The sequence below is a fragment of the Xiphophorus couchianus genome, chromosome 22 (genome assembly GCF_001444195.1).
Source record: "Xiphophorus couchianus chromosome 22, X_couchianus-1.0, whole genome shotgun sequence".
NCBI lineage: Eukaryota > Metazoa > Chordata > Actinopteri > Cyprinodontiformes > Poeciliidae > Xiphophorus > Xiphophorus couchianus.
The window spans coordinates 25,227,822-25,506,772 of NC_040249.1; the positions used below are offsets into that span (position 1 = coordinate 25,227,822).

Genomic DNA, 278,951 nt, shown 5'->3' on the forward strand with positions numbered 1-278,951 from the left:
GAGAAGGCGTTCGACCGTGTCCCTCGGGGAGCCCTGTGGGGGGTTCTCCGGGAGTATGGGGTACCGGGCCCTTTGATACGGGCTGTCAGGTCCCTGTATGACCGGTGTCAGAGTCTGGTCCGCGTTGCCGGCAGTAAGTCGGGCTCGTTTCCGGTGGGAGTTGGACTCCGCCAGGGCTGCCCTTTGTCACCGATTCTGTTCATCACTTTTATGGACAGAATTTCTAGGCGTAGCCAAGGTGTTGAGGGGATCCGATTTGGTGGCCTTAGGATCTCATCTCTGCTTTTCGCAGACGATGTGGTCCTTTTGGCTTCATCAGATCGTGATCTGCAGCTCTCGCTGGAGCGGTTCGCAGCCGAGTGTGAAGCGGCCGGGATGGGGATCAGTGCCTCCAAATCCGAGGCCATGGTCTTGAGCCGGAAAAGGGTAGAGTGCCTTCTCCGGGTCAGGGGGGGTGTCCTGCCCCAAGTGGAGGAGTTTAAGTATCTCGGGATCTTGTTCACGAATGGGGGAAGAAGGGAGCGGGAGATCGACAGGCGGATTGGCGCAGCGTCTGCTGTCAAGCGGGCGCTGTACCGGTCCGTCGTGGTGAAGAGAGAGCTGAGCCAAAAAACGAAGCTCTCGAATTACCGGTCGATCTACGTTCCCACCCTCATCTATGGTCATGAGCTTTGGGTCATGACCGAAAGAATGAGATCGCGGATACAAGCGGCCGAAATGGGTTTTCTCCGTAGGGTGGCTGGGCTCTCCCTTAGAGATAGGGTGAGAAGCTCAGTCATCCGGGAGGGACTCAGAGTAGAGCCGCTGCTCCTTCACATCGAGAGGAGCCAGTTGAGGTGGCTTGGGCATCTGGTCAGGATGCCTCCTGGACGCCTCCCTGGTGAGGTGTTCCGGGCACGTCCCACCGGGAGGAGGCCCCGGGGAAGACCCAGGACACGCTGGAGAGACTATGTCTCTCGGCTGGCCTGGGAACGCCTCGGGATTCCCCCGGAAGAGCTGGAAGAAGTGGCCGGGGAGAGGGAAGTCTGGGCCTCCCTTCTGAAGCTGCTACCCCCGCGACCCGACCTCGGATAAGCGGAGGAAGATGGATGGATGGATGGATGGATGGATGGATGGTGATACGGATCAAAATGATTCAGAAAACATCAATGTTGGTCTTGAAAACCATTCCTCTCTGAAATAATCCTGATTATTATCAGTGAACTGCACACAGATTATTCATTTAACCATATTTTCAAGTTCCACGCCGGCAAAATAAAAGTACTCATCCTGATGCTCACATTAACTGACATTCACTGCGACAACAATAAATCAAATTCTAATGAGAATTTTTCATGGTAAATTATAAAATACACAATAAATACCAACTGCTAAAGAGATGCAGAAATAACTAAAATATAGTTGAGGATTGGTCAGAGTTATTAAACAACCATCATCAGAGAGGAAGAAAAGACTGAAAGAAAACCTAAAAGATCATTTAGTGAGACATCAGCTCCATGTTTACCAGCGAAACATTTTGACACATTATGAGAGAAACGGTCTGGAAGCTGCAGCCGTTAGAAAACCAGAGATCAGAGAAAATAACTGGAGAAAAAACTTCAGCTGGTGGTCCAGATCGACCCGCTGCTTCAGAACCAGGCGGTCAATCAGTTCCACTTCCAACACTTTTAACCTTCAACAGATTCAGATACTTTCTGCTAATGGTTTTTAATAACTTCATGATACAGAAATTATTATTAAACTTCTGCAGTCAGCAGAAACAGTCAGTTCTGACTGAATCAGTCAGCAAATAATATTTACTGATGACACAAACAGCCATAAACTCCCTGTGGAAACAGTTATTAGTTATTAACAAACTGTTTATAGATGAAAACATTTCTATAAACTATTTATTGGCCGTCTATAAGGGAGCCTGATTTAAAGTGATACAGTTATAATTAAATAAAACTCATAAAATCATGAAAACATTTTAGTTAAGTGGAATAAATAAAAACCATAATTAATGGGGGAAAAAGCAGAACTGTATTATGTTTTCATAAAACTGAAACAAATTAATTTATAGATATAATATCCTTTCTTTTTAAATCAATTTATTTGCCTTTTGAACTGATGTGAAACTAATGTTTTTCTCCACACCAGCAGTTTACATCAGCTGCTCCTGGCGGCTACGCTACGCTAGCCCACAAAATGGCCGACAGCTGGAGTCAGGTGGTTATTCAATAATAATTGGATACATCTTATGAAAATTGTATTTTCTTTATTACCTAATCTATGTATTAATAATCACAATACTTTGGTTAATTTAGTATGAAAAACTAAAACTGGAACCAATAGTTAATATTTCACTAATAGTAACTAATAAAAACTAGCAAACTAAAACCCAGAACAGTCAGGACCCTGGGTCAGCACCAGAACCATGAACCCAAACCGAGCAGCCAACTGGGTTGACCTTCCAGGGAACAGTGGGGCCCATCAGTGGGGCCCATCAGTGGAGTGGATTCCTCCTCGGCAACAGAGAGGAAAACACATTTATTAGATGTTATCTGCAGCTCAACCCTCAGCTTATCTGTATCTTCATGCTCCAGCTCCGTTTCTGCACAGATGATTCTGTTCCCACTGTGTGAGTGGGCGTGTGTGTGTGTGTGTGTGTGTGTGTGTGTGCGCGTGTGTGTGTGTGTGTGTGTGTGTGCGTGTGTGTGGGGGTGTGTGTGTTTTCGTGTGTGTGTGCGTGTGTGTGTGTGTGTGTGTGTGTGTGTTTTCGTGTGTGTGTGTGTGTGTGTGTGTGTGTATGCGTGTGTGTGTTTCCCCTTCCTGTGCTGAGAAAGAAACAGATGCCTGTCCCAGCAGGAAACCATGTTTACATTCACTCAGAAATACAGAAAGCTGCTCAGATCCGCCATGTTTGGAGACGTTTTCCTGAGGAGATGAGGTTAGAGTTATCGTATCGTATCGTATCGCATCGCATCGTATCGTTACAATATTCTCATCACAATAAGAATTTTAGTTCATCATTGGCTCAGTAAATTTGAATTTATAATGTTCAATAAAAGACAGAAGTCATTTTCATTTTGGGTCATATCAGGATCACAAACGTCCTTAAAGGGCCAGCTCTGATAAAACCCATAAATTGTAAAGGCGACCTTTGACCTTTTATTCACAGATTTCTCTCCAAGCTAATTTTTATTTTTACGCAGCAAAACCTTAAAATGCTGTTGCACAAGTTACTCAACACGTTGCTAGGCAACCACAAAGAACTCAACACGTTGCTAGGCAACCAAAGAGTGAGTGAGCTGAGGCTACACAGCTGGCTAAGCTAGCAGTGAGAGGTTGAGCGGATAAAGCTTTTCCTCTGCCTATATCTCCCAGAATGCTGTGCAGTTCTGGGTCAGAGTTCAGTGAGTTATTGAACATATTATCTATTGATACTGATCAGGTGTCGTGTGTGATATATATAGTTATTGATTTATTGCCCAGCCCTGTTTGATAAAGTAAAATCAAACAGCTGTAAAACAGAAAGTTTTATTTTCTTCAGGCCTTCAGTCTGACACGTTTCCAGTAAATAAAGAAATCTGTTTCATATGAGGAATGGCTTTAAGGTCAGTGTTTATGGTGCTGTGATTGCTGCATGCAGTCACAGTAATAAAAACTTGTATATCTTAATTTAATCGTTATCAGAATATTTCCACACAGGGTGATAAAACTGTCAGTCGCATCAGGATGATTCAGGGTTCGACTGCAGCAGAACCCGAACCCAGCAGGTCCAGCTTCCTGTTCTGGAGTTCTGCTGAGTCCAATGGAGGGATCGATCAGCAACACACACACACACACACACACACACACACAGAGCTGACCTTAACCTGAGCCGGGCAGCAGAGTGGGCGGGGCCCAGCGAGGACAACGGAGCCGGATCATGTGAGGAACGCCGGCGCTCCGGTCACGGAGTGAAAGTTTCTCCCATAAATGAGTCGGTAACAATCCCAGGAATCAGGATGGAGACATGAGGAATTCATACCACAGATTACACAGTTACCCTCTGACACGACCGGAGCCGGGCCCGACTGGGTCAGAACTGAGGCCGAACCTCAGCTGACCACAGCCGCCCGACAGGAAGCAGCAGAACAGGATGGACAGGAGGACCGCTGGAAATTAAACAATGCAGAACCAGTCTCCAGTAACAATTTCTGGAAACCAACAGAACCAGAACCCATCCATCAGGGTTCTGAACAGAACCTCAGGTAGAGGTCAGCCAATCAGATCGCTCCATCTATCAACGAGCTGATGCAGATTCAGCCTGACAGACGAAGTTCAGGGCAGAAAAACTCGCCTGGCAGCAGCAGGAGGCTCAGCGTTCACCGAGACCCAGCATGAAAGATGACTCTACGACTGGGTGTGTGTGTGTGAGTAGGGGTGTGTGTGTGTGTGTGTGTGTTTTGGGGGATTTCCTGGAGTAAAGGTTGTGGTTCTACTTTTTCTGCATCAGTAACAGTGAAGCTGCAGTTTGAGTCGACATGTGGAGGCAAGAAAACGAGCTGGAACTGATCCGACTGAGAGAAACAAACTGGACTGGAACTGGTATACAACTGGACTAGACGGGATAAAACCTGAACTGGACCCGGACTCTGTTCTGGTCTTCTTTAATATGAATATAAGATAAATGCTCAGCAGGCCTTTCCTGCTCCTTCTCAACTGATGAATGTCTATAAACCTGCAGACTTCACTGCTGCTGCCTGACTGACTTTAACGATTCATTAAAATGTTTAACACAACAAGCGACTAGAGAAACTAGAAAAAGAAGAAAAATAATTGTGAGAAATTGTTTGTAAATATGACATTATTGGGTTATTCAGGCTGCCATAAGAGAAAAAGATTTATCGTAACGCCGTCGTGTAAAGGTTCAGATTTTTCTGGATGGGAACCAGAAACGGTTGCAGCATGATGAAGGTGAGGAGGAGGAGGAGGAGGAGGAGGAGGAGGAGGAGGAGGAGGAGGAGGAGGAGGAGGAGGAGGAAGAGGAGGAGGAGGAGGAGGAGGAAGAGGAACATCTGGTTCCACTGAGGCAGAGAGACAGAGCGGCCTGTGTCTGAGCCGATCACATGACGTTAGCCTGACGGTCATGTGACCCAATCAAAACATTCAGCATTCCTGTTGTCCCACTGAGGCAGCGGGAAGTCTGCACTGGGAAACAGAACCTGGATGATCAGGGAGGAGAGGTCCATCAGAACCTCAGTCAGAACCAGAGTTCTGATTCTACACGTCCAGGAGTCAGAGACAACCAGCCAATCACAGCCCTCCACACTGAGCCTGCCAGCCAATCAGAGGGCCTGTAGCAGCAGCAGAGTCTGGGTGAATGGGCCGAGCCTCTGGTCTGTTCACATGCTGGGCCCACATGGACCAGAACCAGCTGCCAGTAACCGGTCCGTGGAGCGGGCTTAGAAATCAGAACCGGGTCAGGAGAGGAGACTGGACCTCGACTCAGCAGCTGTGGTTCTCTTAGCTGTTGGAACCGGTTCTGGCTGGGTTTAAAGGGCCAGTGTCGTGTTTTCCAGGCACATAGAGCAGTTTTATAAATGAATCAAGTGAATCTCTTGACTTCAGTTATTATAAAAATGCCATAAATATCAATTATAACTTTTTAATTATAACTTTGTAATTTAGCACCTAAAAATTGGGCCTCTGTCTCTTTAAGAACATCTTATCATGGCTCCTCTATTAACCCTTTAATGTTTCCACCACCAGCAGCTCCTATAATTAGCTCAGCAGTTCCAGCAGATGTTTGCTAATTGCTGCTGGCTAGTCTGAAGGAGCTGCACCTCGAAGGCGGAGCTAGATCCATCCAGGCGTTTTTTACAGCGGAATGGTTGCCATGGAGACTAAAAACCTTCCCAAACATTCATGGACGAATCAAAGCAACACTCCGGGACTGTTTGAGAAAAACGATGGAAAGATCCCAAAGGTTTTATACAGCACTGGCCCTTTAAAGGCACAGGGGTCAAAGTTCATCCAGAACAACCAGAACATCATCAGGCTGGATGGGTCGGCCCAGTTCTGATAGGACCTGGGCCCATCCCACGCAGTTAGCTTCGCTCCCACGAAGATGATCTCACCTGGTCCAATAAAGCAGAGCCACACAGGCGGACTTTGGACCCGGATAAGAACCGGGCCAGAGCGGTCCAAAGTCTTGAGGTCCAGTTTTATGGAGAGTTCAGGATAACAAAGTTCTGGAGAAATTAAACGACAACCCCTCACTTTCCTCCTCCAAGCAGCAAAACCGGGTCTGTTGGACTGCTCTGGTTCTGGTTCTGGAGCGGGTCATTACAGATAACAGAGCACATTCCTTCAGAACCACACATCGGACCGACACACCTCCACTGGAACAACACACACCCTGTTTACCCAGGGAGGGCCAGGAGGTGATGGACCGGGTCACTGCAGTCAGAACAGAACCAGATTAACAAAACCAGGCTGACATCAGAGAACTTAAACTTGTTTCCAGTAACAAGAACCAGAGGTTTTTCCCAGTAAACCCAGTAGAAATGTGCTGTGGCATATTTGTTCAGAGGAGGTCTCACTCTGATCTTTATTTCCTGCTTCAGGAGGTTTTCAGGTGAACCAATGCAAAGTTCCAAGCCTGAACCAGAAAGACCAAACCCAACCATCTGCATCAGCTGAGGAAGAGGAGGAACTGCTGCAGTCATGAGGAAAACGAATCCAACTGGGTCAGAACCGGTTCTGGAACCAGCAGCAGATTATCTTCAGCTCTCAGTTCATCATGGAACTGGACTCATCTGAGCTCAGTGCCATCAAAGAGGCTTTTCATGCAGCAAATCACTCACACACCCCCCACACACACACACACACTCAAACACACACACACCCCACACACACCCCCCCCCACACACACACACACCCCACACACACACACTCACACACACACACTCACACACCCCACACACACACACTCACACACACACACCCCACACACACTCACACTCACACACACCGCATTTCCTACTCAAACTTAAACATCTTCTCAGCCAACATTAAGCCGATTCTGCAGCTTTGGAACTGGTACCGCTCCGGTACCACCTTCATCACCTCATCATCCTCAGGAATCACTCCTGGGATCAGATGGGACAGATTCCCAGAGGTTCTGGACGGTTCTGGATGGAGCGACTGCCTCAACGACCCACTGAGGTTCAGACAGGAAGCTGCTTCCCGTCCCGTCGGAACCAGAACCCGGACAGCAGAGCAGCAGTGGTACCACTGGGTGGTTACAGTGTGCTTCGGGTCCATTCAGGTCCGGTTCTGTTCTCTCTGCTGCCGTTAATATTTCAGCAGAGAATCCGACTCCAGAAACCCGGCCGGGCTTTGTGTGAACCCGATCGGGACGCGGTAGCTTTTAATCCCACTAAGAGGACGGGTGGAGGGACGGGGACCGGAGGGGACGGGGGGGTGGCGGGACAGCACGTGGGGGGGGGCAGACGGTCTGCGGAGCCTCATGAAACATTGACGAAGACGACGAGACGCTGAAGCTCTCAGAGGAACAAAGACCAGGAGGGAGGGGCTGATCTGCTGCCCCCCCCCCTCCATGGGTTGGGGGAGGGGAGGGGGGCTGAGGAAACACACAGGAGGCTGCTGATTGGCTGGATCAGGACAGAGCAGCAGGAGGAAGAGGAGGAGCAGAGTGAGGAAGATGATGTTTTAACCCTTCAGTTTCAAACAAAAACAAACTAGAACTTCAAAATAAAAGCCACCCTTTTATTTTAAAAGTTTATAATCGTCCTTATTCATGTGATCATCAATAATTCATGTTTATTGTCTGCAGGAGCAGGTTTAATATTTTATGTCTTTTATTCTCTGCTCTGTTGTTGAGCAGCGCCGTGTCAAACTTCTGCTTTTAAACATCTTTAGCAATAAATCCATGTGGAACCTGCAGTGGGGGTTTCTGGGTAACGTAGTCCCTATGGAGTGTGACTGACTCATTAACCTGCTCAGTTCTCTACTGGTTTCTGTTGAATCAGAGGAAATTCTGCCGTCCTGGTCGGTTCTGACCGGCTGAGCAGAACCAGAACCGTCTCCCCCGGGTCGGGTCAGCAGCTCAGCCAATCACAGCCCTGCCTCTCTCACCACTTTATGTCTGACGGCCGATCGATGCTCTTCATTAGAGGAAGTTCTTACAGAGCAATAAGCAGCGCCTGCTGCTGCGCCATCAGCCTGCTGGGAATTCAGCCGGCAACCTCTGGGCTCATGGGCAGGGGAGAGTTTATGAGCTGCAGCTGGGGAGATGCAGCTGGACTGCAGCAGCTTCAGAAATCGGTTCAGGAATCGGTTCAGGAATCAGTTCAGGAACCGGTTCAGGAATCGGGTCAGGAATCCTTCAGCTTTTATCCGTTTACAGCCAGACGACGAGCAGGACGTCCCACACATCCAAAACTTCCTGAATTTCAGCTAAAACCTGCTGGAACTGGCTCAGTTTATCAGAAAAACTCAGTTTTCCTCCTGTTCCTGAACGCACCACATGTTTTATACTAGAAAATAAAATGTTTCCAGGCCTGTTAGTTTCAGAAAAGAAATGCTCTAAATGTACCATTTACAGTTTTACAGAATCAAAACTGTAAACATAGAAACACGCAGCTAATCTGAATCAATGCATCATCATCATCATCATCATCATCGTCTCCATTCTGGTTCTGACCCGTTTCCAGCACTGTAACTTTATTACCAACTTTTTAACAAATATTTTGGCCGATTAATTATTGAAATATCTCTGATCTCATGTTTTGTAAAAATAGATATTTTCTGATAAAAGCTTCCAGCTCCGTCTGGCTCTGGTCCAGAAGGTCCGTTTTGAGCCTCTGGTTGGTTCTGAAGGTCAGATCGATCAGAACCGCTGATTCCTCCGTCTAAATGTGGCCTGATGGGAAGTTCACAGCTCAAAGTGTCTCATTTCTAGTAAAACCTTCCAGACGGTTTTAGCTCCACAGCAAACAGCCGGGTCAGCGCTGGGCTCAGCCAGCAGAACCTCCCAGAACTTATTTATGTGTTGCTGGTTCTGCAGATGTGATGAGGTTCTGACAGAACCAGAACCGGTGATGAACCGGGTCAGAGGTTTGTCTGTCTCTGGCTCCATGAAGCTACAGCGACTTTATTCACTGAAGGAACCAAAGTTCTGCTGAATTCACCAACAGCAGAAACGGTTCCACTTGGACCAGAACCAGGACCCACTAAACCCAGGAATAAGTTCAGACTGGACCCGACGGAGGCAGAACGGTTCTGTTCTCCTTCCAGAACCATAACTCTGTTCAGGGCTTTCAGCTCCAAACATCCAAACTGTGTTTCTCCTCCTAAATGTTCTGGTTCTGAAGGTCCAGTCAGGATTGGTGCCAAAACCACTGAAATATTATTCACAAACTGACTCAACCAGAACCAGAACACAACCTGTCGACCCGACCCGGTTCAGCTGCTACTTTACCAAGAAACTACATCAAACGACAGTGAGCCGCATCTCTGCAAAAACATTTAGCGTGTGAACATAGAGGACATCCAACATCATCCAACATCATCCATCATCATCCAACATCATCCATCATCATCCAACCAACATCCAACCAACATCCATCATCATCCAACATCATCCATCATCATCCATCATCATCCAACCAACATCCAACCAACATCCATCATCATCCAACATCATCCATCATCATCCAACCAACATCCAACCAACATCCATCATCATCCATCATCATCCAACATCATCCATCATCATCCAACATCATCCATCAACATCCATCATCATCCAACCAACATCCAACCAACATCCATCATCATCCAACATCATCCATCATCATCCATCATCATCCAACCAACATCCAACCAACATCCATCATCATCCAACATCATCCATCAACATCCAACATCATCCAACCAACATCCATCATCATCCAACATCATCCAACCATCATCCATCATCATCCAACCATCATCCAACATCATCCATCATCATCCAACCAACATTCAACATCATCCAACCAACATCATCCAACCATCATTCAACATCATCCAACCAACATCCGTCCATCATCCAACCAACATTCGTCCATCATCATCATCCAACATCATCCATCATCATCCAACCATCATCCAACATCATCCAACCAACATCCGTCCATCATCCAACCAACATCATCCAACCATCATCCATTATCATCCAACATCATCCATCATCATCCAACCAACATCCAACCATCATCCAACATCATCCATCATCATCCGACCAACATCCAACCAATATCCAACATCATCCATCATCATCCAACCAATATCCAACCAACATCCATCATCATCCAACCAACATCATCCAACATCATCCATCATCATCCATCATCATCCAACATCATCCAACATCATCCATCATCATCCGACCAACATCCAACCAATATCCAACATCATCCAACCAACATCCGTCCATCATCCAACCATCCATCTGGTCAGCAGGTTTAATGTTCTTTTGTCTCTTTTCTCTAATTAACTGATTAAATCGGCTGCTAATTATTCCAATAATCGATTAATGGTGATTAATCGATTGAGTCCTGGTTCACATGTCAGTGGAGCATCAGGCCTGTCGGCCTTCATCAGGAGGAAGACTCCAACAGGACCCGGAGGTTAAAGGTCACCCAGAGAGATGGTCATAATATTTATCTCTAATAACCTCCAGGATTCTCTGATATCAGTTTAAACCTGATTTCCAACCTGCAGATCCTGAACCGGATCGGAAACCAGATCAGAAACCGGATTGATTCCCAGACGCACCAGAAACGGTCCGGACCAAACGCGACAGCAGAGAAAAGTTCTGGTTTTGCTGCAGAACCCGACATGTTTCCTCTCTGAGGTTCACCAAACCGGAGGAGGAAGAGGAAGAGCCCCAGCTGCCCTTCAGCAAGGCAGCTCCTGGTTTTATTAGAGCCACAGTGTGACGAAGAGGAGGAGGAGGAAGGGCGCGGTGGTTCACGCTGATAACGCTACAGCTGCTGACTCTCTCACACACACACACACACACACACACACACACCCACACACACAGAACCCAGAGTTACAGCCTGATGAACCTCCAGAACCTCCAGAACCTCCTACCTTGCAGCTGCTTGAACCGTCCCTCCAGCTGGTTGTAGTTGAAGCCGGGGCTCGGGCTGGCGGCCCCTCTGCTGGGGCTGGGGGCCCGGCCCGACCCGCCCGGTACCGGGGACGGGGTCCGGAGCCCGGCGTAGTCCAGAGGAGGGGCCAGGGGAGAGAGGGGGGACAGCGGGGCGCTCTCCAGCTCCATCACACCGGACCGGACCGGACCAGGCCCAGAACCAGGCAGCAGCCGCTACAAGAGAAAGTTCTGGTCCGATTCAGGAGAATCGGGTCAGAGGAATGCAGCAGCAACTCCAGAGAAAAGGTTCTGGTCTGGTTCAGGTTTCCACTGGATCAGAACCGGTCCAGAGGTAGCAGTCACTCCAAGGAAAAAGTTTTGGTCCGGTTCAGGAGAAACGGGTGAGAACCGGGTCAGAAGCGGCCAGCAGTCACTCCAGGGACAAAGTTCTGATCTGGCCCAGGTGAAGGTCCAGTTCGGGTTTCCTCCGGGTCAGAACCGGTCCAGATGAGAACCGCTCTCCTCCTCAGAGGGACTGAGCTGCACAGAGGGCGAGCGAGGGACTCTCTCTCTCCCTCCCTCTCTCTCTACCCCCCTGGGGGCGAGGCAGGAAGCGCTAACTCAGCACGGCTGCCACGGCAACAGCACGCCTGGCTCTGCCTCCATCCCTCCAGCCGTCAGAACCAAACCTTCCCCCGAACTCGGACCGGCAGCCCTGCGGCGCTCCGGCTGAGGAAGAGGAGGACGAAGAGCGTGAGGAAGAGGAGGAAGAGCGCTGCAGCAGAGCGTTAGCGTGGGTCTGAGCAGACGCTGCTGAAAACACCTTCAGACCCAGCCAGAGGGGGAGGGGCCACACGCTCAGCCGGCCAATCACAACCCTCAGCTGCTGCATGATGTCATACCCTCATTAGCATAAGGGGCGAGGCCAAATAGACTGGATCTGATCTGAATCTCAGATATTTATCAGAGTGAATCAGAAATCTCAACTTTTACTTTCCATTTCAGGGGAAAGTTTATTTAAAGGAAAATTACAACAAATTGGAAACTTGAAGAAGAATAAAAGACTGTCACCATAACTCATTTTACTGGACGATAAACTGTCCCAGAAATCACTGCAATAACTAGAACCTTTTATTTTGAGTCCATTTTGAGGTACAACACACACAAGTATCCAAACCAAAACACAACCAAAAACAACAAATAAAATGGAAATGAAGAAAATACGACCAAAGCAGATCATGATTAGCTTTTCAGTAAATCACATCAAACTCACTGTTGGTTCTGTCAGCACGGATCTGGATCTGGAGGAATTTCACCAGAACTGTTCTGATCTGTTTCCACATCGTCTAGACAATGCAGACATTTAGAAACCAGCAGCAGAACCTCCAGAACCTCCAGGTTCTGGTATAGATTCTTCCAGTTCCACATCAAACATCCACTTGTTAGCTGTTAGCTTCATATTAGCTTCACGAAGCTAACAGCTAACAAGCTGGATCCAGATGTTCAGCAGAAGCTGATCTGACAGGCAGAACGTTCTGGACCGACCCGGTAGGACCTGGTTCCGGTTCTCCTTTCTGGTTTGATGTGTTGCAGTGACAGAAACCCAAACGGAGCCAGAGAATCAGAAACGGACTGGTCCGGATCCTAAATGTTGGTCCAGAACCATCAGAGAGCAGAAGAGCTGCTGGACCGGACCATCAGCAGGGAAACCAGGTCGGTTCTGATCAACATCCTGAGAACACCACGACGCTAATATTAGCAGCTGCTGTGGAGATGAGCTTCCTGTCTGGGTCTGACATCACTTCCTGTTTCGTCTGGTTCTCTGTCCAACACACACACACACGGATGAAGAGGGAATAGGAAGCCGGTCTGGAGCTCTTGGAGCGCCGCTTCCTGTTACTGAGCAGACAAACAGGCGGAGGTCAAAGGTCACGCCGTTCAGACAATAGCTGGAACAAAACTTCATGTTGACCTAAACAAACAGAGGGGTCAGAGGTCACCGTGACTCCAAGCCACACCTCTGGATTCAACAGAATGACCTTTGACCTCCTGTGGATCATCCACCTGAAGACGGGCTGAGCTCACCTGGAGAACAGGAACGCTGTTAGCACAACGCCAGGGAAGGGTCAAAGGTCATCATCAGATGAAAACACCTCAGAGTCCCAGCAAATTCAACCCAACAAAACCCAAAGGTTCTGGTTCTGGATACAGGCCTCAGCTAGCAGGTCAAAGGTCACAATACTGAGCCAACATGGCTGCCAGGAAGAGTTACTTTACTGATCCTAAAGGGAAATTAAATGAGCTGAAGGAGGAAGGGTTCTCTCTCTAGGAACAAGATGGCGGCTGGACTGAACCCTGTGATGTCACAGCAGTGGGCGGGGCTTCTCTGGAGCCGGGCTCGGTGGTCTGGTTGTGTGTGAAACCACAATGGGCCAGGCTGGGCCATCATGCTAGCAGAGCAGCTTCAGGATGGAGCAGACCTCTGGCCACACACCAGCACGGTGGTGGCAGGATGGTGATGTGGGCATTTATATGATAGCTTATCATTATCATCAGAGTTCTTTTCATGGTTCCATTTTCATTTATTATTGACACAATAAAACTGTTGGGCTTGTTAGTTTCACCATCTTCCTCTGCTGTTGGTTCAGTTTAGGTTCAGGTAAATTTACAGTATGATTAAAGCTCAGGGGTATTTAGTGACACTTCTTTATATGAATCGAGTTCTGAAGAAGTGGAAATGTTTCTGAAGATCAGCATTTGTGTTTGTGGAGCTCTGATTGCTGTGTCATGCAGTCACATCCATAAAGAACAAGTAATAAATAGTTTTTATCTCTTTTATTGTTATTTTAATATCACAACGACCCTCCTAACGCAGACTGACGGATGGACCAACACCAGGCCAACCCACACCAAATCATTTCATTCATTTATTGGCTCTAAACTTCTAATCTGGAATAAATTAAAGTTCATGTGGTCCATCCAACTTCCTGTCCGACAGCAGGAACTTCCTGTTCATCAGGAAGGAACTTCCTGTCTGACTATCAATCCGCCTACAGGTCAGGAATGAAGTGATGATCTTTGACTGCAGCTCTGAGTCTGCAGAGAAGAAGAAGAAACCATCCAGATGTTTCCATCTAGGAGCAGTCTGACCCCCCCGCCCCTGATGGGGAGGTCAGAGGTCAGGCAGCAGCAAACAGACGGCAGATGGAGCAGACATTCTGAGAGGGCTCTGTTCTGCTGCAGTCATCTGCTCTCCTCGTGGCACGGCCCCTCAGGGCGCCGCCGCCATCGAACCAAGCGCCCCTCTTTAGAGCGCCCGGGTCGGGTCGGGTCGGGTCGGGCCGTCCAGAACCGCTGCACCCTGAGGCCGGTTCTGCTAAACCCGGCGACGCCCTCACCGGTCAAACATCCGCCAGCCGCTCGCTGAATTTCACACAGAGACGCCACCTTGGCCTGCGCAGCGTTCAGGGCATTCCAGGGAGGTCACGACCCCCAGAACCAGGAGGGGAGACCAGGGTCCACCGGGTTCAACCGGTCCACAGGGTCCCCCTCCCACACCACTGGAAACATGTCCCACTTTAATTCAGCTGCTGCTGTTCTTATTATCAGACTTTATTTACCCAAAGACAGCAGAACCGGGTCAGAACCGGGTTAGGGTTCTGCTGCTTTATCTTCCCCTTATCGGGAAGGACTTAAGGTTGAACCGGATACTGAAGTGTAGAAAAGGGAAAGCAGAGTTTATCTAATCTCATGTTGTAACGTCCATCTGGGCTGATAAGAGCGTTCCTGACTGGGAGGAAGAAAAACTGGGAGAACTGGAGATAACTTTACTTGTAATAATACACTTATATTTGTGGGAACTACAAGAAAAACAAGTAACTGTAACTTTAGTAGTAAATAATTAGAATCATGTATTATTCTTGGTTTCTTTTCAGAAAAACATCTGTAATAACTCACATTAAGATTATAATAAGAATAATTAATAAGTTATGGTTATAAAATCATAAATGAAGCTAAAGAAAATAGATGTGATATAAATGTGATTTTGACATTAAACTTGAAATGGTGTAAAAAGGTGTAACTGCAATTAAACATCACTGATATGTTGGAGGTAGAGAGTAGGTGAAAGGTTGTGCAGGCAAGGGACACAGGAGGTTGAGCAACCCTGAGACATTGGCACAGACATCAGGAAATGTCTGTAAGACAGTGATGGATATGAGATCATCTGTCTAAGCAGACAGCCAATGAAAACGCACCAAAAGGGTGGATAAACCCTATAAAAGGTGGGTGCAAAAGAGGAACCTTTTGTTGGATCCTCCGGGCAGCTTCGAGCCAAGATCGAGATGGACAAAGAACTCTGCAGCTGAAGAAGAGCCGGGGCCACGGAGCCGGAGACTGTCCTGCACATGGAGACCAACCCGTCTGGCCCACAATCTGTGGCTTCGAATCGCACTTCTCTCATCGGCTGGGTTCAGACCCCAAAGACAAAGATGAAGACAAAGACAAGGAAGAAGAACTGGTGCCTTTTTTCCTGCCAGCACCAAGTCCTGTGTGACCTCAGCATCCATGCGGAGAAGAAGCTCATCGGACCTGCGGAGATCCTGGCCTTCGCCGATCAACATCTTCCTCCTGCTGCCACACCTTCTTCATCATCAAGCCAGGTCTGGGGTTCGAAACGCCAAACTCCGTCCGTCTCTCTCAAAGGTTCCCTTTTTTAGTTCTCAGTGTCAGCAGTAGGGAAAGATAGACTAGATGATTGATTTTACTTATTTGATTATTTCTGCTACTGAATTAAGCTGTACTGACCCTTGCAAAAATGCCTTACTAATAAAATATTTAGCATAAAGAAAATCTAAAAGATGTTGTGGACATTCAGTTAATGAGTCACCTTAAAGTTCTTTGATGGTTGTAAAATAGCTGTGATGTTTGATTCTGGAGAGGAAGAGGTGGAAAATGTTTTTAGGTTGCTGGTAGCCCATATTTAAAACCTCATCCTTGGGACTCGACCGAGTCACTAAAACCTACCTGGTTCAATAACAAATGCAAGTTGTAAAATAGAGAACGAGCGACCGTTAACAGGTGTGCTCTGTGAAACTAGTTGGCTGTAGGCTGCTCAGTCTGGCTAATTCACAGGGGGAAGAAGGGTGGGACACCTGGATGTAGGCCGTCAGATAACCAGGCGAATCGTTTCTCGAAACCAGCTTAAACAGAGTTTACTTCAGTTCTGGACAGGGTAAATCCCAGCAGATTTAGGAAACTCAACGGACCCGTTAGACGGAGAGCTGGTAGCACATCTCCCCTCTCAGAAGAGGAAGTACGAGAGTGAGAGAGTAGAGACAGAAAGGAGGAGGGGGGTGTTGCGCAACAACAAAGTCCAGGAAAACTGGGAAAAACTGGGAGAACTGGAGATAAAAGTCCAGGAAAACTGGGAAAAACTGGGAGAACTGGAGATAAAAGTCCAGGAAAACTGGGAAAAACTGGGAGAACTGGAGATAACAGTCCAGGAAAACTGGAAAACTGAGCAGTAAAGAATGTTGACCTGCAGCTTTCACTTCACCAACCAGGAAGAAAAACATTCCCAGCATTCCAACCTGTGGTATTCCAAACAGGAAGTGACACACAGTCCTCTCTGTGGGGAACCGGACCGGTTCTGGTTCTAATTATGGATCCACTGAGTGTCTCTTCAATAAACCAGACAGATTCTGATCCCTGAACATCTGATCCAAATGGATCCACACAGTCATTCCTGATCAGAACAGGGTAAATCGGACCTGGTTCTGATGGTAAACCAGAACCGGGTTTAGTTCAGTTTATTTATGTGGAACTGCTTCAGAACTGAACCGTCTGAACGAGACAAACGGATCCAGTTCAGTTCTGATCCGACTCCAAATCATTCCCGTTCAGTCCTGTTCTGGACAGTTAAACTCAGATTATGATGCTAATCCCAGCAGATTATATCAGGCTGAGGAACAAGAAGAAAGCTGCAGCAGAAGCAGAGCCGGTTCATCTGCAGTTTTGATGTAATGACCTTTGACCTGCCTCGTTGCTGAAACACAATAAACTGATGAACAGGAAACAGCTGAAGGTCATCCAGTGACCTTCTGATGGACAGAGAGTCTGTCAGAACCGAGCCATCGGGTCCGGATGAGAACCAGACCCGATGTATGCTGGATTATTTCCCAGCATGCATCTCACCCTGACGGTCTGAACTCAGAGCTGAAGCCGCTTCTCCTCCCACTCTGAGTGGAAGTCGATCAGGCTGCGTCTCCATGGTAACCAGTGGTGTAGTGTTGCTCAGGCTATCATATGGACCACACACACACACACACACACACACACACACACCATCAGCTTTCAGGCTAATAAAAGGTCTGAATGGCTGCATCGGGTCCAGAGATGTTCTGATTGGTCCAAACTGTCAGTTAAAGGGACAGTCAGACATTTTCTACATGATGATTAAACGTTTTCCTCTCCTGATGTTTAGATGTTTAGGTCAGAAACATCTAAAGAGAAACTTCTCAACAGCTGAAGAAACTCCGAGAGGGAAATAAAATGTTTACTGCGACAATCTGTCAACATCAGGATTTCTGTTAGATTCATAAACACGCAGACCTTCATGTTTCTGGTTTTGTTGGACTCTGTAGTTGCAGCAGTTGCTCTGTAACATCTACTGATCTCTGTTGTGAGCAGTGTGGCTCTGCTGGGATTCACAGAGTCCTGCTGATGAATCCCAGTCTGGACTGGTGAACGATGAGCCGATACAGAGATTAACGAAACGAGGAGCGATCCAAAATTGGGTCTCTGTCTCTTTAAGAAGGAGACAGAGAGTGGGGACGATGCTCACCTGAGCCGTTGTGCTCAGCAGAGTGGTTGCCATGGAGACTAAAGGATTTCTCAATAATTCGATGAGGGGATAGAATCGTAACATGATCTAAAGCTAAGAGAAGCAGGTTTTTCATGTTACTGTCCCTTTAAGACTCTGGGTTCTGCTGCAGCGCCAAGGCAGGAAGGATGCCGGTTCAACTCCAGGAGGAGGCGGAGCTTCAGGCTGGATCAGGTCCAAGGAAACCAGGAGCAACAACAGTGTCTGGATTCTGAAAGGACCCATTGTTCCAGCTGATCGGACCCGTTTCAAGAACCAGGTGTTACCGAAACAGAAACCAGCCGCTCAGCTCATGGACCAGGGTTCTGACCGAACCAGGGTTCTGATCGGACCAGGGTTCTGACCGGACCAGAGGGACACCCACTGACTGGCTGGTTCCCAACAGACCGGACCGGTCCTCAGGTCCAATCAGAGCTTCCAGCAGAACATTCTCCAGCTAATCAGTTTAGGAAGCAGAAAGATGATTTAATGAGAGCTGAGCGCCGGGCCCCGGGCCCCGCCCTGCCCCCCCTGTAAACAGGCTGCTGCATATTTAACACGACAGGACGCTGAATTATTTAGAGCACACACACACAGTCACACACTGATACACACACACAGTCACACACTGATACACACACACACAGTCACACACTGATACACACACACACAGTCACACACTGATACACACACACACAGTCACACACTGATATACACACACAGTCACACACTGATACACACGTAGTCACACACTGATACACACACACAGTCACACACTGATACACACACACACAGTCACACACTGATACACACACACAGTCACACACTCAGAGGAAGCATGTGAGCTACCAGCGGCGGCGGCGGCGGCCGACCCGTGATCCGCATCAGACTGATGAAGAGGAGTTATTGTTGCTGTTTGGACACGAGGAAGATGGAGCAGCAAAAAGACTGAAAACACAACCTGAGATAATCTGGATTATAATCTGGATTATTCCTGACAACCACTAATAAAATAATCCCAGATAAACGTTCAGGTCGACCAGCAGGGATCAACTGGAGGAACCAGACATGAAGTTATTATTCACTGGTTAATAAATAATAATTACATAAAAACCTGAACAGAAAACTCAGATTCATGATGTTTATGGGAATATTTTGTATAACTGTGGATAATCTGAGGATAATCTGAGGATGTTGGTTCTCCTGCAGCTCACTAGCGCCCCCTACTGGACTGCGCTGTGTGACTCCTGCAGAGCTGATGAAGCTGCTCTCAGGTTAAATCTGTTCTGGATTCAGAGCTTCAGCTTGAGGAGCAGAAAGCTTGTTAAACTCAGAACCACTACTGTTCAGAACCACCACCGTGCTGCAGCTGGGAACTGAGAGAAATCAGGAAACCAGCCACAGAAACCAAGATTAACTCCAGCTTTACCTCAATAACAAGTTAAAGAGCTTCTGCTGAGGAGATGCATCTCAGTTCTGTGACATCATGTGACCCAAACAGCTCCAGAACCTTCCTGTTACCGGGAAGAACCAGCAGGTTCCTTTAATGAGTCTAATTTCACTCAGGTTTGGTTTAATCTGCTGAACATTTGGATAAATATGTTTATCTCCAATCTGATCCTGATCTTCCAGAAAAACTTTAACCACCATAAAAAACCTTCCTGTTCCCAGTTTCATGCCTCATGTAAGCCTGGGGTTCCCAAAGTGGGGGTCAGGGACCCCCAGGGGGCACGAGACACCAAGCAGAGGGTCCAATGATGATTTCAGAATCATCATGATCCCTGAGCTTTATGGAGAGCTTAAATATGAAAACACTTAATGAATAACCTTATCATGTAAAATGAAGTTAATTAATGTCTCATTAAATATTAAACTATAGCTCTTAAATTATTAAATAAAAAGTCCAACAAATTCATAAAAACTGTAATTTAAATCTATATTCATGTATTTATTAAATAAATAGAGAATTAAGTAAATAAATTCATGTGAGTCACCAGGTTACCAATAACTGTTCAGCTCTCTGGTCCTGTTTTCTGGCAAAGGGTGCAAAGTTTGAGAACCTCTCCTCTAGAGGGCGCTGAGCATGTAAATGAGTAGAAACCTGACTAGAAATCAACCAGAAGAAGAAGAACTGCCAGCAGGATAACTAGAGATGAAGGAAGGCTGAGGATTAAATCCTTTTCTCCTCCAGCAGATGAAGCTGGAGGCTCTCAGGACCCAGAGTTACCTCAGGTTACCTGGGTAAGTTAACCTGACCAGCTGGTTAACCTGACCAGCAGGTGAACCTGACCAGCTCAGGACGGAAACAGCAGAATCGGAGGGGAGAATTTAAAGAGACAGGACTCAGAATATTCTCATCCCAGTCTAACCAGCAGCCCCAGTATAACCAGCAATCCTACCTGCCAGCGCCTTGATGCGTGAGCGCTCAAAGAGGCGGGCCGAGCTGTTCTCGTTGTCCCAGTCATCGGCGTCCCAGCGGTTGTTGACGCCGTCGCTGTACTGCTGCTGGATCTCCATGTGTTCGAACTCCGCCGCCACCGACGTCATGATGACCTCGCCGTGACTCCGCCCCCGCCCGCTGCTCCGCCCACCTGTTACCTGCTGTGGGTTTCAGCGGGACCCTCTGAGAGCGGCTCTGATTGGCCGGCCGGGACGACTGCAGGAAACCTGCAGAGACAGAGAGACGGTCAGTGAAGCACGGGGGAGGAGGAGGAGTGATGTTGCGGGATCCGTACTGACCACCATCAGACACAACCAACTGGGTCATCAGAATCCAGCAGCACAACAGAACTGATGGAAATGTGTAGAGATGGCCTAGTCAAAGCCCAGACCTCTAACTGAAACACTGACAAACTGAGGTGGGAGAGCTGAGCAGGAACCTCAGTGAGCTGATTTGGACCAGAACCACAGAACCAGGAGCTGCTGGATCATGGAGTGTACTTAGTTTACTGATGGGTGACTTAGTTTACTGATGGGTGACTTAGTTTACTGATGGGTGTACTTAGTTTAATGCAGCAGCCTCCCAGGTCAACATATGGTGATTTTTCTACACCTGGTTCCCAGTCATGTGACTGCAGCTCTGCTCTGTGATTGGCTGCAGCCTGACTCTAACCTACAAACGGCTCTTCCTGGGCGCTGAGGGAGCGCTGCCCCCTGCTGGTGAAACCAGGTCACTGCAGGACATCAGAGCAGCAGGATGAAAGCTGGTAGTGCAGAGATGCAGTTTGTGCTGTTGCTAGGCAACATTCAATCTTATTTATAAACTGTAAAGCGTCCTGGTTGGTAAACAGAGCCAGAGTTCCTCTGTGAGGAAAGAGACAGAAGTACAAAAAGAAAGACAGAATGATGTAAAGAAAGAAAGAACTAAAAAAGAAAAATGTACAGAAAAAGAAACGTTCGTTATTTTTTCCTCTTTATTCAGCTCCAGTTGATCAGATTCAGTTTTTCAGTTTAAATTTTCTTTGCGACGTTTGAGTCATCAGACTCTTCATCGACCTGAGCTGCACCTGAGGCCCCGCCCACTGATCCTCAAACCGTCCAATCAGAGTAGCCGACTGTCAGAGCAGGAAGTGAAGCGGCTGGGACACTTGGTGACTTCCTCCCACTCAGAGCTCAGCAACCAGTGAGTGGAGCTGCTGGTGTTGCTACGCTAAAAATATGATGATGGTGGAACCAGAACACACACACACACACACACGCACACACACGCACACACACACACACACACACACAATCTAGGCACCATGACAACCGCCTGCAGTAGTAAAGCGTTTCTGCAGTTTGGAGATCTGGACTCGGTTCTGATGACATCATCACATTTATGTGTCAGGACAAAATGAACCAGACTGAACATCAAAGGGGAAATGAAGGCCTCTGATTGGTTAATCTGCAGCGTCTCCTGAAATATGGAAATAAATATTCATCTGTTCGGTTCTACAATTTAGTAAAAATGATTTCAACCTCATCTCTACAACCAATGGAAAAGTTGTTCTTTTCACTAATAAATAGAACTGGATCAGAACCTGATCAGAACCGGATCAGAACCTGATCAGATGATGAATCTGTGTCTGAGTGGTTCCACTTTTCAAAATAAAAGAATATACGAGTCCCGACGTCTGTCCCTGTAGCCATGCTTTACTACTCTGAACCAACTGGATCCTACATTTCCCATGATGCATCACTGATGCCCCCAGATCTGATCCAGGTCCAGATTTTCCTCTGAGGCTTTTTATAAATCTATGATCAAAAGAAGCTGTTATTTCTGAACTCTTCCTCTTCCTTCTCAGCTCCTCATCCTCATCCTCCTCATCCTCAGTTTAAAGCGTTAGCAGCAGCTTTAGCGGGTCGGGTTATTTCTGACCAGGGAGACTAAAGGATGTTTCAGAGACAATGCAGCGTGAAGATCAACATGATGAACAGAGCAGAAGAAACTCATCAGAAGCGGATCAGAACCAGATCATCAACCAGCTGATCTCTGAGGACCAATCAGAGAGCAGACAGACCAAACTGATGGAGGATCTGATTGGTTCAGGTTCATGAGTTCAGTTGAACCTCAGAAAGTTCAGGAACCAGAACCGGTTCGGTCCGTCTCGTCCTGTCTCTGTCCATGTCCTCAGTAAACCAGACATTACCCTGCAAAATGCCACGTCTCCATGGTAACGCCATCCCAGCATGCACTGCGGCAGCAGCAACTCACCAGGCTGCCGACAGCGGAACAAAGACCCGACTGGAAGACGAACTTTAACTGGGCCGGAGGCCAGAGTTTAACTGGGAGCACTGGTTCTGGAGAACATTTCTAACCTCCGGTTCTGATCCAAACTATGATCAGCTGAGCCTGCAGGTTCTGTGGTTCTGATCCGAGCGAACAGAAAGCTCTAAGGCTCTTTCACGTTTCAAGCATCAGCTGATTGCCATGGCAACCGAAGCACTGCAGAAACCCACGCCGCTCTCAGCCGCCCACGCCGCTCTCCAGAACCGCTCGCATCAGAGCAGAACCTCGGCTGCAGCAAGAGCACACGGGTCGGTTCTGATGGTTACCATGGAAACGGTTCCCCCACGTTCTGCCGATCCAAACTGAGCGTTACTTCGTTACTGGACCCATCCAGAACCAGACGGGCTGCTGCAGGTCCCACTGAGGTCCGCTCAGCCTTCACCGCACTGCGCTGCTGGTTCTGGAGAACTGGGTCGGAGAGGAGGCGGGATGTCATCCATCACTGCCTCTGCAGCTTTAACTAGGCCACAGCCACCCATGTAGGACAGCAGCAACCATCTGACCCGGTACCAGCAGAACCACACCGACCCAGAGCAGGAGGAGGACGCTGACGGGACCAGAACCTCCAGAGACCCCGATCCTCTGGTTCTGATCCAGAAGCTGCTGCCACACAGAGACAGAAGAGAGGAAATGACCCAAAACAGATGTAACCATGGAAACCAGGCCCGCTTTCAGCAGGCAGCTGAGCAGGTTCTACTGGGCCGACAGCCGGACCACAGAGTCGACCAGACCGGAGCAACAGAACCAGAGCAACTGAACCGGAGCAACAGAACCGGGTCTCTGAGTTTAAAATGAGTTTCAGTCCAAACATGGTTCAGCTGCTGCATGTTCAGCAGAGCAGGAACCAGTTAGAACCAGTTAGAACCAGTTAGAAAATTACAGTAGTAGTCAGAGCCAGTCGGACCCAGAACCTCCTCCCTCCATCCTCTGCAGGACTCTCTCCCTGTAATCAGGTTAGCTGCTCCCTGCTAATGCACTTAGCGGTTGCTATGGTTGCCGCGATGAATGGATAGATAAACGGGGCAGAAACAGAACCGGCCCTGAAGTTCTCACTGACTCCTCTATAAAAACCAAAGAACTTTCTGGGTCCGACCATTCGGTTCTGATGAACTTCACTGATCATCACTAATAAATCAATCAATAATCTATCAATAGTCTGTGATTACTAACTAAACTCCTGGTCCAGTGAGGGACACGGAGGCAGAACCTCCTGCTCTATGAGGAGATACCAGAGCCGTCTGGATCCGACCTGGATCCAAACTGTGAAAAAACAGAACCAGATCAACAGAAAGAGGCTGAAATGTAAAATAATTAAGTTACTGGTGTTACTGGTCTTAATGGTGTTACTGGTGTTTACTGGCTCTCCAGTTTGATAAATCAAGTCATTTATCAATAATATATAAAATAAATAAAAACAAGAAAATAAATTTTTTTCTTGTCTTGAAACATTAAATGTACATTAAATTATGGAATCATGTAAATATGTCCTTTAATAAAACACTGTAAAAATGTGTCTGTTCATCCATGTCAATATAAAAACTATCAGAATCATTTCTATCAAATCACAACATTGTGCTCTTTATTCAGAAATCCCCCAAAACAATTAAATAATTCCATCAAAAGTTAGAAACTCTGACTTCAGTCATTTATTAGTGTGTGTGAGAAAATGTGTCAATGACAGGAATTAACTTAAAATATTTAGTAGAACGGCACTTTGTGAAGTTCGGTCCATTTACTTGTGTTAGCTTACTGGAACACAGACCACATTCAACATGGCGGACGCTGTGACGTATCGCAGCAACGGGCCGACCCGCTCCATGAGGCGTCTGCGTATTCATGTCTATGGAAAAACTCCAAAGTGGGCGGAGCCAAGAGACTGGCTCCATGCTGCTAATGGATCACATTCATCGATCTATGCTAACCATGCTAGCTGTTCCTCCTCCTGACTCGCCACCAGGGGGCGTGTCTGAGTGAGAAGATACCTGGAGGCGGGGCTTAGTGACACTGACCAAGCTGGACCGCTGGAACCAATAGGAAAATTCAGCTGCAGTACTACCGTTCAAGCCACAGAGGGCAGCACTGAGCAGACTGGAAAAATATGGCAGAACTAAACTAACGTACATCCACAGAAACAAAGACAGAACCCTGAAGGAACAACTTATAAAGTTTATCAGCAAATAAAGTTGATGTTGGGGGTTAGCTAATATCTAATTATCTATAACTCATTAATTATAGATTATCTCAGTGAATTAAACACCTGATGGATTATGGAAGGTCAAGATCAGGGGTGTCAAACTCCAGTTCTCGAGGGCTGCAGTCCTGCAACTTTTAGATGTGCCTCTGCTGCACCACACCTGAACAGATCATTAGGTCATTAGCAAGGCTGGGAGAACTGATCTACACCAGGAGGAGGTCATTAAGTCATTTCATTCCAGTGTTTTGTACCTGTGGCACATCTAAAAACTGCAGGACTGTGGCCCTCGAGGACTGGAGTTTGAGACCCCTGGTCTAGATGTTTACAGTCTGAGGATCAGAACCGTTTCCATGTTTACTACAACACCCTCCTGGTTGCCTAGCAACAGACATTAAAGTCCTGTTAACAACATGTATCCACAGCACCAGGTAAGACGCTCATTAAGACCAGCAGCCAATCAGCGACTCCTCTTCACCCAGAGGTGAGGAAGACTACTTCCTGCAGTTCACAGTGAGCATCAGAATGAAGAAGAACGAGGATCCAACTGACTTCTGGTTCTGCAGCAGTTTTCTTCCCCACTGTCGCCTCATGCTTGATCTGCAGAGGAAACGACTCGGTCCAATCAGCGGCAGACTTTTAAATAAAAAGGTGTTTGTCTTTTAATCTTGTTTTTATTTTCTGTCTAGTTTTAACATTATTATAAACAAACTTAAGGTTATATGGTTATATATATAATCAACTGAACCAAACTAAATAGCATTATAACGAGGATTTTATAAACTTCATGTTGTTGGATCTCATTTCATTCTGCAGGTTTCTAATGATCCGCATGCTGGTTCTGTCAGAGGGCCAGACAGACCCAAACGGTTCTGAACGGGTCGCAGACATTCAGTCATTTCCAGGGGCCCTCTCTGCTCCATCATGTGAGAAAACATCCAACACACTCACACACACTCCTGATAACAAAGAGTGAAGGAATAAAGGCTGAAAGCAGAGGAATGTGTCGGCAGCCAGAGAGGATGAGATCACGGGAGAGAGAGAGAGAGGGAAGGGCGGGCGAGAGGGAGGGCGATCGAGGAAGGAGAGAGAGAGCTGACCTGGTTTCCATCTGTTAATAACATCTGATCTGCAGCAGTCAGACTGTGATTGCTCCCACATGGAGGGAAGCTAAAAGCTGATAGCTGCTTAATTATTAATACCAGCTGCAGGAAATCAATACCAATCAATACCGATCATTGCATGTAAATAAGAGAAGGTGTCCACTGGGTGGGTTCAGGTCGGAACCAGCATCCGGTCTGGATGGAAACCAACACAGTCTGAGGAAAATTCATTACATTAAAACATGCAAATAAACACATTTAGTTCTTTAAAGAAATAAAATAAACATTTCAGGAATAAAAGTCAACAGATTCATTCCTTTAGTGAACCTTTGATCATTTACAGCAAAGGATGAATCTGCAGCTAAAAGGTCCAAACAGGAACATGTGAAACGTTCAGCTGAACATCAGCGCAGAACTGATCTATTGATTAATTATTGGATTAATCGGTTAATAACTGGATCCAAAAGGTGATTAACAAGAGATTCTGGGATCAGGTTTACAGACAGAAGGTTTTTACCTTAAATGTGAAATATTTCTATCTATTGTTCAGTTTTGACTGTGTGATTCTGTCAGCAAAAGTTTTTACCAGTCAGATAATCGATTACTGAATTAGTTCATAATTATTTCAAAAACAATAATAAAATAACACTCTGCTTTCTGATTGGACAGCTTCAGTTAGAAACAGAAACAGATCCAGGATACTTCAGGGTCTCACAGAGTGTGGGAACTTTGAGCTTTTGGAGGAACTTTAGTACAGATACTGGTTCCGTAGCTTTTAATGGGCTAACTGGGTTAAACCCATAAAGGAACCAGTAAAAATAATAATAAATCTGTTTTCTAAAGTTTTATATGACGATGCAACAAAGTAGAAAAAATATATATTTGATCATTTTCTCCTCCATGAAACAATCAGTTTACAGACAGACCGACATGTGCAGCTGCAGCACAGCAATCACACACACACACACACGCCGTCTAATAACGTCACACACACCCCATGAACATAATGACTTCCTGCTGTTTGCTTCATGGATTCATCAGCTGGAAAACTGAACCTCTGACTGAACATGGAGCTTCAGTTCTCTGGTTCTGTTCTCTTCAGGCTGACCAGAACTGAGCCGGTCCAGAACCAGAACCAGCCGAGTTAAAGCAGCCGGTCCAGACAGACAGACAGACAGACAGACGGTGGCAGCATCAATAAGTCATGCGGTCAGATTTACTCAGTGAGGCGAATTGTTTTGTTCAGACTGAACCCAGACAAAGAGAACCAGAACATTAACCGGTCCTGATTGGTTCAGGTTCACTAGAATCAAGTTTTAATGTTTAATGAAATTAATGCTGAACAGAACCAGAATCTCTCAGATACACATCAACATTTATGGGATTTATGGAGAAAATGTTTCTTTTAAACTCAACGTCCAATCACAGAAGACCCGACTGTCAGTCACTAGATTAAACTAATTATAATAAAAACAATTTTTTATTCTGATTTTCCTTTAACTGGAACTTTAACTTACAGTCAGAAGCTAAACTGAAATAAATCCGGTTAGTTTGAGAGTTTTTCTGTCTAAAGCCTGAAATGTTCCCAGTTTCTCAGATGAGCAGAAAAAATCAGACGTGAAGCTTCAGCTGTGTTAGCCTCTGTTAGCTCCCGTTAGCTCCCATTAGCCTCCGTTAGCTCCCGTTCGCTCCCGTTAGCCTCCGTTAGCTCCCATTAGCCTCCGTTAGCTCCCGTTAGCCTCTCACGGGGGGTTGCCGCATGTAGCCTCCGTAAGCCTCCATAGTCCCGGTAGCTTCATGCCCATAGCAGCCAATGACACAGTGGTGTTCCTTGCAGCATCAGAGGGTGCAATGTCATGCATGAAGATGATTTTGCTACTGAAGGTTAGCTTCTGTTAGAATCAGTTACCCCCGTTAGCTCCTGTTAGCCTACGTTAGCTCCCATTAGCGGCAGTAAATCCATATTTGATAGCTTCCCTGTGCATTATTGATGTGACCGTGTTAGCCTGCTCATGCGTGTCTGAAGATCCTGAACGTTACTCAGGACCAGCTGCAGCGTTTCTGCTCCACACTCACAGATATTAATAATTAATAAACGTCCTGAGCGCTGAACGCAGCTCGTCAATAGCAGCAACACTTTGATCCAACAGAATGTTCTGAACAGCTGGTAGTTTATTCACGTAGCTCCAGATTTACTGGTTAAACTGGTTTCATGGTTAGTTTATTAGGATTCCTGGAGGAGTTTTTATTTAATTTCTATTCATTTATTAATCTGAAGCTCTTTTAAAGTTTTATTTATTATTCTTTTACTAATATTTAATGTTTTATTGATCTCTAGATTGTTGAATGTGATGCAGAAGTTTGCTGCGGACCAACAGAGAGGTCAATGCTGTTGAAGTGGGCCGGGCCTGGTTCTGTTCTGAACACAGGAAGCCTGTCTCTCACACACACACACACACACACACACACACACACACACACACAGGCAGGGTGTGTGTGGGGCTGAAGAGGTTTGCATCGTGAGAACATTGATGTTTCTGTTCAGGAAGGAATCCTGGTTCCCACTGTGGACACAGACAGGACGTCCAAATATGGACATGTTGACTGAATCTGAGACGCTGTGACATCACAGCCGATACCAGGATAAACGGTTCTGGGTCCAGAACCAGAACCACGAGGAAAACATCCAGAACAAACTAACCTGCTGAGGATCAGGAAACATTCAGGATTTATTCTCTGATGTTTCACTGAAGCTGAAACCAAAAGTTTCTCCTGCAGAACCAGGAATAAAAATCAAACCTGTAAAATAATCTGATCACTTCCTGGATAAGGACCCAGATTTATCCTCAGGTTCTGGTTCTGGACCACGGGTCGTCATGACGAGGAGCAGACAATCCCTGGAAACCCAGCAGAACTCTCCAGGTTTTCCTGGAATGTGTCTGAAGCTCAGCCTGCCGGGCCGGACCGGACCGGACCGGACCGCCCTGCTGGGTCCAAACTCCCTGCTGCTCTTCCTCCCATTATGAAACTAAAGAAACAACGGACCGGGTTGGACTGGGCCGAGCCGGGTCCTCCTCCTGTCCAAACAAACAGAGCCCAGCCTCTGCACCAGCAGAACCAGAACCGACCCAGAACTCCTCTCAGGGAGCTGCTTGTTTGTTTTAACGAGCCTCCAAGAATGCTTTACATCAGGAAAGGTCAAAGGTCAGCTGGCTGCAGGTTTTAATTAGAGCTGTATCAGATGGACCCAACAGGAAGTTCTGACAGAACCAGCTAATTGGACCCGTTACAGTAACTAATGCAGCTGGACGATAAATCACCCAGGAGGTTTTATGATAAACGATAATATTGTTGTTTATCCAGTAATTTACACCTTGTTCCAAATTATTATGCAAGTGATATTTTCTCAGGTTTCCTAAATGTTCAATGCAAATGATGGTCAGTAAAATCTTCAAGTCATGAACTATTACAGTATAAATCTAATTTTACTGAACAAAGATCCCCATGACAACAGGATGTCTTTCAAAAATAAAAAACTCAAAATGCAAAATGTTCCAAATTATTATGCACAGCAGATTTTCCAAACATTTTATGGATTATAAAGAACATTAAATGGTCATTCTGTGAATGTGCAGCATTAAGTGTTCACATGTAGTAAAATCAAATCTATTTCAATCAGAACCATCTTAACAGACCCAGTTCCATGTTAACTTTGGACCTTCTCTGGTATCACAGCACAATTCTGGATCCATTGAACTTGTGAGTTTGTGGAAAGTTTCTGCTGAATTTCTCTGCAGGATGTCAGAAAACCTTCCCAGAGCTGCTGGTTGATATGAACTGGATTCAGATCTTCTGCTTGAGGAAACTCCAAAAGTTCTCAGTAGGGTTGAGGTCAGAGGTCAGAGGACGATGGTGACCACACCATGAGTTTCTACCCTTTATGCCCATAGCAGCCAATGACACAGTGGTTTTCCTTGCAGCATCAGATGGTGGATTGTCATGATGAAGATGATTTTGCTACTGAAGGTTCGGCTCTTCTTTTAGAACATGAAAGAAAGTGATCAGTCAGAAAGTCCAGATACTTTGCTGAGGTCATTTTCACACCATCAGGGCCGACCAGCTCTCTCTCTCTCTCTCTCTCTCTCTCTCTCTCTCTCTCTCTCTCTCTCTCTCCCCATGATTTCGGCCCACAGCATGACTCCACCACCTCCTTGCTGATGTCACAGCCCTGTTGGGACGTGGTGGCCGTCCACCACTGATCCACTACAGCGTCCATCTGGACCATCCAGGGTTGCACAGCAGTCATCAGTGAACAAGTCTGTTTGAAAATGAATCTTCATGTCCGGCTGGGCCCACTGGGACCGGTTCTGGTTGTGAGCTCTGGTTAGGGGCCCAATAGTAGGTTGATGCACCTCAACCCTCTGGAGGATCCTCCACCTTGAGGCTCCAGAGGCTCCAGCAGCTTCAAATCACTGTTTGCTGCTTTAAGGACATTTTAACAGCTGATCTCTTAATCTGATGAATGTGTCAAACAGAAACCTTCCTCATTCTGCCTTTATCTCTACAAACCCATCTTTGTTCTGAATCAGCCACAGATCTCTTCAGAACCATTAGAACTGCATCATGTCGCCTCCAGCAGAATTTCTACCATCAGCCCCTGGCCCGTGGCCCAGTCAAAGCGCTGTGGGGAAACCCGTCCTCGGTGGACAGACGCAGCGATTGTGGCTGCAGACGGCGACTCCTCTGGATGGCGCCGGCGGCCCGGTTCTGTTCCCATTCTAATCGGATTAGACTCAGAGATTCTTCTGGTTCTGGTTCCTCCCAGCAGGATGAACTCCCTGTGACCCGCAGGGTGCTGGGACACAGACTGCTACAGCTGCAGAAACGCTCCAACAGCAGAACTTTCTGTTACAGCGGGGCGATCGGGGGGGAGAGAGAGAGGACAGCAGGAGACAAGATGGCCGCCGGCTAGGCCTGTCACGATAGCAAATTTTGCTGAGCGATTAATTGTCTCAAAAATTGTTGAGATAAACGATAATATTGTTTGAAGATCTTTTTACACTGATGTAATGGAAATGACGTAATAATGCATGTGATTTCCTGCCAAAGATAGATACACTTTATTTTCAAAAGAATATTTAACACTGGAGCTGATAAACAAAATAAACAAAACAACCAAAAACAAAATGGATTCTCAGTCTCCATTAACAAAAAATGTACTTGATAAAAACTAAACAACATAAAGCCAAAGTGGAAATAAATACTGCATTCAACCAAAAGAGTGCAGATTATGAAGTCTGTATATTATGTTGCCCTTCAGTAATAATCAGATTTAAATAGAGAAGATGGGCACATCGACTACCTGATGCAATAGTTCACACTACATGATTTTTGCTCCTATTTTTCCCCATACAACAATCTTAAAACGTTGGTCTTCCTAAGGTTGTGTGGTGTGTTACGGTAGATCGTCGTTGCCGCTCCGATCTAAATCAGGGGTTTTCTCCGACTGGGATCTTAACTCAACCTGTTGAATGTGACAGGCAGCCAATCAGAAAGCGCGGATTCCCCTCGTGTTTAACCCGAAGTCCAACGGACATCGGAGATGATATGTGGAAACAACATTAATGTTTATTCAACATGCAAAGAATATAGAAATGACAAGAGGAGGAGTTGGAGCTAAATTGTTACCGCAGTTGATAAACCCGGTAACTTTTCAGCTGTTCTTCGTTAACGTGACATAAATAGGTTCTAATGATTTTCATTCAGTCAGGACTTTACGCTGACACTAGCCACATGCATTGCAGGTAGATTGTAGTAAAGCATTGATTAATGCCTGGTTTTAAAATTAGTTCACTGAACTTGTAGCCATTATTTTGTGCCCATTGTTGGACACCACACGGCAGGAACGAACATGATCGAACTGTTATACCTAGGATTTCTGTCGGCTAATGTGTGGTCTGTCAGGTTTTGAAAATGGGCCGACAATCGGCCGACTGCTCTAAGATCGTGTAGTGTGCTCTGGGCTTTACACTAAGGAAATGAGGAAGGGAGGGTCAGTGGAGAGCACCGGAGTTGAGCTTTTTTCATTCGGTGTCATTAACAGAAAGAGAAAACGGCCAGAAGAGACGATAATGCCGATAATTAAAATGACATCGATAGTTTTAATTTATCGTACGATTAATTGATTTACCATTTATCGCGACAGGCCTACCGCCGGCTGCTCCAGATCAACAGAGGTCAAGAGGTCGTCCTCATCCGTCCATCTGAGGAGGACAAGTCTCTGCTACAGGAGCCTGAGAGGGACATGTTCATGTCCTCCTGCTGAGGGAACCGACCTGGACCCATCCTGGTTCTGACCCAAAACCATTTATTTCTCTAAAACGTTACTAAATGCAACGAAAAGGTTTAAGAGGAGACGGATCATCTGATGGAAACGCAGCGCTCTGACCACGAACAACCGACCAGGAGGCGGGGCTTAGCGTCGACAATCATCCTCATGTACGCACTGCTAATGTGCTAATGGCAGAGAAACAAGTTTCATACTGTAGCTTTAATGTTCAGCCTGAAACCAGCCCCTCCCCCTCCTGTTGCTGCTCCAGTGATCTGGAGTTCAGCCTCCAGAGAGAGAGAGGAGAAAAGGAGTTTGTATAGCAGGAAGCTCCAGAACGTTTCCTTCATAAACTCTCTCTCTGTAATTAGCCTCTGTCTGCTCCACCCTTCATCTTCATCTTCCTCCTCCTCCTGTCAGACCAGATGTCTCCTCTCTGCCTCCACTCGCCCTTCAGCAGTTCAACCTGCATCGCCATGACAGCGCTCCGGCCCGACCTTTAGGGATCAACAGGAAGCCCACGGGCCGCTGGTTGCTAGGCAACGCCTCCATGTGGGGAAAACCGGGCTCCATCAGATGAAACATCATGAAAAATAAAAACTGTAAACACTCATAAAATGTTTTAAACCCGTCTGGGTTACAGAAGGCCTCAGCATGGCAACGCCTGGTTGTCATGGTAATGGGGCCCGCTGCTGCTGTCCAGCAGAGGGCGCTCTCAGAGGCAGATCAGGTCAGACTGTGCAGCACTCCACACCGAACCAATGCAGGCTGGTGGCTTCAGGAGGAGGAACAGCTGCTTGGCTGCTTTTAATGCAGCAGGGAAATATGGCAACACTCCAACTATGGCAAACCGTCTGTATATTTAATCCATCACCAAATGTAGCCAGGACAGTAACAAACCATATAGTTACAGTTTAACATTATACCAAATGTTTATTTTGTATCTTTGAAACACGTTAAGACGAAGTCAACTAAAAATTATTTAATTATAAAGTTTAAATCAGAAACGATAAACTAATCCAGAGATCCTGAACCTTTTAGTCGTTAAACGTTTGCTCTGGTTTAATGTTGTTGTTTATAATCAGATATGTGTGTGTGTGTGTGTGTGTGTGTGTGTGTGTGTGTGTGTGTGTTCGCCCAGTAACGTTCACACACACAAACAGCAGGAAAATTATTTCCCATAAATCACCAGCAGTCACTCCCAGTTTAACTTCATCAACACGTTCCATCATCTCATCCGGCTCCGATCCAACGCCCAGCCCGGCACAACGCTGCAATGCATCATGGGTCATTAGAGCCAATCACACAGGACAGGATGTGTGTGTGTGTGTGTGTGTGTTTGTGTGTGTGTGTGTGTGTGTGTGTAGTTTCTCAGGAATCTGTTAACTTCCTCTAGGAAACAGAGCCTGGATGTGAAGCTTCTGGCTTCATGGACCAGAGGAGGAGAACAGAGAACCCAATGACCTCTGACCCCTGACCCTCCACCTGTCAGCTGACACCTGCAGGCGTCTCCACATCAACCACAGCAGAGTGAGAGGAACAGCTGCTTCATTCAGGTCACCAACACTGACATGGTTCAGAGAGAACGGCTCCATCAAACCCTACAGGGGTCAAAGGTCATCACAGAATGGATCTATACAGCTGTGTTTGAATAGAGGACAAGACCTGGACAGATGAGACGTCTGTCCATGATGTTCAGCAAAGTGGTGGTGGAGGTATGGTGATCTGGGCCTGGTTCAGATTCATGATTCCCACTCACAGCGATTCAGAATCGATTTAAAACGTTTATAAAATAAAACAAATCCGGCCTTTTGTAACTGTGGGGTATGTTGTTGCCATGGAGACGGTACTGGGACGTACGGAAACGCTGAAAGCACAAAAACATGGAGGAGACTGCAAAAATTAGAGACAGATTCAACCAGACAAATGAAGACTTTCAGGAACACCAACAATGGACGGAGCCAAGCTCCCAGTTAAACCAGCAGCTCCTGAGCCCTCTGCTGTTCACTCTGATGACACACGACTGCGTCCCCAGGTTCGCCACCAACCACATCGTGAAGTTCGCGGACGACACAACGGTGGTGGGCCTCATCAGAGACGACAACGACCTGGACTACAGAGAGGAGGTGGAGCAGCTGGTGGACTGGTGCAGAGACAACAGCCTGATCCTGAACGTTGACAAGACGAAGGAGATGATCGTCGACTTCAGGAAGAACCGGCCCAGCCACGCTCCACTGCTCATCAACAGCTCGGCTGTGGAGGTGGTCAGCAGCACCAAATTCCTGGGGGTGCACATCACTAACGACCTCACCTGGACTGTGAACACCACGTCTCTGGTCAAGAGGGCACAGAAACGTTTGTATTTCCTGCGGAGGATGAGAAGAGCACACCTGCCCCCGCCCATCCTCAAGACGTTCTACAGAAGCACCATAGAGAGCATTCTGACCAGCTGCCTCTCTGTGTGGTGTGGAGGCTGCAGCGCCTCTGACTGGAAGAACGTGAGGAGACTGGTGCGGACAGCAGAGAGGATCATCGGGGCCCCCCTTCCCTCCATTCAGGACATTTCATCCCAGCGCTGCGTGTCCCGAGGCCGAAACATCGTCAGTGACCACTCACACCCCCACCATGGACTGTTCTCCCTGCTGCCCTCTGGAAAGAGGTTCTGCAGCATCCGGTGCAGGTCCACCAGGTTCTGAAACAGCTTTTTCCCACTTGCCATCAGACTGCTGAACTCTTAACTGGACTGCACTCAAAATCTGGTCTCCACTTTATACCTTGCACATGTACAGAGCTAAGTAACTTCTATTTTACTGTCAGTCCTGCACTTTATATTCTATATTTATATTTATATTCATATTTTATACTGTATTTTATTTTATTCTGGAGTAACCTCACAACATTGGAACCTCAAAACATTGTCCTGAGCCGTATGCAACGAAATTTCGTTCTGTATTCACCCTGTGCATGCAGAATGATAATAAAGTCAGTCTAAGTCTAAGTCCAATGGAGCCAGGTCCCAGTTAAACCAGCAGCTCCAATGGAGCCAGATCCCAGTTAAACTAGCAGCTCCAGTGGAGCCAGATCCCAGTTAAACCAGCAGCTTCAGTGGAGCCAGATCCCAGTTAAACCAGTAGCTCCCAGTCCCAGCTCTGGTTCCTCCAGCTGACAGTAACCTGAAGCAGATGTCCTCCCCCCAAGGTCGCCCCTCCCCCCCGATAGTTCCCTGGATGCCGAGTGTGTCAGCGGGTATTTGTGGGTGAGGGACACACTGCTGTAAAGCTCCTTACCACACACACACACACACACACACACACAGTAACATCAGGTTCTTCTGACTGAGCAGATTGTTTCATCTCTTCATGCTGAAGCAGAACAAACGTTCCTGACATCAGATCCTGGAGCAACACCCACCCACCCACCCACCCACCCACCCACACACACACACACACACACACACCCACACACACCCACACACACACACACACACACACACACACCCACACACACACAGATGAAGTCATGAGGGTTGTGCTGCGGCTCCGCCCTGCTGGTCTCTACTGATGGGTGGAGTCCAGTGATGTAAGCCTTTGTGTCGTCATAGCAACCGTACAGAAAATGTGACCTCAGCTTCCAGGAACCAAAGGTCCAAAGTTCTGCAATCTGACAACGTTCAGAACCCAAAACAAGGTCTGCTCTGCTTAACACGACACTTTTACCTGAACTCATCAGCATGAAAAATAAACTACATTTATGAGATAATAATTTTAAAAAATTAAATGAGAAACAAAACAGAAAAAAACTGCTTTTGTACTAAACATTTTCAGTTTAACAAAAACCTCATCCTGAAAAAAATGACAAAAAGTGTCGGAGGGCCTCTTTTGTGTCTTTTTTGAATTGCAGTTAATTTGTGGGCCACAAACGGCCCCCAGGCCACACTTTGAACACCCCTGGTTTAAAGTATGATGAATTCAATATTTACCAAATATTTGTGGCTTTAAATTGTTAATAGTCCAGCAGCCTGGTTAAAGGCTAAACTGTTTTTGCTGATAAGTTTAAATTGGTGGTTAAGGGTTGAATCTTTATGTTTCTGTGCAGAGGTTGCTGCTTCACATGTCACCATAAAAACTCCAACAAACCAGAGAAAAAGGTCGATACATTTATCAGCAGACAAAGTCTTGGAGCAGCTGAATAATTTCCTTTCATGGTCCAGATTCAAATAATGACAGGAAGTGGCTGCAGTTCCACAATTAAATAACATTTTTCATACAGCAAAATAACATAAAAGTTTAAATTAGATAAAAGTGAAAGGTCAGTTCAGTAACTTTCACAATATGAAGAAATTAATTATTAAATCGGTTAATAACTGAATCAGACTCAAAACTGTGACAAATAAACAGACTAAACTCTTGAGGCGAATCAACTAATAACAGCAGAGAGGAGAAAATTTCTACCAGAAATAATAAAACACGCTGACAGGATGGAATAATCACAGCTACTAACATCAAATGAACCCAGGAATCAGAGGGACTGGACCGGGTTCTGGACCGGGTTCTGGAGCTAAGCTAAAGCTAACATGACCCAGCAAACATCACGATATCAACCAAACATTAAAACAGCAGCAGAGTCGAAAAGAGCAACAGGAGCATCAATGTTGGCAATAAAAAGAGAGAAATATTAATTATCCAGAGTAGCATGGTGCTAACCAGAGTAGCATTAGCATGGTGCTAACCAGAGTAGCATTAGCATCAAGTTAACCACAGCGTTCATAACTCATTATTAGCGAAGACCAAATGATATCTGCTGGAGAACAGACATAGTAAACTGAAAAGCGCAGAGCGATATGAAAATTATAACTAATAAACAGAAGCTGTAGCTTACCGGCCATCTGGAAAATTATCTGCTTCGTCATTAAGATGGAGGATTCGGTCTAAGCTCTCCCTCCACTGCTCCATTATCAACTTTGTCACCATAGCAACGCAAAACTTCCCGCCATCTACTGTAGCAGGACTATTTAGTACATTAGCAACAAGACGCTAGCTTCGCTGACAGGACTGCTCCGGAAGTGAGTCTGCTGGGGGAGTTTTGTTGGCGGGAAGGTTGTGTAAATAATTAAGATTACATTTAGACCAGAGTTGCTCCAGAACTGCCGTCCTGCAACTTTTAGATCCATCTTTACTCCAGCAGATCGGGATCAAATGGCCGGTTCCTCTCCTGCTAACCAGACCTTCATTTGACTCAGGTGTGCTGGAGCAGGGAAGCATCTGAAAGTAGCAGGACGGTAGATATGCACCCCTGATTCAGGCACACACTATTAAGGGAAATAGGTTAATCATTTTTAAAATCATGTTTATAGATTATATAAAGTTTTTTCCCTCTACATCGGGGACATGCTGCTAGTCTCTAATCGGCTCTGAAAAGCCGCCAAATATAGCGATAAAGTTTCTAAGTTGGTAACAGTGCTTGAACACCACACACACCTCTAACCCCCCCCCTCACACACACACACACACACACACACACTTGACCACGCCCCTCAATGTATCTTGGCTCCGCCCACTTTTATATAACTTTTTAAATGTGTTTGGGGGCGGGGCTAAGCTTTCACTGGGGTTAGCTCCACTTTAACATCCGATTCGTCCTCAAACATATTAAATAATAAAGATGGATTCGGTCTGTTCTGGATCCAACACCGGAAACAAACCCGTTACTGGTTCAGAACGACAGAAGATTCAGTCTGCTGGTTTATATTCCAGACTGTGTCAGAACCTGGTTCGGCTCGGTTCTGGCTGGTTTACGGTCAGTATTTCTGTCTGGTTCTGCAGCTAACGGGCCGGTCCAGAGTCAGTCAGTCTGCTGGTTTCCTGCCCAGAGGCAGCGACCCGCTTTCATTTCCTGTCCATGTCTGCATGCCGACCCCGCCCTCCCTGCTGCACCCGGGCCTGGACCCACTCAGAACCATCTACTGACCCTGAACCAACCCAGCCGGGTCCAGGTTCTGGTTCTGGGTCCAAACACCACCTGACCTTTGACCCGATCCGTCCAATGTCTCAGAGACACTAGAGGACAAACCGTCTTTGAGAGGCACGTTGGACATCTGGACCTCCAGAACCAGCTGAGTTTAGTAGAACTGAACCGACCAATCAGAACCAGCTGAGCAACACTGAAAGGAGATTCACCTCCGTGTAACCCAGCTATGTAAACACACACACACACACACACACACAGATCTGTGCTGAGAAGAAACAGAAACGGTTCAAACATCCCAGGAAGTCCCTGGTGAGGTTCTGCTGGATTCCCACCCAGAACCGGGTCAGAGGATCATCAGCTGGATTCATCCTGAGGAAGAAATGTTCTGATCCGGTCCGGATCCATCTAAAAATACCAACATTACTCCAGAAATCCTGAACGAATCCGTTTGTTGTGTTTATTTATCTGCAGGTCGGTTCTGGTTCTGGGTTTTTCTCTTAGCAGATTATTTATATTTCACTGTTTCTGATGTTTATTCAAGTTTCCAAATTAAACTTTCAATATTTATTCATCTCCTGCTGTGGCTTTGTATTTTACTGAGTAAAAGGCTGAAATGTTTCTTTACTCAAACCAGTCGATTATATAAGAACATTCAAATGTTCACTTAGAAAACAAACATGTAGAGAATAAACATGATTCCTAAACCAGTGGAGCCACTCCAGAGTGGTCTAGTCCAATCACAACAACTAAAGCTACCTAATTCTCTGCTTCAAATAAATAACTGATGCTGATGAGATTAACTGTGAAATGTGTAAAACTGTGATGTTTAATTTCCTTCATAAATGAACTCAAATCTCTATTTTCTGCTAACGTCGAAAAACTAAATTGTAAATAAAAAATGTAATTAAAATTTCACGTGAATAAACTTGTTCACACAATAAATCATTAAAAATCATGGCAGCGATGGATGTAAACATGATATTATATTCATCAGCAGTTAGAATTCATTGTCTATCAGCCAATCAGAGGAGAGTGTTGGAGCAACAAGCCCCGCCCACTGGGGGGCGTCAGCCATTTTACAGAACAGCTGCAGACTCAACACAATGAACTGTGTGATGCTGTTCATAACTTTGTATTTTGTTTTTGTTTTATTCAGACAAACCACAAAGAAGACCACTTCCTGTCGTCTTCTTCTTTGTGGTTTCTGGCAGTAGTAACATCCAGCTGTTGGTCATGTGACTCATGATGCAGAAAACATAATTATACTCATTTATGGCTGAAGAGCCACTGCAGCGCAGCAACGTTTTATAGTAAACTGTGTTTTTCTTTCTTAAAATTGACGTCTTTCCATTTAGAAAATGTATTTTTATAATTTCAGTTGGTGAAATTTAAAGTTAATGGAAACACAGCTGAGAAAACCAGTGAAACCAGTGCAGAACGTTTGGCCCACAGTAGAGCTATTCTGTGTATTTTGATCTGCAGCAGGTTTTACATGAAAACATTATTATTATTATTATTATTAATTAATTATTATTATTATTATTATTAATATTATTAATAATAATAGTAGCATAAAGTTCTGGGGAACAATCAGCTTCTGAAGAGAAAATCTTCCAGCTTCTAATATTTCCACTGGAACGTTTTTTATCTTTTCCTTTCCCTTCGCCCCACTTCTCTCCTCCCTCAGGATCATTTCCCCATCTCTCTCTCTCTCCCACGCATTCCTCCCTCCATCCCTCCATCTCTCCTCCCTTTTCCAGCCGCAGAAAGTTTTCACCTCCTCCCTCTGCTCTGTGTTCACGCCTCAAACTCTGCTTTGGTTTGGAGTTCTGACACTGCAGCAGGAAGGAAGGAAAGAAAGAAAAGAGGGAAGGAATGGAGGGAGGAGTGGAGGGAGGGATGGAGGGAGGAGTGGAGGGAGGGATGGAGGGAGGAATGGAGGGAGGAGTGGAGGGAGGGATGGAGGGAGGAGTGGAGGGAGGGATGGAGGGAGGAATGGAGGGAGGAGTGGAGGGAGGGATGGAGGGAGGAATGGAGGGAGGAGTGGAGGGAGGGATGGAGGGAGGAGTGGAGGGAGGGATGGAGGAGTGTTTGGAGGACAGGAAGTGCTCCAGAAACGAGGCGTTGTGTCCTGGTTCGTGAGACAGCAGCAGCTCACCTTGCAGCTTTTCAGGGACACTTCATCAGTTTAAGGTTTCAAGGTTCTGCAGCAGAACCAGCTGGACCAGAACCAAAGTTCTGCTGGTACCAGGGAGGACCGGTCCGGATGTAGAGCGTGGTCCTGGAGGAACCAGGAGCTTATTAAACTATTTCTATAAAATAAACCAGCAGTAAATAAATCAAATATTTTTACTCTAACCTTCCAGACCCCCCTCCCCCCTCCCCCGGTCACATGACCCAGCTGGACCAATCAGAGACAGCGACACATTCACCATGTTTACCACATGGAAACAGACAGAAAAACCACAGAAGAAGAGAAGTAAACATGATGAAGTCTGGTCTAACCGGACCTCTGAGGTTCTGGACCGGATCCAGACCAGAAGGTTCTGCCTCTGCAGGAACCGGACCCAGTCGGGTCCAACATCAGCGTTGGGTCAGAACCAGGTTGTAGGTCTAGAAAAACACCTGAACTACATCCGGGTAAAAAGTTCTGATGGGTCCAACAGAACCGGTGCTGCTGGGTTAATAATAGCCCAGAGTTAGCTTAGCGACAGCTGCAACACAGCGGATGATTGATGGGTCGGGTTTCTGACTGGGCCGGGCCTGCAGTACCATATAGAACCTTTAGAACAATACAGAATCATTCAGAACCTTTAAAACCATCCAGAACCACTCAGAACCTCTAGAACCAGAACCAGATGAAGGCAGCAGATAAACAGAAAGCTAACAGCAGCAGCCTTTAGTGGAGCTGCAGCGTCTGACCTGGTTCTGATCCGGTTCTGTTGGACCAGGTGTGGTGGGGTTGGGATGTGATGCGTTCACTGACTCAGACTGTGGTGAAAAAGTCGGATCCCATTCGCCTGCTGTGTGAACGTAACCATAGTAACCAAGATGCTGAACTAAAGCAGAGGACATGATAAAGCGGCCATGTTGCATAAAATCAGCGTCTTCGGCCTTTACACCAAACCCTTTCATCTCCATGGCAACCATTCAGCTGTGCAAAACGCCCAGGTGGACCTAGCCCCGCCTTAGAGGCGCAGCTCCTCCCTCTCTGTGCTCCTTCAGACTAGCCAGCAACTATTAGCAACAGCTGCTGAGCTCATTATAGGAGCTGCTGCTCAGAGCAACGCTGGTGAAAACGTTAAGGGGTTAATAGAGGAGCCATGTTGGGACGAGCAGAAGCTTCTTAAAGAGACAGTGGCCCAATTTCAATTTGTTATATTATGACGTCAAATTTCTTTTCAGTCGTATTTGATATAAACAGCATTTTTATAACAACTGAAGGAAACATAATTCATTCATTGTACCATTAAATGTCACCACATGCCTTTACTAGCATCATTCATGTTGTCATTTGGGGTGATGATCAGAAACAGAACCAGAACCAGAACCAGGGTGGCCTGTCCAGGTTTCCAGAACAAAAACATTTGAATGATTATTAATCTGCCTGAGGCAGAAAATGTTTCAGAGCTGGAAGACTAACGGATCCGCTAACCGATTAGCTTCATCAGGAAGCCCTGGACTGACCCAACCCGGAATATTCTCTCATCAGAACCGAAACCGAACCGCATGTTACAGCTGACGGGTCTGGTTTCACTGATCTGAGACGCTTTAAGGATTTATACTGAATACCATGAAAATAAAAACTATATGAGGTTTTCCTTCGGTTTTAAACCGTTTCAAAGGTTTCTCAGTGGAGTTTGGATCCAATAAAATGCTTGGAGATGTTGGGGGCGGGGCCTAGCCAACGCAGGGGACCAATCAGAGCACAGCGGGCTTTATGGAGTGAAGAGGGGGGGCCACAGCTGCTTCTTTAATTTTCTCCAGGAAACTGTAAAAGTCCAGCAGCAAACCGAGTTTTATTGGACCTGAAGAGCTGCGTTTGGGTTCGGAACCAACAGCAAGCAGCTTCGGCAGAACTCACTGGGACTTTCTGAGATTCCCGTCAACAAGTTCCCGATTGTTCCCGACGGGGATGGAGGGAGGAAGAGGAGGAAGATGAAGGAAAACACTGAAAAAAAGAGGAGATGAAGGGAAAAGGAGGAGGAGGAAGAGGAGGAGGAGGAAGAGCAGCCTGGATCTAGTTACATAATTTCTCCACAGGATCTGAAGAGTCTGGGCTGCTGGAAAAAAGAGTAAAAACTAGAATAAAAAACAAGAATAAAAACTAGAATAAAAAAAAAGAATAAAAACTAGAATAAAAAAAAAGAATAAAAACTAGAAAAAGGATCAAAACCACAAAACTTCCACTTTTCCTACCGCAGAATCCCAGAAAACATTTGACATGATTTCTGCTCCGTCACTGCAGGAGCCGCTCCGTCTGGACGGAGGGGAAAGTCAAAAAGCTGCAGAGGAGCCTGGAAAACCCTGGAAACCCTGGAAAACCCTGGAACCCGGTCAGAGCAGCGGATTCCTGAACATTCTTGATTCTGAGGTCAGAGAGGCGACCACGCCTGCAGCCCCACCATCATCATCATCATCAGAGCAGCCTTCATCACAGAGAAGGTCAAAACAAACCGCATCAGTCCGGAGAGGACGCGCCAACCCCGCACGCAGAAACCAGAACCAGAACCGGAACCAGAACCAGCGGGGAGCCGCGGCTCCGTATTCCCACAGGTGATCCCATGGATGCTGCAACAACAAGCAGCAGAGCCGCAGCCGCCGGATCCCCGCACACCCCGCAGGAACAGACCCCGCACCGAGGAGCGGCTGCGGCGGAGCGCGGACAGCGGGCGGACCCTCACCTGGAGGCCGACTGAAGAGCTCTGGAGTCCGGCTGGGAGTGAAGGACGGGCGGCCTGGAGGACTGCTGGCAGCTCGGAGAGAAAACACGGCAGCAGCAGCACTGAGCTCAAATCCACCAATCCTCCTCCTCCTCCTCTTCCTCCTCCTCCTCTTCCTCCCCCCGCCCACAGCGCGGATCAGACTGCAGCGGAAGGTGCGCTCGGTTTATACACCGCCCTGCACCGGACAATCTGGATCAGGTTACAGATTAAAGGTTGATTAATTAGAATAAATCAACTCAGAAAGTGAAATTCTTTAATCCTATTGGTTCCTTCCACAAATACCAACATTTAAATTATGTTTATTTTAATGATTTAATGTTTATTTTAATGATTCAGAACTAAAAATAAATTAAAAATTAAGTTATGATATCAGATCAATAAAATAGGATCCTTTTTATTCTTTTATCGTATTTGTTTTCTTTTTAATGTAATTTTTACTTCGAGTCTGTAATAAAAAGCATCTATCTAGATTTTAGAGTATGAATGTCCGTGGCGCTGGCCGCTGGCCGGTCCGCTGGCCGGTCCGCTGGCCGCTGACCGCCAGTCAAACAGTCCTATCAGCCAGAAACAGCATCAATGCTTAGTAAAAAGTTGAGTGGAAGGAAAAACTGTTAGAAACATGAAGACGTCTTTGGAGTCAGAATTTCCAGAACCACACAGACTACAGCTGACCCGTTCCCATTAAGCTGATCCAGAACCAGAACCGGAGTCAGAACCGTCTGAGGATGAGGAGAACCAGAACCAGAACAGAACCTGAGCAGAACCGGAGCAGAACCTCAGGCCGGTCTCTTCCGTGCCACGCTGCACAGATGCAGTAACTAAAGCAAAAGGAGCCCAGACCCAGTTCGGAGCAGAACCTGGACCGGTCCAGTAGAAACACACTAATGGATTCAAATATTATATATATATGTAATATTTTACAGACTGGATGTTTTTAGTTTTTTTTTTAATCTCTGGCTCTAACTAGCTGGTTGCCATGGTAACCACCCCTCTATTGGTCCTAGTATCCTCCATGGTTTTTCTCCTCCCACATCGTCTGTATAAAAATAAACGCAGCAGGAAGCTGATGGGATGGAGACGCTCCTTGGTTTAAAATAACCTGTTACCATGGAAACGTGGAGGAAAGCAGCCTGAAACAAACGTTTTAAACATGATGCAGTTTTAATAAACTTCTGTTTAAATCAGATATAAAGATTTTATCTCATTTTAGATTCGGACTAAAAGCTGCAGCCGATCAGAGGATCAGAGTCTGACTCGGTTTTTACCTCCATGAAGGAGCGAAAGTTTCTGCAGATCCGCTCTGACGTCTGGAAACATGACGCTGCTGTCTCCGCCCCTCTGGGCTGCGGGGTGGATGAATGAAGCGCTCCTGGGGGCGGGGCCTCCGCCGCAGGGAGGAGGAGGAGGAGGAGGAGAGGCTGCAGAGGGTGGAGATGCCAAACTGAACCGAGTTGGTGCCGACTCAGCGGTTGGGTCAGAGCTCCCATCAGAACCAGAACCGGTTCTGGTTCTGGTCTTTTTTGGCTAAAATATTAAATATGAATGTTTCCTCTCAGTTTATTGTTCAGGATTATTTTAGATGACCCGGTCCGGGTCAGACAGAACCCGGACCGGGACCTCTTAATGTTCAGCAGATTTAGCTCATGTTCGGTTCTGTTCGGTTCTGTTCGGTCATCAGGTCTAAAGGTTATTCTCATGTTCATGACTCTTTGTTTCTCTGTGGAAATAAAAGAATAAATTTTTAATAAATAAAAATAATTAATATAATTTATAATTTAGAGAAAAAATGACCAAAACTGAACTTTTGGAGGTTTTTGGTTTAAAGTTTGTTTTTTATCTCTGAAATGACTTTAATATAAAATAATGTTGATTATTGTTTGTTATTGTTTATGTCCAGATCCGGTCCAGTGTCTCATCTTGGCTTTAAAGTCTTGTGATGAGAAAAACTGACCCGTTCCCATTAAATAGAACCAGGACCAGAACCAGAACCAGAACCAGAACCAGAACCAGAGCCAGAAACGGGCTGAACACAGGAGGAGTTCTGCTTGCTGGGTGTGAGGAGTCAAACCGGGTCGACCTTCAGAACCATCAGAACCATCAGAACCTTCAGAACCTTCAGTCTGCAGATGGAGAGCTGAGCTGGTCCGGGTTCTACGGGTCAGATCATCTGGACCAGAACCAGCCTGTGTGTGGGCCGGAGAGACGAGTCTTTTCTTCTTCTGTTTCTCTAACAAACTGACTGAGCAGCGTTTCCACGGCGACCACTATGGGATGCCAAACATGGTTGCTGAGAGAGGAAGAGGAGGAGGAGGAAGATTCTCCAGAGGGATGAAGAGCCGACTGCACCTTTAGCAGCGTGTGGGGGAGGGGGATCTGGACCAACAGGTTCTGGTCTGAACATTTAGACCAGAACCTGTCATAGAACCTCCCAACCAGCAGGGGGCGCCGTCACAAGCTGCCTGTTCGGGTCACAGCTGAGTGGAAAAGCTGGAAATCTTTCCAGTCGGCTCAGATTTATGATTTGATCAAAACGTCTTGAAAACATAAATCAGTAAATAATTGAAGGATCCAACATGGCCGCCCTGCAGTTCAGAAAGTCTTTCCTGGGGCGGCAGCCCAGGGCGCCATGTTTGGAGGGGACATAAATCTTTTCTTTTTTTTATTAATGCTTTATTTAAAACTCATATACTGAATTTTATGGATATAAACAAATTTTACAACAAATTTAAAATATAGATACAGTTACAGTTGATTTCTTTGGAACAACATGGAGTTCTTTGCTACCCATCATGCATCAGGACTGCCTGCGATTTAAATGAGTAAATGAATGTTTCTTTCTGGGTCAGGGCACCAAACTGGCTGCAGCCCGGGGCCCAGATCCTGGTGCAAACGGCCCTGCAGAACGTTCTCATCTGGACAGGAAATGGGATCAAAACTTGATTTGTTTTTATTTTTTATGTGAAAATATTTGATTAGACTCAGTTTCAGCTGCAGAAACTTTATAAACTAATCTAATACAAACAGTTTTAGGCTCAAATTATCAGTAAAATTATAGCGAACATTCATGGAAACAAAGTTAAATGTTTTGAGTCCAAAGTTTCAGGTTAAAGTGAAACAGCAGCAATAAAAACACGAAGCTTATGACTCAATAAAACAATAATAAAACTTATAAACACGAAGCTTATTGGCTGAACTGGGTTTATTCAAACCGAACTGGAAGCAGGCAGCAGAACCAGAACCAGAACCAGAACCGGGCTCCATCACCTCCCACTCTCTGCTCCTCATTGAGCAATGGCTGCATGCTGGTTGCCATGGCGACCGCGCTGCCGCCTCCAGCCGCTCCTCTGTAATCCGAGTCCCGCTCAGATTAAATCAGTTAATAATTCCTGGTTTCAGCTCCGACCCGACTGGATCCTCCAGCCGGGATCGAACCGGATCACATGGCAGATCCTCGATCAGGTGATCTGCTGTGACGCAACAGCGTCTCCGCTGCTGAGCTGGAGCCAAGATGGCGGCCGCAGCGGGGCCTGATGGGAGGCTGAGAGTTAAAACCATGGATGATTCTGATGTAACTGGTTTTTACTGAACTGGGATCAAATATGATTCTACAGTTAGAGTATCAATACTTTTATTATATTATACTCTAGTTAGAGTATCAATACTTCAACATATTTTTACTCAAGTAAAAGTATAAAGTATTTGGTTAAACGTCTCCTGAATTACTGAGTAACTGATCAAATTATCAATCATTTAATGTTTAAAAATCAGATGGAACAAAATATAAAGTTTAATGGAAATTTTAACGACCAAAATGACAATAATTTATATTAATAACAGAAAATAAAATCAGGCAAAAAAACATTTACAAATCAGATTCTTTCAATAAACTGATGAAACTGCAGGCGTGAGTCTGAGTCGGTTCTGTTCTGGTCCCGGTCCCGGTCCTGGTTCTGGTTCTGGTTTCGCTAGGTTAGGTAACCATGACGACTGATTTCGGCTCCTGATGGTTTGAATTTTTTCCTCGTTTTTCTCAAATATTTGAGTTTTTTTCTGGACAGAAACAGAAAAAACTTCAGCCGCGGATCAGAACCGTTAAACTACAGAACCGCCCGATCCGATCTCAGCTGGAGTCGGTCCAACGTTCCCAGTAGTCCCAGAGGCAGGAGGAGAACCGGTCCACGGGTCAGAAGCGGGTCTTGAACCCAGAGAACTCCAGCTTGTCGATGGGTTTCTGGTTGGTGAACTGGGCCCTGGTGATCCGACTGGACGGGCTTCCTTCTTTACTGAGCCAGAACTTCCTGCAGGAGGAGACAGTTCAGATCAGTTCACTCACATTGGACCAGAACCAGGTCCAGGACTAGGACCAGGACCAGATAATAATCCAGAACTAAGCTTCAGGTCCAGCAGAGGAACCAGACCAGAATAATCTGTGACTGAAACCTAAAGCGGATCAGAACCGGGTTCTGGGTTGCTACGGTTTGTAGCTCTGAATCATTTTCTCAGAACAAAGTTTTGGTCCAAACTTGGAGGAAATAAAAAGTTTCATCATTAAAGTTTCTTGTTTTCTGCCTCCAGTTTGGATCCAAACCCAAACGTCTCGTCTCCGTTTCTCACAATAAAATAAAAACTTTTTCTAGAAAAAATGTAGAAAAAAAAATGACCAGAACCAGAACCATGTTTCTGGACCAGAACCAGAACCAGAACCAGGTTTCTGCTCTCAGACTCTGTTTATCCAGATCTACAATAATTTATTATTTTAAATTGTTGCTTGTTGAATTTCACAGTAAAGGATTTTATTGTAATTAGTTTCACATTTAGTTCTTTAAAGTGCAAACGACGCTCAGACTCAGAGGTCAAAGGTCACAATAATGAACTTTACAGACCGGATCCAAACATGAGATCAATAAAATCTAAAGAGTCAAACTGAAGAGGTTCTGATCCTGAACAGACGGATAATAAAGGTCCAACAGAACCAGAACCAGAACCAGAACAATCAGATTTTATTTTACTGTAAGAAGTTAATTTTAACACATTCTGTCTTTTTTTTTCTCTGATCTTAATGACGACACAAAAAACGTTTTATTTTCTAAAATAAGATTAAAATAATACTAATTACTGAAGTTCCTCCAGGCTCAGATTAACTGGCATAAATCCTGATTATCAAACCCAGCGCTGCAGGGAATTATGGGTAAATTTAATCTGTTTTCTGAGGTCGTCTTTCAGCTCAAACTGTTTCTAGAAAAAGCGACGAATATGAGGAGAAATGAAGATTTAAACATGAACTAATGAATCAAACGGCAGATTAACGTAACGAGCCGCTGCAGATTAAGACGAAGAGAGCAGGAATGTTTGGGCCTAGTCAAAGGTTGGTGTGGCTGCAGAGGGGCATGATGGGAAATAAAACCCTGAGAACGGGAGGCTTGCTGCAGATTAGAGCAGATCTGGGTCAGCAGAGGCCGAAACTCGTCCCACTATCTGACCCACAGCTCAGAAATTAATCTGCTGGATTATAATCTGCTGCCAGCCGATCCGTCCGACGCTCACGCACAGAAAACGTCTCTGGACAGAAGAAAAGCCGTAAATCTGAAACTGATCAGGAAAAAACCAACTAGAGACTCTAATAAAACTGTAGTTCCTTTATTTATATTGAAAACTAAAATATGAAACGACAGGAAGCAGAAAGACGTGAGAAACGTTTTAGTTCATCAGATTGTTTTGCTTCCAGTTTCTGGTTGAGGAAAGTTTCAGTTTTTCTGTTTTAAACAACAGAGACAATAAAACTGAATGTTTCTATGGACAGATAGTGAAGCCGCCATGTTGGTAGAAACTTTATTATTAAGTTTCAACAGTAAAACAATAAAAACTGATGTCAGATCATTGATTTGGTTTGTTTCTGACTTTGAGCTTTTACTTTGAAAGCCCAGCTCATCTGAGTTTCCTGATCCGGTTTGCTGTTAATCCAGCTGCAGTTTTTATTCTGCCTGATTTTCTCCCCTTCAGATCAGATTCATATTTTTATTTCTGGATGTTTTATTAGAAATCATTTCTGGTTTTTCTTCATTATTGCTGATATTTTCTCCACTGCTGCAGCCTTTTACTTTTCCTCCCAGTTTCCATCCATCCTCCTGGTTCCCTCAGCATGACTCTGCCACCACCTGCTCTAGTTTTTCCTGAGATAAAACTTTAAGCCTCCCAGCAGCGTCTCGTATCCTGATGCGTTTCCTGTTCCCAGGCCTGACAGGAAGTGAGGTCGTGGTGAAAGTGCAACGGACAGGAAGGAGGAGTTTGCTGCTTCCTGTCAGTTTAACCATGAACTAAAGAGGTTACCATGGAAACGCCAGAATCTGCTGTTATATGTTAAAGTTTACAGATAATTGAAGCGTTTTCAGTACGGAGGTCCGATCAGCAGTTCACTGGTTTTAATGTTTTTATTAGTAAATTAGATCCTCAGTATGAAAATGATCCACCTGGATGTTTTTAATATAGTTTTCATCTATAAACAGGAAACCTGACTTCCTGTTGGTGATTCATCAGAAAATGTTAAACAAAATAATCTGCCAGAGGAATTATTAAAATCAATATTAATGAGTTATTTACTTAAAACAAACTCCTGTGTCTGGTTGAAAACTTACCTGAGTTAATTTTGTCTCATTTAAAGTGTGAGAAGATTTTTGCATCAGAAACTCAACCAAAAATACTCGGTAAGATTTTGGTTTTTGCAGTGTAATAATATAAATGCTTTAAAACGATGAAACCTGCTCATATAATCATCAGCAGTTATTAAACATCATAAAGTCACATTTAAAGCTGAACAAACTGAATCAGTTCATCAGGAAGCTGATTTAACCCTCTGGTGTCTATGGACGAGTTTACGCCTCTTTTTTACAGGTCTGGTTTGCGTAGCAGCAAGACTCCGCCTCCCCCAGTCTCACCTTCAACTTGTGCTTAAAGTGCACATTATAAACTTCACACCAGCTTTTAAATTGTGTTAATAGGCCATTTTAATAAAACCGGGGTTATGCTAAAATAAGTCAACCATATTTTGCCGAATGTCAGAAATGTTAAAAACAGGCTTTTCTGGAAATGTGACAGGAAACGAGCTTCAAACGCAAAAAACAAAACGCAACATTAGATCCCTTTGTTATTGGAAATCTCACATCTTCAACAAATAATTATGGGCTGTATTTTGTTGCTAACAAACGAAGTAAAGTTGCTCAAGTTACAGTGAAAGAGAAGCGGAAACGGAGTAGCAAGAAAAGCAGTGAGATGGCGAAGTTGATGTGAAGTTTGGATATAGGATCGGTGGCATCCACTTCATAATTTGATTTTATCTTAGTGGTTCCTGTTCTGTATATAAAGGATTATGTGAAGAATGAACACGCAGCAGGCAGCGGCGCGGTTTTGTGCCGGAAGACGAAGAGGGGAACCTGCAGCCGTAGTCTGGGCACACTGAGGATTGTCATGATGACGATGGCGGATCAATCATTCTGATTAGCAACTGACAAAGAGTATCAGAGACTGAGAGATCGATGAGATCCTGGCAGCCAGTCACAGATCCAGTAGGGGAAGAATGGCGGCGCTGCGCAGCCGCAAGGAGTCGATCACTACGGGGTGAGGCGGAGCCACTCCCCCTTTTTGTGAATATTTGACAGATTCACAGTGAAAACATTTTCATTTTTTTCAAATCGGATTTTGTTTTTCTGTGACTCCAGGTCCAAACTGCAGCCACAGTATGTCCAAAAGTAAAAACTAAGTGTAAATTCAAAACGTTCAGATTGTCCTGAAAAAAATGATACCACATAAGGCAATATTATATATAATATAATAGTTTCTATTAGGGTAAAATCAAAATTGATCAAAAACGACCTGGACCCCAGAGTCGCTCTGTGTGAAGGCAAACTGCGCCATCTAGTGGCTGGAAACGATCCGACATCTCTACGGTTTCTCCAGCGCCTCCAGGACTGGAGGTTCGCTGCCCTGCAGCCTTTAGATGAGCCTCTGCTGAACCACCTGAGCAGAATAATCAGGTCATTAAGGTTCTGGAGAACCGATCTACACCAGGAGGAGCAAATGAAGCCGTTTCATTCCAGGGTTTGTATCTGTGGCTCATCTAAAACGTGCAGGACAGCGACCCTGGTCCACCCTGGACCCCTGGTCCACCCTGGTCCACCCTGGACCCCTGGTCCACCCTGGACTCCTGGACCCCTGGTCCACCCTGGTCCACCCTGGTCCACCCTGGACTCCTGGACCCCTGGTCCACCCTGGTCCACCCTGGTCCACCCTGGTCCACCCTGGACCCCTGGACCCCTGGACCCCTGGTCCACCCTGGACTCCTGGACCCCTGGTCCACCCTGGTCCCCCCTGGACCCCTGGACCCCTGGTCCACCCTGGTCCAGCATGTTTCACTCAGAGTTATTACATTTACTAAATTACATTTACTTCACTATTATTTTCTTTTAAATGCACTTTTAATAGTATTTTTATTACTCTACACTTTTTACTTTTACTGGAGTCATTTTATTCTACAGTATTTTTTTCTTCCCACTGAATGAAAAACCAACATGATTGAACCAGAAATCCACCAAACAGAAACACAGCTGCAGTTTCTGTTAAAGTTTCAGAGATTTTATAATGAAAGAAACTGATTTGGATTTTTTCTTTTTTTCATGATTTTGTTACTTTTATGAATTATTGTCATTAAAATACCAAAATTCTCATTTAATTTAATATTTTGGTCCATCTGATGATGTAAATTTAAATATTAAATGTTTGATCAGTTACTCAGAACTTTTGACTTTTTGCAAAATATTTTTTACTTTTACTTGAGTAAAAATTGAAGTTTGATATTTTGACTCAGATGTCAAACTCCAGGCCTGGAGGTTCGCTGCCCTGCAGCCTTTAGATGAGCCTCTGCTGCAGAACCTGAACAGAATAATTATGTAACTAAGGTTCTGGAAAACCGATCCACACATGGAGGTGATGAAGCCGTTTCATTCCAGGGTTTTGTACCTGAGGCTCATCTAAAACCTGCAGGACGACTGGAGGCCTGGAGTTTAACACCCTGATCTAACTAGACTAGAGTGAAATATTTGGATACTGGGTCAGTGTGTGTGTCTCAGTGTGTGTGTCAGTGTGTGTGTCTCAGTGTGTGTGTCAGTGTGTGTGCCTCACATCTCCTCCACCATGGCGGCCGGTCCCTGCACCTGTCCCACCACCGTCCCGGAGGCGGTGTTCTTCACCCAGCCCACCAGGCCCAGACGCAGACCCTCCTTCTCTGTGTACTGCAGGACAGGAAACGTTTCACTCATTGAAATGAAAACATGAAACTCCAACATGAGGAGCTGCTGGTTAAAGTCCAGAGTCAGAGGGAAGCAGCAGCAGCAGCTTTCAGGATATTCACTGTTTTATTTATATGATATTTACTCAAAACGGTTCGTCACGTTTCTCTGACCTAGATCTGAGTTTTAATCATGGAGGTAAAAAACAAAATGGAGTTTTGTTTAAAAACTCATTTATGTGGGAAAAAAACCCAGAAAAAATCTTCATTACTGATGAAAACATAGAAAAACTTGAAGTAAGAACTCAGATGGTGACACTTTGGTTCCTTTCTATCAATTCATCGGTAATAATTGGGATATTGATCGGCTCCATCCTCACGGTTTGGTCTCTGGATCAGAACAATAAAATGTTTTCCAGCATCAGACTCACCATTCTGAAGCAGACACCTGGAAAACAGAAACAGAGTCCGTTCAGAACCAGAACCAGAACCAGGATATAAATAAAGCCCGACCCGACTGCTGGTCTAATTTAAGCAGCAAGATCGTTTTCCTTGGCAGAGGAAGAGGAGCAAACAGACCCTGAACATGGCCGAAGATCTCAAAGTCCACCGACTGCAGACCGCTTCCCGCAGACATCCTGGAGGCGAGACGACCCGGGACCAGCTGCACCGGCTCTCTGCAGCCGCCTGGTACCGACCTGCTCTGGTACCGACCCGGTCCGGTTCTCCTCGGCTCTTAAAGGAACAGCTCTCCGCTCAGAGCCGCTGCTGGTCTCTGTGGTTCCGACCTGGAAGGTTTTCAGACTCTCAGGTTCTGATGTTGGCGTCTGTATCACTGCTGATAAAACAAAGAAATCAGATTATTTGACATCATATTTAAAAACTTTCTGAACCACTGAATGTTTGTTGCAGTTTATTTCAGGTAGCTGCTGAACTGATGGTTCTGAAGCTGCTGCTGAATTTCTCTGCACTGATGCAGAGTTATAAAAATAATTTATGTCTGTTTAAATAAATTCAGCTGTTTTTCTGCAGCAGTATCAGCCAATACTCAGATATCAGACGGTTGATCGGTGCTTCACTTCGGTAAACCCAGAATAAATAAAAGCTAAAAGTAAAATAAATAACTGGTGTAAAGCTTAAAGGTCTGGAGCTGAGATCTGGTTCATCAGAACTGAATCAGATCAGGACTCTGAGCTGCCATGGAGCCGCTGGACGCATCAGGACTCAGATTTATTACAAACATGAAACAATAGCAGAGGGCAGGTCCTCTAGCGCCGCCTAGTGTCTGTCTGCTCATTCCTTCAGATTCCTCTTGATGCTCTGAAACTCTGGCAGCTAAACTACAAATCAGCTTTTGGCTGATAAACTCTCTAAACTGGTTGTTAAAGCTGCAGCATGTAACTTTTATTTTTAAAAAACAAAACAAAGTTTTTCTACATATTTGTTAAAATGTTGTGACAGTTTGTTATAATTGATGCAATAAATCATTTCATCACACGATGAATCATTTGCATGTTTTATCATTTTTCTCTCTTTCTTCAGTTTTGAAGTTTTAACTAAACTTTGTTTAGTTAAAACTTCATCATTCATTTTATTTGTTGTTTCTATTGTTTCGGATATTTAAAATGTCTTCCAGTGTTAAATGTTCATTAAAGTTTAAAGCTTATGGATATTTGAGAATGTGTTGCTGCATTATTATTTCATTACCTTTATATTACTGGAAAATGGACTCGAAACAACATTATTATTGTTTAACGCAATAACTTCTGGAATTAACCATTAAAAAAGAGAAATATTAAAGTTTATCCATGGCAGTATTAGCGTCATGCTAACCAGAGCAACGTTAGCACAACGTTCAAAACTGATTATTATAGTTCATAACTGATTATTATAGTTCATAACCGATTATTATAGTTCATAACTGATTATTATAGTTCATAACTGATTATTATAGTTCATAACCGATTATTATAGTTCATAACCGATTATTATAGTTCATAACCGATTATTAGTAAAGACCAAATGACAGCAGCTGAAGAACAGAACCGATGAAAATGAAAGATAAAACTAAGAGAAGCTGAAACTTACCGAACATCTGGAAAATCCTCCGCTTCTCATTCAAGATGGAGGATTCGGTCTGAGCTCTGGTCAAAATTATCACCATGGCAACGCAGAACCTTCCGGCATCTAGTACGGCAAGCCCCAAAGATATTTTATTCAGCTGATAGGCCAAATGCTTATTATTTTTTTCCTTAACGATTAGTTAGCTTCACACGGGGCGACCCGGAAGTGAACTGTCTGTTGGAGGAAGGTTAACAGGTGGAAATGTGAAAATAAATTATATTTAGGCGCACATTATTAAGAAAAACAGGGTATTTACAATTATTAATTTAATTTTAAATTATGTTTATAGATCATTTTAAATTATTAATTTAATTTTAAATTATGTTTATAGATAATTTTGTGATTTTTTGCGCCATCCTATTGGCTCCGCCCATTTTAAAGGAGTTTTTCTATTTGTCTGAGTTTCTTTAATGGGATCCATAATTAGTTGTAACAACAGACTTTATTTGAGGAAAAACTTATTTTAAATGTAGAAACAATACAGCAACGATACTGCAGGTTAGTTTTTCTAAATGTTAATAAAATATTGTCACACGGACGTTGAAATGTTGCTTATGCTGCATTGCATTCTGGGTAAATGACGTATGCTAGCTCTGACTGCGCATGCTCCGTCCAGTCAAAACAGCGATAAGTTCGTCCATAAATGGATGAAAGTGTAGAAATCTCCAGAGGTGATGAGCAGAACCAGAGGGAAACAAACTGTGGTACAAATTATTCAGTTTACCTAAATATCAAATATAATAAAAACAATAAATGTGAGCACAAAACTTTATAAATGGCGGGAAAAAGTCCAGTTTGTCATCCAATTGTAAAAAAGGGCTAACATTCAGAGCCAATTAAACACAAATTAATCATAATAAAATGCTGTTCAACCCAGTTTATTATTTATTACAGATTAGCTAACTTAGCAATAGTTAGCTTAGCCATTGCTACATTAGCTAAGTTATATGAAGACCCTGTTTGTCAGTCTTCATATAAAATCTGCAGTAAAAACCAGACTAGTAGTACTTTCTATAAAAACAAGCTGAGAGGCAACTTGTTTGGAAAAAAAGATTTTACTAAATAAAATAAGTTCATAGCTGCAATAATTGCAGCCAAAGATCATTAAATGATCCGATATGAAAACAGATCAAAACGCATCTTCAGATTATGAGTGAACTGCATTTGCACCTTGAAGAAAAGGTTAAGAAAGAATTAAAGTTTAAATTCTGCTTTAATTTCAATTTAAAGTGTTAGAGGGAAAACGATCAGAGCTCAGTTTCTGACTGAAAGCTCATCAGACACCTGATGGGTTAGAAATGTAGTTAAACGAGTTAGGGGTTAGGGGTTAGAGGTTAGGGGTTAGGGGTTAGAGGTTAGGGGTTAGGGTAGGGTAGGGGAAATAACGGCGCCATGCTGAACGACTGCTCAGCTTCAGCCTCATGTTGACGATACTGAGAGGAAATTACAACATATTTAGACCAACATGTTCAACTAAAATGACCAGAACCTTTTAGAACCTGCAGAAACCCGAATGACTCAGAACCAGGCGGTCAGTTTGGTCTCATGTTTGTTCTTTAATCCATCGAACATCATGACAGGACAGAGACTGCAGCTCCTCACAGTGTTTCACAGACTACAGAGTTCTGGAGCGAAGGCACCAAACTAGAGATTACTCCTCCCAGCTGGGTCCAAACGGACCGAACCGGGCCGAGGGAAGAACACGCGACACGAACACAACATGGAAACCCAGCGGCCTCTCAGAACAGACCCGGTCAGCGACCCGTTTGGGGAGCTGATTGTCGGCTACATTCATCTCCTGGCCTGAAAACAACCAGCAAAGTGCAACTTCCTGCTCAGACCGCCAAAATAAAGTTAGTCTGCTAGAAAACACACAGCAGGATATAGAGACACCAGCAGCTACAGCATGCTTTACCACGGAGGCTGGACACGACGGGTTTCTACCTTCCACCAAACATTCAACAGCGTTCTAGAAAAACTAAAACCTCCATTACAGGACAGGTCAGAGGTCAGGGGTTACCATGGCGACCACTAAACCACCGTCAGGACGAGCGTCTGGCCAAGCATCAGGGCGATTTTAGATCGAAGAAAATTTACACCACAAAATCTGAAATTTATAAATTAGCTTCACATATTTACAAGAAATAAAAACTGGTGTGAAAAGTTGGAAATTAATGAGAAAATTAAAAATTTAAATTGATTACGAGGCAGAAACGTCTGATTTTAGATTAGGACATCATCACCTTCTGAAAATTACAGCCATTAAAAATAGTCAGATTATTCTGTGACTATTAATAATCTTTATGAACTAGATTATTCTAGTTTATAAATGTTGTATATTTTTGCTTTTTAATCTTTTTTTTCTTGCAAATTTACAAATTTTCCAAATCAGTAAAAATCCAATAATTTAAATTAATCTGGAAATTTCAGTTTGTTGGTGAAAATTTTCTCAACATTATTTCACACTGCAAAAACACCAAATCTTACCAAGTATTTTAGTTTAGATTTTAGTGTAAATATCTTCATACATTTGAAATAAGACCAAACTAACCAGTGAGAAATGACTAGTGGTCGATTATTCCACTGGTAACAAACCATTTTTCCCTCCTTGTAATAAGTTTGTCTTTTTTCAGTGCATTAAGATTTTCCACCAGAAAATAGAGCAGAAATAAGTGGGGGGGGAAGCTGGGGGCCGCACAGTGGTGCAGTGGGTAGCACTGTTGCCTTGAAGGTCCCGGGTTCAATTCCCGATGGGGTCTTTCTGCATGGAGTCTCCATGCTGGGTTCTCTGGTTCTCCGGTTTCCTCCCAGTACAGAAACACGTCAGGTTAACTGGGTTCTTTAAATTCTCCCTCGGTGAGAGAGACTCTCTGTGTGGCCCTGCGATGGTCAGGTGACCCGTCCAGGTGACCCGTCCAGGTGACCCGTCAGGTGACCCGTCAGGTGACCCGTCCAGGTGACCCATCAGGTGACCCGTCCAGGTGACCCATCAGGTGACCAGTCAGGTGACCCGTCAGGTGACCCGTCCAGGTGACCCATCAGGTGACCCGTCCAGGTGACCCGTCAGGTGACCCGTCAGGTGACCCGTCAGGTGACCCGTCAGGTGACCCGTCCACCTGCTGACTCCACTGCAACAGGAGAGAAAATGGAGGGAAACTTGTCAGGATTCGGTGTTTTTGTCCGTCGTCTTCCAGCTTATTGAGTCGTTTTATTTACAGAACATTTAATAAATCAGAACCAGAACCTGAATGAAGGAAACATCCGGAACATTTTCCACCAATCAGGATCGGCTGGTTCAGAACACAAACCTTCTCTTCCGGTTCTGTTGGGTTCTACATCATTTAAACCCATTTTTCACACGGTGGTTACGATCGGACCATCAGAACCAGCTGAACACCAACGCTGTGATGAGGACCGGGTCAACATCTGTTGTTGGACAGAAAATATTTGCTCAGGATGTTGATTCACATCTTTAAGGTCCAGAAGAACCTGGATCAGAACCTGGATCAGAACCTGGAAACTGTTGAAAACAGGACAGAAAAAGCAACCAAGCCCAGAGAAATCCACCAGGAAGTTCTGCTGCCTGAACTCCTGGAGGTTCTGCAGAACCGGGTCAGAATGAAAAGGTTCAACCCGAGGACATGGAGAGTTTCTGATTAATAAATACTTTGGTTCTGACCCGATCGGTTTGTGCTGATGTATGAAGAACCAGAACCGCCCTGTAGAGGTTTGATCCGGAACCGAACACAGCTGGTACATTTAGCCTGGTCCGGTTGGTACTTCTGTTGGTTCTGCTAACGATCAGAACCGGGTTGTTTTCTGGTCCACTTCACCTCAGCAGACAAACATCCAGAACTAAAAGGTACCAGCAGAATTCGATTCAGCGCCTACAGGAACCAAGGGAAGCCGGTTCTGCTGAGGTTCTGTTCAGGCCCGTCTGTCTGGGCCGTCTCCACAGTTCTAGGCCTCGTACCCAGTGGACCGGCGCCGCTGCTGGTTCCAGATGTCGTCTCTGTGCTCCGGCCGGCAGAACAGCCTGGAGGACTGGGCCAGGCGTTCCTGGCGCTCCCGGTCCCGGTCCGGACCCGCTTTGGAGCCCGGCGGCCCGCCGCCGAACCGGCAGGACGACTGAGTCCTGTTGTCATGGAGACCGGAGAACAGCTGATCCCCGGCAGACCTGGAAAAATCAGAGACGGTTACTGGGTCAGGAGACGATTCAGAACCTCCCTCCGACCAGGAACCAGCAGAACCAACTGACCCAACCATGAGGCACGGCGGTGGCTCCATCATGGTCTGGGTCCAGAGGAGGAAAGTGTTTAGTTTATGTTTCTCCAGATTAAAACGGATCTGATCCGTCCTTCAGGTTCTGCTGATCCGAGGTTCTTCATTCGATTGTTTTGGCCTGAAAGCTGAACACAGAAACGAAACGCTGACCTGCTTTTAGTGATTCTGTGTCGGCCGTCGTCAGGCTGCTGCTGAGGACGAGAGAGGAAAAGAAAAACTACAAATAAAGAATCAGAAAAACTAAAGCAGGAAAAACAAAACTGATCTGAAATCAAGCCAGAGTCGCCCCTCCACCAGGGGGTGCTGCTGTACCTTGTGGCGCTCGCCGTTCACCTGGTAATACTCCACCAGCCTCTCCGCCAGCGCGATCCGACCCAGCAGGTTCTCGATGAAGCGCTGGATCCGGACTTTCCCGCTGGTCTCCTGGCGGGCCGCGGCCTCCAGGAACCTCTGGATGGTCAGAACCTCCCTGGAGGAAACCAGCAGGAGGTCAACCCGGAGGCCGGTCGCTGTGACCCGCTCCGGTCGGACCCGGCCGGTCCCTACCTCTCCCGGCGCTCCAGCTCGCTCTCGGAGGCGTTGAGCTGCTCCCTCAGGGCGGCGATCACCATGACGGCCACGTCCACCTGCCGGCTGAGCGAGCGCTCCCGCTCCGCCACCTGCTGCCGCTCCTGGGCCAGGTGCTGCGAGTGGGCGCGCTCACACAGCAGCTCGGTGTCGGTCCGGGCCAGCTCCGTGCTGACCTTGGCCAGGCGCCGCTGCATGGTGCCGTCGGCGGCCCGCAGGATGCCGGCCAGCCGCCGCCGCACCGCCGCCGAGGCCGCCGCCGTCTCCCGGCCGCAGTAGGAGCTCTGCGCTGGTGGAGACGGCGAAGAAGAGACGTTAACTTCCTGCCGGTGGACGAGGAGACGCACTGGAGGAGAAACTCACCAACCAGGTCCAGGTTCGGGTTCAGGTCCGGGTCCGGGGACGCCGGAGGGAACCGGAGATGACGGAGGCGTCCTGAGTCTGAATGTTTGACTTCGGACTCGTCTCTGGTCTCTTCTGCTTCCTCTCCATCCTCCTCTTCCTCTCCTGTATCTTCATCATCCACCTCTTCCTCCTGCGTCCCCACGCCGACGCTCTGGGTGCGCCTCCTCACCGCGCCGTAGGAGTGCAGGTAGCCGCTGTCTCTGCTGTCGCTGAGGGAGCGGACGTGAGGCGGCCGCGCGGCGCCGTGCTGCCCCCTGCGGGCCGGGAGGCTGGCGTCCTGCCAGGCGATGGCGGCTGCCAGCGGGTCGGGGTGCGACCCCGTGATGCTGAAGTCTCCAGACACCACGTCCGGAGAGCGGTAGGAGTGGCGGTACTCCAGGTGGGCCCGCAGCGAGGCCAGGCTGCGGAACCGCTGCTGCTCGCCGCATCGGGGGCATCGGAACGGGAGCTCACAGGAAGTGACGGAGTCCGGGAAGGCGCCGCAGGCCTGGCCGTTCCTCTCCAACAGGAAGGAGCCAGAACCTCTGGAGCACAACTTCTGCTGCATCTCTCCACTCCTGAAGAACAGGAAGAGAACCTGTTGGTACCGTCACGTTTCATACCGAACGTTCAACTTCCTCCCTTTGACAGCTGAAGGTTCATTAGGGACTGAAGTTTTCTGCTCATCTCAATAATGACAGAAACTGAGCCAAACAGGTGCAACCAGACGTTCATCCTCTACCTGCTACACTGAGGAAGCCTGGATAAAAGTCTAAAGTAGCCATTTATTTAAGACCTTTATAATGAAATTTAAGACCAAATAAAGAGTAACTATTAGGGATGATGGAGGATCCTTTTATAGGTTGGGAACAGAAGTGAGTCAGTGGCAAAAATTAACATCATCCATCAAACTTTGGATGAATTTGCACTTATGATAGATGCAAATTAAGCTAGCGGGCTAGCAAAGGTACATTAGCAGCTACTTACTGAGTTACAGAACCGGATGAAAATGACTCAAACTGCCTGACAGAAAAGTCTTCAACAGAAAAACTCCACACCAGATAAAAACAGTCCTGACACGATTCAATTTAAGACCTGATTCACGTATTTAAGGCCAACTTACATATTTAAAGACATTTTAAGGCTTTTTAAGGATGACCTGACTGACTCTGGTTAGGATTAGAGGAGCTGATGCCGTTTTCTGGCCGATCACTGACTGTTTTTATTTTATTGAATTTTTAATACATCTGCAAAATCAGAATCAGGAAAACTCACTGAGTTGGAAACGTGGAGCGACTTCCAGACCTTTCTTAACCGAGATTAAGATTAGGGAATAAGAACGTTTACTCCTGAATTACACAAAATTAAAAACATCTACTGATTTATCGCTGCATCGTTTGTTTCAAGCAGTAAATCTAGCAGCAGTTCTGGTTCTGGTTGGAACTAAACCGGCTGCAGTTCTCCATCCGACCTCCTTAAAGAACCTGACCTGCTGGTTCTGGTTTTGGCCGGTACTGATTCTAAGATCAGATCCAATTCACATGAAGTGTTGGATCAGGGTCGGTTCACCAAGGTCGGATTAGTTTAATCCCCAACTGAATCTGTTCAGTGAATGAGGAATCTGTTCAGTGAATAGTTTTTCTGATTCTTTATTTGTAGTTTTTCTTTTCCTCTCTCGTCCTCAGCAGCAGCCTGACGACGGCCGACACAGAATCACTAAAAGCAGGTCAGCGTTTCGTTTCTGTGTTCAGCTTTCAGGCCAAAACAATCGAATGAAGAACCTCGGATCAGCAGAACCTGAAGGACGGATCAGATCCAGATCAGGAATCTGTTCAGTGAATGAGGAATCTGTTCAGTAACAGATCAGGAATCAAAAGTCTAGACGTTCAGATTCCTGAATTTGATCAGATTCAGGAATCTATTTAGAAATGTTAACTAACTAGAATCAGAAATCTGAACTGATTCAGGAACCTGTTCAGGATCAGGACTCTGTTCAGAGAATCAGATCAATCTTTGCCAAGAATCTGTACATTCAGCGCAGAACGTTTTCATTCCTGGAGTCAGAAAAGACCTGAGGGCGGAGTGATGCTGTGGGCCGAGACCTTAATGAGTTCTGGTGAACAAACGGATCAGAACTTTAAACTACCCCAGATAGCACAGAATGATTGAAACAACATTGAATCAATGTCAGCCAGAAACATTGAATCAACGTTGAACGCTGACATTGAAACAACATTGAAAGTGGTCGGTGACTTGTATGTTGAATCAACGTTAGGGTTTCAACCATAACTGACATTATATCAATGTTGATTCAACCATCATCTGTATGTCAACTTGTATGCATATTTGTGTTGATAGTACATTGAATCAGTTATGAATCAATGTTGATTCTACATTATATCAATGTTGAGTCAACCATCATCTGACTGTGGTTCTGCACACATATTTCCGTTGATTCTACATTGAATAGGTTAGGAATCAACGTTGATTCAACCTTCATCTGAACGTGGTTCTGCACGCACATTTGTGTTGATTCTGCATTCAATCAATGTTTATTCAACCATCATAACCATCATCCTGAAATAAACCACATAAAAATACCATGGCAGTGCTTAAATATTTTATTTAATTTCAGTCTTCTGGCCGTCCCTTTGGTTGCCTTTCAATGCCTCCCTCCCGGTCTGGTGCATAGTGAAACCATTTCTTTACTGTTTCGCTGTAATTTTGATCAGTTAGGCCTGGTTCGAATTGACGAGCAGCAACTGAAAGACACAAAAGAACATCATTACGATAGAGGGTATCTCACATAAAATTTCTTATTATCCCCTACCCTCACTTTGTTTAGATTCTGATTCACCAACAGTCTCATTTCCTACAATTAAAATTCAAAGCCCTTTTCCAGTAGAGGAAGCTCACCTAATATGCACTCTTGCAGGATTGTGTCCTTGAATGGCTTTTTACTCTGGGAATGCCTATGTTTCTTCCCAGCCCAGTTGAACTGACTTGCCAGGGCATTTCTCATACAAGTTATCAACATTCTTCTTATCATGTTGGCTGAATTGGTGCCTCCTACTAGAGCCAGTCGAGCAATCTACATCAGAGACAAGTACATGAAGGCATAGCATTACACAGCAGCATTATATCATGTAAATTAAAAACACAGCAGAGACATAACCTTGTTTTGATACTGTATTTATGCTTATGCACTGATATTCCACTCCATAGTGTTCATTCATGGTCATGGATATTAGCGTTATTAACCATCCTGGTCCCAATTTGGGTTAGGTCAAAATTTAAATCATCTATGTGAATAATTGCAAAATGTTTCATAAATAGCACATCTACAAGCTCTGTGACATGTTCAGAACTTGTAGATTACAATTTGTGTTCAAGTAGCTAAAGAGCTAACATTTTGCCCTTAGAAAAAGACTCACACTGACATAATCTACATTGATGCTGATCAGTCTTTCAAATGAATTACCATCTTTTGACGCACTGTCTCTTCAATCAGTAATGACTCTGCTTTACTGAAATCTTCTTCACTTTCAATTGGCAGCTGGAAGGGGAGTACAAGGTTTGCTGGTCCTTGTGTGCTACCTGGTGTAATGTTACTCTGAGCCAAATTGTTCTTAATGAATTGGACATCTCTGGATAGATCCTTCACAATCACAAGAGCTTCAGCAAGCATCGATGTCATCTTATGGATAGCGAGGTCTTCAGGAGAACATTAAGAATCTTTAAGTGCAACATCAAAATAACCTGAAAATGACACATTACAAATACATTATGTCCAATAGACTTGCCTCTCAAAAGCTGCCCATTATTGCTGGCCCTTTGTGTGGTTGCATCTGCAAAACACAAATATTCATGCACAGAAGTTTAAAGGTTAGGTGTCAAAATGACACCGACTTTCTTTAGGTGTGAAATGTTTCCTACAGATCTTTTATAGATAAGGACATTTCTGCATCTAATCAGGAGAGAACTCTGATGAGTGGAATACACAAGATCACAATGGCAAAAAGAAAATACTGTCAGGGCTTTGTGTTATGTTTGCCTTTAAAAAATAATGCATAAGTGTCAAAGCATTTAAAGAGTTGGTGTCATTGCTCACACAGATGTGAGCAATGACCACAGTTCAAATATAGACACAACCTCACACATTCAGATCACAAAATGTCTACAAATGTTGGATGACTGTCTTGATACCTTCGAAACCTTGATTAGGCGCTGAATCCAATACATCATTCAGGTCGGAGTTTGCTTTTAAGTGAATAAGAAATGCAAAAACTTAGCTAAAGTGAATTCATTAGTCAACACAGATCACTGTATATGTATGTAGTAAAGTGGGTTACTCTGTGATATATCCAATGGCAGCCTATTTTGTGCACATTGTGAGAGACCAGGGCGATGGTTATACTGCCTTGAGCTGCATCCAGACAACCCTGTAGATATAGTTACATTTCGCAATAGTTTACAAGTGTAAACACAAGATACATAATCTAAATGTTTGATCAAACTAACTAATTAGCCAGAATCACTAAGATACCCATCACTATTACTGAAAGAGTACAGTATCATACCAATACTTGCACTTTGTCGCTGTGGATTCTGCAACTTGTGGTACTGGACACAGTGGGCTGTAGCAAAACCTGGCATCTCAGCTTGAACACAAAGTAGGAAATACACAAAGCAGTGAGGTTATTACTGTAACCTTCCATATGAGAAAATGTGAGACTTATATTCAGCTGACTGCTCTATATTTAAAGCATTGCTTTGACATCACAGTCTTATGAGACTGCTTGACGACTCACCATTAAGAACTTCATCAGCTAGTGATTGTTGGTAGTTGCTAGCAACAAGATCTACTAAGAAAAATAGGAAATAATTAAGAGCTAAAACTATACACAATTAGTTTTAGCTCTAAGTGCTAAAACTATACACAATTTCAGCAAGAAACACAATTTCAATCAAATTAAAATGTCCTTTTATTGGTACACTGTTATATGTAATTTCTTTTTTGACTGTGTAGAAGTGAGCATAGTGTCAATATAAAGGAAACAATACCTGGACATCCAACATCAGGTGGTTTGGCAAAACGCTTTCTTTTTGCACTGCTACTCTGATGGTCTTCAGAATCAGAATGCATAAACTGCTGATTTGGCCTACAAAACATTATGATAATACACTATATGAATATTACAACTGTAGTTAAGATACTACACTTATTAGTCAAGGCTACCGTCTGAATACATGGACACTCTGGCCACTTTGAGCCATCCTTTTAGCAGTGGTTGTTATTTTCTAGTTGCAACGCCCTAGGGAAAGTTATCACTGTGATAAAGTTAGTAATGTACCTGGATATTCTTTTTTGGCGGATAGCTCCTTCATCATGAGATTCAATTTCAGATGTTGGACACATTGTGGTGTTATATTTTGTCTCTCGTTTTTTCGCCTCATCAAGGGTCTCTGTAAAGAGCAGAGGGTAAATGCCAATTTGCATGTCTGCAGTCCAGTGCAGAACTACCCTAACAGCTCCTTCCCAACTCCCAAAAAACAGAACAATCACACCTGTGTGAAGCGCTACTATCATACATCATCTCATTCTGGCCAATCACTATTTGCCTCCTCACATTTGTCTTCTCTGATTTTACATACACAAAACATCTCAGCTGGACCTCTGAGGTACCAGCGCTTTATTATAATTATATATATTGTTTACTTGGTTTAATGTAGCCTCCTAAACAAACTTTTGCATCTGTAATGTCATGTCCCAATAGATAAACATACTTGAAAAGAAGAAAATATTGAGCTGATTTATCTATAACATGACAGCACGACTGTGTAGAACAGCTGTGCATGTGTTGCACCAGTTACTCACCACACGTAATGAGGACTCGTACATCCGTATAGGTGATCCATTTGTCGTCTGGTTGCATTCCGTCTCGAAGGGCTTTCTTGAGTGTTATGTGTTTTGGGGGCCATAACAGCGTCTGTTCCTCAGCTTTAAACCAGCTCTCTAGAACTACTGCTGTCCCACCATTTGGGAACTGTACAACTGACCACAGTGCCTCTCTACTCATCTTCGAAGGGCTAGGGATGAAATGAGAACTACTCATGATATCTCCTTACAGGTCATCCCCATTTCACTCTTCAAAGCCAAAGTGCACTACAGACATTGTAGTTTTTGGCCAGTCAAACATGTTATTTGCACAGGTAAGAATTAGATAAATGTTATTTTTAGGTAATTTATGCCATGATATACATCTCAGTTACAGATACTGCACTTTGGCAGGGCAGCATGACTATGCTAAATGAAGTAGTGGTATTACAATGGCACCATCCATGTCTGGACAGAGAAGGCATTTGCGCTTGATAGAGGCCAGTCCAACTACCCCTATATTTTCTTTCAAGCCACTGACTTTGTATGTGCCAATGTATGATGATTCACAGGGATACATGTAATATGGCTGTTTGTGTCCGTACATTCTGACGATTATATATGTATCCTCTTCTGACTTAATAATATTCTCTATTAATGCAAATCCATCTCCAACTTCAACACAATTGTCTCCTTTCTTTGTGGACAAAGTAAACCGATGAGTGGAGACCTTCCTGTACTGTTGTGAAGAAATAAACTGTGTGGGGACTGGACCATCAATGTGGATGTTAAGCAACTTTGGATAATCTCTAGAACATGTGGGTCCAACATGTGAGGTTTCAGACAACCTTTTAACTACCTGTTGTAGTGTCTGATGTGGCTTGCGTAGAAGATGCTTAATTTGACCAAGACAATTCTCAAAAGGAAATCCTGATATATTATCTAGATTGCCGAACCTCCTGTATTCTTCAGCCAAATGAGTAAGCTGGTGTATATTGTACACAATTTCATCTTTTCCATATAATTCCCCAAAGTGTACAACAAAAGCAACCATCAACTTTTGTGCAAAGGCTAACATTTCCTCAGATATACTAGGGGACAGCAACATGTACATTCCAACGGAAAACAACATAAAATTGTCATACAGCTCACTGGGGAGTGAATCCTTCAAAACAACAGGACCCCAATATAACATGAAGGATCGGAACTCAGTAGCTTTCCACCGATCTATCTCCGACAGTCCCCTTGGTTTACGGTTAAACTCAGAAGGCGTGTAGAAACGTAGCTTTAGGAGTTTATCTGAAATGCCTGCTGCAGTTTGGGAAGGAAACTTTGTTGCTAAATGTTTCCCCTTTAACCATATATGAAGCATTTTCCTTGTAACTCCGAGACAACAGACATGCATGTAATCTGGTGGAAACATAGAAACCATCTTAACTAAACCAGATAAAGGGCTCTTTCCAATGTGATGTTCCTCATCAACCATGTCAGAGAAACTGGAGTCTGTCCTAAGTTTATGCTTTGTTTCAGGAAATGTCATTTTATTCATCCATACACCCTCCTGAAAGCATTTGTCACAACCTGAATAGCCATTGAATCCTTTGACCTGCTTAATATAAGCTCTTGCCGGCGCATCACAAATAAAGGCAGAAATTTCTACATTAAATTGCTTACCATTATAAATAATGCCATTACACAATACATTCTGAAGATCTTTGACAAACTGAGCCAGGTACTCAAAAACACTCACTGGCTTGCTTAGACCACAAAAAATGCCTACAACAAATGGGGACTTTGTGTAGTCACATGTCAGACATCCAAGTATGGGCCAAAACTGAAGTTTGGAACTTTTAAATAAAGGTAAGCCATCTATATTAAACTGGATATTAATAGTAGTCATAGTTGATGGTACACACAAACATGCCAACCGTGAAAGCACCCCTTTGACTATTCCAAAATGATAATAATCTCCCCCTTGAATTGTAGTGATGGGCACATTTCTGGGTGTTCCAAGCAATGTTCTCCCATCTTTTGGTAGGGTAGGGTGAAACATTGTCAAAATAGAGAGCAAAGATGACAGTGCAACCAGAGAGATTGAATAGGATGTTGCCCAATACTTTAAACTTATCCTGAGCAAATCATTATTGTCATCACTGTCAAGCTCATCCTCCACTATACTTTCAAAATGTGCTTCACCTGGCAAGTCAGTATTTTCATTCACAGCACTGATAGTTAGTCGTCTGTTTAGTGGCAAGTCTGAAATATCTTGAAAAGGTAGTACATCCAACCTGCACTGACATGAGGCTGCAACATGATATTTCTCCTGTTTCTTCCTTGGATTAGCATTAACTATTAACTTATACTCGGTGAGGATTTGCTGCTCTGTCTCTTTCAATAATTTGTTAACTCTACGTCTTTTAGCCCGAGAAGAAGCCGACATCTTAAAGAGTGTGGTGGTGCTTTACTCTAATGTAGACAAACTGCACCTGTTTACCTACAATTGTCTTCTTTCTTTAAAGCTGTTATATTTAAATATAGCTGGAAAAATAAAAAAAGGAGATGAAGAGATTCAGAATAAAATGCTGCATTTTAATATGCAAGATGAAACAAGCTGAAACATATTTGTACAATTAGATCCATATCAAGAAAGGCAATTATTATAATGCGAAAGTTACTGTTCATTTTAAAATACCAGCATAAGCAAATGCCTCACTATAGCAGGACCAAGCATCCTGAGACCTCACAAAGTGTACAACCCAACTTTAGTGTTATCAAAATCTGATTTAAAGTTAGTTTTTCAACATAATTATGCCATCACTGCTTATTTCCCTACCAAGCTGCAAGTTAAGCGCAACACAATGCAGTTGGTTTATAATAAATAGGTTAAGATCAAGGTAGATTGGCCACACTTACCACAAAAGTGCTGGGGGTTGAATAATTAAATTCAGAAACAGGTTGCACCAATCCTGCTGCAAAGGGGCTATGTGGTTGGGACATACCAGTCATGAAATGGGGGAGGTGGACCACCTAACTCCTTTTAGTGACTTCTATGTGTTTTTGTGTCAACATATCACACATACATAGTCAGTCATAACATTTACAGACAAGTAAGAAGATGTACAGGACAGAATTACAACCCAATGTTACCAACACATACTACTTAAATTATAATGTGAGTAACCCTCACAAAAAATAAAAGTAGTTTCACCCGGAGTCAAAGGAGGAGAGGAGGAGAGTAGAAAGGGGGAGGGAGGTTGAGGGGTAGACAAGCCAGGTGAGAGGTGAAGGGTGGAGGGAGAGGGGTTGGGGGTTAGAATGTGAGAGTGAAGTGGAGGGGTGTAATAAACACCCCTCCACTTTTAGAACATTTAGATTACTAGTTCTTCCCCAAATCTTGTCCTCAATCAAACTGACCTGCGTGTTTTCAGTTCAGCAAAACCCTGTTAATCAGATGTCAATTAATATCATGTGTGCTGAATTAGGGAAATGCCTAAAACTTGTAGTGCCTGGAGGACCAGTGCTGAAACACACTGGACTCGACGTTTCATTTATTTGATGTTAACCACAAACCATCATTGATTTAATGACACAGTTTCAACATTAGTTAATTGGCTAGAATTGAATGGTTGTTTTATAGTTGATCCACCATCAGTTGTCGACCTCAAACATACATGAAACCTTTGTGATAATAATTCAACATTGAATTAACATCGTGTGCTATCTGGGTAGTTCTTTCCCAAACCTTGTCCTCAATCAAACTGACCTGCGTGTTTTCAGTTCAGCAAAACCCTGTTAATCAGATGTCAATTAAAATCATGTGTGCTGAATTAGGGAAATGCCTAAAACTTGCAGGGCAGTGTGCCTGGTGCCGGTGCTGAAAAACACTGGATTCAATTTTGGCATTTCAATCAATGGATGTTAATTGGCTAGAATTGAATGGTTGTTTTATAGTTGATCCACCATCAGTTGTCAACCTCAACCAAACATGCAACCTTTGTGATGGTAATTCAACATTGAATTAACATATATTCCAACAAGCCAACAGCGAAGCAGCTGTGTGGTTGGGCTATCCCACTCATGTAAACGGTGGGGGTGGACCGCTCCACTCCTTTTAGTAAGTTGTAGATGTTTTTGTGTCAATATATCACACACACACAGTCAGTGAGAATTGTTATGAACAAGTAAGAAAATGTACAGAAAGGAATCAGCACCCACTATCCTCTACAGTGCTTAATTTAAATGTGATAACCCCCGCTCAGTAATAAAATGCTCTGACCCAGAGCTCTGATGAGGAGGAGAGGAGGGGAAGGGGTGAGGCAAAACAGCTGACATTGATTCAATATTGATCAGATGTTGATCAGACATCGGCATTTCAGTCATTAGATTTCAACCACAAAACAACATTGATTCAATGACACAGTTTCAACACTGGTTACTTGGCTAGAGGTGGATGGTTGTTTGATGGTTGATCCACCGTCATTTGTCGTCTTCAACCAAAAATCAACGATTCTAACTATTTTTCAACGTTGATTTAACATCATGTGCTATCTGGGACAGTAGTTCTTTCAGGAAAGAATCTCTCTGTTCACACTGAGTTTCTGTTCAGAACCTGAATCAGAGCCCAGGCCCACAGCATGATGAGCCACCACCATGCAGACAAACCTGAAGGTTTCCAGAGATTAAACCAGATCAACATGAACTAAAGACAGAAATAAATTAGGATGAAATAAAGAAAAACATGTTGGATGATAATTAATGGTGAGATAATAAATCGATCTCTTCTTATTGATCAGTTATTTTAATATTTAATGATTCCTGGATCAGTTTCCTCTGATTAGCATCAAATTAAATCAGTTATTGATGCACAGAATTAACTGATCAGAATGGCGCTAATTATGAATGAAAAATGAGACTAATTGGGTCTGATTGATCCGAACTGCAGCTTCACTCACAGAACATCAGCCGAACCGGGCCAGCATGGTTCCGGTTACTCTGGGTTTAATTCTCCGGCTCCAACAGGTCAGTCCGTCCTCGGTCTGTTCTGCCAGCAGCTCGCTGTGACCCAGTAACGCCGGACCGGACCGGAACCGGAACCAGAACCAGAACCAGCGGCTCCTTCTCACCGACTGAAGCGGGTTTAGGCGGAGCGTCTCCGGCTGAAGGAGTCATGTCGCAGACAGAGACGGACCTCCATGATGTCATCATCAGCAAGCTGACGACGCTGCTGCCAACACACTTCCGGCTGGGCTTTTCAGAATAAAACCAAGCTGACGGTCACTGTTTCTGTTTAGAACAGAGAAATCTTTAACAATCTGAATATTATCTCGCCAGATTAACATCGCAGTGCTACATAAACTCAAAACATTTCATTAATGATAAACTAGAAAACAAAGCTGCGAACTACATCCGGTAACATCGAAAAGCCTCGGAATCCATCAACCGGAAGTAAAAACTGGCTCATTTTATAAAACAACGAATAAAACGTTGTTTCATTTTTCTGCATGTTTTCGTTGTTCAGGACCTCCTGCTGCAGCCCTGGATGAATACATGACCCAGAAACAGGTTTAAAAATTAAATTAAATTAACATTTAAAAATGAAAATGTCAATAAAAATGTAAGTTAATAGTTAAGACTGAAAATCTCAAAGTACCATACTTATAAATTAATTTTATTATCAGCATCAGGGATCAAACAACAACAGCTAAAAATTTTATTCCTGCTTAAAGTATTTTTTTAATTTTACTAACATGTAAGTTCTTACTAGAAGTCATTTTGAGTTTGAATCTGAATCAAACTGACACTGAAGTGAATTAAACCTCCCGGTTTATCTGTTATATTTTCAACAGTAAAGAAAATAGCAACATGTTGAATTTTATTTTCATATTTGCTTTCTAACAACAACCAACCGCTTTGACTCCTTCCAGTCTGGTTTCCAGTCTCACCACAGCACAGAGACTGGCCTAGTCAAAGTGTTCAATGACATCCATATAAATACAGACTGTGGCAGAACCACAGTGCTGGTTCTGTTGGACCTCAGTGTTGACCATGACATATTACTGAATCTACTGGAGAGTTGGGTCGGACAGGCTGACCAGAGGAAACTTATTGTTATCTACCAACCCTGAACTCCTGGCTTACAGACTTTAGATCAACATTAGATTATTTTTCTTCTCTTGCTTTTTCCTTTGGTTTGTTATTTTGTTTCTATTTCCTTTTAATTCCTGTAAAGCTCTTTGTTTTGCCTTGTTGCTGAAAATGTGCTATAGAAATAAAATGACCTTTGCTGTTGCACATTGCAGCTGCTGTCAATAAATGACAAAGAACTGGACCAGTTGCTTCATTTGTCTGTAGAATGTAATATTTCTAATGAATTTGGTTCAGTTGACAGTGCAGTGTGAAAGTGGATTTCACCTGCTGAAAATGGAACAAATGTTGTAATTTGGTTCCCAACGAACCGAGCCTGTTGGACTGTCAGCTGTGAAATCAGGCTAAAGCTTCCTAAACACAGAACCAGTAGATCCACTGGGACCAGTTCATCTTTGGTATTTTAGTTCCAGTTTGAAGAAAACTAAAGGTTGAGATTGTGTCAGTTTGCAGTTTCCACAGAAACTAGTGAAGAATTATCTGTTTAAATGTGTAAATATATATTTCCTTATGATAACGTCCAGTTCAGACTTCAGGTTCTCCCTCTGTTGTGTCTGCAGATTGCCAGGTTGTCTGATCTCAGAGGAAGGCTGTGCTTCTCTGGCCTCAGCTCTGACCTTTGACCCCTCCCATCTGAGAGAGTTGGACCTGAGCTACAATCATCCAGGAGACTCAGGAGTGAAGCTGCTGTCGGCTGGACTGAAGGATCCAAAGTGGAGACTGGAAACTCTCAGGTATGGAGGAACCGATGGAGGAGGAAGAGGAGAAATGATGAAGACTCTCTGGACTCTTGGATCTGCTGGTTCTTGTTGCTCCTTAAACTCTTTCACAACCCATTGCTGCAGCTGCTGCATTCAGGATGCTGCTTCTTCTTGGCCTCATTGTAAATGTTTACAGCGCCTCCTGGTGGTGTTGGTTGGTAGAGGAAGTGCTGAGAGGTTGGAGGTGTTAGTCAGAGGTGTGATGATGGAAGCCTCTCCCTGGTTTGAGTCTGAGCTCAGAGATCAAATCTTTGATTCTTGTTGAACTCTTTGTTGGATGTGATGCAGCTTCTCATTTTAATGTTTGTATTTCTGGATGTTACAATGAGGCCACAGCAGGTTTTCAGCAGCAGCTGTTGGTGTTTCGCTGCTTCATCAGTGTGGATGGAACAGGTATCCAGGTGTTGATCAGAGTTTGGATTGATTGTATTTTAATGGTGATGATTAAATCAGGTTGAGCTTCCAGAAATGTTTCCTGATGTCCTTTTAGGCTTCAGTGAGTTTCTCCAGGTTGTTACTGAGGGATTTCCTTTCTCCTCTGTTGGAGCTGCAGCAGCACCAACTGTCCTTCCTACATCATCATCATCATCATCATCATCATCATCATCCGTCATCATCATCATCATCATCATGATCATCATCATCATCAGCTCTCGGCTGTTTCTTTTTCTCTAGATCTTTACAACAAGTGTCCAGATGTTGGACTGTCTCAGTGAAGACAATGTGTGTTAGAGATGTAATGTCCATGTTTGCTGCTGATAGAGTCTGATGGTCTGACCCTCCTCCTCCTTTCAGGGTGGAGCCTGATGGAGTCCGATGGTTGACACCAGGTCTGAGGAAATGTAAGTGTGTTTTTCATCTGATTCATGACAACAAAGCAGCTTCATTCAACCATCTTCAAACATAATCAAAGATCAATAAATGATCAATAACTGCAGCTGGACTGTGTTTGTTCTCTCCATCAGATTCCTGTCAACTCACCATCGACACAAACACAATGAGCAGAAAACTGAAACTGTCTGAAGACAACAGGAAGTTGACATGTGTGGAGGAGGATCAGTTATATCCTGATCATCCAGACAGATTTGAGTATCTTCACAATGTCCTGTGTGAAACTGGTCTGACTGGTCGCTGTTACTGGGAGGTTGAGTGGAGAGGAGGGGTTGATATAGCAGTGAGTTACAAAAGAATTGAGAGGAAAGTAGACAGTAGAACCTGTTGGTTTGGAGGGAATGATCATTCCTGGTGTCTGATCACCTGCGGTGATGATGAGTGCTATGTGAGGCACAATGACATACGAACTCGTCTCCCTTCCTCCTGTTTCTCTCACAGAGTAGGTGTGTATGTGGACTGTCCTGCTGGCATTCTGTCCTTCTACAAAGTTTCCTCTGACTCACTGACCCACATCTACACCTATAAAACCACATTCACTGAACCTCTCTATGCTGGGTTTGGGTTCTGGTCCAAACTTTTTGATGGGGTCAGGACATTAAGGTTTAATTCTTCACTGGTTCTGTACTGAGTTGAGTCTAAATATTTTCCTCCTGTCAGAGAAACTCTCTCTGTTGAACAGTTTAGTCTCTACATGTTTGTCTCTTTCACTCAGAAACATTTTCAGATTCATGGATTCAGTTTTTCTGTTTGAAACTCTAAATGATTCCTTGGGAACTTTTTCCTCTTTAAGTCCTTGATGCTGCAGATACTTGGTGAATATTCTAATACAAGATTCAAATAAATCATGCAGCTGTTTTCAGATGTCTGTTCATTATCACCTTATGTATAATAATGTTGATAAACTGATTGTTGGCTCTAGTGGCCTTTATTTGAAAGTAGTTCGACAGGAAAGAGGGTAATGAGAGGGGAAGACGTGTAGCGGGTTGAGAAACAGTAAAAAAAAATTAATACACCCCCTATTTTTGAATCAGGATTGGTCTTATCTTTCTTGTCTTTTGTCTTCCGTTTTTTCTTAAGTACTGTATATAGACGTGTTTGTTGTGTGCAGGTATCTTGCCAGAGGGGGCGCTCTCGTGCCGCTGTGGGTCTAACAGGGAGAATGAGTTTCCTGGCTCTGCGCATGTGCAGCTCAGAGTGAACGAGCTCTTGCCAGAGTAACATTTGTATCAACTTGCTTCCTCTGTGTTTCACAGATCTTGGTTACACAGGATTCATCTGCACCACTTGGTACTGGCGCTTTGCCCCTGTGCCACCACAGCACCCCTTAAAATGATTAACAGCGTTGTTTCAGACTACATAAAATCTGAAAAGTCATTTGTATTTATTGACTAACTTAGACATGGAAGTTAAAATAATCTCACATCCTGATGGATATAAATTGGATATGGACAGTTTCACATTTCATGTCCAACAACGTTTTGCTTTATGCATTTGATCAACATGTGAACATCAGATTCACAATATTCATAAAAATCTGTTCACTAATTATCAATCCATTTAGAGAGTCACTCAGTTTGGATAAAATTTATCATCAGTTCTGTCTTGAGAAGTTGCTTATCTTCGATTCAAACTCTAAATCTTCACCTTGTGTGTTTACTGCAGCTCCACTTCATGAGTTTTAGTAAGAAATAAACATTTATCTTTTGTTTTTGACTCATTTGATGCTCATTCATTTTGTTTCTCTGTTGAAATGTTAATATTTCATTAAAATGCTGCTTTCAGTACAACAGACTGGTTTTATATCACAGTGACTTTAAAAGAAAAACTCATTTTACAGTAAATCATTTCCATTTTCTTTCTGAGATGTTTTGAAATGAGATTTATCTTCAGTTGAATAAAGAATCACCAGAAACGAATGAAAGAAAAGTCGACAGCCACAGTTTCTGGACTAAATTCAGCTTCTTTACTTCCAAACTGCTGACTTGGACAGACTGAAGTTTTTCATTTTCTTGTTAAACACATGCAGCAACAAACAACAACAGAACAACAGGAAACATTTCCACATGAGAGCTTCTTCCGATTCTGGCCTTTTATTTTTACACAGAGCTGCAGCAACCGCAGCGTCCTGCTGCTCCACTTAAAGGGACAGTCCCACATTTTCAGCTTCAGGGAGCTGTTAGCGTAGCTTAGCACAAAGACTGGAAGTGGAGGGAAACCGTTAGCAGGGCTGCAGAAACAGATTTCTGTTCTGGGATCAGAACCTTCTGGAGTGTTTAGAGATTTGATCTGGTAAACGGAGCAGAACCAGGATGAAAGGTCCAACATTCCTGATGGTTTCACTGGAGCTCCAGGGTCTGTGGTGGTCAAACTGGAGGCTGGAGGACCCAGAGAGGACGCAGGTCATGTGACCACATCACAAATCAAACATCCATCCATCAGAGGGGAGCAGATGGCTCCAGGCAGCAGTTCCTCTGAAGTTCAACTCATTTCTGACTTGGTGATGAAAACCTGCAGGATTCTTTGATCTGATTGGTTCTCAAACTCTGTCACTTCCTGTGTTGATCAGATAGTGGGTGGAGCTTCGTCTGAAGCCCCGCCCCTATGTGTCTGACTGAGAAACTGGACGGCAGACCTGGACTCCAGAGCTCTCAGGCGAAGCTCAGCGTTAAACTTTGATTTTTCTGAATCGGTCCAGAAAGAAGCTGCTGGGAGATGAAGATCAATTCCTGGATGGCAGGAGAAACAAACAACATCTAAACTGGGCTGCTTCTCTCCGCTCAGCTGGTCTCAGTTCAGGATCTTTCCGTCTCGTTTGGCTTTCACAGAAAGCGTGGAGGCCGGCTGTCTCATCTGGATGAATAGGAGGAGGAAGAGGAGGAGGGACACAGTTCAGCTCTGAGGAAGCTCCTTCCATCTCCCCGTTTCTCCTCCTCTTCCTCCTGCAGATGAAGGAGGCAGCCTGGGAGAAGCGCTCTGGTCCGGTCCGGTCCGGTCCGGTCCAGGTTGAATGAGTCGGGTGAATCTGGAGGCAGCAGAGGAAGGAGGAGGAAGATGAGGATCTGCTTCAGATCTTCATGTCCTGGGACTCCACCATCTTGGCCAGAGTCTTCTTCACTCTGAGGATGGTGAGGCGGGAGGCGGGGTTGTGGGCCCAACACTCTGACATCAGCTTCAGCATGGCTCGAAGGCACTGAGGAAGCAACGACATGACCTTTAACCTCCTGACCAGACAAGCAGCAACAATAAAGACTTCTGGCTTTAGTCTGAACATCCTGCAGATTCTCCATCTGCTGTCTCACCTCGTCGCTGTTCCAGCGGTTGGACACTGAGGGCCGAAGGCCTTTAACACAAACCACCTCCAGCATGTCCTCATAGGAGGGTTCAGAGGTCACCATGTTGAAATATGGCAGCTGGTAGTCCTCCACCATACCTGAACAGAGAGGAAACACCTGCAGTCAGTCAGCTGATCCTCCCTCTGGTCAACATTTTACCCAAAGAGCAGCAGGAAATATTCCTGATTCAGGAAAAGAGCCAAAAGATTTTCCTTCATGGTTCAGCATGAGGATTCAGATGAACGATGGAGCAGAAACATAATGAATTAACATTCTTCATACAGCAAAATAACATGAACTGTTAGATTAGATAAAAGTCAAAGGTCAGTTCAGCAAAATATGAAGAAATTAATTATTAAATCAGTGTCAACAGCTAATAACTGAATCAGACTCAAAACTGTGAAAATTATCAAACTAATCTGAGTTTAACTGAACAAATGAAAACTGAAGAGAATCAACTAATAACAGCAGAGAGGAGAAAATTTCTACCAGAAATAATAAAACACGCTGACAGGATGGAATAATCACAGCTACTAACATCAAATGAACCCAGGAATCAGAGGGACTGGACTGGGTTCTGGACCGGGTTCTGGACCGGGTTCTGGAGCTAAGCTAAAGCTAACATCACGATATCAACCAAACATTAGAACAGCAGCAGAAAGAAGAATCATTCATTTAGAAAACAAATCTTAGCAACATTAGCATCATGCTAACCAGAACAACATTAGCATAGGACCAAATGACAGCAGCTGAACAGCAAAAATAGAGAAATATGGCTAAGCTAATAAACTGAAGCTAAGCTAATAAACTGAAGTTGTATCTTACCGGCCGTCTGGAAAATCTTCTGCTTTCTGGAGGATTCGGTCTAAACTTTCCCTCGACCTCGCTGCCTTTATCAAATTTATCACCATGGCAACGTAAAGCTTGCCAGCATCTACTGCGGCAGGGTGAGAGTCTGCCGCTGAGGCATCATTGAGCGATGCTAATGTTTATTATTTCTCTCCTTGTCTTCACTTTGAGCAGCGGTAGAAATGAACCGACTGGAAATATGTGAATAATTCAGATTACTCTGTTACAGCTCTTAGAAATCAGAGGTTTTCTATAATGCTTAATAAACAGGAATGTTTGAAGGTCCAGAAAATGACATTTCATGCAACAATATAGATATAAGGAGTAAAAACATCAGTTGGTTTTCAGTAAAAGTTTCTCAGCTGATTCAGGATGGAGGCCTCTGGGAGGAACGGTGAACTTTCTACATCCTGACAGGATTTCTCCACAAAACTTTAGTCCCAAAACAAACAACAACTGGAAGCTGATAAAAACAGACACAATTAAACTAAAGCACTGAAGCTGAAAATTTGCCTTAGTGAGAAAAAGTTTGGATCGTGTGACTTTTAGTAATCGGCTCCTGTTGGACTGAGTGACGTCACCCATTCATTTAGTTTAACTTGATAAACACTGCCAGCCGTCCGGCTGCATTAATCTGACACATCAACATGTTTTACCTGCAGATTTAGTCAAACATGCAGCAGATAAATGTAATCTGTGCCATCAGATTGTAAAACTCATTTCACTTTTTCTTCAGGAGCCTAAAATTTGCTTTGCAATGAAATCAGAGTTATGATGTAACAAAGTGATGATGAACTAGAAGCACATTGAGATCCTGCAGCTCAAAATCAGGACGTTAATCCATATTTGATCATTTTTATCTTCTATTCCTTAAATGTTCTGTCATCGTTTCTGTACATCCTGCTACACAGTTTTACCTGCTGCTTTTCAAACATGGTGAATGAAGAATCAGGTTTAAGTTTTTGATCCTCCCAGTGTTTCTCACCGTCAGATGATCAGAATGTTTGGAATATTCATGAAGGCAGACGGGCTAATGTCGTCGCTCCTGCTAATCTCATTCTGCTTGTAGATCAAGTTTGATCCGGTTTCAAACAGACGACCCGGCCTCGGCGTTAGCAGAGCTGCTAGCTTTAGCATTAGCAGCTGGGCTAACAGACACAAGCTGATCATAAGGACCATGTGGAGTTTATATGCAGGCTGGTGAGAGGAAATGAAGGGAAACAATAATGATGTGAACATTTTGCTAGTTGAATATTTAAAGTAGCCTTTGATCAATAACTGCAGCATTATTCATTTCAGTCAGTTTTCTAGCTTCTCATCACTGAAATGTTTCTGATTTATGGTTTTATATTTTCATCATCGAAACATAAATAAACTGACCTCAGCAGCATAAAGTGTGACCAACAAGTTACCATGGAAACATAAAGTTTACTGATCTAGATGAAGTGAGGCAGGACGAGTGATGCTGTGTGTAAACGCCGACTCAGCGGGCCCTGCGCTGACCGCAGCTCGTTTCAGGGGGACCGTACCTCCGGTGACGCAGCGTCTGCTCATCTCCCAGACGACGAGGCCGTAGCTGTACATGTCGGCCATGATGTAGGCCTGGAAGTGGTTCTTGTTGAGGCTGTCGTCCAGAACCTCCGGGGCCATGTAGCGCCTGGTTCCGACCCGGCTGCTCAGAGGGACATCCACCTCGCTGGTGTCGCTATAGCAACACAGGTCACAGTTTAATGAAAGCTCATCAGGGAGACGTTTCTTCTGACTGTGTTGGCTTCAGGAAATGAAAACCAAACACTGAAGCAACAGGAAACCCGTTGGGTCTCATCTGAAGGTCACCTGTTGAACTTGACGGCGAGGCCCAGGTCGGCGATGCAGCAGGTGCCGTTCTTCTTCACCAGGATGTTCTTGCTCTTCAGGTCCCGGTGGGCGATGGCCGGCTTGCCCTGCGTGCCGTAGATCTCGGTGTGCAGGTGGCAGAGGCCGCAGGCAGCAGAGTAGGCCAGCCGCAGCAGCGCCGCGGCGTCCAGCGTGTTGACCTTCAGGAAGTCGTACAGGGAGCCGCTCTCATGGTAGTCTGTGATGAGGAAGAGCTGCGTGAAGGCGCCAGAACCTTTAATGTCCGCTGCGATGAAGCCTGGAGAGCAGAGAAACGTTCAGATTTTATTAAACATCAGGAACTCTGGATTCGGTTTTCTAAAACCCGTTATTGATGAACCTGTGGTCACATGACTCTGGTGTTTCAGTCAATATGTTTCATGTTTACAGCTGACATTATATTGAGCAGCTGTGGAAAGAAGAACAGAAACGGGAAGAATTGGCCCATTTCCACGGTAACCCAGCAGGACAGCTGGACTTGGATCTTTAGTTGATTCGTTAGAAATCAAGTAAAGATCTAAGGAGTCGGGTCGGCTAGCAGACGGACCAACAGAGTCTGAAAAGTATCACCATGGGAGAAAAACAACAAAACACTGGAGACATGGAAACGAAGGTCAACATCAGCCTGTGGTAATAAACTCTGGTGGCAATAAATCAAAAAGTTATTGTTGTAGACGATAATATTGTGTATTGAGATTATTTTCAGGTAATATAATATTAAAGATAAGAAAACTCAACACTGGAACTGGAAGATATTCTAAATATACAAAATAAAGAAAGAAAATAATCATAAATAAAACAGATGATAAAGTCTCTCTAAACCAAAATGGCCTTTAAAAAATCTCTATGTGGCTCCAACAAGGAAAAGAGGAAAAACTGAGTCAGAGTTTCTGAGGATCCGACTGAAGCTCCTGGGGAACCAGAACAAAACAGAACAGCAGGTTGTGGGTCTCGGCCCAGAACCACTGACTGACTGACGGTTTGACTTGGAGCTGATGACCTCAGGTGACCCGGGTCGGCCCCCCGGGTCGGCCCCCCGGGTCGGCCCCCCGGGTCGGCCCCCGACCCGTCCGGCCTCAGGAACCTACCCAGGATGTTCTCGTGTCTCATCAGGACCGTCTGGTAGATCTCCGTCTCCCTGAACCAGCTGGCCTCCTCCCGGGTGAAGAACACCTTGACGGCCACTTTCTCTCCCCTCCAGCGGCCGAGCCACACCTCGCCGTAGCGACCCTTCCCGATCTGACGCACCATCTGGATCTGCTTGGCGATGGTCCGCTGGACCTGCAGGAGCAGAGCAGAGCGACGGTTAGACACCAAGTTAACGTTTCTGGAGCCACAGAGCAGAATCTCTACGCTGGGAGGAGGAGAGAGCAACAACCTGTGGGCCAGAGCGCCACCTGGTGGCCTGCAAGGTACTGCATGTAAATGATGGTTAACTCACAGTGAGATGAGTTCAGTTAGTAACCAAAGGATTGAGTTTAATAATAATAATGAATAACCGGGTCAATCAGAGAAAACAAGGCCAGGAAAACAGGAAACAAGTCAAACCTGCTGAGAGAACTGATTCATTCACTAACCATTTGATTCTTTTGAACAGTGGGACTCAGTTGGTGAGAACTGATTCATTCACTAACCATTTGATTCTTTTGAACAGTAGGACTCAGTTGGTGAGAACTGTTCTTTGTTTCTACAGCTTAGCTTGCTTATGATGTTCTGCTCATATGTCAACAGCTTTATTATTATCTTTAATTAAAAATGAGTTAATCAGCAAATGTAAACATTATATAAATAGAACTGACAGAAATGATGGATAATTTTTACATTTATTTGTTCAGAAGAGGATTTTAGTTCCTGACTGATTTTCTTTTATTGTGCTTCTAAATTACACATAGCTCTAAAAGGTTATTAATGCACAGAACATTTGGTTTGTAAAATACAACTTCTTTGTTGATTTCCATTTGTCTGACAGAATTAAAAGCTTAAATCTACATATTTCAGAGTCTGTAAATATTTCAGAATATCCTCAGGATATTTTGAACCAGGAAGAGACAAAAAGTGAGCCAAGAGTCTAATATTTTAATGTCAGGCTGCACTTATTAAGATGCTGTGTTTTATATTAGCTGGTCTTTGTTAAATGGTTCAGTGGTTTTCAGCCTGAAAAGGTTTGATAAACTCTGATCTAGATTTCTGCTCTCCTCTGATCCTTTAGGACCTGCTGTGGTCCAGGATCAAAATAACTGAAACAACATAAAGAGTATAAACCCTGTAACATGAGCTGTTGGCATCACAGCGCCCTCTAGTGGACCGGGATGTAACAGAACAAAACAAAGCAGTACCATCTGGTTCTGATCCAGCCCACCAAGCAGCTGAAAGCAGAACCTGACGTCCTGGCTGTGGGTGTAATGCTGAAGTGTCGTTCTGCTTCCTACCAGCAGGGGGAGCCCTGAGCCGCTGCCTGAGCTCTGTGACTGGTGGATCAGGTCTTTGAGTGACTCTCCTCCTCGGATGAAGACTTCCTGCTCCAAGTCTTTGGGGTAACGCTCCCGCTCCGTCTGCCACTTGTACCTGGAAACACACAGAGAGCCTGAGAGGGGGAGACACCCACACACACCCACCCACACACACACACACACGCTGACACACACACACACACGCTGACACACACACACACACAGCTTCTTCTCTCTAACTGACTAGGAAACATCCAGAAAGTACCGAGTCTCTGCAGCTGAAACGTTTCTGGACAAACAGATCAGATTTTTATAATAATCTGCATTTGTTCAATCTGGAGTTGATTATTTTACTCTAATAACTGAACTAGAGACCTTTGACATCTTGATACTGTTTATAAAAACTATATGTTGGTATTTAATAAATCGAAAATTAAAGAACTCATTTAAATGAATCTGTGAGACTAAAAAAGAGCAAAAATTTTGATCTGTGTTCATTTTTATTAGACATGAGACTTATTGCACATAAAAACAATAAAACATGAAATTCTGAAGGATTTTCAACATTAATAGAAAAAGTAAATTCAACAGAAACCAGATTAAGACTCTAGTTTATTAAACTATATTGATAACTTCTTCCATTTGTTGGCTTTGATAAATAGAAAGTCAAACTGAAGGATTTTGTCTCATTGTGGGAACTTATTTTACTCCAAACTTGTAAATAAATCTTTTCAGTTTTTGCTTCATCTTCTTGGAAGCAGCTGCAGAGAAACAGAAATCTGGAGGATTTGTCGTCTCTAAATGTTTTCAGGCTGTTTTACTGAGAAGGAATCATCTGTAAATGTTTTAACTGGAATCTTTTGATCATTTTATGATCAGTTTTTAGGTTTTGCTCTGCTGCTCTGTGTCTTAAACTGGACTCTCAGAGGGATTTTCCTGGTTCAATAAAATAAAAAGTAAATAAGACAATAAAGATTCACAGACACTAAACAATAAAAACAGGAGAAAATCTCTAAATAATCTCTCAGATTAACCAAACGATCCGTCTGTATGAACCTGTAGTAGAAGACGATTGAGAGGCAGATCAGGGTGCAGCAGCAGATCGTCATGGAGATGATGAAGGCCAGCCAATGAGAGCTGCTCTCTGCAGAGACAGAGAGGTGGGTCAGAGGTCGGGTCGGGTTCTGCAGACCCGACCCGACAAGCCACCTACCGGCGGAGACCCGTGGCGGCAGCGTGGGCCTCAGGTCCTCGTTGCAGAAGTCTGTGTTGCAGCACTCGATGGTCCTCCTGGGCAGAGCGTTGGGGGAGTCCTGTCGGCCAATCAGAGAGCAGAACAGGAAGGATGAAGGTTCCAGGTGAGGAAGACTCCAGGACGGTCACTTCCTGTCTGGTTGCCATGGAGACGGCCCTACCTTGCACTGGAAGTGGGAGCCTTCGTACTTCATGCAGCCGGAGGCGAGCTGGATCTCTCCGTTATCGTCTTCCTCGATGATGGCGAAGCACTGACCGTTGGTTCTGAACGCACAGAGACCCGCTGTTAGTCAGGGCTTCACACCAGAACCAGAACCAGGACCAGAACCAGGACCGGAACAAAACCAGAGGAGAACCAGAACCAGAGGTTCATCTGAACTCAAAGCCCTGCAGAGCTTTCTGCAGCTCTCTGATCCTCATGTTCTGGTTCTGGTGTAGATCTATTCAGGTTCTGCTCCTGGTTCTGGTTCTGTTCCCGCTGTACTCACCGGCAGGTGTTGTTGATGGCGTCGTCAGGACAGTGTCCGGAGCAGTAGCAGCTGAGGAAGCGGGGCAGATCCTCGGGGGCGATGGTGGAGTCCTCTCCGGGTCGCCGGGCCTCCGGGTTCACGCCGGTCCCCAGCAGAACATGGTCCGGGTTCTGACCTGCAGCTGGACCAGACAGAACCACAGTTACAGGCTGAAATACTCCATCAGAGTGAGACCTCTTTCCTCTAGAGGATCCTGATCAGCTGACAGTACCATCTGATCAATAACCGATCAGATCCAATCAGATCCAATCAGACCGGCTGAAACTGAGATCAAACTAAAACCGCCTCTGATTGGCTCTGAGTCATCAGAGGGGCGGGGCCTCCAGATGAGCAAAATGGCCGCCGTCTCCCTCCAACCAGTTAAAATAACTTTGGGTTTTTATTACAGTTGACTTTGTCTAATTCAGTTAGTTTTTACAGTGTTTGCTGGTTTTTATCAGTTAAATATTCTTTAGTTTTAGTTCAGTTTTTATTAGTTTTTTCATACTTTGTTTCAGTTTTAGGTACAAAAAGGTCAAAGTTTGTATTGTGATTATGTTTACATAGATTGTCTAATTAATCCTCAACAGAAGTTTCCATTTTCAGAAACTATTCAGTTACAGATCAACCAGCGTCTGTTTTCTAACAGGTTTCTACAACTGTTGCTGTTTTGCAGTCCAGCGTTGAGCTGCAGGATCATCAGAATGTTTTAGTTTTAGAAAAGTGCGACATTTCCAGTTAGTTATAGTTTTTCTTAATTACGTTTTAATTTATTCCAGTTAAAGAAAATGTTTCCTCTGTTTCAGGTTCTGGTTAGTTTTAGTAACTATAGAAACTGAGCGTTTAGTCGCAGCATCCTGAGGTCTGGCAAAGCATGCTGGGTAACTCGGCAGCTGCGTTTGTCACAGAAGTGAGCTGGTTTCCATGACGATGCAGGTTTCATCACCGACCAGGACGGGAAGGTCCAGCAGCAGGTCGGGGCGGTTCTGGAGAACAGAGCTGGACGAGCAGACAGAGGGCTCACTCTGCTCTGAAATGTCTGCTGAGGTTCTGCTGCAGCGGGCAGAACCAGAACCAGAACCAGAGCTGGGGCGTCACAGCGCAGCGCTCAGAGGGAGAACTGGACCGGGCTTCAAAGCCTCCGCGGCCCCCTGGGGCCATCAGGTATATTTCCGGAGAACAATGGCTGTTTGGATCGCTTCGCGCCGCCGCCGGCCGGCAGCGCCATACAGGAAACGCTTTATGAGCCGGGAGGAAGTGAGAGCGGCAGCAATCAGTTCAACAGCTTCCTGCAGGGGGTGGGGGGCGGGCAGCGAGTCAGAGCGCTGGAACCAGCAGAACCGGGCCTCGGATGACTAGAACTGGGCCTGGACCAGCAGAATGTCAGGTCAGAGGCCAATTATTTTATAAAGTTAATTAGACATTTTACTGGTCCAGATTGATTCTGTTGGGTCGGATCAGATGATACCAGCTCTACTTCCAGGGAAATGGTTCTGGAGAATCTCTGAGTCAGAACCAGACAAACTGGACCTGAGGTGTCTTACCATGGGTTCTGAGAGCTAGCAGGAGAGCAGCAAGCAGACCGGTCAGAACCGCCATCCTGTAGCCAGAACCGGGCCCAGAACAACACAGCAGCAGCTTCGCTCCCAGAGACGCTGGTTCTGATCGGCCCACAGCAGGACGGGCTGGCGGCGGGTCGGCGGCAGCAGCAGGTTGGGGAGGGGAACAACTGGGTCCAGAAGAATCAACACCTCAGGTTCTGCTGGGTCTCACTGGTTCTGTAGGTCCGAAACCCTGGAAGAGAAACACCAGAAAGGTCAAAGAGTTCTGACCCAGATTCATCTCTGGTGGCCTCATCACCATGGTAACCAGAGGATACTGAGCCCAGAGGTGAAAGGTCAAAGTTATTTAATGTTTATTTTATTAAAAATGTAAACAAACATTTAAATGAAACGTTAAAACATTTCTACTTGTTTTAATTTGGGTTTTATTATTTTTCTCCACTGTGTTTTTTATAATTTTAAACTTATTAAAATACTAAAAGGAAAAATAAAACGCCTCCACAGCCTCATATCAACATATTTGTGATGATTTAAAAAATGTTTTACTTTGTATTTTTTTATGGTTAATTTTTTTTACATAAATAAAAGCTAAAACAATAATTTAAAACACCTGCAGCGTTTCATTAAAGTAATTCAATCACTTCATTTATTTATAAATTTTATGTATTTTTTTTATCTTACTTTATAAATCAAAAATACAAATTAAATTAAAAACACTTTTTTCAGTGCAGGTTTCTACTGAATCGTTTCTGGTTGATTTTTCCTAAATGTTCCTGACGGCCGACCGTTTCCTGGTCCTGTCAGAACCAGACAGAACCATGAAGCTGTGCCCATCTGGGCCCGTCCTCGCTGAACGGAACCCGACCAGAACCCCTGGGGCTAAAGAGGAGCAGTGGGACCCTGAGGGGCCCGGCTCCAGCCCCCCCCACCGTGACCCCGTGACCCCTGCCAGCACAGCGCTGCCCCCCACAGTCCGGTTCTGCCCAGAGAAGTTCTGCTTGTTGTAATTAGTGAAGTGGAGGGCGGGGAGTCCGACCTTTGACCCAGTTTTCACACATCTCTGTAGATGGACAAAGCTTGAAGCAGCTCCGCTGTTAGCCTGAGCTGCTAACGGCTAACAGAGCAGCTGAGCCATTAGCAGCTAACGGCTAACAGAGCAGCTGAGCCATTAGCAGCTAACGGCTAACAGAGCAGCAGAGCCATTAGCAGCTAACAGAGCAGCAGAGCCATTAGCAGCTAACGGCTAACAGAGCAGCTGAGCCATTAGCAGCTAACGGCTAACAGAGCAGCTGAGCCATTAGCAGCTAACGGCTAACAGAGCAGCTGAGCCATTAGCAGCTAACGGCTAACAGAGCAGCAGAGCCATTAGCAGCTAACAGAGCAGCAGAGCCATTAGCAGCTAACGGCTAACAGAGCAGCTGAGCCATTAGCAGCTAACGGCTAACAGAGCAGCAGAGCCATTAGCAGCTAACGGCTAACAGCAGCTGCTCTACAAACGTCATGAACTCAGAAAATTCAGATTTTCCTCCTCAGGGTCATAAAGCTGCAAAAACACAAAATATGACCAAATATTCATGTTTGATTTCCACTGCAAACGTCTCAATACATTTGAAATAATAAATTAACTTCAGCAAGATATAGAAACTTTTTTAGAGTGAAAATGAACCAATATTGAAGTTTTAGTTCCATTGGCAGATTATCTCACTGTGGCAGAAAATGTCTTGTTATAAATGGAAACAGTCATTTTTTAAATCAATATTAAGGAATTATTGACTTAAATCAAGCTGTTACATCTTGATAGAAAGTTGCCTGTCAGTTTATTCTTATTTCAGGTATTTTAAGATATTTGCAGTAGAAACTAGACAGAAATACTTGGTAAGTTTCAGCGAAGGCAGAAATAAATTTATATGAAATAAAACCAGCCTGAAAACAACAGAAACGTTTTCCTGATGTTTCTGTTATTTACATCCCGTCACAGCTCACAGATCTGTTTTTATTAAATATCTGAGCTCAATCTCTACAACAGAACAAACGTTTCTTTAAATAAACTGAAAACTGTTGGTTTTTCCCTCATTTTAAAATAAAGTGACTCTTTCTGTTCATCTTTCTTCTTCTTCTGCTCTAAAACCTCCAGCTGTGAACACGACTCCTTCATAAAACCATGAAAACATGTTTAGGGAAACGCCGCGTTGTTGAAGGTGAAGGAAGCCAAAGTCTGAGGCTCCGAGACTCAGAGACGAGTCAGAACACGACTCCACTGAGGAGGAGGAGGATGAGGAAGAGGAGGAGGAAGAGGAGGAGGTTCTGCCCGTGAGGAGGCGGTGCTGGCCCTGCTGTTCTCTCCTCCAGCCGTGTTTTCAAAGGGAAGTGGATGTGTTGGGTGATTTAGGGAGCTGGGGGGGCGGGGGTTCCTGTTGTGGGCTCAAACCGGGCCTGCCGGGTCTTGTTGGACTTCGGGTCTGTGTCCTTATCTCTGCCGTTGTCTTCGTTTCCATCTGCAAGCGGAGCAAAGACTCCCAAACAGACGAGTGTTTTTGTTGTGGCAACCAGGTGAAGATTCCTCCACTTCTCCGTTATCGCCGACCGGACGGCAGCAGGAAACACGCCGACTGGTTCTGGTTCTGGTTCCTCCTGCTCCTGAAGGCTTCCATCGGGTGAAGGAGGAAGCTCCGTCAGGATAATAGGAACCGCACAACCTGATCAGGGGTCAAAGATTTTATGGAAACGGAAATAATAAGACCTTTGACCTTTACTCTCGTCAGTCAGTTCCTGCAGGAACCTACAGCATCACTAGCAGTTTAAACCGATGGGAACAACAGAGTTCAGATTGATATTCTGAGATGTTAGTGGCGATCAAACTGATGACAGAAACCAGAGATGTGGGCCAATCACAGATAATCACCATCATTTATCAGTAATTACCATCACTTACCAATAATTACCATCATTTACCAATAATTACCATCATTTATCAATAATTACCATCATTTACCAATATTTACCAATAATTACCATCATTTACCAATAATTACCAATCCTTTCACTGCTGACATCACGTCTCTGCTCCAGTTTAACCATCACTGTCACATGACCTCACACATACCACCTGACCTCCAAGAAGCACCTGCTGCTGTCCATCAGTCTGGTGAGGGTCAAAGGTCATCTTTAGACCACCTTAGGTCCAGAGTTTGCCTGATGAGGATCGAGGTTAGCATAGCTGCGTCTGTTTGAAGGACCTGATTCTGGTCCTCTGATGCTGGACCATGATGGTTCTGTCCATCATGGACCAGCACGGTGGTGGAGGTATGATGCTGTGGGCAGCCATTGACTGGACCCTGATCTCCTCTGTAGACCAAAGTATTTCAGGGTGAACGGTGAGTCCATCTGTCCAACAGCCAAAGCTCGGTCCAAACAGAACCCAGCAGCAGATCTAGAACAGAACAACTGGAACAGAAGAATCAAGAAGCTGGAATGGCCTAGTCAAAGTCCAGAGCGCAATCGGGTTGAAATATTGTGGTGGGACCTTCAGAGAGCTGAGCAGAAGCAAACTTTCAAACTACACGGCTGCCGTTAGCATCACGGCTGTTAGCTTCACAGCTGCTGTTAGCATCATGTCTGTTAGCTTCACAGCTGCTGTTAGCATCATGTCTGTTAGCTTCACAGCTGCTGTTAGCATCATGGCTGTTAGCATCATGGCTGTTAGCTTCACAGCTGCTGTTAGCATCATGGCTGTTAGCTTCACAGCTGCTGTTAGCATCATTGCTGTTAGCTACACAGCTGCTGCTCTGAAGCTTCAGATGTTGAACAGGAAGCAGGAGTTCAGGTTGTGAACAGCTTCAGCCTGGTTCCCGTCTACTCTCTGGTTTTCTTCCTCCTGCCTCCAGTTTTCCATCGCCTCCCCCTCTCCTGCCTCCATCTTGGCCCCGTTCCCCGGCCCCTGCGGGGGCCCCTCCTTGCAGGCGGGCCTCTGGGTGCTGCAGCCTCCCGGCGCCCTGCCCGACATGCCTTTCAGGGCCTGGGAGACTGCAGCCCAGACTCTCTGACTCCACTGCCATTGTTTGCTCGACTGCTCTCTGCCTCCTGCCCTGCCGTGGATTAGCATAAGATTACCCAGAATCCTCGGAGTCACAGCCAGCGCCGCATCTTCACCCTCCTCTCCATCCTTCCTCCTGATTTCTGACCTGTGCTGATCCTTCAGTCATTTAAAGAGGATTGAACCAACAACCCTACAGTGCCTCACTTCACCTCCAGCTGATCTGGGATGGTGTTTGTAGAAACCTGGAGTTCCTGGTTACTACAGCTGATAACAGATCACAGCTGATCATCTGTAAACAGGAAGCCTCCATGATGTGTACCTTCCACCAAACCAGGAGTTCATGTAAACCCGCCCAGCGTCTCAACACCAACCTACCCGTCCCTGTCAAGGTTGGCTGTAATGGATTCTGATGTTTTTAAGGCTGTTTGGTCCAGTAGACTCAGTCTGATTGGGGAACCAGAACTCCATCATCTGCTCCACCTCCAGCTGCTGTGGTTCTGACCCAAACCAACCTGTTCCCCTCCTGGCCTGTGGGGGCACTGCACCAAGAACCACTGAAGGAAACGACAAAAACTTCTGAAGACACTGAGAGCAACTTCCTTCTTCACCAAATGGAAACAAGATGGAGGCGTCAGATTTTAGCGGTTGGAGGATTTTTGGCTGAAGACCAGGAGCCATTTCTGCTGCTAGCGCTAGGCTAGGAGCCCAAGATTTACTTTTTGTCTCACCAGCCGGCTGAGATCTACCACGACACAAAGATATAAAAATTGTAAATGAAACTCTATTGACTTATTTTATATACATCAGTTATAGCAGAAATATTAAAGTGATAGAAACCTGATGCAGTTTCTTCCTCAGTGGGATTCTGACACTGGGAGGAGGTTACTGGTTTCTCAGCCAGGAACTGGTTGGAAACCTGAGGCCAGCAGGTATCAGTCAGTTATGGGAGATCTGAACTTTGGTTTGATGACCTCAATATGAGAAATTTCAGACTGAAAGAGCTCCGCTCAGTTAAAAACAAATCTTCTGATGTTAGGATATTTTTCCTCCAACAGGATCCAGAGGAATCACCTCAAATGTTGGACTGGATTTTATTTCAATGTCATTCGTGAAGGTCAGCTTCTTATTTTCAACAGTGAGCTAGAAAGGTTGAAAAAGGTCATTTTGGAGAAAGTTTCATCAACATCTATAAGAGACGAAAATGTTTGATAGAAAATCCTTTCAGACTCTGAGCTCAAAGCGAGACGCCAGAAAGCATCAAACTATTTTTTAGATTAGAAAATTAATTTAACCTGAACAGGTGATCAACTCAAAACCGCTCTACCTTTTTACTCTCCGTCTCTCTTTGTCGTTTTAGCACACCTGTTGCCGTGGCAACAGGTGTGCCAGCAAGCCAGCAGAGATTACGTTAAAAACAAAACATTCAGTCTGCTACCGTATCAGGTTTTAGGCTTGATCTTTATTTTGCGATTATTAATAATCGCTCCCTGAACACAGCGATGGCTGATTGATTTAACTCCTGCTCTGCTCGTCAGTCGGTCTTTGAGTCGCCTTTTTTTAATGGAACCGAAACACACTGACTTGCATGACACCTTGTTGAAACAACAATGAGATTATTACTTTTGTTGGGTCATTAATTTTAACACGTTTTGTTGATTTTTTAAAATTCTTTAAGTTACAAACGTTTTGGTTCTTGGTGTCAGAAGAGGAAGTTCTGGTTTCAGCCTCATGGTGCCGTTCAGTTTGCTACCTACTGCCGAGATCCACTCAAAACCTTCCGGGATCGATCGACGTGTTGAGCTCCCCTGTGCTAGGCTAACACATTAGCTAACCTAACCCAGCGCTGTAGCCCACTTCCTGCTTTTGGAGCGGTCTCCGTTCCGCTTGCCGTTCAAACCAGTTCACTTCAACTGAATCCAGACCGAGGTTTGGAGGACCAGAGTACGATTACGGATTCACACCTCACTTACCGAACTGGACTTTGACTAGGACTACAGTTGGATCAAAGTGACTAAACAGGGTTGGTGTGACCCTGAGAGATTTACATTATTTGGATTAATGTCATTAGAAACTGCTGCTGCATCAAGAACCAAGGTGACCTGAGCAGGAAATGAGGAGCAGAGCACCATCTTGTGACGTCACATTTACAAGACATCCTGAAGACACGAATTCTTTTTTTATCCTGTTGGACGGAGAAAAGAAACATTTGGATTGTATCCTGGAGACTCTTAAAGAGCACCAGCGCTCTGAGTGACACGTCTGAAACTGAGATGATTAAAGACCAAAAATCAGGCTGAGGAGGCCAATCCATCCATCAGCGACAGGAAGTTCATCCAACAGCGACAGGACGTTCATCCATCAGCGACAGGAAGTTCATCCAACAGCGACAGGACGTTCATCCATCAGCGACAGGAAGTTCATCCAACAGCGACAGGACGTTCATCCATCAGCGACAGGAAGTTCATCCAACAGCGACAGGACGTTCATCCATCAGCGACAGGAAGTTCATCCAACAGCGACAGGACGTTCATCCATCAGCAGCAGGAAGTTCATCCAACATGGACAGGAAGTTCATCCATCAGCGACAGGACGTTCATCCAACAGCGACAGGACGTTCATCCAACAGCGACAGGACGTTCCTCCATCAGCGACAGGAAGTTCATCCAACAGCGACAGGACGTTCATCCATCAGCGACAGGAAGTTCATCCAACAGCGACAGGACGTTCATCCATCAGCAGCAGGAAGTTCATCCAACATGGACAGGAAGTTCATCCATCAGCGACAGGACGTTCATCCATCAGCGACAGGAAGTTCATCCAACAGCGACAGGACGTTCCTCCATCAGCGACAGGAAGTTCATCCAACAGCGACAGGACGTTCATCCATCAGCGACAGGAAGTTCATCCATCAGCGACAGGAAGTTCATCCATCAGCAGCAGGAAGTTCATCCAACATGGACAGGAAGTTCATCCAACATGGACAGGAAGTTCATCCAACATGGACAGGACGTTCATCCATCAGCGACAGGAAGTTCATCCATCAGCGACAGGAAGTTCATCCATCAGCAGCAGGAAGTTCATCCAACATGGACAGGACGTTCATCCAACATGGACAGGAAGTTCATCCAACATGGACAGGAAGTTCATCCATCAGCAGCAGGAAGTTCATCCAACATGGACAGGAAGTTTCTCTGCAGCGCTCGCTCTTCCAGAGAAATAAAACGCCTCAAAGCAACACAAACAGCTGCAGCATCTGAGATGCACAAGCGAGCGTTACGGTAGATCCTTCCATAGAGTCTACAGATTTTATCTCCCTCCTGGGATTTGCCGTTTTATCGTAATCAGTCTGTTGACTTTAAAGCTCAGGAACACATTCACATCATCCTGAACATTTAACCCATAAAAACCCGTTTATTATTAATCCAGTTTATGCTGCAGCTCTGCTTAGCCTGAACAGATTGTTGTTCTTTATTCTGATTTTATAGATTTTATATTTTTATTAAAAAACTTTGACGTTCTGTCACTCTGCTGCTGTTCCACCCAGACATCCTGAAGCCCCTCAGCACCAGGCCGGTCCGCTGCGGCGCTGATTTCATTAGAACCAAACAGAACCAGAACCAGCAGCTTCATCAGGTTACAGCCGCACAGACTACCCGCAATCCTCTGGGGCGCCTCGTCATGGTCACACAGCAGGTCGTTGTCGAGCTCCTGGAGGAGGTTTAATTACTTTAATCGTCATGGAAACGGGTCCATCAATCACAGCTGCCGCCGAGTCACAGACAGCAGAACCAGCCAATCACAGCCAGGGAGAACATCGATAACCAGAACCCCCGACCCAACCCAAACCCCCGCCTCCTCCCAGGCTGCTGGAATGTGAAGCAGGTAATGGAAAACACACACACACACACACAGCAGCCTGGAGGAGTTCTGTCTCTGGTTCTGCTTCAGCCACAGCAGAGTAAACACGGCCAGCAGTAGACAGAGTGTGTGTGTGTGGTCCAGTCGGAGTCTGGACGCCGGATGGTTTCATCCACCGCGTCGCCGTGGCAACGGTAGCCCGGCCACAGCAGCGGACCTTGCTAGGTGGTCCAGAGGTCGGTCCTGACGGCTCCTGCAGCAGAACCAGAACCTGGAGCGCTGCGGCTGTAACTGGAGCCGCCGGGTCGGCCCAGACAGGGCGGGGCGGGGGGACATATGGCAGCTATTAGGCGCTGCAGACTGCCCGGCTCTGCTGCAGAACCTCCGACTCCGCCGCCCCGAACAGAAAAATCCCTGCGGCTCTCCTCCATTAATCAAACCAGCAGACGGATCCAATCAGCCAATCACAGCCTGTGGTCAACAGCCAGGAGGCCTCCTGATTGGCCAGCTCTGACTCATGCCCAGAGGTCAGAGGTTAATCTCCTCATTAGCAGGGCGGGGCCTGGAGGAGCACTTAGTCTTCATACCTGACTGGAGGCTCCATGATGCAACAGAGAGCAGGACTGAGAACGGCCCCATGGGAAATGTAGTCTGAAGGCAGCCGGTCTGCAAAACAAACACAACGAGGTTAGAAATATAAAAATATTAACATTGGAACGAGTTAATGTTCACTCTGCAGCCAGACAGGAAGCTGCTCCAAAACCCTTCACAATAAGAGTCCAGATGGTCTGGACCCGGTCCAGGAAGCAACTCACTGCAGAACATTGGACCTAAATACTAGACTGAACAAAAAGCACCAATAAGAGAGCAGTTAGAGCTAAATATGAGCATCGACTCAGCGGCGCCACCTACTGTCTGACAGGAGACGTGCAGAGAGCAACAGGAAGGAAACAGAACATGGAGCGAAACTAAAAGATGAGCTAAAAGATTATTTAACTTAAATTAAGACAAGATAAACTTAACTGGAATAATACAAACTAAACTAAAACAACTTAAGCTAAGCTAAACTAGCAGAAGATAAGCTAAGCTAAACAAGATAAGTTAAACTAAACTTGATGATCAGACACATGGAGGTTTTTAGAAAATAAGCAGGAAATCTAAATGTCAACAATCCCAACAACAGCTGCTGATATCAGATGGATATTAATATGAGTTACTGTCTGCTGCAGATCTACCTGCAGATCTACCTGCAGATCTACATGGATGATTTAAAAGATCTTTACTGTAAAGGAAGTAAATTAAATGTTAGTATGAAGATGAAATGTTTCCTTTTCCATTCAGACATTTCAACCAGGAACAACAACCTGAGAATCTCTGACATGATGAAGAACTGCAAACATGGCCGACCTGCTCCCAGAGCGGAAACCATGGCAACCAGCAGAGGACTCCTGTAGGTGGAAACTAGTGGAACCGGTTCTGGTGGCAGAGCGGAGGAACGCCGCCTAGAACCCGAGACCTGCAGTCGGGCCGACAACCAGAACCCATCAGTCCAACCGGACTCTTTCCTCACCAAAGGCCGGGCCAGGCCCAACCGGACCGGACCAGGCATCAGCGCGCTGCGTCCAGGCAGCTGCTGCCTCTACAGCAACATGGCGCTCACCTCCCAGTCCACCCAGTGGTGAACTGGGTCCAGTAGGCGCGGCTCCACTGACTCACCAGCTGCTGCTGTTTTTATCCCATCAGGAACGCCGGCGTTCCCAAAACACTCAGGATTTACTGCAGCGCACAGAGGAGGCCCAGTTCTGGAGGCCCGGTTCTGGCTACAAGAATTTATTTTTTATTTTTTTATTAGGATCCCAGTTAATTTCCAGGACTTTAGTCACTAATCTTCCAGGGATCCAGCTGATAAAACATATTCATAAAACCAATTTAATATCACAAAATTTGTTGCATTCATTTTACAAATGACACAAAAACCGATATTTAATAAAAAACAATATTTAATAAAAACTATATTTAATAAAAACTGATATTAATAAAAACAATATTTAATAAAAAAAAACAGATATTTAATTAAAACTGATATTTAATAAAAATCAGATTTCAGCTCTTTTAGGAGAAAATCTGATTTTTCTGGGTCGTTAATTCGGTTCCTGAACGCAGCATCAAAAGGCCGCGGTGCATTCACAGCCTCCAGGAAAACCCAGCGCTGAGCTGGAAGCAGGTTTGGACCCGACTGCTGCAGCCTGCAGGAACTGAGGCTGCCGGAGCGGGTCAGAACCGCTGGGCCCGTTTGTTACCAACAGATCAATAGAATCACAGGACGACAGGAAACAGAACCTGGAGGTCGGACCGACCTTCAGACGGTACCTGGGCGGGAGGGAGGAACCTTCCAGAACCAGAACCTCTGAGTCATGACCCGACAGGAAGGAGAACCAGAACCTCAGCCCAGTCTGTTCAGATCATTTAGTGGAGATCAGAACCGGTCTGTCTCCAGAACCAACCTGACCCAATAAACCCGCTGCAGCAGCAGGTCAAACTGAGACCCGGTACCAGGACTCATCTGAACCGGTTCTGATCAGATACCCAGAAAATCCCAGAGCAGAACCGGGACCCGGTGAGTTTGGGTTTCAGTTCAACGAAACGTTCAGAAAATATGGAGAAATAAAAATGATTCATTTCATCAGAGCGAAAAGAACTGACTGGAGGAACTGAACAGGTTCAGAGGAACTGGTTCAGTTAGAACTGGTTCAGCTACAGTGAATTAGTGAATCAATTAAAGTGAATCAGTTTAAATCCCATGAAACTGATTCAGTTGGAAGTGATTCAAATAAATCTGGATCAGTTAAAGAGAATCAATTGTAGTGATTCATATCAAAGTGATTCAGTGAAACAGATTCAGTTAAAGTGAGTCATTAAGTGGTTCAGTCAAAGTAAATTAGTTTAATTCAGCTGGAAGTGATTCAGTTCCAGTGAATCAATTAAACAGAGATGAAAGTATTTTGGATCGAACCGATTCATTTAAAGCTGATTCAGTGGAAAGTGATTCAGTTTAATGGAAGTGATTCAGGTAAAATGAATCATTTCAGTGGAAAAAGAATCAGTTTGGATCTCAGCTGGAACCAGAAGAAGAAGAAGAAGAATGGCTGCTCTGTGCGCCGGCTGCCATTACTGCCTTTATTTATCTGCTGAGCTGCAGCGCTGAGGAAGAGGAGGAGGAGGAAGAGGAGCGGGCCGGATTGCATGTTTTCCTCCTCGGCTCAGCCACTCTGTCTCCAGGACGATGGGGGAGGAAGAGGAGGAGGAGGAGGAAGAAACCTGATCTCCTCCTCCTCCACCGCCGCCTCTCAGCCGCCTGAGAAACCCGATCCCGACTCTGCAGCGCGAGGCTCGGAGGGGGAGGAGAGGGAAACTGGGAAAACTGGGAAAACTGAGCCAGGAGGAGAGGAAAATGGGAAAACTGTGAAGACCGGAAAAATACTCCAGGAGACAGAAAATTGGGGAAAACGCTCCAAAAAGAAAGGAAAAACCAGGAAAACTGGGAAAACTGAGCCAGAAAAAAAACTGGGAAAACCAAACCGGAGCAGAAAGGATGGAGCAGGAAGACAGATCTGCTCCATCAGATCTGCTCCACAGGAATCTCCAGGAAACTCCAGGAGCATCCAGGAATCTCCAGGAACATCCAGGAATCTCCAGGAACGTCCAGGAAACTCCAGGAATCTCCAGGAGCATCCAGGAATCTCCAGGAACATCCAGGAACGTCCAGAGTTCCCATCCATTGGACAGCCAGCTGCTCCTCCAGCCAATCACAGCCCGGTTTCTCTGGAGACAGAACCAGAACCAGGAAGCTCCACCAGAACCTGAGCTGAGTTTCCTGCTCCCCTTAGGAGACACGGAGGAGGAGGAGTGGTGATGTGGGCTGGTTTGTTCTGATGAACAGGTCGGGAATCCATCCTGGATCAGGATCATCCACCTGGTTCTGATCCGATTCATCCCAACGTGAACAGGAGACATTACTAAAGGTTCTGTTACAGTTACTACCAGACATCCAAGACCAGAACACCAGAATCCAACACCTGGAACTCAGAACCAGAACGGTTCTGGAACTGGGCCCAGTTTCACCTCAACAGGAATAGTTTCTCTGTTTCAGGGCCTTTTCACAGAAATTAAAGCAAAATGTGATCATTTTACATGTGAAAACAGCTGGAAACGACCTGCAGAAGGTCCAGACAGGTGATCTCAGCAGAACCCGAACAGAACCGCCAGAACATGTTGGGTTTAGTCCAAAAATCAGATCCAGTTACAGGAAAATGGCCCGGAAAAATATAGGTGTTAAAACACCTGGTCTGTACTGAAAAGGTAAATTTTAGAGGGTTGTAAAGCGTTTTATGAAATAAACTGTTTTATTATTAATAACTAAACATGGTTACAGTAATAAACTGGTATTAAAGCAGCTGGGAGGTTCCGGTTTGGCTCCGTTTCTCAAAGAAAGCAGCTGAAAATGAAGGACCGGCCAGGTGAGCTAAACAGACACAAAACCACGAGAAACCAGAAACATCCTGACTGAGCCGGACTTCCTCCAGAACCAGCACAAACCCAAACATTAAGCTGGAAAAATCCTGATTTTCCAGAAGTTTTCCCAGCGGAGTTAGCCGCGGAGCTAACAGGCAGGAATGCGGCTAATTAGTGGTAAACAAACTTTATAAAGTTCGGATAAAATCGTCCAGTCGACCCTCCCCATGATTAATAAACTGAAATAAAACGCGTTTTAATGTTTTTAATGCTTTTATTTGATGTTTTAGACATAAAATCAGCTGGAAGACGAGCTGCGCTCAGAACAAACTTTTTTCCACGACGGCAGGATCCGTCTATGTCCTGGCGCCAACTCAGAGACCCAATCTGTTCCCCTGACTCCACTCTCATTTCAAATCGCTCTAACCAAACCCACCGCTGGAAAAGGTTTTTAACACGAAACATCAAGTTTTATCACTAAATCCGGGTTAATTCAGTGGTCCTGGAGGCTCGGCCGCTTTAAATCTGGGCTGTTTTCCACCCAAGAGCTGCGGCTGCTCCAGAACATAGACGGAGCTGAGGAGACTCGGCGCCGCAGGTTAGGAGACAACTTCTGGGTTACATTAGGTTAAATCTGCCCTTACCTTTATATTGATCTCTTTAGTCTTTATTCCCAAATGATTCCAGGATTGTCTTCCAAACAATCCAGATACATAAATCCAGAGCCGGGGCGGCTGGGAGCGATCAGAAAATCTTATTTCCAAACGTTTTTCCAGAAATATTTCCAGGATCGGTCCTCCTTCCAGCTCCGCGATCTCTCACTCTGTTGCTGCTTGTTACAAACCTGGCAGAGATCCTCCCCCAGACAGGACGCCTCACTCTGTTTCTGCTGCTGCCATTACGAAGGAGAGGCAAATGAGACAGAGATCCTCTCTAAAACACGACAACTCACTCTGATTTGTTGTTGTAAAACTGAAGGACAGCAAATCTGACATAGATCATTTGTTTTATAGGATGCATCACCCTCTGTGATTTCTGTCATGAAAAATGTTGCTTTCGATTTATTGTTACATAAATCTGGAAGATGTTCCCACATAAATCCCTACTATGCTAATAGGTAACTAGCATTGTGCTTCTTTTCGGTTTTTTAGTCATCTGCCGCCATGTTGGATATTAAACTCTGGGTTGTTCAGTGAGGTGGGTCTAAGATTCCTGATTTCAGTTACTGTTTTATTTCAGTTTTCAGAGAAGGAAGAGAAAACAATGGAAACCAGAGTGAAAGAAAGCTGAATTTTCAAAGTAAACTAAAATGTACATTCAGTTAATTTTCATAAATTTTGATAAACGAGGCCACACGTATCACTGTATATCTGGAAAGTATCTACATCAATTTACTTTATCCACATTTTCTTATACTTATTCCAGACTGTATCAAATTAATCTGTTTCATCAATATTCCACACAGAAATAACTCCAGTTTATTAAAAATAAAAACAAAAAATCAAATATTACATAATTATTAAGTGCAACTATAACAGAAAGGTACATATTTATAATTTAATTAAATTGAGTTTAATATACCCCTGAAAACACACTATTACAAGTTTACTTTAAATAAATAGCCTATTCATTTTCACAATTTCACAACTGAATCTAAAAATATTATTACTGAACTAGAACCAGCAGCAAACCTCATAACTCCTGATTTAATAACCATTTTCCTGTTGATTTGAAAATTCATTTAAAACCCTGAGTTTTAAATCTCCTTCCTACACGACTGAATAATTAAAGAAATATGTTTGGTTTGAAAAGCTGGAGTCTCTGTTCACTGGCTGGAAAAACAGTTAAAGTGACAGTAAAGTTTAGTCAATTTCACAAGGTTTAGTTCTGTCATCTTTACGCTTTAAAAAATTATTTTAGAAAAATAAAACTGCAATTCTTTGGAATGTTATAAAACAAGCAGAGTGAGACATCCTTGCATATTTCCTCCTCTGTGTAAATTGCCGACCAGTTATTTGGACGGGCTTTTATTTTGAAATCAACACCAAAGGCGACTCTGCCTCCCTCTAGTAGCAATAAATATAAATATACTGAGGATTGTTGCAATAATTGTCGGTTAAAAGTGAATCATTGTGATTTTGAAATCTGCAGCTCAGATTAGTCAGAAACCTGAAACAGGAACTGAATAACGTCAGAACAGAAAGAATACTCCTTATTTTCAATTATTTAAAATGAATCTGGTTTCTTACTGACCAATGAATGATTGGATTTCAAAGAATGAAGCGACCAGGTAATTGTGTTTGAGGTGCTCTCTTTATTCGTTTTATCCACCTGTTAACATGAGACCAGGCAGCTTTAATTCAAACGGTGCGGTTAGCACTTCTCTCTCTGTCTAAACTAACACCGACATGCTGCCACACGCTGCTCTGCATGCACACTGCATTCACCCTGAAAACAAACCGTATAAAAGGACGAGACGGAGTAAAAACTCAACACAGATCATGTACCAGTCGCTCCGAGCGAGGCGGAGAAAAAACCGAGTCCGACACGAACGGAGCTGCTGAGGAGAAAAGGCACAAAGACTCGCTCTGAACGACTCGGACCTACGCACAGAAACTCTAAAATAATCTTTAAAAAAGAATCAAACATTCAGTGAAACAGAGTTCACACTGCAGAACTTCAGACTGTTTTAGTTCCTTAAATCACCACTAGAGGCGCTACAACCAGACAGAACCTAAAAATGGGAGAATGTTGTTATGAGGACAAAGAGAATTTTACAAGAAAAAGGTTGTAATAATACGAGAACAAAGTCAAAATATTATCAAAATAAGTCGTAATAATATGAGAAAGAAAGTATATGACAATAGTCAAAATAATTTGAAAATAAAGTCAGAATATCACAACAAAAAAGTCCTACAATAAAGTTTAAACAATACAAGAATAATGTCATAGTTTCACAATAAAGTTGTAATAATACAAGAATAGTCTAAAAACACCAGAATAGAATCATAATATTACAAGAATGTTGCAATATCGCAAAAATAAATTCACAATAATATAAGAATAAACTCATATTAGCAGAAAAAAGTTGTATAAACGACTAATACCAGAAAAAAAAATAATAATATGAAATTAGTCATATTACAAGAAAAAGGTCGAACAACCATAAGGTTGTAATAACACCAGAATGACGTCATAATATTATCAGAATAAAGTCATGATTTTCTGAGAACTGACATGTAAAGTCAGTCTTAGCGCTGCGTTAACATGAGGAATGTTCAGCATGTTATGAAGTTATGCTTTGGTATCCATTTGACAAATAAGGAAATAATATTTTAACATTTATTATCAGGACTTTGAATCATTTAATCTATTTAGGAAAAAGAATCACAGACTGGCTGAGAGGGTCACATCAAATCTTCACTACTCTGCCCAAACTTTGCTCCAATTTAAACATTTTCTCATAATTTTACGACTTTCTTCTGGTAATATTATGAGTTATCTCTGCAAGTTAAAAAATTGTATTCTGGCCCTCACACTCCGTCGTACTGAACTGACTCGTCTCACGTTTTTTCAGGTGGATTTTGGCGACACCTGTGGTCGCTGAAGGTACTGCTGCCGGGTTTTATAATAATCTGTTCGCATGGCCTAAACAAACACGGATCAGAAATCATTCTGGTTTTGTTTTGCTCCAAAAATAATACAAATTTAAATTATGATCTGACTTTAGTTACGTTTTTTTTTTTTTTTCTTGGCTTGGTGTGGCTGCAGTTTCTTCAGCGGCCAGTAGAGGCTGCTATAAAAACGTTTATGAGTATAAATCCATAAATAAAAAGCATTTTAGCCCAATAATTAGCAAAAAACCTTGTTAACTAACAGCTTTCATGATTTCTGTGAGAACCAAATTACAGAGTCCGATCAGAAAACACAAACCAGTTGTTACAAATATACAACGAGAATTAAAGTCAAAATAACTTTCAAACATTGTTTAAAATTGTTGTGTAGCTGAATTACATCCCAGGATATAATGCAGACCTGAAATATTCATATCAGGTCTTTGGCAGCAGGTTTCTGTTTTCTGAACAGCTACTCAGCCAACGCAGCAGCGGTTTAGCAAACATAGCATTTGATATTTAATATTCGCTTCTATGCAGATGATTCTGTCCTGTTGGACGATGTTCTTTCTGGTTGACAGCAGAGGTCTGGATATTAAAAGATACCTGCTGGTGCTTATTAACTAAAAGAAGCAGCAGAGATGGAGGTTAAAGATAGATCTAATTGCAATTCTTCTACTAGCCACCAGGAGACGCTAAAACAGTATTTATAGTTAGCAGCATGGTTTCTGTGGTCCAAAATAATCTCAGTTCCAACCTGGAATCTTCTGGTTTAGAATCTGGTTTCTGATCCAGATTCTGATCAAACTTTCAGATTTACCGCTCCTCTAACTACAGCAGATAGTGGAGAGATGATTGTCTCTACACTCACTGCTGTCTGGATTATTTCTGTTTATGTGTAATTTACCTGAAGCTGCAGCCTCTTGTAATCCAGAGGAAGTGGTTCTGAAGTTCTGCAGTATGAACGGACCCATTACACCCGAGCGTCTGATCTGCAGCAGCTCAGATACGTTTACAGTTCAGATAGAAAAAATCTAAAATAAACACTTCAGAATACACTCAGCGATCAATAAATAGAAAAGGTTCCAGTTAAAGACGGAGGCGGATCGGCGCCATCAGCTCCGTCTGCAGCAGCGCCCCCTGCAGGTCCAGGAAACGCCTCCGTATCGTTTCCTGGATGTTTGTCCTGCTGGGTCTGAGATGAAGCTGCTGCAGACAGAAAAGCTTCACAGCGGAGAGTTTCTGGATCTGATGCTGTTCAGTCAGTGATCGGCACCAGAACCAGAACCAGAACCAAACTCGTCTTGTTGAGCTGAAAGCTTCTTTATACGTAATAAAAGTCATAAAGTCAAACAGGCACTTCTGCAGGTTGATTAAAAAATAAAAACAGAAAATTATGATTTCTGTCTAGAATAAATAAGATGGCACAGATTTAAAATCTAAAATTTTGTGTTAAAACATCAAACTTTATTAAACGACTAAAAGTGACGTTAAAAATCATTTGTTTTCCAGCATCAACCCATCGTCTGTAACTTGAGGGATTATGTTGCCCTGCAGGCGCAGCATGGAGCCGGCTGTCTCTGACCTGATCCCCGGTCGCCTGCAGCAGCAGGACTTCCTGTCTGGAAGCAGAATCATCATCATCATCATCATCATCATCATCAATAGCAGGCGGTTAGCACGGCGGCTGCTCGGTCAGCTCAGCTCTACACGTTGATGGCGTGGGCGTGCTTCTTGCACAGAGGCTTGTCCTTCTTGGAGTAGAAGGGTTGACCCTCCAGGTTCACGTGGCACACCTGCAGAGACAGCAGCACTTAGGGGACGGCCTGACCTCTGACCTCTGCCTCTGAGCCGGCTCTTACCGCGCACACGAAACACGTGTCGTGCCAGGTGTGTCCCAGAGCCTCGATGAACTTATCTCCAGCCTCCACCGGGAAGTCGCAGCCGTGACACTTGGTGCTGAACAGAGCGATGTAATCTGACAGAGCAGACGGGACAGCGCTAAGCTGCTAACGCGCTAACATGCTAGTATTTGCTGCAAAACTGCTAAACAAGGTCATGGACTTCCAGCAAATTCACCATTTTTATTCCAAGGATCAAGGATGCTGAAGCTACAAGTGGATCAGTCAGAACCAGTGGTGGGAACACTTCTGCTAATCTGCTAATAGCAAAGGTCTTGGCTCAGAGCTTTAGTGTTTTTGCCAACTTAGCACACTTAGCTTCTCCTAAATTCATTTTTATGGACACAATTTAAATTCAAACAGCAGATAAATTCAGATTTATCATTGGCTTTAGCATTAGCTTCCACTATTTACTATGATGGCGTTGCACTTTAACATTAGCAAAACTACATCATTTTTATGATTAGCGCTTTATAGAGTTAGCTAACTTTTTAGTTAGCAGCACCACCAGCATTGAAATTAAAATGATCACAGATCAGTTTATGAAACAAATCTTCATCTCCATAACAACGAAAACGGCTGCTCTCGACCAACTTCCTACCGATTAATAATCTAGTTTCTCCTCCACTTTAACCAGCAGCACCTGTCAGGACCATTAGGACCATTAGGACCATTAGGACCATGAGGACCATGTCCCCCGTTTGTGGACATTAAGCCTCCAGTATAAACCCGGTTCTGCCCCCAGAGCGGCCCGCTGTACCTTTCTCGCAGTACGGCTCCCCGTCCTCCATGTGGAACAGGCTGTTTCCAAACGGTTTCCCGCAGGCGGCGCACACGAAGCAGGTAGTGTGCCACGTCTGCCGCAGGGCGTGCATCACTTCCTGCAACAGCATGTCGTCATTATTTCACTCAGAAAACACCAGAGGCAACAAACCGCAGAGGAAATACTAACCAAGGCCTCAGAAACTCAAAAATCAGAAAAATAAACTATTGTAATGTTAAAAGGAGACGTACAATGTAAAATTCTATTTTTTTTAGCCCTTAAATATATTTTTCATATACTTTGAGTTTCTAGAAAAGCATAGATTATGAATCTGCTCTCTGCATAGATTTCTCTATTTTCTGTTTGGATTTCTCATCAACCAATTTCACAAATCTGCCATTTTTATTTCTTGCAGTAATTTTGTAGTCCAAGTTGAAGGATGTTGAAACTACAAATGGAGGTCAAAATGTTTGGTTGTTGGTGAATTAAGAGATGTAACTCGTTACAATCGTCCTCCAGCATCAGAACCTCTTCATAGTACCAGGTTAGATGTTATTTCTCTTGGAAATGTTCCCACATCAGAGGAGGAGTTTCTATTTGTGAAAAGACAAAACGCTTCAGTAACCTCCGCTAGCATGAAGAGGATTCACCAAAACACTGACGGTCAGTTCCTTCTGTCTGTGGAAACGGCCACGCAGCAAAGAGGAAGCCACAAATAAAACTTTAATTCAGACATGAATTATTGTGTTGCTATGACATCATTGCTTTGCTAGCAGTAGCATCATGTCTTCAGCTATTGCTAATGTTAGCTCTGTATGCTAGCGGTTAGCTCCCTGAGGACGAAGCCATCCTGCATGTTTCTCGTTGTTTTTGCCATTTTTGAGTTGCATTCAGTGACATTCTTGGTGCTAGCATTAGCATTAGCTGGCTTGCTAACTATGTGGAGACTTTGTTAACAAACGTGTTCATTCATGTTAGCAGTGTTCCCATTTCGATCAGCTCAGAGCTTTAAAGTCAAAACACGGGCAATGTGACTTTCTAACCACTACATTAGAAAGTCAGGATGACCTATGACCCCTGGTCTGCCTCACCCCCATGATCTTGGTGTTGCAGCGGGCGCAGGTTGGAGCGAAGAACTCCTCGTAGCAGTTCTCACAGTAGACGTTGTTCTGCTCCTCCACGAAGCTGACGTCGGCCAGGGAGACGTGGCAGTAGTGGCAGTTGAACTCCTCGGGGTGCCAGGACCGGCCGAGGGCCACCAGGAAGGGGCCCCTGAGGACCACAGCAACACCGTCACACACTATGGACCGTAACGAGCCGCTCTGATGAACGCCGAGCCCCGTACCTAATGACGCTGTTGCACGCTGAACACAGAGGCGTGCGGCTGCTGGCGGCGAACCTCTCTGCTCTTTGAGCCACGCCCCTTGCCACAGGAAGGAAAGGGGCGGGGCTCGGTGTGACAGGGGCGGGGCTGGGAGCGGGCGGCCCGGCGGGGGACGGGTTAGGGATGTACGCCGGCGGGGGCGGGGCCGCCTGAGGAAGCGGCTGGACCTTCACGGAGGAGGAGGTGGTCTTTCCAGGGTCGAACTTATCGGCGAAGTTGGTGTCGGTCACCCAGGGCGGTCGGTTGGCGGTGGAGGAACCCGGAGGAGGAGCGGCAGGGGGCGGGGCCGGCGCGGCTGCTGCACGGCGGGGCTGGGGCGGGACTGGAGCTGGAGCCACAGGCAACATGGCCGTTAGCATACCGTCTGATAGCATCACAAACTGAACAGAGACCTTTTACCCAACACAGACGGCCTAACTCTGGAAGAGCTTAGCGCATTTAGCTTCAACTAAGGTACATCCTAAAACACTAATTTACTTGAGTATTTTTTTTAAAACTTTCAGTTGAATAAAGTTTGACATTTTGCTGAAGTTTTAGTTATCGACTGTTTGGAATTCTTCCAGTTTGTTTATATTCATGCTCTTATTTTGAAGTCTGTTTAAGCAGCAGTTCCATTTCCTGTCCTCATAATGGTGGAGAACATGAGGTAGAGACATGATTTGCTACCCAGAATGCATCACTGCAGAATAGTAAACAGTCTAACATGTCCTGTCCTTTGTCCTGTACTGTAAGGACAGCATCAGAGGCTAAAATAGCATCAGAGGCTAATTTAGCATCAGAGGCTAATTTAGCATCAGAGGCTAAAATAGCATCAGAGGCTAAATTAGCATCAGAGGCTAAATTAGCATCAGCGCTAGCAAAACTCAACAACTATAAAACAGAAGCTAGGAGTGAAATAACTCTGGTTTCAGCATTAGCTTCTCCTAAATGCAGTGTTATCTTTTAAATAAGCTTCTGCTGCATACAGTGACGGTATAGCACTAGCAATTAGCATGGTTAGCTATGTAGCTAGTAGTACCTAGTAGTGTACTGAATTGGTTCCTGACTCAACATGACCTTAACTTCTGCTGAAGCCTTTTGAGACTCTGAGCATCAGCGATGGTGACCTCTGACCTTCACGCTGACTGCCAGGTGTTCTGGTTACGCCTGATATCTGCTGATGTGCGCCCTCTGATGGCCGCCACATTCATGCTCCCTCACCTGGCTGGGAGGGGAAGATGCAGGCCGTGCTGACCACCTTCGGGGGGGCGGAGCCAACGGGGATCTGGATGGAGCTCTGCTGGGTGGGCGGGGCTTGGAGTGGGGGGGGCTGCTGGTAGAGCGGGGGCATCGGCTGGAACTGCTGCGGCATTGGCTGGTACTGCTGAGGGGGTGGAGCCTGGTGCGTGGGCGGGGCCATCCCGTACTGGCTGGAAAAGCACAGAAACGCATTGAGGTTGAAGGTTCAACTTCCACAGCAAAACCTTCATCTGAAGGAGGAGTCTTCATCACAGACTGTCCTCTGATTGGTCAGGCTACAGAGCCTCTGATTGGCTGTTTGGAGTGACCAGGTAGTGATCTCTCTCTCCATCCATCCCAAAGTTTCTTCATTAATATTTCTGCCTCTTTAATAGACCAGCAGGCGGCCTGATGTCCCACTCTCTGTGAAACACTTAAACGCACCGCCTCTCTCTCTGCAGACTGAAATCCACAGGAAAACTCCCAACACTTCCTCACCTCTGACCTCTACTGCGTCCTGTCAACCTTCTACATTCACATCAACAAGCTGCTGATGATCTGCTGAGTTTCATCCAATCAGAGGACAGATGATCTGCTGGGAGCAGGAATGTTTCAGGGTGGATCCAGACTGGGAGCAGCAGCTGGATGTTGGATCAATGTGATTAGAGCTTTATTAGATCTGGAGCGGCGAGGAAGAGGAGGAGGAGGAAGAGGTCAGACGTTCCTCCATGACATCATCTCCATGTTAGACTCCTCCTCACATCTTTTACTGTTGTTTTAAATTCTGAATCCTTTTTGGATCTAATGGTAAAATGTGTTATAATCCATCATAATCAATGTTATTAATTTTTAACCAAGGCTGATTATTATGTTTATCCTTGGAAAATATTGTGGACTTTGGGATTTTCTCCTTCAAAAACATCTTTTATTTTGGCAAAAACAGGCAAAAAAAATTTGTTCTCACAAACATATATATATATATATATATGTATTTATATATATATATATGAAATATTTAATGCAGTGAAAGTTAAATATTAATCTATTACAGTTTAATAAAAGGCGTTTTGTGACATTAAGGTTTAAACTGTGAAGTTAATTACATTTTTCTTCAAGGGTTAAAGCTTCTCAATTAATATTGTTAGAAATAAATAACCAAACAATATTAAATAATGTTTGTAATAATTTTTCGTGGTTCTGAAACAAGTTTTATTATGTCTTGCAGGATTAAACATAAAAGCACAGGAACATCAGAAATATTAAAACTGTAAACTCTTCTATTTCTTACTGTTTTGAAGCTGATATTTGAACATTTCTGCTGTTTCATAAGGAGTTAAATGAACTGAAGGTTTATTAAACTGTTTCCAGCAGGAAGTCGACCTTCACGTGGATCTAATCTGCTTCCTCTTCCTCCCAGAGACAAAATAAACTCTCTGGAGGAAACAGCCGACCTCTGCTGCCATCGATCCAGGATGAGTGGAGCCTGGAGGATCGATGGATTAATGGAGGATGATGAGCAAAGAGCCGGGGGCGGCGGCGGCGGGCGGAGCCTGTTACGTCACATGATGCTTCTCTGCTGTTTCTGCCTCCAGAGAAACTCGGACTGAAGGATTTCACATTCAGAGGCGGGACAATCGGTTTCCATCCTCAGGTTTCAGGTCAGCATGAGGATAACCTCAGGAAGTCGATGAGATTTTAGGTTCAGAGATTCATAAAAATCAAACGGAAGCAACAGGAGACCTGATGACAGAGAAACTTTACATTCTGCTCAGGTTTCTAACTTCCTGTGTCTGTTGCCATGGTAACTGATGCTAGAAACCCGGCAGCACAGAGACGGTTTATTATAAAATATTAAGTTTTATTAATGTTTGTCTGCTATGTGTTTATTTTAGTTTTTCTGTTAAAATAAAGTGAGGCGACTGAAACACCTGGTGTGTTCTCCGGGTCAGAACCTCTTCATGGTTCACACAGAGAAGACTGATCCACTCTGGATCTGTAGCTCTATGCTCCCATCATGAGGTTCTGACATTCTGGATCTATTTTGGATCCGTTTTCGTCTCGGTTCCAGAGATCCAGTGGATCCAGATGAGCCTGCAGAGCAGCGGCTCCCCCTGCTGGCCACACACACTCACTGCATGCAGGTGGAGAAAAGCTGGACCTCTGATTGGTCAGGGTGAGGTTTGGGTCAGTGGGGGGTGGGGGTTGGGGGTGGGCTAAGGTGAGGAGGCGGAGTCTACCTGCTCCTCTTCATCACCTCCTCATCCTCACCCTGCTGCTGAGCTGGAAGCAGAAATAAAGAACCGATTGATCGCTCCGCCTTTCTCCTCCAGAACCAGCAGAACCAGACCTACTGGGCTCGGTGTGGGTCAGGTGGGCCAGCAGCTGGAAGGTTTTGGACTGGGCGCTGCGGCGGCTCCAGTCGTTCTGGTTCTGGTCTGTGGTCCGGACCGCCTGGTAGACCGGAGAGGCGCTGTCCACCAGCCGGTCGCTAACAGAGACACGACTGCAACCAGAACCGAACCGGGTCAGGAGCATCGATCAGTCCCAGAGCTGGAAGAGCTCCGGATCCTCAATCTGAGTGGGTTAACTGGTTTAACTGGTTTAACTGGGTTGACTGGTTAAAGACACACTGACTGGACTTGATGCTTAGTGATGGGAAGAGGAAAAAAATCAGGAAATGACCAGAGGAGAAACCGGATCAGAACATTCAGAGATTTTCTCTTCTGTCGACATTTTTCACCTCCAGGCCTCAGGGTCAATCTGGGGTCAATCTGGGGTCATTCAGGGTCAATCTCAGCTCTTACAGGATCTCACGTGTTTCTAATTAAAGATAAAATAAAGTAGGATCAGGCTGAGAAATATTTTAGAATAAAGTTATAATTTTATGACAACTCCTCCAAGAAAAATTATTAAAAATAAAATAAGAAATTTTGAGCATCTTGTGAAATTATATTTGGTATCAATTTAATAAAAAAGAAAACGTTTAATCTTTTAACAATTCAGCATCAAATTATTATTATTATTGTCAGTAAAAGTTTGAAACGACGGAGTCTGAAATCCTGACAAACAATTTTATAACTTTATCTTCAGGAAAATCACTTTTTTATTTTGCTGATGTTCTGACTTCATGCTCAGTTTGTTCAGTCTGGCCTAATACTCTCATGTTTTTAAGATTTTCTGGTTTGTTTTCTAAAAGTTTTTGTCTTTTTACACATCAGAAATTATTTTAATATGAGTTTTTATTGTTTGTTCTAAATATAAATAATTAGTAATAAAAATCAGTTTCTGTATTTTCTGTCCATCACAGTGAAATAAGAAATGAAGGGAACCACGACAGCAGAACCTACAGGCCAACCAAAGCTGATCAGAACCAGAACATTACTACAGAACTGAAACCAGGAAAGAACCAGAACAAAAACAACCTGATACCAGAACAGAACCAACACCATCAGATCATCAGAACCGTCTGTTATGTCCTGATATTTTGGGTGATTATTGATCCTTCCGACAGCAAAGGTCATCAAGAAGAGCAACCAGAACCAGAGTCTGGATCTCCTAGAGTTCACAGAACCAGAACCAAGAACCCAGCAGAGTGAGAAGTCAATAAACGGACCTTTGAATGAAACAGGAGAATAAAAGCTGAGAAGTGGACGACTGAGCTCAGGCAGTTCAGCTGCTTAGAACTGGACCCAACAGAACCAGAACCTTCACGGAGGTCAGATTTTACCCAAAGCACCAACTTGTCCAAAGAGTTGGACCTCAGGCGGCGTCCTACCCAGCATCGTGTCCCTTGGACTGCGATTGGCCAGCGATGGTGTCCATGATGGCGTCCTGTGAGTACAGGCTGATGGGCGTGTTGTACTGGGCGTGGATGATGGTGGCCTTCCCGCCTGGACCCGTCACCTCGATGGTCTTCTGGGCCGACAGGCCCGAGTCCTTCAGCACGCCGGGGCTGAAGCTGGCACTGAGGGCAGGACGGACAAGACCAGGAAGACACGGAGGACAGGACGGTTGGACGACTGGGTTTGTGTTTAAAACAAGAAGAAGAACCAACCAGAAAGCTGCATGCTCACAGCAAACACACCACAGGCCCGGTTCACCTCAGAACCAGCAAGCAGGACTGGACTGGAATCAACCAGAACATCAAGACACAGGAGACGAGTTTGGAACGCATTGGGAGCATCTATGGGACGCATTGGGAACGCGTTGGGGACACGTTGGAGACGTGTTGGAGATGCATTGGGGATGCCTTTGGGACACACTGGGGACATCTTTGGGACAAATTGGGAACGCGTTTAGGATGCATTGGGAACACGTTGGGGATGGGTTTGGGACGCATTGGAGATGCATTTGGGACCCATTTGGGACCCATTGGGATGCGTTTGGGGAAGCATTTGGGACTTATTGGGGACGCGTTGGATACGTGTTAAAGATCCGTTGGAGACTCATTGGGGACACATTGAGGACACATTGGAGATGCATTGGAGACGTGTTTGGGAAGCACTGGGGACGTCTTTTGGACGCATTGGACAATGCATTGGGGATGGGATTGGGGAAGCGTTTGGGACTCAGTGGGGACGCATTGGGGACACGTTGGAGACGTGTTGGAGATGCATTGGGAATGGGATTGGAGACGCATTGGGGAATTATTTTAGACTTATTGGGGATGCGTTGGATACGTGTTAAAGATCTGTTGGAGACTCATTGGGGACGTAATGGGGATGGGCTTGGGGAAGAGTTTGGGACGCGTTGGATATGTGTTGGAGATGCATTAGGGACGCATTGGGAACATCTATGGGACGCATTGGGGATACATTGGGGATGGGATTGGGGAAGCGTTTGGGACTTATTGGGGACGCGTTGGAGATGCATTGGAGACGTGTTTGTGAAGCACTGGGGACGTCTTTTGGACGTGTTGAAGATGCGTTGGAAACACATTGGGAACGCGTTTGGGATGCATTGGAAACTCTACTGTAAATCAACATAACTAAATGTCCTCAAATTGATTAGAAAACTATTCGTGAAACCAAACTTGGAACTGAATAAACGTCACAAACAAAGAATTAAAACTATGTCCCATTTTCCCAGAACAATTCTGTGACTTTCATCTTTACTTCTAACTGTGGAAAAATCTTTCAATAATAGCAATAACAATAATAATAATAATAATTATAATAATGATGCAGCTCATGCACTCGGGCAGCATGCAGTCTGCAGGAAGGTTTTGGGTTTAAAGCTAAAACTAAGAAGTTCTGTTGAACTGGATTTGGTGTAAAACGCTGATTACTGTGATAATCTGACATTGAGACAGAAATAAAAGGGATTAAGAGATTAAATCCTGAAACATTTTCTAATCAAGACATTTTCACTCCTAAAAACACTGAACTACCCACTGAGGTTTGTTCCAGCAGCTAAAGATTCGTGCTAATCTACAGACATCCAGCAGAACCACAGCAAACCGTCAGACACACAGCAGAGACAGGATACTAACTTGGGAGGAGCGGGGCAGAAAACCTTGGAGACAAACAGACGACAGAAACAGAAGAAGAAGAAACATCATCAGAGGCTGAATAAAGGACTTCACATGAAGAAGAAATGAAGATCAGCTTCCTTCAGGAACATCGTCCTGACAGCAGGAGGCGTTCTTCATCAAGAACCTTCAGATCCTCCTCCAAACAGGCCGGTACCACCTGTAATCTGGTTCCAGAAGTTTTAATCTGGTTCCAGAACCAGAACGCGTTGGTTCTCGTTGTGTTTAAACCGGAGCAGCTCCAGATCTCTGGCCCGTTCAGACTCTGGCTGCTGCTGAATCTGACTCCAGGTTTGGTTTCTTCTGGATTAAATGCTGAGCATGTTTTGGTTTAATCCCTCTCTAAGTCAACCATCGTCTATAATTTCTGTTTTGAAGCCTTGTGGCGCGTGTTGGGGTGGGGTCAGGTTACCCCTGACCTTTAGAGACGCCCTGGCTCCGACAGGTGTCCGGCCTCGGCGTTGGCACGGTAACCAAACTCAGCTGAAGAATCGCTGCATTAACTGACCTCACCGCTTCAGCTAAACGTTTCATGTCTAAATGTTCTGATCAGGTTTGGTTCCTCCTCCCAGGGGTCAAAGGTCAGCAGCGTTAGTGGCATACTCTCTACGTACCCCGCCTGCATGGCCGCCATCTCCCTCAGAGTCTCCTCTGAGTACAGGCCGATGGGGGAGTTATACTGCCCCCGGTGGCGGGGGCTGGGCGCCGCGTCGCTCCTTCCTGGAGAGCCAGCCGCCGCAGGCTGGGGCGGCGCCGACGCACGGCCGTTTACCTGCGGCGCCGGGCGGAGGAGGAGACACGAGGGGTCATCTGAGAGACAGACTCACAGCAGGACTTATCCAGTTTAAAACTAAAATCACACTTTGTTAAAAAATATAAATCTGGACCATATTTAACGATTCGCTTGGTATATTTTATCTTCAAACTATCAGATTTATGTTGAGGATTTTTGGTACAACAGAAATAAAAACTGCAACTGAAATCCCTTTCAACGATTTAACGGCGAAGGTTTTATTCTAACCCAAAACATTTACATTCAGTCTGTTTCCCTGCTGATGGTCCGGTTGACCCGGTTCTACTGGAACCAGAACATCTGCTCCAACTCCAGCTGCTGTGGTTCTGAGTCAAACCAACCTGTTCCCCTCCTGGCCTGTGGGGGCGCTGCACCAAGAACCACTGAAGGAAACGACACAAAAACCTCTGAAGACACTGAGAGCAACTTCCTTCTTCACCAGATGGAAACAAGATGGAGGCGTCAGATTTTTCTCTTTAGTCTTTGGCTGAAGACCAGGAGCCATTTCTGCTGCTAGGCGCTAGGCTAACATGTTAGCTTTGGTTGTATTTACCCAGAATGCCCTGCGCTGCTGGGAATGATTCATCCGACATTGTTGCTTTAATTTAAATCTATCAGTTTTCTATTGTTTGATTATTGGTGCAGCAGACAGATTAATAATCCAGCAGTAGAAATAGATCAACTGTCTCCGTTCATTTAATCTCAATCTCGTTGTAATCTGTTGATGACAATGACAAATAAATCTTATCCTATTTTTAATAAATCTCAAAACATCAGAGTATTGTGAAAAAGTTTAATATTTCTCACCAGTCATCTCAGAAAGTGAAAAACATTTTAAATAGATTCATCTCACAGAGACTAAAATACTTTAAGCCTTTATAAGTTTTATTGATTATGGCTTCAGGTAAAGAAAACCCAAAATTCATTTTCTCAGAAAATCTGAATATCAGATCAGACTGATGAAAAACGGATGTTTTAAGAATAAATGTGAAGTTTCTGTAAAGTACGATCACCTCTATGACTTGGTTGGGCTCCTCAGTTAATCTCCATGGCAACCAGTCAGCTGCAGCCATAATCATTACATCACTGTGAGAGACGACTGGTGAGACGTTTAATGCAACAGTTTAGACCTTCTGCTGCACGAGGTTTTTATAGCCATTTGTAGCAGTTCCTCATGTCGCCACTGTAGGCAGCAAAGAGTTTCTGAACCATGAGCAGCTGATGCTTCAGTGAAGCTGTAGTCAGGGGGCGGAGCTACCTGCTGGTGAGGGATCATGGGAATCACGGCGTCCATTCTGGGCAGCGCCATGGGAACGGGACGCTTCGACCTGCAGAGGAAAAAACATGAGAGCGCTGTTGGTTCTGCAGGTGAGACGACTTCAGGTAACCCTGAGGTCACCTCAGGTGACCCTGAGGTCACCTCAGGTGACCTCTGGTCCTCACTTGGTCATGGTGAGCGCCAGGCTGTGGTGCGCCATCTTGATCTTGTTCTGGGCCTCCAGGTGGGTCATCCCCTCGGTGCTGACGCCGTCGATGGCCACGATGACGTCGCCCTGGATCAGGTTCCCCTGCGCCGCCTTGCTGCCCGGCGAGATCTGTCTCAACAGAAAGAACCGGGCCAGAACGGGTCAGCGCCACGACAGATTACCGCTGGCGTTCCAAGAAACAATCAGTGGAATGAGAACAGATCGATTTATCATCCGTTCACTCAGATTACTGTAATCTGGGGACAAATAATCTCACTGGGAGACAGAACCAGGTCAGAGTGGGCTGAGAGGGGAGAACCGGACCAGAACCTTCCAGGTGAACATGACCTGTCAGAAGTCACCTTTAACCTCCAGCATGACGCCATCATGTGGAAACCTCCAGAACCTTTCAGAACTTCTCTGACCCTCCAGAACCTCGTGACCCCAGCTCAGTTCTTGGTCCGATTGGCCGCCGAATTAATCAGAACCAGATCGTGGAGTTTAACAGGAAGCTGCTCACTGAGCCCGAACAATGCCGGGCCTGTGATGAGGCGCTGCGGCCCGGTTCCCCAGGAGCCTCTCTGACCCACATACGGGTCGCAGCCTGCATGGCTCACATTTCTGGGCCGCCGGGGATTGGCCCAGAGACGAACCGGGTCGGACCGGACCGACCGCCATGAGCCGTGGTTCTGGCTGGTTCTGATCAGCTGGTCCAAAACATTTCGGCTCCTAACTTTCTGTCTGGATCTGCTCATTTAGAGTCGTGCAGATCAGATTCATACATTTCTCTGGTAATTTAATCTGAATAAATTCATTTATTTTGCTTCCATTAATCCCTGAACAGGAAGAGAAGAATCATAATTTAACAAATAAAGTTTATTCTTATTCACCTCTAATCATAAAACCAACAGGAAGCTGAAATATAGAAAAACAGAAATATTTATAAAATCACATCAAAACATTTTTCATGTTTTAATAAAGTTATCATCAGATATTTGATCTAGTTTCAGTTCAGGGTTAAATCAGTTATTTTAACTAGTTAATCTACCTGAAGCTCTTTGTTGAATTTTTTAAACGTAATTTTATAATATTTAATATTTCTGTCACTGTTTCTCGTTTCCATGACGATCAGGTTTCTGGATCATTCATGGTCAATTATTATTTTTAAATTATTTTGTGTTCATATTATACTGTAGTGACCACCACTAATTAAAAGCTAGCTATGCTAACCCTAAAGCGCTAATCATAACCATTAGTTCTGCTAATGCTAAGATGCTAAATTGCTCATTTCAGCCACTGACTGTGCAGATCAGCTCCGCGCTCAGTGAGCGGCCATGTTTTATCCAACATGGCGGACAGAGCAGCTGCTTCTTCTTCTGCTGTGACCTTTAAGACGTTATTGTTCTTTACGTCCTGCAGCAAACGTTTAATCTAGTTTCTGACCTTTTAATCCCTGATGTCCCATTATGCAGTGATCTACGGCGTTCTGGCTCCGACATGAAGGGTTCTGGTTCTGGTTCTGGTTAGGTCCTCTGGTTCTGGGATGGATTCTCTCTCAATAATCTAATATTTCTGATTTATGGCCTTAAATCTGATCTGCTTAGCTTTAACCCGGAGGTCTAAAGCGCTTTAAAATCAGTAAATATTTATGATATTTCTGTATTTGTTTGGTATAAAACTGGTGGGTTTCCTTCTGACCTCTGACCTCTTGACTACAGGATCCACCTGGATCCCTGCAGGTCTAATTTGGGCTCTGCGGATGTGGGATGCCCCCGCTGCTGTAATGGGAGCTGTGGGAGCCACTGGCCGGGTGGGTGCTGGCCGGGTCAGCGCCGCGCTACAGCACGGCTCCGGTTTCCTCCGGCTCGCCTTTCACTGTAAAGTTTACAGAGCAGCTGAAGACGGAGCTGCAGGAAAAGCGACGCCTGCAGCACAGAGAGCCGCTGCGCTCTGCTGCTGCAGCACAAACATGAAACAAAAACCAGCAGAAATCAGAGGGAAGCTGCATCATCACACAATACAGGAGAGAAGAAATTCACTGGATCCAATTCAGCTGATGGACAAACCAGTTTAAAGGGAAACCAGTTCAGATGTTTGTAGAAATGTTTTAACATTTAATTGGTAAAACGTAAATGTGTAACTCGCTAATTAAATATTTTGCTTTAAACTGTGACATTTATGAATGAATGAATCACATGGTGAACGTATGACTGAATAATGAACCCACGTTTTCCTCTGATTAACCCAAATTATAGCTGCTAACTGTTACAATCAGCTGAAGTTCTGCTCAGCAGTTTGGCTAAATGATCCAAATCTGACTGAACTCCTGAACTGGACCACATGGCCGGTTCTGGTTCTGTTAAACTGGTTCGTCAGAGCAGCTGGTACCACCTGGTATTCATCAGAGGCAGTTCTGATTCTCTGCAGATGTTCCAGAACTTTCCTTTCTCAAAGGTTTAATTCATCTTGATGAACAGAACCTCTCAGATTTCTGCCTCATATTCATCCAGAACCTTTTACTGGACGGGTTTCCATTCAGAGCTTAACCCAACAGAACCTTTATACCAGAACTTTCCTGCAGTTTGGACCCATATAAACAAGGAACCAGAGAAAACCTGATGTTTGCTCCAAAAAGGTTCTTCTGGCCCCTGTAGACCGACTGCAGCTTAGCTACAGCAGCCAAAAGCCTGCTGGTTACCATGGCAACATCAACCTTTAGATTACCTGAACCTCCTGCAGACCAGAGCAGAACCACAGAACCACCTGAGGTTCTTCCAGGCTAATTTGGTGGGAATAACTTTGACTTTAAAATGGTAGAACTGTGATGGTTCTGACCCAGAAACAGCTGATGATACCGTTAGAACATTAAATAATCCAGATTAATAAATAAATTATAGAAATGAATTTTTCCAGGAGCGCTTCATGTCTCACTGATGGTTCTGGTTCTCCTGACACCTTCAGAACATTTAAAGTCCAACATCAGTAGAACCTCAAGGCGCCCACATGAGGTTCTGACATCTGAACCAGGTGACCTGGGACCAGAACCAGAACCGAGCTGCTGCTTCCCTCTGGATAAAAATGTCGGGTCCAAATCAATCAGAACATGAGAGGCTTCGTAAGACACCGGTCCACAACAGAACCAACAGAACCATCAGATCAAACCAATAAAAAATTCTTTATGACAGAGCGGTTCTACTGGACCGATCAGAACCTTTCAGAAAACACTCATTTCTAAAGACACGGGTTGCTACTGAGAGCTGGGACACTATGAGTGGAAAGTTCAGTGGAAGGAAAAAGTGTAAATTCAGCTGTTTATCAGAACATTTTGAAGCTTTTCACGCTTCCCTCTGATAACACGTTTTAAGGAGACGCTGATTTCAATTTCCAGCAGGACTTGGAACCGACCCACATTACAAACGGTACCAGTTTATCACCATGGCAACAGCAGCTAACAGGCCTGACCAGAACCTTGTAGAGAATCTAAGGACTGATGTCAAGAGGAAGAAAGACAGCAGGACCAACGATGCAGATGACCTGAAGGCAGCTAGCAGTGGAGGATACAGTTACGCTACTCCGCTAATAGCAGAGCTAACGTTTCAGTTAGCGGCTATGCTAACTTTGAAAATGTTTACCGCACTTTGCTTCCCTTAAATTAACTGTTCCAAACAGATAATAAGCATAAATTTGAAGTTTTAGTTATCGACTTAATAATTCTTCAGGTAGTTGGGCGTTTATATTCATGCTCTTATTTTGAAGTTTGTTGTTTCCTCTCCTTGCATTGGTTTATTTTATAAATAAACTGAACTGAACAAATAGCAAGTGCAGAACAAATGAATGAATGAGTTAGCATTAGCAGAACTAATGTTTATGATTAGCGTTTTAGGGTTAGCTTAGCTAATTTCAGTTAGCCGAGCCGACCACTGGTCACTGTCAGAGCAACCTGAGCTTCCAGAACCTCAGCAGAACCACACTTCTGGATTAAAACCGTTTTTATTGTTCTGGAGTTTCCTTCCAGAGTCACCAACAGACGGGCCCAGTAGAACCAGCAGAACCAGCAGAACCAGAGCAGATGTCAGCAGTGAAGACAGAACCGGCTGTTCAGAGACCGAGCTCTGGAAACATAAACCCGGTCCAGTTTTAGAAGCTGCAGCTCTGCTTTCAGGGGCCATGGAGGCCATGGGGGGCCATGGTGGGCCGCCAGAGCCATCGGGGGCCGCCGGGGCTACGGAGGATTGCCGGGGCCATGGGGGGGCCATCAGAGCCATGGGGGGCCACCAGGGCTATGGGGGCCACCAGGGCTATGGAGGATTGCCGGGGCCATGAGGGGCCACAGCAACAGGCCCGACTCAGCAGGAAGTCCTGGGCTGATGGGGAGCAACAAGCAGCTTCACTGCAACGTCTCCCTGATGATGAAACCGGAGCTGGAGGCTGATTGGTTCAGCAAAGACTCTCAGTCCAACCAGAACCTCTCCAGAAGTATTGACACCCCTCTGCCGGATCGAACCCCGGCGGATCGGACTCCATGCTTACCCTGGAGACGGTCAGCGGCATGTTGAAGTCCTTGCCCCCCTGCAGCCTGAAGCCCCAGGGCCCGGGGCCCGGCAGGGTCACCGTGTAGCAGCTCATTCCTCCAGGCGGGTCCTCGGCTCCGAACCGCAGAGACGCTCTGGAAGAGAGGAACCGTCTGAATGGACAGGCAGGAGGAAGGCTGAGGAAGACGAGGCGGTGCGGCGCGGCGCTAAGAATAGTCGGGGATCGCAGCGCGGCATTGTGGGAGGGGGCGTGGGCCGGGAGGAGGGCTAGGACTTATATGGCGTGAAAGGAGAGACGGGGAATGCCAGGCTCGCCGTGATTCACCGGGTTAATTTAGACCCTCAGATTCTTCCAGACCCCCAACCCACTGGCTCTACAGGGTCTCCCACGGACACAATCAGGAGCCGGCAGGAAACGTCTCGTTATCTGGAGCTGATAGCGCCGAGAGGTCCGATACGGAAAAGGTCAGCGACAGGAGGCCAAATACCTCACTGGGACCAGAACCAGAACCAGAACCACAGGGACAAGAACCACAGAAACACTGAAACACTGGACCAGAACCAGTGGGACCAGAACCAGTTCACTGGGACCTCTGGGACCAGAACCTACTGGATCCAGTATGTCTTGTCAGTCAGCGCTGCCCAGCAGTAATCCCTGGTATGCGAGTTGTTAGCCTACCCAATGCTAACAAAAATTTTAATGCTAGCTTAGCCAAAGCTAACACTAGCTGCTAGTGACTAGCATATTCAATGCAGCAGCTTCTCAGGCGGCTTTACTCGTGAACCTGGTTAGTTTTAGGAATGATGCCATCAGTCCAGAACCATCCAGAACCAGGAGTAGAAACGGATCCTCACCAGGTTTCAGTTGGTTTCAGTCTAGATGACCATCATTAAAAAGACCTCGAATAACTGCTTTCCCTGATGCTAACCCCAACTTGGATCGTGGATGTAACCTGTAGCCTGTAACCTGTAGCATGTAACCTGTAGCATGTAACCTGTAACCTGTAGCATGTACCCTGTAGCATGTAGCCTGTAACCTGTAGCCTGTACCCTGTAACCTGTAGCCTGTAACCTGTAGCATGTAGCCTGTAACCTGTAGCATGTATCCTGTAGCCTGTAGCCTGTAATCTGTAGCCTGTACCCTGTAACCTGTAGCCTGTAGCATGTAACCTGTAGCATGTAACCTGTACTCTGTAGCATGTAGCCTGTTGTTCAGGGCAGGGAGGCTGATCCCAGAGCAGCTGGTTCTGCTCAGCGTCGAATGTCACCGACTAAGTTTAGAGAGGAATCTGACAGAGATGCTGCTGAGGATCTGCAGGCTTTGGATCCACCCTTCCTCCCAATCGGACCAACCTGTGGACCCTAACAGAGATCCAGATCAATGGTTCTGCAGAACCGGGCCAGCCTCTGAAGGGAAACCACAGAGAGCAGCTGCTCGATCCATCCATCAGGTGTACCTAATAAAGTGGCCCCGTCTGAAAGGTTAGACCGGCTGGTAAATGGTCTGAAAGGTTAGACCGGCTGGTAAATGGAGCGTCCCCTCCTCGGGCTCAGGCTGAGTAAAGGTCAGCTCTGCTGCTCCATCAGCCTGACAGAACCGGAGGAACTGGACCAGAACCAGCCCAGGAGATCTGGATCAGAACCAGCAGAGCAGCTGACTGGAGAAATGTTTTCAGCCTCTGAACTAAAAGCTGCAGCCTCTCATAGAAACAGGCTGATGACTTTCCACCTGAGCCAGGTAACCCCGCCCCGGCTCTCAGCTCCGCCCAGCAGGGCCGCCCTGTGCACTGAAACCAGCAAACACCCCGAAATCAACCCGAACCTGTCGGGGAGAGTCCAGACCCGGAGCGCAGCTTCGTCCGGTTCGGACAGCAGCTGCCGGGGGGAGGAGGCAGTCTCGGTGACCCGGGGGGAGGAGGGGCGCTGCAGCTAAAGGTGAACGGTACCGTACCTGGCTGGGAGCACGGGTCTGCGGCGGTCCGGGATCCAGCTCCGGTCCCGTCCGAATTCCCTGCCACGGAGCGGAGGGAGACCGGAGGGGGGGGGGGGGGGGGGGGGCTACAGAGGATTTTCATTAACGGGATTTTGATTTAAAGAGGCAGGAGCCTCTGAGCTACTGTAAACAACACACACACACACACACACACACACACAGCTTCATTAAAACACAAATAATACAGAATTAATATAAACACAAAGTATTCATACGGAGCCCTGTAAGGGACATGGGGAAACCTGTTTTGTGTTCCCTCCAATATGCTGCTCTATTTTGCATACAGTCACAAATGTCAATTTAATATTTCAAACGTATACACATTTAAAGAGCCTCAATGTTTATTCATAACTCTGTCTGTCTGTCTGTCAGGCTGAGATGGAAACGGCCCTTTAAACAACACAGTTTAAACTGTCAGATGATTTATTGGCCCCAATAATAACTCAGAAATAGTCCAAATAGTCTGGATGTATTTTTTTATTTCTTTCCTTCTTACGGAAAGTTTCTGTTTATATCAGAGGTTCGTGGTGAATTAATATCCTAAAGAAAAAGATATAAAACTTCAGATATTTCACAACGAAACATTAAGATTCATGAAAAACCTGATTTTTCATGAACAGAAGGATTTTCAACAGCAGGATCCTTCTCAGCTCATCGACTCTCAACAGAGAATCAAACCAAATCAGGAGGAGGTTTAACTTAGGTCTTCAACAACAGCATTACCTTAGCATCAAACCAGCAGCAGATCTTACTCTGAGATGTCTTCTGAACCCACAATCGGAACAGTTGCTGGACCAAACCAACCATTTTTGGGTCGGGTGGATCCTCAGCTTCATTGTAGACCGCCTTAATATCCATAATCGATCTGCTGCTAGCTCCAGACGCCATTTTTTTCTTCTCAGATATTTCAGGTAAGTCAGCAGCCAAACGAACCGCGCTGAGACGGTCGCTCCTCTTCTGCTGCTGTTTAAACACAAAAATAGCTTCCATAACTCCATAATGGAAAAAAACAAGCAACTTATTTTTCGGTAAATAACTTACCGAAAAACAAGCAGCGGTTTCAAACATGGCGCTTCCGCGGCCTGTTGGCCTTCACATCTTCAGCAGGTCAAGTACAAGGCGCCAAACTAGGAGGCCTCCGTCAAAACGGAGATGATTTCAGGATAATCATAAAAGTTCTGAGTAACTTTTTCTGGCCGCTCAGTCGGAGTCCTGGCAGATCAGGAACATCCAGTTTTCAATCCGGGTTCAGAGTTAATGAGCGAGCCGCCTCTTTTTTAAAACGATGATGACGAAGCTGCGCCATGTCGCTATTAAGCACGGCGCATGCGCCTCACGCTCATAAATAACAAACATGGCGCCGTTCGGAAGGGTTGCCAGATCTGAGTTTCCAGTCCAAATGCAACGTGAAACCGGCATAACTAGAAACAACAGTCTGTATCTCTACAATACTAAAGCTAATGTTAATAGCACGATGTGTATCATCTGTAGTTTATTCTTAATATAGAATAATTTAAAGAAACACAATTTAGATAGATAGATAGATAGATAGATAGATAGATAGATAGATAGATAGATAGATAGATAGATAGATAGATAGATAGATAGATAGATAGATAGACGAAATTATTGAAATGTCATTAATTTATTAAAACTCTTCACTCTCCATTCTGTTTTTTGATTAAGTAATAAGTTTGCCAATAATTGTTCGTTTGAATAAGTACAATAAAGATTTCTGAAATACATTTTCTTTATTTGCTGCTGCTGGCGTTCTGACTAAAACCAGGAAGATAGAGCACATAACACCAGTTTTAAAGACCCTCCACTGGCTCCCTGTAGCTCAAAGAATAGACTTTAAAATACTGTAGTTAGTTTATAAATCACTGAACAGCTTAGCACCACAATACATTAAAGATCTGCTGTTGTTGTATCAACCTTCCAGACCTCTCAGGTTCTGGTTCTGGTTCTGCTCTGCATCCCCAGAACCAGAACCAAACGAGGAGAAGCAGCTTTCAGCATCTATGCACCACAAATCTGGAACAAACTTCCAGAAAACTGTAAAACAGCTGAAACACTGACTTCTTTTAAATCTCCACTAAAAACCCACCTGGTTAGAATTGTATTCGAAATGTAATCAATTACAAATTTATTGATGGAACTTGACTTAATGCTGTGTTTTGATTATTGATTCTATATTGCTTTGTGATTCTGTGTTTGTAATGATGTAAAGCTCTTTGAAATGTCTTGCTGCTGAAATGTGCTATAAATAAAATTTGATTGATTGATTTTTCATTTATGCAAAGTCATCAGACCTTAAATATTCATTAATATTTCATTTAAATGAAAATCGTGAGTTTCCTGTTCTGATGTTTGTGAACTAACTGAACTTTATTTCCGGGTCGGGATCCATTGCTGTGCCGATCATCTCCATAGAAACGGAGACGCTCAGCCTTCAGCCAAACGATTCTTCTGCCAGCAGCTCTGCATCGATTACAGCCAGTTTATATCGACACCGATCAGACGAGTTCTGGAGAACCAGAATATTTTAGAACCGGTGATGAGATGAAAACCTGGATCTGATCCGAAGTATCCAGGAGAACCAGAACCAGACTGGAGACGTTCCTAGTCCTGATTCTTTTTTCTCAGATTAGAATCGGAGCTGCAGAGCATCACTGATATTTCTAGAACAGAACCAGACGGAGTGGCTGGGCTGGAGAACGGATCTTTATTTAGAAAAATAAACCGGGTCAATACGGGTCAGCATAAATACTCAGAACATTTACAGTTCCAGGATCACAAACATTAATATTTACTCCGCAGGATGGGGGAAATAAAGTGACAGAACCACTCAAAGGTTCTGGACTGAAGGTTCTGTTCTAGCAGCCAGGTGCAGTCGGAGGTTCTGGTCCAGTTTTACTGACCAAACAAAAACTGTCCAGAAAACAAAGAGCAGAACATTCCAGCTCCGCTGGACCGGAACATCCCGACCCAAACGGGGTCACATGGTGACATCATGTCGTCTGGAACCAATCAGCTTCAGGACATGGTTCTGTTCCGGTTCAGCTGGACCGACTTTGGGTTCCAGAACCAGAGAACATCTAAACATTCAGAACAATAAAAAGTGAAATAGAAGAAACATCCCATAAATACACAATAATAAACATGAACATCTGGTTTCCTCCCCTCAGGGGACAAACCATCAGAACCCGACTCTGGACCGGGTCTCTTTGGGGTCAACTAGGAGTGGTTCAGTCGGAACCAACCAATCAGAGCAGAGGACATCTGTACAGGTGTGCAGAAGTTTTCTGATCACATTGGCAGATAAATCTGATCAGAACCGTCCAGCTGGTTCTGCTCCCAGCTGGTTCTGCTCCCAGCTGGTTCTGCTCCCTCACCATCTCAGTTAAACCCGATCCGGATTCTGTCCCAACATGTTTCTGTCTGAATCTGGAATCAATTGTTTAAAGCTGAACTTGATTAATTTGGTCTGTTTTCAATGACAGCTCATCAGTGGTGGGCACCGCTAGCTAACAGGTTAGCTGTGCTAATGCTAATGCAGCAACCATTTATATTGTTCCACTAATGCTAAAATGCTAATCATAAACATGAGTTCAGCTAACGCTAATGTGCTAACACCAAAGTTTAGTTTCACTAACCAGAAACATTACTTCCTCTAATGCTAACAATGCTAATGCTAACTAGTCATGACTATTAGTTTCATTAATGCTAAAGTTCAATTACAATACAGTATCTAGTGGAAGCTAACATTAAAGCGCTAAACAAAACATTAGCTCAGCTACTGGTAGATTAGCAGATTAGCAGATTAGCGCCCACCACTGCAGTTTTAGTTTTATTACTTTCACATCACAAAAACCTTAAAAGCTGGAATCAGATCTTTGGTTAAAACAGATCCAACATGATCTTATTTTATGATTTTTTCCATTTTTACTGGAAACAAAATGACTGTCAGATATTATTTGGTTTAGTTTATTGTTTAGTTTAGTTTATTATTTAGTTTAGTTTTTCCCTCAGTCTTCATGAAGGTCGACAGATCTCTGTTGCATTAAAATAACTTTAAACTTGAATAATTTATAAACTCTGGTTTCATCTGCTTGGATCTGAGCCGGTCACATGACCGGTTGGCGGGGCTCTACCCTGGCCCCGCCCCCAGGACGCCGCTGGAGGCTTTGGGCCGGGACGTCCGCAACCCGGCCCGGCTGATGGACAGGAAGGGGCTGGTCTCAGAGGTGACGACGATGCTGGGGATCCGGCCGATCTGTCCCCTCATCAGGTGTCCCTCTGAGGCGTCCCCGCTCTGTCCAGGGAGGCAGGGACATAGAGGTCAGAGGTCAGCAGGAGGACAACATGGAGGAGACCGGAGGTAATGGATGGTCGTCTCCACTCACATTTGGGACGCTGCTGCGTTCACCGACTCCTCCCATGGACATGGTGTCAAACGACGTCTGGAGGACACAAAGAGACCAGATGTCAGCTGGGACAAACCAGAGACAGAGGACAGACGGTCTCTGAAGTCCAGACGGACAAACTGGAACATGTCCCAGTCAACCAGAGAGCCGGAACCAAGATCTGCAGGAGACGAGCGTCCTGTCAGGTCCAGGTTGGTGTCCTGAAGGACAACGTCCCTCCAGACGTCCCACAGCAGCAGACGGCGCCGTTACAGAGATCAGACGGCGCAAATCTGAAGTGAAGCCAGATCCAGATCCAGATCCAGATCCAGATCCAGATCAGGTGTTTTACCTTTTCAAAGATTCCTGAGTCGTGGTTCCTCAGCTTGGCCTTCAAGCTGGTCGACTGTTTTCTGCCTGGCGGCTCGGCGGTGTCTCTGCTGATGTCACAGGAAACCTGGCGACTCGCCGGCCGCGAGCCCAGACTGGACAGGTCGGCCTCCGTGTCCGTCAGACCCTGCAACGGGAACGCTAATGCTCAATGCTACTTCCTGTCCGCAGAGGAAACGCTGCAGTGTGGGTCTCACCGATTCGCTGTCAGAGACAGAGGAGAGGCGGGCCTTGGCGGCGCCGTGCCGGTATTGGCTGCTGATGTCGGAGCTCTGGCTGGTGACGGTGGAGCGGCGCGTCGACTGGAAGCTGCTGCTGGAGGAGCGAAGGTCGCGCTGGCGGACGCACAGCAGCGCGCCCAGACACGGGACGTACTTGGCCAGAGCCAGCCTGGAACCACAGAAGAAGAAACTCTGAGCCACTAACACCAGCAGGTCCGACCAGCGGGGGCGGCGCCAGATCCCCCTGATGGATCCGGGTCGTTAACCTGAGCGCTGTAAAAACTCATCCTGTGGAGTTTAATTCATGCGCTCCAGTTAGCAGCCATTAGGATGATTCAGGTTCATCCAGATTAACGTCCTGATCGATCCGATCAGCCGCCGCTTCACCGCTTTCATCTGGAGCCTCATCTGACCCACTTCCTGTTTATCCCCTCATTCTGACCCGCAGCATCAGACCCGGCGTCTGGAACGGGTCAGAATTCACACAAAATCAACTAAATTATTTAATAATTAAATCAACAAGGAGTGTGTTCTGCTTCACTGGCAGTTTTACAGATTTAACACATTTTTACAATGAAATAAATATAAAATAATTAAGATTCTTGTTGTAAAGAGAAATAAAATAAATAGAGAAAAAATAATTACAAATCAAACCAAGCTGCTGCTCAGGGAGGGGTGTACAAACTTTTTGTCTTTTGGGCCAAAATAGTCTAGTCAAAGTACTGGTGGGCCAAGAAAAAATCATTAAAATAATTTATTGACATTTTATGTATTAAAAATGTTTCAAATTATTTTAGGTTTAGTGAACAAATGTATTTACAATTATTAAACAAGATTTGGATCATTGGTTATATTTAGACATGATTAATAAGTAAAATAAAAGCTGATCTGGGTTCAGCAAAGTCGTTTTTCTAGTAAAACATTCTGGATAAACATTTTTCTATGTATTATAAAAACCTGGTTATAATCAGGTTAATAATTTCTGTTGTACTTTATATTTTCCATTGTAGGAAAATTATCTTGGTAATAATTTTACCCTGATTAAAAACAAAAAGTTTAATAAACAAATTTCTTGAACTACTTATGGGGGCCAGAACAAATCACTCAAAGGGCCCCAAACGGCCCCGAGCCACGCTTTGGACACCCCTGTCTTAGGGCCTCCGGGCCAGCAGGGGGCCACCAAGAGCGCTGTAGCTTTAAAAAACAACTTGTGTTTAAAGGAAAATGTCTAAGAATTTAAAATGGATCAGAGTTTCAAATGTAAATTTATTGGAGTGATAATTATGCTAACCCAGCTAATCGCTAAATGCTAACGGTGTGTGGCGCCGCCCTGCTGGCCCAACGGGTCTCACCTGTACTTTGGGTGTGTGATGGCGTAGATGATGGGGTTGTGGATGGCGGAGGCCTTGGCGATGACGGCGGGGACGGAGTTCATGTAGGGGGTCAACATGTCCGCGTACCTGAAATAGAGCCAATCAGAACGCCTCGTTAAGCCCTGAGCTGTGTCTGTCAGGCACCAATCAGAACGCCTCGTTAAGCCCTCAGCTGTGTCTGTCAGGCACCAACCTGACAAACCCACGGTTTGGTTAATGGTTGGTTTCAATAAGAGAGCGCCCCCAGCTGGTTAAAAGAGGAAGATTTTACTTGATCTAAGTTTTTCTCCCAGTAATAAACTCATTTCTGGTGAAAGTTTGATCTTTTGTAGTAAAAGATGCATCTGCAGCTAAAATCCTCCTGACATCACGTGAGAAGCTCATGATGGACTGAACAGCGCAAAGCCGATCTGGTGATGAATTATTGATTAATGACTGGATAGAAAATGTGATGAACTGGAGATTCTTCCAGAATGTGAAGCAGCTGAAGCTAAAGCTGAACTGGGAGTTCTGGTGGAACAAATTTAAACACCAAGAAGATTTTTTTTTTCATCTTAAATGTAAAATGTTTATATTTACTTTTCTGTTTCTCTTTTATTAAATTAATCTGATAGTTTCAGTCCTGGTGTCTATAGATGCTTCATGTCCAGATTGGGTCAAATCAAAACCCAAACAAACCTGGTTAACCTTCATCTTCTTCTTCTACTGGGACTCATTTTTCTCAGAGTCTGAGCCAAATGAAGGAGACAGTATTAGACTGTACCTCTGCTGTTAGCGTTAGCTGTTAGCATTAGCTTAATGTTTAATGTCTCCCCGTCACGAAGCCATTATCAGGAGGAAACCTCAGACCGGGTCACAGAGTAACAATACTGATGGCTTTTATTAAATGTAATGTGTCACCAGAGGATCATGACAGGGTGCCGGTTTGTTAAGTCTCTAATTTGCTATAGAAATATTTACTTTCTTACCTGAAAACTGACCAGAAGATTTTACTATCACTGCTTTGGCCTTAGATAGAAACTGTATAAACCAACTTCACTTTTCCTTCAGCTTGATTTGTTTCAGATGTTTCTTAAAATGATCATAAATATGATGATTAATTAAAATATACAGCTATTCCTCCACAGAGCTGTGTGTGTGTGTGTGTGTGTGTGTGTGTGTCCGTGTGTGTGTGTGTCCTACCCTGCGAAGGCAGTGAGGGCGACGGCGGAGTACGGCGACCAGGACACGACGTAGAGGAGGATGACGATCAGAGCGATCTTCGCCATCTTCCACTCGTTCTGCAGGCGATGGAAACTCTTCACCGCGTCCCGAGAACTGCTGAGCTTCCCCACCGCCCTGCACACACACACACACCCACACACACACACACACACACACAGTGGGTTCCTGGGCCTCCGAACCCAAAGCACCTGAACAGAACCGGGACCTACCGGTTGGTGGAGCGGATGGCTCTGAAGATGAAGACGTAGCAGTAGATGATGATGAAGAGCGGCAGGAAGAAGACGAAGATGAAGAGCAGCATGGTGTAGGCCCGCACCGAGGGGGTAAAGGTCATGTAGTCCCAGGTACAGGAAGTGAGGAGACCTTCAGGTACGTAGGCACCTGGTGAGGGAGAGAGAGAGTCAGGTCTGATTTTCTGCTCAACCAGCATTTTAGGATCATTTTGTTTCCAGAGTTTTCATCATTTTATTTGCCGTTTGTTTTTGTTTTCTTTATTTTAGATATTTAAAATGTCTTCCATTTTATACGAGAATTAAAAGTTCATTAGAATATGAACTTTATTCATCTTTATTATTTTGTCATTATTATCATATTGCTGCAAAAAGGTCTAAAAACAATATTAACATTTATCACAAAAACTGTCTAGTGACAGTCATCATGACGATGATGTCATCATGACGATGACGTCATCGTCATGATGACATCATCGTGCGTTCTCACTCCAGCCGAAGAACGGCGGCAGGCTCCAGCCCAGCGAATACGCCCACACCGCCAGCAGGATGAGGAGCGCCCGTTTCCGTGACAACACGCCGATGGAGGTCAGAGGGCGCGTGATGACGAAGTAACGGTCAATGGCGATCACCATCAGCGTGATCATGGAGCAGATCCCAAAGAGGGCGCCGCAGAAGGCGTAGAGCTCGCAGCCTGCAGAGGAGAATGACGGATCAGTCGGTTCTGGTTCTGGTTCGAAAACAGAATCACAGCCAGTCTGGACAAACAGAACCAAACACTGGACTCGGTGAGGCTGATGGACAAGAAACAGGAAGAGATGATCTGAACCCAGCAGAAACCAGTCCGGAACCAGTCAGAGGAACGGTTCCAGTTTGCCGCCCCCTGGTGTTCAGCCTCTGTAACTGCTCTCTAACCGACGCCATGTTCAGCTGTCAGCTCTGTAACCATGGCGACCAAATGACAAATATCTGGCAGCAAATTTACTCTGAAAATCCAGAAACTGCTAAAATATTTTTAAATTACTGAAAAATGATCCAGAGTCATTTATGAGACAGAAACTCCTCCGCTCTGTAGCGCCCCCTGCTGCTGGCTCCAGCTGGTTACCATGGTTACCTTTCTCTCCAAAGATCCACCTCTTGTTGATGCTGGTGGTGAAGAAGACGGGCGACTGGGTGAGGCACATCAGCAGGTCGGTGACGGCCAGGTTGATGATGAACATGTTGGCCGGCGTCCGCAGGCTGCGGCTCCTGCAGGAAACACAATAAATACTAAAAACAACTAAATAAAGCAGCAATAAATAACACATAAAGCAGAAATATATTAAAAACAAACACAAAACAAAAATTTACTAAAGTAAATAAAGTTATACAATTAAAACAAATTAAAATACAAATACATAAAATTAAAAACAAATACATAAATAAATGAGAAATTAAATAAAAACTTCTCTTGCATCATGTTAATGCACATTTATGCCAGCAGGCGGCGCCTCTGTGCTGTGAGGGAAACCTTTACTGATTTAAAACGTTTTGAAAATATTTCATGTTTCATTTGATTTGAATAATTTGGTTTTTAACCGTTTATTTTGAATGAATCGTTCTCAGTCAATCATCTGAAATTCTTCTTCTTTTCAGCAGATTTTAATGTTTTGACCAAATCTGGCCCAGAAATCCTTAAATGTTTATCATTTCAAGAAATAGATGAAAATGTTTAAGTTAAAACCAAATACAGAGGTTTGATGTTAAACTGAGAAAACTACAAAAATGATTGAACAAAATAAATATACATTTTTATTTTTAAGATCAAAAGTTGATATTTTTCTCTTAAGTTATTTTTTCATCAGATTTTTTCCCAGGTATGCTGTAACATTTTTGGTGTTGATTTAACCCCGTAGATCCAGGTTAAATTCAGGATTTCTGCCAAATCAGTTTTAAAAGTTTATCTGCAAAAATAAAATATTTTCTACAAGAAGAAAAAATGACACAAATCAAACCTTCAGTGATACCCGATCAATAACAGCAGATCTGATCAATTTTTATATTTACATGAATTTATTTTAACTCTTTTCATAATTTTTTAACTTTAAAAATGTAAATGTAACAGAATTAATGTGAATATTTCAGGTTTTCAGATTGTTTCTGGGTTCCTGTTTTAATTTCAGGATGAACTCAGTTTGTGGTTCTGATGGAAGGATTCTGGGTCAGAACCATCAGAACCATCAGAATTAAATCTGGTGGTTTCCCTCTAAATAAACGTCGGATCGATGAAGCGGACGTCAGAAACCGGGCCAGACTTCCAGGGAGGACGGATGGTTAATTCGTCATGGAAACGTGCCGATCGAATCGCTCCTTAACAAAAACAAAGATGTTCGCTGAGCAGTGATGGATGGGCCGGGTCGATAAACAGAACAACACCTGTTCACCAACACATCTCTGATATCTGGGCTTTTCCTTGAGGAAATCAGATCTTTAGGTATTTTCTGTTATAAAACAAAAATTACTCCTTTTAATTCTCACAGTTCAATTCCTTCAGATCTAAGATCTTTTCTGTTTTAGTGAACAGAATCCTCCAAATTTAGTCTAAATTAAATAATAAAATATTTAGCTTACTGTTTTGCTTTGTAATTATTAAACTATTACTTTATTAAACCAAGCAGCCGATCACAAACATTTAAATTAAAATGTAACAACGTTTAGAGGTCCTTTCATTAACCACTGGTCAGAAACCGTTCTGACCATATTTGGTCGCAGGAAGTGTTCTCTCTACCTGCTGAAGGCGTAGATCACCAGGAAGTTCCCGAGCACGCCGGTGACGCCGATGGCCAGGATGACGGAGCCGATGGTGTAGTGGGCGTGGTCAGGGACGTCCACAGTGGGGAACGGCTGGGGGGGCGGGGCCGCCATCGCCACCTGGAGGACAAACAGAGTTACAGCTAGCTGAGGCTACATGGCCACCTGGTGGATAAACAGAGTTACAGCTAGCTGAGGCTACATCGCCACCTGGAGGACAAACAGAGTTACAGCTAGCTGAGGCTACATGGCCACCTGGTGGATAAACAGAGTTACAGCTAGCTGAGGCTACATGGCCACCTGGTGGACAAACAGAGTTACAGCTAGCTGAGGCTACATCGCCACCTGGAGGACAAACAGAGTTACAGCTAGCTGAGGCTACATGGCCACCTGGTGGATAAACAGAGTTACAGCAAGCTGAGGCTACATCGCCACTTGGAGGACAAACAGAGTTACAGCTAGCTGAGGCTACATGGCCACCTGGTGGATAAACAGAGTTACAGCTAGCTGAGGCTACATTGCCACCTGGAGGACAAACAGAGTTACAGCTAGCTGAGGCTACATCGCCACTTGGAGGACAAACAGAGTTACAGCTAGCTGAGGCTACATCGCCACTTGGAGGACAAACAGAGTTACAGCTAGCTGAGGCTACATCGCCACTTGGAGGACAAACAGAGTTACAGCTAGCTGAGGCTACATCGCCACCTGGAGGACAAACAGAGTTACAGCTAGCTGAGGCTACATCGCCACCTGGTGGATAAACAGAGATACAGTTAGCTGAGGCTACATGGCCACCTGGTGGATAAACAGAGTTACAGCTAGCTGAGGCTACATGGCCACCTGGTGGATAAACAGAGTTACAGCTAGCTGAGGCTACATCGCCACCTGGAGGACAAACAGAGTTACAGCTAGCTGAGGCTACATGGCCACCTGGTGGATAAACAGAGTTACAGCTAGCTGAGGCTACATGGCCACCTGGTGGACAAACAGAGTTACAGCTAGCTGAGGCTACATCGCCACCTGGAGGACAAACAGAGTTACAGCTAGCTGAGGCTACATTGCCACCTGGAGGACAAACAGAATTACAGCTAGCTGAGGCTACATCGCCACCTGGAGGACAAACAGAGTTACAGCTAGCTGAGGCTACATCGCCACTTGGAGGACAAACAGAGTTACAGCTAGCTGAGGCTACATCGCCACTTGGAGGACAAACAGAGTTACAGCTAGCTGAGGCTACATTGCCACCTGGAGGACAAACAGAGTTACAGCTAGCTGAGGCTACATCGCCACTTGGAGGACAAACAGAGTTACAGCTAGCTGAGGCTACATCGCCACTTGGAGGACAAACAGAGTTACAGCTAGCTGAGGCTACATCGCCACCTGGAGGACAAACAGAGTTACAGCTAGCTGAGGCTACATCGCCACCTGGTGGATAAACAGAGTTACAGCTAGCTGAGGCTACATGGCCACCTGGTGGATAAACAGAGTTACAGCTAGCTGAGGCTACATCGCCACCTGGAGGACAAACAGAGTTACAGCTAGCTGAGGCTACATGGCCACCTGGTGGATAAACAGAGTTACAGCTAGCTGAGGCTACATGGCCACCTGGTGGATAAACAGAGTTACAGCTAGCTGAGGCTACATCGCCACCTGGTGGACAAACAGAGTTACAGCTAGCTGAGGCTACATCGCCACCTGGTGGACAAACAGAGTTACAGCTAGCTGAGGCTACATGGCCACCTGGAGGACAAACAGAGTTACAGCTAGCTGAGGCTACATCGCCACCTGGTGGACAAACAGAGTTACAGCTAGCTGAGGCTACATGGCCACCTGGAGGACAAACAGAGTTACAGCTAGCTGAGGCTACATCGCCACCTGGTGGACAAACAGAGTTACAGCTAGCTGAGGCTACATCGCCACCTGGAGGACAAACAGAGTTACAGCTAGCTGAGGCTACATGGCCACCTGGTGGATAAACAGAGTTACAGCTAGCTGAGGCTACATCGCCACCTGGTGGATAAACAGAGTTACAGCTAGCTGAGGCTACATCGCCACTTGGAGGACAAACAGAGTTACAGCTAGCTGAGGCTACATGGCCACCTGGTGGATAAACAGAGTTACAGCTAGCTGAGGCTACATCGCCACCTGGAGGACAAACAGAGTTACAGCTAGCTGAGGCTACATCGCCACTTGGAGGACAAACAGAGTTACAGCTAGCTGAGGCTACATCGCCACTTGGAGGACAAACAGAGTTACAGCTAGCTGAGGCTACATCGCCACCTGGAGGACAAACAGAGTTACAGCTAGCTGAGGCTACATCGCCACCTGGTGGATAAACAGAGTTACAGCTAGCTGAGGCTACATCGCCACCTGGTGGATAAACAGAGTTACAGCTAGCTGAGGCTACATCGCCACTTGGAGGACAAACAGAGTTACAGCTAGCTGAGGCTACATGGCCACCTGGTGGATAAACAGAGTTACAGCTAGCTGAGGCTACATTGCCACCTGGAGGACAAACAGAGTTACAGCTAGCTGAGGCTACATGGCCACCTGGTGGACAAACAGAGTTACAGCTAGCTGAGGCTACATCGCCACCTGGAGGACAAACAGAGTTACAGCTAGCTGAGGCTACATCGCCACCTGGTGGACAAACAGAGTTACAGCTAGCTGAGGCTACATCGCCACCTGGTGGATAAACAGAGTTACAGCTAGCTGAGGCTACATCGCCACTTGGAGGACAAACAGAGTTACAGCTAGCTGAGGCTACATCGCCACTTGGAGGACAAACAGAGTTACAGCTAGCTGAGGCTACATCGCCACCTGGTGGATAAACAGAGTTACAGCTAGCTGAGGCTACATCGCCACTTGGAGGACAAACAGAGTTACAGCTAGCTGAGGCTACATCGCCACTTGGAGGACAAACAGAGTTACAGCTAGCTGAGGCTACATCGCCACCTGGTGGATAAACAGCGTTGCATCTAGCTTCATCTAGCTGAAACCTTCAGGTAAAAGGCTGTCAGTGGAAGTTTTGGGTCTGATCGTTCCTCTGAGGAATCTGCTGGGAGATCAATTTTTCCTTCTGATTTGCAGACGGTTCTGTTTCCCTCTGATGTCTGATGACCTCATCAGGAGCTGATTGACCTTCAGCAGTCGGAGTTAATTACTGATGGATCAGCTCTGCGCTCTGCTGCTCATGTCTGCCCCACCAGACCCGCCCTCGTTAACCGACCGCCATCTTTCATCCGATCCGCCGGGTCAGACCTCTGAGGGGGAGGTCAGAAGTTTACATACTTCTCTGCTTCTCAAAACAATCCAGAAAACATTGATAAGCTGATCAACTGATGAAGGACGTCCTCCTCATCCTCTGCGCTGCAGTCGGCCCGCCAACCGGTCAGACGTCAGATTTACACACTGACCCTGAATGCATCGCAGTAACCTTGGTATCCTAGCAACCAGTGGCGAGGCTCAACATGCGGCGACAGCATCGTCTTCCTCATCATCATCTTCCTCCTGTCCAGCTGTTGCCCTGCTGCTTCATCCAGATGTTTTCTGTCAGGTTCATTTCGTCCTTTTGACGTCATCAGGTGAGAAACTGAACGTCTCTCAGGATTCGGACATTTAAAACGCTTCATTTCTGCTAAATCTACCGACTGAGGAATAAAACGACCAAATCAGACGAAACTTTCTGTCCCATCGGCAGAAAAGTTTCTAAACCACAAAACATTCCAGCAATAAATCATAAACTAAGGATTATATTTAAAGTAATTATGTTGTTTGTTAGGAGATGGAAGTTTTTTCAGTTATGAAAAGAAAAACATCCAGTTTATTTCTTTTGGGCTGAAATGAAATGAATTCAGAACATCGAACCGTTTCCCAGGACAGGGTTTGGGTCGCATGTGATCCGGGTTCTCTAACGATTCACAGCAGAAATTATTCAATAAATGGTTTTAATAATTAAACAGAAAGTAAAAAAACATGGCTGAGGAAAGACACCGAGTGTGTTTCTAAATGTTCATGCAGACTGAACTGTTACCGTAGCAACCGGTTAGAGTCTCTGTTGCTATGACAACAGAACCTCGGCCGTAAACCACAGCTGAACTTTGACCTGAACTCTGACCCCATAGCTGCTCTTCCAGTGATCCCTCTGAGGGCAGTGAGGATCAGTGAGGGGTCAAAGGTCAGCAGCAGCAGGTCTGTCCTCCGAATCACAGCAGAAAAACTCCAGATTACCTCCTGATGCTGGGGTCAAAGGTCGTCAGGTTTTTGTGAAAACATTTGCTGAGCCAAAACTAAAAAGTTTTTAATGTTTGTTTTGTTCTAAATTTGGATTTAAATCTGGTCTAATCTGAGAGGTTAGATTAGGATTAGAGTCGGTTTTCATTTAGAAGAAGAAGAAGAATTACTTTATTCATCCCAGCAGGGAAATTATTTCGCAGTTACAGCAAGAATTTTTTATACACAGATTAACACACGACGGGAGCTGCGTCTGCAGGCAGCCAGCTGAGCCGGCGCCATTTTTGAAGGAGGACATGCAGCAAAGGTCGTTGGGACCGGGAGTCGAACCCGCGACGTCCGTGGGTTCGACTCGGTCTAAGGCCTCCAAATGTGGGGCGTGCTAACCCCCTGTGCCACCACAGCACACCCAAATACTTTCAGTTTTAAATAATAAATTACATTATTGTCAATAATCAGATCGTTTGGTTCTGTTTGGGTCAAACATCCCGCTCCGATCCGGTTCTGTTCTGGATGTTCCCGTCTCAGCGGGTCGAGCCCTCTCCTGTCTTTGCACAGAGGTTTCCTAATCCGTCCTGACTGCTGGACAGAAGGTCAAAGGTCAGCGAGACGCAGAGCGACACAACAGCCGGAACGCTGGAGAGACAGAGGAGCTCGTTCTGCAGGGAGAACCACGTTTTCCCACTGTTTCAGACGTTTTCCGACACTTTCAGACGTTTTCTGACACTTTCAGACGTTTTCCGACACTTTCAGACATTTTCCCACAGTTTCAGACGTTTTCCCACACTTTCAGACGTTTTCCCACACTTTCAGACGTTTTCTGATGTTTTTAAATGTTCTTAAACATTTTTCAGATGTTTTCCTCCGACTGGAGTCAGGATTGGACAAAGTGACTGAATGAAGCTGCCGCTCTGGTTCTGAATCATCGCTGCAGACCTTGGAGCTGAATTCCTCCCGACTCGTCTGATTGTTGCATCGTTTCCTCTGAGGCTCTCACCAGAACCGCTCTGGACTGGCTGGTTCCGGAGGTTCTGCTCACCGGAACAGCAACATGGGAAAAGTTTTACACATCTGAACAGGTTCTGGGCTTCATGGGCAGCTGCCCAGGGCACCATCAGAAAGGGGCGCCAAACATTAGAATCTAACATTATTTGAACAGGTTAGCTAGCGCTAGAACACCTTAGCTAGCACTAGCTAACTTGCTGAGCGAACATTTTACCGTCCGACATTTTGAATCAGATCTTTGGGGAGAAGATTTGATTTAAAACGATTCCTGATTCGATCGGTGAGCAGAGGATCCTCAGGATCCGGTCTGAACGACAAACAGAAACACTGAAGTGTTTTCTCCACCATCTTGCTACATCCTCCATTTTGTTTTCACAGAGAGAGCGCCACCTGCCTGCAGATGATAAGTTTGGAGTTATTTAGTTAAGAATCATAAAGACGTCAGAATTCCTCACCAAGTCGGACAAACGGTTATAAAAACCTGGAAACAGGAAGTCGACCAGTTGAAGGAAAATATCAATATTTTTGTAAAACATGGCAACAAACTGCTGACCAATCAGAACACGCCTCTCTGTACAGGAGGAGGTTCTACAGAGTTCTGGACCCAGACTGGAAGCAGATGCAAAATGAAAATCAACATGTTTGCTTTAACTAGGACCTCGGCAGCTGATCAGAGGGTTCTAATCTTCCTGTTTCCACGGAGGCCTCCCGGTCCGGTCCAGCAGCTGATCCGGCGGGTCAACGTGCCGCTCAGACTGCAGGAATGTGAGCGACGGCGAGGAGCTCAAACGGCTCCATAGATGGAGGACCACCAGGTCCAACGGGTCGGAACCGCCTACTCCTCTTCTCTGGGTCAGCAGCCATGATGGCGCCTCCTACTGGCACAACGCTGGAGGGTCAGCCTCAATCACGCTGTTTGACGGATGTTTTATTACAGATAAAGTCCAGTTCTGAACGTTTAACTGGTTCAACTGGTGAGGAAGAAAAGAAAAGCCCAGATCCTTCACGCCTCGCTGCTGCTGACACAGCGACCCTGAAATAAGCTGCAGCCATGAAGGAATGTGGGCAGAACCAGAACCAGAACCAGAACCCGGCCACCGGATTATTAAAGCAGCTCTGATGTGAACAACTGGAGCTGCATCAAATATCAGCAGATCATCAAATTATTACAGGCGGCCATTTTAGAAACGAGTCCAGGCTTTAAGGTCTAAACGGCCTAAACAAAACATGTTCATTACATTTAGCAGGATAATTTAGAACAAATCCGTTTTTTAAAATAAATTTACGAGGTTAGAGGAGAAGCACTTCTCTCAATATGTAAAACAATAAAAAAGTGTGGGTAATGTCCAGCTGTCCGCCATGTTTAACAAACAAACATCCAGTTTAACGCGACAGTAGTTATATTGAGTAACGTGACGTCAGAAACGCGGCTAGCACAGACTAGCATTCAGCGTTAGCTTATGCTAACTGACAAATAATGTTCATGGCGAACAACAAAAACAGTCAACAGATCATTATGAACTTACATCATCCGCAGATCAGTGAAGAACAGAAGCTGCTCCTTCAGTCCAGGTCCTGGTTAATCCGGCCATGTTGATACTTCTCACATTAATCCTTCCTGAACTACAACTTTCTTTTTCTACATCGCAAATGTCTCTGCTTGAAATGAAGCGACGCGGCTCTACTCTGGTAACTGGGAGAAAATAACTGGACTTTGATTACAGCCGATAATCTTTTCCTTCTCCAGCCGCCATTGCGGCGTCAGGAAGGAAGTGGGCGGAGCTCCACCTGGTTGCCAGGTGAGGAGCTGGATTGGCTCGGGGTTGCTAGGTAACAAATTGCGACTAAATAGTTTTGAGATTTTTGAAACAAGTTGTTTTCCAGATGCCAGCAGAATATTTATTGATTCCATTTTATTTATTCAAAAAACGGCTGAGTGTTTTTTGTTAATAACTCTGAAGGAACTCCAGACCAGCAGGTGGCGCTGACCAGCAGGAGCTCTCCTGTCCCGGTCCAGAGCAGAGGCTCTGCAGAGTTCTGGTCCAGATAAATCGCTCTGCTCTGCCTGTGGATTGTAATGTTCGCTAATGGTGCTAACAGTTAATTTGCTAATAATGGAACTAGTTTTTCGCTTAGCACTTTTTATAACTTTATATGCATTTAGCGCACTTATCTTCCTCTAAGTTAATTTTTCAGCATAAATTCTAAAGCACCAATTTATTCTGTTGATGATGTGGAAAAATTACAGTAAAGTCACACCTGCTAGTTGTATTGCTACATGTTTATTCTAAGTTCTTGTATGTTCCCACCAAGTTAAAACTGTTTGGGTTACATGTACCAGGTTGGACGTTGTTTTTCCAGCTGCATGGGAACCAAACTGTTTCACAGGCTTTGGATCTTTTATCCCTTGGTATAAAACTCATGTGTTTCTCTGCCTGGCAGCTTTTCATCCAGACCTGCTTCATTACTGATTGTCCTACAAGCTCTCTGGTTATTCAATATATGAATCAACCTGATTGACAGATTTCACCTGAACAGTGATTGGAAATAGATTTTGTCCGTGACAGTTGATCAGAAAGTTTTCAGTTGAATAAAGTTTGACATCTGTGTTTAATTACTCTTCAAGTAGTTAGAGGTTTATACTGATGATCTTATTTTGAAATGTGTTTACACAGCAGTTCCATTTCCTCTCTTCACATTCTCTTTGTGAAACTTGGTGGTTAAATTTAGCGCTTTAGCATTAGCTTCCACTAAATACCATGTTGCTGTAGCACTTTAACGTCAGCAGAAGTAATGTTTGTGACTAGCGCATTAGCACAGCTAACTTTTTAGCTAGTGGTGAGAACCAGTGACATTGATTTTTTTATTTTATTTTTTTCCTTTTTTTTTTCTCCGAAGAGTTTTTGCGGCGCTAGCGGCTCGTATTTTTTGTACAGTAGGCCGACAGGAAGGAGGGTGAGGAGAGGGGGGAAGACATGCGGTAAAGGTCGTCAGGACCAGGAGTCAAACCCGCGACGTCCGTGTCGAGGACTAAGGCCTCCAAACGTGGGGCGTGCTAACCCGCTGCGCCACCACAGCACACCCCGAACCAGTGACATTGTTTATATGAAATATAGCCAAACAAGAAGAACCATGTTGTTCTGCAGGTCAGGGGTCACCGTGGTGACGTGTCTACAGTTAAATCTAATCTGTCACAATCAGTGGAGGCTATTGCAGAAATGGCGCCCCTCTTCCTGCCGCCCTGAGGCAATCACCCTGACCTCAGGTACTCACCAGGACTCACTCCACTGCTGCACAATTCAGAAACAGATATGTTTCTGAAACAGAAACATTCAGAAACAACAGAGATAAGATATGTTTTATTTTTTATTTCCCAGACGCCCTGTCTAATACCGCCCTGGGCAGCTGCCCATTTAGCCCTCATCAGGAAATTCAGGACCTGAATCAGCACCGATGTTCTGTTATGAGTCGTGACCAAAAGACAGGCTGAATATGTATCCTTTTAAACAGAATTATTGATAAAGTTCACATTCAGACCCGATGGTCCAAATAACCAGAACAGAACCAGAACCAGCAGCCAGTCAGTGGAAAGTTGGCAGGAAGCAGCAGCACCAATCACTGAGCTTCAGCGACGCATCGACTGATGTTCTGAGAACAAACGTCAATAAGAGAGCAGCGGCTGGAGAGGGCAGCCTGAACCCGGAGTTCTGCAGGTTCTGCAGGTTCTGGAGCAACAAGGTGGACCCAAACCGGACCCACTGAGCAACAGGAGGAAACCCACAGAGACAGAGAACCTGAGCACCAAAAGCTCTGAATATGGGTGATCAGCTCAATGAGCTGGTCCGGTTCTACTGGTCTGGATCTACTGGTCTGGATCTACTGGTCTGGATCTACTGGTCTGGATCTACTGGTCTGGATCTAGTGGCCCAGTTCTACTGGTCTGGATCTACTGGTCTGGATCTACTGGTCTGGATCTACTGGTCTGGATCTAGTGGTCCAGTTCTACTGGTCTGGATCTACTGGTCTGGATCTACTGGCCCAGTTCTACTGGTCTGGATCTACTGGTCTGGATCTACTGGCCCAGTTCTACTGGTCCGGTTCTACTGGTGCGGTTCTACTGGTCTGGATCTACTGGTCCAGTTCTACTGGTCCAGTTCAGTAGATTAAAGTTCTAATCCAGGTGATAGAAAGAAGTTGTACCATCGTTAACTATGTTAATGATTCTGTTGCCTTCACCTTGTGTCTCAATTTAAAACAAAAATAAACTTGAAAAAAATAAAGAAAGAAGAAACAAAACAGCTGAACCTCCTGATCTCCCTGCCTTGAATAATCAATCAATCAACCAATCAATGATCAGGATATTAAAGGAACATTTCTTCATTTAAATAAATTCAATCTGATCTTCAGTTCCTGATCGCTGATGTCAGAATCAATCAAATCATTTCATCTGATCAAAACCTGCAGCCTGATATGATCTAAACATGATCTAAACATGATCTAAAGTTGATCTAAACATGATCTAAACATGATCTAAAGATGATCTAAACATGATCTAAACATGATCTAAAAGTGATCTAAACATGATCTAAAAATGATCTAAATGTGATGTAAAGATGATCTAAACATGATCTAAACATGATCTAAAGATGATCTAAAAATGATCTAAACATGATCTAAACATGATCTAAAGATGATCTAAACATGATGTAAACATGATGTAAACATGATCTAAACATGATCTAAACATGATCTAAAGATGATCTAAACATGATCTAAACATGATCTAAAAGTGATCTAAACATGATCTAAAAATGATCTAAATGTGATGTAAAGATGATCTAAACATGATCTAAACGTGATGTAAAGATGATCTAAACATGATCTAAAGATGATCTAAACATGATCTAAACATGATCTAAAAGTGATCTAAACATGATCTAAAAATGATCTAAATGTGATGTAAAGATGATCTAAACATGATCTAAACGTGATGTAAAGATGATCTAAACATGATCTAAAGTTGATCTAAACATGATCTAAACATGATCTAAAGATGATCTAAACATGATCTAAACATGATCTAAAAGTGATCTAAACATGATCTAAAAATGATCTAAATGTGATGTAAAGATGATCTAAACATGATCTAAACGTGATGTAAAGATGATCTAAACATGATCTAAAGATGATCTAAACATGATCTAAACATGATCTAAAAGTGATCTAAACATGATCTAAAAATGATCTAAATGTGATGTAAAGATGATCTAAACATGATCTAAAAGTGATCTAAAGATGATCTAAACATGATCTAAAAATGATCTAAACATGATCTAAACGTGATGTAAAGATGATCTAAACATGATCTAAACATGATCTAAAGATGATCTAAACGTGATGTAAACATGATCTAAAAGTGATCTAAACATGATCTAAACATGATCTAAACGTGATGTAAAGATGATCTAAACATGATCTAAAAGTGATCTAAACATGATCTAAACATGATCTAAACGTGATGTAAACATGATCTAAACATGATCTAAACGTGATGTAAAGATGATCTAAACATGATCTAAAAGTGATCTAAACATGATCTAAACATGATCTAAACGTGATCTAAACATGATCTAAAAATGATCTAAACATGATCTAAACATGATCTAAACGTGATCTAAACATGATCTAAACATGATCTAAAGATGATCTAAACATGATCTAAACATGATCTAAAAATGATCTAAAAGTGATCTAAAAATGATCTAAACGTGATCTAAAAATGATCTAAACGTGATCTAAAAATGATCTAAAAATGATCTAAACATGATGTAAACATGATCTAAACATGATCTAAACATGATCTAATCCTGTTCCATCATCTTGCCTCCTCTCTCCTCCCCTCTGATCCCAGTGAACTTTGCTCACCGTGGGTCCGGCCGCTCCGTGGAGGTGCAGATCCTGGATCCGCTGAGCCGAGCCGGGCTCGCTCCACGCGGGAACCGTGGACAGCGCCAGAGTGTCCGGAGCGCGCGGCAGAGCGCCTCGTGGGGTCCGCAGGAGGAGCTGGAGCCGCGGGAGGCCAGCAGCGGCGGAGGAGGAAGAGGAAGAGGAGGAGGAGGAGGAGGAGGAGGAGGACTGCTATCCACCTCTCTCTCTCTCTCTCTCTCTCTGGAGCCCCGCCCCTTTCCCCCTAGCCCCACCCCTCCGCGCTCTAACCTGGACAACAGGTGAGAAAGGTGAACCAATCAACCAATCTCTGGTTAAATCTGTTTACAGTTTTATCAAAAGTATAATAATCCATCCATCCATTTTCTAACACCTTGTCCCTGGTGGGGTCAGGAGGTCAGGAGGTCAGGAGGAGCTGCTGCCTCTCCAGCTAACGTTCCGGGCGAGCAGCAGGGTCACCTGGACGGTCAGTATAATAATCATTTCTGTTACAACTAAAAAAAAAAACAGAAAAAATGATCATCAGTATCTGGGAATGAAATCATGTTTACAGTATTTTTGGTTTTAGAGCCAGGATGTCAGACGGAGGTTTGCTGATCATATTTTAATAAAAACTGTTTTCCTCTGAACCCAGAAAAACAGTTTGGGCTCTGGAGAACCACAAGGCTCAGAGTTAGGCCTCCTTTCATTCTTCACTTTATTACATTTCCTTTGTCTGGAAACAACTCAGTGTTTACGATCTCAACCAGAGGAAAAGCAATAATCAATATCAGGAACTGATCATACAGTATTTATCAACCAGTTGCTCCAATATTAGAGAGAATAACAATAATGTGACAGAATCAGCAGGAAGACGATCTCTGGATCATTTATGGGGAAAATTTAAGGACAAAACAAGTAATTAGTGAACATTTAGAGGAATTTATTTTTAGATCTAATAGTTTTTCCATTTTTATCAGCAACTGAATCAGGAGATTAAAATTAATCTCAACATAAAGGAGGAAAAATGCATCAGAACTGAAGCAGAAAATAATAATAATTATATTATTTATTTTTAAGGTCTTGTTGGGTCCAGGTTCTCCTGAAGGTTCTGATCCGTTTCTGCAGGTTCTGCTTCTGTTTGATGGAGTTCGAATCTTCAGGGTTCAGATGCTCTGGGTCGGGCAGCCAGCTTTGTTCCTGATGTTGGATCAGAACCGATCAGAACCGATCAGAACCGATCAGAACCCCGTCCCTCCTGCTGGTGGCAGATCAGCTGTAGTTCTGTGGGTCGTCATGACGACGAACATTGGGAAAATCCTCCAGAGGATCCAGATGTTCCTCTGCTGAGGAAGGAGTTTATTTTTTAATAAAAATGTTTGTTTTGGTTTAAAATCATAAATAAAATCTGAAAATTTGATCTTCATCAGTCAATCTAATTAATTAAATCTTATTATTGCGGCAGATTTCTAAATAAAGCCAAAGATCATAAAAATCAGAACTTTAACACAAATCTAAACTCTGCGGTTCCATTAATACTGGTTTTACTGGGAGAGAAGCTTCTGGAGGGACTGGGGAAATAATAATAATAATAATTCATAGTTTAATGTTCATCAGCTGGTGGGTCAGTTCAGATCCAGGCTTATTAAAAACATTTTGGGTTTTTAATCATTGTTGAGCAGTGTAAGAAAATTCCCCTCATGTTTTCATTTGATTCTTTTTACTGGTTTTATTCTGTCTTAGTGGGATTCTGTTTGCTTTACCAGTTTGTCTCTTTGCTGGAGAATTTTCCCCATTTTGGGACAATAACATTTTTTTCTCGTTTCCTGGAGTCCGGGCCGAGGCGCCGGCCCGTTTCTCTCTCTGCTCTGGAGGAAGTTCAACAGAGGTCTCAGGACTTCTGCTCAGCTGAACCAGCCGCAGGTTCTGGTTCTGATTCCTCCAGGGTCCAGTTTGGATCCTGTCTGTTCCTCATCCTGGTTCTGTTGGGTTTCTGGTTCTGGTCAAGGTGAGTTTGTAGAACATGACCTGAATCTCTGCAGTTTCATAATGTTCATCAGACTGATGGCTTCAGGAGCCGAACTGGGTCAGAGTTCAGGCTTAGTGGTTCCGTTTCATAACTCCAGTCAGCCGGAGGCTCCGTGTGTTACCTGCAGCCTCCGGCAGGGGGCAGAGTGCAGCGTTTCAGCGCTACAGAGGAAGAAGAAGAGGCGCAGCTGTACCTGCCTCTGGGTCCGATCCAGTCGGTCGTCATTGATCGGAACCAGAACCCAGAATGAATGAAGACCTGCGGGCCGAGCTGCAGGACTTCCTGCGGAAGCTGAACATCCAGACCAGCTGCGTGGAGCATCCTCCGGTAAGAACCGGAACCGGTTCTGTTCCGGCTGTAGGTGGAACCTGCTGAATGTCAGTACCGTTTCTGTCTGTTTAAACTAAATCCTCTTTATTTGAACGTTTTGAAAGGTTGACGGTAAAAATAACTTCATATTCTGGTTCCCTCTGACTCGCTCTGTAATTCGGCGCCATGTTTCAGCATCGCGGGCCTTCCTGTGCTTCAGTTTCAGTTCAGAAGAAGTTTCTGCTTCTCCACATGGACACGTACAGAGTGACCCACTGGGTTCGGTTCATCAGCCGAACCTTTCAGCAGACCTGGATCACCTTCAGTCATGTGCTGGGAGGTTATTCTGGGATGCATTCTGCTGCAAAACGTTTTCAATCCAATAATCTCCAGGTTTTCATTTTTAGGTTTTTATTTATTAACTTCATTGTGATTTCTGCTGAATCGTTTCTAACTGACCAGGTTTTTGTGCTAAATATAATAAATTAAATTACTTTTCTGAACTTTTCAGAAACGTTCAGTTTTCATGACTGACTCGTTTTAGTAGCGCTGATCCATCTGGACCAGCAGAGGGCGCCACACCATAACACATCCCGTTATGCAGCTTCTTGATTTCCCAGAGTCCAACACACATCTGGGTCCAACAGGTCATCCAGCGCTGCAGAGGCCCGGTACCGACCCGCATGTGTTGAATCTAAAGCTGCAGAATCAGAGCTGAGAACTGGACCTGGTTCCGTTTGTAAAATTAAACAAAAATCAACATATTCAGCCTCCATAAGAGGGAAAACTTGTGTTAATTTTACTATGTTCTTAATTGATTTCTAAATGTCACAATTTCAAGGTAAATATGTATTTAGCAAGGTAATTATTTAATTTGATGATGTTAACTAATATTTAGCTAGAAGCTCAATATATATTATGGTATTTGCTAAATAAGTGTGTCTTTGTAGTTTGCTATCTAATATTCAGTTTGTCAAAGCTAAGTAATATTTAGTTTAAAGCTAAACATTTAATTATAAACTAAATATTTAATTCACTTATGCTAACTAATATTTAATTGGAAGCTAAATATTTGCTTTTCTTGGTTATTAAACATTTAGTTTGAAACTGTGACATTTCTAAATGAATTAATAACTTGGTAAAAACACAACTTTGGAAAATGAAATGAGAGATTTTAGTTTATAAGAGGCTAAAAAGCTCAGATTATTGCTGATAATTTTTGAATAACTTTATACATTTTTGGGTTTGATTTAATGAAGCTGGAGGTTTTAGAATAGAATTCAACTTTATTGTCATTGCACTGTCACAAGTACAAGCAACGAGATGTAGTTTGCATCTATCCAGAAGTGCTCTACGAGATATAAATATTTATTTACAGATGTACAAGACTATGTATGTATGGACTATAAGGGGTTATAGCAAGAGATATAGATATTGTGTATATATATAAATATGGGAGCTATATGCACAGATTATACAGAATATACAAGAATGTTAGGGAATGGATTATAGATAAATAATGGCAGATAAAATGTACAGGTTGTATGTGTGTGTGAAGAAAACAGTCCGTGATGTGTGTGTGTGTGTGTGCGTGTGTGTGTGTGTGTGTGAGGATAGTCCATGTGTTATTGTTGTATGAGAGGATAGGGGAGTACAGTCCTTATAGTTTATGTTTTATGTCAGGAGGCGTTCAAAAGCCTGACAGCTGTGGGAAAGAAGCTGTTCCGGTGCCTGGTGGTTCTGGTCCATAGGCTTCTGTAGCGCCTCCCAGAGGGCAGGAGGGAAAAGAGTGTGTGTGCTGGGTGAGTGGAGTCCTTTGTGGTTTTCCCGGCCCTTTTCAAACACCGCTTCCTGTAGATGTCCTTGATGGCAGGGAGCGGTGCCCCGGCGATATACTGGGCAGTTTTCACCACCCTCTGCAGCGCCTGCCGGTCGGAGACAGAGCAGTTCCCGTACCAAGCTGTAATACAGTTGGTGAGGATGCTCTCAATGGTGCAGCGGTAGAAGTTCGTGAGGATCTCTGAGGACAGGTGGTTCTTCCTCAGGGTCCTCATGAAGAAGAGGCGCTGATGCGCCTTCTTAATGAGTTTGGAGCAGCTGGTCGTCCAAGTCAGGTCCTCGGAGATGTGGACTCCCAGGAACTTAAAGGTGTCCACACGCTCCACCACTGTCCCCTTAATGTGAATGGGTGGATGTGGGTCAGCGTTCCTCCTGAAGTGCACGATAAGCTCCTTGGTCTTCTCGGTGTTAAGCTGCAGGTTGTTTTTGTCGCACCACTCAGCCAGACGGTCTACCTCCTCCCTGTAAGCGGCCTCGTCATTATCTCTGATGAGGCCGATCACCGTGGTGTCGTCTGCAAACTTGATGATGGCGTTAGAGCCGTGGACAGGTCTGCAGTCGTAGGTGAAGAGGGAGTAGAGGAAGGGACTCATCACACAGCCTTGTGGTACTCCGGTGTTTATGATGATGGTGGATGAGAAGTGGTTGTCCAGCCGGACATGTTGAGGTCGACTGGTCAGGAAGTCGAGCAACCAGTTACACATGAGTGGACTGATGCCGAGGTCTGTGAGTTCAGTAATGAGTTGTGATGGGATGACAGTGTTGAATGCTGAACTAAAATCTAAGAACAGCAGTCTGGCGTAAGTGTTCTTACTGTCCAGGTGAGAAAGGACAGAGTGCAGCGCTATAGAGACTGCATCCTCTGTGCTCCTGTTCTGCCTGTATGCAAATTGGTGGGGGTCTAGTGTGGGGGGGAGACAGGATCTGAGGTGTGCTAGCACCAGCCGCTCCAAGCACTTGGTAATGATGGGGGTAAGGGCTACCGGGCGGTAGTCATTGAGTCTGGTTGGGTTGGGATTCTTGGGGATTGGGACGATGGAGGTAGACTTGAAGCAGGTCGGTACCACAGCGCGGGCCAGGGACAGGTTGAAGATGTCCGCCAGCACTCCTGCCAGCTCCCCAGAACACGTTCTGAGGACACATCTACTCTACTTGACGTGACGTTGTTAAAGTTTAGTCAGAAAGAAAACCTGGATCAGGAGTTTCACTCAGAACAGGTAAAGTGATTCTTCCTCCAGGTGACTCTTCGTCTTCCTCTTCGTCGCTGCAGGTGTTCACGGTGGAGGAGATGATGCCTCACCTGCAGGACGTGAGCGGCGCCGTCACCAAGAACCTCTTCCTGAAGGACAAGAAGAAGAAAGGCCTGTGGCTAGTGTCGGCTCGCCACGACCGCCAGGTGAGTCCAGCTCTGCCTCCCGACCTCCAATTGGCCCAGCTGGTCTCTCATTGGCCCAGTCTCACCTGTCCGTCTGCAGGTGAACCTGAATGATCTGGCCAAGAAGCTTGGCATCGGCAGCGGCAACCTGCGCTTCGCCGACGAGGCCGCCATGATGGAGAAACTCAAGGTGGGTCCGGGTTCTGATGGCGGTCCTGGTGGCAGTTCTGGTGAGTCGGAGCGGACTCCGTGTTGACATCTTCCTCTTCCCCCAGGTGGGTCAGGGCTGCGCCTCGGCGCTGGCGCTGCTGTTCGACTCGGACCGGAGCGTCCGGCTGGTTCTGGACCGGGACCTGCTGGACGGCGGCCATCAGCTGGTCTACTTCCACCCCATGACCAACAGCGCCACCATGGGGCTGCGGCCGCAGGACCTGCTGCGCTTCCTCAGGGAGACGGGTCACGAACCCGTCCTGGAGATCTTCGACTAGCAACCACCCAGTTCTGGTTCTGGACCCGGTATTGGTTCTGGACTAGAACTTTTGTCTTTCTGAACCTGAGCTTCAGGTTGGGAGTTGGAGGGAACAGAACTTTTTAACACGACTCCTGATGGTTTTAGTTTGGTTCTAAGAACTTCAGCCTGAGGTCCAGAAACCCGACCTCCAGGTTCTGATTCTGGTTCTGGTTCCGTCTTCGGTCTCGTTCTGTCTCTGGTTGTCAACAATCTTGTAGATAAATGTCCAGTTTTTATTAAAACCCATCCACAACGACGATCCGTCCGCAGAACCCGATTAAAACCCAAACTGAAGCAAAATGCTTGATGGAAGATTCCTCCTTCGGACTCGGAACCGAGCTCCGGGTCCAGAACTCGGTCCAGGTTCTACTAGAACATCCAGAAAGATGAAAATATTTCATAAAGGTTCAGAAAGTTTAGGTAAACCCAGAGTATCTGCTGCTGATTCAACCAGCGCTGTGAACTGCAGCTCCCCCTGCTGGTGTCAGTGAGGTACTGCATGCTGGTCCTATTATTAATCTGAATTAATCATTAATCATTTCTCTAATATTTGAGTCAAACATGTTTATAAAACATGCAGCAGAAATTCTGATTTAATGTAATTACAGTTCTGTTTTTACTGAACAAAAACCCAAAGAGTGAAGAAACAAACTCATTTATCATAAATTTACAGAAACAAATTTAAAAAACAAATTAATTCAATAAAAAAAGATATTTATCCCAAAGGAAACTTAAATGTTGCCATAACTCTGCTGACATGCTAACAGCTAACATCCAGGCAGCAGTAACATTAGCAGAGCCGTTAGCATCTCTGCTAATCCACCTCCTTTGCTTTTGCTTTCCCTAGCTAAATCTCACTGATCATCTGGTTAGAAGGATGTTGGAGTAGGGGATAAGATGAACTTCCTCCTCCTCTCTCTGCATCGTCTCCTCTGGGGTCAAAGGTCAGCCACTATTGGGGCTTTTGAGATTCTAATCAACGTGCTAAAAAACCTGTTGCCATGGTTACGCATCATGGCAGCAGTCTGAATGTAAAGAGTGAAAATCCTTCCAGCTGCTCAGCATCCAGAACCAAAGAGAAGAACGGTCCAGAACCAGCAGAACCGATCCACCGGGGGCGCTGTTCTGGAAAGACCAGACAGGAAACAAAATGACCTGATTTAATAAAGTTTAGTGAACCGTAAACTTGGTTATAAGATAAGAGAGAATGATGCTGAATCAGTCAGAATCTGGTTCTGATGAGGCCCGTTTAGATTACAGCAAAAACTTTAAACAGGTTTTAAACTCACATCTATTAAAAGGTTCGGATTTTATTAACTGGAAGCAGAAAATCAATCAATAGAAATAAATCAGTTTTTAATCTATATCATTGACAAACTTTTCATTATTCTCATTTATCAAATGAACATAAACAATAATCTCTTTATTTTTCTGTTTTAGTCCAAACAGAGAAAACTCATCAAATCTTTTAGTTTTTGTTGGTTCTGGAGGTTCTGATGAACCCGGTCTAACAGAACTTCTAGAAATGTTCAAAATCTGTTAAAATGATCAACATTTAATTTATATTCTAAACTTCAGGAATGTTTGACATAAATCAGAGCAACAAGGAGCGATGAGTGTGTGTGTGTGTGTGTGTGTCGGGGGGTGTGTGTGTGTGTGTGTGTGTGTGTGTGTGCCTGTCGGTGTGTGTGTGTGTGTCTGTGTGTGTGTGTGCCTGTCGGTGTGTGTGTGTGTGTCTGTGTGTGTGTGTGCCTGTCGGTGTGTGTGTGTGTGTCTGTGTGTGTGTGTGTGTGTGTGTGTGTGTGTGTGTGTGTGTCTGCATGGCTAATGAGGCTGTGTATTGTTGCATTGTTGGATAAAATTAGCAGCTGAATGGCGGTGACCTGCAGAACCCGGTTCCCAGGGTTCTTTCACACGCTCCGGTTCTGGTTCTGTTCTGGTGTGTTTTCACATGTGAAAATATGTGTGAACCAAATGTGCATTTTTCATTGTTGGGGTTTGGTTTTGTTCTGGTTCGGTTCTGGTCTGGTTCTGCCCTGCCACCTGTTGTCCTGGCGCTGCTGCTGGCCCTTTAAGGGATCCAGGAAGTGGCCGGCGGCAGGAGGAGGAAACAGGTGTGCTGCTGACAGGATGATGTCATTCCTGGCTGAATCTCCTGCAGGGAGGAGGAGGAGGAGGAGGAGGAAGGAGACCCAGCAGGAGGAGCAGCAGGCCGAGTGAAGGTGAGCCGGTCTCGGGCCGTTAAAGGAACGTTCTGCGGTTCTGGATCAGATGGAGACTCAGGTGAAGCATCGATCAGAGCCAGATGGGCAAATAGAGACTTAAAAACTCCATCACAGGTTTTAACTGTTTGATTCGGTTCTGAACATTTAGATCAAATTTTAACAGTAAAGTTTTAAAATCTGAAATAATCTCCAGTTTAAACTGATTTTATGATTAAATGATCCAGAACCGGATTAGCTCGGTAAATGTTTCCTTCCTGCAGAACATGTAAGATAAATAAAGTTTTATCTCAGATGGATAAACTGGTTCTGCTGTCATTCATCAGCAAACAGATTTAGTTCAGTTTAACCACATTAACTTCAGGCTGTAATAAAAAGTCAAGTTGTTTTTTAAAATGTTACCAGCATTAAAAATGTTCTTGTAATTTTAACTCCAGTTTTTGCGTCAGAGTCGCTTCAGGCTGATGACATCATCAGATAATCACTTTTATAAAATATTTAAACCAAAACAAAAGGCTAACACCTGTTAGCTAATAAAACTGCAGTGCTGATGAGTCTGTTAGCTCTCCTGCTAATAGAAGAAGAAATATTTTTGCTTAGCATCTTGCTAACCTTTATTTTGGATTGCTCTAAATGAATTTTCCGTATAAATTTCTAAAGTGATGATTTATTTAGTTGTTTTGTAAACATTCAGCTGACATCTGTTTTGGTTATTGACTGATAAGAATCCTAGTAGCTACACGGTTATGTTCATGCTCTTACTTTGAAGTCTGTTTAGACAGCAGTTCCATTTCCTCTCTTTTTTTTCAAGAAACTTTATTGAGCAACAGGCAACAACAAACGACTGAATGAGGTTCACAGAAGAATCCAAAACTAACACAAACATGTTCATTATATCATGTTCTGGAGCTGCTCCAGTCTCCATGGCAACCATTCAGCTGTGCTAAACGCCTGGCTGGACCTAGCCCCGCCTTCGAGGCGCAGCTCCTCCCCCACTCAGCTCCTTCAGACTAGCCAGCAGCAATTAGCTTGGCAGAAAAACGCAAGCTACTGTTCCTTTAAATCTTTAAACTATGAAAATATTTTCATTGATCTTTGCTGGATTAAATGTAATTTAAATAAAAGTAAACCTTTTAGATCTCTGGTTCAAACTCCTGATGGGGCCGCTAGTCTACGTATGTCTAGGGCCGGCTGTGAGAATGAGCTGCAGCGAGTCGGAGCTGAGAACAAACTCTGTGTGTGTGTGTGTGGGTGTGGGTGTATCACCATCATATGACTGCTAGAGTAAACAGCTAGGATGTGATGTGGGATAACAGAGGTGATGTCATGCAGGTGACACACATACACTCTCAGGTGTGTGTGTGTGTGTGTCACCTGACAGGATGTTTAATGTTCAGCTGGTTCAACCAAACTGGTTGTTGTGAGACTGTAATGGTTCTGACTCTCCTCCTCTGATCATCATTGAAACTCGACCAGCTGTTTCTGGTTCCACCTGAACAAGATGGCCGACTCCTCACTGCAGTCAGGCTCACCTTTACTCACCTGGCCGTTACCTTCATGTTCCTGCTTGATTCTCATCTCCCTTCAGTTCTCTGATTTCTCCCATCGAGTTTCTGCTTCGTTTTCAAATGTTTTCTGCCTGTTGGTTTGGGTTTGAGGAAGATTCTCCGCTGGTGAACCGGTCCAGACTGGATCTCCTCCAGATGCAGATCATTCTGAATTTCTTTGGAATCACAAAAAACTGGAAAATAAATCAACAGAGAAATAAAATTAATGTAATAATTAGAAACATTAAAAAGCTTTTAATCAGTTTTCAGGTTTTTTCTTTTCAAATAATTATAAATTAAGCCCCGCCCACAAAGTGTCTCCAGAACCAAAATAATAAACATTATTCTAACAAAAGGCTTTAAAATTAATAAAATATTAACTTAAAATGAAAAATCTGATTTTCTTTGGAGGAAAACATCAGGTCAATAGATGCAGTGACCTGTGACCTTTGACCTCTGTGTGGCCGTTCCTGCTCTGATGATTTTCCATTAGAGGAATAAAAACGTCGGCCTCCATCTGGACCGGTTCTGTTTGTTCTGCTGAACGAGAGCAGAACCGGAACCGCTCAGGCCCGGTTCTGCTCGCTGGGTTTAGCAGCAGCAGCTGCTGCAGCAGAGATAAGGTCCAGAGCGGTTCTGACCCGGCTCAGCGGACCGACCCAGCAGGAACTGAAAACAGGCGGGTCGTTTTCCACAGCAGGAAACAGGAAGCAGGAGGGTTCTGACCCGGCTCTGGTTCTGGTTCTGAGCTGGTCAGAAAGTTTTAACCTGAACGGATCATCAGAACCCCATCAGAACCTGTCAAATTTTGTTCTGATTCAGTGTTTTAATGTGACTCTGGACCTGAAAGTTGTAGATCTTAATAAACTCAGAACCAGAACCTTCAGCTGCTGCTGAACCGAGAAGAGTCTAAAGGTCTCGGTTCTTTATGAGCAGAACCCGGCTGTTTAAAAGGCTCAGCCCGTCTGAGCCGGTTGAACCCGGTTGGGCCCGGTTTAATAGAAGCCAGACGGAGGAGGAATGTTTGAGGTTCTGAGCTGCGGTTCAGATGAGATCTCCACCCAAACCCAGAGCTGCTGCTGCACCAGACATCCCGACTCTCTGCCGGCCCTGCAGCTGGTTCTGGAGGGTTCTGGAGGGTTCTGATGACCCGAGTGCTGCAGAACCAGATGGGACTGGTCCTGGTTGTCCTACAGTGTTTAAATGTTTCTGTTTGTTTTATGATCAGAACCAGAGAAGAGCGGCTCGCTCCGTCTCACTGACTGCGCTAACACTGGAGCTAACTTTAGCCTTTTTGCTAACGCTGACTAAACTTTAGCGCAGTTAGCTTCCCTGATAAATTCTAAATTTACTCAGCTAATTTTTTTAAACTTTCAGTTGAATAAATTTCAACATCAGTGTTAAAGTTTTGGTTTGTAAATTCTTATGTTTATGTCCATGCTTTTATTTTGAAGGGCTGGCAGTCTGTTTCATTTCCTCTCCTCACCAGTGTTGTATAAAGTACTGAAATCTCAGAGTCAAGTAAAAGTATAAGTACCTCTCCAAAATATGGTAAAAGTCCAAGTCACTGACTGAAATGTTACTTGAGTTAAAGTCTTAAAGTATCTGAAACTTCTTGTACTTAAGTATGGAAATTACTGTAAAAATGGATGTACTCAAGTAATGTAATGAAAAGTACAACAAAGCAAATGCAGTTTGAATGACATTTTTATATTTTGGTAAACTTGTCAAATACACTTAAAATAATGTACCCAACCAAGTGCAGGCAAAATTAAACCTGCTAATAGATATACCTGCAGGCATCATTTAGTTAAGAAAATTAGGTGCTTTACCTATAGCACAAGGTTAACTTAACCTGCTTTACAACTGAACCAGCTTCTTAGTAAACCCTCCAGGACAGAAAATACTAAGTTTTTGTAAGCCTTAAGTTTTCCCTTCAAGTAAGGTCAGTGCTGAAAATGAGAAAAATAAATAGTACAGAAAATGCGGCCAACATGAAGAAAAAGATCTGTTACGATTACTCTACTTCACAAATCAGTGAATCAGTCAATGCTACAGTCAGTAGGTGGTGCACACAACTGGTCATTATGCAAAAGAAAAAAAGAATTGGGAGGGAAATGCAGCTTATTGGTATCTGTAAACCTGGTTTTGAACTTGCATGCCTTTCCTATATTCGTTAAATTGAGTCTAAATTGCTATCGCTATGGCTTCTGTCCCTCCTTGAACAGAGGAGTCTAGGTAGCCTGCTACAGTCACGTGTGGAACTGAAACGATGCCAAACAAAGTTCATTTATGGTCAACGTTTCACAATACAGTAGTGTCTAGTGACCAAGCTATAGTTACTGATACAGGAGGATTATAACCATTTCATAAGACGTTACCTCGATGTGTTTCTTCAAGTTGGACGGGGAGTTTTTGTAAGATAGAATTTCCACATCTTTGGGCAGGAATAACATAAACTGCATGCGGTACGACGAATCTTTAACACCCACGAAAGAGTATATTGTGTTTAAATAAGGCCATGGGCTCTCATCACCAGCTGGTGGTTCCCCTGGAGCCGTGTCCGACGTAGTTGCAGTCGTTGTGGTCTCCGTCTCCTCCTCCATGTGGCTGCTGCTGATTGCGAGACTTGCTTTGTGTTTAATGGGAGAAGCGAAACAGGTGTATCCTATTGGTGGTGATGAACAAGCCCAGGCAAGTAGGCTACGGACTTTGTTCGGTAGCCTACTTGCTAATCAGTAGGTGGGTCAAAACACTTTGTTTCTCTCTCTCGCTTTTTTGTAACGAGTAACTAAACCACACATTGAAAATGTATCGGAGTAAAAGTACGCAATTAAGTTCGGAAATATAGTGAAGTAAAAGTGAAAGTCATCAAAAATTTTCATACTCGAGGAAAGTATGAAGTACTCCAAAATATACTTAAGTAAAGTAGTGAAGTATTTTTACTTCGTTACTATACAACACTGCTCCTCACCTCCTCTCACTTTTTTCTAGAAACTTTGAGCAGGTGACAAACAAATCGTTTACAAACAACCAGAGCCGTTAATTAAATAATGCATAAAAAATTACAGATAATTGTTTTGATTTTTCAACTTGGTTTAATTTAGCGGGTTTAGCATTAGCTTCTGCTAAATACCATGTTGGTGTAGTGACTTAGTGTTAGCATAGCTAATGCTTATGATGAATGCTTTATGGTTAGCATAGCTAACCAATGCTCGGAATAAATGTTCTGCTCAGATACAAACTGAATATTTCACAAGAAAACCAGAAAGAAACAAACAGAAAATAGAGAATCTGAACCGATTAAAGCATCAGAACCAGAACCAGATCCGAGACCAAACCCAACGATCAGATCTGATGTTTCCTGTTCTGAGGTCTGATGGGGCCTCTTTATCCAGCTTGGCCCGGGGCCCAGTTCCTCCTGACTCTGTCCGTGTTGTTGTGGTTTTGGGTCTGCAGCAGAACCGCAGTATGTTCTGTTTGTAGTAAACGGGTCAGGATCAGAACCAACGAGTCAGCAGAGAGCTGCCGGGTCGATGCTCACAGCTTCTATCTGATCAATAACCTGATCAATACTCAGAGCCGCCGGCTGCTCGGTCAGCTCACAGCGGCGTTCCAGGTCCAAACGGTTCTGGTGGGTCGACCCGGTCCAACCTGCTGCTGAGGGAGAGAATAACTGAGGTTAATTCAAACCAGCCTTTCACTGTTAGTTTCTACTTTTGATTTGGGATTTTTATATTTGGGGATAAATTTATATAATTAAAGAAGAATAAATAGAAAATAATAAAATAAAAAAGAATTAAATCATATTTTTAGAATTTTTTTTTTTTTTTACTGTAATTTTTTGTTCCTTGTTTGGTTAAAAATTAAATTTATTTTTATTCCCCTAGAATCGTTTTCCTCTGTGTGAATATTTGTGTAGCAGGAATCATATTGAACGGTTCTGGTTCTAGTTCTGGTTCTGTTTCAGAACCAGAACTGAGTTTTTATTTTAATGTGAAATAAAAACTCAGAGTTCAGTTATAAACAAAGATAAATAAAATACAATGATAAAACAATAAAACATGAGAATAAAAAGTCAGGAAATGTAGGAACAGATTTATTAAACAGGCAGAAGGTGAAGAAATTTATAAAATATCTTAAATTATCTCATTTAAAGGCAAAATTCAAAACAAAAGAAACAAAAAAATATTTAAATTTACTGAAAATAACAACAAAAAACTGATTCCAGATAAACAGAAACTTAGATCTGATTTATTTAAACGTTTATCTGAATGTATTCCCTCATAAGGAAATAATCCCAGCTGGTTTCCACCATGTTTCTCTACTCCTGGACTTTGACTAGGCCGCAGCTCTGCAGCCTTCAGAACCACCGGCTCATTCTTTCTGATCTTTTTATTTCTGTTTTTAACAAGAAGAAAAACATCAAACTTTAACAAAGCGGATCCAGTTTCTATTATGGGATGTTGATGGGAAATGATGACGTCACAAAGCAGAAAGTTTCATCCGATCAGAAACCTGAAGGTTATCAAACCTGGACCCATCAGAACCTCAATGGACCAGCTGACCGGGTCTGCCAGCCGAGTCCGCTGGGTCTCTGCCCCCCTCACGCGCACAGCCCGGCGCGCTCCCGGTCGTGCCCGCGCCGGGCTGTGCGCGTGCCCGTGCTGCAGGTAGTAACTCCGCCCCCTCCGTTCAGCACAATACCCGCCGCTCCGCTCCGGTCCGGTCCGGTCCGTCCTGTCCGGGTCCAGACTCTGCCGTCCGGCCCCGGGCCGCCCCGCATCCTGGCCGGGTGAAGGTCTCCCCTCCGGCCGCAGGTGAGCCGCTCCGCCGAACCTCGGTGTTCCGGTTCTGACCGCGTCCTGCTCGCTGTGATGCTTTGCCACGGAGCCGTCGCTGCTCCGCAGTCCGGTTCCGGTTCTGGAGCTGCGGTCCTCTCCGGTTCGACCTTGTCCCGGCCTGCGGTACTGGTCGGGTTCGGTTCCGGCCCGGTTCCGGTCCGCTCCGGGCTCTTTGTTCCCTGAAGTTTGCTGGAAGTGATGTCATGCTTCCCGCTCCGGACTCCGGCTGGAAAACTGCCGCTTCACGCTGCGGTTCGGCCGGTTCTGCTCAGCCCGGGTCCGGGACGGGTTCGGCTCTGAGGGATCCGGATGGTTCGGGTTTGATGAGAACCATCCGGGTGGGTTCATGGGTTCTGGACTCCCGGCTGTGGATGAGTCCCACCGGGAACAGCAGGAGGAGCCGTTCCCACACCGTTCTGGTTCTGGTCCTGGACCCGGTTCTGGACATGGTTCTGCTCCTGTTTCCGGTTCTGGACATGGTTCTGGTCCTTCACCCGGTTCTGGTTCTACTGTGACTGGAAGTTTCTGTTGCGTTCCTCCAGAAAGTTCTGATCTGAGCAGAACTTTCCTGAAAGCTGAGGAAGGAGACCAGACCCGGTTCTGGAGGTTCTGAAGGTTCTGGACTCATCCTGAACCCAAAGCTGCTGCGGTTCTGCTGAAGTTCTAGAAGCCCCGGTCCAGATCAATTTGAGTTCTAATTGATCTGGAATCATGACCAGGTTCTGCTCGGACCAGGAGAGTCCATCGGTTCTGGTGAACCCGACCCGGCCTGGTTCTATTGGGTCAGAACTCTAGCTTTAAGGCCTGTGGGTTCTGGTGTTACTGGGACCATTAATGAGGTTCTGGATGTTTTCATTCTGGTGCCAGAAGCTGGTTCTGATCGACCCGTTCAGCCGGTAACATACTGACTGCTCAGCTCTTCTCCATCGGACTCGATCTGGACCAGAACCAGCCGGTTCTGATGCTCCCAGTCATGATGCTGCCACCGCCGTGCTTCACACTGAGGAGACTCCAGCTGTCTGGACCAGAACAGAACCCTGGTTCTGGATCCGGTCAATTAGTAAAAACTGATGCCTGAGGCAGAGAGTGGTTCTGACCGGACCGGTTCTGAAGCATCACGGGTCAGCAGCAGAACCATGAGGAAGAGCAGCTCCTCCCAGATTGTTAAAGTGAAACCAGAACTTTGGATCTGGCTCTGACCCGTTTACACGTCCAGGTTCTGTTCAGGTGGAGCTCAGACAAAAGATCGGATCAGAACCTTGTTCTCTAGAACTATGGAGAATGATGTGAACTCCAGAAACAGGAAGAGGAAGTCTGGAACAGGAAGGGAACTGTGGCAAACAGGAAGTAAAAAACACTACAGTTTCTCCACAGAACGTAAATCCTCCAGGCCACCAGGGGGCGTCTGCAGCCGGTAAATATTTTGCTGTTCTATGAAATAGAAACACATGAAGTATGACCATATCTGAACTGCTCATCTTCACTGAAGGTCAGCGCCCCCTGGTGGCCTGGAGGATTTACGTTTAGTGGAGAAAGTTTACAGCGTTTGATACTCGATGTTTGCATTTGGTTTTTTTCTGTATTTTTGTGTTTTGCTTTGTTTATGCGTTTCCTGCTCAGTTGGACCTGCTGGCCACCGTACAGAACCAACAAGAAGTGACTTTGATTTTTCATAAGGTCAGAATATTCTGTAAAGTTCTGACTGTACCGGACTGATTGTGACCCGGTTGGAGAGGATCACATCCAGCGGCTGGCTAGCTAGCTAAACATTAGCTGCTCTAACCATGAAGTGCTAATTAAAAACCATAGTTATGCTAATGCTAAAGTGCTAAATTCAGCCATGTTGAATCCCACTACAGGCTGTAGTGATGCATTCTGGGTAGAGAATAAGCATCATTTGCTACACTTGAAGAGAGGAAATGAAAAAGCTGCATAAACAGATTTAATTTACAGCATCTATGTAAACGTTTATGAATATAAACGCTGAAGTTTATTCAGTTAAAGTTTAAAATTTATCTGTAATTTGTTTTACTGGAAGCTAAGTGCTAAATGCTAAGAGCTAAGCTGAAAGTTAGCTCTGCTGTTAGCGCATTAGCAGAAGTGTCAGCCGGGTTCTGATCCAGGTTTATTGACCCAGAACCAGAACGGACCAGCCAGCTAAGGTTCTGGTTGGTCCATTTGGACCGTACTGGTTTGTGTTTAGAACTCCAGGAAGTGGCAGTCCCACAGCATGACGCAGCCTCCACCTGCCTGTCGTCACTCTGATGATGATACTTTAATTTATAGCAACTTTTAAACAAACGTTACAAAGTGAAGAAAAAAAACTGGGTTCTGTGTTTTGCTGTGATTATCTCTGGTTCTGCAGCAGTAGAGTGACTGATCGGGTCTTACAGAACAGTCCAATTGCAGCGTCGCCAGGACGACCTCTGACCTGCAGGACGACCTCCGACCTATAGAGGTCACTGCCCTGCCTGTCGATCTGCTGGTTTCTGTTTCCTCCTTCGTTAATCTGAAGTTGGTTATTCTGAGGGTGAGTCTGGATTAAATCCACCCAGATTATCCTGGAAGCTTTGGGTTGAGGAGAAACGTCCCAGCCGTTCAGACAGGAAGCAGGAAGCACGGTGGTGGCTGCTGCAGCTGACAGGCTGAGGGCCGGACCTGGACTCGGCCTCCGGATCAGACATGTTTTACACACGTCTGCTAATCCGCTAACAGCTGAGCTATTTTTGTTTTAGCGTTGTTGCTGACTTTGAAAGCAGACATGAACAAACCATCAGCGTTACTAAACTAATAAACGCTAATAACGCTAAATGCTACTAGCTACTAAACTAATAAACGCTAATAACACTAAATGCTACTAGCTACTAAACTAATAAACGCTAATAACACTAAATGCTACTAGCTACTAAACTAATACAATTCAGTATTTGGTAAAAAAGTTCTTCCATCTAACTAACTTTCCCCAGACTGCTGGGATTAATCTGGAGGGTGAAGCAGGTCAAAGGTCAAAGGTTTATAATCAGGGATGTTTCTTCCACAGTCTGAGGTTTAACCTCCAGTTGTGTCAGAACCGGGCCTGACGGGTCGGTGGGCTCCAGAACCCAGCTCCACTCAGACTCTGTAATCCCTCGGTGATCAGCTGATCCGACTGTTTGCTGCAGGAAGCACCTCAGTGGTGCCGCCTGGTGGCAGACAGAACCGCCTGGCAGTACCAGCCGGGTCCGGTCCGGGGTGGAGTCTGTCTGGCTGCTGGTGTAGTAAACAAGCGCTCCCTGCAGCGCTCCTTAATCCTCTGATTCCTGTTGCTCCCTGAGAGTCTCAGAACCGGCTCCATGGGTGGGTCTGTTCATCCAGAACCCCCTCGGTTCTACCCTGTGGTTCTGAGTCACAGTCTGGTCCCGGCAGGTTCTGACCCGGTTGGTGGCACTGGACCAGACAGCTGCAGTGACTCACCGTCTGAACCAGTAATTCTGGGTTTTCCTCTGTCATTACTGGAGCCTCAGTTTCTGCTGCGTCAGCGTCCAGAACCGGGCCGGGCTCTGATTCAGACCAGACTGTATCTGCTGGTTCTGGCTCCCTGGCCCGGTCTACAGGTTCTGATCCAGCCCATCAGACTGGTAAAGCTTTGGGATTTTCTCAGTTTCATGAAGAGAAACGGGAATGTTTGTTTAGGAATCTCGTTATTCCAGGATGATCGGCTCTTTCTTCTTCTCCTGCAGATCTGTGCCGACCCCAGACGCCTGCACTGACCTTTGATCCCTGATCTGCCTTTCATAGTGTCAGATTTGGGAAATAAAACCATTCCTTGAATCCTCACTGGAAGCCTGAGCTGCTAGAGCTGAAGTAAATCTCCTGGATTGTTTTTATTTTAATGGTAAAACGACAAGCTGATTTTTGGGGGTTTGTCCGGGAGTTTTCCTCGCCTGCGTCCTCCGGTCCGGAGGAGATGGATCCCTGGACCGGAGAACCAGGAAGTTGATCTGGGCCGGGCCGCAGCAGAGGGAGGAGCATGTCCTGGAAGAGGAACTACTTTGCATCAGGAGGCGGCGGAGGCACACAGGGAGTGGTGGCGGCGCACACCATGGCGTCCATCGCTCCCAGTAAGGGGCTGAGCAACGAGCCGGGTCAGAACAGCTGCTTCCTGAACAGCGCCCTGCAGGTACCACACACACACACACACACACACACACACACACACACACACAGAGACACACACACACACACACACACACACAGAGACACACACACAGAGATACACAGACACACACCTATACACACACACACACAGCGATCCTGTTATTCTCTGAACAGATTATAAAACATAGAAATCACATCCAGAATATCTGGTCTGTTTTATTTCTATAAAAGTCCGAGTCTTTGTGTGAGGCTGGAGAGACTCTTCACCATCACCCTAATCTGAGGAGGAAGGCTACAGATCACCACCAGCATCAGAACAGAACCCGACCGGACCGATCCAGAACTTTAATATTACTGCAGTCAGAGGAAACATGGTGATGGTTTAATTAGCTTTAGCTAAAGATGCTAAGAGTATGAATAGTTCTGGTCTCCACTGAGGCTGAGGGAGCCGACACTTTACATTATTATTACTATTAATTATTATTTATTATTACTATTAATTATTATTTATTGTTATTAATAATAATTCTTATGACTATTATCAATTATTATTGTCAATTATTATTACTATTATCGATTATTATTATTAATCATTTTTATTACTATTATTAATTATTATTATCAATTATAATTACTATTATCATTATTTATTATTATTATTAATTGTTATTATTGGTGGAGCTGTTGTTGATTATGATTTTTTTTTTTTTTTTTTTTTGCCCCTCCAGGGGGTATTTTGTGGCTCTAGTGTCCCTTATATGACAGCAGGCTGACAGGAAGCGGGGAAGACATGTGGCAAATGTCGTCGGGTCCGGGAGTCGAACCCGCGACGGCCACGTCGAGGACTCAAGGCCTCCAAATACGGGTCGCGCTAACCGCTACGCCACCACGCCCCTTAATTAGTTATTTTAATATCAATATCTCTTTATCGACTCGTCGATCCGGTTAAATTCTGCTGAACTTGTAGCGTTTGGGTTTTTATCTGACCCGGTTCTGGTCATAGTTCTGGACCGCTGTGTTCCTGCTGCAGTAGAACCTCAGAACCTTTCCCAGCACCGGTTCCGGTCCAGTTATCTGAAAGATCCAATTGGTTCCTGCTGAGCGGGAAACGGGCCGCCTCCAGTGATGGTTCTGACGAAACGGGCCGGACTGAACCGACCCGTCAGAACTCTGTGATCCAACAGAGCAGAACCGGTTCCTCGGTTCTTCCAGAACTTTCCTGCAGCCATTTGGACCTCAAAACCGGTCCATAAGAACCAGAGCCGCAGTACTGCAGCGTCCTGGACCGGTTCCATTGCCAGGTTCTGCTCTGGGCGTCCCGCGGAGCCGTGAGCAGACGGTCCGGTACCAGAACCCGGCAGCATATTGGACTCGGCGGGACGGAGGAACAAACAGAACTGAGTCAGCACTTCCTGCTGGGACGGGCCGGTCCGTTCAGGTTCTGTCTCTGCTCAGCCCGTCTCTGGTTCTGGTTCCCTCTAAACTGACCCCGTTGCTTCGGCCCACTGAGTGTTTCTGATCAATGCTGGCCCGTTTAAATCCGGACGGGTTCTGACCCGTCTCACCAACGGGTCGCTGGTGGTGCTGCTGGGAGACGGCCTGTTGCCGTGGCGACCCAAACATCATCAGGCTGGCTGCATCCAGGCGACAGAACCTGGACCAGAACCGGTCCGGTTCTGGTCCAGAGCCCTCAGTGACACCTGGTGGTGGAGGCGGGGATGGCAGCGATCAGAACCAGTTAAACCAGTTAAACCAGTAGAGGATCTTCATCATCATCATCCTCAGACCAGTGGAGGCTGCTGCAATCTGATTGGTCCGTTTAGACCCAGAACCAGAACTGTTCCATGTATCTGACTGTAAATAAAACGATAATAAACGGTTCTGGTTCTGTCCTCAGGTTCTGGTTCAGGTTCTGGTTCTGGTCCTGTCCTCAGGTTCTGGTTCTGTCCTCAGGTTCTGGTTCTGGTCCTGTCCTCAGGTTCTGGTTCTGGTCCTGTCCTCAGGTTCTGGTCCTGTCCTCAGGTTCTGGTTCTGGTTCTGTCCCCAGGTTCTGTGGCACCTGGATATCTTCCGTCGGAGTTTCCGTCAGCTCTCCTCCCATAAGTGTCTGGAGGATTCCTGCATCTTCTGCGCCCTGAAGGTGAGGACCAGGAGCTCGGCCCGGTCCCAGCCTGGTTCCGGTCTGGTTCTGACCCGCTGTCTGCTCTCCTCCAGAACATCTTTGCCCAGTTCCAGTTCAGCAGTGAGAAGGTTCTGCCGTCCGACGCGCTGCGCAGCGCGCTGGCCAAGAGCTTCCAGGACCAGCAGCGCTTCCAGCTGGGCGTCATGGACGACGCCGCCGAGTGCTTCGTAAGGCCGGAACCGGACCGGAACCGGGCCGGAGCCGGGCCGGAGCCGGGCCGGAGCCGGGCCGGAGCCGGGCCGGAGCCGGGCGGTCCGATCGCACCTTCACTCTGGTTCTGCATGTTCACAGGAGAACATCCTGATGAGGATCCACTTCCACATCTCAGACGAGACCAAGGAGGACGTCTGCACCGCCAGACACTGCATCCCGCACCAGAAGTTCGCCATGACGCTGTTCGAGCAGGTGAGGCGGCCCGACAGAACCATCAGAACCATCAGAACCATCAGCAGGTGTGTTGGTCTGTACAGCGGGTGAGACTGACCCGGTGTCTCCCCCCAGTGTGTGTGCAGCAGCTGCGGAGCGTCGTCCGACCCGCTGCCCTTCATCCAGATGGTCCACTACATCTCCACCACCTCGCTGTGGTGGGTTCCTTTCAGAGCCGCCATCTTGGACTCTGACGCGGTAGCTAGGCAACGCCTCGGGGTCACCCTGGCAACCAGACACCCGAAGTGTTTCTGCAGCAGGTTGAGTGAAACCAGGAGGTCCAGGAAAGAGCTTCAGCTTCTATCAACGTATTTCTAGACCTGTAAACGTCTAGATCTTTATTTAATATGGAAATAAAGACGTTTCATCAGAATCCAGTTTAAAAACCAAAATTAAATAATATTTAGTTTCCATCAGAGATCCGACGATCTGATGTTGTCAGAGACGAGTTTCACCAGAATGAAGATCAGATCCATGAGGTCAGAGGTCACGATCTGTTTCATCAGGAGTTTAACAGAAACTGTAAAAGAAAAAACTTTCACTGAAATAAAAGGAGCTTTAGTTTATAAATCTGTTACATTTTGTCTGCAGAGGATTCAACAGCAGCAAAGAAATAACATTTAACATAATAAATGATTCTAAATGCAAAACTTTGGGCACAAATCCTGGAGGAACTCCAGAATAAAACCAATAAATTCATGATTTTAACCTAATAAAGTCAGAATAATATGAAATTAGACATGTTATTATGCAAATGAGGTTGAAATAATGAGGATAAAGTTGTAATATTGCAAGAATAAAGTCAAAATAATATAAAGTTTTAATCGTAGCAGAATAAGTTTAATACTTTAATACAAGAATAAAATATGAAAATGATGCAAACATGAAGTGATGAAATCACCAGAATAAATCCGACATAAAATGAGATTATTGTTTCCTGGCATAAAGTCCTGAGGAAGAGTCACTGCTGGATGCTGATTGGCTGATCAGGTCCCCTCTTCCTCCTCTTCCTCCTCTTCCTCAGCAACCAGGCGGTGAAGATGCTGGAGTCCAGAGAGAATCCGACGCCCAGCATGTTCGGAGAGCTGCTGCGCAACGCCAGCATGGGCGACCTGCGCACCTGCCCAGTAAGCAGATACTGGTCCTGATACTGGTACTGGCCCAGATACTGGTCCTGTCCCAGTCCTGATTCTGGTCCCGTCCTCAGAGCCGGTGCGGCCAGCAGCTCCGGATCGCCCGGGTTCTGCTCAACAGCCCAGAGATCGTCAGCATCGGCCTGGTGTGGGACTCGGAGCACTCGGACCTGGCCGAGGACGTCATCCACTCTCTGGGAACCCGCCTGCGACTCGGAGATGTGAGGAACCGACCCGGAGGTGAACCGGAGCGCGGCGGGCGAATGGGCTGACCCGGTTCTGGTTCTGCAGCTGTTCTACAGGGTGACGGAGGAGAAGGCCCGGCGGGCCGAGCTCTACCTGGTGGGCGTGGTCTGCTACTACGGCAAGCACTACTCCACCTTCTTCTTCCAGACCAAGATCAGGAGGTGGATGTACTTCGATGACGCTCATGTGAAGGAGGTGAGACCCGAAACCAGCGGCCTGGTTCTGATGGAGTCCGATTTATTACCTTAAACCTGGTGGAGGGTCTGTTGGTCCCAGTGAGGTCACAGTGAGGTCACAGTGAGATGTAATTATATTAGTTGTGTTACCACCCCACGCCACTAGAGGCAGTATCAGGCCCGAAAAGATGCCACTAAGGAGCAGATTTAGAAGTTCACAGAAAGCTACAGAATTTGTTAAAAACTGTGAGCTGAGCTGAAGTAAATAAAAGAGAGAGAAGTTCAAATACATGCTGAGAGTGAAAATCCTTCCTAAAGGTGAAGATATATCACAGATTTTAAAAGAAAATAAAAACAGGAGACCGCGGATTATATGGGAAATAGCGCCCCCTTCACTTCTGGAGTGCAATGGTCCCATTTCCAAATAAGGTCTGAGACTGACAGCGGTCCCGCCCTTCCTGTTCATTTACCCAGAATGCATTGCAGCGTGAACAACATGGCGACATTCCTGTGAAAATATTTTATTAAAATTTATAAAAAGTAAGATAAATATTTCTCAAATAAGGTCTATTTTTATAAACAGTTGTGGTTCCCTTTAAGAAAAATGTTGTAATTAGATGAAGAAAAACTCATAATAATACCAGAATAATGTTATAATAACTTAATAAAACTAGTAAACCAAGAGTAAAGTTATAGAAATACCTAAATAAAGTCATAAATATGAGCATAATGTCAGAGAATAAAGTCATATTTTACAGTGTAACTGATAATTAATCTGTGGAAATAACCAGATTATGATGAAGGATGAAGGATCTGCTCCTCTTCCTCACTTCAGCTCACAGTTCCATCCCTCCATCCTCTCTCTCTCCTCCTGCTCTGGTTTTTCTTTCTTTGTGAAACAGGAAATCCCTCCATTGTTTGTTGGTGCAGCTGGTCAGATCAGAGGTCAGATCAGTGAACACTTTTTGCCCACGTTGCAGACCAGCTCCCGTCTCTTTCTGCCTGTTGAACAAACCGTTACTCTCTTTGCTCTGGTCCGGTCCGGTCCGGTCCGAGCGCTGTTTTGGAAAACGGAGGACGGGTGGAAACGATAGAGAGAGAAAAGAAAAGCTAAAGGAAGTTTTTCTCCATCAGAGACGGTGAGACGCTGCTGGCCGGATCCGTTTACAGCAGAATCAGATTTTAAAACCAGACGATTTATTTCCAACACTTTGGGTTTTTAGAGGAAGGTCAGAGAAACTGGTTGAAGCTCAGTTCCAGTTTTATTTAGTTTATGGAAAGTTTTCAGTTAAAAAACCTGAAACAAGAGATTTGGGAAAAACTGAAGAAATGTAAACATTTGACCTGATTTATGATTTTATTGAAGAAACTTTAGAAAAGATGGTTGATGGAAATTCAACCTTCGTTTCTATAGAAACCGTGAGAAATCTTCTCACTGATTTTCTGAAACATCCCATAATAGTTTCATGTTTCTGTGTTTATATCAATCAGAAACATTCGTTCCCATGGCAACCAGAGCAGAGCTCAGGTTTCCTCTGGTTCTCCGGTGGTCGGTTCTGGAGTTCTGGGTTAGCCTTCTGATCCCGATCCAGTCCAGAACCGGACCTCCAGCTGTCAGAGGTTTCAGTGAACGGGTCCAACAAAGCCCTGCTGTTCCCCTCCCCTCCCTGTTTCTGCTGTTCCCTCAGATCGGGCCCCGGTGGAAGGACGTGGTGTCGCGCTGCATTAAGGGCCGCTACCAGCCGCTGCTGCTGCTGTACGCCGACCCGCGCGGGACGCCGGTGACCCTGCAGGACCTGCCGCCGCACCTCGACCTGCAGCGCCTCCACAGGGCCGGCTACGACAGCGAGGACTCTGGTAACAGGAGGAGCAGACACTCGACCTGCCGCCGCTACCGGCTACCAGCTGTAGGGCTACCAGCTGTAGAACTACAGCTACAGCTGTAGCTCTACAGCTGGTAGCTCTACAGCTGGTAGCTCTACAGCTGGTAGTTCTACAGCTGGTAGCTCTACAGCTGGTAGCTCTACAGCTGGTAGTTCTACAGCTGGTAGTTCTACAGCTGGTAGTTCTACAGCTGTAGCTCTACAGCTGGTAGCTCTACAGCTGGTAGTTCTACAGCTGGTAGCTCTACAGCTGGTAGCTCTACAGCTGGTAGTTCTACAGCTGGTAGTTCTACAGCTGGTAGTTCTACAGCTGGTAGCTCTACAGCTGGTAGTTCTACAGCTGGTAGTTCTACAGCTGGTAGTTCTACAGCTGGTAGTTCTACAGCTGGTAGCTCTACAGCAGCTCTAGCTGCTACAGGGCTACCGGTAGCTCTCTGTGTGTTTCACTCATAAATGACCCATCGCCGCCCCCTGCAGGCCGTGAGCCGTCCATCTCCAGCGACACTCGAACCGACTCGTCCACAGAGAGCTACTGTGGCCGCCAGTCCTCCCAGTCCTCCCAGTCCCACCATGAGGCCGTGGCGAGTCGCTGCTCATCCGATTCCCAGGGAACGCTCGTCTGCATGGAGCGACCCGACAGAACGCTGCATGCCTCCCTCTGCAGCCTGGACGCCATAGGTACCAGACTGTCCTCTGCTGTCCTCACTCACTGCTTCACTCATTCACTCATTCACCGTGTTGCATGATGGGTAAACCATCCCATAATGCCTGTCATTGTAAGGCCGCGCGGCGGACGCCGAGCAGCCTCTGAGGAAAGGAGGCGGGGCCGCAGAAAGGAGGCGGAGCTCCAACTGGTCGCAGCGAATCAAACCAGAACTCGATCCGCCATCGGCAGGTTACCACAGCGATGGTAGGCGGGGCTTAGATTAACGAGGAAATAATATAAATTATAATCTAATAAACAGAAAGTTAGAGTCACCAGAACGCAAAGATCAGAATAAAGAGTTTATTACATCAGTTAGTTTATGAAGAGAATAAAACAAGCAGGTGATGAAGATGATGAGGTTTGATTTAATCTGGTACTGAATCTGGTTTAATCTAATCTGGTTCAAACTGGTTTAATTTAATCTGGTCGGTTCTTCATGTCCTCAGTCTCTCGCCGTTGGCTCCTCATCGCTGCTGTCCTCTCTCCTCCTCCGTCTCTCCTCTCGTCCTCTACATGTTTTTCTTCTCCTCTGTCCTCCAGGAGAAACCTTAAAGGAGAAGCAGGCTCCTCGGCACCTCCCCAAACCTTCATCCTCCTCCTCATCCTCAGCCGGTCGCCTCAGAGACTTTAAGGAGACGATGACCAACATGATCCGCCCGCCGTCCTCCGAGCTCCTCCCTGCTGCAGACGCAGCTCTGAGCTCCTCCTCCGCTCCAGTCCAGGACTGGGAGGCCGACAGCACCAGCAGCGAGTCCAAAGCCAGCTCCTCAGGAGGAGCGGGGAGGTGCCGGCCGGCGTGGAGGCCGCGGAAGGAGACGCTCAACATCGACGCCATCTTCATGCGCGAGCGGCGGAGGCAGGCGGGATACAGCCCCCTGGGAGGAGGAGCCTGTGAGCCCGATGGGGCCCACACCGCCTTCTTGGGCCAGGAGGAGGCGCCGTCCATCAGAGCGGCCTTCTCCCGGACTCTCCCCAGCTCCTTCACAGGACGGCAGCTCCCTGCTCCTCCTGCTCCTCCCAGGCTGATCCAGAGGATGGAGAGCGGCTACGAGAGCAGCGACAGGAACAGCGGCAGCCCCGTCAGCCTGGACCTCAGCCTGGGAGACAGGTGAGACTGTTAGGCCCCAAACCCCGAGGTGAAAGGTCACAGAGTCACCAGAGGAGCCCCAAACAACATTCATGAATTTCAGGTCTCTGGGTCTGGGGTCAAAGAGCAACAGGAGACGGTTAAGACTTGACCTTTGACCTACAGCCTCACTCTGGTTCTGGGTGCTGTTGGAAAGAATCACATCCCATAATATGATCCACTGTGTCTGCAGGGACAGTGGTGAGAAGAAGCCTTCCTCCTCCTCCTCATCCTCAGGACCCTCATGGAGGAACATCAGGTCAAAGAGCAGCGGCGCTCTGCTGCAGGACCTCCACTCCTCCAGCAGGGGGAGCCTCGGTACGAAGGCCGACGTCTGTAGGACCCGATCCAGAGTCTGTCTGTAACCCTGATGTTCCTGCTGCCGCAGCGCCCCCCGCAGGCCGCAGCGAGCTGGACGAACTGCAGGAGGAGGTGCTGAGGAGAGCCAGGGAGGAGGAGCAGCAGCGGCGGCAGGAGAAGGAGAGGGAGGAGGCGCTGGGCTTCAACCCCAGACCCAGCAAGTACCTGGACCTGGACCAGCTGCAGATCCAAGGTAACTCAGGATGGAGGATCCTGACAGTTGATCCCTGCTGGATCTGCTGTCGTCTCGTGTTCTGGTTGGACTGCAGAACCTGGTGATCCACTGAGCTCCTGAGATGATGGACGGTTAAATCTGCAGTTCATCCATGTTCATCTGGATCTAACGTTCCTGGTAACTGATGATGGTTCTCCAGCAGAGAGCTGCCGGACCGGAGCGGATCCTCCAGAACCTGTTGGTCTGGTTTCCATGTTCAACCAGAACATCCCAGCCGAGACCATCTGGACTTTGTGACATGGAGTTTTGCTCTGCCTGAATGAGGGATGATCCTCATCATGCAGATGGTTTAAAAGAACCTCAGGAGGTTCTGATGGGTCCAAAATGGACCAAGACGTTACACCACAAACCATTATCTGGACCCTGATGGTTTCATGTTATCTGCTGCTGTAGCTCAGCTGCTTCAAGGTTCCACATATTATCTGGGGGAATAGTTAAATCCTCCTGATCACGGTGTGATTTTTATCAGAAGGAGAAACAGACGGGATCAGGTTGACCTGATCAGAATCTGGCCACATGTATGAAGATTCCCTGGATCTTCAGTCCAGTCGTGTTTTAAATAATCCAGATGTGATTAGAGTCCAGAGAGCTGGAAGACTCCACAGGTCAGAGAGAAAACTGGACCAGTCAAAGCATCAACTGTGTGACGGTAACGAAACCATCAGCAGCTTGTAGATATTCATGGTTGAGTTTGTGCAGATGGATTCATAAACCTCCTGTTGGCCCGACGTGATGGAGCCGCAGGAGGAGAGGAAATCAACCAGGAGCTGATCGATTCTTATTGATCATATTGATAACATTTATTAGAAACAATAGTTTTACGTTTAATTCTGGATTTGAACCAGAACTTAAGATAAGATAAGATAAGATAAATCTTTATTGTCATTGTCACAAGGACAACGAAATTCAAAAGGTGCCATCAGTCAGTGCATACGCTTAAAAACAAAAAATAACTGTCTCACAATTCACACACAATGTAAGAATTAACAAATAACTGGTAAAAAAAAGAAAAATAAGAACAGCCACATTCTCTCATCCATCATTTATGATGATTAATGGTTGTTTTTGATTGCATTTAGTTTTGTTATTGCTATCGGGTAGAAACTGTCTCTGAGACGGTTGGTTCTGGTTCTGGTTGCTCTGTATCTTCTGCCTGAAGGCAGCAGTGTGAACAGAGAAGGTCCGGGGTGAGAAGTGTCCTTTGTGATGTGTTGTGCTTTTCTTAGACAGCGGTCGCTGTGCAGGTCCTCCAGTGAGGGGAGAGGGCAGCCAATGATTTTTTGGGCTGTATTCACAACCCTTTGGAGAGCTTTCCTTTGAGCCGTAGTGCTGCTGTTATTAAGGGAGCTTCTGTTACTCTGTGTGTGTGTGTGTGTCAGCAGATGGAGCAGCAGGAATGTTCTCCACTGATCTGCTGAACAAACTCCAACTGAAATACAAAGGAAGTGATGAACAAACAGCTGCCATTGTTACTGACATTGTGTGTGTGTGTGTGTGTTCTGCAGGTAAAGGCGACAGCTTTGACAGGTGTGTGATGGAGGCGGAGCTCCTGCTGGACCAGTCGTTGCGCTTGGAGCCGGCAGGCGACGTTGCAGCGGCGCTGTCTGCAGTCAATGAAGCTGTCTGTAAGCCCCGCCCCTTTGTGTGACCCCGCCCCTCTTTGTGACTCCGCCCCTTCATAACAAATCTCAGTCCTGGTGGAGAACCGGGTTCTCCGGTCTCTCAGAGGAACCTTAGCTCCTGTTTCTAGTCAGTCGGTCGATCGGCTGGTTCTGGGTTCTGATCCGGTCCAAATTGCCTGAAACCTGCAGCAGAAGAAGTCTGTGAATGATGAGAGTAGATCAGTCCTGAAACAGAACCAGAACCTTCGGCCCGGTTTCATTGGTTTGGGTTTCCATTCTTTCTGTTTGATTTCCTCACAGCGCCACCATGAGGCCACATCGCCTCCTGATGTTTCACTTCTTGTTTCCTTTAAACATTTCTGCATGACCTCATCACAGCGTTTTATTATTTATGCACCTTTTCTTTTCTATTTATTCCTTTTCCTTTATTTTCTGTTTCCATGGTTACGTTTTCCTGCACCGCTGCAGCCAAGCTGCGGCCGGCGGCGGCTGAGGGCGGAGCCTGTAGCCACAGCCGGCTGCAGCGCTGCATGAGGAGATGCCGCAGCCTGCAGCAGCGCATGCAGCAGCTGCTGCTGCAGCAGTCAGAGGCAGTAAAACAGGAAGCAGAGCAGCAGGAGGAGCAGCAGACGCTGGAACAGCCCAGGTACCACCTGCTCTGCTCAGCCAATCACAGGCCAGCTGGCCCAGCCTGTTGGGGCTCAGTGCTGCCCCCTACTGTCAGGATCAGAGTGGAGCTGCTGGATCTGTTTTCCATTTCTGTGACACGTTATCTACGTCATAACGTCTAAGCCCCGCCCCCTCAGAGCAGCAGGTGACCTCAGTCTTCTCTCCATCCTCTGCAGATCAAAGCCTCTCCAGCTCCCAGTTCTTCTGACAGAGAAGCAGGGCGACCAATCAGCTGCCGGACAAGACCACCAGGCTCCTCCCCCTTTCACCTGCCTTGTTAAGCCCCTCCCTCCTGCATCAGGTTTGCCCTCTGACCCCGCCTCCAGCAGGAGCCCCTGCTCTGGCTTTGGGAAACCCCTCGGTAGCGCCAGGTCCCTCCCTGCTCTCGCTGTGGAAACCTACCTGGACGACGTGGCCCCGCCCCCTCCACCGGAAGAGGCGTGGCCTGAGCCGTCACAAGCACCGCCCCCTCAGTGGCCATGTTCCCAAACTCCATCACCTGCTGGAGGTAACAACAGGCATCATGAGGTGAAGGAGGATCACTGCAGAAACAAACAGGCCACGCCCACAAACCTAGCCCCGCCCCCTTCCTCTTGCCCTACCAGGAAGTGGTCTTGTTTAACCCCGGATCAGCTGGATGTTGTGGATTCTCCCTCATGCTCCGCCCCCACTGCCCCACCTGTGGGCCGGCCAATCAGGAGCTGCTCCCCACCAGCCAATCAGGTTCTCAGAGCCGCCCTCCCTGTTCAACGCTGGGCCGAAAACGTCAACAGATACTACAACTCCCAGCATGCAGCAGCAGAGGGGGAGGAGTTATCGGAGCTGGAGACGCTGTACCAGGCCAGCCTGCAGGCTCCCAGCATGCCGCGGGGCAGCCGTGGCGTCAGCCCGCAGCCAGGGGGCAGCAGAGCAGGTAGGAGCCCAGATGGCAGGAACTCCTCTTCAGATGTGAACATCAGTGTGAACACTTCCTGTTTCTGTTCCAGCGGTGAGGAGAACGCCATCCGGATCCAGACGCTCCAAAACGCCGACGGCTGAAATTGAGAGAAACGCCTACAGGAGACCGGTCTCACCTGGAGAGCAGGTAGAACCCACAGGAAGCTGCTGCCAACACCAGAACCAAGAGAGTTTATCGATCAGTTTACTGAATATAAACTGATCGATAAACTGGAGTTTTAGGTTTTTACAGAATCTGCTGTGGTTCTGGTTGACATGAGAACCTTCTGGATTTTCTGAACATCTTGGTTCTGAAGGTAACTAACGGTAACTTCCTGCTGCAGCCGGTTTTGATCTGAGACGATTTCACCTTCAGCAGGAATCGATTTCTGACAGAAACAAGTTTTTATCTTTGAGTCTTGAAGCAAAATCCTAAAAACTGATTCATCCTGACGTTCTGTGTCCTCTGCAGCCCCCTGCAGGCGAAGACGAGAACTACAGCGCAGAGAACCTGCGACGCCTCGCTCGAAGTCTGAGCGGAACCGTCATCGGGTCGAGACCGCAGAACCTCCAGCAGAACCTCCAGCAGAACCTCCAGTGCAGCTGTGTACGTCACACACAGGTTCATGCTGCCACCTGGTGGTGACATGTGGTCGCTGCAGCCTGCTTCATGAACCATGGTTCAGACTGACTCAGTTCAAAGACCAGATAAAACCAGGAAGTTAATCTGAGAGTCCCGCAGGTTTGGACTGAGGTCAAAGTTCAGCAGGTTTAACATCAGGTTTAGTTTCAGGTTCCTCTGCTTGTTCGGCCTCAAGCTGCTGGTTAAACATCCTGGTTTAGTTTTGCCCTGAGCCCGATCTGCCAGGCGGCGCCGGCCCGGTCCACTGGCCCGGTCCACTGGCCCGGTCCGTCCTGAACTCGGCCTGCGGAGGAACCCTGATGTTTTGCTCTTGCTGAACGTCTGATCTGCTGAAGCTACGGTGGCTCAGAGGAGACACATGCTGACAGGAAGTCGGATCAGAACATTTCAGGGTTTGTTCAGTTCATCTTCATCATGTTAACTGTTTGTCCTCTTCCCTCCACCTTCATCCCCCTCCTCTTCCTCACCACCTCTGAAGGACCCCTCTGTGTCCAGGCCCCCCCTCAGACACTCAGACCTTCACTGCTCCTCTTCCTCCTTGGTCCTCCCCTCCTCCTTCCACCGACTCCACGGCCCTCCGGCTCCACGGCCCCCCCCCTCCTGGGGACGCTCGGGTAACCCGTCACCTCTTCATCCTCCACCTCCTCCTCTTCCTCATTGACCTGCTGACTTCCTGTTGGGTGAAACTCAAACTGTTCATTAGGAACTGGTTCATGTTCACATCCTTCATGTAGTTCACTGAATCAGTTCACTAACCAGTTCTTTATGTTCACTTTATTAAATGTTTCCTTTAGTTTTACCAATCAGTCGTCATCATGGCTGACTTCCTGCGGCTCTGATTGGCTAAGGAGTATTACATCATTTCCTGTTGCTGTTATTCTCTTTGTTTTTATTTGATCTAAACTTTATTGATTTATTTTAACATAAACAAGTTAAAACATATTTTACTTTTAACTCCGTGTTCTCAACCTGCCGAACCTCGCTAGTCTAGTTAGCTTAGCATCAGCAGCTGGACCTCACGTTGGCCGGGTGGCGGTCCGTAGGAAGCCTCGATCCAGAACCACCGACCTCAAAACCAAACCTGCTGATGATCAGAACCGAGACGGAAGCAGCGATCGGTTCTGATGGGTTCTGGTCGGTTCCTCCTCGACCGGCTGACGATTCTCAGCTTCATAATTCTGATGAATCCAGACACAAAAACCGGGACGATTTAAAAGAACAAACAGAAAAAAACATTTTATTGATCAGAACTGAATTAAAAAGCAATAAAATCATAAAAGGTTTTGAATAGTTTTTCATTTTCCTGCATTTGGTTCTGATGGGTTCTGGTCGGTTCTGATTGGTTCCTTTTGTCTCATTGGTCGGTTAACTGGACTTTAACCTGAACAACTCGACTGAATAAACTAGTTTGAACCAGAACCAGAACCAGGCAGGTGTTCACCAGGTAACTCTGCTCTTCCTCCTCCTCTTCCTCAGGTTCTCCTTGGCACCAGGTTCTGGTTCTGTCCGACAGCGGTCCGACTCCCTCGGCTCTCCACGGCGTCGCCATGAGTTACGCCACTCTTCCTCGCCGCGCCTGGCCGCCCTCCTCCTCCTCTTCCTCCCTCCCCAGGCCCAGACCTGGTTCTGCCGGTTCCAGTCCACAGAGTCTCTACGGCGCCCCGCCCGCCCCCCACCGCCATCGTCAGGTGTCACTTCCTGTTGTTGCTCCACGGCGCCCCCGTGTGTCAGGAGACGTTCCTGCTCAGCCTCTGCGCCTCGACGTTCCCCCGGAGACGGACTGGCGGCGCCATGTGGACCCGTGGGCCGCCCGGCGCCAGCAGCTTCCTGCCCGACCCGGCCGGCCTCTGTGGCCTGGTACCGTTTGGGCAGCAAACAGAGAGGGAGGCGTCAGCAGGTTCATGGGGGTCAGAGGTCACGACCAGAACCAGAACCTGAGAGGAGACAGAAGAAGCTGAGCAGATCCAGAACTTCCCTGAAGAACCAGAACAGAGCCGGATCAGAACCAAAGCCAGCAGAACTCTTGGTCCAGATGTGGACCCTGGTCTCCTACAGAACCTCCTCTGTTCTGCTGGACCCGTGTGGCTCCAGCTGAGCAGCAGGCGAAGAAAAGACTTCCTGTGTTCACCTGAACAGAACCTGGATGTGGTTCTGCAGGTTCTGGTTCTGTTGGACTGCAGAGCTCATCGGGTTTCCTCTGGGATCTTCAGACTGAAGCTTCCTGTTTCCTCTGCGTTCTGATTGGTTCTGCTCTTCAGATCTCCATCCAACGCTGATGTCACTTCCTCTGTTCAACATCCAGTTTTCTTCTTTAGGCGATGGAGGAACTCAGACCGCTGACTCCACCCGGCTGGCGCTCCAGGTGGCAGAAACAAACCAACCAGCTTCAGAAACGTCTGGGTTAAAGTTCAGAAAGTTCTGCTTGTTTTTCTCCACCAAACAGACGATTAAAAAGCTTCAACGAAACGATTCAAGTCTCATCATTCAGCCTCGTCACAAGTTCTGGTTCGGTTGATCCAGAAGGTTCTGGATGAGTCCAGAAACCAGAACAACAAAAATAGAAAAATGTTTTCTTTTCAGTTTCAGGTAGAAAATCTGAATGAAAGAAAAAAATAAAGATTTTCCACTTTTGACCTTCATCAAGTGAAAAATTATTTAATGCAAAAAAGTTTTATTGAAATTAATATTATATATAATATAACCACCTGTTTTCTACATTTCCCCCTGGATTATTACATAATTATTTACATTTATTATGTAAATAATTACATAATTTATTTGTAGAACGTGATGATAATCAGGTCAATCGTCAAAAGGATTCAATAAAGCATAAAGAGTTTTAAACCAATTTTAAACCATGGCATTAAATTATTGGTCAAAGAGAAATTCGCTTTGTACCGACAGAAACCAAACTATTTATAGATTTATATTCAGAGGGAATATATATTTTTACATATCCAAACATCAGCAAATCAGCTTTAAGCCACATTTTATAAAATCCAGTAATAACTCTATTCTGCTCCAACCAAACCCAAAAAAGGTTTTTGCATCTTTAATATTTGTTTTATTAAAATCAAATCATATTTCTCCTGCTGTGAGTCAGCAGGATCAAAGGTTTTTAAAAGCTGTGGAATCAGAATCACATAATGGAAAAATACAAAGTTTGATACAGAAGTTATTTATTCTGCTTTTGAAATATTTAACATTTTGATTGTTATAGAATCTCATGTTTATATTTTTAGCTCTTGATAAAATCAGACAATAAAAGGCAACTATGTGATAATTCTTCACAAAAAATATGACTGAATTGTGAAACTGTTTTAAATTGTAGGCAAATATACAGATTCCATAAATTATGACTGAAAAGTTCCTTTGTCAGCAGTTCCATCACCAAGTTAAAGACTTTATATAGATTAATTACTTTCATTTCAACATGTTTCATGTATATTTAATAGCTGCTAAAAGGATCTTTTCTAAAGCTGCTATTAATAAGATCTCCTCCATGGGCTGCCACCTTATCGTGGTGGAGGGGTTTGAGTGCCCCAATGATCCTAGGAGCTATGCTGTCTGGGGCTTCATGCCCCTGGTAGGGTCACCCAAGGCAGACAGGTCCTAGGTGAGGGACCAGACAAAGTGCAGCCCGAAGACCCCAATGATGAGTAAAAACATTGGACTTGGTGTTCCCTCGCCCGGACGCGGGTCACCGGGGCCCCACTCTGGAGCCAGGCCTGGAGGGGGGGCACGATGGCGAGCGTCTGGTGGCCGGGCTTTTACCCATGGAGCCCGGCCGGGCTCAGCCCGAAGGGGAAACATGGGCCCCCCCTCCCATGGGCCCACCACCCGTGGGAGGGGCCAAAGGGGTCGGGTGCACTGTGTGATGGGTGGCGGCAGAGGGAGGGGACCCTGGCGGTCCGATCCTCGGTTGCAGAAACTGGCTCTTGGGACGTGGAATGTCACCTCTCTGGTGGGGAAGGAGCCGGAGCTAGTGCGTGAGGTCGAGAGGTTCCGGCTAGAAATAGTCGGTCTCACCTCGACGCATGGCTCTGGTTCTGGAACCAGTCTCCTTGAGAGGGGCTGGACATACTTCCACTCTGGAGTTGCCCAGGGAGAGAGACGTCGGGCAGGAGTGGGCATACTTGTTGCTCCCCATCTCGGCGCCTGTACGTTGGGGTTCACCCCGGTGAGCGAGAGGGTAGCATCCCTCCGCCTACGGGTGGGGGGACGGGTCCTGACTGTAGTTTGTGCTTACGGGCCGAACGACAGTTCAGATTACCCACCCTTTTTGGAGTCCTTAGAGGGGGTACTAGAGAGTGCTCCTCCTGGGGACTCCCTTGTTCTGCTGGGGGACTTCAACGCTCACGTGGGCAACGACAGTGAGACCTGGAGGGGCGTGGTTGGGAGGAACGGCCCGCCCGACCTGAACTCGAGCGGTGTTCTGTTGCTGGACTTCTGTGCTCGCCATGGATTGTCCATAACGAACACCATGTCCAAGCATAAGGGTGTCCATATGTGCACTTGGCACCAGGACACCCTAGGCCGCAGTTCGATGATCGACTTTGTCATCGTTTCATCGGATCTGCGGCCGTATGTCTTGGACACTCGGGTGAAGAGAGGTGCGGAGCTGTCCACTGACCACTACCTGGTGGTGAGTTGGCTCCGGTGGTGGGGGCGAAAGCCGGTCAGACCTGGCAGGCCCAAACGTGTTGTGAGGGTCTGCTGGGAACGTCTGGCGGAATCCCCTGTGAGACGGAGCTTTAACTCCCATCTCCGGCAAAACTTCGAACACGTCCCGGGGGAGGTGGGGAACATGGAGTCTGAGTGGACCGTGTTCCGTGCCTCCATTGTCGAGGCGGCCGATCGGAGCTGTGGCCGCAAGGTTGTCGGTGCCTGTCGCGGCGGCAACCCTCGAACCCGTTGGTGGACACCTTCGGTGAGGGATGCCGTCAGGCTGAAGAAGGAGTCCTATCGGGCCTTTTTGGCCTGTGGGACTCCGGAAGCAGCTGATGGGTACCGGCGGGCGAAGCGACATGCGGCTCGGGCGGTTGCTGAGGCAAAAACTCGGACGTGGGAGGAGTTTGGAGAGGCCATGGAGAAAGACTTCCGCACGGCTTCGAGGCGATTCTGGTCCACCATCCGGCGTCTCAGGGGGGGGAAGCGGTGCAGCACCAACACTGTTTATAGTGGGGATGGTGTGCTGCTGACCTCTACTCGGGACGTTGTGGGTCGGTGGGCAGAGTACTTCGAAGACCTCCTCAATCCCACCAACATGCCTTCTATTGAAGAAGCTGAGCCTGGGGACTCTGGGTTGGGCTCTCCAATCTCTGGGGGCGAGGTCGCCGAGGTGGTTAAAAAGCTCCTCGGTGGCAAGGCCCCGGGGGTGGATGAGATCCGCCCGGAGTTCCTTAAGGTTCTGGATGTTGTAGGGTTGTGTTGGTTGACGCGACTCTGCAATATCGCATGGACATCGGGGGCAGTTCCCCTGGATTGGCAGACTGGGGTGGTGGTCCCCCTGTTCAAAAAGGGGGACCGGAGGGTGTGCTCCAATTATAGAGGGGTCACACTCTTAAGCCTCCCTGGCAAGGTCTATTCAGGGGTCCTGGAGAGGAGGGTCCGTCGGATAGTCGAACCTCGGATTCAGGAAGAGCAGTGTGGTTTTCGTCCTGGTCGTGGAACACTGGACCAGCTCTACACCCTCGGCAGGGTCCTGGAGGGTGCATGGGAGTTCGCCCAACCAGTCTACATGTGTTTTGTGGACTTGGAGAAGGCGTTCGACCGTGTCCCTCGGGGAGCCCTGTGGGGGGTTCTCCGGGAGTATGGGGTACCGGGCCCTTTGATACGGGCTGTCAGGTCCCTGTATGACCGGTGTCAGAGTCTGGTCCGCGTTGCCGGCAGTAAGTCGGACTCGTTTCCGGTGAAAGTTGGACTCCGCCAGGGCTGCCCTTTGTCACCGATTCTGTTCATCACTTTTATGGACAGAATTTCTAGGCGCAGCCAAGGTGTTGAGGGGATCCGATTTGGTGGCCTTAGGATCTCATCTCTGCTTTTCGCAGACGATGTGGTCCTTTTGGCTTCATCAGATCGTGATCTGCAGCTCTCGCTGGAGCGGTTCGCAGCCGAGTGTGAAGCGGCCGGGATGGGGATCAGTGCCTCCAAATCCGAGGCCATGGTCTTGAGCCGGAAAAGGGTAGAGTGCCTTCTCCGGGTCAGGGGGGGTGTCCTGCCCCAAGTGGAGGAGTTTAAGTATCTCGGGATCTTGTTCACGAATGGGGGAAGAAGGGAGCGGGAGATCGACAGGCGGATTGGCGCAGCGTCTGCTGTCAAGCGGGCGCTGTACCGGTCCGTCGTGGTGAAGAGAGAGCTGAGCCAAAAAGCGAAGCTCTCGATTTACCGGTCGATCTACGTTCCTACCCTCATCTATGGTCATGAGCTTTGGGTCATGACCGAAAGAACGAGATCGCGGATACAAGCGGCCGAAATGGGTTTTCTCCGTAGGGTGGCTGGGCTCTCCCTTAGAGATAGGGTGAGAAGCTCGGTCATCCGGGAGGGACTCAGAGTAGAGCCGCTGCTTCTTCACATCGAGAGGAGCCAGTTGAGGTGGCTCGGGCATCTGGTCAGGATGCCTCCTGGACGCCTCCCTGGTGAGGTGTTCCGGGCACGTCCCACCAGGAGGAGGCCCCGGGGAAGACCCAGGACACGCTGGAGAGACTATGTCTCTCGGCTGGCCTGGGAACGCCTCGGGATTCCCCCGGAGGAGCTGGAAGAAGTGGCTGGGGAGAGGGAAGTCTGGGCCTCCCTTCTGAAGCTGCTACCCCCGCGACCCGACCCCGGATAAGCGGAAGAAGATGGATGGATGGAGGATCCTGATTTCACATGAAGTTTTATTCGTTATTCTTAGCTCTAGAAAAGAAAATGTTTTCCAGTGACTTCAGGTCAATGAGGTCATTCAGAAAATAAGATTTTCATGTCAGGTTGTAAATATTAATCTGACATTAACCTCCAGTTATTGTGGGGCAACTGGAAGCTGACTGGTCTCTGATTAATGGGTTTAATGTTTCTGGGAAACAGAACCAGAGAACATCAGCGACCCGATTCCTGCTGACTGACTGGTCTGGGCTCAGGCTGCTGGTTCCTCCACAGGTCATACTGGTTCTGATCACAGAAACTGGTTTCATAATAAATCCATCCAGTGACCACTAGAGGGCTCCAGCTGCTGGTTTCCTTCTATGATTTTGTTTATAATTAGCATTTTATTTTGTAACTTTTTGACTTGCTTTGTGGAAATTACCTTCTAAATAATTTGGGTTCATCTTTTAAATTTTGTCCCCATCCATCAGGCACCGGGCCCAGAGAGTTGGGTCCGGCCCTGCTCTGTCGTCATGACAACTGTGGGAATAAAATCTAGAAAAGCAGAAACCGTTCTGGACCAATGGGCTCTTTGGTTCTGATGGAAACTGGATGTCTGTAACCCTGACCTCTGACCCCGTAGTGTTTGGTGGAATAAGGACCCAGACTGCAGCATGTGGAACCAAACTGTTTATTCCTCCAGAGCTCTACTTGTCCTCCGGCTTGTTGAAGCAGTAGGTCAGGCAGCATTTGCCGCAGTAATGGCGGTCAAAGTGACTCGCCATGAAGACGCCGGCGCCGCACTCGTCAGCTGGACACTCGCGCCGCAGACGGTGGATCTTACCGTTCTCATCCACCTGCAGATAGAAACAGTCAGCAGCTGAAGGGAAGAGGCGCCGCCCTCTGACCCCAGAAGCCCCGCCCACCTTGTAGTACTTGAGCACGGCCAGCTTGACCTTCTTCCTCTTGTGTTTGTTCTTCTTGGGTGTGGTGTAGGACTTCTTCTTCCTCTTCTTGGCGCCGCCTCTCAGCCGCAGCACCAGGTGCAGAGTGGACTCCTGCAAACAGGAAGCGGGTCAGAGCGCCACCTGCAGGCCACCAGAACCAACACTGAGCCGGTCCAGAACCGTTCAGAGATTCTCTGCTGCAGCTGGTTGGTAAAATGTTAATTTGGAGAAAAAGCAGAAAACCTTCGATCTGATTCGGTTTGTGTGGTGATGCTCCACTTCCTGAGCTGAACGTAGGTCAAATGTCTTTATTGTATTAGACTAAAATTATTAGAAATAATCCTGCAATTTAGCAGAAATGATTTTGATCGACTCCAAGGAAAAAGATGGCAGCGATCTCTGGCAATGTTTAAACATTAACTTTGTTTTATTAATGTTATAACTCCTCACATGGTCAGACTGAAGCTGAAACATGAAGATGATCTGGTTGGTTTTGGTCAATGAATATGTAACTATGTATGATGACAAACAGTGATTGTTAAAATGTTGAACAAAATTATGAACAACATTTCCAGAGTTCAAACTGTCAGTAAGAAAACTAAACATGTTCATTTCATTACAGAACATCTGGAGGATGGAGCTGAACTCGTGACACTGTGTCCAGTTTGGGTTCAGACTCTCAGACTCAGACTGACTTCACGTTTCCTCAGTGATGCATCAAATGTTTCTGATCCAAAACGGATCAGAGGAGAAATGTTGGACCTGCAGCATTAAAAACCTCATGTTTAATTTGATCATTTCAATTCATCTGAAGATAAAATCATTGTGGCCTTATGACCCCAATAACAGCCATAGACAAACAGTTATTAAATATTATGTAATCCTGTTTTGGATGATAGTGGACGTCTCTGGTTTGTTTTGTTTGAACCTTGAGCCTGAAATAAGTTTGATATTTTTTATTAAATTAGAATAAAAACAGAACTTCAAAGTTCAGTTCAAGAAATGAACTAAAACATTTCAACTGAATCTGTTCAGAAGAACTGAAAGCTGCAGAGTTCTTCTCACCTTCTGGATGTTGTAGTCCGACAGCGTCCGTCCGTCCTCCAGCTGCTTCCCAGCAAAGATCAGCCTCTGCTGGTCAGGAGGGATTCCTGCAGGAACATCAGCAAGAATTTAGACGACCTGGAGACCCCTTCAATGACCTGGAGACCCCTTCAATGACCTCCACAGTCTCAGGTTAAACTGATGGCCCTGACTGGATGAAGCAGCCATCTGGATTCATGTTTCTAATTTCACTTTGAGGAAGTCTGGAATTGAACCAGCAACTTTTCTGAGCTGCAGATAACCTGTCTTCTACATGAACAGCCAATCAGAGATTATTTTTACTTTAGTTTCAAAGCAGAAGCAAACTATCAGCAAACATGTCAGAACAGATGAACAGAACAGTCACCCTGAGTTTAGAGAAACCCTCCAATATCCACCTACAGATATGAAAAGTTTAATACCTTCTTTAATATGTTGTGAAAATTCTCTGATGTGACTCAGTTTGTACATATTCTCAGTTAATTACAATTGTCTGGACTTAAGTCATTACTCCAGCTAATTTCATCAAATGAGATGATAGATTTCATTTTGTAAAGACATAAACATGAAGTTGGTGTAAAACTGAAAAAGTGCCTTTAAAAAATTCTAAACTATGTAGACATTTTTAATTATGAAATAAATTAGGTCATTATTAGAATCAGAAGTATAATATCTAAGACATTCGTTCATAGGAACTTCTTCCTTCAGTTTTAATATAAAGTCCAGCTGGATCTCATTTAGAGGCGTTCAGGGTCACCAGGATCAATCAGAACCACCTGAATGGATCGACCGCAGCTGACACTCACCTTCCTTGTCCTGGATCTTAGCCTTGACATTTTCAATAGTATCTGAAGGTTCAACCTGGAAAATAAAAACACATGTAACCTGATGGCATTGAATAAAACCACTGCATGAGCTCCAACACTGAGTTCTTCAATCTGCTCCGTTTAAACGAACCTCTGCGGCTACACGTGTTTACTGCTCTACCAACTTTAGCCACGTAGCTTCAGGTTAGCCGCGTTTTATGACCAACCGAAGCATTATTACCTTATACATCAACATAATCAGAAAACAAGCTTAATATGTGCTCCTTTAAACAGTAAAACTCCGATTAACCGCAGTAAGTAAACGCCGCCACCCTCCATCACGCTCACCTCGAGGGTTATAGTTTTCCCCGTGAGGGTTTTCACGAAAATCTGCATCGTGAGGTTCGGTCCACCTGTACGGAAACACACGGAGAGACTATCGGAACCCACTCAGATTGAAAACTGATCCAAAATGCTGTTACATTTTATTAAAAAGTGATAAAAACACGCAGCACCACTCACCACCGGTTCACTCCTAATGGCGGATCCTGAGAAGAGGACCTCAAAGGGGAAAGAACGGGGTTTCCTACACGCGATTCAACGGAGGTAGCTGGCATTTATTGTGCCTGATTAAAAAACAGAAACAGTATTTTTGTATCGTCGTTAGTTTACTTTTGATTATAACATATTTCGGCCCTGTATATATCAAAATAAAATTAAGGTAAATTCTTGAAATAATATAACTCAAATGATCAAAAACATGATTTTAAGAGGTCCTCGGTTTCCATGGTAACACCACGATTGCTATGTTACTGACGGCTAACATAATTAGCGTTAGCGTTGGTTAGCGTTGGTTTAATACTAGATAATAACAAGATGAATAAAGAACAGAATGACACAGAAGATCCAGAAATGAGTCCCGTGATGGATGTAGAGGTGTGTGAGAGTGACGAGACGTTTGTTCAGTCTCTAAACGAGTTTATCGAGAAAGAGAAAAAGTACCTGCAGTGTCCAGAAGAGGGCACTGATGAGCTGCGATACATCGTCTACCGCTCCGCGTTCAACAAGGTGAGCGAGTCAGCTGAGAAAATAAGGGTTGAATGGGTTAAATGTTTTACACAAAACTCTTATGGAAGTTCTAATTCTGATATTATGAACAGGTGAAGGATTTTATTAACCATTTAAATGTTTTCTTTTGGTCCTTGATGTTTTCCTTCATGTGATCCAGACTTTCTTCTCCTCTGGAACAACTGCTCTCTGAGTTTTCTAGAGATTTTTCAGTTTTTGTCCATTTTATACAGGACGTTGCAGAACTATTCACCCTCTTTTGCAGTTTTTCCAGTCCAAACTCAAACCTCAAAGTAGAAAAGACACAACTATTCTTGATTTTCTTTTACAGATAACAATCTGGAAAGTGTGGCATGTCTTTGTATTCAGCTCTCCTGAGCCTGCTGCAGGTCTTTTGGGTTTCTCTGACCATCTGACAAGCTCTGACCATCTAGACTAGGTTCTGTCAGCCTGGAAGGTTAACCTCCACCACAGTCTCAGGTTCATCACTGAGGAACCAGACTGAACCCAAACTGAGTGGCAGTGATGGACACCGCTCACGGTCACTAACTCTAAAGCGCTAGCAATAAGCGCTAGCTATTCCATGTTGGTGTATCTAATATACTACACCAACATGATACTTAGCCGAAGCTAATGCTAAAGCGTTTATTTCAACCATGTTTACATCCACCATGTGTAGGTGACACAAACAGACTCTTAAATTGGCACGTTAGAATTTATCTAAAATAATTAACTAAAGGTGCCTTAAGTATGCTAAACATTGTCAAAGCTAGCAAACATGCTAAAGAGCTTAATGTAAAATTAGCTCTGCTGTTAGCCTAGCGTATTAGAGATCTCCAGGAAGAACCTGGAAGTGATCCGGTCGGGTTTAACAGAATGTTCTGGAGCCGTACAGGTCCGGTCTGTATCTTGCAGGTGATTGGTCGAGCCTCGGCCTATAGGAGGCTCCTGCTGGACATAAAGTCAGAGTACGACGGCGTCATCAGGGAGATGAAGAGGAGGGAGGAGGAAGCTGCGGCGTCCCGCCTGCAGTCCCTGCTGGGTTATGCGGCTCACATCACTCACAGGTGAGGCTGCTGGTTCTGGTGGGGACCGGTCGGGTCCAAACAGCACCACAGGTTCACCAGCATGTCTGCTCTCTTTCCAGAACCATGGTCCTCCAGAACCAGACAGCAGAACTTCAGCAGGAGGTCCAGAGGCTGAAGGCCTCCACCCAGAGCCAGCTGATACCAGGTACTGTTGGACTTACTGGGCCGAATGTTCTGGATGGGCTTCCGAACCTCTGATGACCCGCCTCTCTGCTTTCTGCAGGTCTGACTGTGGCCCAGTCCGAAGACCCGGAGGTTCTGCTGGTCCATCTGGACCACCTGAAGACGCAGAGAGACGGCCTGCTGGACCGGAAGATCCTGTGTGGTCCTGTGGAGGTCCAGACCCAGCTGACCTTTGACCTGCAAGTGTACCAGCTCCACAGAGACCTCCTGAGGGCCCAGAACCAGCAGCTGATGACCCGGTATGGAAACTGGGTCGGATCAGAACATCTGAGGTCATGAAGGTTCCTCCAGCAGACTGTAGGTCAACCAGAACCAGAACCAGAACCAGAACCCGGCTTTAGCCTCAGATTATTTTAACTTAAACATCAACAGAAACATAAACATTTACAGAACACAGAACAGAGTCCAGTCCAGAGTCCGGTCCAGAATCTGGTCCAATTTCTGGTTCCTGCCTCCCTGATCCTCCTGCATTTCCCCTCCGGTCCAGCAGGTGGCGCTGCAGCTCTGACCCGTGATCTCTGCAGGTTCCGGCGCCTGAAGCTGCTGGGTCAACGTCTGACGGTCTGGGAGGAATCGGGTCAGACGTTTCCACTGGAGGAGTTGCTGCGTTCTGTCATCCAGAACCTCCAGGAGATCGGAACCGACGTGCAGGACGAAGGTCCGACTTCACATCCTGGAAATGAACTGATGGTTCTGGTGTCAGCAGGTTCTGGTTCTGAACGTGATCCACCAGAACCGTTCAGAACCTTTGCTGTCCGTCCTGCAGGCGGTGATGAAGAGCCGTTCTGCATCCCAGCTGAGCTGCTGGAAGAAGAGGAACCGACCGGGCTGGACGAGTCCAAACTGCTGAGGAACCACCTGGATAGGTCTGGTTCTACGGGTCAGAACCAGACCCAGGCAGAACCATGATGCCTGGGCCTGCTTGGACTACAACCAGTAACTGACTCTGGTTCTGGCTGTAGTTCTAACCGGTTCTGGTTCTGTTCCCCAGGTTCCTGGACCTGTTCCGGTCCTCCCAGTACGAGGCGGCGGCCCTCCATGCGGCCCGGTCTCCGGTCCTGAGGGACTCGGACACCATGGAGATGTTCCGAGGTTCAGAACCAGAACCTCCCTCAGAACCTCCCCCAGAACCCGGCTGATTCTGGTTCTGTTCCCTCAGGTGTTCGGGCCCCGCCGGGCTCCACCCCTCCACTGCTGCTGTTCTTCCGGGCGCTGCTGGTTACCGCCGCGACAGGCAGCCGGCTGTCGGCGGCGCTGTCGCTAAGGGGCGTGTCCTCGGCTCTGCAGCACGGAGACGTGCAGCTCATCGCTAACGCCGTCACGCTCAACAAGTGAGGTTCTGACCCGGTTCTGAAAGCAACGTTCAGAAACACAACAGAGGAAAAACGACAAAATGAATGAAAATATTTATTCCTGTAAAGTGACCTAATTCATCTGAGGTCCAGCCAACTGGTGCCAGCCACACTAATCAGCTGGAGCTTCTCCAGTGAATCTGTTGGGTTGGATCCAGTGGTCGGTTCTGCTAGAACCCAGGAGAACCGAAAGCAGAAAGAATTAGCAGCTCATTTTGAAATCCCAGCCTGGTCCTTCAGACTCCCTGCATGTTTCAGGTGTTTCCTGTTTCAGCCCAGGTGAGTTTAGAGGACAGGTGAGTTTAGAGGACAGGTGAGTTCAGTGGACAGGTGAGTTCAGAGGACAGGTGAGTTCAGAGGACAGGTGAGTTCAGAGGACAGGTGAGTTCAGTGGACAGGTGAGTTAAGTGGACAGGTGAGTTTAGTGGACAGGTGAGTTTAGAGGACATGTGAGTTTAGAGGACAGGTGAGTTTAGAGGACAGGTGAGTTCAGTGGACAGGTGAGTTCAGAGGACAGGTGTTTGCTGAGCTGCAATCAGCTGACATTAAAGCAGGAAACATGTGAAACCTTCAGGTCGGTGCGGCTGGAGGACCCGGCTGGGAAACGCTTCGATTCCCTTCAGTTCATTTCTCCAGATTAATCCTGAAACGTTCAACATTTGCGTCGAGGTTTTGGTTACAAACTGTAGAGAATTATTCTAGCAGTTAGCTGCTTATATTCATGCTCTTATTGTGAAGGAGGTGAAGATAATACAGCAGTTTCATTTCCTCTCCTGTTTTCAGCCCGTGATGCAATGCAGCAAATGACGTTTATTCTGTACCCAGAATGCATCACTGTAGACGGTTAATAACCTCCTGATGTCCTGCTGCTTCTGACCGAAGCCTACCGTTGCTAATCAGGCTAATTTAGCATCCGAGTTAGCAAAGCTCAACAACTATAAAACTGAAACAACGAGTGAAAGTTTCTTCTGTGAAGAATCACTTCCTGAAGCTCAAACAAACAGAGAGACATGTAGTAACAAACTGGCCCTGTGGAGGGCAACGTGTGCTGTAGCATTAGCTTCTGCTAAATATTGTATTGGTATAGTGCTTTGGTATTAGTGGAACTAATGTTTCTGATTAGTGCTTTAGTGTCAATTAAAATAATACCTTAGATTAGCTCTTTAGGGTTAATGGAGCTAACTGTTAGCCTAGCGGTGCCAACTGTTAGCCTAGCGGTGCCAACTGTTAGCCTAGCGGTGCCCAGGCCGAACTCACAGCCTGAGGAACCAGAGAGTCCAAATCCAAAAGGCTCGAGGGAAAATCCTCTGGTCTGAGATGGATGGGCATCCATCTCAGACGCTTTGGGTCGAGACTTGAGCTCTAGCGTGTGATTGGACCGGACTGAGGTCGGGATCTGGATCAGATTCTGAATCGGGTTCTGGTCGGGTTCTGGTGTAACTGAGGCGTCCCCCTCAGGCTGACCTTCTCTGAGGCTGTGGGCGACGCGCTCGCTGAGCATGCTCAGAGGAACCAGGGCGTGGCCGACCTCTGCCTGGCTCTGGCCTCCACCGTCTACCAGGCCTGCAGCCTCCACCAGAAGATCGCACTGAGCATGTGCAGGAGAGGCCTGGTGCACGGCGCCGCCGAGGTCATCAAGAGGAAGCAGCTCACCACAGGTCAGCCTGTTTCTCTGGGTCCGACCAGAACCAGAACCTGCAGGTTCTCATGAACTGTGTGTCTCATGTCTCTCTGTCTTTGTGAGGACTTCCCGGTCCGACCAGAACCAGAACCTGTCCTGTGTGTGTCCAGAGGAGAGGGTTCTGTGTTCTGTGTGGGTTCTGTCCCACGCGCCCAGCCTGTCGCTCCTCCAGCTGCTGACCAACGCAGACGAAAACGGGGAGGCGGCCATCTTGTCTGTGGGCGGGACCTTTGCCTCCATGCTGGCGGACTTCAACCAGAACCGGCTGGCTCTGGAGCTTCTGGAAGGGTTCCTGAGGAGAGGTCCAGGTGAGTGCGTCGGTTCTGACCCGGGCCGGATTCGAGACGTCATGACGCGTCCCTGTCTTCTCAGACGTGCTGGCGACGGCCATCTTGGGGGACAGCAGCTGCTCGGTGGACGTCTGGGACCAGGTGGCGGCGCTGTGCGCTGAACTGGACCGGGCCGACCTGAGCCGGGCCATCCGCTCCATCCTGCACGGACCTCGATCCTGGACATCGGACCTGGAAGGGGAATGGGTCATGGAGCATGTCTTCCTGTGAGACAGGAAGTGGAGGACGGAGACAGGAAGTGGAGGATGGAAACAGGAAGCGGAGGACAGAGACAGGAAGTGGATTAGCGCGTTAGCCGCTGGTTTTAACCTGCTGTCTCTGTTCTGCCTGAATTTCCTCTCTGTGATAATAAATGATTGTTTTCTGCCGTTAGCGGTTCTGTTGGGTTTGGATCCGGTATCTGCCTACGGTCACCGACGCTACAAGGCTTTTAGTGTTTTCAGCTTCATTTTGTGCTTTATGTTTTATGTTGGGCTGCTTATAATTATAATTTTCCATATTTATGGAAGAAGCTGGATTCATTTCCCAAAATAAAAACTTTATTTCCTTTCCTGAAAGTGAGACGATTCACAGAAACACATTTTAGTTTAATTTCCCTAAACATTCACCTCTGACCCCCAGCATGTTGACCTCTGACCCCCAGTAGGTTGACCTCTGACCCCCAGCAGGTTGACCTCTGACCCCCAGTAGGTTGACCTCTGACCCCCAGCAGGTTGCCCTCTGACCCCCAGCATCCCCACGGTCCAGACTGAGCTTCCTCTCTGCGCGTCAGAACCGGTTCAGTGAATTCTCAGTTCACGGGTTCTTAAACAGAACCAGAACCCAACAGAACCTCACTCTGTCAAACCTTGGGTCCGGACCTGATCCGGGCTGGTACCAGCGGACTCAGACAGGTCAGAACCAACCACAGGCCTGAACAAGCAGCAGCCAGTGGACCAGAACCAGAACCGGACCCAGTTCTCCCACCTACAGTCTGTGACATCACTTCCTGTCTGCTCTCTGCTCTCTCCCAGCAGAGCCAAGGTAAAGGTCAGAGGTCACGTCACCATGGAGACGATGACATCATCAGAGGAGGAATGTGGGTCAGTATCTGGATCTGGGCTGGTTCTGATACGGATCAGAACCAGAACCTAGTTTTATTTCTTACACTGACTATTTGATTTGGTTCTGGTGGTTCTGAACCGGTTTGGACCGGTTTGGAGAGGTTCTGGACCTCTTTATGCCTGGCCCTGGTTCTGTTAGAACCGGTCTCAGTCCGGTTCAGGACATTTTGATGACCAGAACCGGACCACAGTAAAGCTGTGAAGCTTCCCAGTTAGAAACCAGATAAACCAGTCCGGATGCAGACTCAGAGGCGCCCCCTGCTGGAGGGAGCGGCTACTTCATCCATTGTCTCAACCTTTGACCCCAGCGGGTCGGGAGGTGCTGGTTCCGTTGGGGCGCCAGGTGGGGTCACCTGGACAGGTCACCAGTCTGCCGCAGGGAGCAGGAATTTATCAATCTTTAAATAATGAGACTTTTTTTCATCATAATTTATCTTTTTCTGCTTAATTTATTGTTTTCTGTCACAGAATCACTTTGAAGAAACTCCAATAAAACTTCATTTCTCTTTGTGATATTTAAGTTTATTTTTTATTATTAATTTTAATTAAATTAGAAAAAATCCTAAAGAAACACCAAAAATTTTTTGATTAATAAAGTTGTTTAAAATGTTTTTTCTGCACTCGTTTATTCACAGAAACATAAAATACTTCGAGCTTCCAGAACCAAAGCCTTTGGACTGGGTTTGGTTCCGCGGGAGGCTGATGATGATGATGATGATGATGATGATGATGATGATGATGGTTGTTTACAGGATGAAGATGCTGCTGGTCACGTGATCAGCAGACATGGTGGAAACTCCAGCATCATAAACCTGATGTGAACTGGACTTTGGATCCTCTGCGGCTCGTTGGCCTGGTTCCGACCGCTCCAGCGCTGTAAACAGACTAGGTGTTGCTAGGCAACGGCTGCTAATCGGAGCGGTTGCTGGCATCATCTTCATCACCACCATCACCATCCTGCTGAGAGGCTAAAGATAACCCAGAGAGTCAGACAGAACCACCCGGTCCGGTCCGGCCTGGCAGGCCCGAACCTCCCGCTGGTTCAGGAGCTGCAAACATCCAGAAGGTTATTTGATAAATGAGTCAGCAGAACGGGTTAAGATGAAACCGAACCGGTCTGGTTCTGAACCGGTCTGGTTCTGACCCGTTTCCGTCTCATGACTCAGTTCTGTTCATGTTCATCCAGGAACTGAGTCAGACCAGGACCGTTCAAGAAGAGAACCGGTCACTCTACTCATCTCCATCTGTCAGAACCGGTTGCCCTGGTAACCTCCTTCACAATAAGAGCCTCTGAGCTGATCATGGCTGACCCAGAAGAAGAGAAGCTTCTCCTGCTGTGACTTGGCTCACATGTTGCCGGCTGCATGGCTCCACGTGAAGCCCCCATAAATACCCCGGACCGGAGTATTTATGGGGTACATCGGGGTATTTATGCCCCCCTGTTGTCCCCTGTTGCCCTGGATCCCAGCCCAGCTGCTCTGCTGCCACCGGATCGATCCCTCCTCCACCTCCACTGCAGCTCCACCGCTCTAGGGGTGGAGCCCTTATTTCCCAGCTGGCCTGAACGCAGCACGGCTCTGTCCCGCAGCGGTAGGAACGTTGCGTGACTCCTGATGAGTCCACAGCTGCTGCTGAACATCTGGGCCCATGGTGACTGCAGCTTCCGCTCCTGGACTTCCGGTCTGACCCCCATCACCACCCCGCCACCACCATGCCGCAGTGGTTCACAGGCTCGACTCATTACTGCATAACATTTTATCTTTTGCATTAATATTTTAAATATTATTATTATATTTTTAGTTCGTATTTCTAGTATTTGTATTTTTTAAAATCTTATTTGAATTTTGATGATGAATTTATTTCAGCCAGAATAAATAAATAAATAAATAAAGTAGTTCTTACATTGTTCTATTTGAAACACCCAGTTACCATCAAAATACTCCAGTTATGTATCTGAAAATAAGTGTCTTATTTTAATTTTTAGGTTATTACTTTACTTTTTTACATTAATTTGTTTATTACTCTTGGTTAGTTAGTTAGTTTTTTTATGTTGTTTATTTTTTTATTTATGTACTTTTAAAAATGTGTTTTATTTTATTTATTTTTGCATGTTTTTGTCATTTTGTTTGAAATGTACAGTGTCCTTACGTGTTTTGTGTGGGCTTCTAAATAAATTATTATTATTATTATTATTATTATTGTCTCATCATGAAATGTAACTTTTACCTCTTATGTTTCTCTATTGTTGCTTAGTCAGGTGTAATATCTGATAATAAACACATAAAGTAAATATGGTAAATTGTATTCATGTCGTTATGAAACTCATGGAGGGAAACTGAACCCCAGATCGGTGTAGAAACGAACCTGGACGGTTTAAAACCGAACCTGGGTCCAAACTGTAGCAGCCTCCCAGAACTGCTTCTTCTAAATTTTCGCCATGCTTTTAAGGGAGGCGGTGTCAGGTTTCGCCCCGCCCACTGAGATCGATCTGATTGGTCAGAGGTCAGGTCCGTCAGAGCTCTGTTCGCACCTGATTGGCTGGCGGGAGTTCCCTCTTCTCGGTTTCGCCATCTGAGGCTCGGGTTCGACGCCGTGGGGCTGCTGTGTGGCGTGGCGCACTTGGGCTCGGTTCGGACAGAAAGAGGAGCGGACCGAAGCGGTTCCGTCGCTTTTCCCGACCGTAGTTCGCTTCAGGGGGTAATTAGAGCGGAAAACTACCGGAACTGGAACTTTTCCCACTGTGTGAGAAACTTTTTTCAGAGCCAGAAACATGGCAGACAGCGAGGAGGTCTCTTCCAGCACCCCCCTGTTCAGCGAGGGCCACCACTACCAGCCCGAACCGGAACCAGAACCCCAGCTGGACCAAAGGCCCGGCGAGGAACGGTTCAATCCCGATGACATCGTGGACCTGGTCGGCGGGGCTCAGGACGCCCTGGAGCGGCACCGGGCTGAGGAGGAGAGCGGGCTGCAGGAGCCTACTGTGACCTCCACCCGACCAGAACCTGCCCGGGAGCCAGAACTAGAACCAGTCCGGGAGCCAGAAACAGAACCTGAACCAATCCGGGAACCAGAACCAGAACCTGTCTGGGAACCAGAACCTCAAACTGTCCGGGAACCAGAACCAGAACCTGTACAAGTTTATGAGCCAGAACCGGTACCAATCAGAGAACCACAACCTGAGACAGTGTTTCTACAGGAAAATGTGCCAGAACCAGAACCTTTTAAGGAACCAGAACCAATGCTGCTGCAGAAAAGTGTTCCAAAACCGGAACCAATAAAGGAACCAGAACCAGAACCCCAGGCCCCGAATGAGCCGGAGGTCGTGGCCCCCGGAGCCGAGGCGGGGATCCCCGGCCCGGCCCCCCCGGCTGAGCCTCCTGCCCCGCAGAGCGACGCCCTCCTCGCGGCTGCAGCCCGGGAAGCAGCGCCATCCCCGGCAGAGGCAGCAGCGCAGCCCGCGGTGACACAGGAACCACTGGCTCCGGCTTCGTGTGAGTATCTGAGGGAACAGTTCTGCTCTCTTTAATCGGGACATTTAACCCAGGCTGTTCGGTTTCATCAGAACCGGTACCACAGCTGGAAGCGGGTTGGTTTTTACCGGATTTTAGTGTTTTATCCCCGGTGAGGGAGAGTCTGAACAGCCGGGCGGTGATGCTCCTCAGCCCGGGGAGGACCGCCTCCTGCCCGGGCTGATGCCTGACTCCCTGCCGCTGAGATGGATCTGCAGAATCCCATTGATCGGAACATTTCACCGGGAAGGTTCTGGAACCTGTCCGCAGATTTTCCAGCAGGTTTTAGCCCGGTGTTTGCCGTGGTGATGCGGCCCACCTGTTCTGTTTGGACCGGATTATGTGTCGGTGTCGACCCGGTGAATTACCCGTTAAATCGCCTCTCCGGTTCCTGAAACCGAGAGAGGGGGTGTCTGGATAAATATGAGCTGGTTCTGTGTGCGGTACCGGTGGCGGTATGGACCGTTTCATGCTCCAGCGCTGCTAACGGTACTGCTTAGGCTGGTTCCATTATCGGACAGCGCCACGGTGCTATTCACTAACACAGACACGCTAAAAACGCTTCATCAGGTGTCTGAGCTGCGCAACTTTCCTAATATAGCAGCTCCGCGATGTCAGGCGGTTGTACTGGCGTTATACTGGCGTTATACTGGTGTCAGCCCGTTGGACGTCCTCTGTTGTGTAATTATGTGGATCAGACGGGTCGATTTGAGCTCATTTCGGTCGACGGAGCAGACAAGGCCGTGTCCGATAATGGAAGCAGCGGTGCTTAGCCCAGCCCAGATTAGTCACAACAAAGGAATCCGCTGGGAGTCCACTCCCAGTCGGTTTACCGCAGTCCCGGCTCCGCGCCGGCCAGCGGGATGGAGCTGACAGTAATGTCCGGGCTCCAGCCGCACCCGGACCGACCCCTGCGGGCTCTGGATCCGGTCCAGAGGCCTGGTCCCGCTGCAGGGCTCAGGTCCGCAGCATCGGTCCAGAGCCCGGTTCTGGTGCTGTTGTGAGGTGTTTGTTCCTGAGGATGAGGATGATGATGCAGAGTGAAGGTGAGCAGGCCTCAGATCCTCCTGGAGGTGATGGAGGCAGGGTGGGGCCGAGACCCAGAACAAAAGAAAAACACAGATCCCGGTTCGGATCAGCCCAGCCTGGTTCCGCTGGAGGAAAACTAAGATCCGATTCATCCTGAAATAAATCATCTTTTCTAATCCAGATTTTTACCCATCAGAAAACAGATTTAGTCACCAAAGCATAAATCTACCAGCCTTTAGGAAACATCTGCTACGTTTATAGCATCATTTCATTACCATGGCAACAAGGTGGAGTTTTTACAACCCAGAGCTGAACTTTGACCCCACATCCCAGAGGAAGGATGAATGTCTCTGAGGGTTTAATCCCAAACTCCAACATCTCTCTGACCAGAGCAGCAGCTGATGATGTCATCATGTTTAGCTGTTAGCATGTTAGCATGAGCAACGGTCTTCAGTCAGAAGCCTTTTCAGATTCACTGCGTTACTGACTGGAGATGTTTTGAATAAACTCAGATGATCTGAGTTACATCTGGCTTCTCTTCTGGACAAATAAAGGTTTATTCAAAGTGTTTTAAAGGAAATTAAAGGAGTTAAAATGAAGATCTAATAAGCAAATTAACATCTGAGTCATGATAGAAACGATCTGGTGAAGCAGCTCTGTGTTTTGAAGCTCTAATATTTATCAGAAACAACAAAGTCTCAGCGTCATGGTAACCAAGATTATTTTTAGATTAGATTGAAGGAATAAAAAGTTAATGTGGAGAAAAACACTGAAAAATTCATGTTTGATCAAATATTGGATGTTTTGTGTTATTAAAAGAAAGTGGAACCAGACTGGAGCCTTGAGGATCTCCACATGTAAACCAAGATGGCCGCCGCCTGAGAGATAATAATAAAACATTCAGAGTTTCTCCAGAACCGGCCCAGGTTCTGAACTGTGTTCCTGTTTGTGGGTCGGCTAGCTCTCTGGGTCGGGTCGGGTCAGGCGGTCCAGGTTCTGTTTGGGTCGGGCAGCCGGGCTCCATGTGTCGACACTAATCTGGTTCTAATCTGTTGGCGCCGGTCCAAATGCCCTGAGGAAGAGGTTTGATCTGGGTCAGAACCAGCTACAGCTGACCCGGGTTTGTTTACAGCTGGAGGTTCCTGAGAGTTCAGAACCAGAACCAGCTTCATTCTTAATGAAACCAGAACCGGGCTCTGTGCTGTCACCGTCAACCCACTGGGTCGGATCAAACAAACAGACGCCGCCAGGTTCTGGTTCTGCTTCAGGCTGTTAGAACTAGTTCTGATGAACCGGGTCAGATTCGTCATGAGCGATCCGAACAGAACCCAGAACCCTGAGCTCAGTCAGGTGGTTCTGTTTGGTTTCCTCACTTTACAGCCTGATCAGAGTTCTGTCTGAACGATCAGAACATGTCCAGTCCTGACTGATGTCCGGTTCTGATGATGGCTGATCCATCAGAACCTGGCCAGAGGTTCTGACCCGACCCGCTTCCTTCAGACAGACAATGAGACCAACAAAGTTTCTCTGGTTCTGATCATCTGGGTTCTAACTGGGTTCACTTCAGAACCAACTGGGTGAACAGTTCCTTTTACGTATGAACAGTTCTTCCAGGATGTGAACAGTTCTCCCAGGATGTGAACAGTTCTCCCAGGATGTGAACAGTTCTTCCAGGATGTGAACAGTTCCTTCTGCAGCCTGAACTGCTTCGTGATGGAACTTGAACAGTTCTTCTAGTTATTAATAAAATCATTCATATTTATCCACTGGACTAATTTCTCTGAATGAACTGCCGTGTTTATTTGCCTTCAACCAGAACCAGAACCCAGTCAGTGACGGGTCAGAACCGGCGCTGTGATCTGATTGAACAGCGGTTGGTGATGTAACGGTTGAATTTTGATTCGCTGACCGTTGTCATGGTATCTGAACCTGTACTGGGTTGGTTCAGAACAAATGAAACAGTCCTGCTAAGCTAACGTGATTGCAGATCTTCTTCCTGTTTCAAAATAAAAGCATGTCCTGTTATGTTTCTTCTGATGCATGCGTCCTGATTCTATTTCACCCTGCTCTCTGACCTCTGACCTCTCCTCCTGCAGATGCATCTTCTCCTGCCAAAGCTCAGCCTCTTCTTCTGATGCAGCTCCCTACAGGCAAGTTCTCCGTCCTCCTCAGTAGATCCAGCATGTCAGCTGACCTTCAGCAGGTCACAAAGTGTTGATGATGCATCGTGGTTCAGACGGTCCTGCAGCCTGACTGAGGTCACCCAGGTCACCCAGGTCAGGCAGGAGGACCGTCATGTTGGATCATGTGACTCACTGAGCATGGATTATTGGCACCACACCTGGACCAGATCCTGCCTCGATGTTTAGACCAGAGAACGGTTCAGACAGACGCTTCCCTCCCTCAACCCCCAGAACCAGAACACAAGAGCAGCTGGGTTCTCCAGATGTTCTACTGAGCCTGGTTTGGACCTGCAGAATTTTCTCTGCTGTACATCACTGGCAGCAGGTTAAACACCCTTCAGGCTTTAGCCTTCTGCTTCAGTGCCAGAACAGAACCAGGGACAGAGATGTAAATGGTTCAACCTGCAGGGAGCTGGCAGGTTTAGAAGAACCACCGGGTAACGATCTGGACTTTGACCGAACAGAACTCCCAGCTGGTGGTTCATTTATATCACTAGTACACACAGTTAAAGGTAACTCCATAGGTCTTGACTCTAATGCCTCGTTTCCACTGAGCGCTGCAGTTCGATATGCTATGTTATGATCCGACGTATACAGGAGAACCTATCTACCGCCAGATGGACCCGTAACAGGGCAGATTGGGTTAAACCCAAAGGCCTAATGTTGTGTCATAGTAGTATGACAACAAATGTAACACATTAGTGTCTGCTGATGGTTTTTTCTGTCCGCTGATCAATGGACGGTATTGTATGTTGCCAGTATCTCCACCTTAACCGTACCGTACCTCTGTCCTGGGGCCCTGCAGATGAAGGGGCCCTGGAGCGATGCGGTATGGTTGTATGGCCACTTTGACAATGAAAACACAATGCTGTACCAAACTGCACTGACCAGTGGAAACGAGGCATTCGAAGTTTCATCATGGGCCCTCTGTCTGCTGTAGGCATCTCCACCCAACCCCAGCCAACCGCGGAACAGAATAGATCCAACGCCTGATGGAAGGAAATCTGAGTTCAGAGACTGAGCTGTTCCTGCAGGACGCACTGGTTTCTGCCCATTCCTTCACATCCCATTATGTCTACCCTTGGTTCTGGACCTGCTAGCTCCTTTCAAACAGAATCTTTAAATCCCAGTCAGAGGTCTGCATGTGGACCAAATTATGTCCATCAGAACAGTCCTTCATGTTTTCACCAGTCGGTGTAGAACTTTTGGATCAATTTACCCAGCAGCTCCTAAACGTTGAGTTTTTACCAAACAGCTGTCTCTGTTTTGGGGAATGCAGGACTGGTGGTGAATGTCCAGCAGCTTTTGTCTGGTCTGGACCTCCAGGTCTCTCTGGAAACCTTCCTTAGAGTGGATTGTACCCAGGTGTGGTGGGCACTGTAAGGAATGGAGTATGTTTTTGATATTTGTGCTGTATGCGTTCTCCCTCCTCCCTCTCTACTCAAGAACTTGGGCAGAAGGGTGACTCCCCTGCACCCATCTCTCCTATCTCCCCTCTCCACTCACCCGACTCTCTGGAAGAGCTTTCTCTGACCGAGAGTCCCAACCAGCCCCCTCCCCCAGGATCTGCTGCACCCCTGGGCTCCTTCTCCATCACACCCCCCACTATTCTCTCCAAGAATATGCCTTGGGATGGCGAAGAAGGCGACTCTGGACCCGGACGTGGTAAAACCAAGGAAGACCTTCTAGATTCCCTAGCTGCTCCCTACCTGAGTTTAGGCAAAGACTCAGGGCCTCATAATCCGTGTGAAGACAGCGGCATTTCGTTTTCCCCCGAAGAGAAGATGATTAGCTCAGACAGGTCCTCCACCGGCCCCTCCCCTGTCAACCCTGTGATGATGGTTCATGAGTCTCACCTTACCTCCTCTAACCCAACAGAGCACTGGGATTCACCGTTCCTCTCATCTGAAGACAACTCCAAAGTCTCCATGGATTCCTTCACCAAGGACACAACACCCATTAGCTCCTCCAAATATGAACCAGACGTTTGTGGCAACCAGTCTGATGAAGATGAAGACTTGAATTATGAGGTAAAGAAGAATAATAACCCGTTTGACGTATATTCCCCGCTAGCCGACAGTGGCTACTCCCATTTTGGAGAACCGAAGTCTGACACCAAGATGTCAGAGAGTCCCACACCAGATCTGGTCCAGTACAGGCAGACTGGAGAGTCCCAGGAGAACCAACCATCCATCCTAGACGGGGGAAAACTTTTCGAGACCACTAAGACGGCCAGTGAAGCCCTCTTGGAGTCAATGAACCAGTTCTCATCTGGTCTGAAAGAAGATGATGAGGAAGAAGATGAAGAGGATTCTGCTTTGCCACCGTCGCTTCCAGACATCCTGAAGTCTTCCCCTCTCAACCCTGACAAAGTGGACTCTGGCTCTTCTGAGGGAAGTCCGGAGGAGCAGAGCCCCATCCTGGAACGCCGGATGATGGAGTCGCCCAACCCTCCGATCAACCTATCCGCCAACAACCCGTTTGCTTTTGATACCAAAGTGTCTCTCCTGAAGGAGATGACCGAGGAGATGGAGGCGAGATCTGCAGATGGTACAACCGTTGAAGACAGCAAAAACTTTGGAGCCTTTGATCTGGTCAAGGAGGCTGAGGAGACCACCCCGCCGAAGGTCAAAGCAGAGGAACCTGTCCAGATTGAGCAGAAAGACTGGTTCTCCAGCAACGATTCTCCCAAAAGGCCTGAAAGGTTTGAACCGCTTGACTTTCAGAGCAAGAAGACCACCACCGAAGATTCAGACTCTGAGTCTCCGACCGCAGATTCCCTGTCGCCTGTTCTGGAGGCCATGGCCAAGAACCCTGCCAGCTTCCAGGTAGAAATTGAGAAGAAAGACCTGAAGATGGAGCTGGAGGAGCCGGAGGTTGCTGAGGAGGTGTCTGAGCACGAGGTCTCCTCAGAGGAGTTTGAGTTCATTGAGCGACCGCCCCGAGGTGTGATCGATGAGTTCCTCGAGGCTCTGGACCCCTCCAAGTTCTCATCCCCGAAGCCTCCAGAGATCCCCCTGGATGATGACCTCGGCTTCAGCCTGAAGGACACGCCTGCCATCGCGGTTCCTGAGCCAGAAGCCCTTAGCCAGAGCTCCTACCACCTCCTCACCCAGGCCTCAACACAGAAGACCAAGGCCGAGCTGGAGACCCCCCTGAGCCAGGCGCCACCCGCCCGCCTGCCGGCCGGGAACCCCGAGCAGCCGGCCCCCCAGAGGAGCGCCGCGGGCAGCAAACTGTTTAAGATGCCAAACCTGAACATAAGAGCAGGTAACAGAAAGTCGTCCCAGCATGGTCTCCACCCCCAACCCACGTCACCCCCCTATGCTCCACCCCCCGGTCACCTCCCTCGCCCCCTCATTCTCTGCCCCCCCCATGATCCACCCACAAACACTCCTTGGTTTCCACCAGAACCTCCATCTTCATCCACATCCCATCCATCTCCACCTTTCAGTTTGACTCCACCCGTCCCCTCCGCCATACATCATCTTCTGTTCCTGCATCGTCCCGGTTCTGTTCTGGTTCTGTTCTACATTAACTCCTGCGTTTGGTTCTGTTGGACTTTTGGAGCGTTTTGTTCATGTTTTCTCCTCTAACCCGTCCTCTGCCCTGAAACATTCTCGCTCCCTGGTGAGCGGGAACCAGAACCGGGCCGGTCCAGCTGCTGTCCTCAGTATCAGGGTGTTGAGTTAGACCGCGGTATCCGAGCTTTCCTCGACTCTGGAAATAACCGGAGATATGGCTCTGCAACCCAACACCTCCTGAGGGGCCCCAGCTCTCCCTCAACAGAACTGGACCAGACCGGACCGGACCGGACCACCGTGTTCTCTTCAAACCTTGACTCCGGAGCTGCTGGGTTCAGAAAAACATTCATAACCAACAAAATTAAAGATTTTAATCAGATCAGAAAATAAAATGTTATGAATGGATCAGGAAGCAGAACCCAGTCAGGAGGTCCTCCTCCTCCTCTTCTTCCTCCTCCTCCCTGCATTGCGACATTCTCAGCTCCTCACTTCGTTCTCCAGAAACCAGTCAGCAAATGTTCTGCTGATGTAATGTTGATCCGATCCGATCAGCCTCATTGATCTGCTGCCTCATCCGGTTCTGATGGTTCTGCTGGTTCTGATGGTTCTGCTGGTTCTGCTGGCTCAGATGTATTCATACACCAGCTGGATCCTGAAACAAAATGTTTGCTGTGGCTATAAATATCTGTCAGTAAACAGAATAATTATTAACAAAACTAGTTATTTAGATCAGAATAACCAAGAATTTCTTCATTATCAGGAAAATAACAGCCAGATATTTCAGTCTAAACATTTATAAATAAACCCATAAATTATGTTTGTGGAATAAATACAGACAAACTTCTCTCCATTATAAAAGTTTATTAACATAAATAACTCAACCTAACACTTTAATCAACAATCTAGTAACTTTCACCTGAACTACTGATGATCACAGGATGATGTGGTGGACACACTATGCTAATCCGCTAGCAGCTGAGCTAACTTTTAGTTTTGTGCATTAGCATATTTAGCTTCCCCTAAAGGATTTTTTCCAGATAAATTCTAAAGTGCTGTTAGTAGAAGCACATATGCTAATCATATCCACTCAGAATAACCATAATAATAATATACTTTCAAATAGCAAAGCTAATGTTTCGTTCAGCGCGTTAGCCAATGCTTAGCTCACTTAGCTCTACAGCGCTAATTTACCAGGCTGCAGTGGTGGGCACACTTCAGCCAATCATGTTGCTTTAGCACATTAGCATTAGCTTCCACTAATTACCATGTTGATTTTGTGCTTTAGCTTTAGAGTTAGCACAGCTAACCTTTTAATGAGCGGTGGCCACCATTGGTAATCAATAACCATTTGGATAATTGATTCTTGATCTGACACATGTAGGTTTTCTGTTTGATTCTAATTACCAACACTGCAGCTGAAGTGCCCTTTAGCAATCACTAATTATTTTAATCATGACTCTGTAGAACCTACTGGTTTCCTTCCAGTCTGGATAACTTGAAATGCTGCAGGTGTTTATCGATGAGCCGGTTCTGTTCAACCCATCAGGTTTACGCTGCTGGATCAGAACCTTAATCTTATCTTTACAAGTTTTTGTTTTTCAAACTGACAGCAGCTGGAAAAAGAACTGTTCAAAGGAATCATTAAGGGTCAGAATGAATCATGTTCATGGCGAGTGGATGGATTCTGCAGACTGACCAGAGGTCAGAGGTCATGTTGGTGTTGAGCTGGTTGGAGGAGAGGCTTTTAGCTTGATCCCCCAGTGCATGATGGGAGCTGGAGTCTTTTCTGCTGTCTGGGTCTGACTCAGTTTGGACTCTGCAGTGGACCAGAGGGAGCAGCGCCCCCTGGTGGCTGAATGCAGCCACTAACAGAATAGACCAGCTTTTCTCAAACGTTCATTTTTCCAGATTAAATAAATAAAACTGAGCTCTGATGGATTAACGCTGGAGATCTTGTTGGGTTTAAAGCCTCAGAAACTCACTTTGGAGCTCCGTTCTTAAAGTTAACGTCAAAAATTAATTAAGTAATACTGATATAAGAAAATATATGAAGGTTTAGTTTTTAAAATCAGTTTCACCAGGTCAGCCATTCATTTAGAAATCTCAGTTTCAAACTCAATATGTAATTAGCAAGCTAAATATTTAGCTTCAAACAGAATACTTAGCCTGGAGCTAAATATTTAGCTAACTAACTAAATGTCTAACTGGATAGTTAAGTATTCAGTTTACTAGCAAAATATTTAGCTTGGAGCTAAATGTTGCGCTAATAGCCTGAAGATTTGCTAAGTGAACGAATCCTCCATGTTTCCTCTCAGGCTGCGTCGCCATGGCGACCTGAGCTGGTCCCACCGCAGCAGGAGTCAGATTATAATCTGGAGGAAGCAGGTCCAGATGTTTCTACAGAACAGACCTGTTCTCAGATCCTGATCCAGAGGTCAGAGGTCATCGAGCAACTGGTTACAGGAGGTGGAGCAGCTCCAATAGGGCGGGTCCAGTTGGTTTAGTCAGAACCGGGTTATTATGGCGAATAATGCAGAAAGGTTTCATCTGGAGGAGGAAGAGGAGGAGGATGAAGAGGAGGAGGAGGATGAAGAGGAGGAGGAGGATGAAGAGGAGGAGGAGGAGGTCCAGGCGCTGCGTCACGGTTCAGTCAGCTGACAGCAGGAGGAGCTGCTGTCCTTCCTCCTCCTCTTCCTCAGCCTCTCTCTCTCTGCTCACTCGCCCGGCTGGTGGGAATGTGTGTCTGCTGATCGGGTCGGATCGGGTCGGACGGCATGGAGAGCATCTGCATGGAGAGGAAGGAGCCGGTCAGCTGGTCCTGGAGGGAGCAGGGTAGGCTGGTTCTGGTTGGTTCTGATTGGGTCCAAATGGTTCTGATTAGATCTGGTTGTCGGGTTCACAGACGGGAACTTTGGACGTGCAGCGAGCCGGGTCAAAGGTCAGGTTAATGATTGGTTGCAGAGGAACTGCAGTTAAAGCTGCAGTCCGACCAGAACCAGAACCAGCTGCTGGGTTCTGCTCATCAAGCAGTCAGCTGGAGGTCTGCAGAGGTCCAAACGGATCAGGCCCTCGGCACCGCCTCCCGACTGCTGAGGCGGCGATTAGATCATTGATCCGTTTGGTTCTGGAGAACGGTCCAGAGGTTATCTGGTTCTGACTGGGCCAGGTTCTGTCCTGCTGGAGGTTCTGATGGTTTTGGATCAAAACCAGGAGGAAACAACAGAACCCATCAGAAGAGGCTGGTTCTGGTCTGTTGTCACTGATCCAGCTGCATGCTGACTCAGCAGCGGTGTGTGTGTGTGCCTCAGCTCTGGTTCTGGTTCTGCTGGACCTGTTCTCCCAGCATGCACCTGGCCTGCAGCTGATTTGAATGTTGGACCTTTTATCTGCAGCGCTTTGCTTTTACGACCTGGGCCGACTGAACCGGGCTTATCAGCTCCGGGTCGGGTTCTGGACCAGAGTAACCTATATCAGCGGTTCTGACTCGTCTGGGACAGAACTCAGAGTCGCAGCCAGGAGGGACATGGTGGTGGCAGCATCATGCTGTGGGAAACAGGTCAGAGCATTATGGGATGGTTGAGATCAGAGCTGATTCATGGGATCTAATGGCCTAGTCAAAGCCCAGACCTGAGTCCAGCTGATTGTAAACTGGTACAGATGTTCAGAAGACCTGCAGCCAGACCCGGTTCCGGGTTAAAAACAAGGGCACGCCGCACTTTTCAGATTTATATCCCTAGAATTGAAAAACGGAAGTAGTTTTCTTTGCTTCCTGTTGTGATCGATAAACTCTTTTCCAAGTTATTGTGAGAAATTTATCCAGATTTATTAATAAATCGGTGAATATTTTAATACGGTAATAAACTCTCCTCGCTGGTTTATTGATCATATATTGGAAATAAATCAGTAAATATGGTGATTGTTTCCTCCGTGGGGCTGAGCTGCGCATGTCCCGCCCCCGCCCACGGAGCGTGATCTCCGGTCAGCCGGAGGCGGAGCCGCGGTGCTGCTGGAGGCTCCGGGAGGTTCAACATGGACGCCGAGCGGGGTTAGTGAGCTTCGATGTCCTCTGGTAGCGCTCTGGCAGCGGGCTTTGGCCGCCCGGGAGGCGGGCGGAGCGGGGCTCAGACCGGCACCGGCTGCGGGAGGAGCGGGCCTCCTGCGGAGGTTAACCCGGACTCTGAGGTTCTGTCCCGGCGTGAGGCGGGGGTCTGTCCGGGCAGGAGGAGGGAGGTGAAGCGGGTCAAACGGGACGAGTTGAACCGGAGCGGCGGTGAAACCAGATCTGTGGCCGGGTAGAGAGCGCTGCGGTGCGGGCTCTATTTTTAGCCGGCTCCGGTGCCGCGGGCAGCCTGTTACCATATGAGGCAGGCGGCCACATTTGGAGCCTCGCTCCCCCTCCTGCTCCGCCCGGTCCGCCTCAGCCGCTGGTTCTTCTGGGAACATGGCTGTCCGCAGGAAGCTAACGGTTAGCATGCTAACACCGGCGCAAGCGAGGCGAGTTGAGCGGAAATTATCATTTCTGGTTTAATCGGAAGCTGCAATCGTGTTTAACCGAGTATAGTTTATATTTAGGTCGAGTTTAAACCCGCTGAACTGGACGCAGGTTAACCTGCAGGAGGTGAAGTTAGTCTGTGATTCACAGCGCCATTAAATATGGGATGTCTCATAGAAATAGCAGCAATCATTTTTTATATACTCTCATAACAATCTTATAAATTACACAACTTTAAAAAATATTTAACTAGCATGCTAAATATTTAAGAAGATAAGTAAATATTTAAAAAAAGAATATTCATCAAAGTAAATATTTAGTTTAGAGCTAAATATTTAGTCAACAATGTAAATAAGCTAAATATTTACCATGCTAACGAAATATTTAGCTTAAAAGGTAAGCTTACTCTTGTTAGACTTAGACTGACTTTATTATCATTTTCATGCACAGGGTGAATACAGAACGAAATTTCGTTGCATACGGCTCAGGACAATGTTTTGAGCTTCCAATGTTGTGAGGTTACTCCAGAATAAAATACAGTATAAAATATGAATATAAATATAAATATAGAATATAAAGTGCAGGACTGACAGTAAAATAGAAGTTACTTAGCTCTGTACATGTGCAAGGTATAAAGTGGAGACCAGATTTTAAGTGCAGTCCAGTTAAGAGTTCAACAGTCTGATGGCAAGTGGGAAAAAGCTGTTTCAGAACCTGGTGGACCTGCACCGGATGCTGCAGAACCTCTTTCCAGAGGGCAGCAGGGAGAACAGTCCATGGTGGGGGTGTGAGGGGTCACTGACGATGTTTCGGCCTCGGGACACGCAGCGCTGGGATGAAATGTCCTGAATGGAGGGAAGGGGGGCCCCGATGATCCTCTCTGCTGTCCACACCACTCAGCATTGGAGCTAAAGTTAGTTTGAAACTGTGACATTTATCAGTGAATGAACAACAAGCTGCAGATGAAAAATCAAATTATTTCTGTTAATTTTGAGAGTAACTTTTCAACCTGCATAATGATGAGTTGTCCTGTTTTAGCGAGTGGATCAAAGACTTTACTCAGGCCTGTGTTTATGGTTCTGGTCCAGAACGGACTGCAGGAAGGAGTTCAGGATCAGGACCTTGGACTAGACCACTCTGTTTGGTTCTGCTGCAGAATCACAAACTTTAACCGTTTAGCAGCTCAAACAGCCTGCAGCGTTAGCTTTAGCATGACATCAGCAGGAAGTGACACGTCTCTGAGCGGTTTGGACCTTCAGAGGCAGGACTTGATCAGAACTTTGACCCGGTTGGTTGAACCAGGTTTCCCTCCGTCTTCATGAACCAATCATCTGCTCCGTTTCACCTGGATCACTTATTAATGTTTATCAATTCAGCAGTGAAGCTCTGGTTCTGGTTCTGGTTCCTGTCACCAGGCTTCCAGCAGGTCAGAGGTCGTTCCTGCTGACCGTCTGTCTGTGTCTGCCCCCTAGTGGTGGAGCTGGTGTACTGGCGCGACGTGAAGACGACGGGCGTTGTGTTCGGCGCGGCGCTGCTGCTGCTGCTGTCGCTCAGCGTCTGCAGCATCGTCAGCGTCTGCTCCTACATCGGCCTGGCGCTGCTGTCCGTCACCATCTGCTTCCGGATATACAAGGGCATCCTGCAGGCCATCCAGAAGTCCGACGAGGGACACCCCTTCAAGTGAGTCCGCTTCTGACCCGGTTCTGACCCTGTTCTGATCTGTTCTTAAGATTCACTGCCTCAGATGTTATAAAGTAAAATGATAAACACTTCCTGGTTCCTGGTCCACTTTGGTTCTGTTGGTTCTGCTCAGCGGTTCTGGTCCAGATGGGATTATTCCAGCTCCATGGTCGGTTGATCTGCTTCTGGCTGCAGATCAGAACCTTTCTGAGTCTAGACTCATTAACAGGGATTATCAGGAGCTGAGCTCAGAGAATCTGGACCAGAACCAGCTGGATCAGAACCAAAGCAAGTTTCCTGCTCAGTTTGCAGCTCAGATGAACCCAAACAGGATCTGGAATCGTTTTTACATCCTACCAAACCTCAGAACCAGACATGGGGCCGGGTCGGACTCTGTTACCATGGAAACCTTCTGACTCACCTCTGCCCCGCCCCGCAGGCTGTACCTGGACCAGGAGGTGGCGCTGTCCGCGGACCTGGCCCACAAATACAGCGATGTAATTCTGGAGAAGCTGAACTGGACGATCGAGGAGCTGAGGCGTCTGTTCCTGGTGGAGGACCTGGTGGACTCCATCAAGGTGAGGCAGAACCTCTGGGTCCGGTTCTGATTGGTTCTGATGATAAACGGATCATTAAACACGAGGTTCCGATTGGTTCTGACCCAGTTTCTCCCGCTGTCATCCTGCAGTTTGCGATTCTGATGTGGATCCTGACCTACATTGGCGCCTTGTTCAACGGACTCACTCTGCTGATCCTCGGTGAGCGGCGGCGCCCTCTAGTGGGGGTTCTATGGCGGCGCCCTCTAGTGGGGGTTCTGCTGCAGTGCCCTCTAGTGGGGGTTCTATGGCGGCGCCCCCTGGTGGCGCTGCAGCAGGCGGTCCTCTGGGTTCTGATGATGTCCTCCTCTTGCAGGTCTGGTCGGAGCGTTCAGCTGCCCAATCATCTATGAGAAACACCAGGTAGGACCCTGACATTACCCAGAATGCATCAGCAGTGCTGCTGGAGGTCCAACTGGTCTAACTTCCTGTCTCTCTCAGGCTCAGCTCGATCACTACCTGGCGCTGGTCACCAACCAGGTCAAGGATATTGTGGAAAAGTAAGTCAATAAGAATCTAAAATAAAGTCAGACTGAGTCTTTGGTGAGTTTCAAAATAAAAGCCCAGCTGTGACTTTAGGAAACAGGCTTTTAATGTGAAAGAGTTTCACCAGGAAGTAGATGGTTCATACCTGATGACGTATCCTAGTGATATGAACACTTTATATAATTGAGTTTAAATTGTATTCAATAAATGATTCAGGAAATCAAACAGCAGGATCCCAGTGGAGGAGCAGGAAACTTCACTGGTGACCCAGAGTTACTGGGAAACCTTCTGTCTGCTATATCAATATTCTCAGCATTAATGCACAGAGCTGCTGCAGCTGCTGCTGCTGCTGCTGCTGCTGCGTTTCCTCACTGTAGTTCTGTAATTTCAATGTGCGTAGTTTTGAGGTCAGTGACCTCTGTCTCCTACTGATGACCTCAAAGTGAAACATGGACTGGCCCTTTAAGGGGTGAAGAATATCATGAAGTGTTTTATTTTGACATGTACGGCGGCTCACTTCCTGTTTCCTGTTTGTGTTTCAGGATTCAGGAAAAGGTTCCCGGACTGAAGCGTAAGGCGGAGTGAAGGAACAGGAGGTCAAAGGTCGGATTCAGGAAGTCCTGATGGGAGGGGGAGGGGGGCTGGAGGAAACTAAATGAAGGAGGAAGAGGAGGGTGAGGGGGGTAATGAAGGAGGAAGAGGAGGGTGAGGGGGGTAATGAAGGAGGAAGAGGAGGATCAGGTGGGCGCTGCCCTTAATGATGTATTTGTCAGATTATTAAACTTTTTATTTTATTTTTTTTCCATTTCAGAATTCCTTATTTTGTGTTTCTGAGAATCGTTCAGTGGCTTTGATGATGATGATGATGATGATGATCATCATCTCTGTTTTATTTCTGTGAACCAATCAGAGTCTCGGAAACATTTTAAAGCTTGTTGGCCCCGCCCCCTTCCCCTCAGCCTGTCACAGGCAGCAGGTTGGGGAGGGGCTGCTGTGAGGAAGAGGAGGGGCCTGCACTAAACTCTTCATCGCTGCTCTGTAGCTGTAGAACCATGTAGAACAATCCATTACCCTGTTAGATCATCGTCATCCCGCTGTCTCCTAGGAAACGGCCGGGCGTTTCCCTCCGCCAGGTGTTGTTTCCAGGTGAGGTGGGCGGAGCTTAAAGCGTCTGTTTGTTCTGCTTCTTTAATCGTGAATGATAAACTTCTTCTTCTTCTTCACCTGTGCTGATTAAACTCCGCTGGAGTCGTGTTGTGGAATGCATTGTGAGATGTAAACAGTTATCAATAAAGCTTCTAGACAAACTACCAGAACCACGAGTCCTTCATGTCTGCCGCTAACCGGGTCAGAACCAGAACCATCACAGGGTTCTGGCTGGACAGGAAGTGATGAAAGCAGAACACGGTTTACACACATTAATAATAATAATAATTTTTATTTAAATCTGACATAAAAACCCGCCAGCCGGCGGCGCCCTCTGCTGGTGAAACATGGTCCCTACATCTGAATAACAGCTGCAGTTAAAATCTGTTTATATTTACAGAACTCAAAGCATCACTTCAATAATACTGGATATGTAATATAATTATATACAATATCATTAAAAGCAATAATTTCATATGAAAACAGCAGGAAGTTTCTCCGGCCTCATGGATAAAGAAATGATTCACAACTCAGCATGTAGAAAAATTGATATAGTGTGAAAATTAGTATTAAAATGTTTCTTGCTACTTTTTCAGTCAATAAATTATAAAGAACCCAAACTAATTGAGGATAATCAAACCCAATGATTTGTATTATATATATATATAAAAAAAAATATATATATATATACATATATGTAAAAAATAATAAAAGTGGCCTTTTCTAATAGTTACATTTTATTCTTGTTTGTTCCTGCAAGTGAAGCTGATGAAAACATTTTGTTTTCAGGATCTGAAATGAAAAATGTTGACAACATAAAGTATTTTTTCTTTCATTATCCATGTTTCTGATTTTAATATAAAACATTCAGAAAATATTTACTCAACTATTAAATTAGCAAATTATTAACTTGGCTAAAAACAGAGATTTAAAAAAAAAACTTCTCAAGTTTGTTGCCGAGTTTAGACTAAAATATTTTCTAACCTAACAGATTTCTGTGTTTTATTGTGAAAGTTTTTTCTCTCTTTATCCATGAGGCCCTGAAGGTCGCTATGGTGCGTTCATGGCCTGTAGGAAAACGTTTGGAGGAATTTTTCTGCCATAATCTTGGAGCACAGATTTTCAGTCTGAAAGCAGAATTTCATGTCTTTTGTTCTCAAAACTTGTAACGCGGCGCATGTTTCTACAACCAATGGCCGCCACACAGGCACACCTGCTAGAAGGAAACAAATGAACCCAGCACAACACTTTCATTCTATTGGCTGAGAGGTTGCCAGGCGACTGTGCCACAAGGCATTTCAGAAGCGAGCAGAGACGAAGAAGTGATCACCAGGAGAAGTTTTGAGAAGAAAGACATGAAGTCCTGCTTTCAAAATGAAAATGTGTTCTCTTGGATTATGGCAGGAATATTCCTCCATAAGAAAGCATTTCCTCTGAAACGTTCCGTCCTTCGTCTCTAAGGTGCTAATGTCTGGAGGCTCCGCCCCCTGCAGCTGATTGGTGCGCAGCGCCCTCAGGTGGTTGGCTGCAGCAGCAGCACGGCCAGCAGGTTGCTCTCTGACTCCGCCCACTCCGCCCTCACCTGCAGCCTCACCTGCTCCCCCTGCTGCAGCATCAGGAGCCCTGACCCGCTCACAGGCCCCGCCCCCTCCACCTGCCGCTGCAGAAGCGTCACCGGAGCCCCGCCCCTTTCCTGGCCCCGCCTCAGCAGAATGTGGGCGGAGCCAGGCCTCAGGTCCAAGGTGAACATGAACAGGTAGAGTCCGTCCAGCGGTGCCGTGAAGAGTCTGGAGTCCTGACCCGGTCCAAACCTGACGGTTCTGTCCGATCCACCCACAAACAGCACAGAGACGCCTGATTGGCTGGATGGGATCAGCTCACCTGAGGAGGAAGGGTGATGATGAGGAGGTGAATTCTGATGCTGGTCTGATCAAGTTGTGACTCACCTGGTGAGTCCCTCCGACTGCGCTGGCCGCCTCTTTCTCCTCCTCCTCCTTTTCTTCCTCCTCCTCCTCCTCCCCTCTTCCTGTCCCTCCTCTTCGTCAGCTCCAGCAGTCGGTCCAGCTGCAGCGTGTCTCCGGACGCCGCCAGCACCTCTGCGTTGCTGAAGACGTTCTTGAAGACCTTCAGGTGTTCCTCCAGGCCCCTCCGCAGCCAGAGCACCTCCACCTGCAGCGCCGCCTCCCGTCCTGCAGGGGGCGCCGCGCTGCTGCTACAGGAGCAGCTCCTCTCCTCCGCCCGGACCAGCCTCTGCTCCTGCTGCTCCACCTTCCTCTCCAGGTCTCGCAGACTGTCTGCAGCTCCCCGCTCCGCCTGCGGGAGGCGCTGGTTCTCCCTGAGCGGAGCGCCGCTGTTCTCCCGGCGGCCAGCAGGGGGCCAGAGGGGCTGGTCAGCAGCGGGGATCTCCTCTCTGCTTCCTGGTTGTTAATGTTCACAAATATTCATTAATATTCTCTGAATTTAAACCTCAAAGCTTTTATATATGTATATATATAATGCATAAAATAAACGGATCTGTTTGGATAACGCTGGATGAGAGTTCATAATGAAACCAAACTGTTTCCATGGAGATAATTTTTAATGCAAACAGATTAATCCATCACTAAATATTTCACTTTTATGATCAGTTGGATAAAAATCAAAATAATGTTTTTAAATTATTTACAATGTCTGCTGTTCCTTCAATCTACCGCCACTAGATGGCGCCAGTGATTCTCTGATGGTACTAATCGGTACCATAGAACTTCAACGGGCAGAACCTCCAAACGGATCAGAACTTTAATTTCCACTTCCTGTCAGAAAATCTGATAGAAATAAATATAATGGAAACAGATTCTGTCAGAAGTTCGTTTGATCTGTTCATGTTTTTATTAAAATCATGAACCTTTGGGCTAAAAATAAAGTTTATTTACACCAGCAGAGATCCGTCTGTCCTGGTCAGAAGCTGCTCCAGGTGATCCCAGGTGATTCCAGGTGACCCTACCTGCTCCTGGCTCCTGTAGCTCCGCCTCCTCGCGGCTCCTCAGCCGCTCCTGCAGCTGGCGGAGCTGCTCCTGCAGGGCGGGGACGGAGTGGGCCTCCTGGTCCTGCAGGGGCCACTCCAGGAACTCCAGCACCTCCTCGCCCAGCAGCAGCTGCAGCACGTCGCTGTGCCGGATGGCGTCCTGCAGCAGCGACTGGAAGGACGTGGACAGCGTCTTCACCTGCTGGTCTAGCTGGACGTCCTCGTCCTGCAGCGCCGACACCGACCCGCTGAGCTGGGCCAGGCCGAGGTCCAAGGTTCTGGTTCTGTTCTGCTCCAAGGCCATGGACTGTTTCACCTGTAGGGGGAGCACCAGAGTTACCTTCAGTCTGTAGAACCTCTGGTTCTGATTCCGGTTCTCTGAAGTGTGTTGAAATTGTAATTTTCAGGACTTTTAAGGACCTGATAGTCCAGTAGACCCGGTTCTGTTGGGACCAAGAATTCAACATTTGATACAGTTTCTCTCTGGTCTCAGTCAAACCAACCTGTTCCCCTCCTTGCCTGTGGGGGCGCTGCACCAAAAACCACTGAAGGAAACGACACAAAAACCTCTGCAGACCCTGAAAGCAACTTCCTGTTTCACCAAATGGAAACAAGATGGAGGCGTCAGATTTTAGTGTTGGAGGATTTCTCTTTAGTCTTTGGCTAAAGACCAGGAGCCATTTCTGTTGCTAGCGCTAGGCTAACATGCTAGCTTTGGTTGCATTTACCAGAATACCCTGCGATGTAGTCCACTTCCTGTTTTTGGAGCGGTCTCTGGTCCGCTTGGCGTTCATATATCAAGCGAAACCACAGTTCACTTCAACTGAACCCAGACCGAGGTTTGGTGGACCAGAGGTCAGAGGTCAGCTAGCGTTCACATCCACCGGACCAAAGTTTATAAATAAGCGGACTGGAGATGTGTTGAAGCAGACTGAACATTGCTGGTAGAAATAATGCAGACTTAGTTGGAAGTAATGAGAATTATTTCCTGCAGTTCTATGATCAGAACCAGAACCTCTAAATGAACGAACCTGCTCCAGAGCCGCCTGCAGCACCTCCACCGCCGGCTCCCAGTCGCTGACTCCGCCCCATGGAGCTCCACCCACCTCACTGTTCTCCTCCAGTTCCAGCCTGTTCTGATTGGCCAGCTGGGTGACGTTGGCCACGCCTCTCTCCAGGCGAGTCACCGCAGCGTTCAGGTCGCTGCATTTGCAGTCTTTGGTCGGGTTGAGATTGTGGAAATCCTTGTACAGGTTGTCCACGTCCTTGGTGTTCTCCCGCAGGTCCTTCTCGTAGCGCGTTAAGTTCACCACCAGCTGCTCCACCAGCTGCTCCACCGTCACCTTGGACTTCTCCACCTCCAGACCCGTCTCCATGAACAGAATCTGGCTTTTCCGCGCCGTCTGGTTGATCAGCTTCTCCAGATTCTTCAGCTGCAGCGCCATCTGCTGGCCATCGGCTGAAGTGATATCCAGGTCCTCCGTCAGCTCCTCCACCTGCACAGAAGCACACCTGGCCTCCAGTCGACGTGCTCAGCTCTGATTGGACCAGCTGCTGTCCTGATTGGACGAACCTTGACGGTGTTGTTGACCACCATGTTGTCCAGCCGTGTGATGGCGTCCCACAGGGCCGTGTTGTCGGCTGGGCGTTGGGAGGAGAGCTGGTGGTCCTCAGGGGTCCGGTCCCGGTCCAGCTTCATTCCAGCCTGTGTTGCGTTCAGGGCCTGCAGGCAGACATGGTTCAGAGATTTAAAGTGGTTGGAATAAAATGCTTCCTGATTGTGACCACTGATGGTAGTTTCTGACCTGCAGCACCTTCTGCTGCTGCTTCAGTTCCTGCTCCACCTCCAGCCTGAAGCTGCTGAGGTGGAGCTGCAGCTCGTCGCGCTGGGAGTTCAGTCTGCTCTCCGTGTCGCTGCGCCATTCCTGGATCTGCCTGCGGACGTTCCCGATCTCCTGGAACATTCCGTCCAGATTGGATTCCAGCTTCTCTTCGGCATCTTCCTCTTCCTGGGGCTCCACTCCCCGCCGGCTGACCTTCATCTCTGCCACGTCTTGAGATAGCGCCCCCACATGGTGGTGAAGGCGCTCCAGAGAGCGGTTGAAGCCCTCCAGGATGGGGTGCAGTTGGGACAGGACCAGCGCCATCATGTCGGGGACGGGGAGGGCTGCAGGGACGTCTGGGTAAGGCAGAACCACGCCCTCTACTGACAGACACACAGTTTAACACCATCAGCTCTGCAGAGACCAAACCGTTCAGGGCAGCAAACACAGCAGAACAACACAGGATCATCAGCATCAAGACAAATTCTGCTTCTATTCTGGGTAAGAAAACAAACAGCAGAGATCCAAGGAGGGACCCCTGAGGAACAACGTCTGGTACTGAAGCTGAGGTACGAATCATTAGCTCACTCTAAACTCTTAATGTTTCTAGCAGACACTGATTAGTAGACATCAAGGTGATTTACACCATTCCTGAGGATTCGCTCAGAACTGAACCTCTGGTTAGCTTAGCTAACGGCACTTGAACACATGAAGCACTCTGACACTTTTGGTAAGAAGGAAATTCATGATGCTAAAAACATGAATCTCAGACAGACAGTAATCTTTGGTGAAGGCTACTCTGCCATTTCCAAACATCTCCTGGATGAAGCAGAACACCAGGAGGCAGAGCGGTACTGAGCGGTACGGTGCAGGTTGGTGCAGTTTGTGAACCGATACACCTGCAGTCGTAGGTCCGTAGGACAAAGGTTCGGTCCGGTATGGAGGAGCTACTGGCGTCACACAATACCGTCCGTTGATTGGACGACAGAAACACATCACTGCTTGCAACAGGAAGAAAACATGGTTGGTGTTGAGTGACGCCACGTTTTGGGTTCAGTCAGAGTCCAGCTGCTCTCCTGAATCAACCAAACCGTGTTAGAAACGAGGCACCGGTCCAGAAGGACCCGGGTTCTGCCAGGAGATCAATGGAAATGGAACAGAATGTTGGAATCTGGAAGATTTAAAGGATCTGCTGGTCCAGGCCAGCGCCGACCCAAAACAAACCTCCCAGTTCACAGACATGAAGACGATGAGACCAAACCTCAGGCTGGTTCTGGTCCAGGAGGGACCAGTGAAATACATTTGCATCCTTTCCGGGTCGGTTCTGGTAGGAGTTGAGGCCGACCCAGTCTCAGGTTCTGTTGATGTCAGAACCCAGATGTTTCTCTGTCTGCTGCATTAAAAATAGACGTAGATTCAGCTCTGACCCGGTTGGTCCTGCTGGTTCTGACCGGAACCAGAGGCAGAGAGGTTTCTATCTAAAACCCGTCTGAGTCAGTCAGAACCAACAGAACCTTCTTCCTGTGGGAAGGTCCAAACCCGGTGCCTCATGTTTGCAGAGCAGCTTCTCACACCCACACGGGCCCAACCGGACCTCCCTGGGGACCGGTTCTGAAACTGACCCAGATTCATACCGGGCTCTCCCAGAACCGCCCTGCTGGGTCAGCTGTTGGACCAGTCAGACTGAAACCAGAACCTTCTGCAGAATCAGCTGCAGGTTAAACCACTGGGTTCTGGTTCTGGTTCTGGTTCTGGTTCTGCAGGATGGGAACCTCCAGCTGGTTCTGGAGCCAAATTTCTGGATCTTTCTCTTGCAAACATCAAGAACCAGAACCAGAACCGGTTCGACCATGGAATCAATTCTGTTGGTTCTGGTCCATTTGGTCCAGATCAGGGCCCGGTTCTCCTTCTCCAACACTTGCTGTGTTTCTCCCAGAGAGGTCAAAGGTCACGCTGCGACAGGAAACCTGCAGGCCTGAAAGAGGACCCAGACCAATTGGACCGAACCTGAACTCTGCAGGAGAACCAGAACCAGCAGAATGATGGTGGGCAAGCAGTAAGGTCAAAGGTCACAGAGGACATGTGGGAAACATGAAGTGAGGGTGTGATGTCATTGGTGGTCATGTGACCAGGCAGCAGGAAATCCTCCATTCATCAGTTAAAACATTCCTCTGGTTCTGGTTCTGGTCTCACCCTGAGACCGGCTCCCAGACGGCGGCCGGTTCTGGTTCTGGTTCTGGTGGTAAATCGGGTGGTGGGGGTGAGAGGGGGCGTTTCCTGGGTGGGCGGAGCCCTGCGGGTCGTAGGGGTCGGTGAAGGTCGTCTGATGGTCGTTCTGCTCCCGGTCCGGGTCGGCCCGGCGCTGAAGTCCAGCTGGGTCACCTGAAACAGAGCAGAGTTCTGCTTCATTAATGGGTTTGGGTCAGAACATCCCAGAAACGGGTCAACAGAACCGGACCGGACCGGGTTTCACCGTAGGACTGCAAACATCTCAACACTGATGAAATCAACAGGAAACCGACCAGAACCTCAACATCGTCCAAGAGAGGTTCTGGTTCTGGTTCTGGTTCCAGCGTGTTCTTCCTGCGGTTCCTCTCATTGTCTGCTGGGAGCTCGGCCCACAGGAAGCAGCTTGAATCAGAGGCATGGTGGGAGCGGACCCGACCGGAACCGCCCGGGCCGGACCCTGTGGAGGCGAGGCGGCTCTGCTTTGTTACGCTCTAAAGGTCAGAGGTCTAGTTTAGTGTTTGGTTCCCAGGGGGTAGAAATACTGCCGTAAACAACCGGACCCCTCAGAACCAGAACCAGAACACAGGTCCAGCCTGGAGGAGGAACCGGCTTCTGAGTTAAAGATGGCGGCAAAACAACAAACAACTAAAAACAAAAACATGGTGGCAGCTTTCTGAGTGAAGCTCAGAGCTCCAGCTGGTCACCGCTGGGCACGGCGGAGGCAGCATGGTGATGTGGGACTGGTCTGTCACTGGTCTGCCTCCAGGACCAAACTCCACCCGTCTGAGCTGCTCTGACTTTACAACCAAATGCACCCAGCAGCTTCCTCTGACCTCATCGAGACGTTTCCTCCCATCTCTGCTCAGTGTGTGTGTGTGTGAAGGGGGGATGGAACGGGTCAGAACAACCCGACCCGGTTCTGAGAGTAAGCCGGCCTGATGGGTCCAACAGAAACGCTTCAGTTTCCGTTTCTCTGGAATTAAAATCTGACGTTTTATTAAATTCTCCTTTTATCCTTTTCTGGTCTTTATGCAAAATGTTGATCTGGTTCCTCCTGCAGTTTGGGTTTGGGTCGTGTTCAGTTTTCTCTGTTGCCTTTTATGTTTTTTGAACTTTCACATCACAGGATTTGCTGCTGAACTGGTCGTCCAGTTAACCAGTTTCACAAATGGGACATTTTTATTTCTCGGTGGTTTTCCAGTCCAAGTTCAAAGAAACTTTATGAACCAAAATGTTTTATTAAAGTCTCAGCAGCAGCAGGAGCCTCTGCTGTAATAAAGAATCATTTATTTGTTCTTTATCCTGGTTGTTGTTGAACCCGGATAAAGAACTGGACCCTTCTGCGCAGACACGGTTTTGCGTCACCAGAACCGTTTCTGGACCGGTTCCGTTCTGCTGTAGGTTTCTACGTTCATCATGAACTTTCTGATCTCACCTTCCTGGTCGCAGTTTGGACCTCCGTGACCCGGACAGCAGCGCCACACCAAGGTCGTGACCTCTTTCTGCTTCTGGCAGCCGGGCCGCAACCGGTACCTGAACAGAACCCTGATGTTAATTCTGGTTTACTCCCTCTTGAGGGGTTAAAGGTTAACTATTGTTTATATTATCAGGTTTGATTAATAATTAATAATTAATTAAATTAATAATTGATCCTCCAACCAGCAGAGCTTTACCGGCTGGCACCGACCCAACAGAACCAGTCCTCAGAGGTTCTGGTCCATATTGTCATTGAACCGTTGTAGGGCTCATGGTTGAATGATCAGAACCTCCAGTCCACCAGAACCACAGAGGTTCTCTTGGACTGAGATCCAGAACCAGATCTGAGAGGTTCTGATCTTTGCCGTAAGGAACCCGGTTCTGCTGGGACCTGTCCACTGTGATCAGAACAGAACAGGTTCTGATGGGTCCAAAGAGAAGACTCCCCCAAACCATGATACCACCTCCTCCAGTCCGACCCATTGACCACAGTCAGGATGGATCCATGATGGTTCCACCAGGTTCTGACCCGACCAGTCACATTCCTCTCACACTCTGCCTGTGCTTTGTATCTTAGTTGTTTTATTTTTATATTTTAAATATGTAATAGAGTTAAAAACTTTTTCTCTCCACTTTGATGTTCATACTGAACCTCAGCTGGCCCCTGATTGGCTGATTCTCTGTTGGTGTGAGAGGACAGGCGTACCTAATAAAGTGGCCGGTGAGTTTATCCTGTTGCATGAACACACACACACACACACACACACACACACACACACACACACACACACACACACACACACACACACACACACACACACACACTGGTAAAAGTGACTCACATGGCCCTCTGGCAGCCAGGTGACTCGCGGGGACAGGGACTCTGGTTCTGGACGTGTCTCCATGTTTTACACTCTTCGGCCACCAGCTGCACACTCTTCCTCACGAAGGCGCACCAGTTCCTGAAACACACACACAGATAATGTACGGTTTGTTTCAGGATCTCTGGTTCTGTTCGGGACCATGTTCTGATCCGCTTCAGATTAAACTCATTAAGTCGTGTTTGTGTTTCTGCTCATTGAATCCAGGTTTTGCTTGAACTCTGTGATGTTTGAGGTTTTCCTCCTCCAGTTCGGCTCACAGCTTCAGCATCATCACATCTGAAGCTCTTTAATCAGTAGAACAGCCAGGAATGTTCTGTTGGTAACGATCAGAACATTTAGTTCTTTATTTAGAAGCAGAGAAATGTCAAAAACTTCTTCTAGACGTTGGATCTGTTTGATCCGCTGAGATCCTGCAGGATCTTCTCAGATACGCCTCTCTTCATCATCATCTTCATCATGTTTAACAATCTGCAGCTGATCTGAGATCAGTGAAGCTTTGTTAGATTTCTGTTGTCAGACTAAATCAGAGGTGATAAATCTGTTGAGGAACATCTGTGGCTCTGACTGCTGATGTGACCCAGCTGGGAGCGAAGCCTGCAGCTGATTGGTCACTGCGTCCGCTCTGTGTTTGGTTTGGATGTTTATTCTGGGGTTTCCTGACGAAACGCGCCTCATGTTTCTCAACCAGCTCAGTGTTTGTGGAAGTTCTCTGGCTCCTTTCTGGCTCCTGCTGAGCTGTTTTTAAACCCTGCAGGAGTTCAGATGTTGGCTGGGATTTATCTGGATCAGAAGTTCCTCAGATCCAGCCTGAAGGGAGCAGATGTTCTCCTGGTGAACCAACATGGCCGCCGTGAAGAGCTGAACCTGAACAGCAGACTCCAGATTCCTTCTGATCTGACCCGAGGCCCAGAAAACAGACACATTTCTGTCCCATTGTTCCAACATGTGGACAAATTGCTGAAACTCCTTTAGTCACTTCCTGTTGTGTCATTTCCTAATGAGTCACTTCCTGTGCAGAGCTGTGGGGGTCATGTTTCAACCTCAGAGAATCTGGCACTTCCTGAAAACTTTCCCTCACTTCATCTCTACGTTTCCCAGAGAGTTTATGGAGTTTTCCTGCAGCTCAGTGAGGAACACTGGGAACACTGGGAACACTGGGAACATGGAGCTGAATCAGGAATGAAACCATCAGTTAAAGACGCAGGCCTCGTTCCCTGATGAAAGCCTTGTTGTGGTTCTGGTTCAGTGATGATCAGCCGGCAGGTTGCAGTGAAATGTGGAGTAAAAACTGAAGCTTGGTTCTGATTGGTGGATCCGTCTGATGACACAAATGTTTAATGTCAGATCTTTCATCTGCTGCAGAGCAAACAGCAGCTCATGAGTTTTAGTTCAGTTTGGACCAAACCTCCTCCAACCTGTCAGAGTTTAACTTTAACACGCCTCTCTGCTGTTTCTGGCTGTAAAAACCTAATAAAGTTTAACCTAAAAGAGCAAGTCGTGGAAATCTCATTTTATGACTGACAGAAAATAAAATGATTAAATGTGGTTAACTGAACACATGACCTCTATTTTTAAAGACTTTGCCTGTTAATAACTTGATTTCTGATAATCAGATTGATTTGTTTCGACTCTAATGCTGCCTGGCTGCAGCATTTCGATTACGTTACCGTAAATGAGTCAACATGTTCTAATTAAATACATTTTCATTGGCATATGTCATGTTGGAGCAGAGGCAGCCATTTTCAGATTAATTAATCCTACACCTATCAATAGTTACAGTTCTTTGAACAACTAATCGTTAGTTTTTCCTCATTCCAGTTATAAATCACTAAAATCACTCAAATCAATCTTTAGATCAGATCTCAGGCTTGGTATCTGATTATTGGTAAATCAGATACCAATAAATCCTGTTAAAGTTACAGAGGGAACTTTAGCATTAATGTTGACACTGATGGAGTAAATGTATCTTCAGACTGACTGGCTTCACTCAGAGTTCGCAGTCCGACGCTCTCAGTCAGAAATCAGTCATTTCCCATAATGCTTTACAGTTTGATGATATTTTAATACTGAGTTTATTTCAACTGTTTTCCAAACCTGGGAGAAAACTGGGATGTAAAGTATGATGATTGAACTGAAACGGCTTTTTGGGTGAAGCGTCTCAAGATGGCGCTATGTGGAGGAACTGAACCAGGCTGGGAAGAAATAAGACCGGTTCTGTTGGGTTAAGAGGTGGAACATTGACCCGGTTCTGCTTTGAGCCCAGTTCTGTTGGGTCCAGGGTTGGATCAGAGGGTAACCTTTGAGCCTGGTTCTGCTTTGAGCCCGGTTCTGCTGGGATCAGAGGTGGAACAGCAGGAGATCTGCTCAGACCTGGAGTTGTCTCTCATAACTTGGACCAGAGATTTTCCGTGCGATCCCAGCTGATCTTACTGGGAAACTGGGAACGTTTCATCCCTCCCCGTCCATCTCCCTCCAGTCGGCAGCTCCTGCTCTGATTGCCAGGTTTTCTTGCGGCTCAGAGGGTCACTGAAGGTTAAAATCAACAGATTTATGAAAACTTTGGATTGTTTGAGGATGAATTTTGTCCTGCGGCTCATTTTTCATGTTGGTATTTCAACACAAAAGCCTCCAGAGAGGAAGACCTCAGACTGAGAAGTGGCCTTCCTTTGGCTCTTTGGCCCTTTAAACCATTTCTCCTCCATGTTTCCTGTCCCTGTCTCCTCCTAACCCTCGTCTCTCTGACATAATGGCCGCTGGACATTTGGTTTGCTGCGAGTCTCATCTCAGGTCAGGTCTGTTCCAAGTTCCTCCAGAACGTCACATTTTCTCCGCCATAAGAAAAATGTCAAACGTTTCTGATTCCATTTTATCAGAGCTCAACTACATGGTGACCTTTGACCTCTGAAAGGTCACCATGTAGTTGATCCCCCCCAGGAGATCAAACTGAAACTAAAAACACAGAAAACTGTTGAAGCCTGCTTCCCATCAGAACTCCCCATGAAGCCATTGGTGTGTGTGTGTGTAGGCATGTGTGTGTGTGTTGGGGTGTGTGTGTGTGTGTGTGTGTGTGTGTTATCAAGACTCTACCCAACCTGAAACAATAAGAGTCGCTGACATTAGCTAACTACTCCCTTTATCTTCAGACGGCCGGCTGGTGAAGGACCCCAGGCTGCCCTTAGTGCCCGTCTGAAATGACCTCACTCTGACCATAATTACCCGCCTACTTGCCCCCGCCTAACATGTTTATTAAAACATGTTGTCGTTTTAGACAAACAGGGAAGGAAATACTCTGGATCTTTGGTGCGAATCCTGGACCAAACAATCAGACCGATCCGACTGCAGGGAATATGAGAGGTTCTGATGGGTCCAAAGAGATCATCCCAAACACCATGATACCACCTCTACCAGGCTGAACCGCAGGAAGAATCCCTGAGTCATGATGGTTCCACCAAGTTCTGACCCGACTGTCTGAACGGTCGGGTCGGTGCTGCAGCAGAACCAACAGAACCGGCAGACAGGATCCGTTTCATGAGGCAAAAGAACCAAACAGAGAGAATGAATTTAAAGATGCACTAAATATCTGCTAGAACCAAACAGAACCCAACAGAACCAAACAGAACCAATCAGAACCAATCAGAACTCAATATAAGGTCCACCTACATGACCCGGTTCTGGAGGTCCAACCAGCAGCAACAAAGCCTCTAAATCTGAGGCGGTTCTGGTCAGAAACTCACCCGGTTCTGACTGGAGAAATCCCAGTTCCTGCTGGCAGGAGGGTCTCCGTCACAAACCCTCCTCTTCCTCCTCTTCCTCCCTCCTCCTCTTCCTCCACCTCAGGGTCCCGCGCTCTCACCTCACAGTGAGCGCTCACCAGTAAACCCAGAACCAGCACCAGTTCTCCCACTGCCACCATGTCTGCTGGCCGTGTGAAGCCCGGCCAGAACCACAGCTGCTTTTAAAGAGAAGGAGGAGGAAGAGGAGGAGGAGGAGGAAGAGGTCCTGCCTCCCGTTTCCTCCCCTGGTGGGATTTACAGATCAGCAGTAAATATGAAAAATATGAACCTAAAGCAAATATTGTCTTCAAACAGCAGAACTGCTGAATTAATTCTTCCAATCAAAACGTTCAGCTGCTGGTTTGAGTCCGTTTCTCTGCCAGTGGTGCTGAAGTTGCTTTTCCTGGTTTGTTCTCCTCATGCTGCGCTGCATCAACAGCTCTGCCGCCCCCCAGTGGCGCCCTGGTCACATCTCCTCTTTCTGTTCACTGGACCCAGAATCAGAAACACTTTGATGCCATTTTTATTGATTTTATTAAAACTGTGACTGGAAACTGAAATACTGTAAATGTAAACCAAGTCAAATCAGACAATAAGAAAGTAAGTAAGTAAAAATTAATGTAAAAGTAAAATTACTAAAAAATTACTTTTTACTCAACCTCAGTTGGATCCAGGCTGGCAAAGAGCGACACAGACATGGCTCCTTTAAGGCTGCAGGCTGGTGTGTGATTGGTGATTTAGAGCGACCTCTGACCCCATCAGGCTGAACCAGGCGCTGATTCCTGATTGGTTACCGATGTTGGATCAATAAAATTAGAATAAAATGTGTGCTGTTTTTTTAAAGTGTGAGGAAAATGAGTGAAATGGTTGATAGATTTATTTTCTGCTCTGCTGAGAAAATGATTTTTCCCTCTGAGACACAAACAGCATCAAAATAAAACTTATTGTTGTTGCTGTTGAAAACTTTGTGGATCCCAGTTCTTTTCAGCAAGTCAAAGAAAATGAGAAAAAATGTAATTTTTATAAAAATGCTCAAATTTCATATGATTTGTTTCAGTTGAATTGGAATAATCATAATTTTAGTTTCTGTTTCCTGAACCTACATTTTCCTTTATAATATTAAAACTATAAAATATTTTAAGCAGTTTAATACCATCAGACACAAAACAACCAAATAAGAGACTTTATTACAACATAAACATAATTACACACCATAGAGGGAGTTTGTCTCTGTGACGTCACTTCCTAAGCCTCAGGATTGGTTCTTTGTTCGTCTGATTTCCTCCAGGTTGATCTTCAACGTTCTTCTGCTTCAGCCTCCATGTTTTCCCATAATGCACTGCTTCAGTTAGTCCCAGTGTCTCCTGTGGACAGAAACTGTCCTTGTCTTCATGTCTCAGAGCAGAGCTGTCATTTCCTTTTCTGACCACAGGAGGCCGCTGTTGCTGCAGCTCCTCATGAATCACAAAATACAGACAAGAAATATACATGTTTGTTTTTTTACCAACATTTTTACCAAATTTTGACACATTTTTCTAAAAATGAAAATTTTTTGCTTGTTTAATAAGGAAAACATCTTAGATGTTACATTTTCTAATTATTTTAAAACAATAGCTGATCTAACAGTGCTGCAGATTTTTATGACATGACTTCTAAAATGCGTTATAAATATTTTACTCTGGGTTCTGGCTCAGTCCAGATGATCCAAACAGGATGAATCTCAAACATTTAGTTTTGTTTGTGTTCAGGTTTTTATTGAACATAAATTTTCAGAGAAGTAGATTCGCTATCATCATTTTTAGTTTTCTGTGAATCTGCAGAAATGAGGTTCTGATTTTATGTTTTAATCTTTATATTTGTGTTGGAATTAAAAGGTTCAGATGCTTTAGTCTCATTATTTCATTCTGACAACAGAACCAGAACCAGGTCCGATTTAATGAAGCTGGTCTGAGAGGCTAGTGAAGATCTATTGACTCATTCATAACTTAACATTAAAAATAAAAAGGACATTTTTTATGTTAAACTTTTACCTTTTTATTCACATGTTAAACTTGGAAAGTAAATTTTACTTTGAGTCGTTATTATTATTTTTTTATGACTGAACTGAAACATTATCGGTTCTTAGACAGGATGGGTCCGGCTGGTGGTTCTGGTAAGGCTGATGTGATGTTGGTTGTCTGACCAGCAGGGGGCAGCACCGCCTCCTGGTTAGATTTTATTTCACAGTTTAAACTGTTTCCTGTTTTTAGTTCATCTTTAAATATCTAATAACTGAAACTTTTAGGAACCTGGAGATTAAATGTTTCTATAAAAGTTATTGCATTTAATTTAAAATATTTTATCAGTTGATAATTATTTATTAAGATAAATAATAAAGTTGTTTTATTGCAGTGGTGCCCAAAGAGGTCCTCCAGGATTCTCCAGGACCCTCCGGACCCTCCAGATCCTCCAGGATCCTCCAGGACCCTCCAGGATCCTCCAGATCCTCCTGGACCCTCCAGGACCCTCCAGGATCCTCCAGATCCTCCTGGACCCTCCAGGACCCTCCAGGACCCTCTAGATCCTCCAGGATCCAGACCCTCCAGGTCCTCCAGGATCCTCCAGGACCCTCCAGGTCCTCCTGGACCCACTTTGTTCTCTGCTTTACTGTATTTTACGTTATTGGACCTCAGAGCAGAAAGAAGTCTGGTTCTGATCCAGATTAATTGTTCTGTTCATGCAGTTTATCGACCCTCCGGCTGAGTTTGTCCTTTTTGGACCTGTTGAAGGTTCTGATGAGTCAGCAGAACCTCTGGAGGCCCATCAGGTTCGCCTGCAGTCAGCAGGAATGCCTGCTGACCTTTGACCCCCTCAGAGACCCATTAGCAGGCAGCAGAGACGTTCCTCACTCAGCTGATCTGAGACATGAACTGCTTCTCTGTGGATGATAAATATCTGGTTTTAGTCTCAGATTCTGCAAAACATTTTATTTATGAATGTTTTGATCGTCTCATGTTCAGTTTCTCTCTGGAGTCACAAGATTACAATAAAAGACCAAACAGAATCTAAACATGAAAGATTTAAATGATATTTGGGTTTAAACAGAACCAAAAACATTTTTCATTTATCACAGAATCTGAATCCAAACAAACATTTTAACTTTTTATTAGGTCTAAAGATCATTTTCAACATAACATCTAATAATTCATTATAATGAAACATGGAGGAATAATTAACTCATTAAGCTTCAGTGAATTATGATCAACTTTATCAATTATTACTTATTTTATTTCTCTTTTAAATTAATCTTAATAATAGTAGAAACAAAAACGTTCAGTAATAGATAATAAATATGAATATTTTCCTGAGCTCAGAAATGATTTAGATTAAAACTATAAAAGTTAAAATAATAAGTTTAATAATAATAATATAATGTTAATATGAAGCAGAGCAATTATTAGTAAAACACTTTGTCATTTTTATTCATATTTGGGTCGATATTTAGCTGCTAAACGGGTCGGATTCAGACGCCTGGTGGTCGGTATTGATCAGAGATGATGGGTCAGCCTCGTCACCATGGTAACTGTCAGCATCCCATAACGCTGCCTTCGGTCCATTTGGACGGGAATGAAATAAAAGCCTCTAAAAATAATCGACCAATCAGAGCACAGAGTGTGTTCTGCTGAGTCACTCAGTGTGTGTGTGTGTGTGTGTGTGTGTGTGTGTGTGTGTGTGTGTGAACCGCCCGGTTCTGGCCCCAGCAGATTTCTGGACCCGCAGCAGTGGTTCTGGTTCTGCTCAGCATCATGTGACCTGATGATGATGATGATGATGATGGTGTGACTCTGGGCGGGTCGCTCACACGTTCGTGTCTGCAGGGAGTTGCAGCATCTTCGTGTCTCCATGTGAAAATCCTGGAGGGTCACACCGACTGAACCAGAACCAGAACCAGAACCAGAACCTTCCTGAGCTGCGGTTCTTCTGCACAAACATCAATAAATGTCCATAAAAACGTTTTTCAGTTCAGGAAGTTCCTGGAATCTGAATCCTCGTCCTGCTGGAGCCTCCGTGTCGACTCCTCCCTGCCTGACGCTCCGCCTCCTGCAGGAGGATCGCAGGCAGACGGAGACGGACGCAGCAGAGGACGGAGGACGGATCAGAGGACAGAGGCAGGATCTTCATCTTCATCATCTTCATCATGGACGCTCTGAGGAAGGGACTCTCCATGGCCAAGGACGGCGTGGTCGCCGCTGCTGAGAAGACCAAGGCCGGCGTGGGCGAGGCCGCCACCAAGACCAAGGACGGGGTCGTGTATGTGGGTAAGACCACCGTGACCTTTGACCCTGACAGGGTCACTTCTTACAGTGAAATCTGGAGAAAAACGGCTAAAGTAGCTTAAAGGATGAAAAACTGAAGGAGATTATTAAACTAAACCATGAATAATATTTAACATTAATTTATTATTGGAGATCAGAGGAAGAAAACAAGAAGATGAAAAACTAGATTTATTAAACTCTTAACAATAATTTAAAAGACTGAGAATAAAAACTAAATGAAAGCATTAGAGGAAATGCAGAGAAATATTTAAAATCTGTTTCACTTTCAATATGGAAGGAAAAAACAAAATAAAAGAGGAAAATTATTAAAACATCCAGCAAATGTCCCAATATTAAATATATTCAGGAGAAAATAAATGAAATATAACACAGAAGATTAAAACGGAGACAAAGAGACGCTGAGTGTTGAAATATTAAAGATGAAATCCAACAGGATGAGAGGAAACGCCGAGTCATCATGGCTGACGGCTTAAATCTGCACAGGAAAATATGGAGTTTATTTCATCATCTGAGAGGAAAATTAATGAGATAATAAAATCATGTAGAGGGAAAACATCAAAATGTTAATAAATAATATTAATACACTGTAAAAACATGAATGTTTTCAGTTTCATCAGATTCACTGAATCTGATTCAGCCTGAAGTTTCCACTCATTCAGTTTCATTTATTTATAAAATAAGTAAATGAAAGATAATCATAATAATTCAACAGAAAATAAAGACGAAAACTTTAAGAAGTAAATAAAACAAATTTAATCTGATATCTGGAAATAATATTCAAACTAATTTAATAAATCCAGAGTTCATCTCTAACTCTGCCTCATCATTTCTTCATGATGTGAGGCTCTGATCTGACCTTTGACCTGATTCATGTTCTGCGTTGTTTAATGAAGGCAAAACGTCAAAAGATTTTTCAAATTAAAAGCCCAAAGTCAGACCAGCCATTCCTGGTTTGAGTATAAACAACTTCCAGCTTTTAGAGTCATAAAAAAAAACTGCAGCTCATTTATTATTCATTAATCTGCTGCAGAAACATGCAGGCGGTTATTAAATTATCTGAAAAATTCATGTTCTGCTTTGGGTAACAATAATAAAACATTTCATCTGTTTGCTATCATTTTATTTTAAAGTTCAGATTTTCACCAAAGATCAAAGTTTCGATTTAGTTTTATCAAATAAAATGAAACCAGAAAATAATCAAATATTTATCATCTACGACTTCCTGCTTCATCAGAAGCTCATCTTTCAGATTCCCCTGAACGTCTCGCGCTGCTGCTGGGAAACAGAGACCAGCTGACCGGGAATCAGACAGAACCGGTTCTGTCCGACCCGACACATGGTCCACCGGCCCCACGATAACACACACCCAGCTAAAAACCCAGAACCCGGACCGGTCCAACAGAACCTGGACAGAACCTGGTCCTGGTCCAACAGAACCTGAACAGAACCTGGACCGTAGTTCCTCTGGAGTCTTTAATCAGCTGCTGATTCTGTAAAAATCTCTGAATTCAGACTGAAAAACTCAGAGACCTGATCAGCTGAATGAATGAATGATTGAATGAATGAATGAATGAATGATTCTGCAGGTGGAACTGGGTCAGAACCAGAACTGGACTGGGCTCAGCTGCTGATGTGATGAACATCAGGATCTTCCTCCAGATGAATCTACATAAATAAACTCAGATTTAAATTCAGTTTTACAGTGAAATGTTTTGGATCTGGTTCTGATGTTTTCCAGGAAACAAGACGATGGAGGGAATGGTGACGAGCGTGAACACAGGTGAGCCCAGTGATCAGACATTAATCATTTATTTCTATTATTTCATGTTTTCCTGCTTCCTGTTTATAAAAACAATATAACATTATATTATTATTATTTTACCTCTCAGGTTAAACTAGTTCAATAAATACAAGTTTAATAAATTTAATTTTTGTTCACAAAGTTCTGTTGTTTCCACATCAATCTTAGAATTAGTCATTAAATAATCAAAAACATTTAATTCAAATAAAATAACATTTTAGTTTATAAACATGTTCAGTAGAAAATCCACAGAAAAACAAATATTTACACATTTTAAACATAAATGTCTTCCTTATTGTTTGTCCTTACACAACAAATATTTCATATTTTTAAACATTTTAATTATTAACATTCGTTTTCTCTAAATGCTAAACATTTTTAGCACCTGGTACGTATTTCAGAGTAAAATCTCAAACTTTCTGCTTCCTTCTGTGAAATAATGGAAAAATCTGAGCAGAAACTCTGACGTCCGTCATCTGGTTCAAGTTCAGGTTCCAGCTGTGAAGCATGGAGGAGGCAGCATCATGCTGAGGGCTGTTTACTGCAGGAGGGAAAAACCTTAGGTAGAAATATGGAAGCAACATCTAGAGACATCAACCAGGAAGTTAAAGGTTGGACACGTTGTCCCTCCATATGGACATTAATGTCCCTCCATATGGACATTAATGTCCCTCCAGATGGACATTAATGTCCCTCCATATGGACACGTTGTCCCCCAGATGGTCCCTCCAGATGGACACGTTGTCCCCCAGATGGACATGTTGTCCCCCAGATGGTCCCTCCAGATGGACACGTTGTCCCCCAGGTGGTCCCTCCAGATGGACACGTTGTCCTCCAGATGGACACGTTGTCCCCCAGATGGACACGTTGTCCTCCAGATGGTCCCTCCAGATGGACACGTTGTCCTTCCAGATGGACATTAATGTCCCTCCAGATGGACACGTTGTCCCTCCAGATGGACACGTTGTCCCCCAGATGGACACGTTGTCCCCCAGATGGACACGTTGTCCCTCCAGATGGACACGTTGTCCCCCAGATGGACACGTTGTCCCTCCAGATGGACACGTTGTCCCCCAGATGGACACGTTGTCCTCCAGATGGTCCCTCCAGATGGACACGTTGTCCTCCAGATGGTCCCTCCAGATGGACACGTTGTCCTTCCAGATGGACATTAATGTCCCTCCAGATGGACATTAATGTCCCTCCAGATGGACACGTTGTCCCCCAGATGGACACGTTGTCCCTCCAGACGGACACGTTGTCCCTCCAGATGGACACGTTGTCCCTCCAGATGGACACGTTGTCCCCCAGATGGACACGTTGTCCCCCAGATGGACACGTTGTCCTCCAGATGGTCCCTCCAGATGGACACGTTGTCCTCCAGATGGTCCCTCCAGATGGACACGTTGTCCTTCCAGATGGACATTAATGTCCCTCCAGATGGACACGTTGTCCCTCCAGATGGACACGTTGTCCCTCCAGATGGACACGTTGTCCCCCAGATGGACACGTTGTCCCTCCAGATGGACACGTTGTCCCCCAGATGGACACGTTGTCCCTCCAGATGGACACGTTGTCCCCCAGATGGACACGTTGTCCTCCAGATGGTCCCTCCAGATGGACACGTTGTCCTCCAGATGGTCCCTCCAGATGGACACGTTGTCCTTCCAGATGGACATTAATGTCCCTCCAGATGGACATTAATGTCCCTCCAGATGGACACGTTGTCCCTCCAGACGGACACGTTGTCCCTCCAGATGGACACGTTGTCCCTCCAGATGGACACGTTGTCCCCCAGATGGACACGTTGTCCCCCAGATGGACACGTTGTCCTCCAGATGGTCCCTCCAGATGGACACGTTGTCCTCCAGATGGTCCCTCCAGATGGACACGTTGTCCTTCCAGATGGACATTAATGTCCCTCCAGATGGACACGTTGTCCCTCCAGACGGACACGTTGTCCCTCCAGACGGACACGTTGTCCTTCCAGATGGACATTAATGTCCCTCCAGATGGACATTAATGTCCCTCCAGATGGACACGTTGTCCCCCAGATGGACACGTTGTCCCTCCAGACGGACACGTTGTCCCTCCAGATGGACACGTTGTCCCTCCAGATGGACACGTTGTCCCCCAGATGGACACGTTGTCCCCCAGATGGACACGTTGTCCTCCAGATGGTCCCTCCAGATGGACACGTTGTCCTTCCAGATGGACATTAATGTCCCTCCAGATGGACACGTTGTCCCTCCAGACGGACACGTTGTCCCTCCAGACGGACACGTTGTCCCTCCAGATGGACACGTTGTCCCTCCAGATGGACACGTTGTCCCCCAGATGGACACGTTGTCCCTCCAGATGGACACGTTGTCCCCCAGATGGACACGTTGTCCCTCCAGATGGACATTAATGTCCCCCCAGATGGACACGTTGTCCTCCAGATGGTCCCTCCAGATGGACACGTTGTCCTCCAGATGGTCACTCCAGATGGACACGTTGTCCTTCCAGATGGACATTAATGTCCCTCCAGATGGACATTAATGTCCCTCCAGATGGACACGTTGTCCCCCAGATGGACACGTTGTCCCTCCAGACGGACACGTTGTCCCTCCAGATGGACACGTTGTCCCCCAGATGGACACGTTGTCCCCCAGATGGACACGTTGTCCTCCAGATGGTCCCTCCAGATGGACACGTTGTCCTCCAGATGGTCCCTCCAGATGGACACGTTGTCCTTCCAGATGGACATTAATGTCCCTCCAGATGGACACGTTGTCCCTCCAGACGGACACGTTGTCCCTCCAGACGGACACGTTGTCCCTCCAGACGGACACGTTGTCCCTCCAGATGGACACGTTGTCCCTCCAGATGGACACGTTGTCCCCCAGATGGACACGTTGTCCTCCAGATGGTCCCTCCAGATGGACACGTTGTCCTCCAGATGGTCCCTCCAGATGGACACGTTGTCCTTCCAGATGGACATTAATGTCCCTCCAGATGGACACGTTGTCCCTCCAGATGGACACGTTGTCCCTCCAGATGGACACGTTGTCCCCCAGATGGACACGTTGTCCCTCCAGATGGACACGTTGTCCCCCAGATGGACACGTTGTCCCCCAGATGGACACGTTGTCCTCCAGATGGTCCCTCCAGATGGACACGTTGTCCTCCAGATGGTCCCTCCAGATGGACACGTTGTCCTTCCAGATGGACATTAATGTCCCTCCAGATGGACATTAATGTCCCTCCAGATGGACACGTTGTCCCTCCAGACGGACACGTTGTCCCTCCAGACGGACACGTTGTCCCTCCAGATGGACACGTTGTCCCTCCAGATGGACACGTTGTCCCCCAGATGGACACGTTGTCCTCCAGATGGTCCCTCCAGATGGACACGTTGTCCCTCCAGATGGACACGTTGTCCCCCAGATGGACACGTTGTCCTCCAGATGGTCCCTCCAGATGGACACGTTGTCCTCCAGATGGTCCCTCCAGATGGACACGTTGTCCTTCCAGATGGACATTAATGTCCCTCCAGATGGACATTAATGTCCCTCCAGATGGACACGTTGTCCCCCAGATGGACACGTTGTCCCTCCAGACGGACACGTTGTCCCTCCAGATGGACACGTTGTCCCCCAGATGGACACGTTGTCCTCCAGATGGTCCCTCCAGATGGACACGTTGTCCTCCAGATGGTCCCTCCAGATGGACACGTTGTCCTTCCAGATGGACATTAATGTCCCTCCAGATGGACACGTTGTCCCTCCAGACGGACACGTTGTCCCTCCAGACGGACACGTTGTCCCTCCAGATGGACACGTTGTCCCTCCAGATGGACACGTTGTCCCCCAGATGGACACGTTGTCCTCCAGATGGTCCCTCCAGATGGACACGTTGTCCTTCCAGATGGACATTAATGTCCCTCCAGATGGACATTAATGTCCCTCCAGATGGACACGTTGTCCCCCAGATGGACACGTTGTCCCTCCAGACGGACACGTTGTCCCTCCAGATGGACACGTTGTCCCTCCAGATGGACACGTTGTCCCCCAGATGGACACGTTGTCCCCCAGATGGACACGTTGTCCTCCAGATGGTCCCTCCAGATGGACACGTTGTCCTCCAGATGGTCCCTCCAGATGGACACGTTGTCCTTCCAGATGGACATTAATGTCCCTCCAGATGGACACGTTGTCCCTCCAGACGGACACGTTGTCCCTCCAGACGGACACGTTGTCCCTCCAGACGGACACGTTGTCCCTCCAGACGGACACGTTGTCCCCCAAGTTGCTCAGATCTCTGAGTTGATCAGGTCGTTTAAAGCTGTAAATGTTTCTGTTAAACTCAGATTAAAATATTTCATGTTTTAAATGTTGCTGGTTTCTGTTGCCCAGTTGCTCAGAAATCCACTGAACAGGCCAACGTTGTTGCCGAAACTGCGGTTGCCGGGGCCAACGAGGTTGCCCAGGCGACGGTGGAGAGCGTGGAGAACGCGGCGCTGGCGAGCGGATTGGTCCAGACGGTAAGTGACATCACATCGGTGAACAGCAAACCTAAAACAAAAAATCTTCATCTATTTCATTTTAATTTTTAAAATATATATATTTTAAAGTTATCAATTATATGAATCTATTTTTGAATGATTAATTGCTGATATAATTTCTGCCATGTAAGTTTTTAAAAATGTTTTCTTTTGTTGGTAAATCTCTGATTGGCTGATTCAGGAGGAGGCGGGGCCAGCAGCAGAGCAGGTGCCTGATTGGTTGGGCTGCTGTGACGCAGCATGACGCTTAAAACTCATCATTTATCTAACAGAAGACCAAATTATTGGGTGGATTTAACATAATTCATAATAGCAACCAGTTTTAGTCATCTTGTCATTTTTATAAGCTGTAATTAAACAGCTTATAAAAATAAAATTATAAAACAGATTGTAAGAAAACAATATATCTATTGTATATGTTAGAGTCATAAGTAGGAAATATTTAAGTTATTTGTATGATGGTTTGTTTTTTATTTTATTATATTTAGTAAGAAGACTGATATTTGTTCAGGCCATTTTTATCGTGAAATTTAGCTTTATTTTGAAAGGCTTGCTTCCTGTCGGGCCATATATTGTATTAGAAAAGCTTGACGGATTACCAAGACACGGAGCAATACAGTTTTTGACCATGTAAGCTGTGTATGTTTGGAAAAGGAAAAAGAGGAATTGTTAAACTGATGTATCGTCATTTTTGTATTTTTCGCTATTTTTTACAGATAAAGAATTTTTTGTTAAAATTCACTGTTTGCACGTTTCCTTTACTTCCAGTGTCTAAGGAATGACACAGATATTGGATCTGTTGCCTATCAGTATATATATCTTTATAGATATATAGTATATATCTTTATAGATATATATCTATATAGATATATACTATATATCTATATTGTAGCTGAGATGTTTTTACTTTCCTGCTCTATTAAAATTAATGTTGAATTACAGAGAATAGTTTTAATCAACATATTTCTGCTTCATTTCTCTCCATCAGTTCCACTAATAAAACTAACAAACTGATTCAGTCAGGATGATGATGATGATGATGATGATGATGATGATGATGACCTGCTCTCTGTCTCCTGAACAGATTGCAGCCCCTAAAGCAGCAGATCAGCCTGAACCTGCAGCTCAGTAGGTGAGAAACTCCTCAAATAAATGAGTTTAATAAATAACAGGAGGAAGTTAGTTTGCATATTAATTTATTTATTCATTCTGATTAGGTGAACTACTTTGGGGACAGCAGAATATCAAAGACTTTAAATTTGGTATTACATAAGCTGTCCAAAGTGCCGTTACAAAGGTCACCACTAGAGGGCACTGTACGATCCCAGACAGAAACATGAGGAAATGTCCGACTGGGTTATTTTTTTGTTTTTATAGATTCAGTGAACATGTCAAGTAACTGAGTCAGGAGGCCAGCCTGGTGGAGGGAGGGGCCTTCACCAGGCCTTCACCAGGCCTTCATGGTGAAGGCCTGGTGAAGGCCTTTTGAAAGCCTTCACCAGGCCTTCACCAGGCCTTCACCAGGCCTTCTCCTTTGGGCCTCATTATGGTCTGTCAGTTTTCCTTTGGATGTTTTGTAGTTTTCGCTCAGTTTCAGACCAATGCCAGAACAGTTTCTGTTTTGACTCTGATGTCATTCAGGCAGAGAAAGCTTCTGATCTCAGGTGGTGAACCGTTGTTTCATAAAAACATTTAGTTTTCTTAGACTCTTTATCAGCCAGAGTTCATTTTGTTGTGTGCAGTGAGGGCTGTAGGTGGCAGTAAACTCCACTATGATCAGGAGTCGGTCCATCTTTTCCTGAGCCCACTGAAACTGATGCAGGCTGTCGCTGCGCTGGTCAGTCTGTCCCGTGTTCGTTCACCCATTGGTTTAGTCCAAACACAAACAGAACAGAACCATTCCAGAACAATCCAGGCCTTGCAGGTCCAGAGTCAGGAAACAAGGTGCTAATCTGTTTACAGACCACACACATCCTGGACATGATTTGTTCAAACCTTTTGTTATGTTTCTCAGTTTTATTTTGAAGCTCTTGAGTAGGGGGGCCAGGTCCGGTCCCTGGAACCTTTAGATGCATCCCTGCTCCCGCAGGCCTCAGTCAAAAGGCCGACTTCCCTGACCAGCAGGAAGTCGGCTCTCTGCAGGCCGACGAGCCGTTCGGTTGATCCAGGTGAGACGGAGAAGAGATGCATCTAAAGGTCACAGCAGGTCAGCTGTCCAGGATGGACTTGGACTTTCCTGCTCTTGAGCAACTCAGCCATGAAATTCAGTGTGTGAGACAAACTTTCATTTTAATTTGTCTCTCTTTTAATAAAGTTTCCATCCAATGACTGTTTGCAGATTAGGAAACCTGTGTAGAAAACAAGTTGATCTGTTTTAAACATGCAGCATTGTTTACGTGCTGCCCTTACTGTTTATAAATTCATATTTAAAAGTCTGAGACCTTATGAACTCAGTCACTCTTTGCTTCTGAGCACAAACTCAGTAAATTAAACAGATTCTGGTTTTTATCTCGTTTAAGATTCAAGTAAAATTCATGAAGTTTCTTCTAAATTCTTCTTTTCGTTTCTCCCAGACAGGAAGCTGCCGTCACAGAGGAGAGAAGAAGAAACTCAAAGCTAACCTGCTAATCAGCTGTTCCTCCTCTGCATCGTTAACCTCATTAACCAATCAGAGCTCTGACTGCCTTGTTGCCATGGTTACATGGTTTCCCTCCTGGTTATGCTTGGATGATTTCGTGCTTTCAGATGATTGGCTCATTGGAGTGGATGTGTTGAACTCCTGCTGCTCACCTGTACTGTCTACCTGTAAGCCCCGCCCCCTGACCCGGCTCTAATGCATGAAGCTTCACTGAAACATAAACAGACTGATGGAGTTTACTCTGATTCAGGCTCAGCTGGTTGAATCTTTTATAAACTACAAGAAATAAAGAGTTTAAAATCCATCTGAAGATTTTCTGACTCATCTGATCCCAGCGAGGCAGACCTGGTTAAATAAAGGTTAAATAAAGGTCACCTTATTTAACCAATAATTATTATTATTACTATTATTACCAGTATCAGACACACAAAATTATTGGAACAGCAAGACATCCATCCATCAGACCTTTTGGTTTGAGGTCAAACTATGAGAATAAGAGCTCAGCCTTTATTTCCTGGTTGTTACATGAAGATGTGTTAAATAACTCGGGACAAACTTTGTTTGAACAAAACCATTTTCCAAGTCAGCAAAACTCTTGGAAGGTGTGACTGAGGTGTGTCGTGTTTAACGCTGATGGTTCAGAACTGGACCACACATTATGATAAATGTGTCATAATGTTATCATGCAGCAGGACAATGACCCAAAACACAAACCAACAAAACAAAGGGCTTCATCAGCAGTGGCAGGTTTAAGGCCAATTAACCCAGCAGAGAAATCTTTTCAGCTCCTGCAGAGGAGAACGAAGGGAAACAAACGAGAACCGAAAGAAGCTGCAGTAAAACAAAAAGCATCACAAAGGAAAACTGTCAGTTTGGTGTCGATACCTGAGGGAAGTCGCCCTTCAAATCAGACAAAATTCATGTCAAATGTTTGTTTGAAAACAAAAATGAACAAAACTTTTTGTTTGTGCTGCTTTGGCTTTGAAGATATTAATGAAAGGATAAAAGTCAAAAGGTCAGCCAGGCCCCTCTAGACGACCCCAGTCCCACATCCAGCTCAGAGTGACTCCATCATTTGAACTTTTCTAATCCTGTAAAGGAACCTCTTACCTGTAGCATCCGGACGCCACCATGACGGAGTCCATCCTGGAAAAACACCCAATCAGGAATCTCACTGATGGTCAAGAAGAAAAATAAAAATGTCTGAATCTAATTTATCCTATGGATCAGTAAGAGACACAGAACCCGATTATCAGAATATCCATTTGAACCTTAAGTAAATTTGATCTTTCAAATTCAGCCCATTTCTTAACAATCAACACAGTTTTACTTTAAAACATCTGAAATTTCCTTGGCAGTAAAAAGTACAACTCATGAAATGATTAATAAGAAGGTCCAGACTGACCCACCTGACTGCATCTGGTGTTTGGACCTGATCCAGGCGGTTCTGCTGCTCGGTCCAGATGTCAGCCTGTGGAACCAACATCATCACTTCCACCAAGGTTCACATCATAACGGCCATTTTTATTCTTGACTTCTTTAAACTCCACCATGGACAAAATGGTACAAAATGACACTGAAACACGAATTTCTACACAATGGAAATAAAACAAGAAAGTTCAAAATAACAAAACAGCTTATCTCAGTAACTTCTTAAAGAAGGGAATGAGTCCACCTCAGGCAAAGTCTTGAAAAAACTAACTGAGTAGCAGCACCTTGAAAACTTGTCTCTTCCAGCTAATCAGCTCCTAAACTATGGTTTCTATTTAGTAGCAACAGAAACATTGCAACAAAGTTCACAAATTGTTTCACCCAAATAATAGAAAAATAAAACCACATCTCATAACAGCATAACAATGACAGTTAAAAACATGGAGCTGGCTCAGGAGGAGCGTCTCCTGGGGTTTCCTGGTCTTGATTTCAGGGTTACGCCTTTGCTTTGGTCTCATTCTGTAGTGATGCTTTAAATGGGGTCACAATCAATATGAGACTACAGTTTTGTGAAAACAATGAAAAGGTAACTTCCTTTGATCTTCTCCTATAGACGCACAACAACAAACTGAATGTGAATTAAAAGCAAAGCACCATGGGCAGCGGCGGCGGCGGCGGCGGCGGCGGCGGCGGCGGCGGCGGCCTTAGTCCAAGACGCCATCGTCACAGTTTGGAGTCCAGACCTGAAGACATCTGCTGCATGTCTTTCCCTATTGACCTACTGACCTACTGACCACAGACATGGTCCTATTGGTCTATGGTCATATCTGTGGTCCTACATGAGTAGGAGTTGGACCCTATAACTTGTAAAATGCACTTTTACGAGTCCTAGATGAATAGGACCACATGTCTTCTGTAGCTTAGCTTGAATAAAACTAACTCAGTACTTCAGTTTACACCAGTATCTGCTCATATGACACATTTACAGGTTCGTGCTTTTACTGACGCTATGTGCATCTTTAAGCTAGCTTATGTTTTAGCTCACAAAGACATGAAGCAGTTCAGAGTTTTTTAACTACATACACACTGTGGCTAATCATCTTTACAAGCCCCTAACCTTGTAAATTCAGCCTGACATCTGCTGCACCCTGAGGCCCGTCTGATCACTGCTGCTGTTCATCACTAATATATTCTGTTGGCCGGATTAAGTTTGTTTTCTCAAAGCACAGTCACACTCATCCTGTCGAGTCCAGAGGAGTTTATGTATCGGTGATTATATTTCAGTCAAGCGATCGGTGAATAGAGGAGGATTATCTGTCATCAGAGCCTCACTGATGACGAAGTTTTGACTGTCTGCAGTTTGGATCAAACTGGAAAACCTGACAGGAAAAACAGTTTTGTGTTTTATTTCTTTCTTAACTAATTTGAAATAAACAAGATTTTAACCTACAGTTATTATTTCATTTCCCAGTTCATACCTTCAACACTCCATATTTACATAAAAATAAGGAAAATCAGGAATTTTTTTCTAGTTTGTTTGTGTTACAAACTAATCAGATCCATAATAATTACAGATAAAACATGTTTGACTGCAAAAATGACAAATCTACATTATTATCCTTACAGACAGGAACTGATTAATTTTTCTATCTCGGGGCTTTTTGGTGATTTTGCTGCTGCCAGTTATGAACCAAACATTTTGGTTCCTGAATTTGACCCAAATCACAGAGCTGGAATTTTAAAGGGGCAGTTTTATGTAAAATCAACTTCATCATGTTATAATGTTTTTCTCTCATCAAAAACATACCTGCTGTGCTGCGTTGATTCTTTCATACATGTTTGAGAAATTCTTTAATCTCCATGGCAACCAGTTAGCTGCTAAAGGGCTGAGTGGCCGTAGCCCCGCCTCCGAGGCGCAGCTCCTCCTCTCAGATCGTTCCTCTGCACTGAAACACTGTTAGCTGTTAGCAGCACGACGGCCATAAAGCATATTCAGTTTAAAACAACAAAATGGACACAAAACTGGAAACTCGGATAACAGAATAATAACGAGAATGTAGTAAAATGACTACAATAATGAAATAAAATAATAAGATCTTTAAAAACAGTGTTACTCCACTACAGTCAGAAACTGAACTAAATGCAGCATTGAGTTAATTTACTTCATTCCTGCCATCCTGTCAGGAAGTCGATTCGTTTGATTCATTCCAGGATTCATGTTTGATTCCTGATCAAACATGAATTTGATCAAATTCATGTTTTCATATCAAATTATTTATGTTTTGTAAAAAGATGGTAAACATTTCCTTAAAACCTGACAGACATAAAGATCAGATTTTGGTATAAAACATGTGAAGAACCAGACGGAGGCTTTGAGTGTCTATTGGGGCCGTTACCATAGCAACGTCAAGCAAATTTGCTTGTTTGTTTGATACAGCAGATAGAGACAGTAAATACACACCTTACCCTGCAGCAATACCTGCTGCTCACAGCCAATCAGAGAGCAGAGCCACCTGAAAGGATCATCATCATCATCATCATCATCATCATCATCAGGGTGGAGCAGCTGCGTCCGTAAAAACATCTGACCTGACTCCACCTGGCTGGAGGTGTGATGATGATGATCGTACCGGGAACCGAACCGGCTGGTTCTCCGGGCTGGACCCGGTCAGAGTTTCTGCGCCTCTTGTCATTCCTGAGCGGGTGACTCAGCGTCTTCCCTCTTCGCCTCACAGCAATTATCTCCGGTGGTTTAACTGCAGGCAAAGAACAGGAACATAAATTCAGCTCTGACTCTGCAGCCAAGCCGGTCTGACGGGTCGGACAGAAACACGCCCAATTCCCCGGCGAGGCGTCGCCACCAGGTATAAGAGACTGAGCTGATCCAGAGCCAGCAGCACAGCGATCACTGATCACTGATCACTTCCTGACCGATAATCACCGATCAGCCTGCAGCAGACATGAACTTCCTGAAAAAAGCCGCCGGAGGCGACGATTTCGCCAAAGTTGCCGGGCAGAAAGCAGGTGAGTCTCAAACAAAACTCACTTTATTTTATTCCAAGAATGTTTTTGTTTCCTCATTAGTTTTATGCTAAAAGTTGATTTGATCAGGTTAAAAACGGATTAAGTTTTTATATTTAGTCAATAAAAATGGAGGAAAAGAGACAAAAGCTGATAAATTTCTAACTCACATCAATAAAATCTGCAACATTAATCTTCATCTGCTTTGCTTTGTTATCCCTCCAAACATCAGGAAATGTGATTCCTCCGTCACAACAAACCAATATGAAGTTTGATATTAAGTTAAATAACTAATAGAGAGAATTAAATAAAAATAAATGTTAAATTCTTTAATATGCATTTAGAGGAGCTGCTTTAGGAAACTTTTTTTTCAGATGTTTCGTTCCAGAACTTTTTGGATTTGAGATCTGAGTTGCTTTGAGCCCACTGTTCATCCTCACTGCTGCTGACGGTTCAAAACCCGGTGCAGGTTCAGCTGAAACCACCAACCAGAACATTCAGAACATTTTCACCGTCAGGCGGCTTTCCACCCAGGCGGAGCTCTACCTGGAGGGGGCGGGGCTCCACATGGAGGGGGCGGAGCTCCGCCTGGAGGGGGGTGGAGCTCCACCCACAGCTGAGGAAAATTCCTGTGGCGTCTTTAATTAACCTGCGATCAGATTTACCAGGAGGATCTTTCAGTATAATCAAGTCAGAACTCGTCTCTTGCTTCTTCTGCAGGTGAGTTTGTGGAGCAAAAGGTGGATGAGTTCGTGGGCGGAAAAAAGGGACCAAAGCAGCCGCAGCAGCCGCAACAGCCGCAGCAGCCACAGAAACCGCAGCAGCCGCAGCAGCCGCAGCAGGAGGAGAAGAAGAAAGGAGATGAAGGATGCTTTGGTCTGGGAGACGCGCTGTAATTTGATGGCAACAAGGGCAGGAAGGAGGAAACGCAGGTGAGTCGACATCATTTAACAACAAAGAAGTTTACCTGAAACAGAGCAGGTGTTCACGCCTGGAGAACACCGCCCCCTGGTGTCCAAAGGCTGCACTGACACACGTTACCCTGGAGGAAGAAGACAAGAATCAGGAGGAAAAATAAAAAACGAAATAAATACAAAACTTTTCCTTCACTCAGAATAACTGAAGATTCATGTCCAGATTTTACAGCCGTTTCTATTTTAACGGTTTAAAGAACTTCCTGATATTTAATCACATTATTATCAAAAGATTTAGAAAATTTGTTCTGTTACCCGGTTCTTAGTGGACCCGGTTCTGTTACCCGGTTCTGGCCCGTCTCGTTTCTCTGGAGTCGTTTTCAGGTTTGGTTTCTGTTTGTCCTCAGCTGGTGGTCTGAAGGAAAATGGAGGACGGAGTCATCATCATCTTCATCATCTTCACCAGCCGTCTCTGCCTCAGACGTTTCTGAACTCGGCTCTTCTTGTTTCATCTCTCTTCCTGTTTTAAACCCAGTAAGCCTCCCAGCGTCTTACTGGGAACTGTAACTGGCTTAATAAATTCTACATTTGGACATTTACTGGTTTGTTGTTTTCTGGAACCAATAAACTGTCAAATTAAATATATTAAAATATAAAACTGATTTCTGATGTTTGGTTATTGCTGTTTAATTTTGTTTGGTAAAAACTAAACTGAATAAATAAAGTTTAGTTTCTCACTCTTCAAGTTTTTTCTCTCCAGACATGAAACTATTTTTCTGGGAAATGAACCAGAAATTCCTGTTTTAGTGAATTAAATCTAAACATTCTGGGATTAAATGAGGCTGGAAGGTGAAGGGCGAGTTTATTATTCAGGAGGAAACAGCTGCAATTCATCTAAAAAAGATTAAAATGCTAAAATATTTATAGATTTGTTCCTCAGCAGAACAAGGGCAGTGATTTAATTTTAGAGTTTCCTGTTTAGACAGGAAGTCCGTCATTCTGGGGAAGTTTGTTGAACACGACGGGATGAGAACCAGAAACCCAGACAGCAGATCAGACGCCTCACGTTCCACCAAACACGGCAGAGGAGGAGTGATGCTATGGTCACCATACAGCCTGCAGCTGAAAACACTCCAGCTTCAGAACCACGATCCAAACAGAACCACTGCAGAGAAATCCAGGTTCTGTAACGTCCTAGTCAAAGTCCAGCCCTCCGCTGCTAACAGTCCTGCATCAACATGAATCCGACTCAGCAGCCTGAGTCAATTCAATTGTATTGATTGAAATACATTTGATTATTGGTCAAAAATGCGTTGATATCAGTTGACTGGAAATTGACCTGATTCTGCCTCTTGTAAAGTAACAAACAGAGTAAATGGGTCTCAGCAGGTTTGAACTCAGTTCAGCAGTTTGACCAAAAATAAGTTTGGTTCTTCTTGAACAGCTCTCTACATGTTTGGCCACAAACATAATTAAAATGATGCTTTTCAGCTCTAACAGCTCCTCTCTCATAACTCGTCTCTCTGTCCAGACCTGCATTCAGTAACATAACAAACATGAGCCATGAAAACACTGAGGCACAAAAGACTAAATGTTTTTCTCTCCTGTCAGTTTCAGCCACAAACATTTCATTACAATATCTACAGTTCTGCTTGTGTCTCTGCCTCTCTGATGTTCCTGCATGGATTCATGTCTTTACAGACATTAATGTGCAGAATCAAAATCTGAACTAACTAAACATAAACTGTGTTTCATCAAACAGAATCTTAACAAGTGATTTTCAGATGTTTACATTATTATACATCTCAACTCTATTTACTGCAGAATCTATTTCTTACAGTAAAAGTTTTCACTTGTTTATTTTAAAATCTCCCTTCTTCTGGGGGAAGAAGGGAGCGGGAGATCGACAGGCGGATTGGCGCAGCGTCTGCTGTCAAGCGGGCGCTGTACCGGTCCGTCATGGTGAAGAAAGAGCTGAGCCAAAAAGCGAAGCTCTCGATTTACCGGTCGATCTACGTTCCTACCCTCATCTATGGTCATGAGCTTTGGGTCATGACTGAAAGAACGAGATCGCGGATACAAGCGGCCGAAATGGGTTTTCTCCGTAGGGTGGCTGGGCTCTCCCTTAGAGATAGGGTGAGAAGCTCAGTCATCCGGGAGGGACTCAGAGTAGAGCCGCTGCTCCTTCACATCGAGAGGAGCCAGTTGAGGTGGCTTGGGCATCTGGCCAGGATGCCTCCTGGACGCCTCCCTGGTGAGGTGTTCCGGGCACGTCCCACCGGGAGGAGGCCCCGGGGAAGACCCAGGACACGCTGGAGAGACTATGTCTCTCGGCTGGCCTGGGAACGCCTCGGGATTCCCCCGGAGGAGCTGGAAGAAGTGGCCGGGGAGAGGGAAGTCTGGGCCTCCCTTCTGAAGCTGCTACCCCCGCGACCCGACCTCGGATAAGCGGAGGAAGATGGATGGATGGATGGATTTTAAAATCTCTCCTGTTCATGTTTCCTAACATTACTCTTATAAATACTACAGAAATAATAACTAAAATATTGAAAAGTTTTAAAAAATCAACATGACATCAGTCCTCACCTGTTCTCCTTTCTGGTTCTATTTTAATAATATACTTTTTATGTCTTTACATCCTGAAGCTCCACCTGGCTCCCCAGTCTCCTCCCTGACCTGCTCTCCTCATAATAAAATACTTTAGTTTATTTACAAATTAAAACTGGTTAATACATATTTTAATAAACTAACTGTCCTCACCTTTCTTCAACAGCTTCACTATTCTAGCACTAATATAATATAATATAATATAATATAATACACATGTTAAGTGGTCAGTATGATCAGGTTTTGTGTGGCCACCGTTACACTTTATACAACAAAAGGCTCATTTTGTTTCAGTTCAGGGGTGGAAATGATCCCCCCCCCCCGGCCAAATGCTGGTAAAAGTCTGAAGTGGCGTGTAAATTGGAGCAACGCACCGCCGCTGTGGTGGGTTGATAATTTCAACAGAATACAAACTAATGCACATACTGTATATGGGGCAGCCCTAGGCTGTCACAATCTAACAAAAAAAGTACATGAAATATATTTTTATCAACTGCGACAGCCCATTGGTTGTTTTATTGACGGACATTGGGCTTATCCAATGAAATCCCTTGGTCCCCTTTGGCCCACCCCTCCCCTCTAAGGTTATAAATAGTCATTTCAGTAAACCCAGCTACCTGGTGTGTGTTATTGATGAGGCGCAGCAAGACGTACCTGTTGATCTCAACATGGTCTCGAACTTCAGCTACTCCCACCCATGGGAATAGGCCTTGCATAAACTTTTCTCTGCCGCCCCAGATCCCGAATTCCCAAGGAACTCCAGATTTTGTAGTAAAGCTTCCCCACCTTTGGACTTTCGGCATGACGTCTCTCTTGGTGCGGTAGTGTCCATGACTGTGAGCTTCCTGAGCCTTTTTCAGGAAAGCCACTAGGTTGGAGAGGGGAACCAGAGCGCACAGTCCTCCTCAATTCCTGGGAAGGGAATCATAGGCAGTGTGTCCACACAGAAAGTACCAGTCTGCCATTGTCCTGGATCCTCTGTTCCCTGGGACAATGGTGCTCCAGATGGTGTAACTTTGATGTCTCCTGGTCTTGCTGCCGATGTTGAACTTCCTTACCTTGAAGAGGTCTGGGCTGGAACAGTTGCAGTCGGACTTCCATCTTATGGAACATGCAGAGCTGATGTGGTTCCTCTCTTGGCAGGCTTTACAGTCGAAATGTCTGCCTTCTTGTCACAGAAAGTGTAGATTTTGTTACACTGTTCCATGGGACCGTCCCCAGAAAGGTGGTGCCATTATTATGCACACAGACACCAAGGGCTCCTGGCTTAAGACTAGCCAAAGTGATTACTTCTGGTAGTCAGAGGTCCATCTGTGGCAGGGGCATGGTATCACCTATGGGGGAACATAGAGCGTTGTCCAGTGGTGTCATGTGCAGGTACTCATTGGGAAATAGTGTGGAATTGTTTGGGCTTTCCCAAAGATCCTTGACATTAGACGATTTGTTGTAGCCTAGATGTGTGTTTGCTCCATATAAGCAAAATTGTTGTGTGGTTATGTTTCCAGGTCTCAGACCAGAGTTGTGTGTGGAGTAGGGTAGCTGTGCACACACATAGCAGTTGGTCTCATTTCCTTCATATGCAGTCCTATTCATCAGTTGCCACCACAGACTGGTGCTGTAGTCATGTGGATGAGTCTGGAAGGAGGATGCATCTGCTTCTCTCCTTGTCCTGTTGGGGCGAGGCCACTCTCTGTCCAAAGCAGTAGACATGCTGCAGTCACCACACAGCAGAGGATTCACTGGGCAGGTGGGAGCCCCATTGCTGCTCAGAAATACAGAGATGTCAGGACCCCCAGGCTAGCAGAGTGAGGATTTGTCGATCTCTTCACTGACGTTGAGACGAACTACCCTAAACGGTAGAACCCATTTGAAGTCAGGCTTCCCTGTCACTCTGAATTAGGAGTCTAACACCCTCTGCACCTTACAGTGACTCAGATGCTTCCAACTAGGTCTCTCAGCAATCTTTACTGCGGTTGGTGTAGTTATCAGCACTTGGAATAGTCCCTTCCACCATGGACTGGCCCAGTTCTTTCTTTTTATGACTTTAATGTAGACCCAGTCTCCTGGCTTGATGGGAGTGTTTTCCTGTGGGAGATGAGAGTCAGAGGGCAGTAAATTTGCATTGGACAACTTTCTGTTTCAGAGTCCTGATCATATAATCTGCTTGTTTGCACCTCATCTGCTTTCTGTAAATCTGCAGAAAGTATAGGTAATTTTTGTTTGGTCTTCGATGAATTATTTCAAATGGAGTTAACCCTTCCTGTGTGGGTGTAATTCTCATGTACAACTTTACCAAATCTAAACATTCTGGCCACAGTCTGTTAGTTGTTTCCATACATTTTCTTAATCTGCTTCTCACTGTTCCATTTGTTCTTTCACTAGGCCTGCACTCTGAGGGTGATAGGCACAGTGGTTTTTCAATGTCATTCCATGAGTAGCCATATTTTGTATCACCTTGTTTACAAAATGTGGCCCATTATCACTATAAATAGTTTGTGATATTCCATGTGTTGGAATAATAGTTTTACAAATAGCTTTAGCTACTGTCAAAGCATCTGTGTGTATTTAAACCCATTTAGAAAATGCATCAATCATTACCAAACAATATTTATATGATCCACTTTGTGTAAGTTCAATAAAATCCATATGAATTGTTTGGGACAGATAAGAAGGTTTTGGGAAACTTCCTCTTTTTGGTCTCATGTTTCCTTGAGGATTGTTTTTAACATAGACTGGTCATGCAGTACAAACATTTTTTTATGTTTGGTCACATTTATGTAATTGATGTACACTCAAAAAACTTAACTTCGGGTTTTATTACATTAACAAAAGAACATCATGTACTTTTAACATAATAATTTCATGTTTCAAACTCGAACCCAATTAATAGAGCTTTTCCAACTCATGTTTCTGTCGGTTCGTCTTGTCCGGTCGGATCTCATCGATCCGCTGTTGGCAGATAAAGGTGGACACAGGGCGCTGGCCCGGCGAAGAAGTTACTTCCCGGGACTTCCTGTTGACTCTGGCTGTGCACGGTTTTCAGCGCGTCGTTCTTCGTCTGTCAGTGAACTGGTATGTTGAAATCCGGGTCACGGCATCAAGTTGATAGGTATTTTCTCAACCTATATAAAAAAATATATATAAAGAACAACAGACAACGTTACTTAGTTTTCAGCCAAATTCTTGCAAGAATTGAGAGGCAGAGAGGATCGGCTCCTACAAGCTGATCTCCTGGTGTTCTGCTGCAGAACTTGTCTTTTTATTAGCAGAGAAAGGGAGTGAATGGAAAGTGGGAGATGATCTTAACAAAACGGAGGGCTACCGACAACTAGGAAGGGAAACAGAAACTAAATTCTACACACAGACAATTAGAGGCAACTGAGGATTATCTCAGGAAGATCCCCTACAGAAGCACCTGTGAAAACATGCTTGAGGTCAAGGAAAGGTTAGTTATGTCAGTTTAACAAGTTCCTCCGCACTGGGATGAGAACACTAAACCTTACAATATAAAACAGCTAGTAATATAAAACTACTAATGTAAGAAAGATAACAAAACATAATCATTCTAACAGTAACCATTTAAAAACATTTAAAAACCACTAGACGCATCTTAACGTAATACTGTCTGGGGCAGTTGTAGCCTACATGTGGAAACGTTCAACATAATAAATGATTGCAAGAATTTTAGGGTTGTGTAGTTAAAGTTTGCTGTTAGTAATTACTTCAAGTGAACTTATTGCTTTACACCTCTGCTAAAGTGTCCCTGCTTTGTTATGTTAAATCAGTCTGTATACGTGCATTTGTATGGTGAACTTATTGTCAGTAAATCGGGTTCATAGAGTTAAGAATAAGTCGTATATTTTATATAATTTGCTTGTACAGGTGGGGTTTGTAATCAAAAGAAAAAATCAGTGGCTGGTGAAATATCTGAGTGGCCAGTAAAAACATTTCTCTACCAGCCGAAATGTTTTCATTTCAGTTTCATTGTGATGAAAAACAACATTGTGTCTACAGTAACTAAGTTTTAGACAAAGTTTGTGGTGAAATATTGGACATGTGATTATTCCAGAAAAAAACGACTTAACCAAACAGATTTGGTTCTACAGTAAACTGACAACAAGACGCTTTAAACAAGCGAAATTCATGGCAACATCCCCGACTGACCCTGTTTCCTCCTCTGAGGGGGCAGGAAGCGCTATGGTGCACCTTCAAAATAAAAGCACGTGAGCGGAAAATTTCAAAGTCTAATATTTTTCGCAAGTGGAGTGAAATTATTGGGTGGGATGAATGGGGGCGGGGGGCACGTCCCGGTTCTGGACTTGGTCCCAGTTCTTAAATGGTCCAGTTCTGGACTTGTTCTGGATGGATCCGGTTCTGGTTTGACAAAATATAAACTAACATCTTGTTCTATTTTCTCTATGAAATCTGCAGAAGCCAAAAGAATCAGCAGGTTCTGGGAACCGGACTTCCATGACCCGAAAAGTGTTCAGAGTTTTCCAACAGGTGGAGAAGTTACCTGAAGTGGGCGGAGCTAATGGGACAAACTGGCGTCTGATTGGTTTCTGAAACTGAGCTTTTATGAGTTCAGAATCAAATTTATAATAAACTGATTTCCAGTTTCCTTTGCAGCCGTTTCTCTCTGACTGAGGTTGTTGTTGTGTGTGTGTGTGTGTGTGTGTGTGTGTGCGTGTGTGTGTGTGTGTGCGTGTGTACCAGGCATTTGATGCATTGCACGGATCATTTCCTAACACTAACTACATTGTGGGGTCCAGGCTGTTGCTGGTTCAACCTTTGGTTGGACTCTAGAAATGAATGGAAGTCACTGGAAAATTCCTGCAAAGATACAAATACAAACATGAGTTAATCTGTGTGTGTGTGTGTGTGTGTGTGTGTGTGTGTCACTGTCGGTGTGTGTGTGTCACTGTGTGTCATAGTTTCACTGTGATTAAGGCTCGTTCTCACAGACTGGGTGGACCAGGACTCATCATCTCCACCTGTCAGCCGTACTGAGCATGCTCAGAAGGAGGCAGCAGGTGGAACAGGTTGGCCGGCCTGCAGACACACCCGTTTCTTCGACTCCCATCCAGTCACTTGAGACGCGTCCTCAGAGTTGGACGGCGCTGGACGCGGAGACGCAGTGAAGATGAATAAAGTGGCCGGGCTCATCGGGGACAAAGTGGGTGAGTACCGACCTGGAGGACTCACCTGAGGGCAGGTGAGTCCTCTGGGCTTCTGGGAGGACCTGAGGCTCCTCAGCTCTGTGTTTGCTGGGAATCTGGCCTCTGAGGCGGAGGCAGGTGTACATACCAGGTCCAGGTGGTTCTGGATGAGACAGAACTCAAACAGAACCAAGGCAGTTCTCCGGTTCCTCTGGTTCAACATGTCTCTGTGAGTCAGTCTGCTTTTTAAAATCTCAGGAACAGAATGGTTCACGTAAAGGGGCGGGATCAGACGCAGGTAACCAATCAGAGGGCTTTAAATCAAACTGTCCTCACCGACCCGTCCTCCGACCCGTCTCCTGGACCGTCTCCTGGACCGTCTCCTGCACGCTCCAGGTCCAAATCAGTTGGTTTTTAATCAAACCTCTCCAGCCTGTCCTACAGGATCTGAACTTTGACCTGCTTGTAGTTGCCATGGTTACAGACGCATTACTTTATACCAATGCTGTTTATCAGTACCAGGTACTGGTTCTGAGCTGTTCTGGACCTGAGCCGCACCAGTTTTCTGGTCGATCACTGATCTTTATAAAGTCCAATCTGCCGACTCAGATTTTTTTTGTCTGAAATGTCACTAAAAATATAGAAAAAAGGTTTTAACAGGGGGTCACAGTTGTTAACTGTGCAGACATGACGTGGTGGGCGGGGCTAACCTGGTGGGCGGGGCTAACAGGTAAACCTCTCACTGCAGAGCAGAAGAGGACAGCGGTTGATATTTCCAGAGTTTTCCTGAGGTAGATAATATCAGTGGGATAGATCGGCCGATCGCCGATCTCCCAGGATTAAGAGCTGCCAACGTCTGAAAGACGAGATGAACAGGATTCCTGATGCTTATCTGAACGCCGTGTTTCTACGCAGAAACACCTGGTGCTGCTTTCTCAGGTGTTCTGATGAGGAGGAACCAGAAATGAAGATCTCTGAACTTTTCATTTCTTTGTGAAAGGCTGAATCTCCATAGAAACAGATTTATTTCAATGAACTGCTGCAGCGAATTCAACATCAAATAACGATTTAACAACTGTTAGAAACACTGGAAACATTCAGTCAGGTGATGCTTCTCCTTCCTCAGGTCAGTTCTTCACATGTAGATGTTTCCTCTCCAGTTTATTTCAAAGTCAGAAATACTTTATTGATCCTATATTACATGTTCTTTGGGAAGCATGTCACTGTTCTGGTGGGTCCACACAGCAGCTCTTATAGTCACTCTCTCCATGTGGCTGGCACAGAGCGATCCGATTTGTAGCCTCAAAACAGGAAGCACAGTTTATTCATTAAATAAAGTTTGATATTAAACCAGGATAATTGATTCTGCATGGATGAGACCTTCATGTCTCCAGACCAGGAGAAGAACCTCTGATGGTAAAACTGGATGTTTGTGGTTGTGTTGCAGGAGACATGGTGGAGGACGCAGTGAAGGGCGCTCTGGGCATCAAGGACAAAGAGGAGGACAAGAAGAAGGGAGGAATTAAGTCCATATTTAAAGGCAGCAACAAGGAGGAGGAGGAGAAGAAGAAGAAAAAGAAGAAGGATGAAGATAAAGGATTTTTCTCAAAGGTCTTTCACAAAGATGATGATGAAGACAAGGGGTTGAAGAAGAGCGGGTTCCAAGGCCTCTTTGCTGAGGGGCAGGAAGGCGGAGCCATGGGAGGAGGCGGAGCTATGGAGGAAGGCGGAGCTATGGGAGGAGGTGAAGAGGCCTGGGGAAACCCAGGCCAGACTGTAGCGGTTAGTGACAGAGGTATGTATGAGGAACAGGTAACTCTGATCCATGATTCTCTGCCAGTCCGTCTCCCAACTCGTCAGTCGGTTCTGGTGTTGAGGATCCAGACCCACACAGACGTCCTGCATGTCTTCAGGTGTCCAACACTCTGAGGTTGTCTCTGTAGGGGACAGACCAGTCCATCAAACTGGAGATCCTCTGAAGGTCTTTGCTTCTCAGAGACCAAATCTGTGATTTTTATAGTTTGCTCCAGCAGAGCCTCAAACTGCCAACCTGAGGTCAAACCCAGGGAACTTCAAACTGCTTTAAGTTCCCACAGTTCCTCTGGGAACTTAAAGCTGTCGCCGTTTTAGAGGCGAATCCAGCAGGAAGCTGATGGAGATCAGAGCTGAGGTCTGATTTTTCACCAGATCACCAAACAGCAGAACCAGGATGAGCTCTGGGTCTGGACCGGTCAGAACCTGGTACCAGCAGTTGAATCATTGCACAGGATCCGCTGATGATCAGCAATAAATAGATTTAAAAGGTGATGAACTAGAGGAGAAAAATCCTTAATTGTTGACATATTTCAAATTAAGTTCTTGATTTTTTTATTTAATCATTTTCCATATGTGTTAATCTAATTAGATTACAAACCTGCAGTTTGGCTAATCTGGACTAAACTGTTTAATTACAAGAAAAAAAAATTTTTGTGGTTCATCTTGGAGGGAAACGTCCGTCTGAATGTTGAAGCATAAAATCTAAACCAGAGCCTCCGGCTGACCAGCAGGGGGCGCCACAGCAGAGCCTCAGATTCCCCAGATCATCTCAACCAGCAAAATAAACGTGAAACATCTAGAAACTCTGTTTATTCTAGTTCTACTTCAGGGGTTCTCAACCTGTGGCTCCTGGACCTTCTGCATTGGCTCTTCGTAACTTTAACTAAACCAAATCATTTGTTTTCTCTAGAAACAAACTAGAAATTATATGTGGAAATTGTCATTTTTCTGAAATGTGAAAGAAAAAACATTAAATCTGTTTAACATTCTATTGGCTGGTGATCACAAAGCAGCCAATCAGGAGCAGCTTTCATTCTCCTTCACACTGATTGGCTGAACCCCAGAAATAAAATGGAGGTTCTTTGAGATTTATTGTGTTAAATTAGAAACAGTAAATATTCTTTATTAGTTTTTATTCCTGCTTATGGAAATAACTGATTTATTTTCAGACCTGTTTGATGATCTGGTGGAGGTGGCAGAACAAACGTCTAATAACTGAACCTTCATCCTGATGAAATCATCATCATCATCATCATCATCATCGTTGTCTTCCTGTTTTTTCTCTTCCTGTATCTCTTCCAAATATTAAAATGTATTAAAGGAATAAAAATGTTTTAATAAAATTTATTCTGATCTCTATTTCATTCCAGCTTCTTTAACTCAACAAATATTAAATAATCAGAAGATCTGAACTCAGGTCAGATAAAATGATTTATGCAGAAATAGTAATAATAATAAGTCCAGTGCACACACCACCAGGTGGGTTCTTCACCGGGTCGGAACCTGAAGGTCCATCAGAGTGAAGTCCTGACTGAGGGGAACGCTGTTCTGGTCGCACAGGAAGTGGCTCCGCACCGTGATGACCACCCACTTCCTGGGAAGAGCCAGCAGCGCCTGCAGCTTCTCCGCCGCCACCTGGACGTGTCGCATCTGAGAACCTGGAGCTGGAGGAGGGAAAAGAGTCGGGTCAGAACCGGGTCAGAACCTCACATGCGACCTGAGTGTCTCACCTGCGCTGCGCTGGAGTCGGTCCGGAGGAGCTTGGAGGATTTTCTGCAGAGGAACAGGAGGAACCCGGACCGTCAGGTGGGCGGAGCCCCGCCCACTCACCGTCAACACACCTGGCCTGAAACACAGAAGTGATGTCATCAGGTCGGCCATGTTTCTCAGCGCTGACATCACTGAACATGGTGGTTAGCAGACGCTAATGCTAATGCTAAAGCACAGTGCTAACGGTAATTAGTGAAAGCTAATGCTAAACTTCATTTAACATGGTAATTAGTGGACGCTAATGCTAATCCTAGCATCATTAAACGACTAAAACATTATTCAACGGCTGTTTGTGGCAGGTACCGATGATGTCAGCTGTGACATCACAGCTGACATCATCGGTACCTGTAGAAGCGGCGCAGGGCGGTGAGCGGCAGGCAGGCGTAGCACGGCGTGTAGATCCCGTTGCGGTCCGTGTCCAGCTCGGTGGTGCAGCGGCTGCAGCCGGTGTAGGTGATGTCACCGCTCAGCGCCGCCAGGAGGCCGGCCCGCGGCGTGGAGCTGTCCAGAACCGGCTGGGCCGGGTTCTGGGAGGGCAGAGCCTCCTGGAACTGGAAGCTGAGCACCTGGACTCTGAGCTCCACCTCACCTGCAGCAAAACGAAGAGGCTTCGATTTCAGCCCGCTCAGGGTTCTGACCCAGTTCTGATATGGTTCCGGTTCTGACGGGCCAGCCCGACTTACCGCTGTACTGCTGAGACAACAGCGTGTCCACATCCAGCTCCAGAGCCGCGTCGCTCGGCCCTGGACGGCACCACGCCCGCAGGAAGTCCAGCGCCCGGCGGTCTGTCGGGTCCAGAACCCGCACCGAGCTCCAGGGGGTGGAGTGCAGCTCTGAGAGGTCAGAGGTCAAACCCTCCCTCACCAGGAGCACTCTGAAGTCCCACACAGCATCTGAGGGCAGAAATGAACAGAGCTCCTGATCCGGTCCAGGGTTCTGACCCAGACTGGATCAGCCCAGTGCCCAGCTCACCTGGTTCCACATAAAGCTGTGCTTTAAGTCATTCTGTGACCTTTGACCCCTTGTACCTTTGTGTTTACTGAAGCGAGGCAGCCAGTCCATCGCAGCCCCCCACAGCAGCAGCGCCCCCTGCTGTCCGCCCGGCTGCTGCACCATCAGAACCGCCTTCATCTGGACCGCAGAGCGGTTCCGAGACTCGGCCTCGTCTCTCCACTCTGACAGAAACATAAGAGCCGTCACGGATGGACATAACATGATAATAACATGATAATAACACCATAATAACACATAATATCCTGATAACACAATAATAAGACAAGAGGATAATATTAAAAATATTAAAATACTAACATGACTAAATGGTAATGTGATAACACTGTAATAAGACAGTAATAACCCAGTAATAACATGATATAACTGCCCAGTCATAATATTAATGCTTCTTTAAGTTTCTGCTGTGATGATCTGCCACCAAGATGTCGGATCAAAAATACAAGATGTAACTTAACATAAAACACTGAAAATAAGTGAAAGACTCCAATCAGAAAACATGATTTAAGTTTCCTGTTAATTGGACAAAGTTCCTGAGATAAAGTTGGCGGCCATGTTGCTTCATGATGTTGAGGAATGAATCCAGCAGCACCGCCGTCATGGCGACCTGCTAGGAGTCAGTAAGTCTCACTAACAGGTTTTACTTGTAAGCCTCACCTGCCTCAGGTGCTTTAGCTAACATGCGTCCCGCTGGCCCCGCCCCCTGCCAGCGTGACAGGCTCACCTGAGCTGATGTGAGAGTGCGTGACACGAAGCAGAGCGTGAACCAGCGTGTTGACCCGTAGCGACCTCAGGGTGGTGTAAGGGAGCCGGCTCAGATCCTGCTGGGGCCGGCTGGGGACGGACACCAGCAGGGGGCGCCGCACTCTGACGAAACCACACAGAGAGCGGAGAGCGCGGGCGCTAACCTGCTGGCTAACTGGAGAGAGAGAGAGAGAGAGAGAGAGAAAGATAGAGTTAGTCACACGTTAGTCACACCTGGGCAAAGGAGGCTGCTGATTGGCTGCTGACTGGTTGCTGATTGGCTGCTGACTGGCTGCTGATTGGCTGCTGACTGGCTGCTGATTGGCTGCTGACTGGTTGCTGATTGGCTGCTGACTGGTTGCTGATTGGCTGCTGATTGGCTGCTGATTGGCTGCTGCCGTACCTGGCTTTGAGGTGGAGGCGTGTCCCAGGTTCAGCAGTTTGCTGGAGAAGGTAGACTGGAGGACAGTCTCTGCTCTCCACCTGTCCTCGCTCACCTGCAGCCCTACAACACAAACACACACCTGAGATCAAACCGACACCAGAACTGGCCTCTCGGGTCTGGTACCAGAGTGTGTGTGTACCTGTGATGAGCAGAACCTCTCCAGGACTCACGGTCAGAACCCAGAAGGCCGCTCTCCTCCACAGCACCACCTTCATCTCGGCTCCTGATTGGTCCGTCACCACCATGGAGGCCAGAGGAATGCGGCTTCCTGCTGACAGACCCGACCGCACCTTCGGATCAGAACACGGATCAGATAGCTTGTTAGTTCGCAGAGCTAACCACGGCTTAATTTTTCACCAAAATGGTGAAAATGTTCCAAACTCAGAAGACAAACATTTCATCTGTTTTCACCTGTTGGACACCTGGACTCACCTGGACCTCCTTCAGATGGCAGGGGTGGACCACCACCACCAGGACAGAGTACCTGCGTCCCACCTGGTCACACCTGTCCAGACGGGTGGTGGAGGTGGAGCTCTCTGTTGCTGCAGATGTCGACTCCTCTGAGGGTCGTGGTTTCTTGCTGCAGGGGGGCGATGCGGGGGACGCCTGGGGGTCGGACTCCTGAGAGCAGAGGACGCCGTCTGCGGTGACCTCCATGACGACCCCACCTTGCTCCGCCCTGGAGGCCGGACAGGTGTGGCTGAACAGCTCCATGGAGTCTCCAGGAGACGAGGCGGCCGGGCTGAACAGCTCCGGGGTGCTGGAGGAGCCGGACGGGGGAATGGGCGGGGCTTCGTCTGGGCTGAGTGCTGATTGGACGGCGTGTCTTCCTCTCAGGATCAGGGCCTGGCTGAGAGTCCAGTTGCTGAGGAACTGGGTTCTGGTGGACAGAGGCTGCTGCTCTGGTTCTGGTTCTGGTGGAGCTAGAGGGAAACAGCGGTCCAGATACTCCCGGACCGAAGCAGAACACAGATCCTCCTCAGAACCATCTGAGTCTTCCTTGGTCCTCAGAGCTTCAGGCGCCAGTCCTCCATCGGATCGTCCTCTAGCAGACCTTGTGGCCCGACCCGGTTCCGGTTCTGTTGGATTCTCCTTACTCTGATCCTCGTTCCCAGGAACATCTGAAAGAACAGGATCGTCATTCAGGATCCGTTTGGGTTCGACCCAAAGAACCAGCAGCACTTGGTGGCTGGTCCATTTTGCTCCAGAACGGAACCAGAACGGGTCGGGTCGCACAGCCAGAACACAGGAAGAACTCCTGAATCCCTGAGCGGGATTAAACCCCCCTCACCTGCAGCGGGTCGGAGACGGCCCGCCTTCCAGGTGAGCTCCAGGTGTCTCCATCCTGCAGGACGCTCTTCCTCCTCTTCCTCCATACCAGGTGAAGGAGGACGAGGAGGAGGAGGAGGAGGAGGAGGAGGAGGAGGAGGAGGAGGAGCGCCGAGGAAGATGTGGATCTTTGGCCGCTGATGCATGATGTCCACTGAGGAGACAAACAGAACCAGAACCATTTGGGTCATTAGGTCAAACATGTTGGGCTGGATACTTTTATTCTGAAGGGACAGCAGCTGGTTATTTAGTTCTGGTTGGTCAAGAGGTCAAGGTTCATCAGAGGAACACTGAAGTCCAGTTTTTTGTTCTGATGCGTTTGTAGAACCGGGCCTTTTGGACTGTGACTGCTGCAGTTCCCAGTCTGACCAGCAGATGGCAGCGCCGCCGCGTAATGCTACACTGCTGGTAATATTAACAAAAAATAAATAAAAATGAAGCGATATGAGGACAAAAATAACTACATTTATTTATTAACCACACAAAATGTTCACCTCAAGGTTGTTTAGGAGACTAAAGGTCCAGTTCATACAGAACATAACAAATCAGTCCAATCACATTCAGGAAATATTATAAACAATATACAGTTTGGGCCGAATTATAATAAACACTCAGATTTAACTGGTCTAATGGAGAGAACGCTGGGTCAGACAGCTTCTAGAATCAGAACCGACCCGGAACCAGAACCAAACCGGGTCATCACGCTGCAGCTTATTTCCTAATCTGGATTTAATTTTAGGTTTAAACTTTTTACTCTGACTGTTACAGTTTGCTGCTGGACCAATCATTTGTTCTGGTTCCTATAAACAGCCAAAGGAGGCGAAGAAGAAAAATCTTTGCTGTATTTTTAAGTAAGTAAGTAAGTAAACTTTATTTCTATAGCGCTTTTCACAGACCAGGGTCACAAAGTGCTGCACAAAGTGTAAAAAATAAAATAAATTAAAAGCAACATACAAAACAATAAAACACAGTATTAAGCTAAAAAGCAAGTTTTAAAAAAGTGGGTCTTAAGTTGTTTCCTAAAAGTGTCTATACAGTCCAGAGATCGAATGGTACAAGGTAGCTCATTCATTTTACAGCAGATTAAAGGTTGAAGGTTAAAGGTTAAATCAGCCTGACTGTCTCATGGTTTGAGTTTCTTTCTGTTTTCTCTAATCAGTCACATTTCAGATTAATAAAGTTAAGATAATAGTTTTAATGTTTGTCATTTCCTTAAAAGTAAATACAACTTCATGGTTGCTGCTTGTTAATACTTTACAGGTTTACTGATCTGTTACTGATCAGACAACATATTGGGCATACTGGTGAAGGGTTTAACAGCCCCGTTTTTACCTGAAGGCTTCTCCAGAGCCTCGCTGGAGGAATGCGCTGCAGGGAAACATTCAGGAAATGTTCTCCACGGAGAATCTGTCTCCAGGACAACGTGTCGTTATTAAGTGGGTTGATCCTGAAGGGAGTGTCGCCGTGGGCAAAGAGCCAGATACCTGTCAAAACGCCCCACAGCGGAAAACACTGTAAACAACATCATTTAAAGACCAAATGTTGAAATTAACCATAGCTTGAAATATTGTACAGCATCTGGGATTTATTATTTAATGAACATTTGTTTTGAAAGTTTTCCCGGAAGTACGTGTGGTCTAAACGCTTGCTAGTATTAAACTATTTTAGGCTGCTAACAAAACTTAATTAAAGGAGTCAAACTTGATGGAAACCTTCATACCAGACTGATATCTGCTCTATCTGTGTGATTAACTCACTGGTTGAGCCGTAATTATCAGTTTTCCTCTGTGTTTCTGCTGTTCGTGTTGAGCTAAGCTAACGGCTAACCGCAGCAGCTCCCGCCCGGCGCGCCCTTTAAATGATCGCGTGCGTTTGTTTGGCACGCGACGGCTGCTGACAGGAAGGGGCGGCGGGAAGGAGGAGCCGCCGCCGCCGCCGGGACAGACTCTCCGGTTCGGCGGCTCCATTTCCTGGACCTCCTTCCACCAGCTCACCCGCAAAATGTACCGCAACCTAGGAGAACTGCTGACCCGGGGAGCGGGTGGTCTCCTGGCCTCCGCCGCCGACTCGGCGCTGCCGGCGTCCGCCTCGCTGCTGCGGCGCCGCGGCTACAGCCAGGCCGCGGACCGGGGCGACGACCCCAACTTTTTCACCATGGTGGAGGGCTTCTTCGACCGCGGAGCCGCGATCGTGGAGGACAAGCTGGTGGAGGACCTGAGGACCCGGGAAACCCCGGAGCAGAAGCGGAAGAGAGTCAGCGGGATCCTGCGGATCATCAAGCCGTGTAACCACGTCCTGAGCGTCTGCTTCCCGATCCGGAGGGACAGCGGCGAGTGGGAGGTGATCGAGGGCTACCGGGCTCAGCACAGCCAGCACCGGACGCCCTGCAAGGGAGGTGAGAGCCGAACCCAACCGGACCGAACCGAGTCAGCATGTAGAGCAGACACAGCAGAGTCCAGCCGGTACCTGCTGCAGGAGGAGGAAATATAAATATTAATAATAATAATAATAATGATGATAAATAATCCCTGCTTCTGGTTAAATTCATCCCGAAAAATTCAGATTTGTTTTAAATATGGACATAATTCTGTATGATCGGGTTTATTGTTATTGTTACACGTTTAATTATTTTACGGTCAAAATGAAAAAAAACAGGAAGGACCAGCAGAACCACTGGGTCCGGTCCAGTCTGGCCTGGTTCTGGTTCTGAGTCCTGTGTATTAAAACCCAAACAGACCAATCAGAACCAGTACCTGGATGCTGGTACCGTTCAGCCTAAAGGTACGGGTCAGCCGGGACAGAGTCCAGAACCAGCAGGTCAAAGGTCACACAGGAGGGATGGAAATGTCTCAGTCTGGTTCTGGATCCAGTAGAACCCGGTTCTGGTTCTGTTTCAGGGATCCGGTACAGCACCGAGGTGTCGGTGGACGAGGTCAAGGCTCTCGCCTCCCTGATGACCTACAAGTGCGCCATCGTGGGTCGGTACCACACACACACACACACACACGCAGACCGGACCTGAACCGGGCCTAACCAGAACCGCCTGCTGTTCCAGATGTTCCGTTTGGTGGAGCCAAAGCTGGAGTGAAGATCAACACCAAGAACTACACGGTGAGCAGGTCCAAGCGACAAAACCGAGTTCTGACAGAACCGGGCCGGTACCGTTCATGTTCTGGTGTTTTTCAATCAAACGGACGTTACAGACCGCAGTCTGGGTCGGTTCTGGACCGGAAACAGAACCAGGCTATGATTATTAATTAATTTGTATCAGTTTTTATGTTTTAATAACCAAAACATCCAGAAGTTTTTACTCAATTTAAACTTAAATATTAAAGAAAGTGAAATAAATGTTCAATCGAGTCCAAAACGAACAGAACCAGAAACAAAGAACAAAGAGGAAACGCCTGGACTCGGTTCGGTCACCTGGACGGGTCGCCAGTCCATCGCAGGGCAACACAGAGACAGACAGGACAAACCACACACACACACACACACACACACCTAGGGAGAATTTAGAGACCAACTGACCTGACAGTCGTGTTTCTGGACTGGGAGGAACCCGGAGAACCGGACAGAACCACCATGAACAGGGAGAACATGGAGAAAGACCCGGGCCAGGAATCGAACCCAAAACCTTCAAAGCAACAGTGCGACCCACTGCACCACTGTGCAGCCCGTTATTATCATTATTATTAAATGAAGTCTCGTTGGGTCAGAAGGTGAAACAGAACCGACCTGGAGGTTCTGAACTGGTTCTGGACTCCAGCTCAGTTGTACCAGCTGTAGTCGGATGGAGAATCTTTCTTCAGAACCAGAACAGAACCGGACCGCCCACAAGCTAAACAAAGGCGTGTCTGGATCAGAACGGCCCGGTTCTGGTCCAGTCCAACCGGTTCCACTGTGGAGACGCTGAATAAACCCACCGGACCGGTTCAGTGGATCAGACACACAGCCGGGGGCGCCGCAGCAGAGCTGAGTCAGATATTAAAATCGATTGATCGATCGATCAGTGATCGATAGAGACTGAAAGAACAAAAAACCCAAAACTGAACAAGAAACATTTAATTTAAAAACATTTTTAGTTTCATATTCTGGAAAATAATCTATTAATCACCTTTGATTCCACTTATGAATCAGTTAATCAATAATTGATCCACAGATCAAATGGAATCATGTTACTGCATTTAAAGGGAATTTAATTATTTATCAAATAAAAATCTGCAGAATGAGCCAATTTTTGATTAGCTTAATCGTTGCTAAATGATGAGGTGTTAGTTACAGACCAACAGGATGTCTTAATCAGGGTTCTGGACGGGTTCATCTGGACCAGAACCATTCAGAACTTCCTCTGGTCCAATCTGTGTTTCCAGGACACTGAGCTGGAGAAAATCACCAGGCGGTTCACCATCGAGCTCGCCAAGAAGGGATTCATCGGTGAGGAAACAAACTTCCTGTTCATAAGCCCCGCCCACCTCACAGCCAGGGCCTGTGGTTCTGTTGGACCCGGCTGGTTCTGACCCTCAGTGTGGTTCTACAGGGCCCGGAATCGACGTTCCGGCTCCGGACATGAGCACTGGGGAGCGGGAGATGTCGTGGATCGCCGATACCTTTGCCACGACCACGGGACACAACGTGAGTCTGAGCCGGAACCAACTGGCCCATCTGACCCGACCCTGGTTCTGGTTCTGACCCATCTGATCCTCCTCAGGACATCAACGCCCACGCCTGCGTGACGGGGAAGCCCATCAGCCAGGGCGGGATCCACGGCCGGATCTCGGCGACGGGCCGCGGTGTTTTCCACGGCATCGAGAACTTCATCAACGACGCGTCCTTCATGAACCGGGTCGGGCTGGCGCCGGGCGTCCGGGACAAGACCTTCGTCATCCAGGTACGGCCGGTGCCGCCCGGCCCGGTAGGGTCCGGCGTCTCCGCTCCGAACCGACCGGCTGCTCCTCTGATCGCAGGGCTTCGGTAACGTGGGGCTCCACAGCATGCGCTACCTGCACCGCTTCGGCGCCAGGTGTGTGGGCGTGGCCGAGATGGACGGCATCATCTGGAACCCGCGCGGCATCGACCCCAAGCAGCTGGAGGACTACAAGCTGGTGGGTCGGCGCCCCCCGTGGGCCGCGCTCCGGTCCAGAACCGCGCCCTAACTCTGCTCCCTGTCTCCAGGCCAACGGGACCATCGTGGGGTTCCCGGACTCCACGCCGTACGAAGGCAGCCTGCTAGAGGCCGACTGCGACATCCTGATCCCCGCCGCCAGCGAGAAGCAGCTGACGCGGCGCAACGCGCACCGCGTCAAGGCCAAGGTACCGGCAGAACCGGGCCACAGGTCGACCGGGTTCTGGTCCATCTGGACTCTGTAACTGGCAGGTTTCCTGTTTTCAAAGGGAAATGATGTTTTTCATAAATCACTTTATTAAAACATAAAGAAATAAACAAATCCTGTTTGTAAAGTTACACTGTAAAAACTGAACAGCAATATTTGGGTTTATTTAGCACAGGGGTGTCAAACTCAATTTCACCAAGGGCCACTTCAGCATATTGGCCACCCTCAACGGGCCACATTGACGGTATAAATCAGGAATGAACAAGTGCAGTCCTCCAGACTGCAACTTTTAGATGTGTCCCTGCTAAAACATACCCCAGACAAAAAGTTGACTTCCCTCATTAGCAGCAACTCAGTTCTGTAGAGGCCTGTGAATGAGTCAATGATCCAGGTGTGTTAGAGAAAGAACGAGTCTAAAGTTGCAGAGTGATAGGTCTGGAAAACTAGACTTGGGCAACCCTAGCATAAATGTATGAAAATACAATGTTAACAATAAATTAAACAACACCTCATATTGTTAAATAACTGATTTTATGTGGTCAAGTTTTAAATATTACATTTGAGTTTGCATGGATGTAAAATTCCAATATTTTTAAACTAAGCAGTTTAAAAATATGCTCAGTATTTTTAAACTGCTCAGCTAAACTTCGCTCTTTAGCTCGTTAGCTTGTCGATGTTTCAGTTTTATTCGCTGGGAAAATTAATCTTTGTCTGCTTTAAAGATAAGCAGACAAAGAATAAAAACAAGTTTTGATATTAACTCTCAACTTCATTCACAAAACTTTTTCGTTATTTATTACACAACGAACATGTATTTCACATAAGAACAAAACAATGAGGTGATGCTGCCTGTCCTTGAACACAAAGCTGATCCTCTTCACCCTGTCACCAACTCACACATCCTCATTGTGTTGTGTTGTGTAAATAAACAAAACACAAGCAAAATCAATAAACTATATACATATTCCAGTATACTGAGTTTTGGTTTTACATTAATTCTATTTAAATTTAGTTTGTTCGTGCTTACCAATGTTTTCTGGCCGGATGTCTGGCACCGTTTTCCCCTGGTCAGTTCGTCGATGTTCGTTCTTGCGCTGAGGAAATCCGCAAAACGGCGTGTAGGTTTTCGTCAGTAATGCGCGATCTGGTCTTGGTCTTGTTTAAATTCATTTTTGAAAACATCTGTTCGCTCAGATAGGTGCCTCCAAACATGGACAAAACACGAGCTGCGTGGAGTCGAATCTGCGGCATCAAATCAGGGGGCAGTAGACGGTAAAAATCCTCGATTGAAACATCACGGGACTTCGCTCTTTAGCTTGTTAGCTTGTCGATGTTTCAGTTTTATTCGCTGGGAAAATTAATAATCAGCTTGAGGTGACTCTGCTGCACTCTAGTGGCGAGAAGCCGTAATGTTGGCTGGTAACAATCGGAAGGCATTATGGGAGATGTAGTTTGTAGTCAATTCGTGCTCAAAACCTATTTTAAGTCAATTAATGGGGCTGTAAAACGGTGGTGGGGGCGAGGGCCACATAAAATGACATAGCGGGCCACATGTGGCCCGCGGGCCTTGAGTTTGACACATGTGATTTAGCAGGAGAAAAACATGGGAGTTCATGTTTTCACAATGTCATTCATTCATTCATAAATGAGTTCATACGATCAGATTTTCTTATAAATGAATGGTTTTAAAACGACCGGCTGGCTTTGGACCGGGCCTGGTTCTGGTTAGTCAGCGGTTCACTGGAGGTTCTGTTGGAGTTCTGATAAACCCGTCTGACGCTGGAGATCAGCTGTTCCTCTGGGTCAGATCCAAATGTTTTCCTGACAAATATAGTGCCTGGTTTCTCTGGTTCTGACCCGGTTTCTCTCTGGTTCTGACAGATCATTGCAGAAGGAGCCAACGGGCCGACCACGCCTGAGGCGGATCGGATCTTCCTGGAGAGAGACATTCTGGTGATCCCGGTCAGTGGGGGCTTCTGGTTCTGTTCTGGTTCTGTTCTGGTTCTGGTCTGAGTTGCGGTGTCGTACCCAGGACATGTACCTGAACGCGGGGGGCGTCACCGTCTCGTACTTTGAGTGGCTGAAGAACCTGAACCATGTGAGCTACGGCCGGCTCACCTTCAAGTACGAGAGGGATTCGAACTACCACCTGCTGAGTCAGCGCCGCGCTCTTCATCATCACCATCGTCATGGTGGTTCTGGTTCTGACCGACCCGTTTCTCCTCAGTGTCCGTCCAGGAGAGTCTGGAGAGGAAATTTGGGAAACTGAACGGCTCCATTCCAGTCGTTCCCACATCGGAGTTCCAGGCCCGGATCTCCGTAAGTATTTACACCCCGTATAAAGTATTTACACCCCATATGAAGTATTTACACCCCGTATAAAGTATTTACACCCCATATGAAGTATTTACGCCCCGCATAAAGTATTTACGCCCCGTATACAGTATTTACACCCCACATAAAGTATTTACACCCCACATAAAGTATTCCCCCCCCACCGTATGAAGTGTGTCGGCTCTAAACACACCAGCAGTCTCTCGGTCAGCTGCAGTGAACGGTTCAGGTCTCAGCAGCGCCACACACAGGAACCTGGTGGTACAGCACAGAGTCCCTCCCCCATACAGGAACAGCTTTACCACAGCCAATCAGAGGGGAGCCTCGCCCCTAACCGCCTCTGATTGGCTGAGACCTGGACCTCAGGGAGAGACAAACATCTTCGTCGTCCTCCTCTTCCTCAGTGCTGACCTTCCTGTTCTGCTGCAGGGAGCATCTGAGAAGGACATCGTCCACTCGGGCCTGGCCTACACCATGGAGCGCTCTGCCAGGGTGACACACACACACACACACACACACACAATATGAGCAGCTGCATCATTTGAGTCGCAGTGCCCCCTGGTGGCTGGAGCTTTTATTCTGAAAGTCTTGTTTCCTGCAGCAAATCATGCAGACGGCCAGCCGGTACCAGCTGGGTCTGGACCTGCGGACGGCGGCGTACGTCAACGCCATCGAGAAGATCTTCAAGGTGTACCGTGATTCTGGGCTCATCTTCACATAAGGTTCTGGTTCCGGTTCCGGTTCCAGACGCTACCCGCCTCCCTTGGCGCTCCTGCTGCTTCATCGCTCCTCTTCCTCACAGCCCACTGGACCGCAGAGCCACCGCGCACTGAGGCCTTCAGACGGATCAGAACCATGTGGACCGGGCCGGATCAAGGAACGCCCTGACTCCGACTACAGGTTGTTCTGATGGACAGAACCAGGAAGTTCCTTCCAAAATAAAAGCCCCCTGGCAGAATGAAAGTTCTGCTGCAGTCAGATGGACTGGGTCAGAACCACTGACTGGTTCTACTGGACCTCCACATGGTTCTGGTCCCATGTTTTCATACACCTCGTTTACGTTTCTGTTACTTTATCAACCCGGTTAAAGGTTCTGGTTCTGGTCGGGTTCTTGACTCCAGATGGTTTTCTTTCCTCCAATTTAAATTCTGCTGCTTAGATTCAACAAACCGACCCAAAACTCTCAGGCCCAGTTCTGGTACCAATATCAAATCCAAAACCTCTTGAACCTTTCCAGTAGAGGACAGAACCCAACCAGAACCAGAACCGGGTTCCCAGCTGTCTGATCATGAATGTGTTTTGACCAAAGATCGCCCTGAAAAGCTGCAACAAAATATTTAACAATTTAACATAAAACTAGATTTTATTTTCAGAATCGTCTGAAAACAGATTTATTTTTGTTTTGTAGAAATAATCAACTTTACCAAAGTGACTTTGCACATTTCCCAGGGCCAGCCCAAGCCTTTTTGGGGCCCTGAGCAGATCTTCTCTTGGGGCCCCAGACCAACATGTCAACACCCAAACGTCATCATTTCTAGGCTACATGGAGCCTTTAGCATCATTTATAACTGGCTGTCATCATACTGTTATTATTATGGATGTTGCTTTTTAACGTAGGGCTGCCCAGTGGAGCAGTTGGTAGAGCTGTTGCCTTGCAGCAAGAAGGTTCTGGGTTCGATTCCCGGCCAGGGGTCTTTCTGCATGTTCTCCCTGTGCCTGGTGGGTTCTGTCCGGTTCTCCAGCTTCCTCACACAGTCCAGAAACATGACAGTCAGGTTAATTGGTCTCTAAATTCTCCGGTGTGTGTGTGTGTGTGTCTCTGTGTTGGCCGGCGACAGACTGGTGACCTGTCCAGGTGACCCCGCCTCTCGCCCAGAACGTAGCTGGAGAGGCAGCAGCTCCTCCTGACCTCCTGACCCCATTAGGGACAAGGTGTTAGAAAATGGATGGATGGACTTTTAACGTCTAAAAATCAACATTATAATTAGCATTTTGAAAAGACGAGTGGTGCTTAATTGTGGGATATTAATAAGTAATATTCAAACAACGTCTTTAGTTTTTTGAATAGATGTGTAAAATGTGATTAAACTGTTACAAAATAAAACCAAATTACGTTCACATCTTTCATAGACAAATTAAAAAGTTCTATAAAATAATAAAAATGTACAATTCTGAAATAAATAAGAGTGAAATCCACATAACAGCAGTTGAATATGACCTTAATTGCACATGCCTCTGAGTCTTAAATTTAGTGTATAAAATGTTTGTAAAATGAAATTAAATGAATGGAGAATTATGAAATAACTGAACTTCTGTTCATTACTTCTATATTCATATTTTAATCAGCTTTGTGTTATTGAAGATATTTAATTTGATTGTAAACAACCTAAACAAATAAAATCTTTTAAGATTTAAAATGACTGTAGCTGGTAAAGGTCAGGTAATAACACAATCTGCTGCAAATCTGTAAAATTATTCATCTATTAAATTCAGGTCCTCTGTGGACGGAAAGTCTTTTTATCTTTCTGATCCGGATCTTAAGTTCCGTTCATTTCTTCTGTTTCTGAACGTTCAGTTTCTCTGTAATAATCTATGCAGACGCAGGTGGCGCCCCCTGTCGGCGCCTTGTGAAAGCTTGGGGCAGTCTGTTTATGCTGCGTGAAAAATGATTATTTTTCTGATCTGCCTGCTTTAACTGAAGCTGCTCTTCCGTCTTCAGGGGTTGGTTTAGCTTTTTGTGAGAACAGGAAGTTAAATACAGCACAAATAAACCTCTTCCGGTTGCTTTCTCTCATTTTGTTACGTAACTATAGCCTTTGAAAGTCTGCGACGTGTTTAAACTGAAGCAATCAGGATTTTTCTCAGAATAAAATAAGCTTTAAATGCATTAATTTTGTTTGTTCGTTTTAATTAAAATCTTTGGAGCACTGTCTTTAAACGTGAAGAGTTTAATTTGAATTACTGCAGAAAAGTATAAAAATCTATTTGTTTTCTACTGATTTACCATAAATCCCGTTGTGATGCTTATTTTGATCGTTTTCTCCACTGGCCGTTTCTTCGGGGGCGGGACTTAACCTTATGTTCCCACCAATTAAAAGTCCGTGTTCCTGCCGAGGCTCCGGAATTCCCCTGCAGATTCGGGGATTTCCGACTCCACTGACAGCCTGAGGTCACCATGACAACGGCTCTGAGCTGCGTCAAGCAGGAGCAAACGAGTGGGACAGGCACTTCCGATCCTGTTTGTTGTTTCAAAATAAAATCAGTAAAAATGGCCGAACTTCAGGAAATTACTTTACTGTTTGAGTCCCTGAAGGACAGCGGTGTCCAGAACGAGTCCTGCAGGTCCTCTGTCGTCCATGTGTCTCCGGTCCAACTCAGCAGAACCAACAGAACGGTTCTTCAGCAAAATTCTGGAGAACCGGAGGCCCGGCAGAGGAGCAAACCCATCCCCGGGAACCATAGCAGGAGGTGGGACAGTGTCCCTGGAGGACAGCAGGGGGACACCAGCTGTCCTACACCTGCTACTCAAACGAGCAACAGACCAGAAGCTGCGCAGAAACACAAACACATCGCAGGTTTGATTTTGAAAATTCCGAACCGGAAGTCCCCCGTCCTCCTCGTGCGCCAGTTTGACGCTTCTGGGTTCAGTTCGGGAGTTTTTGCGAACAGAAGCGGACAGTCAGAGCGAAGAAAGAAACCAGGTAAAAACTCACATTTCTTACTGCTAAACGGTTCTAACGGAACCAACTGGGTTCTAACTGGGCCAAAACAGTCCGGACGGGTTTAAATTGGAGTCTAAATCTGAGCTAAAACGCGAGGCCAGGCTCAAAATCCGTTGAATCCACCTTCAAAGTTCGGTAGTTATCCGAACCGAAGCTGAAGTTAAAGTATCCTGGTTCGGATGAAAGAAGCCCGGTTCTACTGGCGCCAAACCCGTTTAAACGGGGTCAGCTAATGTTTACTGGTTTAAGCTGGGTTTCAGTAATCCTGGTTCCGTTCTCAAGAGGTTCTGGGAAAATGACGAAATCACATCGATTAATGATCGATTTTAATTTTACATGGCTTCGTGATTTGATGTCTGTGACAGTTCTTCCGTAAAATAATTTAAAATAATTCAGGTTTTTATCATAAATATGCTGATATTTTCCGGATGTTTTTATTGTGGAATGCTTTTACTTTGAAATCTGGGAGTAAAAGGAAGTACTGAACCAGCAGAAGGTTCTCCATGACCCGGTTGAGCTGTAGAACCTGCCTGGCCTTTGGGATGGTGGTTCTGGTTCAAGTGTGGTCCAGGTTCTGATTGGTTCTGGCTCCAGGCTGGACCAGGAGGTTCTAGAGGTTCTGGACCTGCTGAGCAGCTGATGGTCCTATCGGGTTCAGAGGAGGTTCTGGGCCGGTGGTGATCCGATCTCCTGACTCTCATCATGTCTGTTTGTGTTCTGCAGGAAAAACCCGGCAGGAGGAAGATCCGGTCCTCCTCTTCCTCACCTCCAGACATGGCCGGAGCGCTCAGGTACGTCTTCATCACAACAACCTGGGTCAGAACCTCCAGAACCCCCCCGGGTACTGCTGGTCCTACAGCAACACTGGACTGAGCATGCTCAGTAGAGCGCCATGTGACCAACCTGAGGTCAGCTTCATGACTGCCGTTTGGTCCAGAACCAGAACCGGGTCACCAGAGGTTGCGGCATGCTGCCGAGGCGTTGCCACGGCAACGGGTTTCACAGAAACCTTCAGTAAAATCTCCCGCCGTGGATTCCTGCCGACTTCCCCCTTCGGGTTTCTGTCCTCCCGTTGCGCTCTGATTGGCCGGCGCCACGCTGGGGGCCGTCCCGGCGCTGGGGAACCGGGCCTTGGGTCGGTTCTGACTCACAGGCAGCCGGGTTTTTCTCTGAGAGACAGTCAAAGGAAGTCAAAAAAACCACCAGACAGGAAGTAGATGAACACAGAACGCCGGGTCTGCTTCTGACTGCTGGAGGTTCTGGTTCTGGTTCTGGTTTTGGCTGCAGGCTGGTGTCTCCTCTTCCTCGCTATGTTCCTTCATCATCATCAGGCCTGGAGGTTCTGTCCCCCTGGTTCTGGTTCTCATAATGGTTTTGGCTCTTCCTGCTTGCCTCTCTGGTTGCCATAGCAGCAGTGTGACATCATCAGCAGGCTGGAAGCCCCGCCCCTTTCTGCTGTGGGATTCTGGGGGTTTTCCTGTAGTCGGCTTCCAGGAAGTGACTGAAACAGGCGGGGGAGGGGGAGCCTCTGTTTGTTAGCTTTTATTTGGATCTGAGGCGGTTCTGCTGGGTCGACCCAGAACACACACACACACACACACACGAACGCACACACTCACTCACTCACTCACTCACTCACTCACTCACTCGGTGTCTCACTAATGTGGATCTGTTTTTGTGCTCCTGCTGCAGGATGACTGAACCTCAGTTCGTGAGCTACGGAGACGACAACATGGTGAGTTCCTGTCTGACATCCGGAGGTTCTGATCGGGTTCTGATGGTTCTGATCTGATGTCTCTTCTTCTGCAGCAGTTAGCAAACTTCCTCTCCTATGACTTCATTCCTCCGATGGAGATCAAGACGGAGCCGTACATACCTGAGACAGGTGAGCTGCTCCGGCTTTAGCCCCGCCCACTAAACATACTGCAGGCCCGGCAGACCAGAACAGAACCAACTGGACCGGGTCAGTGGAGTCGTGGCTTTCCACAGGGAGTAGCTCCCAGAACCCTTTATATCCCTCTCTCTCTGGTACCGGACCCACTGGCTGCTGGTACCAGATCTGCTCTCTGGTTCTGGTTCTATGTGGCAGGTCGTTCCGGGTCAGAACCACAGCCCCGGCACCCAGCATACTTTTCTAGAACCCTTCTCTAATACCTGGAACCCGCCGGTCCAACCCATTCCAGAACACGTCCCAGAACCTCCAGCGGTCCGGTGGCCGACCCAGAACCAGGGAGTCCAGAACCTTCTAGAGGAGCTTCAGGGAAACTGTTCGTCAGTCAGTGGTTCTGACCCGGTTCTGTTCTGTGTTGCAGCTCACGGTCCGTACATCCAGATCATTGAGGAACCCAAACAGGTGAGTCCGACCCGCAACAAGCAGAACCTGCTGGTCCTGGTTCTGTCTGAACTCAGACCTGTGGTCCGGTTCCAGAACCTTTTACAGCCTTTAGTCCAACAAAATAATTCTGACCCAGTTAATCAGAACCTCTGTAACGAAGACCAGAAACAGGAAGAAGAACCTTCAGGTTGTTTGACCTTTGACCCCTGAAGCTACGTTTAAGAGCTAACAACAAAACAATAAAAATTTTTGAAACAGAATCTGAACCTTGAGACTTTAGGATAAATTCATTAAATCATTAAAATAAAAACTTATTTTAATGCTGCAGATAATTAATTAAATTTATTTTTAGCGATTTCATTTAATGATTGTTTGGTTCCTGCAGCGCCGCCATGAAATGATTTGAGCTGTCAAACCAGAAACATGGAGGGGCGGGGCTAATGTGGATCTGTTTTTATTTTAATGATTTATTTACATATTTAATACATTTATTGTCCACTGATTAATTTAAACATAAACCTATTTATGTACATTTAATTAGTGATGTATTAATTTAATGAACTTTGTCTCTTTTGGCCCTCCATACAGAAGCTTTCTGGAAATATAATGTTAAACTCATTATAGGTTTAAAATATGTTCTTAACACATTTGCCTTTTAAATTGTTTTATGTTTTTAGTTATGTTATTTAGGACTTAGTTATGTATTTATTTATTGAATTTTGTCCCTACTTGCCTTCCATACCTCAGGCTGTGTTTCTGGGGTTCCTCATGGCTGTTCGGCCCACACCTGTTTCTGTATTTCAGTCATGATGCTGACGACGTCATTATTTCTCTCTTGGACATCGTGACCGTCTAAAATAAAGAGTTCACAGATTATTTTTAGGTTTAGACACAAATATTCAGTTTATTTATCTGATAAAATATTATTTAGACTATGAAATCACAGATTAAGATTAAAATAATGAGAAACTTGGCCGCCTGGAGAGGACTTGTCTAAAACTACAGAGCAGGAAGTGATCAGATCTGTTCGTGTTTCCAGGATGTTTATGTTCAGATTTAATCAAATGTGTAAATAAATTATAAAGTTCTGCTGTTAGAACCTCAGACTGAAGCTGGAAAACTCTGGGGACAGAAAACCGTTCAGGTGGGAATTCCAGGGGAACAGGTGATTCCCCCTCCGGCCGTTAGCGTGTCACTTCCTGTTAGTCCAACAGTCATTTACTAACAGGAAGTGATGCAGGTCACATGACTCAGCCTGCAGCCCATGCTCAGTGGGGTTAGGTTGGGGCTGGTTCTGGTTTGGACCCGGTTCTGCTCTGACCCAGTTCTGGTTCTGCCGTTGCAGAGAGGGTTCCGGTTCCGTTACGAGTGCGAGGGCCCGTCCCACGGCGGGTTGCCGGGGGCGTCCAGCGAGAAGAACCGGCGGACTTACCCGACCGTGAAGGTGAGCAGCCAATCAGAACCAGTCTGTGCTCCTCTCCGGTTCTGGTTCCGGTTCTGTTGACGCCGGCGACGTTCTGGTCCACAGATCAACAACTACGTGGGCCACGCCCGGGTGGAGGTCCAGCTGGTGACCCACACCGACCCGGCCCGGGTCCACGCTCACAGCCTGGTGGGACGCCACTGCAACGAGAACGGGACCTGCAGCCTGGACATCGGACCCAGCGACCTGACCGCCTCGTCAGTACCAGAACCCAAACAGAACCACATCCTGCTACTAAGCGCTCACAGCTGCAGTGATGATGTCACTTCCTGCAGGTTCAGCAACCTGGGAATCCTCCATGTGACCAAGAAGGGCGTGGTCGAGGTTCTGACCCGACGGCTCCGAGACGAGAGGCGGAGACAGAAAGGAACTCACTGTTCGCTCACAGGTACACACACCTGGACACACACACACACACACACACACACACACACACACACCTGGACTGTCCCCAGGCTGACCTGAGGTCCTGGTCCCGGCCTGTTTGTCCCTGCAGACGGCGAGGAGTCGTCCATCTTGAAGGAGGCCAAGGAGCTGGGGAAAGTCATGGACCTGAACATCGTCCGTCTTCGCTTCACCGCCTTCCTGCAGGACAGCAACGGCGGATTCACCAGGGCGCTCAAACCCGTGGTGTCCAACCCCATCTACGACAGCAGTGAGCCTCACACACACACTCACACGGCGCCCCCTGCTGGCCACATTCTGACCCCTTTCCCCTGCAGAGTCTCCCAATGCATCCAACCTGAAGATCTCGCGCATGGACAAGACGTGCGGATCGGTGCTGGGAGGAGACGAGATCTTCCTGCTGTGTGACAAAGTCCAGAAAGGTGAGGGACGCTTCGTCTTCGGGTCGTTGGTCGACCAGTGACCCGTCTCTCTGAGGCTCACCTGTCCGTCTCCTCAGACGACATCGAGATCCGTTTCTATGAGGAAGACGAGGAAGGATGCTGGGAGGCCTTCGGGGACTTCTCTCCGACCGACGTCCACAAGCAGGTCAGAACTGGAGCTACGGAGCTACACGGGGCTCAAAAAACATTTCTGAAACTGGAAAACAGTTCAAACTATAAAATATTTGAAATTTTAAAAATTATGCACCTGAAAAAAAGACTGAAACTGAAAAATAATTTTGAAACACAAAAAAAATTGAACCTGAAGAAAAATTTAACAAAACAAATTTAAATTTAATCTGATAATTATATTGAAATAAAAAGGACCTTAAAAATTATTTGTAAACGAAAAACATTTTTCAAACTGAAAAATAATTTTTAAACAGTGAGAAATAGAAATGTTTAAAAACTTAACCTTAAAAAAATTGCTTATTTTTAGTTTTCAGTTTTATTCAGTTGAATTTTTTAAACAGCTTTATGGCCCCAGCAGAGCTCCGTACAGAACGAAGAGCTGATCAGTGTCACATGATCTCTGATCATTTCCTGGAAACGGACTCCTTCACTTCCTCCTCTCTGCTGACAGCACTAGACTCTTACTCTGAAAAGACTCTGTGAGCTTTACTTTGAAAGTCTTAGTTGAATCCTTTTCAACTAAGACCAGAGGAGAGAGAGGCTCTGGGCTCTGATTGGTCGGAAACCAGGAAGGAGAACCTGGTTGGGTCCAGAAGCTTCTGAATGTTTGACCGGGTCAGAACCAGAACCATCAGACTCTAAGCTGAAGGTTCTGGGGGGAAACCTGGAAAAACCCTGAAAGTTAAACTGGATAGTGGATCAGAACCACAACCGGGTCGGGTTCTGATCCACTTCCTGTGACCCTGATAAACAGAACCGGGTTTAACCCAGAACACCTGAGCTCCCTTCCTGGTTCATGTTGAAGGTTAAAGGTCACAGTGTATATTACCCACAATTCATAGCTGCATGTGACGTTTTGAGTTAAAAGGCGGATTTATGGAAATGTTTGGTTGTTTTTTCCGTCTTTATAGAAAATATCATGACAACAATAAAAAGTTTGATTTGATAAACTGAGCAGAAAAAAGAAGAAATAAAAAGAATAATCACAAACTGAGGAAAGAAAAACAAAACGTCACAAATAAAGAAATTTAAAATCTTAAATGAAAATATTAACATGATGGTAAAAAATTGGGCTTTTGTGAAAAGATTTAATTATTTCACTTTAAAAATGGAGGCCAGAGGATTAAATTGATCATAATTTAACTCTTCATCCCCTGTTAGACCAAATTTTATTATATTAAAGCTTAAAGATGGAATAGATTTATTGCATAATATCCACTTTTGAAAACTTTCTAAAAACATTCATGAAAAGTCACAATTTATTAATGACATTCATAGTTCATTTTAGTTTCATTAATCTTTTTATTTTTCTCATGTAACATCAGACATTTTTATTATTTTCTATATATTATATATGTTTGTCCTGAACTTGATCTTTGTTATTATTACCACTTTATACCAAACTAACTTTTAGCTGCATAAAACAGATTTATGGTAAAAATCACGTCAAATGGAAAAATGATAATTAAATATTAGAACATTTGAATCTGTATTTTGGAAATATGGCAAAATTCCCCCGATCCTGAACCTGATGTGACTTTGACTGAGTTCACATGTCACAGAGGCGCAGGGCGCGCTGGGACCGGGCCTTCACGTCAGACCAGAACCTGTAAAGGTCAGAGGTCAAACCGGCACGGTGACGCGCCTCACTTCCTGTCTGCAGTACGCCATCGTGTTCAAGACGCCGCCGTACCACAACGCCGAGATCGAGCGGCCGGTCACCGTCTTCCTGCAGCTCCGCCGCAAGAAGGCCGGCGACAGCAGCGACCCCAAGCAGTTCACCTACGTCCCGCGGGTCCAAGGTGAGTCCGGCCCGGTTACCATGGAGACCAGGCTCCGCCTCAGCGCTTCCGTGACGCCTGCTGTGTTTCAGACAAAGAGGAAGTCCAGAGGAAGAAGCAGAAGCCGCTGCCGCACTATGACTCCTGGAGAGGAGGGCGAGGGCGCGACGGAGGGCCCGGCGCCGGCGGCTTCGGATCAGGACCCGGAGGACCCGGAGGATCAGGTGCGGCCCAGAGAGACGGATCAGAACCAGACCCAGAATCAGAACACTTCAGGATTAATTTAATTCCCAGAGTGGGACAAACTCAGAGGAACCTTCCAGAACCCAAACAGGAAGGAAACAGAACCGTTTGGGATCCGAGTGTTGAGTGCTTGGACCTGGCGAGGTTCTGGTTCTGTTCTGGTTCTGGTGTCTCTAACGGCTCGTCTCTCTCCAGGTTTCCAGTTCTCCCAGATGAACGGAGGGCCAGGAGGCGGAGCTTTCTACACCGGAGCCTTCACAGGCTTCACCTCAGGGGGAGGAGCCCAGATGTCAGGCTCCGCCCCTCCGGCTTCAGGCTCCGCCCCTCAGCAGGTTGAGGGCCCGCCAGGCTCGGCTGTGCAGCAGCAGCTGCTTCGGATCGGTGAGTGTGCAGCACCAGAACGTTGCAGGTTCTGTTCCGTGGTTCTGGTTCTGACCCGGTCCGTGTCTCCCAGCCGCCTCCCTCAGCAGCCAGGTGTCGCAGAGCGCCCGGCAGACGGCCGCCGCCCTGCTGCAGTACTGCAGCACCGGAGACGCCCGCGTCCTGCTGGCGCTGCAGAGACACCTGTGTGGCATCCAGGATGCCAACGGAGACACGTGAGTCCCACCACACGTGTACCGGTTCTGGTCCGGACGGACCGGTCTAACTGGCAGTGTCCCACCAGGCCGCTGCACCTGGCCATCATTCACCAGCAGACGGCCGTCATCCAGCAGCTGATCCAGACGCTGCTGAGCAGCCAGCAGCACGCCGTGCTCAACACCTGCAACCACCTGCAGCAGGTAGTCTGCTACGCTAGGCTAGGCTAACTACTCTAGGCTAATCTAGGGCACCTATGTTATGCTAGGATAGCTAGGCTACACTTTCTATTCCAGCCACATTAGCTACACTAGTTACGTTCTGCTACCTATGCTAATCTAGCTATACTAGCTACTCAACTATGCCAGGCCTGGTGGCCAGCTGATGTCCTGACTCCGCCCACTCCTCAGACACCGCTCCACCTGGCGGTCATCACGCGGCAGCTGAAGGTAGCAGAGGTGCTGCTGCGGGCGGGGGCCGACCCCACCCTGGTGGACAAAGATGGCCGCAGCCCGCTTCACCTGGCTGCGCTGGCCGGAGACACGGCCACGCTGCGCCTCCTGCTGGCCCACCTGGGAGAGCGCCACGCACACCTGGTGAACACGCCAGACTACCACGGTGAGGGGCGGAGCCTGCGCTGACCCTGACTCGTCGGCGAGGAGCTGAGCTGTAGCTGTGTGTCCGCAGGTCTGCAGCCGCTTCACCTGGCCGTCAGGAGGGACGGCGAGCGCTGCCTCCGCCTGCTGGTAGAGGGCGGAGCCAAGATCAACGCCGCCGAGCTGAAGAGCGGGAACACGCCGCTGCACCTGGCCGTCAGAGAGAACCTGTTCAAAGTGGCCTGCACGCTCATCACTGAGGTAAGCAGCCGACAGGAAGGGGCGGGGCTCGTTTCCACCTGGGCTCCACCTGCTAACGCCGCGTCTGCTCTGCAGCTGAAGGCCGACGTCAACACCTGCACCTTCGGAGGAAACACGCCGCTGCACCTGGCGGCCAGCCTGGGCTTCCCCACGCTCTGCTCCATGCTGATCGCTGCAGGTGAGGGAACACCAGGTTCACCTGGAGGATCAGGTTCACCTGTCCAGCTGCACCAGGTGACCTGTGGGCTTCTTATTTTCAGGTGCCGATAAGAACATGGAGAACGACGAGCCGCTGTACTTCAGCTCGTCAGACGAGGAGGCGGAGCCGGACGAACCAGCCAGAGGAGACGACGAGCAGCCAATCATCAGCCGGAAGAGGCGGGCCAGAGGCCACACCCCCCTGGACCTGGCCACCTGTCAGAAGGTAAGAGCCGCAGCGCCGGCGGTGGGGCGGGGCTGTGGGCGTGTCTCACCTGCCGCTGTCCCTCCAGGTGAGGAACCTGCTGACCGCCAAGCGGAGCCCGAAGCCCAGTTGCCACGCTGACAAAAAGATCCGGACCGGCAGCGAAGGTCGGTGCCCCCACCTGTGCAGGTAACCTGTGTCATGTGACCCCGCCTAACGTTTGGCTGCCGCAGACGGTGAGCGGTCGGGATTGGACGAGGAGACACTGAGCCGGCTGGTGGCGGTGCTGAGCGTCGGCGACGTTCCCTGGATGAAGCTGGCCGAGAAGCTGGGCATGATGACGCTGACGCACCTGTACGAGGACAGCGACACGCCCTGCCAGCACCTGCTGCAGCACTACAAGGTACCCCACCCGGTCCTGACCCGGTTCTGACTGACCCGGTTCTGGCCCGTTCACCACCTGTGTGTCTCTGTGCTGCAGCTGGGTGGAGGTCCGGTTGAAGGCCTGGTGGAGGCACTGCAGGCTCTGGGTCTGACGGAGGGAGTCCGGCTGCTGAGGAACACGGAGCTGCGAGACGACAAGCACAGCTCAGGTAGGTCTGATGGGTCAGAACCCAAACAGAACCAGAACCAAACGGCACAGGATGATGTTCAGACTGAGTCCAGGTACTGACCTGTTGAGACCCAGACTGGTTCCGCTAAGGAGCGACCAGCTGCAGGGTTAGCATGGTGGAGTTAGCTGCAGGAGCTCCATATCCCATCGTCGTGTTAAACTACAGCGCTGACTGTGCTAACATTAGCACTACAAGCATTAGCTATCAGTTTAGTGCTAGAATGTTTAAAATTCAAAGTCAATAAAAGTCGGTTTGTCTCAGTGAAACATTACACCGATTATTGTTTTTAAGCTTTTCTTTCTGTCAATTCTGATCATTTTCTGCTTCCAGCCAATAGAAACATCAGAATTTCAAAATAAAAACACTATTTTTCTTTTTTAAAACTTTGATTAAAAATAAGTTTGAAACCTGCTGAAATGTTATTTTTAATTTAATCACATTTATTAGCTATACATTAGCATTGATAGCATTAGCATGCTTTGAAAATGAATTATTTCCATTTTCAGAACCAATAAAGGCTGCAGCAGCGTCCAGCAGAGGTTCAAAACTGTCAACAGCAATTAAACATAAATAAATTCTAGTTGTTAAAATGAACCAGAACCAGGTTTCTGAAACAGGAAGTGATGTCATCTTTAAAACCTGAGTCTTGCTGAGGCAGCGAGGTTCTTCTTGGAAAAATTGATCTGATCTGAGAAATGTCCCTTACTTCCTGTTCTTTGTCCAATCAGACGCCACGGTGGACAGCGGCTTCAGCAGCCAGCCAATGGAGGAGCAGCAGGAGGAGGAGATGACCAATCAATGAGCAGCAGTGGTGTCATCTGACCGCTGAGGAAGGATCAGCTGATGAAGACGAGTTTGTTCTGCTGCAGGAGACAGAAACGCTGCAGAACAGATCAACACCACTCCCTTCATCATCATCTTCATCCTGAGCTGATTCAGCAGAAACTGGAACTTTGACTTTTATTTATATTTTAATGTCCTTCGGCTTCATTCGTCTTCAAATCATAAAACTGAGACTAAAACTGGAATTTCCTGGTTTCTGTGGGGTGTTTGAATGCAGCACCGCACCTTGTTGACTCACCTGTCAGGTGTAGAAGACCAATGATGCCAAAATCATGTTTAATGTTGTAAAAATCGATAAAATGTTTCCTTTGAGAATAAATGCTGTTAAACTGTGGAGATTTAAAGGGGCGGCGCGTCTTTCAGGTTGGTAGGAAGGGAAGCTGAGCTGTCAGTATCTGACCCGCAGGAGGCGCTGTGGCTGGACATGGACAGGCTTGTCCAGCTGTGGACCGGTCCTCTTCAGAACCTCCAGGAGGGAAACGGGTTCGGGAAACATCAGAACTTCCCGTCCAGAGGACAGAAACGCTGAGCAGAGCTCCCCCTACTGGCCATGTCTCATAATTACACCAATCCTTTACTACAGGAGACAGAAATCAGCTGACCTTTGACCTCTGACGCTGTTCATGAAGAGGCGTTTGAGGTAATCTGGTCGTTTTTCTGACCTGGCTGAAGTTTATTATTTCTAAACTGGAATAATAAACTGGTTTTAGACCAGCTGATAATCAGATTTCTAATCCCATTTAGCCAGCAGAGTGTGCCTCGCTGTGAATAGAAGATCTCTGCAGGTAAAATCAGAGCAAAAGAATCAAAAATTTCTCCCGTTTCCAAAACAAGAAAAAAAAAATCAGAACCAACGTAAAAAAAAACTAAAATTAAGAATTTTTTATGTTGAAATTAAATGTTTCTAAATTAAAGGACCTTCCTGAACAGAACTGACTGGAATAAATACCAGACCCAGATGTTCGGTTCCGGTCCATGTTTTTATTTTGCTCAATGGATCGGGATCGAGACAGTAAGTGACGTCTGTACAGCACAGGCCGGTTCCGGTCCGATTCGACCTGGTTCCGACTCAGAACAAAGTGCGGCTGTATGGCTTCTTCCAGTTCTGAAGGTCCAACTTTATTTACAACAGATTTCTGAGGTCTGGTCAGGTCCGGTCCAGCTTATTTACACGGAACCAGAAATTGCAGAGTTCTGGTACTGAAGTGGTTCTGCTCGCTCTGGACCGACCAGAACCGGTCTAGGTCTTCATCTGCAGCCTGAGGAAGAGGACGGGTTGGTCCAACAGAACCAGAAAGTTCCAGACCGGCTCTGGTGGTACCTCTGTGACCCGGTTCTGGACACCACCTGGTGTCACTCGTCCTCAGGTTCTGATCCAGTCTGAATCCGAACAGAACCCAGTTTGGTTCTGATGGGTCAGAGGAGAAAAGAACCCAACTCTCGATGAAGAGTTTGGTTCTGATCCGGTTCCCTCTGCTGCCAGCTGGAGGCGGATCAGAACCGGTCCATTAACAGCAGAAAACTTTC

At 46.1% G+C, this 278,951-nt stretch overlaps 19 protein-coding genes and 1 long non-coding RNA gene across 58 annotated transcripts in view; 9 read left to right on the top strand and 11 right to left on the bottom strand.

Moving 5' to 3' along the window:
• Positions 1–43,464, bottom strand: part of LOC114138004 (spectrin beta chain, non-erythrocytic 1) — an 82,262-nt gene extending 38,798 nt beyond the window's left edge. The window contains exons 1-2 of one of the 3 annotated variants that reach the window (XM_028006952.1): positions 43,261–43,464; positions 20,396–20,663 (exon numbers count right to left, since the gene is read on the bottom strand). In XM_028006952.1, coding sequence (XP_027862753.1) covers positions 20,396–20,543 — 148 coding nt within the window. In that variant the 5' untranslated portion in view covers positions 20,544–20,663; positions 43,261–43,464. Of the gene's footprint in view, positions 1–11,133; positions 11,928–20,395; positions 20,664–43,260 lie in introns of those variants that run through there. The other 2 variants (XM_028006951.1, XM_028006953.1) reach the window with 2 other exon arrangements.
• Positions 43,465–46,483: 3,019 nt separating this feature from the next.
• Positions 46,484–54,822, bottom strand: LOC114138070 (acylphosphatase-2-like). Of its 5 annotated transcripts, none has more exons than XM_028007097.1 (5): positions 54,668–54,822; positions 53,159–53,406; positions 53,011–53,027; positions 52,474–52,583; positions 46,484–46,840 (listed from the first exon to the last, which is right to left on the bottom strand). In XM_028007097.1, the coding sequence occupies exons 2-5, from the start codon at positions 53,214–53,216 to the stop codon at positions 46,675–46,677; spliced, it is 351 nt and encodes a 116-aa protein (XP_027862898.1). In that variant the 5' UTR covers positions 53,217–53,406; positions 54,668–54,822; the 3' UTR covers positions 46,484–46,674. The 5 variants fall into 5 exon arrangements, with proteins under 5 accessions (XP_027862898.1, XP_027862897.1, XP_027862901.1 ...); XM_028007096.1 differs by having other exon boundaries at positions 53,159–53,417; positions 54,668–54,795; XM_028007100.1 differs by having other exon boundaries at positions 46,484–46,829; positions 53,159–53,417; positions 54,668–54,794.
• A 1,417-nt stretch (positions 54,823–56,239) lies between these two features.
• Positions 56,240–71,255, bottom strand: znf365 (zinc finger protein 365). Of its 6 annotated transcripts, none has more exons than XM_028007068.1 (6): positions 70,940–71,255; positions 59,918–60,516; positions 59,534–59,843; positions 59,300–59,456; positions 59,138–59,178; positions 56,240–58,880 (listed from the first exon to the last, which is right to left on the bottom strand). In XM_028007068.1, exons 2-6 carry the CDS (start codon positions 60,504–60,506, stop codon positions 58,664–58,666), a joined length of 1,314 nt encoding a protein of 437 aa, XP_027862869.1. In that variant the 5' UTR covers positions 60,507–60,516; positions 70,940–71,255; the 3' UTR covers positions 56,240–58,663. The 6 variants fall into 6 exon arrangements, 4 of the variants coding, with proteins under 4 accessions (XP_027862869.1, XP_027862868.1, XP_027862867.1 ...); XM_028007067.1 differs by having other exon boundaries at positions 70,769–71,254; XM_028007066.1 differs by lacking the exon at positions 70,940–71,255 and adding an exon at positions 61,214–61,566.
• On the top strand, positions 64,657–76,362 carry LOC114137871 (neoverrucotoxin subunit alpha-like). Its single transcript, XM_028006704.1, has 5 exons — positions 64,657–64,666; positions 65,809–65,821; positions 72,485–72,694; positions 73,517–73,563; positions 73,687–76,362. The coding sequence occupies exons 1-5, from the start codon at positions 64,657–64,659 to the stop codon at positions 74,241–74,243; spliced, it is 837 nt and encodes a 278-aa protein (XP_027862505.1). The 3' UTR covers positions 74,244–76,362.
• Positions 75,556–98,730, bottom strand: bmpr1aa (bone morphogenetic protein receptor, type IAa). 2 transcript variants are annotated; one of them, XM_028007057.1, is made up of 13 exons: positions 98,497–98,728; positions 93,928–94,006; positions 85,429–85,678; positions 83,864–84,026; positions 83,537–83,639; positions 83,335–83,434; positions 83,178–83,265; positions 82,101–82,236; positions 80,760–80,952; positions 79,633–79,930; positions 79,326–79,501; positions 76,915–77,045; positions 75,560–76,805 (listed from the first exon to the last, which is right to left on the bottom strand). In XM_028007057.1, exons 3-13 carry the CDS (start codon positions 85,481–85,483, stop codon positions 76,680–76,682), a joined length of 1,569 nt encoding a protein of 522 aa, XP_027862858.1. In that variant the 5' UTR covers positions 85,484–85,678; positions 93,928–94,006; positions 98,497–98,728; the 3' UTR covers positions 75,560–76,679. The 2 variants fall into 2 exon arrangements, with proteins under 2 accessions (XP_027862857.1, XP_027862858.1); XM_028007056.1 differs by having other exon boundaries at positions 75,556–76,805; positions 83,178–83,434; positions 98,497–98,730.
• A 1,416-nt stretch (positions 98,731–100,146) lies between these two features.
• LOC114138032 (LIM domain-binding protein 3-like) lies at positions 100,147–121,973 on the bottom strand. 3 transcript variants are annotated; one of them, XM_028007046.1, is made up of 14 exons: positions 121,770–121,973; positions 119,052–119,187; positions 114,499–114,650; positions 114,314–114,383; positions 112,224–112,246; positions 110,508–110,696; positions 109,084–109,235; positions 108,970–109,012; positions 106,715–106,923; positions 105,476–105,842; positions 105,222–105,402; positions 104,128–104,248; positions 103,329–103,444; positions 100,147–103,262 (listed from the first exon to the last, which is right to left on the bottom strand). In XM_028007046.1, exons 1-14 carry the CDS (start codon positions 121,880–121,882, stop codon positions 103,173–103,175), a joined length of 1,962 nt encoding a protein of 653 aa, XP_027862847.1. In that variant the 5' UTR covers positions 121,883–121,973; the 3' UTR covers positions 100,147–103,172. The 3 variants fall into 3 exon arrangements, with proteins under 3 accessions (XP_027862847.1, XP_027862848.1, XP_027862849.1); XM_028007047.1 differs by lacking the exon at positions 121,770–121,973 and adding an exon at positions 121,005–121,162; XM_028007048.1 differs by lacking the exons at positions 108,970–109,012; positions 109,084–109,235 and having other exon boundaries at positions 121,770–121,966.
• A 3,066-nt stretch (positions 121,974–125,039) lies between these two features.
• On the bottom strand, positions 125,040–143,035 carry opn4a (opsin 4a (melanopsin)). Of its 2 annotated transcripts, none has more exons than XM_028007063.1 (11): positions 142,844–143,035; positions 131,658–131,800; positions 130,005–130,138; positions 129,381–129,584; positions 128,870–129,041; positions 128,619–128,774; positions 127,416–127,523; positions 126,040–126,232; positions 125,805–125,969; positions 125,453–125,509; positions 125,040–125,361 (listed from the first exon to the last, which is right to left on the bottom strand). In XM_028007063.1, the coding sequence occupies exons 2-11, from the start codon at positions 131,792–131,794 to the stop codon at positions 125,197–125,199; spliced, it is 1,491 nt and encodes a 496-aa protein (XP_027862864.1). In that variant the 5' UTR covers positions 131,795–131,800; positions 142,844–143,035; the 3' UTR covers positions 125,040–125,196. The 2 variants fall into 2 exon arrangements, with proteins under 2 accessions (XP_027862864.1, XP_027862863.1); XM_028007062.1 differs by lacking the exon at positions 142,844–143,035 and adding an exon at positions 138,445–138,725.
• Positions 143,036–145,017: 1,982 nt separating this feature from the next.
• Positions 145,018–150,270, top strand: prorsd1 (prolyl-tRNA synthetase domain containing 1). The gene is made up of 4 exons (XM_028007094.1): positions 145,018–145,199; positions 148,291–148,416; positions 148,496–148,585; positions 148,671–150,270. The coding sequence occupies exons 1-4, from the start codon at positions 145,119–145,121 to the stop codon at positions 148,881–148,883; spliced, it is 510 nt and encodes a 169-aa protein (XP_027862895.1). The 5' UTR covers positions 145,018–145,118; the 3' UTR covers positions 148,884–150,270.
• Positions 150,271–150,659: 389 nt separating this feature from the next.
• usp54a (ubiquitin specific peptidase 54a) lies at positions 150,660–176,545 on the top strand. Of its 9 annotated transcripts, XM_028006992.1 has the most exons (23): positions 157,337–157,495; positions 161,239–161,678; positions 163,704–163,796; positions 163,871–164,005; positions 164,130–164,243; positions 164,340–164,422; positions 165,289–165,391; positions 165,472–165,618; positions 165,689–165,838; positions 167,508–167,676; positions 168,180–168,380; positions 168,484–168,612; positions 168,949–169,516; positions 169,728–169,852; positions 169,923–170,087; positions 171,635–171,754; positions 172,220–172,397; positions 172,597–172,900; positions 173,123–173,333; positions 173,407–173,504; positions 173,829–173,978; positions 174,478–174,613; positions 175,476–176,545. In XM_028006992.1, the coding sequence occupies exons 2-23, from the start codon at positions 161,529–161,531 to the stop codon at positions 175,955–175,957; spliced, it is 4,011 nt and encodes a 1,336-aa protein (XP_027862793.1). In that variant the 5' UTR covers positions 157,337–157,495; positions 161,239–161,528; the 3' UTR covers positions 175,958–176,545. The 9 variants fall into 9 exon arrangements, 8 of the variants coding, with proteins under 8 accessions (XP_027862789.1, XP_027862787.1, XP_027862792.1 ...); XM_028006988.1 differs by lacking the exon at positions 157,337–157,495 and adding an exon at positions 150,660–151,128 and having other exon boundaries at positions 172,597–173,333; XM_028006986.1 differs by having other exon boundaries at positions 157,336–157,495; positions 172,597–173,333.
• A 4,972-nt stretch (positions 176,546–181,517) lies between these two features.
• On the bottom strand, positions 181,518–184,304 carry LOC114138068 (ubiquitin-40S ribosomal protein S27a). Its single transcript, XM_028007095.1, has 6 exons — positions 184,201–184,304; positions 184,027–184,091; positions 183,679–183,733; positions 182,855–182,940; positions 181,769–181,900; positions 181,518–181,699 (listed from the first exon to the last, which is right to left on the bottom strand). Exons 2-6 carry the CDS (start codon positions 184,072–184,074, stop codon positions 181,550–181,552), a joined length of 471 nt encoding a protein of 156 aa, XP_027862896.1. The 5' UTR covers positions 184,075–184,091; positions 184,201–184,304; the 3' UTR covers positions 181,518–181,549.
• Positions 184,305–184,321: 17 nt separating this feature from the next.
• On the top strand, positions 184,322–189,772 carry LOC114138034 (clathrin heavy chain linker domain-containing protein 1). Of its 2 annotated transcripts, XM_028007050.1 has the most exons (11): positions 184,324–184,746; positions 185,662–185,813; positions 185,894–185,979; positions 186,058–186,256; positions 186,542–186,675; positions 186,784–186,883; positions 187,009–187,109; positions 187,177–187,348; positions 188,828–189,027; positions 189,161–189,358; positions 189,423–189,772. In XM_028007050.1, the coding sequence occupies exons 1-11, from the start codon at positions 184,555–184,557 to the stop codon at positions 189,608–189,610; spliced, it is 1,722 nt and encodes a 573-aa protein (XP_027862851.1). In that variant the 5' UTR covers positions 184,324–184,554; the 3' UTR covers positions 189,611–189,772. The 2 variants fall into 2 exon arrangements, with proteins under 2 accessions (XP_027862850.1, XP_027862851.1); XM_028007049.1 differs by having other exon boundaries at positions 184,322–184,746; positions 186,542–186,883.
• A 3,284-nt stretch (positions 189,773–193,056) lies between these two features.
• Positions 193,057–208,605, top strand: LOC114138018 (reticulon-4). 6 transcript variants are annotated; one of them, XM_028007004.1, is made up of 9 exons: positions 193,057–193,994; positions 197,138–197,191; positions 198,671–200,494; positions 206,713–206,920; positions 207,360–207,498; positions 207,609–207,678; positions 207,833–207,879; positions 207,958–208,016; positions 208,545–208,605. In XM_028007004.1, exons 1-9 carry the CDS (start codon positions 193,274–193,276, stop codon positions 208,585–208,587), a joined length of 3,165 nt encoding a protein of 1,054 aa, XP_027862805.1. In that variant the 5' UTR covers positions 193,057–193,273; the 3' UTR covers positions 208,588–208,605. The 6 variants fall into 6 exon arrangements, with proteins under 6 accessions (XP_027862805.1, XP_027862806.1, XP_027862807.1 ...); XM_028007005.1 differs by having other exon boundaries at positions 193,058–193,994; positions 199,103–200,494; XM_028007006.1 differs by lacking the exon at positions 198,671–200,494 and having other exon boundaries at positions 193,063–193,994.
• A 1,511-nt stretch (positions 208,606–210,116) lies between these two features.
• mmrn2a (multimerin 2a) lies at positions 210,117–222,502 on the bottom strand. 3 transcript variants are annotated; one of them, XM_028007013.1, is made up of 10 exons: positions 222,299–222,502; positions 218,523–218,642; positions 217,640–217,737; positions 216,169–216,357; positions 213,958–214,355; positions 213,726–213,875; positions 213,184–213,648; positions 212,132–212,468; positions 211,095–211,565; positions 210,117–211,029 (listed from the first exon to the last, which is right to left on the bottom strand). In XM_028007013.1, the coding sequence occupies exons 1-10, from the start codon at positions 222,475–222,477 to the stop codon at positions 210,662–210,664; spliced, it is 2,775 nt and encodes a 924-aa protein (XP_027862814.1). In that variant the 5' UTR covers positions 222,478–222,502; the 3' UTR covers positions 210,117–210,661. The 3 variants fall into 3 exon arrangements, with proteins under 3 accessions (XP_027862814.1, XP_027862815.1, XP_027862813.1); XM_028007014.1 differs by having other exon boundaries at positions 213,967–214,358; XM_028007012.1 differs by having other exon boundaries at positions 213,958–214,358.
• Positions 222,503–226,352: 3,850 nt separating this feature from the next.
• Positions 226,353–235,942, top strand: sncga (synuclein, gamma a). 4 transcript variants are annotated; one of them, XR_003594145.1, is made up of 7 exons: positions 226,353–226,635; positions 228,392–228,433; positions 232,852–232,979; positions 234,085–234,132; positions 234,378–234,460; positions 234,530–234,549; positions 235,574–235,942. XR_003594145.1 is itself a non-coding variant. In XM_028007102.1 (5 exons), the coding sequence occupies exons 1-4, from the start codon at positions 226,515–226,517 to the stop codon at positions 234,130–234,132; spliced, it is 339 nt and encodes a 112-aa protein (XP_027862903.1). In that variant the 5' UTR covers positions 226,359–226,514; the 3' UTR covers positions 235,578–235,942. The 4 variants fall into 4 exon arrangements, 2 of the variants coding, with proteins under 2 accessions (XP_027862903.1, XP_027862902.1); XR_003594146.1 differs by having other exon boundaries at positions 235,578–235,942; XM_028007102.1 differs by lacking the exons at positions 234,378–234,460; positions 234,530–234,549 and having other exon boundaries at positions 226,359–226,635; positions 235,578–235,942.
• Positions 235,943–239,944: 4,002 nt separating this feature from the next.
• Positions 239,945–241,666, top strand: LOC114138074 (coupling protein TraD-like). Its single transcript, XM_028007107.1, has 3 exons — positions 239,945–240,093; positions 240,811–241,022; positions 241,412–241,666. Exons 1-2 carry the CDS (start codon positions 240,030–240,032, stop codon positions 240,984–240,986), a joined length of 240 nt encoding a protein of 79 aa, XP_027862908.1. The 5' UTR covers positions 239,945–240,029; the 3' UTR covers positions 240,987–241,022; positions 241,412–241,666.
• Positions 241,667–245,138: 3,472 nt separating this feature from the next.
• LOC114138082 (uncharacterized) lies at positions 245,139–248,420 on the bottom strand. Its single transcript, XR_003594151.1, has 3 exons — positions 248,325–248,420; positions 245,537–246,733; positions 245,139–245,460 (listed from the first exon to the last, which is right to left on the bottom strand). It is a non-coding gene; the product is annotated as an uncharacterized LOC114138082 (long non-coding RNA).
• A 2,151-nt stretch (positions 248,421–250,571) lies between these two features.
• On the bottom strand, positions 250,572–257,765 carry shld2 (shieldin complex subunit 2). Of its 2 annotated transcripts, none has more exons than XM_028007044.1 (13): positions 257,642–257,765; positions 257,217–257,368; positions 255,847–256,038; positions 254,988–255,676; positions 254,695–254,845; positions 254,514–254,615; positions 254,091–254,285; positions 253,384–253,530; positions 253,039–253,248; positions 252,701–252,944; positions 252,316–252,431; positions 252,041–252,249; positions 250,572–250,720 (listed from the first exon to the last, which is right to left on the bottom strand). In XM_028007044.1, the coding sequence occupies exons 3-12, from the start codon at positions 256,028–256,030 to the stop codon at positions 252,074–252,076; spliced, it is 2,214 nt and encodes a 737-aa protein (XP_027862845.1). In that variant the 5' UTR covers positions 256,031–256,038; positions 257,217–257,368; positions 257,642–257,765; the 3' UTR covers positions 250,572–250,720; positions 252,041–252,073. The 2 variants fall into 2 exon arrangements, with proteins under 2 accessions (XP_027862845.1, XP_027862846.1); XM_028007045.1 differs by having other exon boundaries at positions 257,605–257,727.
• Positions 257,766–257,796: 31 nt separating this feature from the next.
• On the top strand, positions 257,797–265,117 carry LOC114138039 (glutamate dehydrogenase, mitochondrial). The gene is made up of 13 exons (XM_028007058.1): positions 257,797–258,279; positions 258,782–258,862; positions 258,940–258,995; positions 260,255–260,318; positions 260,422–260,516; positions 260,593–260,772; positions 260,849–260,986; positions 261,057–261,194; positions 263,096–263,176; positions 263,247–263,370; positions 263,442–263,533; positions 263,978–264,040; positions 264,150–265,117. The coding sequence occupies exons 1-13, from the start codon at positions 257,886–257,888 to the stop codon at positions 264,267–264,269; spliced, it is 1,626 nt and encodes a 541-aa protein (XP_027862859.1). The 5' UTR covers positions 257,797–257,885; the 3' UTR covers positions 264,270–265,117.
• Positions 265,118–267,099: 1,982 nt separating this feature from the next.
• nfkb2 (nuclear factor of kappa light polypeptide gene enhancer in B-cells 2 (p49/p100)) lies at positions 267,100–277,760 on the top strand. Of its 2 annotated transcripts, none has more exons than XM_028007036.1 (24): positions 267,100–267,249; positions 267,994–268,061; positions 268,963–269,005; positions 269,080–269,155; positions 269,583–269,623; positions 270,951–271,049; positions 271,134–271,285; positions 271,364–271,476; positions 271,585–271,743; positions 271,811–271,915; positions 271,993–272,081; positions 273,771–273,909; positions 273,981–274,112; positions 274,327–274,512; positions 274,586–274,727; positions 274,796–274,910; positions 275,118–275,325; positions 275,395–275,564; positions 275,640–275,742; positions 275,825–275,988; positions 276,056–276,134; positions 276,201–276,370; positions 276,449–276,560; positions 277,310–277,760. In XM_028007036.1, exons 2-24 carry the CDS (start codon positions 268,045–268,047, stop codon positions 277,381–277,383), a joined length of 2,688 nt encoding a protein of 895 aa, XP_027862837.1. In that variant the 5' UTR covers positions 267,100–267,249; positions 267,994–268,044; the 3' UTR covers positions 277,384–277,760. The 2 variants fall into 2 exon arrangements, with proteins under 2 accessions (XP_027862837.1, XP_027862838.1); XM_028007037.1 differs by having other exon boundaries at positions 269,083–269,155.
• A 625-nt stretch (positions 277,761–278,385) lies between these two features.
• The window catches only part of psda (pleckstrin and Sec7 domain containing a), a 41,691-nt gene continuing 41,125 nt past the window's right edge, over positions 278,386–278,951 (bottom strand). For all 3 annotated transcript variants that reach the window (XM_028006985.1, XM_028006984.1, XM_028006983.1), the window contains one exon: positions 278,386–278,951. This exon is cut by the window's right edge and continues 1,109 nt beyond it. The gene's annotated coding sequence lies outside the window, so the exon portion shown is untranslated.

Bases quoted from the DNA above. Each gene is read 5' to 3' on its own strand.
- LOC114138070 (XM_028007097.1), bottom strand. From the start codon at position 53,216: ATGTCTGCGGGAAGCGGTCTGCAGTCGGTGGACTTTGAGATCTTCGGC. The intron at 46,841-52,473 runs GTGAGGCACACA...TTTAACTCTCAG, and splicing joins GCCGCCATGGTGGAGGAGAT to CCTCCCATCAGGCCCCGCTG.
- znf365 (XM_028007068.1), bottom strand. From the start codon at position 60,506: ATGCAGCAGAAGTTGTGCTCCAGAGGTTCTGGCTCCTTCCTGTTGGAG. The intron at 59,844-59,917 runs GTGAGTTTCTCC...CGTCTCCACCAG, and splicing joins CCCGAACCTGGACCTGGTTG to CGCAGAGCTCCTACTGCGGC. The intron at 59,179-59,299 runs GTACAGCAGCAC...TCTCGTCCTCAG, and splicing joins TGAACGGCGAGCGCCACAAG to CAGCAGCCTGACGACGGCCG.
- LOC114137871 (XM_028006704.1), top strand. The intron at 72,695-73,516 runs GTATGGAGGAAC...TCCTCCTTTCAG, and splicing joins TGGAGACTGGAAACTCTCAG to GGTGGAGCCTGATGGAGTCC. The intron at 73,564-73,686 runs GTAAGTGTGTTT...TCTCTCCATCAG, and splicing joins GACACCAGGTCTGAGGAAAT to ATTCCTGTCAACTCACCATC.
- bmpr1aa (XM_028007056.1), bottom strand. From the start codon at position 85,483: ATGGCGGTTCTGACCGGTCTGCTTGCTGCTCTCCTGCTAGCTCTCAGA. The intron at 82,237-83,177 runs GTTCATACAGAC...GTGTGTTTCCAG, and splicing joins TCAATCGTCTTCTACTACAG to GTACAAGTGGCAGACGGAGC. The intron at 80,953-82,100 runs GTAGGAAGCAGA...CTGCTCCTGCAG, and splicing joins GCTCAGGGCTCCCCCTGCTG to GTCCAGCGGACCATCGCCAA.
- LOC114138032 (XM_028007046.1), bottom strand. From the start codon at position 121,882: ATGAAGCTGAGGATCCACCCGACCCAAAAATGGTTGGTTTGGTCCAGC. The intron at 114,651-119,051 runs GTAAGCATGGAG...CTGTTGAGACAG, and splicing joins TGCCGCTGACCGTCTCCAGG to ATCTCGCCGGGCAGCAAGGC. The intron at 112,247-114,313 runs GTAGCTCCGCCC...TTTGTCTCCAAG, and splicing joins CCATGATCCCTCACCAGCAG to GTTTTCTGCCCCGCTCCTCC.
- opn4a (XM_028007063.1), bottom strand. From the start codon at position 131,794: ATGGCGGCCCCGCCCCCCCAGCCGTTCCCCACTGTGGACGTCCCTGAC. The intron at 129,585-130,004 runs GTAACCATGGTA...TCTCCTCTGCAG, and splicing joins GTGGATCTTTGGAGAGAAAG to GCTGCGAGCTCTACGCCTTC. The intron at 127,524-128,618 runs GTAGGACACACA...GCTCTATTTCAG, and splicing joins GCCCTCACTGCCTTCGCAGG to GTACGCGGACATGTTGACCC.
- prorsd1 (XM_028007094.1), top strand. From the start codon at position 145,119: ATGAATGAAGACCTGCGGGCCGAGCTGCAGGACTTCCTGCGGAAGCTG. The intron at 145,200-148,290 runs GTAAGAACCGGA...TCGTCGCTGCAG, and splicing joins GCTGCGTGGAGCATCCTCCG to GTGTTCACGGTGGAGGAGAT. The intron at 148,586-148,670 runs GTGGGTCCGGGT...CTCTTCCCCCAG, and splicing joins CCATGATGGAGAAACTCAAG to GTGGGTCAGGGCTGCGCCTC.
- usp54a (XM_028006988.1), top strand. From the start codon at position 161,529: ATGTCCTGGAAGAGGAACTACTTTGCATCAGGAGGCGGCGGAGGCACA. The intron at 164,006-164,129 runs GTAAGGCCGGAA...GCATGTTCACAG, and splicing joins ACGACGCCGCCGAGTGCTTC to GAGAACATCCTGATGAGGAT. The intron at 173,505-173,828 runs GTAGAACCCACA...TGTCCTCTGCAG, and splicing joins CGGTCTCACCTGGAGAGCAG to CCCCCTGCAGGCGAAGACGA.
- LOC114138068 (XM_028007095.1), bottom strand. From the start codon at position 184,074: ATGCAGATTTTCGTGAAAACCCTCACGGGGAAAACTATAACCCTCGAG. The intron at 181,901-182,854 runs GTGAGAAGAACT...TCCTGTTTGCAG, and splicing joins CGGACTACAACATCCAGAAG to GAGTCCACTCTGCACCTGGT. The intron at 181,700-181,768 runs GTGGGCGGGGCT...TTCTATCTGCAG, and splicing joins CCGTGCTCAAGTACTACAAG to GTGGATGAGAACGGTAAGAT.
- LOC114138034 (XM_028007049.1), top strand. From the start codon at position 184,555: ATGAATAAAGAACAGAATGACACAGAAGATCCAGAAATGAGTCCCGTG. The intron at 186,257-186,541 runs GTATGGAAACTG...TGATCTCTGCAG, and splicing joins AACCAGCAGCTGATGACCCG to GTTCCGGCGCCTGAAGCTGC. The intron at 189,028-189,160 runs GTCAGCCTGTTT...GTGTGTGTCCAG, and splicing joins GAGGAAGCAGCTCACCACAG to AGGAGAGGGTTCTGTGTTCT.
- LOC114138018 (XM_028007004.1), top strand. From the start codon at position 193,274: ATGGCAGACAGCGAGGAGGTCTCTTCCAGCACCCCCCTGTTCAGCGAG. The intron at 200,495-206,712 runs GTAACAGAAAGT...TCTGCCCCCTAG, and splicing joins AAACCTGAACATAAGAGCAG to TGGTGGAGCTGGTGTACTGG. The intron at 207,880-207,957 runs GTAGGACCCTGA...TGTCTCTCTCAG, and splicing joins TCATCTATGAGAAACACCAG to GCTCAGCTCGATCACTACCT.
- mmrn2a (XM_028007012.1), bottom strand. From the start codon at position 222,477: ATGGTGGCAGTGGGAGAACTGGTGCTGGTTCTGGGTTTACTGGTGAGC. The intron at 218,643-222,298 runs GTGAGTTTCTGA...TGTGTGTTTCAG, and splicing joins ATTTCTCCAGTCAGAACCGG to GAACTGGTGCGCCTTCGTGA. The intron at 217,738-218,522 runs GTGAGTCACTTT...GGTTCTGTTCAG, and splicing joins CCTGGCTGCCAGAGGGCCAT to GTACCGGTTGCGGCCCGGCT.
- sncga (XM_028007102.1), top strand. From the start codon at position 226,515: ATGGACGCTCTGAGGAAGGGACTCTCCATGGCCAAGGACGGCGTGGTC. The intron at 226,636-228,391 runs GTAAGACCACCG...GATGTTTTCCAG, and splicing joins GGACGGGGTCGTGTATGTGG to GAAACAAGACGATGGAGGGA. The intron at 232,980-234,084 runs GTAAGTGACATC...TCTCCTGAACAG, and splicing joins CGAGCGGATTGGTCCAGACG to ATTGCAGCCCCTAAAGCAGC.
- LOC114138074 (XM_028007107.1), top strand. From the start codon at position 240,030: ATGAACTTCCTGAAAAAAGCCGCCGGAGGCGACGATTTCGCCAAAGTT. The intron at 240,094-240,810 runs GTGAGTCTCAAA...CTTCTTCTGCAG, and splicing joins AGTTGCCGGGCAGAAAGCAG to GTGAGTTTGTGGAGCAAAAG.
- shld2 (XM_028007044.1), bottom strand. From the start codon at position 256,030: ATGCATCAGCGGCCAAAGATCCACATCTTCCTCGGCGCTCCTCCTCCT. The intron at 255,677-255,846 runs GTGAGGGGGGTT...CTGTTCTTTCAG, and splicing joins CCGTCTCCGACCCGCTGCAG to ATGTTCCTGGGAACGAGGAT. The intron at 252,250-252,315 runs GTGAGACACTCA...TCCCTCCTCCAG, and splicing joins CCGACTCCAGCGCAGCGCAG to CTCCAGGTTCTCAGATGCGA.
- LOC114138039 (XM_028007058.1), top strand. From the start codon at position 257,886: ATGTACCGCAACCTAGGAGAACTGCTGACCCGGGGAGCGGGTGGTCTC. The intron at 258,996-260,254 runs GTGAGCAGGTCC...CTGTGTTTCCAG, and splicing joins TCAACACCAAGAACTACACG to GACACTGAGCTGGAGAAAAT. The intron at 260,773-260,848 runs GTACGGCCGGTG...CTCTGATCGCAG, and splicing joins ACAAGACCTTCGTCATCCAG to GGCTTCGGTAACGTGGGGCT.
- nfkb2 (XM_028007036.1), top strand. The intron at 269,624-270,950 runs GTGAGTCCGACC...CTGCCGTTGCAG, and splicing joins TCATTGAGGAACCCAAACAG to AGAGGGTTCCGGTTCCGTTA. The intron at 275,565-275,639 runs GTAAGCAGCCGA...TCTGCTCTGCAG, and splicing joins CCTGCACGCTCATCACTGAG to CTGAAGGCCGACGTCAACAC.